Source organism: Mesoplodon densirostris, chromosome 6, assembly GCF_025265405.1.
Source record: "Mesoplodon densirostris isolate mMesDen1 chromosome 6, mMesDen1 primary haplotype, whole genome shotgun sequence".
Classification (NCBI taxonomy): Eukaryota; Metazoa; Chordata; class Mammalia; order Artiodactyla; family Ziphiidae; genus Mesoplodon; species Mesoplodon densirostris.
Window position 1 is genome coordinate 116,558,228 of NC_082666.1, and position 288,358 is coordinate 116,846,585.

Below are 288,358 nucleotides of genomic sequence, written 5' to 3' on the forward strand. Positions count from 1 at the left end.
GAATTCTACCTTGGGTGAGAGGACAGGTCTAAGACAGGCCCAGAAGAACAGGTACAATCCAGATAGAGGGAGGCAGACCAGGCCAGGAGATAGATAGCCAGCAGTTGTTATGCACCTACGGAATGCCAGGCACAGTACTGAATTTTGTATAAGGACGTTATTAAGTGGAGGCCGTTGGCAACCCCATTTCATTATCTTAGGTCACTTAGGTCACTTAAGGTCACTAAGGTCACTAAGGGTTATCTTAAGTCACTATCTTAGTAAATGACAGATTGAAGACTGGAACAAGGTCTGTCCTGCCCCATAGTCTGAGCACTGAGTGCTCCTATGGTCTGTCTCTCCACAGACCTATTTCTGGGTGCCTTGTGCAGGGGGAAGGCACTTCAGGGAGAGACGAGACCCCCGGTTGGAGGATGGGGACCAGAGCAGGCATGTGACAGAAGATGAATCTAGACGGAACTTCTCAGACAGGCTGTGGTGACTGAAAGGCTAAGGGAGGCAGGAGGGGCCATGTGCTGGGGCTCCTGGGTGTCCAGCTCAATGGTGTCCTCAGCCTGGGGAGAAATGAGAGGGGGTGGGGTCAAGGGGCACTATGGATGTCATCAGGCAAGCAGACAAAGGGCTCCAGCCCTGAACTCCATGGGCATGACCTCTGCAGGCTGGAAGGGAGGTCTACCGTGACAGCCAGATGGGGACTCGGGGGACTGAGCCCTTTATTTCACCTGCAGGTGCAGCTGACTCTGTGAGAATGGGGCCAGACCAGACAGCCATCGGTTTTTGACTGGGAACCAAGAAACTTGGGTCTACCTCCTACCAGGTGGGCACGTGGCCAAGCTTCTTCCCTCTGGCTCAGCAGCTCCACTGGGCCGCCATAAAAACAGCTGTCTGTGAGGCCTTCCCAAGGACCAGGCGCATCCCATCCCTCCTGTGTGCATTTCCTGGGATGCCAAAGCATATTACCACAAACTAGGTAACTATAAAAACAACAGAAATTTCTCTTCTTACAGTTCTGGAAGCCAGAAGTCTGAAATCAAGTGTCTCTCTGTCTATCTCTCAGCCCACTCTAAATTCAGAATGGTTTCATCTCGAGATTCTTAGCTAATCACATCTGCAAAGACCTTTTTCCAAATCAGGTCACTTTCTGAGATTCCAAATAGTTACAAATTTAGGGGACACTATCTAACCCACTACACCATCCTTTCAACAGTCCCATGAAGGAGGCCTCAGAATCCTACACTATGAATGAGGACATGGGCTCGGAAGGTGAAAAGACCTTCAGGGCAGAGCAGTGTCTCTAACTCCAGAACCCTAATACTCTCCCCTCCACTCCACAATGCCATCTATATAAGAGATCCGCACACGATGTCAGCTTGGGAGGCTGGGCCCTAAGGCGGATATGGTGGAGGTCAGGATAGGCTTGGAGTCAGAATATGGGGGACCAGGTTGTGCTGCCTTATTTTGGGGTAGCTACTTTCCCTCTCCGGGCCTGTTTGCCCCCCTCTAAAACTGGGCATTACAGAGAGAGGAAAGAACTATTTACAATTCAAATATCCAACAGTGGACTCATACCTGGAATATGTCAAAATACACAAAGAGCCCCTAAAGGAAAAGAAGACAACCCAACAGAAAAGTGAGAGGGGGGAAAAAATCTTGAATAGAAACTTTAGAGAAGATATCCAATGACAATAAGCATATGAAAGTATATTTAACTTGTCATCAGGGACTTGCAAACCACCATAAGCTATCAAAATGAGAAAAGATGGAAAGTGCTAAGTTTTGGCAAGGATATAAACTCTCACCCAGGACTTCCCTGGGGATCCAGTGGTAAAAAACCTGCCTTCCAATGCAGGGGACGTGGGTTCAATCCCTGGTTGAGGAGCTAAGATCCCAAATGCCGCGGGGCAACTAAGCCAGCATGCCGCAACTAATGAGCTCATGCACCTCAAGAGAACCCACATGCCACAACTACAGAGCCCATGCACTCCGGAGCGCCATGCACAACAGCTAGAGAGAGAAAACCCACACACGACCACTAGAGAGAAGCCTGAGAACCACAACTAGAGAGAAACCGAAGCAGACAGTGCACCATAACGAAAGATCCCACATGCCTCAGCAAAGATCCCTTGTGGTGCAACTAACTGCAGAGACAGGATAAAGAAAACAACATGTAAGACACACCACACATGTACCAAAATGTTCATTGCAGCTCTATTTACAATAGCCAGGACATGGAAGCAACCTAAGTGTCCATCAACAGATGAATGGATAAAGAAGATGTGGCACATATATACAATGGAATATTACTCAGCCATAAAAAGAAACAAAATTGAGTTATTTGTAGTGAGATGGATGGACCTAGAGTCTCTCATACAGAGTGAAGTAAGTCAGAGAAAGAAAAACAAATACTGTATGCTAACACATATATATGGAATCTAAGAAAAATAAAAAAAGGTCATGAAGAACCTAGGGGCAAGACTGGAATAAAGACACAGACCTACTAGAGCATGGACTTGAGGATATGGGGAGGGGGAAGGGTAAGTGAGAGAGTGGCATGGACATATACACACTACCAGAAGTAAAATAGATAGCTAGTGGGAAGCAGCCGCATAGCACAGGGAGATCAACTAGGTGGTTTGTGACCACCTAGAGGGGTGGGATAGGGAGGGTGGGAGGGAGGGAGACGCAAGAGGGGAGAGATATGGGGACATATGTATATGTATAACTGATTCACTTTGTTATAAAGCAGAAACTAAGACACCATTGTAAAGCAATTATACTCCAATAAAGATGTAAAAATAAATAAATAAATAAAGTGAGGAACCAAATGCATTAGGTTATAAAACATATTTTTATTAGATTCTTATATTTATTTCTGTTAGTAGTTTTAAATATAAGCCATTTATTGAAGTCTCATGATATTTCTAGCCATGACCATTTTCCAGGAAGTGTTTCTATAAAATACACGTGATTTTATTCTCATACTAAAAATGTGGATACTGAGGGCTTCCCTGGTGGTGCAGTGGTTAAGAATCCACTTGCCAATGCAGGGGACACGGGTTCGAGCCCTGATCTGGGAAGATCTCACATGCTGCAGAGCAGCTAAGCCTGCGAGCCATAAGTACTGAAGCCCGCACCTAGAGCCCGTGCTCTGCAACAAGAGAAGCCGCCGCAATGAGAAGCCTGTGCACCGCAAGAAAGAGTAGCTCCCGCTTGCCGCAGCTAGAGAAAGCCCATGATCCCAATGCAAACAAAAATAAAATAAATAAAAATAAATAAATTAAAAATAAATGTGGATACTGAGATTTAGAGAGCTCTGGTGAAGAGCAGAGCTCCAACGCCTTCCTTGTCTCCTGTCCTGAGGGGCTCTATACCATCTCCTTCCCTAGGTCCACAGAGCCTCAAGTCTACTGAAACTGATTTGGTCCTCTCTCCTCAATGTCAACCTGCCTGTTTTCCTTTCCTTTTTTTTTTTTTTTTTACAACTTTATTGGAGTATAATTGCTTCACAATGGTGTATTAGTTTCTGCTTTATAACAAAGTGAATCAGTTATACATCTACATCTGTTCCCATATCCCTTCCCTCTTGTGCCTCCCTCCCTCCCACCCTCCCTATCCCACCCCTCTAGGTGGTCACAAAGCACCGAGCTGATCTCTCTGTGCTATGCGGCTGCTTCCCACTAGCTATCTACCTTATGTTTGGTAGTGTATATATGCCTGTTTTCTTTATTTCTTCTTTGCTCTAATACACTATCCAGATCGTGGCTTGGAGGATTTGCAGGCAGGGTTATTTACCACACACTATTAGGAAACCCCTCCGCGTGTGTTCTTCGGTCTCTGGCCATGGCGTTGGCAGTAGTCAGGGCTCACTCTCACTTATCACTGAGCCTCTGAGTGGAGTCCTGGCGGCTGAGGCACTGTCACTCATGAGAGCACAGCCTTTCTCCTTCAATACTTTCATAATCTGAAAATTAAATGCACATCTTTCCCTGGTAGATTAGAAATAGAATTTTCTTCTCTACTGTTTGTTTGCAGGCTAGGTTTTAAAGCCTCAAGTCACTGTGTGAACTTTATCTTGTCTCTGCCAGCTGTCTGCATCAGCATCATGGGGTGACTTGGGTTGCCAGACCTTTCTCATGCTATCCACCCATCAGATGGCTTCAACCCAGGGTCCCAGGAGTGTGCTGGTTTCCTGAGGAATAAACTATCTTCCAATAGAACGCTTACTTCCAGCTACTCACTGGCACATACAGAGTCCTACAGAGTTTGTAAACCTAGCTTTTCTTCTTACTACTTGGAGATGAATCCTGTAATGCCCTCATTCTTCCAGAACGATAGTTCTCCACATGAGAATTAAACAATTGCTTCTTTAAGCCACATTGAGCCACGTCTGGCAGGAAATGTTGTATTGAAGATTGGAAGATCTAGCTGGTGGATGGATTTGACATCGCTGAGTCTTTTGTAATAGTCTCTGCTTCATTTTGCTGAGAAATGAAAGTTTGCATTAGGTGGTCTGGAGTTGTGAAACACAAATGTGGACCGATGGAAAAAACTCTCAAAGCTCTTTTTATTTTTCTTAAAGTGACAGTATTGCCTTTTGTTTAAATCAATTGAGTAGAATAATATTTATTACTTATTTAAAAGCCTACATATTTTCAGCTTTATAATATCAGGCATGCTTATGGAAAGAAGCCTTTCATCAGAGATGGGAAATAGTGAGTATTTAGAATGACAATTGTCATTTTAGCAGTTTAACTGGGACTTTTTGTTTGTTTGTTTGTTTTGGTTAAAGGGCCAGATAGTAAATATTTAGGCTCTGTGGGCCTGAAACTACTGAATGCTGCCACTGTAGAGTGAAAGCAACCTTGGACTGTACTTAATGAATGGGTGTGGCAGTGTTTCAATGAAACATTGTTTAGACAGGAACAAAGCAGATTTGGCCCTCATGCCAGTTTGTTGACCCTTACCCTAGAAAAAACTCTGAGTTTCACATTCTTTTTTTATATCCCCATTACCCTCCTTTTTAAAATCATCTGTCATCTGTACGGTGGTGCAGTGCAATGTTAAGTTGCCAGATTTGTATTTGTTGATTTTAAGTATGTCTCCCAAACTACATATTTATATGAAGTTCAAATTTATCTGGGCATGGTGTATTTTACCTGGCAACCCTATCCCAGTGAACTTTTCCCCACATATTCCACCTTAATTTGGAGCTTGATGTCCTTCCCTAGATCAAAATCTTCTTTGGAAAATGTCTGAAGTTCTTAAAGATCAGCTGAGGGGGAATTTAGGGCCACACTGCCTTTCCTACAATTGCCTTTGTTGCATGTTAGGAACAATAATGAAGGAAAAGGAACAAAGTTTTTGTCTCAGGCTAAATACAAACACATCTGTACTTGTGCAAGAGAGGTTTGGTGGAGCCATAATTTCCTTTCCATTCCCTGAACATCTGCCCTGGTCACAGGTTACCTATTTTTTCTAGGTAAGTGAATCCTGATGGAGTCAACATGGAGGACGATATTCAGAGAAGAGGGGTCATAAAGGGACACCTATAGATTGTTTTAAATTTTAATGTTTGGTGGCATTATGATATGATACAGAAGAGAACCTACCTAGTACAGAGTAAATGCTTCAGTGCATACATGTTCATTATCATCCCCTAGTCCTTTAACATCCCAATTATTTCAATTCATTCAATATAAAAAATTCAAAGAAAAATTCTGCCCATATACTCTGTACTTGCTTAATAAATAAGCATCATTAAAGTTAAAATTTAGAAGAACAAGACTATACAAGTCACAAGATCAAGGTATTATTTCAGTCATTCTAAATGATGTTAGTATTTGAGTTCAAATTACATTGCATGCTGGCTCTGAAAGGGGCAGAATTGTTTTCCAGAAAACATTGGCAAAGATCTGCTAGACTGTGAGAAGTTGCTTATCATGTACTCTGGGCTGTGAGAGAACACTGGGTCTTCTCCCATAAACACGGAGGGAAGGTGAACGGGCTCTGGGGACTTCTGACAGGGAAGATAATGAAAGGTGCCTTCATACCTCAGCTGTTCAGCACCATTAACTTTCCCTGTAATTGAAACACACAAAAGGGGGTGGTAAGTGAGAGGCATCCCTCTCGTCTATTACCTGGCAGGTACAATTACTTAAGCCTCCAAATAAAGGAGCGACTTTAGATTCCTTTTAGATCATTCTTTACAAAAAAATCAACCAAAGCTTTTTGTTTTTTAACTCTAATGTTATAATCATTTCTTTCTTTTGATTTGTACCTGTGGATTAAACCATACCCAGCTTAATAAGGTGGGCATTTGTTATTTAATTAATGTAACTAATAAAGTTCACCATGTAGAAAAGGTTACAACAAAAAAAAAGAGGTCTTAGGAGACCAATTTACAATTCAAAGTGGTTTTAGACTGACAGGCAAAAATAAGATTTCATTTTCCACATGGAAATGAAAAATACAAATGCAAAATTTTAATCTAATTCAAGCTGAGGAATAACATCATATTGTCATTACAATACAAGGAAAATGAACCTAATCCTGTAAATGTGTGTATGGACATGAAGGAAGCTAGTTATCATCCGTTATGTCAATGACATAACAATAGAGCAATGGAAATGTGTGTGTGTGTGTGTGTGTGTGTGTGTGTGTGTAGGGAGTTGTTATTAACACTTCTCTATGCGAATTATACATGTACATATAAGAATGTATTTCTGTGATAAGACAAGAACATTTGGAAAAGCATTTTAAAAAGTAGTTATCTTTGCAAAAGAAAGAAAGCAAGTCATCCAGCTCATGTCACATACTCACAGTATCATCCAGTGGCATTTATATCAAAACTTGCTATTATAAGTTGGATTCTATTTGCTTTTGAATCTACTTGAATTATGCAGCCATTATTTGAACTAAGTTACAAAACTGTTAAATGTTTCTATTATCTAAATCAAGATGAAACAGAAGGAAAGATATTTCAAAGTTTCTGATAAAACTTTAAGTGAAAATGGCGAGAAAGTGAAGCTGCCAGATGGCAAATATTTAATTTCTGCTCAATTTTCTTCCATCACAAATACCCTGTGCTAGGCAGAGACTGAGGTCTAAATGGTCCTCAGTCTTCACCCTCCTGGATTCACCCTCTTTGCCAGACAGCTTTTCAGCTCCTTTTACTGAAGAGGCAGAATCTGTTCTCCTGACCCTTGATCCCAAGTTAGGTTATGAGATTTACTTTGGTCAGTGGAATGCCAGCTGATGTGACACATGAAGATCAGAACAGACTTGTATTTTTCTGCTTCTTCTCTTAGTTCTGTGCCACCGCTGTGAGAGGTGCCTGGGTTTGTTTGTTGCGCAATGATACACAAGTCCAGTCATCTCAGATGGGGCCAGTCTCCATCAGCAGACAACAGTCTCCCCAAGGCAAGTGAGCAGGAGACCAGAACACCTGCTGAGCCAAGAGTGTGGTCTTGAGACCCCTGAGCTCAGTAAAGTGGTGTCTGCCACTGAGGTTTCTGGTTGATTCACAGCATTATTATGGCAGTAAATAACGGATATTGTGCTTATGTTTTTTAATTCCCATTTTTCAGCTACATTTCTATTTGGAAGAGTGTGGTAAAGTAGATGTCAATGGATTCAATGTTTTTCTAGAGTTTCTGTATTCCTTTTTAAAAACAGCTTTGAGATATAATTCACCTACTGTACAATTCACCTACTTAAAGTGTCCAATTCAATTTTTTTGTATATTCACAGAGTTGTGCATTCATCTCCACAATCTATTTTATCAATTTTATTGATAAAAAAAATTTGGAAATTTTATCAATTTCCAAAAAAAGAAATCTTTCTTTTTCTAGCCTACAAGTCTCCCATCTCCCACAGCCCCAAGCAAACACTCATCTATTTTCTGTCTCTATAGGTTTGTCCTTTTTGATATTTCATATCAATGGGCTCATATAATATATGGTTCCTTATGACTGATTAATTTCACTCAGAGTATTTTCAAGATTCCTCTACATTGGAGGACTTCATTCATCAGTACTTCAGCCTAAAAAAAATCACTGGAATTATGGAATAAACTTAATCCTTAAGGGTGTATATTTTTAATTACCCAGCACTATTAAAAGTTCTCAGTTTTGTTTTCAATTTAAAAAGACTTTTAATGATCATCATTAAAATGCTTATGGTTGAATTTAGATTCAATTCTTTGCAATAAAATCAAATTGGTTATAACACAATAAAGGCCGTATATGAGAAGCCCATAGCTGATGTCATACTCTGTGCTTTTCCTCTAAGATCAGGAATAAGAGAAAGATACCCACTCTCGCCACTTTTATTCAACATAGTATTAGAAGTCCTAGTCAGAGTAATTAGGCAAAAAAAAAAAAAAAAAAAAAGAAATCAGCAGCATCCAGCTGGAAAGGAAGAAGTAAAACTGTCAATATTTGCAGATGACATGATATTATATACAGAAAACTCTAAAGACTCCACCAAAAAAAAAACTGTTAGAACTAATAAACAACTTTAGTAATGTTGCAGAATACAAAGTCAATATACAAAAATTGGTTGCATTTCTATACGTTAGTAATAAAACAATACCACTTACAATTGCATCAAAAGAATAAAATACCTATGAATAAATTTAACCATGGAAGTGAAAGACCTGTACACTGAAAACTATAAGACACTGATGAAAGTAACTGAAGAAGACACAAATAAATGGAAAGATATTCTGTGGCTCATAGATTAGAAGAATTAATATTGTTAAACTGTCCATACTACCAGAAGCAATCTACAGATTCAATTCAATCCCTATCAAAATTCCAATGGCATTTTACACAGAAACAGAGCAAAAAAAAATCCTAAAATGTGTAAGGAACCACAAAAGACCCTGAATAACCAAAACAATCTTAAGAGAGAACAAAGCTGGAAGCATCATGCTTCGTGATTTTCAGTTATATTACAAAACTATGGTATGGTATTGGTATAAAAACAGGCACATTGATGAATGGAGCAGAATAGAGAGCTCAGAAAGAAACGCACACATACACAGTCACTTAATTTAACACAAAGGAACCAAGAATATACAATGGGGAAAGGAGAGTCTCTTCAACAAATGGTGTTGGCAAAACTGGACAGCCACACGCAAAAGAATAAAACTAGACTACTACCTTACACCATAAAAAATTAACACAAAATGGAATAAAGACTTGAACTTAAGACCTGAAATCATAAAACTCCTAGAAGAAAACATACACGGTAAGCTCCTGGACATTGGTCGTGGCCATGATTTTTTGGATATGACACCAAAAGCAAAGGCAATAAAAGTAAAAATAAACAAGTGAGACTCCATCAAACTAAAAAGCTTTTGTACAGTAAAGGAAACCATCAACAAAATGAAAAGGCAACCAATTGAATGGGAGAAATATTTGCAAATCATGTATCTGATAATGGGCTAATATCTAATATATGTAAAGATCTCGCACAACTCAATAGCAAACAAACAATCTAATTAAAAATGGGCAAAGGATCTGAATAGACATTTTTCCAAAGAACACATACAGTTGACCAACAGGTATAGGAAAAGATGCTCAACATTGCTAATCATCAGGGAAATGCAAATCGAAACCACAATGAGATATCACTTCACACATGTTTGCATGTTTATCATCAAAAGATAAGAAATAACAAGTGTTGGCAAGGATGTGGAGAGAAGGAGACACTTGTGCACTCTTGGTGGGAATGTAAATTGGTGCAGACCGTATGGAAAATAGCATGGAGTTTCCTCAAAAGATCAAAACTGGGACTACCATATGATTCAGCAATTTCACTTCTGTGTATTTATACAAAAAAAAATGAAAATGCTAACTCCAAAAGATATATGCACCCCCATGTTTATTACAGAATTATTTACAATAGTTAAGACATGCGAACAACTTTAGTGTTCATTGATGGGTGAATGGATAAAAAAATGTGATACACACACTGGAATACTATTGGGCCATTTTAAAAAAAGGAAATTTGCCATTTGGGACAACATGGAGGGACCTCGAGAGCATTACGCTAAGTGAAATAAGTTAGAGAAAGATAACCTATGATCTCACTTATATGAGTAATCTTAAAAAGAATAAAAAGGAGCTCATAAATACAGAGAACAGATAGTTGGTTGCCAGACTTGGGGGGTGGGGATGGGGGTGGGACGTAGGTGACATAAGTAAAAGGGGTTCAAAAGGCACAAATTTCCAGTTATAAAATAAGTAAGCCACAGGGATGTAACGTATAGCATGGTGAATATAGTTATTAATACTGTATTGCATATTTACAGGTTGCTGCAAGTAAATCTTAAAAGTTCTCATCACAAGAAAAAAGAAAAAAATCAGTGACTGTGTATGGTGATTGATGGTAACCAGACTTACTGTGATGTTCATTTTGCAATACACACAAATGTCAAATCATTGAATTGTACACCTGAAACTAATATAGTGTTCCATGTCAATTATACCTCAATAGAAAACTTCTTATGTCAAGATCAGATGTCGATTTTAATTTTAAATTAGAAAAGGACTTTTAAGGATACACTCAACTCCACCTCCCTCTTCCTACCCCAAAGAAGTAAAGAAAAATTGTTACCTTTTATGCCTTTCATAAAATTAGAAATTTTGTTTAAAGGGTATAACATATCTCAATTTAAAAAGTTAAAAAAAAAAGAATTTTTTTTCCTGGACACTCATGTAGTTAGTTGACTCTGTGAATTTATCCTTCTTTGTGATATGATAGAAGGAAGTTCTAGAATCTCCCTTTTCTCTATATATATGCACCTCAGCTGCTGCCATCAGTGGACATGTGTGCAAGATGATATTGGAGACTGTGGTGCTTGAATTGGGTGGAATGCTGGAGAGCTGACTCTGCACTTCATTTTAATGTTAAGGCTCTCTGATTCTACTTGTGCCAGAATGTCAGGAAAAATGTGTTGTTTATGTGCAATCCTGTGAAATGTTTATTAAGCACTTTTGGAAATACCATGCAGTATTACTTTTATACTTCAGGTTCTTAATTGTGGATTGTTCTATCTTAGATACCAGTGTTAGTCCCCCAAAGCCCTACTGGGTTGGAATGGGCTGAATTGGAAAGAAATATTATAAGCAGATAAGGTAGGGGGTCTATGGAGAAAGAAAACCAGGCATGGCTTTCTGGACATAACAGAACACCTATTAATTTGGTCCAAGCCATTTTGTGATCTAAGCCTGGCCAGAGTGCTTGCCCTTGAACAGGTCTCAGTAATTAAGGATCTTAAGGGAAAACAAGAATGCTGATTGTTATCAGGCAAGAGAAGTAGTAATAGTAATAATGTATCGGTTGTAAAGACTTCCAGTTCTGTTTCCATGGTAAAGATTAGCCTGAAGCACTCAACCACCAGATCAAATGGAACCTAAGGGATGACCTTTTCTGATCCTCCGGATTTCAATCAGCTAAAGCCTGGGCTCTGCCTACCTCCCAAGCCCTTTCATGAATATACATGTACCCTTAGCTTAAAACTTCCCCAGTTTTGCTGTTTGGGGAGACACTGCTTTGGGGAAGATCCCTGGTGTTCTACTTACTTGCTGCAAGTAACAAATCCTTCCTTCTCTCACTCTTTGTCTTGGTTGTGTCTTTTGGCTCGACACCCACCAAGAGGTGAACCTAGTTTTTCGGGTAAGAGGCTGACTATTCTCTAACTGAGCTTTAGGTAATTAGATGCATAATCCTTTGGTTGTTAAAACCAGGGCTTCCAAGGGCTAGTTATAGGGAACACAGCTCATCAGAGATAACCTGCCAAGACGCTGTGCAGTGTGTGTTTTATATCACACATGTGACATTTCTTCTCGCTGGAGTCTGTCTCTCCATAATTGTTCTTCAGGATTTGTTGCCTGGGGGCTTATGGGAAAAATGACTCCTAATAAAAATACTATTATATCTTATTCACAGTATTCTTTCAGAGGATTTAATGATAAATCTGTTCCCATTACAAGAGTAAAGTTAAATGTATTCCCAGATTTAGATAAAACATGCAGAAATAATTTACAGGGAGAAAACTGCTGAATAAAGAAGAAAAATGAATGGAGTCATGTTTTGATCTATAGAGAGCATTGAGAAAGGACTTCATTCGGGTGGGGTGAGTTGATCCTTCTTCTTCTCAGGGTGGGGAATCCTGAGTGCAGAGACTGCTCCCAGGTGAGCAGGAAAACAGAAGACTTTGGTCAGGAAATGCCAAGGGTGTAATTTCACTTAGAATATAATTTCCCTAGGCAGCCTGTCTGCACTTACACATATGAGGGTCCACACACTTCTGAACATCGGAAGTTGATTTCTTGTCTTTTATTTGTGACTTGTGCTGATTTCAAGTTCTCTTTTGTGCTTGGTGTGAACTCTGCAGACACATACATACATGCACGTGTGTGATTTGTGGGGTTTGAATCATCACTTATAGAAATGTGCAAGATTATATCTACACATTTTCTTCATCTTTCCTTTTTTTGATTTTTTAAAATTTAATTTAATTTTATATTGGAGTATAGCTGATTTACAATATTGTGTTAGTTTCAGTTGTACAGCAAAGTGACTCAGTTATACATATACATATATCCATTCTTTTACAGATTCTTTTCCCATATAGATTATGACAGAATGTCAGTAGGTCCTTGTTGATTATCTATTATCTTTCTTATATAAAAGAGCAAAGGGCTGTGGAAACAGGTCACAGAATGCAGCGGACTGCCCCTGCCCTGCAGGGATTTAGCTTGGAGGCCTTGGTGGTCCCGTTAGGCATCCTTTCTCCTCTGAGCCCGGAGCTCTAGCATCAGCCTACCTGATCCAGTGCCCTGTGGATGAGCATGGTGTTAAGTACTTGACATTCATTTTCTCCTGTAACCCTTGGATCAGTTCTCTGCTGGTAAGACTTCTATTATCTTATGAAACAGACAACGAAGCTGAGGATCACAGATGCTGAGCAGCTGCCAGGGGTCTCACGGGTGGGTACCAACTCCCAGGGCAGCTCTGGGGCTGGTACGTGGAATGCTCAGTAGTTTCCATCCCTTTGTGGAGGTTTCACACTTGTAATTTCATAATGGCTCTATGACTGGCTATCATCACCATTCTACAAACAAGAAAAGTGAAGCACAAAGCCACCAAGTCTCCAGCGAAAGAAGGCAGCTGGAAAGGGGTAAAACCAGGAGTCGCATCAGCTGTCTGCTAGCAAGTCCCTGCTTTGGGCCCTGCTTTGCATGGTTTCTTCAAGCCTCCTCACCTGGGGCTGCCCTTGTCTTGGAAGATCATGTAATAGCCCCAGTGCTGTCCAGTGGTCAATGCTGTGCACTGCACAAGGACATCTGCCTGCAAATCTCAGTTCCTTGTGTGCTGTTTCGTCTCTGACTTGTGAAAATCCATCCTGAATGTCTGCTCAAGTAATTTACCAGCATTGTCCTTTTTGGTTTTAATTGACATCAATTACTGAGGCACCTTCTAACCCATTTTAAATGGATTTCCTATGAACAACTGAATAGAGTTTTCACAGGTGACAACTTTTCTGTTTCAGAAATCTGAGGGCCGGTGAGAAGGGGTTTCAGAGCTCAGCTGACCTGGCTTCCAAGTCTGGCTTGCTTTGTGACACATCCATTCAACTCTCTGAGGTTAGTCTGTCTATCCATTAAATGGGCATAGTAACATTTACATCAAAGGAATGCTGTGACCATTTATTTAGTTTACACACACACAGACTGTCTGTTGTATAGACTTTAAAAAATATTAGACACTTAATGTAAATCATTAATTTATTTTTGCTTTAAAAATGAGAAATAAAATATTCAGGTTCTGGGACATGTATTAGGCACTGGGAAAATGTCTGACTAATAAATGAAGGTAACTCTACAGCTTGTGGCTTTTTTCAAGGTTCTAAATGCACCCTCTGAGCAAGCTTTGCTCAGTGTTTCCCAGGACTGCTGATTGATGGGGTGGGTGGGAAGAGTTCCTGATTCCCGGGGGCCCTGAGTAGGAGTGGAGAAAGCTGGAAAATTAGGATCAGAATCTACATATTTGGGTCAAATTCTACTGGTAAATTCTGTGGCCTTGCCAAGCTATTTACATTTTCGATTCCTGTTTTTGTTTTTTACCCAGGTTGCAGAATAGAAATAATAAAAACACCTTTTCTGCTTTGTTCTCAGGCATATAATGTCCTGCTCAAGGTTAAAGTTACTTTCATATTCTGATCACTTTGGATGGTGCAAGAATGCCTGGACCCTGTTCCTAAGTCTCAGCACATTTGTCATGAGTCTGGTCACAGTTTTAGGAGAGTATTGATCCTAGTGATGCCATGCTCATACCTCCTTCATTTACATCTGCTGGCAGCCTCTTTAGGAAGTAGAGGAGGCCACGTGACTTACCTCAAGGTCATGGATCTTGAAATCCTTCCTCCATGGGCCATGAGGCCTCTATCTGTATACTCTGAAACAATTTATCTATCTATTTATCTATCTATCTATCCATTTATCTATCTATCTATCCATTTATTTATTTATTGAAGATGCCTTTTATATTCCATCATTTTTCAATATGAACGTTTGGGTGATTGTATTAAAGAATTTGAATGGAAAGGACTACACATACAGTATACAGAAGTTGATTCAAAACTCTTCATTCTTCAATTAAATGTATTCAATTTACCTGCTTAACATAAGGTCACTTCCATGATGATATTTGGAGTAAGATTCCTTCTCCCAGGATGCCAGTGTTTAGTTTTATATATCTGCTGACCACAATTCTCAAATCTCCAAGTAGGAATATACATAATAAAATTCTGACATTATAGTAGAAGTCGGGTCGGTGTTTTAATTACTTATTTTTTAATTTTAATTTTTTCCAGCTTTATTGAGATGTATTTTGACACATAACACTGTATATATAACCGTATATATTTCGAAATGATTACCATAATAAGGTTCTTTAGATTTTTATTTTTAAATATGAATCATTAAATGAGTTGAGAAAACAAAAGCAGTCTTTTTTACAACAGTTCTCGTACATGTAAATATTTTCTTCAAACCGGATTAGTTACTTGTCCTAACTTCTTTTCAACCAAAAAAAATATACATTTTTCCTAGCATCAGTGTTAATGTTCCAGCATCGTCAGCGTGGTGAAGCTCGGTCTCAGACTGAAGTCCACTGAACCGCTCAGCTGTTCAGAGTGGGAAACCTGCAGGTGAAGGAGCTAGAACCGCGGATTCGGATTCGGAGCGAGCGCAGGTTGAAGACCTTCAACGACTTGACTCGCACTTCCTCCCGCCACCGCCAGGAGCGCCCGGGACGCGTGGAGCTCGCAGCGCGGCGGGAACGGGTTGGGGTGGGGGTGTGGCTGCAGGCTGGGGCTCCCGCCCCGCCGTCTGCGCGGGTTCGCCGAGCCGGGAGGAGGGAGCGCTGGCTACCCCGAGCGGGAGGAAGCTTGCAGACCCCGGCTCAGAGCAGCTGTCTGGACACCGTGGGTTTTGGGGTGGGGAGCCCCGGCGACTGTGAACATGGACCCCGCCACGGGAGCCTGTCTCAGGATGCTCTTTCTTTTGTCTGCCCAGCCCTGGAGTACATTAGCAGCAGGGAATACTTGTGAGTACAGCAAATCTTTTAAAACTTATACTGACAACCTAGAATTCGTGTTTTTTAAAAAAAATTTTTGTCGGTGTGCTGTTGTTTTGAATATTTATTGAGAAAGCTCAAGTTCTAGTAAAACCTAAAATTAGCATGAGAATATTGAGGCGGAGAGAGACCAGAGCGAGAATAGCAGGAGGTGAGGAGAGAAGAGCATGCCAATATGTCATTTATTTCTTTTTACTATGAATACATTTTGCAGGATTTATGTCAGAAAGGAAATCGCTGGCCGACCTGGCCGTGTCCTGCATTAGCGTAGATGTTTGCAGTTGGCGCCCTGCGGAATCGGGTACCAAGAACTCGGGCGCTGCATTGGCGGGCAGGCTCCGCAGCAGAGCCCAGGCGGCAAACCTGGATAGTCCCCAGAATTACGAGAAGGACAGACCCCTCAGAAGTAGAAGGCTTTTGCTTAAAGGAAAAACATAACCTGCCATTCAGGTTCATTTGCAAGTGCACATGCTTGTATATTGTGATGTGCTGTGTTTCTGATTTTGTTGGTTCAGTGAAGATGTATTAACCTCTCAGTTCTGGGCTGGCAATGTGAGTCTGATCTAAAGATGCTAGCCAGATTGATTCAGCGGACCTCAAGCCATTTTAATCTGGAAATCAGAAAAAGTTTTCGAAGTGTTATTCAGATTGAAATCTCCATCATAGGGCTTTTCTTTCCTTGAGGGATTTTAAGAAAGTCCCCTTAGTCCTACATCCACACCCCATCCCCCTCAAGAATTTTTTTAAAATCAGGTTGTAGGGAGTAAGGCAAGCTATTATGCATTTCAAGAAAGTGCTAGTAGGCATGTTAGAAACCGACCTTGCTGCTGGGTATCCAGTTTTATCTGGGGGTGGGGTGGGCTGGGGAACTCTGCCCTTACCAGGAAGTTTGTGCTAAAGTGAAAAGCATTTTGTACAAATAGTTACCCTTCCAGCATTCATCCATATATGCCCCGAGGCTGTGATAAGTTTGTGTTGTCATCATGTAGTATCAGCTCATTTAATGCCATGTTATATGAGTCACTCCTGAAAATGAGCCTTAGTCTCCTTTAAGAAAATACTGTCCCGTGTTTCAGACAGAATTTTAATTTAGCTTTGGGCACAATTTCCATGAATTAATTAAAATGGGGGCATTTACATGAAATCCTTAGGTCCTGCAGTAAAGCATTTATCACTTTGCTAAGAAATTAAAAATGACTAGTACTAAATGATTTGCTAGTATAAAAGAATTATAGAATAATTTAACATAGTACACTGAGGTGCAATTAAAAAGTCACCAGAGGTCATTCTTACTTAAAAGAAATATGGCTTCAAAAATCCTTCCCTTAGAAGAAGAGTGCTGTGCTGCCTTTCTTGTCTCCTTAGTTGTGATTACAGGATATTGCAAGATCAGTTATTTTGATATTTCTTTATTTTCTGTTTGTATTTTATTCCCTGAAATCCACAGAGATATCATGTTCTTCATACTGAGCATCTTTTTTAAGAGTCACATGCTCTGAGGTGCTCCGTGTCTGAATATCCAGGCAGATATCCTTTTATGAATTGGATATATCTCTAAGCTCAGTTCGTCTGGGTCTCCGGCTGACTCTTCAATTGTCAATGCTAGTTTTCACTTTTCAGCCTCTGTTTTATTTAGATGTGTTTAGTACTCTTACTAAAAGTTAAGTAAGTTAAAAGTACCTACGTAAATTTGCATGGCTAAGAACATTTTAGATACTATTGTTAGAGTCCTTGATCACCACAAAGATGGCTCTATTATAGTTGTTCAAGTGTCAAGTATATATTTAAATGTCTTTGCAAACTTAAAGATTCATAGAGGCTACACAAACTGTGTTTGATAATTGCTTGCTAATCTCATTTGACAGTATCCTTTGTAGCAGTAGAAGTAATGGTGAATGAATCTTATTATAGTCTAGATTAGCTAATTTGACCAATTGGGTTTTTCCTTAACTCTCGAATATTTGGGAGGTGTTTGTTTGTATGTGTAGATGTATATACAAGCAAGGTATTTCAAACCCATATTTGAAATTTGTTACTACATAAATCAAGGTGGAGGGTTCTTTTAGTCCTGTCCCATCATTTGAGAAATTCTAAAGAGGAGTTTGCCAGCAGGATGGGATTTAGGCTACCAACAAGAAATCACGAACATCAGCATTTGCTCAAGTGTTTTGATCGCTAACCTTTTACTCCTAAGAAGTGTTTTAAGAACTCAAGTAATCTTTTCAGACAAGACTTTAAAACTAACAAAAATGAAATATTCTTGAGCCCTGATAAAATAATGAGAACTGTATGTAAATTTTTAAAAAGTTAAAGATCTTCTCCCCAAGGGGATACAGTGACATTTTTCCTCTATTTACAACTGGTTCTCAGTAGTAAATTAGTCAGACGGGGGGTCAACCTGGGTGAGGTTCTGGCATAAGACATACTCTCATACAGAACTTGGTTGAAACATTTGACATCTCAGAAATTATCCATGTTTTGACATGAATCTTTATAATTAATGGGAAATTTTAAGTCCGGAGGAGTCTACACAGGGCGAGAGTAATGTTTCTAAATAGCCGAAAACATGGGCTTTTTTTTTTTTCTCTTATTCTCTGTCTTTTTGAAGATAAAACAAGTTGAATGGACAGCATCCTCTAAAATATGGCCTAGGACCTGATAGTTAAAAATTGTGCATCTCTACTTGGTCTGCCTTCTAGAACTCTTTGTATTTAGTCAAGATGAAAGTGTTATTCTAATGGGGTTATCCTCTTAAATGGAACACAGAGGAAAGTTAGAATATAGATTCCAAGTTATAGTGCTGTTTTCCAGAAGTTGTTGTGCAGACAGTGGTTGGTTTGCTCACTTCCTACCATGAGCCACAAGTGGAAGAGGGCAATAGCTCTCTGTTTTAGGATTATCCCTGTGAATCTACTATTTGTTTATGAACTTTCAGATCTTTTGGGGGGGGGAGGAAGAAGAGATATAATCTGAATAAGAAAATGTCAATATTTTGATTGCATATTTAGTGTTGTAAATCTGTCTCCTGGATCGCATGTCACTTTGAGGAGTAATGTTCACTCTTTCCCGATTAAGGAACAACACAATTGGAATTTACAGCTGGATTATTTTCCCCATGTAAGTAAAGTACAAGCTACAGCTAGTAGCTGCTGTCCTCCCTAACTCTACTTCCCAGTGAATAGAAAAAGGACTGAAGTCTCTGAAAAGGACTGAAGCCAGTGTTCGACATTTCAGCCGCTGTTGATGGTGATTATTTGATGTAAATGATGACATTTATAGATGCAGGGGTTCAATTTAGTGAGTGTTACACACTCATCCGCACCTTGTTAAATCTCAGTACTTGTAATTTTCTCTAGAAGTCTCCTTTTGTTTCCTTCCCCTGTCAAAAGTGCCCTTCTTGTTGTGAGAATAAAAGATGTATTTCTGGCCCACTACAGGTGGGGCACACAACTTGAATCACTGTTGTAGGAGTGGTAATCAGGATTTGTTTTTCTCCAACAATGTCTCTTCCCTGTTACGTCCTGCATATATATGAGAGGTCTCTGCCCTTGGTTGGGGGAGCAGATCAAGCCCATTTTGTTGGCCAACATGAGAGACCAACATGTGATCTTCATGTAATACCTAGTGCTTGATCTAGGCAAATATATTAGCACCTCAATTTGAAGATTTGTATCAGATTTGAATCCTTTCTTCACTGGAGTAATGGCTCCTTATGTGCTAAAGTGTTACTGTATCATCTTTAATGAAAGTTTATTAATATGATCCTCTAATAGATATTATCACACAATATTATTCTTTTAAAATAAAAATAACATACATAGTATAATAGTGAGACACTTGTTGTATAAATTATCCTAACCCAATAACATGATTAACCTTAAGAATTTGGTATAAAAATATCTGCATTGCAGAATGGAGGAACTGAACATAATGCTACAACTGCTAAGAAGTATAAAATCGTGAGAATTGATGTAGGTGAATGTCTAATAGTGTGTTTATCATATGTCTCTTCTCAAGGATATTGTTTGTCAGAACTCCTGTCATTTCAATGGGCAGAGATTCTTTGTAATTGTTTGCTAAGTGTCATCAACATATTATATTGCTATGTGAGCACAGTCAATCTCAAGTAATGCCACGTGTGCTAAGACAATACAGTCCATAAAGAAGTTTTCACCTTGAGTAATATGGACTAAAATCCTGCTACTGTTTTAATTGGTGCAGGCTTCTTTTTTCCTCAGTAGTGTGCCAGTGGTTTTCTAGAGTGAGTCGAATCCTCCAAGTTAATCAGGATTATCCCTGTGAATCTACTGTTTCTTTATGAATTTTCAGATCTTTGGGGAGGAAGAAGAGATATAATCTGAATAAGAAAATGTCAGTATTTTGGTTGATATTTAGATTGAATTATTTATGTCTGCCTATTTCTGAAAGGCATTAGACCATATGTAATATGTTCCTTGGTTTAGGGAGGGAGCCTATCAGAGGATGTGCCCCTGGAGCAGGTGAATGGGGAATCCATTCGTGATTCAGTGAAACATGTTGGGGAGAATGAGCATAGAATATAGAGAGAAGTATTTAGTAAGCACTGGAGCTTGGACTTTTTGGAAAGAGTCTTCAACAAACTGGTAAACGGACCGTGTTTTTTAAAAAATCATATTTGAATAAACTTCCCAGAAACACTGAGGTCAGAATATTTTTGAAAATTTAGGGAAAACAACAACACTTTTTTCTCCAAAAAACTTACAAAGTCCATGTGACTATCAACACAGAGTGACAGGCAAGGCTAGAGCTGTGAGGTTCCTGAAGCTTATGCAACTGGGGGAGACTCTTTAAGCAAACAAACAAACAAAATGACCCTAAAGACACATTATCAGTGACCCTCCCACGCCTGAAAGCCTGTTCTGGGGAGAAGACTGGAGCTCAAGAATGTCTGCTCCTTTCAGCTGATTTGGAAAAAAAAAAAAACCCAAATCATTCAAAAGTACTAAATAAAGGACACATTCACTAATGAAAATCTCAATTAACTGAGCAAATCTGAATTTGAATTTTTCCCTTTAAATCAAAATCAGAATTTGAATATACAAGTATACTTATAAAAGTATAAAAGAGTTCAAACAATTTGGAATGAATAGATCCAGGGTTTACCTGCAATTCTAATTCTAATCCTGAAAAACAAATATGAAATTAACCTCTGGATCTTCTCCCCACTTACTTTTCAGAGCCTTTAAAGGCTTGGCTTCAACATACAAAGTTCTTCAGAGCAACTTCCAAAGTGTTCCCACTCCTATCTGCCTACCTGGGGCCCGCTGCGGTGCTGATTGCTATAGGCTCTGTTGTATCGTATTGAATAACTTTTAAAAACTGAATTATTTATGTCTACCTATTTCTGAGAGGCAGTAAACCATATGTAATAACGTTCCTTCAAAATATCATACTTGTTTTTTCCAGTTTGAGTTCTATGGCATAAGGTTAAAATCTGTGTGCTAATTAAAGTTATACACAACTTGTAAATACTGTAAAAACTAACACAACATTGTAAATCAACTATACTCCAATGTAAAATAAAAAGTTAAAAAAGGAGAGGGTATGATAGAGTGACCTGTTGACATTATTGCAGGAACATTGTTTAATAGGCCCACATGATTGTTTAATTACCTAGAAGAATGCACCCATGTCTGATTTGGTCATTTACTATTTGATTGGAGTTTAGACACTGAAATTGATGATTTCTTTTTTTTTTTTCAGGGACATATGGTAACTACAAAGGACATTGATCAGTTTTTACGTAACCTAGAAATCTCATTCTAACGGTTCTTCCATAAATGCCTGTAAATTCCCAGTTTCTGAAAATGCTCTTTTACTGGATTAGTCATTAATGAGTTTATGATTCTTTGGCATGCATTTGTTCTATATTTGTATGTGTTGTGTTTTTAACTTTTTGAAAATAATGCTTTGACATAGAGATTGCACATGTCTGGTAGGTGTACACATAACCTTGTGTGATAATACATGTGCTTAGTTTGAGTGTTGCTTTACAATAAATTTTCTGGTTCATTAGAAGCTATACTTTTCAATAATAATATAGGGAGTCTGGCTAGCAATAAAAAATAAAAATATTCTCCTTAGTTTCCAGGTAGTGGGTATTTTCAATGTACTGATTTGAAATAGAATTGAAACATAAAGTACGTGAAATTTTGAGTAAAGTTAGAAACTATATAATTTTTATTTAAATATATGCCCATTTAATGGACCAGTTTTAAAAAAACACCTCCCTCCAAGGCTGTTAATCACAAATGAAAAAATGATATACTTTATCTAGGCTATGGCTTTTATTAAGTTTTTCCTTGGTAGTACATCAGGAAAAGATACTCATGAAGGATGTGCTGGTTATAGCTACTCATGGAGAGAAACTTAAAAATATTTGTTTTTTTAACTGGCAAATATGGTACTTTTGGATGTGTCATTTTAGGGATATGGTAAATGGTGTATCAGATATTTACATTTATGTGTTCCTAAGTTTTTTCAGCTGTGGTTCCATTTCTGGCCTTAGTGGCTGTCACCTGTGGAGAAGGAATTTTTATGCCACGTGTTCACTGGACCACTGTGGGAGGAAGGGGCTGGTGAACCTTGTTTGGAATCAGTGGCAGTTTCGATAACCTCAGAAGCCACTTAACGCTGTGGTGTAGACCTAGGGTCCCCACATGCTCATTTCAGTAGCATCTCATTACTTGGGGTGTTCAAGACCCAAAAGAGCTTTCTCTGGAGCTTAGGAGCAAGCAGTGACATTGCTGCTTGGATGAATGCAGGAGGAACCTGCTGCCTTGAGACATAAGACCAGGTGCCACCTGCAGTTCTCAAGGTTGTAATTAGTTTTTATTTTAACGTTTATAAATCCTCAGGCAACCAAAGAGCTTGATAAAGTTAAGCTAAATACACTCTTTCTCGGAGTGGTGAATTGGTGGGAGAAGTGGCAGAATGAACCCTGTGTGTGTATGTATGTTTGTGTGTCTTAAGGGAGGCTGGTTGGGTAGAGAGACCTGCTGAAGGAATTAAAAACCACTGTCAATAGTTGTAAGAGAGGCACAGATTGGATTAGGTGACAATCCAGTTATGTGGGATTGAGCTATTTCTTACTTGTTACCATGCAGAATGGATATTCTCCACTTTGGATTTCTGAGCAATCAGGAAATACAAAGACATCTGCCCTGATCCAGTTGAACCCCAGTTGAAGCTATTGCCTTCACGTGTCGGAGGTGTTTTGTGTTCTAGGATATTGGTATGCAGCCACCTTTAGAACCAGCAGCACTTAACCTGCCTCTGAGGCCTTCCCAGGTCCTGGTTCCTGTTAATATAGTTCTAAGGAATGGCTGGTAGGATTTTGATTTAAAGGTGAGTAGATATAATAAAGGGAATCTGATTAGCATTAGAAAATAATTCAGTAATTTGATTCAGGTCAAGGAAAGTAATTTTAATATAAACTATTATGGAAGAAAATATTTTAAGAACTGTTAACTATTTTAATGTCTCAGATTTGGCTGATGTAAGAAAAATAACATGTTTCTATAGACATCTGTTCAAATGTTTGGAGATTACCAAAATTAAGGATTTGTCATGTAGCTTTACGCTTGCTTTGTCTTTGATGATTAGAAACTTGAGAATAAGGACATTGCTATATACTAAAAGTATAATAATACAACATAAAAAGAAAAAAATAGCTGTGTAATGTCATCAAGCTGGCTATCTGCTGTGTGCCTGTGATTCTTAGGCTTCTCTGCAACGTTGTGTTAATTCATGGAAGTTTTCTTTTTTTAATTAATTAATTTATTTATTTATTTTTGGCTGTGTTGGGTCTTCATTGCGGCACTGAGGCTACGAGCTTCTTCTAGTTGCGGCCAGCGGGGGTTACTCTTTGTTGTGGTGGGCGGGCTTCTCATTGAGGTGCCTTCTCTTGTTTCGGAGCAGGGGCTCTAGGCGCAAGGGCTTCAGTAGTTGTGGTGCGTGGGCTTAGTTGCTCCGCGGCATGTGGGATCTTCCGGGACCAGGGATCGAACCCATGTCCCCTGCATTGGCAGGCGGACTCTTAACCACTACTCCACCAGGGAAGTCCCGATTCATGGAAGTTCTGATAAGAAAACCTGTGAGCCTTGACATTTCAGAGCACATCCTTTTCTGTGGTGTGAACCATGCCGTCATTGCGAGGAGTTAAAAAAACTGGGGGACTGAAAGAGGATATGTTGAATAGAGTTTAGTTAAGGTATGTATAAGAGGGTTTAAGGGAGCAAACGTCAAATTACTTTGTTTTCTTAAAGTGACAAGGAACATTTCTGAAAAATACTTTTTCTGGCATAGAACACAGTAGAATTGACAGATCTCAGAGTCAATTACCTATCAGAGGTAAGTCAAATGATCTATTTTGAGCTACGGTACAAGGTTAACAAACATAACATTGATTTCCAGATTATAAGAATAAATTTTGGATCATATTTATTTACTATTCTTTTGTCATGATGAACTACTGATTTATTTTAAGAAACCTGAAAACCTGATCTTTGGGAGATTTGCATCGCTATGGACTGATTTCACTTGTTCTTCTTCTAAGTGATAGGATTCATTTGTTGGAAGATAGGCTGCATGTTTGCCTAGGAAAAGTTCCTTTTCCTCATGAATATTGCTGCAAGGTGAAACAGTGGGAAGATACATCCTGCAGGCTATTGCGCATTTGAGCATGAAAAAGACATATGTTTTGTTTGTTTGTTTGTTTGTTTTTGTGGTACGCAGGCCTCTCACTGCTGTGGCCTCTCCCGTTGTGGAGCACAGGCTCCGGACGCTCAGGCTCAGCGGCCATGGCTCACAGGCCCAGCCGCCCCGTGGCATGTGGGATCCTCCCGGACCGGGGCATGAACCCGCGTCCCCTGCATCGGCAGGTGGACTCTCAACCACTGTGCCACCAGGGAAGCCCCATATGTTGTATCTTAATCATGATCCCAGTTCCCTAGGGATGAGACTGGGTTACCCACCCTCCCAAGGCCTCCCTCCCAACCCCCAGCATCAACATGCCCAGAGCCTCCATGAGCATCTTCCTCCATTTTCTTAGATGGAGGTGATGCCAAATGACTTCCTGGGATGACTTAACGTGGATTTGGACAGCCAAAGAGGTGTTCTTCCTCCTTCACTACTTCCTGTGGGATCCATCCCCCTGAGGTCTTCCACTGTTATTCCATTTCCCAGGTGTAAGAGGGACTGAAGTGGGAGGATGGCAGTGAGAATGAAAAAGTGACACTGCACACAAAGAACACTTTCAGGACTTAATGGATGTTTGATTATATGTGGAGTAATAAGAAACGGGAGTGTGAAAGACTGGGGTGTTGGCAAGTGACTTAAACAAAACTGGGAATTGTTGGTTCACATCATTTCATTTCAGGCAAGGTTAGATCCAGATGAGCCTGTGCCATTGGGAACAGCCTCTCTTCATCTTTCAGCTCTGTCTTCCCAGTGTCAGCTTGATGCCCAGGCAGGAATCTGCTTGGTAGCTCCATGTCCAAGGTCAACCTTCCTAGTCGCAGTGATAGAGAGAATGCTTTGCTCTATCTGGACTTTGGTCCTTATTACCCTGAAGCACTAAGCATGTATTTATTTGTTTACTCCCTCAACTCAAGCTCCAAGAAAGCAGAGACTTCCTCTTTCTTTTTTGTTGTTATTCCTACTTCCTAATCCCCAGAGCACAGGGATGGTCCTGGAAGACAGTGTGTTCTCAATACATATTTGTTGGATAAATAAAAAGGTGAATGATTCTCTTTCCCAAAACATCCAGCAAGATCCCCAGATCTGACTTTCACTGTTTTGTGTGTGTTGTGACTGCTCTTATCCAGCTACTGTGACAGGAAAGGGTGGCCCTCATGACCAGTGGTGGAGCCAGGAAGTGATTGCAACTTGATCCTTGACCAGGTGCTTTGACCGCATCACTTTGACAAGAAAGCAAAATGCACGATCCATTTAGGTAATTAGTTTAACATCTATTATGAAAAGCACTAGCTTTCTGTCTCTTATTGGCTTCATAGAACAGATGCTTGGTTACATGTCTCCCTCCTGAATCAGATTTTAAACTTCCTGAAAACAGAATCACTCTTCTTTGTTCCTACAGTGCTTTGCTGATGGTACTCAGTAAGTACCAAATAAATGGAGAAATTAATATATTTTAAATATGCTACCTTGAAAGTATATAGAATATCTGCGGAATCCCCCTGTGTATTTTATCATCATTTTTTAGGTGGCCTAATAAAAATGAATTTTTATGTGACTATCCCTGAGCTCTCTACTAGCCAAGTGATTTGTTCATGGAAGGATCCATTGGCTGATTTTGAGTGTTTTGTTTTCTTCCAGTAGGAAAATTCCTGACATAATTTCTGACCCAAGGCTTTGATAAAAAGCATGGTGCCTATTCTAAGAGGTGCTGGGAAGCCCTGAGGGAGAGCTTGAAAAGGTCAGGTGTCAGGGGAACTACCAAAGACCAACAAGCAGCAAAGAGGAGGCCTTCTGGCAGGTATTATTAGGCAAGATGACTGTATCTAGAGAGATCTTGATCAAGTCTGATCTCAGCAAGCCTCCATATTCAGGAGGAGCCTGAAACAGAGGTGCCTGGGAGCAGTGTGTAATTGGCATTCTCCACAAGCCTGGTTCATAGTGTCTACCTGATACTTGAAGCAGCATCTAATCCAGGTGGGAAAGGCTCACTGCACATCAGGGCAGAGGGCTTGCAGGTGCACAGGTGGCCATTGCACTTCAGTGTAGGTGTCCAGTTGTCTCCTTGACACCCATGAGGCTAAATTCATTTCGGTCACAGCTGCCTCTGGGAGTGAGAACCATAGACTCTGTGTCCAGTAAACTCAACATCAAGTGAAAGCTCCCATTGTGCTTGCAGACTTGACCCCCTGATCTAGGGTGAGGGATTTCTGAGTCTGTTTATGGCTGGCCATTATTGTCAACAAAACCTGTTATTATCTTTGAGAAGTTTTATGACTAGCTAGCTCAAGGCATGACACAATGCACATGCTATCACTTAAAGACTCTCTATTTTCAAACAAAGATTGTTTGTATTTTCAGAATTACATAGAAGGGCACAGTGGAGGTATATAAATGAAGATGAGTCCAGCAGCACTCTTTCAAACAGCATAAAACTATAAAATTCAACAAGATGTACTAACATAATGAGTCACACTTTCAGATAGGCAGTGGAGTGGAGTGGTTATGAAAGGAATGTTTGGATTAGGTTTCTGCTTCCACTGATTAATGCCAGCTGTGTGTCCCTGGGTAATTTGCTTATCCTTTCTGTGTCTCAGTTTCCTTGTCTCCAAAAATATAAGTAATAATTATAACCCATCTCATAGACATGTTATGAAAATTAAATTAATTAATATATATAAATAATGCCTGGAACATAGTAAGTCCTCAGTGAACTTTAGCCATTACTATTGCTCCTGTTAATCTCAAGTGTAAAAACAGAAATGTGACTTTGGTCCATGACTTTGGGTAGAATAATCAGATAAGCAATTTTAGGGAAAGGCATTTATACTGGGTAGTTCCATTATTCAAAGTATTATCACTAATGCTGTAAGATTAAGACAATATTACAAAAGAAGAATATTTAAAAATAAGTTTATGTCATAGAATTAGAAACTCTAACAGTACATTGATATGTTTCAGCTTTCTGTAATATTATATCTCTCTAAACAATAAAGCTTTTCAGATTAAGCTATTTGGATTAAATTGTCACTAGCAACTTTAACTTCTTTCAGTTTTATATATATATATATATATATATATATATATATATATATATTTAACATTTTTATTGGAGTATAATTGCTTTACAATGGTGTGTTAGTTTCTGCTTTATAACAAAGTGAATCAGTTATACATATACATATATTCCCATATCTCTTCCCTCTTGTGTCTCCCTCCCGCCCACCCTCCCTATCCCACCCCTCTAGGTGGTCACAAACCACCTAGCTGATCTCCCTGTGCTATGCGGCTGCTTCCCACTAGCTATCTATTTTATGTTTGGTAGTGTATATATGTCCATGCCTCTCTCGGACTTTGTCACAGCTTACCCTTCCCCCTCCCCATATCCTCAAGTCCATGCTCTAGTAGGTCTGTGTCTTTATTCCCGTCTTACCCCTAGGTACTTCATGACCTTCTTTTTTTTTTCTTAGATTCCATATATATGTGTTAGCATACGGTATTTGTTTTTTTCTTTCTGACTTACTTCACTCTGTATGACAGACTCTAGGTCCATCCACCTCACTACAAATAACTCAATCTCGTTTCTTTTTATGGCTGAGTAATATTCCCTTGTATATATGTGCCACATCTTCTTTATCCATTTATCTGCTGATGGACACTTAGGTTGCTTCCATGTCCTGGCTATTGTAAATAGAGCTGCAATGAACATTTTGGTACATGACTCTTTTTGAATTATGGTTTTCTCAGGGTATAGGCCCAGTACTGGGATTACTGGGTCGTATGGTAGTTCTATTTTTAGTTTTTTAAGGAACCTCCATACTGTTCTCCATAGTGGCTGTATCAATTTACATTCCCACCAGCAGTGCAAGAGTGTTCTCTTTTCTCCTCACCCTCTCCAGCATTTATTGTTTGTAGAGTTTTTGATGATGGCCATTCTGACCAGTGTGAGATAATATCTCATTGTAGTTTTGATTGGCATTTCTCTAATGATTAATGACGTTGAGCATTATTTCATGTGTTTGTTGGCAATCTGTATATCTTCTTTGGAGAAATGTCTATTTAGGTCTTCTGCCCATTTTTGGATTGGGTTGTTTGTTTTTTTATTATTGAGCTGCATGAGCTGCTTATAAATTTTGGAGATTAATCCTTTGTCAGTTGCTTCATTTGCAAATATTTTCTCCCATTCTGAGGGTTGTCTTTTGGACTTGTTTATGGTTTCCTTTGTTGTGCAAAAGCTTTGAAGTTTCATTAGGTCCCATTTGTTTATTTTTGGTTTTATTTCAATTTCTCTAGGAAGTGGATCAAAAAGGAGCTTGCTGTGATTTATGTCATAGAGTGTTCTGCCTATGGTTTCCTCTAAGAGTTTGATAGTGTCTGGCCTTACATTTAGGTCTTTAATCCATTTTGAGTTTATTTTTGTATATGGTGTTAAGGAGAGTTCTAATTTCATACTTTTACATGTACCTGTCCAGTTTTCCCAGCACCACTTATTGAAGAGGCTGTCTTTTCTCCACTGTATATTCTTGCCTCCTTTATCAAAGATAAGGTGACCATATGAAGGAAACAATAGCAAAGATCAATAAAACTAAAAGCTGGTTCTTTGAGAAGATAAACAAAATTGATAAACCATTAGCCAGACTTGTATCTTTCCATCTATTGTAACATCTTTAATTTCTTTCATCAGTCTTATAGTTTTCTGCATACAGGTCTTTTGTCTCCTTAGCTAGGTTTATTGCTAGGTATTTTATTCTTTTTTTTGCAATGGTAAATGAGAGTGTTTCCTTAATTTGTCCTTCAGATTTTTCATCTTAGTGTATAGGAATGCAAGAGATTTCTGTGCATTAATTTTGTATTGTGCTACTTTACCAAATTCATTGATTAGCTCTAGTAGTTTTCTGGTAGCATCTTTAGGATTCTCTATGTGTAGTATCATGTTACCTGCAAACAGTGACAGCTTTACTTATTCTTTTCTGATTTGGATTCGTTTTATTTCTTTTTCTTCTCTGATTGCTATGGCTATAACTTCCAAACCTATGTTGAATAATAGTGGTGAGAGTGGGCACCCTTGTCTTGTTCCTGATCTTAGAGGGAATAGTTTCAGTTTTTCATCATTGAGAAAGATGTTGGGTGTGGGTTTGTCATATATGGCCTTTATTATGTTGAGGTAGGTTCTCTCTATGCCTACTTTCTGGAGGGTTTTTTTCATAAATGGGTGTTAAATTTTGTTGAAAGCTTTGTCTGCATCTGTTGAGATGATCATATGGTTTATCCTTCAGTTTGTAAATATGGTGTAGCACATTGTTTGATTTGCGTATATTGAAGAATTCTTTCATTCCTGGGATAAACCCCACTTGGTCGTGATTTATTATCCTTTTAATGTGCTGTTGGATTCTGTTTGCTAGTATTTTGTTGAGGATTTTTGCATCTATGTTTATCAGTGATATTGGCCTGTAGTTTTCTTTCTTTGTGACATCTTTGGTTTTGGCATCAGGATGATGGTGGCCTCGTAGAATGAGTTTGGGAGTGTTCCTCCCTCTGCTGTATTTTGGAAGAGTTTGAGAAGGATAGGTGTTAGCTCTTCTCTAAATGTTTGATAGAATTCGCCTGTGATGCCATCTGGTCCTGGGCTTTTGTTTGTTGGAAGATTTTTAATCACAGTTTCAATTTCCATGCTTGTGTTTGTTTTGTTTATATTTTCTATTTCTTCCCGGTTCAGTCTTGGCAGGTTGTGCTTTTCTAAGAATTTGTCCATTTCTTCCAGGTTGTCCATTTTATTGGCATAGAGTTGCTTGTAGTAATCTCTCATGATCCTTTGTAGTTCTGCAGTGTCAGTTGTTACTTCTCCTTTTTCATTTCTAATTCTATTGATTTGAGTCTTCCCCCTCTTTTTCTTGTTGAGTCTGGCTAATGGTTTATCAATTTTGCTTATCTTCTCAAAGAACCAGCTTTTAGTTTTATTGATCTTTGCTATTGTTTCCTTCATTTCTTTTTCATTTATTTCTGATCTGATCTTTATGATTTCTTTCCTTCTGCTAACTTTGCGGTTCTTTTGTTCTTCTTTCTGTAATTGCTTTAGGTGTAAGGTTAGGTTTTTATTTAGATGTTTCTTGTTTCTTGAGGTAACATTGTATTGCTATAAACTTCCCTCTAGGACTGCTTTTGCTGTATTCCATAGGTTTTGGGTGATCCTGTTTTCATTGTCATTTGTTTCTAGGTATTTTTTGATTTCCTCTTTGGTTTCTTCAGTGATCTCTTGGTTATTAAGTAGTGTATTGTTTAGCCTCCATGTGTTTGTATTTTTTACAGATTTTTTCCTGTAATTAATATCTAATCTCATAGCGCTGTGGTCAAAAACGATGCTTGATATGATTTCAATTTTCTCTAAATTTACCAAGGCTTGATTTGTGACCCAAGATACAATTTATCCTGGAGAATGTTCCATGAGCACTTGAGAAGAAAGTGTATTGTGTTGTTTTTGGATGGAATGTCCTATAAATATCAATTAAGGCCATCTTGTTTAGTGTATCACTTAAAGCTTGTGTTTCCTTATTTATTTTCATTTTGGATGGTCTGTCCATTGGTGAAAGTGGGGTGTTAAAGTCCCCTACTATGATTGTGTTGATTTCCCCTTTTATGGCTGTTAGCATTTGCCTTATGTACTGAGGTGCTGCTATGTTGGGTGCATAAATATTTACAGTTTTTATACCTTCTTCTTGGATTGATCCCTTGATCATTATGTAGTGTCCTTCTTTGTCTCTTGTAATAGTCTTTGTTTTCAGGTCCAAATAGTTATTTTATCTTTATATATGTATCTAATGAGATACCTGAGACTGCACTGCTTTATTCAATAGTAATCTAATTTCTTATTTACTTGTTAAATATGTGTGTGCATGTGCACGCCATGCGCGCGCGCACACACACACACACACACACACTTCTTAAAACGATTAGGTGTTCTACTCTTGTAACGGCAGTGGCCTGTATTTTTTAATAAACATGAACAACTAAACATAATGATTGTGTTATGGAAACTGGGCAGAGACCCAAGTTTTCAGTGAACTGTTGCTATTAATAATTAAATAATTTTTTGGTAAACATTACATTAAACAGCAATGCTATATTATAATAGTGTACCTCAGTGGATTAAACCTCAAAATATTTACCAGGAATTAATTGTATTAAAACTTTAGGTATCATTTGAATCCAAATTCCAAAATATAAAATTTTCCTTTTTCCCCTATATATTTTGTGTATATTCTTGGAACTCTGCAAAGTAGTTACTGTCTTGTTTTTTTTCCCCTCTGGCAAAATGAGAAAAGCAGTGTTTTATGGAGGGATCATTAACATGTACTTGTGCTTTGAATGGATTGATTGTACTTGCTGCCTTTAGCTATGAACATCTTTTTGACAACTGTCCCCTGTTGAATCTCTTGGAGAAAAGAAGGAAGAGAGAAAAGGAGGAAGACAAGGAAGAAGGAGAGGGTGGGAGGAGGAGAGGTGGATGGACAAAAGGAAAGTATTTCCAAGTTGCAAGACAGCGTATGAATGGAGTTTTATCAGTAGTCAGACAAGCTTTTTGAAACTCCCAGTTGATTATTTAAAGCACCAAATACACATTTCTTTGCAATGATGTGTATTTTGTTTTCTCATTCTACTATAAAGCAATGAATCTTTAGCTTTGGATTATGTTAGTTATTTTATTTTAAATTTTTTCCAATGAAAATGCCCAAATTACCAAACATAGTGTAAAAAATTCTCGTGTAACTTAAATCTTGTCCTAAAATTTTAACAATTGTTATAGTATTTATGGATCAAATATTATAGTATAGGTGTTATTTTTTTGTTAAATTTTGTAAGTTTATAAAGTCACATGGACTTTTAGAAGAAGCACTCCTGTAAATATAAAGGAACACCTAACCCTTTCATGTTCACCACAGGTTTTTAAAAAATTTGTGCAGCAGTTTTTAACTCTTCTACAATCATATAATACAGAGAGAAATACATAATTTTGCCTCCAATATTCAGTGGAGAAAATTGAGAAACTGAAGGATAAAAAAATATCTCTGAAGTTTCAAAATAAATTATTAACTCAAAAAATATTTATTAGGTCCTTGCTCCATGAAGCAACTTATATAGCAGCAACATTTGTAGAAGGAAATTATGTGATTTTGGCAATTACAGTATTTTGGTAATTCATGTGAACAATGTATGAACAGAAAAATATAAAATTGCACACTTTTTTATTGAATAAATTTGACTTGTAACATTGCATATGTTTAAGGTATACAATATGTTACTTTGATACATTTATATATTGTTAATGTGATTGCTGAAGTAATATCACATTATATAATTATAATACACATGATCACGTTATATAATTATAGTACAGTATTACTGTCTATTTATTATACTGTTTGTTAGATCTTCATGGCTTATTTACCAATTCTTACAAGTTTGTACCCTGAAAGACCATCCCTCTTGTCCCTGTCCCCATCCCCTAGTAACCAGCATTTTATTCTGTTTTTCACAGGTTTAACTTTTAGATTTCACATGTAAGTGACATCATATAGTACTTGTCTTTCTCTATCTGACTTACTCTCTTAGCATAATGTTGTAGCAAATGGGAGGATCTCTTCCTTTCTCATGACTGAATAACATTCCACGGTGTATGTATACCACATATTTTTTTACCCATTCGTCCACTGATGGTCTTTTGGGTTGTTTCCATATTTTGGCTATTGTGAGTAATGCCGTGATAAACATGGGAGTGCATGTATCTTGTCAAAATCCTATTTTCATTTTCTTTGGATGTATACCCAGAAGTGAAATTCCTGGAGTATATGATAGATCTACTTTTAATTTTTTGAGGAACTTCTATCTTGCTTTCTATAGTTCTTAGACTAATTTACATTCCTACCAATAGTGTGTGAGGGTTCCTTTTTCACCACATCCTCACCAGCATCTGTTGGTCCTTGTCTTCTTGATGATAGCCATTCTAACAGGTGTGAGGTAATGTTTCACTGTGATTTTGATTTGCAGTCCCCTTATGATTAGTGATGTTGAGCATCTTTTCATGTGTCTCTTGGCCATTTTGATGTCCTTTTTGGAGAAATGACTATTTACTCCTTCTTCTCATCTTTTAACCAGATTGTTTGTTTTTTGTTATTGAGTTGACTGAGTTCCTTATATATTTTGGATATTAATCACTTATTCGATAAATGGTTTGCAAAAATTTTCTCCCATTCTGTAGGGTGTCTTTTCATTTTGTTAATTAATTTATTCTTTTGATGTGCAGAAGCTCTTGACTTTGATGTAGTCCCATGTTTTGATTATTTTCTTCTATTGTTTGTTATTTTGGCATCATGCCCACCAAATTATTGCCAAGACCAATATCAATAAACTTCTTCCCTAACATTGTCTTTTAGGATTTTGATGGCATCAGGTCTTATGTTTAAGTCTTTGACCCATTTTGAGTTAATTATTGTGAGTGGTGTGAGATAGGGATATACTTTCATTGTTCTGTATGTTTCTCCAATTTTTCCAGCACCATTTGTCGAAGAGGCTATTCTTTCTCCACCGGGTATTCTTGGCTTCCTTGTTGAATACTAGTTGACCATATATGCCAGGGTTTAATTCTGGGCTTTCTATTCTGTTCCGTTGGTCAATATGTCTTTTTTTCCCCCAAGTACAATACTGTTTTTCTACTATGGCTTTGTGGTATAACTTGAAATCCAGAATTGTGGTATCTCTGGCTTTGCTCTTTTCTCTCAAGATTGCTTTGGCTGTTTGAGATCTTTTGTGGTTCCACACACATTTTAGGATTGTTTCTTCTATTTCTGTGAAGAATGCCTTTGTTATTTTGGTGAGGACCATGTTCAATTTGTTGATGGCTTTAGAACTATTGATATTTTAACAATATTAACTCTTTGGATGCTTGAACATATGTTTGTGTCTTCAATTTCTTTGATTTTGTTTGTGTCTTTCCATTTGTTTGTGTCCTTGATTTCTTTCAGCAGTTTCGCAGTTGTAATTGTACAGATCTTTCACTTCCTTGGTTAAATTTATTCCTAAGTATTTTATTGTTTTTGATGCTATTGTGAAAGGGATGGTTTTCTTTATTTCTTTTTCAGGTGCTTTATCATTAGCGTAGAGGAATGAAATTGAGTTCTGCATATTGACTTTGTATCCTGCCAATTTACTGAAACTGTTGATTAATTTCAATAGTTTTTTGGCTGATTCTTTGGGATTTTCTATATGTTCAATCATATCATCAGCAAATAATGACAGTTTTACTTCTTCATTTCTGATTTGGATATATTTTATTTCTTTGTCTTGAATAATTGCTCTAGCTAGGACTTCCAGTACTATATTGAATAAGAGTAGTGAGACTGGGCATCCTTGCCTTGTTCCTGGTCTCAGAGGAAACACTTTCCATTTCTCTCCATCAGGTGTAACGTTACCCTTGTGTTTGTTATACATGGCCTTTATGTTGAAGTATGTTCCTTCTATACCCAGTCTGTTAAGGGTTTTTATTATGAAAGGATGTTGTTTTATGTCAAATGCTTTTTCTTTCTCTATTGAAAAGATCATGTAATTTTTATTTTATTGATGTGATGTGTTGGATTTATTGATTTGCATATGTTGACCCATCCTTTCATCCTAGGAATAAATTCCGCTTGGTCATCATATATAATTCTATTAATGTGTTCTTGAATTTGGTTTGCTAATATTTTGTTGAGAATTTTTGCACCTATGTTCATCAGGGATATTGGTCTATAGTTTTCTTTTCTTGTGGTATCCTTATCTGGCTTTGGTATCAAGGTAATGCTGGCCTCATAGAACAAGTTTGGAAGTGTTTTCTGCCCCTCAATATTTTGGAAGAGTTTGAGGAGGATTGGTATTACTTCTTTAAATGTTTGATAGAATTATCCAGGGGAGTTATCTGGTCCTGGAGTTTTCTGTGTTGGGAATTTTTAAATTACTGATACAGTGTCTTTACTCATTATTGGTCTGTTCCTACTTTCTATTTCTTCCTGATTCAGTCATGCTAGGTTGTGTGTTTCTAGAAATGTATCCATTTCTTTTAGGTTGTATAATCCATTGGCATATAATTGTTCATAGTAGTGTCGTATGATTCTAGGTATTTCTGTATTATCAGTTGTAATGTCTTCTCTTTTCATTTCTAATTTTATTTATTTGACTCTTCTTTTTTTTCCTTAGTCTAACTAAAGGTTTGTCAATGTTGTTTATCTTTTTGAAGAAACATTTTGTAGTTTCCTTGATCCTTTCTATTGTTTTTCTGGTTTCTATTTCATTTATTTGCATTCTGATACTTACTACTTCCTTAGTTCTGCTAACTTTGGGCTTCATTTTTCTTCTTTTTCTAGTTCCTTGAGGTATAGTTAGGTTGTTTACTTGAGATTTTTCTAACATCTTAATGTGTTTATTGCTATAAACTTTCCACTCAGATCTGCTTTTGCTGCATGCCATGATATTTGATACATTGTGTTTTCATTTTCATTTGTTTTGAGTTATTTTTTATTTCCTTTTTGATTTCTTCTTTGACACAATGGTTGTTTAGGCGTGTGTTTACTTTCCACATGTTTGTAGATCTCATCTCCCTCTTGTTGTGGACTTCTAGTTTCATACCAATTGTGGTCACAGAAGATAGCTGATATGATTTCAGTCTTCTTAAGTTTGCTAAGATTTGTTTTGTGACCTATCATATGATCCAGCCTGAATGTTCTATGTGCACTTGAGAAGAATGTGTGTTCTGCTACTGTTGGATGGAATATTCTATATGTGTCTATTAAATCTATTTGTTCTAAGGTGTGGTTCAAGTCCAATGTTTCTTTGTTGATTTTCTGTCAAGACAATCTATCCATTGCTGATAGTGGGGTATTGAAGTTCCTACAATTACTGCATTGTTGTCTATTAGTTCCTTAATATCTATTATTACATACTTATATATTTCAGTGATCAGGTTTTGGGAATGTACATATTTATTATTGTTATATCTTCTTGATGTAGTGACCCCTTTACTGACCTTCTTTGTCTCTTCTTACCTTTTTTGGCTTGAAGTGTGTTTTGTCTGTTACAAGGATGGCTATATCCACCTTCTTTTCATTTCTATTTGCTTGGAATATCATCTTCCATCCTTTCACTTTGAGCCTATGTGCCTTTAGAGCTGAAATGAGTCTTCTGTAGAGAGTATAGAGCTGGACCTTGTTTTTTCAGCCATCCACCCACTATGTGCCTTTTGATTGGTGAGTTCAATCTGTTTACATTTAGGGGTGATTATTGATATGTAAGAATTTACTAGTGCCATTTTATCTTTTGCCTTCTGCTTATTTTGTTTCTCTGTTGTTCCTTTTTTCTTCCCTTTCTGTCTGCCTTTATAAGTTGGTGGTTTTCCATGGTGATTTGCTCACTCTCCCCTTTTTTATGTTTATGTTTCTGCTCTAGATTTTTGCTTGTTGTTACCATGAAGTTCACATAAAACATCTTACAGGTAAAATAGCCCCTTTCCTGCTGATGCCAGTTTATCTTCATTCACCTGTAAAGGTTTCATCTGCTTACTTACTCTTCCCCTTTTATATTTTTAATGTTAGAAATAATCTCTATGCTGTGATTTCATTACCAAGTTGTAGTATCTATAGCCATTTTTTTTTTTATTGCGGTACGCGGGCCTCTCACTGTTGTGGCCTCTCCCGTTGCGGAGCACAGGCTCCGGACGCTCAGGCTCCGGACGCGCAGGCTCACGGGCCCAGCCGCTCGGCGGCATGTGGGATCTTCCCAGACCGGGGCATGAACCCGTGTCCCCTGCATCAGCAGGCGGACTCTCAACCACTGCGCCACCAGGGAAGCCCTCTAGAGCCATTTTTAACACTCTTTTCCTTTAACCATTATATTATAGTTAAGAATTTAATATACTGTTCTAAAAGAGATTTACAGTATTCTAATTATGAGTATTTATCATCTTAATCCGAGTTTTATGTACTTCTGTCTTTTTGTTTCAGCTTGAAGAGCTCCTTTCAACATTTCTCATAGGGCAGTCTAGTGGTGGTAAACTCCCTCAGCTTTAGTTTGTCTGGGAAAGGCTTTAATTCTCCTTTATATCTGAAGGATAACTGCCACATAGAGTATTCTTAGATGGAAATTTTTATCTTTCAATATTTTGAATATGTCATTCCACTATCTGTCTCTTGACCTGAAAAGTTTCTGCTGAAAAATCTACTGTAGCCTAATGGGGGTACCTTTGTAGGTTGCTGTCTTTTTTTTTTTTTCCCCCGGCTGCCTTTAAAATTGCTTCTTTATAATTGAATCTTGACAGCTTCATTAAAATGTGTTTTAGAGGTCTTTTTGTGATGAGATAACAAGATATTCTGTTAACTTCGTAGATCTGTATATTCATCGCATCCCCAGGTTTGGGAATTTCTCAGCTATTATTTCTTTAAATAAACTCTGTCTCCTTCCCACTCTCTTCTCCTTCTGGGATGCCCATTATTCTTACATTTACCTTTCCAATAGAATCAGATATTTCTCATAGGCTTCACTTTTTAAAAATCTTAGTTCTCTCTCTTCTTCCACCTGAATTATTTCTATATTTCTATCCTTGAGCTTGCTAATTCTCTCTTCTACCTGATCTGCTCTATTTCAAGTGCATTGTAATGCATTCTTTATCTCATTTATTGAGTTCTTCAGCTCCAGAAATCTGTCTGATTCTTTTTTAGAATTTTAATCTCTTTGGTAAAGTATTCCTTCTGCTTGTTATTTTCATTCCTAATATCATTGCATTGCCTTTATGAGTTTTCTATTGAATTTCTTCATAACAGCTATTTAAAACTCTTTATCAGTTAGATCACAATATTCCACACCTTTGGGTTTAGTTGCCGGAAAACTGTCTTTTTTTTTTTTTTTGCGATACTGTATTACCATGATTCCCTAAATAAAAAATGGAACACCATTTTTATTTAGGTAAGACTTTGTTTACTTTGATTCTAAGAATGCAACAGGTTGGTAGTTAGGAGCCTTCCTTTACAGAAGGTGGCACTATGGAACAAGTGTTTGGTTTCTCTTACCAACATTAACTAGCGGCTTCTAAAATTGGGAACCCACACAGTTAAAACAAAACAAAACAAAAACAACAACAACAAAACAACGCGTGGTGGCAGAATGTGGGCGCGGGGGGGAGGTGTGTGTACTTAGCACTTGGGGCTTTGTGGGTGTCCATGGTCTGGTAGAGGTAAACTCAAGTTGGGATGGGGGCGGAGTCCCAGGGGTCCTTGGGTGGTCGGTCGGTCCCCTTGCCTCCAGAGACAGACAGCAGGAGACATTTTACTTCAGTTCTCTTTGTCTGTCTACTTACCTTTCCTTTCCCCCTGCCCATTCACTGCAGTCTCTCCTCAGAGAGAGAAACTGGTCCCGCCAGCTGTAACACACGTGGCCGGGCAGACTTCCAGTCACTGCCTTCATCCTCCACCTCCTCTGCCAGAAAGGTTGTGCTGACTCGCTGCCAGAACAGCAGCCGCCTTCTATGCTGTCACAGCCTCCTGCCACCAGCTCTGCAGCCACTTCCCTCAATCTCTGCTACCTACTCCATGGTCCAATCCACCCACTTTGGATGCACAGGTGGATGGATCTCTTGGATGTTGGTGTATGCTGTGGATAGGTGCTTTTTTTTTTTTTCTGGTTATGGACGTCCTAATAGTTGTAAATCAAAGGAGAGAGAGAGAAAAAGGAACGATTCACCCTATCATGATACTGACATCACCCCAAAACTTCATATTTCATTGCTCTGTGACTATTTCAACAATTCGAGTAAGTTGTGTGGAATATTAGACTTTGCCCCGTAAATGGATATTTCAGATTTATATACAAGCAAGGAAATGTTCCAGTTAATGAGCTATGGATAGTGAAAATCTTTTTAAACTAAATATTTAAAGTAATATCAATACTAATATGAGTCAACAGCTGAGTTTCCCAAGTGCATCTTTCTGGGCACTAGCGTGATAGGGCCTCAGATATTTGAAAGTATGTCTTTTACACTGCCCAACTCTCCAATTCTGGTTTAATAACCACAGAGCATAATACAGATACCAGGGCTGCAATTTAGTGCACACTCCCGGTGGCCACGTTGAGGGTCTCTCCTGGCACAGTTGAGGTTTTCATCCACTGCAGAGATCTCTCAGCTCCTGTCCCGAGTGTTGTACATTTCCTTCTCTGAAGAACAGAATGTGTCTTCCTTAAGTACACAAATAAATCCTCTCACTAAATCAGAATTTCAGGGGCAGCGATGGGGAATTGCCCTTTGGGTATCAGTGTCTGAAAAACTGCTGTATCTATTTCTCCCCTGAATTGCATTGCACAAAATTATACAATCTTGATAAATCTAGAGATGTTACTTCTAACACAGACATGTTCTAATCTTTCCATTTGTGAATTATTTTTGAAAAATATCTGAGTGTGTTGGATTGCTGAATTTTACTGACATGCCCTGTTTAAGCAGGAATGCGAATGCCTTCTGAAATGACTACTTCACTGGCAGTCCCTTCCTATTAGTGAGAACCCCGCTTCTCTATCTATATTTTCCTGGGTCCCACTATCACATACCTACCCCACACCCAGCCTGGAAATTAAGACCGCATGAGTTTTCTGTTAGGATGAACTTGGTTCAATGTTTTAAGCTCAATATATCTCAGGGTTGAAATATAACTTAGATATGGAGATTTAAGAAAGTTGCTCTCGGACTTGTGATCAATTTAATTCAGCAAACATTTATCAAGTGCTTACCATGGGCCAGGCACTGTGATAGAAGCTGAAGAAATAAAGGTAAATAGTGGTTCTTAAAAAAAAAAAAAAAAAAACAGTGCTGTTCCTATATGAGAAGCAGTATGATTCATTAAACTGGCACAAGTTATAATTTTAGAACCACTCCCATCACTGGGAATCTGTTCCATTTGCTGAATATAATTTTCCAGCAGTCACGAGGGAATAATAATTGGGCTAATTAAAACTGACCTTTAAAACAGGTCTAAATCCTTGTCTGCTTAGCGTGCTAAAGCAGGACAATCCATGAAAAACTACAACCATTCTCCCTCCAGATATTTGATTCCTCTGAAGGCTGGTAGAGTCACACACCCTTGCACAATTTTAAAACCATGAAGGGATAGAACTAAGTTTTGTAAATGGGCTCCTGGATGTATAACTGGGGAAAAAAAAACCTGAAAGTTTCTCTTCTTTCTCAGTAAGTTATTTAAATCATAGCATTTATTTTTAAGTGAATATTCAGGGTAGTTGATAAAGAGAAAGCCCCCCTGCCCTTTTTTAAAAATAAACTTTATTTTTTGAGCAGTTTTAGGTTTATGTAAAATTGAGCAGAAAATACAGAGATTTCCCATATACCCCCTTCCCTCACACATGCTTAGCCTCCTCCATTACCAGCATCCTTCTCCAGAGTGGTGTTGATACTTTTTTAATTTTACAGTCGATGAACCTGCGCTGACACATGATAGTCACCCCAAGTCCATAGTTTATGGTTCACTCTTGGTGTCGTACATTCTGTGGGTTTGGACAAATGTATAATGACATGTATTATATTATTATATTATTATACCAAATAGTTTCACTGCTCTTAAAATCCCTTGTGTTCCTCTTATTCATTGCTCTCTCCCATCTAAACACTGGCAACCAGTGATCATTTTACTGGCTCCACACTTATGTTTTTCCTAGAGTATCATAGAGCTAGAATCATATGGTATGTAGCCTTTTAAGACTGGCTTCTTTCACTTAGTAATATGCATTTAAGTTTCTTCTGTGTCTTTTCATGGCTTGATGGATCATTTCTTTTTATTACTAATATTCCACTATATGGATGTACCACAGTTTGTTTATCCATTCCCTACTAAAGAATGTCTTGGTTGCTTCCAAGCACTAGAGTTTAATGACTAAAGCTGCTATAAACATTTTTGTGCATGTTTTTGTGTAGACATAAGTTTTCAATCCCTCTGGGTAAATACCAAGGAATAGATTTTGGGTTGCATTTAGGAATATGTTTAGTTGTGTAGGAACAGGCCAGTCTTCCAAAAAGGCTGCAACATTTTGCATTCCCACCAGCAATGAAAGTTCCTGTTGCTCTGCATCCTCGCCAGCACTTGGTGTCATTAGTCTTCCAGATTTTGACCATTTTCATAGGAGTGTAGTGGTATCTCATTGTTGTTTTAATGTGCATTTCTCTGAAGACATATGATGTGGAGCATCTTTTCATATGCTTCTTTCTCATAAGTGTATCTTCTTCGGTGAAGTGTCTGTTAAAGTCAGCTTTGGACCATTTTTTAATTGGAGTTGTTTGTTTTCTTATTGGTAAGTTTGAGTTCTTTGCATATTTTGGATAAAAGTCATTTGTTCGATGTGTATTTTACAAATATTTTTTCCCATCCTATGACTTGTGTTTTCATTCTCTTGACTGTCTTTTGCAGGGCAGAAATTTTTAATTTTAATAAAGTCCATCTTATCAGTTCTTTTCTTCATGGATCGTGGCTTTGTATCTACAAAGTCTTTGCAGAACACAAGTTCATCTAGATTTTCTCCTGTGTTATCTTCAAGGAGTTTTATAGTTTTGTGCTTTACAGTTAGATATGTGAACCATTTTGAATTAATTTTTGTGAAGGGTGAAAAGTCTGTGTCTAGATTCATGTTTTTGCTTATGGAAGTCCATTTGTTCCATTACCACTTATTGAAAAGACTATCTTTGCTCTATTGTATTGCCTTCGCTACTTTGTCAAAGGTCAATTGATTATATTGTGTAGGTCTACTTCAGGGCTCTCTGTTCTGTTTCACTGATCTATTTGTCAGTTCTTTTGCCAATACACTGTCTTAATTACTGTACCTTTATGGTAAGTCTTGAAATCAGGTAGTGTCATTCTTACCACTCTGTTCTTCTTCAATATTGTTTTGTTTATTCTGGGTCTTTTGCTTCACCACATAAACTTTAGAATCAGTTTGTTGATATCCACAAAATAACTTGCTTGAATTTTGATTGAGATTGCCTTGAATCTATAGATCAAATTGGGAAAAACTGAAATCTTGACAATATTGAGTATTGTCCATGAACACGGAGTATCTCTCCTTTTATTTAGTTCTTCCTCGATTAATTCCTCAGAGTTTTGTAGTTTTCCTCATATAGATCTCATGCATATTTTGTTAGATTTATACCTAAGTATTTTATATTTTTTAGGTGCTAATGTAAATAGCATAGTGTTTCAGAGTCCTAATTCCACTTGATCATTGCTGGTATATAGAAAAACAATTGACTTTTGTATTTTAACCTTGTATCCTGTGACCTTGCTATAACCACTTATTAGTTCCAGGAGTTTTTGCATAGATGATCTTGTCATCCATAACAAAGACATTTCTTTCCTAATCTGTATCCCTTCTATTTCTTTTTCTTGTCTAATTGCATTAACTAACACTTCTAGTAGGATGTGGAAAAGGAGTGGTGAGAGGGAAAATCTTTGCCTAGTCTTGATCTTAGTGGGGAAAGTTTCAAGTTTCTCACCATTAAGTGTGGTGTTAGCTGTAAGTTTTTGGTAGATATTCTTTATCAATTTGAGAAAGTTCAACTCTATTCCTAGTTTACCAAGAGTTTTTACCATGGATGGGTGTTGGATTTTGTCAGATGCTTTTCTTCATCTATTGATAGTACCATGTGATTTTTCTTTGTTAGCTTGTGGATGTGATGGATTACATAAACTGAATTTTGAATGTTGAACCAGCCCTGAATACCTGGGACAAATTCCACTTGTTTCAGCATGTAATTCTTCTTCTATTTTTTAAAAATCTATTTGTTAAAAGTTTTATTTTATTTTACTTTTTTTTTTTTTTGGCCACACCATGTGGCTTGTGGGATCTTAGTTCCCTCACCAGGGATTGAACCCGGGCCCCCTGCAGTGGAAGCATGGAGTCCTAACCACTGGACTGCCAAGGAATTCCCTGTAATTCTTATACATTGTTGGATTTGATTGCTAATATTTTGTTGAGGATTTTGCATCTGTGTTCATGAGAAATATTGGTCTGTAGGTTTCTTTTCTTGTAATATCTGTGATTGGTTTTGGTATTATGGTAATATTAGCCTCATAGAATAAGTTAAAAAGTATTCCTCTGCTTCTATCTTCTAAAAGGGATTATGGAGACATGGCATGATTTCTTCCTTAAATGTTTGGCAGAATTCACCAGGGAAGCCCTCTGGACTTTGTGCTTTCTGTTTTGGAAGGTTATTATTATATTATTAAAAGAATTATTTGAATTATTGTTTCAAATTTTTTAATAGGTATTTGTCTTTCTCTGTCTGACTTATTTCACTTAGTATGATAATCTCCAGGTCCATCCATGTTGCTGCAAATGGCATTATTTCATTCTTTTTAATGGCTGAGTAATATCCCATTGTATATATGTACCACATCTTCTTTACCCATTCATTTGTCCTCAACAAAATACTAGCGATCCAAATCCAGCAATACATTAAAAGGATCATACACTATGATCAAGTGGGATTTATCCTAGGGATGCAAGGGTTTTTCATTATCTGCAAATCAATGGCTGTGATACACCACATCAACAAGTTAAAGAATAAAAACCATACGATCATCTCAATAGATGCAGAAAAAGCTTTTGACAAAATTCAACACCTATTTATGATTAAAGACTCTCCAGAAAGGGGCACAGAGGGAACATATTTCAAAATAATATAGGCCATATACAACTAACCTACAGCTAACATCATACTCAACAGTGAAAATCTAAAAGCATGTCCTCTAAGATCAGGAGCAAGACAAGGATGTCCACTCTCACCACTTTTATTCAACATAGTTTTGGAAGTCCTAGCTATGGCAAACAAAGAAGAAAAAGAAAAGGAATCTAAATTGGAAAAGAAAGAAGTAAAACTGTCACTGTTTGCAGATGATATGATATTAGACATAGAAAATCCTAAAGATGCTACCAGAAAACTACTAGAGCTCATCAATGAATTCAGTAAAGTGGCATTTTCTTTGCTGAGGAACCTTTAGTCTAGTTTAGACCATAGTGCATATTGGAAAGATGCCATTTATATACAGTTGTGTATAAACTGGATTTGGAAGTTCTGAAGAAACTAAGAGCATGCATCACCAGTGAGCTGTAGTAATCCAAAGAGGTTTGTCTGGGACTGTTTTCTGTTTATGGAGGGGGTAGATTTAAGTAGTTTTAGGAGGAGGTCAAGGGTCTGGAAAACACTCAGATAGTGTCACGTAGAATGAGAGGATTAAGGCATCTATGTTTTCCCCAGCTATGGGAAGTTCCAAATTTCTAAGATTTTACCTGGAGAAAAAAAATATATATATAATTTTTAAAAACAGAAGCTGAAATATTGTTTAATAATTTCAGTATAAAGCTGTTCTGTTGGCAGGACAAACAATAGGCTATTGATTAAAATGATGTTACAATAGGTACAACTACTGAGACAATGTTTGATCATTTAATACATAAGAATTTATTATAGAAGCATGCACACAAGGATGTTCCGAGCACTCTGATCTGAATCATACATAAATCATGAACAATTATGGTGTGTTTGTATTTTCTATAAGACACATTACAATGGATCATCAGTTTCCCTTTAGAGTTCCTAAGCTTTTCTGAGCTTCTGAGTACATTTGAACTTTTGAAGGGATAAGTGCATTTCAAAACTGAGATTATTTCATAGAATAATTTCTTATTAATATGAGTGTTATTATGAAGAGAAATAAACTTGCTTTAGCCTATTTAACTGTAATATTATCTGTCTATTTTCATTTGTTAATTCTTATAAGGTTATTACTTGTACTCACCTCATTTTCCCCCTAAGTGGTAAATAGTTGTACTTTTCAGTTGTTTTGCCATCTCGTTTGTTAAAAACAATTATTTATGAATAATTGTTGTAGCTTTGAAGCATTTCAGAATTCATCTTTTTTTTTTGGATAGAAATAGTATCTATCAGACTTTTGATAAGAATAATATTCAGTGGAAATCAAATATTTTTTAATGATTCCAGAAAAAGAAAATTAAATTGTGTCTTAACAATTTTGGCTCCAGGAATCGTAGTATAAAATATAGACATTTCATAAATGCTGGAGAGGGTGTGGAAAAAAGGGAACACTCTTGCACTGCTGGTGGGAATGTGAATTGGTACAGCCGCTATGGAGAACGGCATGGAGGTTCCTTAAAAAACTACAAATAGAACTACCATATGACCCAGCAATCCCAATACTGGGCATATACCCTGAGAAAACCACAATTCAAAAAGAGACATGTACCAAAATGTTCATAGCAGCCCTATTTACAATAGCCCAGAGATGGAAACAACCTAAGTGTCCATCATCGGATGAATGGATAAAGAAGATGTGGCACATATATACAATGGAATATTACTCAGCCATAAAAAGAAATGAAATTGAGCTATTTGTAATGAGGTGGATAGACCTAGAGTCTGTCATACAGAGTGAAGTAAGTCAGAAAGAGAAAGACAAATACTGTATGCTAACACATATATATGGAATTTAAGAAAAAAAAAATGTCATGAAGAACATAGGGGTAAGACAGGAATAAAGACACAGACCTACTAGAGCATGGACTTGAGGATATGGGGAGGGGGAAGGGTAAGCTGTGACAAAGTGAAAGAGCGGCATGGACATGTATACACTACCAAACGTAAGGTAGATAGCTAGTGGGAAGCAGCCGCATAGCACAGGGAGATCAGCTCCGTGCTTTGTGACCGCCTGGAGGGGTGGGATAGGGAGGGTGGGAGGGAGACGCAAAAGGGAGGGGATATGGAAACATATGTATATGTATAACTGATTAAATTTGTTATAAAGCAAAAAATTTTTAAAAATAAAAAATAATAAAATGTAAAAAAATAAAAAATAAAAAAATAATAAAATAAAATATAGACATTTCAGATTGAAAACAATGGTTAAGGAGATTTTTGGGTGGCATCTGGGACTTCACCTTACTTGAATGTAATTTAGTTAAAAACACAGTGAATGTACAGAAAACACTGTCCAAACACAGAGCCGCTCTTTTCCAAGTACCTTATTGGACATGGTCACGTTTTTTGATCACATTCATTCACAAATTTGACTGGTGGAAGTGAGTTGGAACAACCAATTAGGGTTGTAAAGAAAATGATCACTTTTAAGATTATTTCTCAAAGGCAAAGATGACTTCATAAGAGCAAGTACATCTTACGCTTTTTTTTTTTTAAAGACTAAGATTCATATGCCTTCTTTTGAGGAAAGAATAAAAAATGAGAATATGGCTTGGAACGTTGAATGCTGCCTTCTATATCTCTCTATAGGGAAAACGTCCTTATAGAATATTTTGAAGAAGCTTATGTGATGACTTGTCTTACCATACTGAAAATAATAAAAGCAAACACTTTTAATCCTCATAGAAACCCTATGAGTTGTGTGATTCCCCTTTGTCCAGTTGTGTGATTCAGTTGTGTGACATCCTCATTGTACAGATGAGGTAACTGAGGCTTAGGGAGGGCCAGTGACTTCCCAAGAGTAGGCAGCTTGGTAAATGCCATGCCCACACCCTGTCTGGCTCCAGAATCTACACTTGGTCCTCACTGTTTCCAACCTAGAAAGGAGAGACCCCAATATGTTGAGATGAGAAAGATGTGAGCAGAGGGGACTGAGTGGGGGAGCGTCTGGGGAGACTCAGAAAGGAAGCCGTGCTGGGGGTGGTGGGGGAGGCTGGGAAAGGAGCAGCCTTCCCAAGCTAAACATTTGATGGAGATAATTTTCACTTACCCTCAACCAGCTCTGTGACTTTGAGCAGGTTAGTTAGATCCCTGGGACCCCTTTACCTAAAGGGGGAATGACACAGGCCTGGTCTGCTCAAAAGGCTGTCACCCCTGAGAAATTGTCACGTTAACATTCGAGTTAGCACAGCTGACTGTGGATTGTGGATGATCCCAATCTTCTGGAATTTTCTGAATGGCTAGTAATGCCCCAGTAATGTCTCAACAGCTTTGTACTTGCAGTGCACACACCACGGGTGCTTCTTTGCTCTTCCTTGGGCCACAGACCCTTCGGGCACTTTGCTGAAGCCTGACCCCTTCTCACAGCAATGCTTGTAAATGCATAAAATGTATACATAGGGTTAAAAGTAAATAGTTATATTGAAATGCTGATATCAATGTACTAGAAATTGTAACGTAATGTCTACTTAGTTATTAGCGCATTAAAAAACAAGATCTAGTGGTGACTTTAATAAATACTGTTATTTTGAAGTAAAGGGGGCCATAAACAATATTTCTAGATATCTGTGACAACGATTGCTATTAAAATATCTGTAACTTATGTTGGTAACAAATGCACGGGCACTGGTGAATATAGTCTGGTTTGTCTACATTTTTGTCTGAAGAATATGCTAAATTTTAGTTAGAGGTTAGTGAAAATAAAGACGTAATTTGTTCTATTAATCTCAACGGACCCCCTATATCGTATTTGTACCACATGTTAAGAACCCCTGAGCTCTGTGGTTCACTGCTTCAAGTTCTGTGAAAAACCCTCCTGAGCTTTGATTGAACTTCTAATGAATCTTTAGATCAAGCTAGGGAAAACCAGTACCTTAAAAGTAGTCTTCCTATTTGCAATCATTGTAGTCTGAATTTATGTAGTTTTTCTTTAATGTCTTTCAATACAATTTTTATAATAATCTCCATAAATGTCCTGCAAATTCTGTAAGATTCATTCTTAGATACTTTATATGTTTTGTTAGTATTTGCTATTCTATTTAATTTAATTTCTAACTATGGATAAGTTTAGAAATACTATCAGCTTTTGTATAATGAATTGTTAAGCTAGCCAGTGACTTTCAGAATTTCTACCTCCATAATCATGTCATCTGGAAACGATAACAGTTGCTTTATTTTTTCCAATTTTGTGCTTTTAATTTTCTCTTACGTACTGGTAGGACTTTCAGTGCAATGTTCAATAGAAACAGTGGTGCCTGTGAAAGTGTTCTTTCTGATTTTCAAGGAAATACTTTTAATATTTTCCCATTTAGGAGTGATGTGCTGGAACCAATTTTTAGCAGCTAGCAAGAGCCAATCATTAACTTTTCATGAATTTTGCATGAAAATACAATCATTATTAAAAATTAAATTATATAAATGTAATTAATTAAATCATATTAAAACAAAAGTAATACATTCTGAAATACATTCTGAAAACTCACCACTTCCTACTTTATTTTATGTCATCTTGCTGTTATCAGTGCTCTTGAGGTTATTTACATATCTTGTGTCTGCGTGGTGAAAATACTATATAATGATGTGATATGTGCATTCTTTTTCCAACTTCATGGTCAGTGACATCACGTTGATAGCTTTGAATTGGCCATGGTACTAGTATTTACACCATGGAAAGTGGCAAATGCTACCAATCAGGGTTTTTAATTTTCCTTAAGAGCCTGTTGTTAAACATTTACTAACACACCTCTGATCAAGACTGATGTTTGCCACAGGCTCTAGCATTTTCCTAGCCTGTTAACTAAAAAGAAAGGAAATTAAGGAAGAAAAGAAGGGAGGGTGGCAGGGAAATAGGAAGGAAAGGAAAGTAAAAGGGAAGGAAGAAGAGAGGAAGAGCAGACAGGAAAGCTTTAATCAGTGTATTAACCCGAACGTGGTGTTTCCCCCCAGATAGCTGTGATGCTCCTCTGGCGTCTGCCTTGCCCCGGGCTTCCTTCAGCAGCTCCTCAGAGCTGTCCAGCAGCCACGGCCCTGGCTTTGCAAGTCTTAATCGCAGAGACGGTGAGTCTGCAACTGTCTTCTTGTCAGTCTACCCTGATTCTTTCACAGACAGAATTATTTTCTTTAGTTCATAATCCTTCTTATAGCTCAAAAATTAATTATACTGAGTTTAATGAAATTGAAGAAAGCAGCAGGTTCATCATATCAGCTAGTATTCATCTGCTAGCTTTCTTCTTGCTTATCATCCATTTTTTGGTTTGTTTTGATATCTTCCTTCCCTATTGATTGCCAGAAAATGATCATCAATAAGATTTATGAGAAGGGAATTATTGGAGTCTAGATTATTTCCAGGGTTATCATCCCTTTTTAGTTTTAGGACCTGCAATAGAAGGGTGACCAGTCAAGTGCGCTGGTCATAATAACTAAAACAGCACATGAAGGAGCCAGTGCTGCAGCCACTGGGGAAAACTGAACAGGCCACTGCATGATGTTTGAGAGATGTGAAGCTGCCAAAGGATGTCATGGGAAAATGACTCCATCCCAGGACTTGGCCTGGGAGGACACCAGGTGAAGGCTGCTACTGAGAATAAAGATTCCCTTCCTATTAGTGGGAAGGGAGTTGATGACTTACTTTTTGGAAAGGTCCATTTCTGCTACTTGAATGTTGTCGAGTGAATTACCTCTTCTATTGCACAAATAATAATTCAGTGGATTAAATAAGTGAATACATACACTTCAAATTCAAATGCTTTGCTACTTTTTTTGGATTAACTTTTATTGGAGTATGGTTGCTTTACAGTGTTGTGTTAGCCTCCACTGCACAGCAAAATGAATCAGCCATACACATACAGATATCCCCTCCCTTTTGGACTTCCCTCCCACTTAGGTTACCACAGTGCATTAGGTAGAGTTCCCTGTGCTATACAGTATGTTCCCATCAGTTGTCTATTTTATACATAGTATCAATAATGTATATATGTCAATCCCAGTCCCCTACTTCCTCCCACCCTACCCCTTTCCCCCTTGGTATCCATACATTTGTTCTCTACGTCTGTGTCTCTATTTCTGCTTTTGTTTTGCCACTGTTTTAAGGGATGGATTTTTTAAATGAAAGATTAATTCAGAAAGTAAAAGTTAAAATTAACTGTGTCCCATGTAAATGCACTGCTGTAAATTCTGGAGATACTAGTAACGAATTGAGTGTTTTCCTCCCTTTCTCTGACATTTCTAAGATCAGAGTTTAAGTCTAGCTTGAACCTTACTGTGTCCTTAAGGATCAAATTTGGGAACCTAGTAAGTGATCAAATAGATTGGCAGGGAAGAGTAAGAACACAGGTGAAGAAATTCAATGAGCTCAGGATGGGAAGGCCTGTCCATTAATTGTCCACCTTCATGGTCTTTTCCCAGGAAAAAGCATGTTGTGGCCAGATATGTACTCTTCAAAGCATCATTCATAATCATTTTTAGCACCCCAGTAAAAATATATTCTCATTGAAACCAGATTTCAATGAGATCAGTTATCAGATTACCCATTTTCGGTGTGATGGTTATTCTAATATCAGCTTAACATCTAAACTTTCCAGTGGTTTCCCTAAAATTGTAAAAACTAAATAAGCCATATTTAGTTAGTTTAAAGAGGCCCAAGGGGCTTGTGTGTTGTGTTTCTAATTTGCATGTGTAGAGTATCTTTATGATTCAGGCCTCCAGTGCTATCAGTATGGTGGCACTGGGAAGTTTATAAACATTAGAAGGGAAAATCCTGAAGCTTAAGATGAACTTATTTCCATTATATTTAATTAAAAAAATAATAACTCAGAATATTATAAGCCATCCTTATAAAATGGTAAATACAAAGCTTATCTTTTATATTTAAACTACTCTCTTTGCAAATTTAAATTAATTATTTTAAGAGTGGCAGTCAACTAATGAGGTTTTATTTTTAATGGTTGTTGCTACTCTGATTGCATGTAGTGTACATTTCACTAAATATTCCTAGATATCACCACCTGATTTCAGACCCATTTCTAAAACATGCTTTAGACAGCACAATTTATCAATATTCCTTCTGAAGGATTATCTATATGTGTTTTCTGTTAAAAGCTAGCATCCCAGAGTCTTTATTGACACTTCCTTTGCCTTGGTAAATGCTGGAGAACATATTAGTTCACTTTAGTTTAGATTATTATGTAAAATGTGGATAGTATGAAATGTGGATGAATATAATGAGGGCGATGATTCTTCATATATAGTAGTTTTAGCTTTTTTGAATATTTTGTGTATGATCTAGTGGGGAAAATCATTTTAGACTCCCTGTTGTATGGTTAAAATTTCCTTGGTCTGTGTTGTGGTATTTGGAAGTTTTAAAGAAGGTGGTCTGTCTTACACCCCTAGTTTCTTATTTTTCCCATAAGTCATTGCGCTTCTAGAATGTTCATTAAGAATTAGAAATGTCTCAAATATCAGAGTGTCCACCAAGAACTTTATGCATAGCAGCTGATCAATTCATCTACCTGATACATAAAGGTAGTAAGAGAATAGTCTATACATAATTTTTGATTGTATATGTGTGCATGTATATAAATTTGACCCACTGTATAAACCCCCAAAGCCAAATAATTCCAACTTTAAGGCATTTTATGATTTTAAAGTACTTCACTGATTCAACACATAGCAAATGTTAATTAATTGACTAGAACTTATTGCACATTTCATGTTTTCTCTCTTACGTATTTTTTACTTACGCAATTTATTTATGTATTTATTTTGTTTTCTATTAATTTATGAAAAGTAGTAAAATATTTCTTAGAAAAGACTTTGCAATAAATAGAAGAAAGAAGTCTGTGAAGGATATTGAGAGGGATATGAGCAGAGAAGTTAGGAGAGATCCAGGTGTTTCTAGGGGCAGGTGGGCCAAAGCAGAGAGATGCAGACCAGGAGCTTTGAAAACCATAATTCCTGAGCATGTTACCACCTGTTTGCCAGTATTTTCTGTGAGCTCCCTAATGGAAGTGTTGGTTATTGTAGAGATAGTAATGGGCTAGTATCATCACTCAACATTGGACTAAGTGCTCCTGGGGTTTACTTTTGAAATCTCTAGTCTGGTTCCTCTAGCATTCCCATTTTGAAGTCTGGGATTGGGTTCCAGGTAATACATTTAACAAAGTATCCACTCTGAGGTCATACACCTTACCTTTTTATACAAAGAAACACAAATTGCTGGAAATGCCTGAATGTATAATTTTTCAGAACTGATGGATTTTTTTAAGGAGTAAAACACAGACACGTACATTTATTCATATACCTATGCAAGAAAATTGATGCCATTAGATAAAAATGTAAAGTTCTTGAAGCTTTACAGTCAAATTGGGTTTGACTATTCATATTAGCTGAATTTGTTTCCATCAATATTAAATTGATGTTTCCTAGAATTACAAGTGACCTAATATTTCTCATATAAAATCAAGATTGCTGAAATCTGTGTATTCTAAATAAGAACATGCTATAATATTGACTTCATTTTTTTCTTCTCAAAAATCTCCTAAAGAAACTTTATCCAGTTTATCCAAGTTTATTCAAAACAAAAGTTAAAAAACCAAAAGTAAAAAAACTACCTTAGAGTAAACCATGCTGGACTTTCATTCTAGGTCTTGCATGTGAAAATAGCCTTTTGATTTTACAATTATTGTTACTCTAGGTGACCCTTCATGAAACTGGCTTTAGCATTTCAGATGCTGCTTTCCAACTCTGGATAACATGTTCTCTTTAGCCACGTGACGTGTTCTCTTTAGTCACCTCAGGCATGGTGGTGAGATGCGTGGTCTGGCCAGAGCTGATTGAGATTGATTAGGAGGAAGTGTACACACATTTTGTTCTCCTTTTTTGTTCCCCCAAAGTGCTTGCATAAACAATCATCCCCAGAAAGAAGGACCACTCCATTCATGGCCCAGATTCTGAAAATCACTCCCTCTAATGCAGCAAGCCAGTCATCACTGACAGCGCAAATGAGACTGCTTTAAATTTAACTTGATCAAAAATGGCATTTCAGATTACTGTATTGTGTATTGCAGACAGAAAGTAGATGGAGACAAGCTGATCTGACTGGATGTTTTCTTTTCTCTTTGTAATTCTGCACCTTTCCCATACTGAGACATTGATCATATTTCCTCACAACAGACTTATGTGTTGGTGGAGCCAGGAAAGATTTTGTCTAATGCTCCCAATACAATTAAAGTTTGAGCATATTAGAAACAATTCTCAGCATTAAGATATTTATTTCTCACTTGAGGAAGTACATTTACTAGTACAAGTTAATACTCCAGGTTTTAGCAGGAAATAAATACACATGTTTAGATTAGGAGAAAATGCTTAGGCCTGGGTATCAGACACTAAATATTTTCTTATAACCTGGAACGTCTGATTGTTTGGACTCTGCAATATCCCAAATAAGCTATGATGTAAAATTCATTGTCTTTTACAAAGAAATGTTAGAAAATGGAAAGAGTGAATAATAATTTTAAATATCTAAACATATATCAACTCCTGATATAAATCAGAATATTATTGAATACATCAAAAATGTTTGATGCAAATCTTATAATAATAAACTTGTCCCTCGTATTTTTTCATAAAATCATAGTTCTCCAGTATTTCTATCTTTTATTCACAGGCTAGGTGCCTGGTAGAACTGGTCAGTATTCCCAAATACTAGTCTGAGCAATTCAGATTGCAATAAAAGGGCTTGCAAACCAGATTTTTATAAAGGCATATGAATGTACTGGGGAATTTTTGCCTCTGGATGTCAGATTTTTCATTCTGTTTATCTGTGCTTCCTAAAAGTTTTTAGACCTATTAGGGCCAAGACACATTCTTTTTCCGATTTTTCTTAACAAATGATCCTGCAGACGCAAATGTGGGTATTGAGTGCAGTGGACAGGCCAAATGTAATAGCATCCATGTAAAATACACCCATGTACTAAAGCACAGAGCACTGTCTTGGCAACCATGCAACTTTATTAAATCAAAGCATGATGGTAGCATCTGAGAGGAGAAGCCCCCAAATCCCAGGGTTCGTGCAGACCCTGCCGCACAGTTGTCACACAGAACTCATCTGCTCAGATTCTCCCATGGTCCTTTTCAAGGTCTGGAGTCTCCAGGTTACCTCCATAGAACCTAAGATGCTAGATGAGACAAACCAGAACAAACCAAACGTGTTTTTCAGCGTTGTCAACAGCCTTCAGGGAGGCAATGTTGTCATTTCTCTCTACCGAGTAGCCCAAATTATAGCACTACCCCCAGAATAAGGCAATCCTCAGTCTCTTTTGGATTCAGTAGACTCTTTTGAATGGGTGAGCATCTTCCAGGGATGCTCAGATTTCTTTGTTCCTGCTTCTTTCCAAGACAGTATTTGGGTTACAGAAGGGCTCATGCCCTCATGGAGCTGGATGGTGGGGCTTTTCATGTTGGGGCTCAGCTCCTTGCTATCTGCTGAAGGGAGTTTGTCTGCTTTTAACGCTGAGGGTTACTTGGCACCTGCTCCTGAAGCCTGCGGCGGATTTACCTCTTGGTAAGACCGTGTTCCCAGGGAACAGGTCATTGTCCCTTCCGGGATCTTTGCGATGTCACTTCTTGCCTCCCTGAAGCCTGCCCGTGAGTCTCATTTGGTTTCCAGCCTTGAGCAGCCTTGGTTACAGGTTTAATTTGCCTTTGCCAAGTTGACCTTCTGTTCAGATCCAGTCAGACTCTCATCTCACTTCTGTGCCCCCTTTTGATGGCCTGTGGGCAGTCTGGTTCACCATGCCAAGGGGAAAAAGATCGTCAAATGGTTTTGTCCTGGCAGTTTAGTCCAGAAGTAACATTATCACTTCCACTGAGAGCTTGTTGGCCAGAGCTGGTCACATAGCCCCACCCAACCACCAGGGGGCGTGGAAATCGCAATCCTCCAAGTGCCTGGAAGGTAGAAGAAGGGAAATAGCTGGCAACCATTAGTAATGACTACACAGCCCCCTACAAGGTGATCTCCCAGAATTCCAAATGGAAGCCAAGACAAAGCCTTTCCACAGCTTGCTTATTCCTCTCACTTTTCTGATCCCCCTGGGACTTCGCTCCTGAGCAAGGTGTCTGAATCACCCTCCCACCACCTTTTACCCTTCCTCCGTTTCCTCTCTTTCCCACGATCCTCTGGGTTCCCATCTCTTCTTCCTGCCAAAGAGGGAGACATCACACGTCCTGTTTCCTATTTTCTGAGTTGATCTTTGCCCTCCCTGGCTTCTCTAGGGCTTCATGGGATAATGATCACGGGCTAACATGATTTACCAGAGAGGAATGAAAAACACAACCGTTTATCCTTGCAAAATCATGTCTGTGTTTATAATCTGCACAGTTATCTCATGGTGGCCACAATTTTGCCATAGTATTTTTCCAAGCGTAAGTACTGCCTATGACGTACTTGGCAACTTCCCAAAAGATATGTGGAAGCCCTTCTAAGCACTATCCAAATTCAAAAATAGTGGTCTAGCAAATTCTACTCTGTTCTTTTCCAAAGTAATTTCACTTTTATATCATGTATAATATACAAAAATGTTCATGAAAGTTATTTATTTAACAGTATGTATCCTTGACATACACCATGATGTCTTTGTTTACTCCACTTTTTTTTTTTTTTTTTTTTTTCGGTATGCGGGCCTCTCACTGTTGTGGCCTCTCCCGTTGCGGAGCACAGGCTCCGGATGCGCAGGCCCAGCGGCCATGGCTCACGGGCCCAGCCGCTCCGCGGCATATGGGATCCTCCCAGACCGGGGCACAAACCCGTATCCCCTGCATCGGCAGGCGGACTCTCAACCACTGCGCCACCAGGGAGGCCCTGTTTACTCCACTTTTAATAAATGTTATTGGCATCCCTATGGATATATATTTTGTCCCATCACATACTGCTTTACTCATCCAATGCAACTGCATTACCTCTTGTAGGGATATTCCCTTTTTTTCTGTTTGGAGTCACTGATGAAAGACGTACCAAGTGAGGTGACCTTCAATCCTGCCAAAGGGATGATGTTCAATTAGCAACCTTTCATGAGGCATCCGGGATCACTAATGATACATGGATCCTATGTTAAATCAAAGCACACAGGAGTCTTGAACTTCTGGTTTAACGTGTGGCAAACAGACTGGTCCAGGAAGACCACAGCCAGTGACAAAGGCTAATGGAATATCTCCGTGGACCCTGTGGCCAGCTACTCCCACCTTTACTCTGAACATTAATGAGGATCTTCCGGACTAGGGGCTGCCGGAAGGTGGCATTTCAGGGGTTCCCTGTTCTCTCTGTCCTGTGATCCTTGCAGTATACTCTTCCCTTGTTGCTCTGTTTCCTCCAAGGAAATCCAGTGGAGCAGGCTTTTCTCTGACACAAAATAATGCCATACTTTGCTGGGGATGAATGCCTACCCCCCAAAAAATGCACCTTTGTCAGTAGTATTTACATTTTGTGATGCTTAGACCTCATCCTTTTTGCATTCTCATTTTACTACTCTATTTTGTATAGCAACTCATCTGTACATATCTCTTTTTATCCAAGGCTTTCACAGTGTGCTTACAAATTGTAATGAATTCAGCTACATAACATCTCTAAAAAAAATGGAAGTTTTACCATCAATGGACTTTTTTTCCAAAGGCTTCTCTGGCTAAGTGAGCAGTCAAGTATGGATAGATAATCTAGTACTCACGGTTTTATTTCTGAGCATCTCACCCTTGCATTTCCTGACATGATCCTACACTGAATTTAGTTAAAAAGAAAAAGGAGCCATTGTTTTAAGAAGAGTAACGGCGCGTCCCTGGGAAGTGGTGGGGGCCTTTGAGCAGAGTGCCTGGTCTCCTGCCCTTCTGGGCATCCTGGATTCCTCACTGTGCTCTACATATCAGAGGGAGATGCAGCTATTCTGAGTGGCCTCAAGGATGATCTGGAATCATATCTGTTCTGAATAACTCAGGGGGCCTCTGAAAGATGCACAATGATGCTTTTATAGAATTAGACCAGACCTCGGAGCTGCATCTCTCATAAACATGAAGATTTCATGGGAGATGCACAAATAAACTTGGTCATACATTTTATTCAGTCATGAATGAGGTATTTAGTACATGTTCGGATGATTTATAGGCTTGCTGGGCAATTCTTATTTTACTTCTAAGGTGAGAAATTAGCAAAATCATCTTATAGTCTTGTCAATACAGAACTTCAAACAAATAAGAACTGCAAAGCCTAAGATCAACTCAGATCCGAATGCCTCTCTACTGTGTGTTTCTTTAAAACTTGGTCAGAAGTGTCTATGAGAGAAGCAAAACAAAACACACAGTAGCAATGGATTTTTGTTTATTTTATGCAGAAAGAGCTGCAGCCATGAATGTTAAATGCCAAGGGCATTGACAGTTGTCCCTCGGGACACTGCACACAGAACTTAAAGGAGTCACATGTGAACAGTCACACTGTGCTTTTTTTCTTTAATATTACTGGCATTTGAATTTGAATCTACAAGTATACACTTATTTTTTATTTAATTTTTAATTGTCTGTTTACAAAACCATTATAAGGTATGTCTGCATTTAGTACAGGAATCTGTTTTACAATTAGGCAGCTGTGTGTAATTTTTTTTCATTATGGATGCAGTTTTTGGAAAACTACCTGTTCTCTCCTGCTCAGGCTGCTAGCAGACTGCAAGAAGCACAGCAGAAAGGGAATCAGAGGTTACCTAGACAGGTCCAGAGGGAGGATTTCTGCATTTTTTACATCCTGATAGCCAGAAATGGTATATGTAGATAGTTGGAATTGCTCCTTAAGAAATCAGAGCTGAAGCAAATGCTTAAATTTCCCTCAGCAATGTAGGCAGGGTTGTGACAAAAACATCAATATATAAATCCCAGAGATCTCTGAGTGGGATGGTCAGGGAGCATCCCCAGAGCCTGCCGCCCTATGGCCCCTTTTTCCTGGGAACATCGGTCACTCCTGCTTATCTCACCCTCTCCCCACTCACCCAGCCCTGCCTGGACTCTGGAATGAGTTTTCTGTGAATTAAGATGCATTTAAGTGAGGAAAGAAATACACAGAGCTTGATGAGCTCCCATTTGAGACAATGTAATGAAGATCTTGGAGGGAAACTTCCCTCGGTTACCATTTCAATTTAGCTATTTACTTGCTTGACATTTAGATGCCCTGGAGATAGGTGAGTCTGTTCACTTCAAATTATCCCACTTGACTTTGCTCCCTTAGGTATCTTTCTGCTCTGGACCTTGTTCCAACTTGAAGAAGGCATGAGCTATTCTCCTTTTCACCTCTGGGTAATTTCCCCCTCTGCACAAAGCTGACACTCATTATGACAGTGTATGCCCCGTGGCCACCAGGAGTAGGGGTCATTTTCATCTTGATCAGTGACCAGAATAATTAGGGCCCTAGCTGAGAGTTTCCTGTTCAGCCTTTCCTCTCCCCAGAGACACAAATCACTGCCTGTGTCTGAGCCAACCAAAGGTGGGGGAAACAATCACACAGGGATAACTAGAGACAGAAACCTTCCAATATATCTGCCAGTATATCAATATAAAAGACAGTCTGGCTATCGATAAGCAAACAATACTGAATAACTGACAAATCACAGGGATATGTTCTTAGAAGGGGTAGAGAATGAAAAGGGAGCTAAGCTTTAATAAAATACCCTCACCCGAACCTAAAATGATTGTTTTTTGCTTGTCTGCAAAGCAGAGATTGTAACACCTGTCCCACTTGCCTGGTGCATGGAGGAGTTGTGAAGTAGCACTTAGAGCATCTGGGAGGGTCCTGAACACATCACATGCTTGTGACAAGTTTTGGCTTTCCTCATTTTCTCTCCTTTATCTAGTATAAAGTGGCAGGTAACGGGCCATTCAGTAATGACAAGACTGCAATGCCCCACACTCTGGATGTCACCCCTCTTTCACCATGACTGTCTCCCGTCTTGTGATCGTGTATGGGAGAGAAAGTATTGTGCCAGATGCTCTAACACAGCTTCTTGAGTTCTCATTGCAGCCCTAAAGCATACCTATCACACTTTGCTGGGAGGGATGTTTTGTGTTCAGTGTCCTAAGCTGTGGAACCTTGTTCTGTGCAAGTCAGACCCTCTGGACATGTTTTCCTTTGTATAAGTTGTGACACTTTATTCAACTAAGGGGCTGAGGCAGGAGACAGGAGGGTGACAATGGAAAAAGACAGTCTGTGGTGTGGTCAGGGGAAGAGCTGGGTGGGAGGGCAAGTGCCCTTCTTGTGGGTTCAGCACTGTTGACTCCAAAACAATAATTGCAAATTCCTGGGCTCTGTTTTCAGGGGGTGCTCGTTCCCAGGGGGAATTTACTGAAGATTTGCAACATTTAATAACGCAGGCTGATCAGTTTCAGAACCGCTGCTCTGCGGCTGCCAGCTGGTGGGGTGGCTGTGCTCAAGCATACCCACTTTAATGTTGTTTCAGTGTATTTTGTTTTGTTTTCCATTACAGAACAGTGATCTCCCTTACCGCTCAGTAAAACTGTTCAGTGTTCCTTAACAGTCCTCAGGTTATATTTGTGCATTTCCCACTTTTTCCAGTCATTAGAAAAAAGGGCATCTACCCCAGTGGACTGCGTGCATGGGCGAATGCACAGTAACTCACATCATCACCCTACAGGGGTCTGGGGTGGCTGTGTTATCCAGCTGAAATGAATTCCTTTGCAGCACAGGGAATTCTGCAGTTTCATTACTTTATCAGAGTACCTACTTAATCAGATAGCTTAATTTGCATACCAGTAGCACCTTCTCACCACCGGTAAGGAATATGACATGTTCAAGGTTGATTACCTGCAGATGTTGAAGAGTGGTTGACAGAGATGTGGCTGCATCTGTGGGAGAGGCTGGTCCCAGGGCAACAGGCTGGAAGCATGCTGATGCTTTTTACTCTGTTGCATTTCTGTGCATGTGGTACCCGTGTTAATGATACTTCCTGCTTCAAGAGAGATTAAAGATGACAGAGAAAGATTGTGAAACGCAAAAAGAAAAAGTATCTTCAGTACATTCTTTACAACTTTGATACTAAGAATACAGGACATTTAGCAGTTTCTCAGAGATTTAAACGGATTCATATAAAACTTCAAATGTAGAACCTTTAAGTTAAAATGATCAGCTAAATGCCAACACCTAATTCCTGACTTCTTTGGGCAATTATTATAAAATTACAGGCAGTTTCAGAGTCATGTTCCTTGGGACTATTAGTTAACACTCAGCTAGAACCCAGAAGGACTTAGAATTCATCAAACATTAGATGGAACCTTTGCACAAATCAGTAGAAGTAGGCGGGAGGTGTTGGGTGGTGATCAACCTTGTTATTAAAGACAAAGAAAGACTGAAAATTGTCACAGGTTGGAAGACACTAAGGAGACAAGGTGACTAAATGTAATGTGGGATCCTGGAACAGAAAAAGGGAGTGATTGGAAAAACTGGAGACATCAAAATAAAGTTTGTCGTTTTGGGACCGTTGTACCAGCGTTAATAGCTTAGGTTTGATCAAAATACCATGGTGATGTCAGATATTAACATTAGGACACATTGAGTAAAAAGTAGACAGGAATTCCCTATCCCATCCTTGCAACTCGTTTGTAAATCTGAAATTATTTCAAAATAAAAAGTTTAAAAATGTATTACAGAACCACCAGAGTTGTAGCGTGTTTAAGATGTGGATCAAAGGAAAAGACATTGTGCTTGTGGTTGAGAGGCAATTTTGGAATTTTGGAATAAAGATGGCAGGAAATGAGGAAATCTTAGAAAGAATATGAGTGTTAAAGAATTTGTACGCTTTACATTTTGCTAAGGGTTATACATGTCGTGCAGTTAACAGAGGCCATAGTGAAGCAACACATGTGCCCACTTGCTAGTGTCACCTCCACACCCTGATGTAAGTGCTCCACCTCCATTTTCCTTTGAGCTGTCTTGGAACCATGTCACACACCACCTGACGTGTACTTGGTCGTGACAGCTTTTGTAAACAGGACATGGATGCTAATAAGAGCCCCTAATCAAAAGATAATAAATGTTGTCTAAAGTGTCAGACCTTATTATGACAGCCTCAAATTAGATGTCAGGACAATGGGGAATAATTTGTGTGTGTGTGTGTGTGTGTGTGGTACGCGGGCCTCTCACTGTTGTGGCCTCTCTCGCTGTGGAGCACAGGCTCCGGACGCGCAGGCTCAGCGGCCATGGCTCACGGGCCCAGCCGCTCCGCGGCATGTGGGATCTTCCCGGACCGGGGCACGAACCCGTATCCCCTGCATCGGCAGGCGGACTCTCAACCCCTGCGCCACCAGGGAAGCCTGGGGAATAATGTTTTTAAAGCTAGTATTTTGTGTTAGGGACTATTTACATGACACTGTGTTTTCTAGACACAGATAATTAGCAAAATATCAGTTCCAGAATGCATTTCAAACCTATTTCCCAATTTTTATATTGCATAATCATTTAGATTCAGAAAATTTAATATGACATCTACATCCAAATTCAAAACCCATGTTTCTGTTAAACTAGAAGAACAAAATATATCAATAATACATTCACAGGTATCCCTAATTCTTCGGTTTCTCACAGGCACTGGAGAAAACAAAGCACAGTAATTTCCACTCTGCAGCTATTGTCTTGAATACCTGAGAAACTCCTCCTCATTCACTTCCTCTGGGTTCTCTCACCCTCCTCGCTGCCTTTCTAGAACTCTCCCTCCCTGCACAGAAATCACTTTCACCTCCACCCCTCCCATATTACATTTCAAATTGTTCTGTGAAATGTCTGCTTCTCCTATGAGTCTGTAAGCACCTTGAGTGTAGGGCTATGCCATAGCCATCTTTGTTATCCCAACATTCAACATTATACTTCCTCATGCTGGGAATCCAGAATTAAGGTATTCTAGCTTTATTTTCCTTTATGTCCAACAAAGGGCAAGTCATGCATTGAAGCCAATAAAGACACTAGTTCCAAGCACTGATGTAATGGCATGGTGTTTAGTTGTCCACCTATTACATTAAGCAATTTCACTTAGCGGGACACCCCAATACCAGAGAGTCAGGGGTTATGAACTAAGAAACAAAAAACAATTAATATAGGCTTCATCCATTAACATTTAACCTGTGTTTTTATTTTGTGTTTGTGTGTGTGAGTGTGTTTGTATAATTATGAAGCATTATATAATGCAGAATTTGAAACTATGATTTTCATAAATCTTATTTATGATCCCATTCTTACAGGTTAATATAGATTTCAAAGATTTCTCTGTCTTTACCGGTTTTCTTATTTTTATTCCCACAAAAAGGAGCTGGTGGCTGGTCTCCCCTTGTGTCAAATAAATACCAGTGGCTGCAGATTGACCTTGGAGAAAGAATGGAGGTCACAGCTGTGGCCACCCAGGGAGGATACGGGAGCTCCGACTGGGTGACCAGCTACCTCCTCATGTTCAGCGATGGCGGAAGGAACTGGAAGCAATATCGACGAGAGGAGAGCATCTGGGTATGTGCTTTACTGAAAAGCAGTCTGTCGGAGTATGAATTATGCCAGTTACTGCATGTTGCTCCCCATCTGTCAGGTCAAGCATAGAAACAGAGCCTCCTAAGTTACCTGAAAATGTTTCCACTGAATGTAAGCCACATGTGACATTCCAGAATACACCGTCCATGGCTAATTTATGAAATAAGTAAAAGTAAAACAATTTTATAATGTAGCGAAATATTGAAAATGTCTTCCCATTATTCCTTTAAATGATGTGAAGTCTAAGGAATAAATAAGTCACGTACAACTGATTTTATTTTTGTTTTATAACAAACACAATAGTTTATATTGCCTCAGCCTTTTTTTTTTTTTTTTTTTTTTTTGTGGTACGCAGGCCTCTCACTGTTGTGGCCTCTCCCGTTGTGGAGCACAGGCTCCAGACGCGCAGGCTCAGCAGCCATGGCTCACGGGCCCAGCTGCTCCGTGGCATGTGGGATCTTCCCAGACCCGTGTCCCCTGCATCGGCAGGTGGACTCTCAACCACTGTGCCACCAGGGAAGCCCATGCCTCAGCACTTTTAAATAAAGCAAATTCATTTTCTCTATGCCCTCTGATAAAATGAAATTTCTGAAAGACCCTGAACATGTAAAAATAGATGTAATGGAGAGTCTCTCTGTGGAGTACTTGTATGAGGGATGTGTTGAGTTCCTGCTCCAACAGGAACTTGGACACCATGTGGCCCCTTGTAATTTATGGACAATAGATCCCTAGGATTCTTTGGAAGCATAACTATTTTACATCAGTGACATAGTTTCTACTTTTGATTACATATCCATGCTTCTTTGAGAAGAATTAAATTTTGTTTGCTTAACTTTTTGAATATTAAAATATATGTAATTTATTATATATTTAGCATTTCATATCTTTAAATCACAGTCTGCTCTGAATGAGAAGCTCTAAAAGTAGAGTGTTGTAAAGGTCTGCAGCAGGTTTGCAGTTGGCTGATGGGGTGTGGCCTGAAGAAGATTCATCAGGTGGAGAAGAAATAACTTTTTTCTTCTTATTAAAAATATAATTTAGATGGTTGCCAAGAGCCGGGGGAAGGGAGGAATGGACTGTAAGTGCTTTAATGGAGACAAAGTTTCAGTTTGAGAAGATGAAAAAGTTCTTGAGATGGAGGGTGGTGATGTTTGCACAACAATGTGAATGTCAATGTCCAGAACTGTACACTTAAAAGTGGCTAAAATGCTAAACTTTTTATGTATATCTTACCACAATAAAAAAATACACAGTGTATCTTCCATTTAATTTAGGCTAAGAAGTTGTATAACTTAAATAAATTTTTTTTTCTTAATTCAGGGTAAGAAGAAAATTGTCAGCTAAAAAGCCGTATGTCTTAGCACATAGCTTATCTATAAAACTAACAGGCAACAAAATGATACTATTCGTTGGGTAACAAACTGCCCTCATTTGAATTTCCTTAGAACTCTGTAACTTATTATAACGTAATAGATTGTGGTCTACTTAATTTCTTATCCCTGGAGCTTTTATTAGTCAGTCAATAAATGTTGATGCAAATTGAATCAAGAAAAACTAGTTAGTTGTCTAATACTAGATAAAAGAACAAAGTGGGAGGGGATATGGGAGTGTTTTTAGGGCTGGCTGACCTAAGGTTTCCAAACAAGTAATTGCCATGTGTATGATCAGAAGCAGATATTAATGTTTTGCTCCTTCTAAGAACACCAAGTCCAAAGCAGGGTTAAGGTCAATATTGCTTAAGTAACTTAAAGCTTAATGAAACATCTTCTTACATAGAGAACATTTGTTCAAAATTAAATATTATTTTTCAAAATTAGTTAACTAATAGTTAATGCCTACTTATTCTTCATTGTATTAATTAAGGTTCATATTTTTGCCCCGCTCCAATCCCATCTGATTGAGCAACTCTAAAAATTCTTGTTTTTAGTTAAGCAGGTTGGAGAGGAATCATATGTAAGCATCACCATCTGTTGATTTCTTTAAAGGTCAGGCACCCTTGGGGAAGTAGGGTCAAGAATATAGTGGCATTATTAATCCTAGATCATGCAGGGGAGGACAGAAATGGACCCCTCAATCCTATCCATCCTGTCACACGGTAAACATGTGTAAAGTGGCCTGCCTTACACTCCTGCTGAGCTTGCACCCCTCCCTGTGTCCCCAGCACTTCATGGTGTCTGGGGCCAAGCACATTGGTAAATGTTTGCTGAATTAAAGCGAATGAGTGGGGGCTTCCCTGGTGGCGCAGTGGTTGAGAGTCTGCCTGCCGATGTAGGGGACGCAGGTTCGTGCCCCGGTCTGGGAGGATCCCACATGCCGCGGAGCGGCTGGGCCCGTGAGCCATGGCCGCTGAGCCTGCGCATCCGGAGCCTGTGCTCCGCAACGGGAGAGGCCACAGCGGTGAGAGGCCCGCGTACAGCAAAAAAAAAAAAAAACGAATGAGTGGAATCTACGTTCTGGTAGGATGCCTTCCTTAGCTCCCTGCTCTGTGCTTCTCTGTAGCCCTTGGTCTCAGCTTAGGGATCCTTGAAGCTCCAGTGCAGGTGTTTGCTCCTCTCACATTTTGAGCTCCTTTAGGAAAAGGGCTCATCCTCACATCTTCCGTGTGCACCACCATGGGTTCAGTGAATTCATCTCCTAATCTGGGCCCGACTATACACACTGGCATTGATAGCAGTAAATCACACTAGTTGATGATTCTGACATTATACTCACGGTTTCTTTAAAAAGATTGGGCTGGTTTGGCTGCTTTCCAGACCTCTCACACGATGTCAGCTGCTCTTAAACATCAACTGTACACCTTACCAGAGGTTCTACTCCTTCTTCAGGCGGTTGTTTTAGATATGAATTGCTGGTGTTAACTTGAGAATGAATTTAAGATTTTAAAAAATTTCCTTGAGGTATTATACTCTTCATTAGTGAAAGTAATATGTTTATTCATGGTGCCATTTACTTAATTTCCTATCACTGCTTTAAAAAATTTTCATGGGGTCTCCCTGGTGGCACAGTGGTTGAGAGTCCGCCTGCCGATGCAGGGGACACGGGTTCGTGCCCCGGTCTGGGAAGATCCCACATGCCGCGGAGCGGCTGGGCCTGTGAGCCATGGCCGCTGAGCCTGCGCATCTGGAGTCTGTGCTCTGCAACGGGAGAGGCCACAACAGTGAGAGGCCCACATACCGCAAAAAAAAAAAAAAAAAAAAAAAAAAAAAAAAAAATTTCATGGATTTAGTGACCTAATACAAGACAGAGTTATTATGTCATAGTTCTGTAGGTCTAAAGTACAGTAGACCTGGCTGGGTTCTCTGCTTAGGGCATTTTTCCTGGAGGCTCTGGGGAAGACTTGTCCTTCAAGGTATCTGGAGATTCCCAGAACCTTCCCCAGGTTCCATGATTTGCTGGGAGGATTCACAGGACCAGTGTGTAGTCATACAGCTATGATTTAGCACAGTGAAAGGACACAGCGCAAAATGAGCAAAGGAAGAGGGTGCATGGGGTGAAGTCCATAGGAAATCAGACCCAAGTTTCTACAGTCCTCTCCCAGGGAAGTCATACGAGACTAGCATAATCCCCCAGCAGTGAGTTATAGCAACCCACATGGAATATTACCAACCAGGGGAGCTCATGTACTGGGGGCTGGTCATGTAGGCACCCTCTGCCTTGCATGTAACAAAATTCCAGACTTCCAGAAGGAACACAGGTATTTTATTTATTTATTTATTTTTGCGGTACGCGGTCCTCTCACTGTTGTGGCCTCTCCCGTGGCGGAGCACAGGCTCCGGACGCGCAGGCGCAAGCTCAGCGGCCATGGCTCACGGGCCCAGCTGCTCCGCGGCATGTGGGATCTTCCTGGACCGGGTCACAAACCCACATCCCCTGTATCATCAGGCAGACTCTCAACCACTGCGCCACCAGGGAAGCCCTACTGCGCCACCAGGGAAGCCGTCTTTTTTTTAAGAAAATCAATTTGGATAACTAACCTTCAGTAACTGGACCTGCAGTCCTCAAATCCTTTAGTCAAAGACTTTGTGGCCAGCCATGTCTCAATTTTATAATTTTGAGAATTTAGAGAGGTATACATTGCATTTCACATATTAATTAATATTCCATGGCAAACATGTGGCAAAACATATGGACAACTTGCCCAAAGTAGCATAAGTAAAGACCTTTTGTCTTATTATCATCTCATGTCCATTTTCAGTAAGGCGTTAGGATAGACCTTTTTCTCAGAGTTTTCGGAATTTGGAAAGAGTTAACGTGTATTAGTGGACAAAGTTAGCACAGACAGCAGATCGACCCAGAAGAACAAGAAAAGTCATTAAAAAAAATTACGACAGGGAGAATATCCACAAAACTTTTAAGGCCAGAGAAGGAGTGCTTGATTTGGACTTTCTTATAAAAGTAGGAGGCTTCCTGAGAAGAAAGCCAATACACAGTCTTCCTTGCTGGGGGTCAAGGTTACATCAGCGAGGCCACAAGCTGGGGACACTGCTGTGGGTGAGAGCTACACTAGTGATGGCGGGGCAGCAGCCTCTCAGCGGGGACACCTGTGATACACCAACTGCGAGCAGGTGCTCAGATACCCCTGCAACACGACTTCATGTGACTCTGGAAAACATCTTCAGATCCAATGAGAAATGTGTTTGCTAGGAAAGGATACCAAATGCAGAAAGGGGACACGGGTTCGTGCCCCAGTCTGGGAAGATCCCACATGCCGCGGAGCGGCTGGGCCCATGAGCCATGGCCACTGAGCCTGCGCGTCCGGAGCCTGTGCTCCGCAACGGGAGAGGCCACAACAGTGAGAGGCCCGCGTACCGCAAAAAAAAAAAAAGAAAAAAGAAATTCTGTTCTTCACTGGTGATATGTTCCACTTTAATATTTTTTCTTAATGAGTGACTGCTTCCATGGCTGAACTGGATTTCTATGTGAAAATAACCAAATAAATTAAACAAATACTCAGATCTCTGAAATACATTCCAAAAGGGTTTTATTTAAATGGAAATATAGGAATGTGTCTTACATGACAGAAAAGGCATCACCATCTCTCACCAAGGGATGCACTACATCTCAGGACATACAAACTCTTTTGATGTGCAGAGTAAATGTCCTCACTTGAAATGTAGTGGAAGAAGTATCACTGTTCGAACAAGTTTAGAAAGGGTGCATCTCCTATACGATGTGAACAATCATGGTTTATATCGGTCATTTAGTAAACCAGGTGGCTTGACCAAGCTTGATGCTAAACATCCATAGGACTTAGAAAATGAGTTTGCAACTTCAGCCCAACTAAATCAGAAAATAGCCAGAGTCTTAGGACACTGAGGGTCATAGAACAGCACTGAAGTGAGCAATGCAACAGATCAGTGATCACTGACAAAGTTCACTAATGTTTATTTTCTACTGTTTCCCTGAGAATATGTCAGCAAACACTTACATCAATCTACTGTGACTCTTAGATTCATTATAAGAATTTTGTGGGGCAGCGCTTGTGAACCAGGATTCTTACCTGCAAGCTAATGTGAGCTATGAGCTCCCTGGGGGCCTCTGGACCAGGCTGGGGAGAGGTGTGGGCTCCAACCACTGTCCTGCTCTGAGTCTGGGTCTGTGAGCCTCCCTGGTGGGCAGGAGAGGTCCGTGAGTGGGCAGTCTAGAGCGCTGGCAGTATTCTAGAGGGGTGTTGGGGCAGCTCCATCACTACCCTCCTGGGCACCTATTGTCTTCTTGGGACCCTATAGCAAGCCTTGTCCTTCCCAGACCACCTGCCTGCCCTGACTCTGTGTCTTCTCCCTCCCCATTCCAGTTGTTTGGGAACAATGGGCTGACTCTATGAGAGCCAGGCCAATACCCACCTCTCCTCTCGGGAGACCGTGGCTAATGGCATCCACTGCAATGGTGTCCTCTGTTGAGGCTCATCTGGCCCAGGGACCACTGGGTCCCTGTTGACCATGAGGACCTTTCCTCCTGCAATTCCTGGTTGATTTTTCTTCTGTTTTATCAATACTTTGTCTTCATTCTCATCTCCTTACTATTTCTCCCTCTTCTCCTCTATCCTTCTATTCTTTCCTTGTCTATTTTTTTCACCTATCATTAAATATTTTTCTCCTTATTTCTCTCTTCTCTCTCCATTTTCCCCTGTATCCCTCTTCTATCTGTATTGTTACAAATTCTAGAAAATCAGCTTGAATCAGTCTAGGTAATTTGGGAATCTGACCACACGGAGAAGGGAGGATTCAGCTGGGTCTCTGGCATGTGTGTAACTAAGAGGCAGCCATGCCCTGTGCCTTCTGTGGATTCGCTTCTAGCATTCATTTTCCTACATTGGTTCAAAAATCTGAGGACATGCTCGGACTTACTTGGCTCTGGCTGAGGGGAGTCTCAGATCTCACCATCTGTGAAGAGCTGATCTGATCAGGACGGCTCCCAGCCCACCCCACACTTAGCACCGAAGCCCCTGGATTGGTGGGTGGGGCCATGTAAAGACTTTATGTCCACCCTAATGGGGGCACTTAGAAGGGAGGGATGCTGGGAGGGCCATATTATCAAATTTCCTGTTCCTTGTCTCTCTCGCTCTCTCTTTCACTCTCTCTCCATGACCTTTTGCTTTCTTTTCTATTTCTCTGCTTTCCTCTTCTTATACACCTTATCTTTCTACTCCTCGTCTTCCCTTTTTCTCTGTGAATTAAAGGACCTAGATTGCCATGAGTCTTGCTACTCAACATGTAACCTACGGACCAGCAGCATCACCTGGGATCTTGATACAAATATGGAATCTCAGCCCCCACCCCAACCTATTGAATAGAATCTGCATTTTAACAAGATGAGCAGGTGATTCCAGTCCAAGCTAGACTGTGAGAAGCACTGACTGGGATGAACCAAGTCCCATCTTTGGCGGGAATTGTTTTGCCCCTTAACTATCCTCCAGCTGCCTGGATCAGAGGGGACTGTGCCCCCTGCTCAAGGATGCAGCTTATCCCACACACGTGTTAGCCTGAACAGGTGATGCTTTCTGTAACAGAACCTCAGGAACCTTGCTCCAGTGCCCTTTGACTGCAGGACACCCTCTTTCTCCCTGATAGTCACCAACCTAGGGGGGTGGAGCCCAGGTATTTTCTCATTGTTAACAGTGAATAACAATCAAGTGGTTAAAGTTAGTCCTATCTTTGAGAACTATAATATTTCCTGAATCTCTGTACTCTGCATTCTTTAGGAGTTTATTCTTCATATTAAAAACTCATCAGGGCCTCCCTGGTGGCGCAGTGGTTGAGAGTCCGCCTGCCGATGCAGGAGATACGGGTTCATGCCCCGGTCCGGGAGGATCCCATATGCCGCGGAGCGGCTGGGCCCGTGAGCCATGGCTGCTGAGCCTGCGCATCCGGAGCCTGTACTCTGCAACAGGAGAGGCCACAACAGTGAGAGGCCCGCATACCGCAAAAACCAAACAAACAAACAAAAAAAAAAACCCACAAAACTCATCAGAACTCTAATTCAGAAGTTATATCCTTTATGAATTTAAGATGGAAATTGTTATTCAAAATACATTGAATGAAACCTAGAATTTAAGTGGATTTTTCTTCCTATGCAGGCCCTTTGTGTGAAAAAGGCATTCTTCTAAGAAAGGACCGGCAAAATATATTTGAGAAAAATAAGAAAAGAAATTACTTGAAATAAACATAAGTTCTAGTATAATAATTCTATTTAATAGATTTCTTTCACCTTGAAAAAATAGGTAGCAGTATGTCCTTAAATGAATATAAGATAGACATAGCAAATCGTTTGAAACTTTGTTCTTCTTTAGATCATTTCCAACCTAGAACACCAAGTAGACTAATTAATGAGGCTAATTAATATTGTATTGAAAGTTTCACAACAATCTCACAGTGCTCTAAGAGAGCAACAAAGGTGACCCCAAATTTGCAGGGCAGAAAAAAGACAGGGAAATACTGGAAGCATGGGGGTTGGGATGGGGACCGTTTGTTATACCTGCACCACTTCATTTATTTAAGAGAAAGAGCTGATGCATATATGGAAAAATATTTACCTTGTTAAAATAAATCTAGATTATCAGTACATGTATATCTGTTTTGGGGGGATGTTTGAAATATTGCATAATCAAATTAATAAAGAATATTGGATTCAGGTTTAAAAGAATTATGTTTACTTGGTATAAATAGAAAGATCATATGACTGTGTAGTTTCAAAATAAAGAGGGCTAAGAACCGTGTCAAATCATAATAAGAAAAACTGGACTCAGAGATAAGGAGGGTTTGTATGTAAGGAAGCAGACACTCTGCTAAGTGTGACGCTCTCTTGGTATAAGGAGCGGAAATTCTCTTGACAGAGATTCCTGCTAATTCAGTCATTTAAATATAAGTTGGTTTATTTCAGGTCTAGGTTAATACATTTATTGCTAATGAGTTGATGACTCAACAGAACCAAGCCCCACATCAGGTAGGACATTGCAAAGAAGGGTCTGCAGAGTGTGCCTTGGCTGTCTGGGGCTTGTGCCAGCTCCAGGCTTGCCGATTTCAAGTTTGGCTCTGAGACTGGGTGGTTTTGGTCAGAGTAGGAGCAGCATTTCAATGATTCTGTATCGGTCTCTTCCATATACTTGGCCTTGTCAGGGACACGGCCCTCTCCTTCCTAACCATTCACCTCATTACGTCAGGCGCATTGATCCGGGCCCGAGGCAGTGACTTTGTACCATGGACAGTCTTGTTGATTGCACTTACCATTGTAGACCACAGTTGAATTTTCTGTACATGTCTACCCCTCCTGGGCTCTGAGAGCCATTAGGTCAGGGATTAATCTCCTCAGAGGGCCAGGCCTATTACAGATTCTCAATAAGGAGTTGTTAGATTGAGTTAAGGAAAAGTTGCTGTTCTCAAACAGACCTCAACCCAGGTGGTTAGTTAAGTTAAAACTTAGGGGCTTCCCTGGTAGCGCAGTGGTTGAGAATCCACCTGCCGATGCAGGGGACACAGGTTTGTGCCTCGGTCCGGGAGGATCCCACATGCCACAGAGCGGCTGGGCCCGTGAGCCATGGCCGCTGAGCCTGTGCGTCTGGAGCCTGTGCTCCGCAATGCGAGAGGCCACAACAGTGAGAGGCCTGTGTACCGCAAAAAAAGAAAAAAAAAAATTAGCCAACTGTGTGATGCTGCTTGTGTGATGGCAGGCTTTCGGTGCCAAGCCTAAGTGTAACAAGAGGCTTAACACTTTTCCCCACAAAGTTGTACAAGGAAGATGCCCTACTGAACCCGAGAGAGAGGTGGTTCCATTTGCCCTTCATTGCAGGTCTCAGTGACAATAGAGATAAAAGCTGGATTTGGTCTGTCGAAAACTCTCAGAGCAGCTGAAAAGGTTGAGGCAGAGAAGTGAATGAGACATCTGAGCTGCTACCACAAAGTAACGGATGGGTCCCTGGAAACCCAGGATCCAGTAACATCTGCCTCTTGCCAGGGCCAGCTGCATTCGGTGGGTGTGGAGCATCCTTCCTTCATTTGTCGATTACAGTCCTTCCCAACCTGAAAACCTTCACTCAGATCCCCTTTACTCTGTACTAAAATTGTGTAGACACTGCCTTCTTTTTCTACTCCTAGGATTTTTCATTTTTATTTCTCAAGTATTACGTTTCTTTTGCCATATTTATTCACCGCGTGCTTATTTCACCTCAATTCTGGCATCAGGGACTACAGCTGGTTTATCCCGATATCCTCTGTACCTACTTTATTGCTTTGCAAAAGTAACGATTTTGCTCATTTGAATTGCCACGTGTTATCAGGTTGGGAGGGAGGGATGTGGTGGTGAGTCGAATTTTAAATATGTAGCAGAATAAATAGCAACTCTTGAGACATCTTACAAATTACAGTTTTACTTTTCACAGAATGAAGTAGTTGCAGAAGTGGTGTTATTAGAGATATATGGAAATTAGGGTATATTTTATGAAAAAGGTAAATCTTAAACAGTAATATGAACAGAGTATGGCAGAGTTGTGGGGGAAATAGCTTTCTAAGTAGATTTTTTTTATTCATTTGGGAGATGGCAAAAATATTGTTTTTAATCAAGAAAAGTAAATGAAGGAAAAAGTGAATTTTTACAAAAAAAAAGGTGCTCCAGCAGCAGACGCATTGAAAGGAAGTGTTGCTGAGACAAGTTTTAGGAAGGTGGAAGGCAGGACAGCTCAGGGAGCATCTCACCAGGATTTCATGGAAATTCTTCCTCATGACTGCAGTTTTGGAAGCTTAGCTTCATAGGATGTTGTACTAATCGTGGGTCTCATAGGGAACGACAGGCAGAGTCTAAAAATTCTACAATTTTCCCACATAATGTAAATGTACAGAATGCACGGATATGGTATGTACTTCAGGCTATTCATGGGTGATTTCCTGGGTCTGTTGTTTTGACATAAAACACTCAAGTGGTTTGGTACCAAACTAATTGGGATCTTGAGAAAATGGCCCACAGCAGAGGTGGAGTGTTTAGAGCACTGCTGTGTTCACAGCCCTTGATAACTCCTATGGTTTCTGCACTCTGCAGTCCTATGCCACTTAACAGTTAGATCAATTTTCTGCCTTTGATGCAGACCACATTTTATAAATTTGTATAGACAAAAGCAATGATGAAACTTTAAAATTTTGCAAAAGAGGAAAACAGGCTTTGAGTACTTTTTTAATATTAATATCACAGTCTCAAAACTCTGAGATGTTGAGAATTTCTGATCAGCAAACCTCAAACTTTTTCAGAGTAGTTAAGATTAGGGCAGCAGTTGAGAAGCTGGATGCTGTTCAAGCATGTTTAAGGGTCTCAGACAGAGAGAAATATTGGTTTAGACCAGGGGCTAGCCAACTTTCTCTATAAAGGAACAGATAATAAATATTTTTGGTTTTGTAGGCCATGCAGTCTCTGTTGTGACTGCTCAACTCTGCTGTTGTGTGAAAGTAGCCAGAAGCAATATGTAAATGAATGAGTGTGGCAGTGTTCCAATAAAACTTTATTTAAAAAGCCACACAGCCAGCTGGTTCTGGGTTTAGGTTGCTTACCCCTGGTCTAGTCTACTTTGTATCAATTTAAGGTATGATGTATGGATCCAGTATGAAGAAATAAAAATTACAACATCAGTGTGACACAATGTAACCTCTCACACTTGAACTGCACAAAACCTTTGCTAATACTCTTGCTTAGGACAGTCCTTTTCAAATTGTGTCCTAGAAAAACTTTCTTTTCATTTTAAATGTATGCATGTAATTTGATGTCTTTCAGAATAAGATATAAATAGTACACAGCTGATCTATGATATTATTGCATAGCATTTAGCATAAAACTAAGGTTAAAAAGAGAATCAATTTAAAGAAAAATATTAAACCAATAAGAAGTGTTATACTGAGTACTTAGTGAGTGCCTGACACTGCTTCATGTGCTTTAACATATTTATTAAACACATCTTCACAACAACCCTCTTATGCCCAGTTTACAGAAAAGGACACTGAGGCATGAAAAGTTCAAGTTCACTATCCTCAAATCACAGAACTAGTTAGTGATGTAACAAGGATTTGAACCCTAGCTGTCTGGCTGCAGGGCCCACACTCAAACCACCTTACCACAGTACAGAGGATTCATGTTGGAGATGAATAAAGTGACGATAAAGGATGGGAATCCTCTTCCTTAGGGCATGGGAAGCAGGTACTCTCAGACAGCGCTGGTAGGAGCATAAAATGGCATTAGATGGGTGTATGCCCAAAGTATATACCCAAAGCGGGATCTTGAAGAGATGTTTGTACACCCATGTTTATCACAGCATTATGCACATCCTTGGAGGACAATTTCTATAAACTTAAGTGTTCAAAAGCACCCACTCTTTAGAGCACTGAAGATGACAGCACAAAAGGAGCAATGCTTTTAAGTCCTGTCAGTATATCATCTACACCAAGTAACAATTCCACTTCTAGGAGTTAGTCCCACAGGAACACTCAGAGGTGCACAGAAAGTGCCTGTGAGAAGACTAAGTGCATTGTTTACAGTCAAGATCCAGTTTTCTGTCAATAGGTGAACACAAATAAATTATGATACTCCATTTTATGGAATAATATAATATTATATGGAATTCATTCCTTTGAAAACAAGGAGGTTATTTAATTAATTGATTATTTATTTGAGGTAACATTGGTTTAAAACATTATTTAAGTTTCATGTGTACAAGATTATCAAATACATTTATTCATAATAAGAGATTTAAGAAACATTTTTTTTTTACAGCTAGGAAAAGAGATATATTTATTGTGCTTTCATTAGAAATTTCCAAGATGAACATATACATATATGTGCATGTAAATATAAGAGACTATTTCTGGAAGCATACAAGATAAATTATTAATAGCATTTCTCATTCTGGGTAAAGATATGCCATGAGTACGCGATGAATGGTATTTTTAAACGACATGCGTATATTGCTGTTCAATTCAATACCAGGCTTTGAAAGGATTAGAGGAAAAAAACAAAGGAAATACAAAATAGTTTTTTAATTGTGGTAAAAAAAATAACATTAAATTTACCATCCTTACCATTTTTAAGTGTACGGTTCAGTGTTGTTAAGTATATTCACATTGCTGTGGAATAGATCTCTAGATCTTTCTCATCTTGTAAAACACACTTAAACCCACTAAACACAAATTTCCCTCCCCATCCCCTCAGCCCTTGGCAACCATCTCTCTACTATCTGTTTCAATGATTTTGACTACCTTAGATACTTCATATTAGTGGAATCATACAGTATTTGTCCTTTTGTGATGGTTTATTTCAAGTAGCATAATGTCCTTGGGTATCCATATTATAGCACATGACAGAATTTCCTTCTTTTTAGGGCTGCATAATACTCTATTGTATGTATATACCAGATTTTGTTTATCAGTTGCTATGGTCTGAATGTTTGTATCCCACCAGAATTCATATGTTGAAATCCTAACCCCTTAAGGTGATAGAATTAGTAGGTAGGGGGTTTTGGGAAGTGACTAAGTCTTCCACTAAGAAAGGGCTTAGTGACTCATAAAGAGGCTCCAGAGAGATCCCTACCTGATTCCAACATGAGAGAATGCAACAAAAGTCTGAGACCCAGAAGAGGGCCCTCAGCCAAACTTACTGGCACCCTGATCTCAGACTGTCAGCCTCTAGAACTGTGAGCAATAAATTTCTATTGTTTATAAACCACCCAGTCTGTGATATTTTGTTATATCAACTTGAATGGACTAAGAGATCTATTCATCCATCTATGGACAATTGGGTTGTTTGTACCTGTTCGCTATTGTGAATAATGCTGTAATAAACATGGGTATACAAATATCCCTTCAAGATCCAGATTTCAGTTGTTTTGGACACATACCTGGAAGAGGAATTGCTGGAGCTTATGCTAATTCTATTTTTACTTTTTTTTGAGGAACCTTCATATTGTTTTTTATAGTGGCTGCACCAATTTGCATTTCCACAAGGGTTCCAATTTCTCTGCATCCTCCCCTAAAGAGTGTTTTTATTTGGTTCCCTTACCCACTGAAATACCCTCAAGATATGTGGGGAGATGCAATCCACATGGACCCTGAGTGCCTGTGTGCTGTTTCTGGATAGGCTAAGAGTGAAGGCTCTAGCTGCATTTTATCCAGGCCATTCTCAGGGTGTGCTAGAGAAACAGCAGTCCTGAGAGATGAGAGGCCAACCTCCCCCAGACAAGGAGCGGGTCTGCATCTTCTCATTATAAGAGCAGTGAATCCCCCAAGCGTGGTGGTTGATCCTCTAAAGCAGCCCACTGCCTGCAGCATCATCCATCCTGGACCTTTGCATTACCTGTAGCACATAGGGAGGTTCATGGGAAACTGAGGCAGTATTCACTAAGCCATGTCTCTGCCACATGAACAGCTTTCCAAAATGGTGCCATTTCCCACATGTCTTTCTGGATGACCAGGAACTATACAATGCTCAGTCTCTCTGTGCTGGTGTTTAGAATGCTTTCAGTTATCGTCTTTTCTCTTTCATGGTGCTTTTTTGCTGATCTTGTTTCCCAAATTATACACTCGACATAAATTATGTCAAACATAAGATCTGTGTACTAACTGTTAGAAGTCAAACCATTTATATGGCCTTTTTATTAAACATAAAAAAATATAAAAATATGCTCTTTACTTACTTGAGATTTTCAACTCAAACTGGGACTTAGACTTGAGTTTCCTTCATGTAAGTAGATTCTAAGTCATTTCCACGGTGAATATATTCCTAATACAGGCTTTTAGATGATATAGATAAGAATAAGTACTATTTCAACTTAAGGAAAACCTTTTTGGGTGACTTTCTTCTTTTTTAAAAATTAATTTTATTGAAACATAGTTGATTTACAATGTTGTGTTAATTTCTGCCATGCAGCAAAGTGATTCAGTTATGTATATATACACATTCTTTTTCATATTCTTTTCCATTATGTTTTATCACAGGATATTGAATATAGTTCCCTGTGCTATACAGTAGGACCTTGTTGTTTATCCATTCTATATATAACAGTTTACATCTGCTAATACCAAACTCCCAATCCATCTCTCCCCCACCCCTCCTCACTCTTGGCAACTGCAAGTCTGTTCTCTATGTCTGTGAGTCTGTTTCTGTTTCCTAGATAAATTCATTTGTGTTGTATTTTAGATTCCACATTTAAGTGATAGCATCTGATATTTCTGTTTCTCTATCTGACTTACTTCACTTAATATGATAATCTCTAGGTCCATCTGTGTTGCTGCAAATGGCATTATTTCATGCTTTTTTATGGCTGAGTAGTATTCCATTGCATATGTGTACCAAATCTTCTTTATTCATTCATCTGTCGATAGACATTTAGGTTGTTTCCATGTCTTGACTATGGTAAATAGTGCTGTCATGAACATTGGGGTGCATGTATCTTTTCTAATTATAGTTTTCTTTTGATATATGCCCAGGAGGGGGATTGCAGGATCATATGGCAACTCTATTTTTAGTTTTTTGAGGAACCTCCATACTGTTTTCCATAGTGGCTGCACCAGTTTACATTCCCACCCACAGTGTAGGAGGGCTCCCTTTTGTCTATACCCTCTCCAGAATTTGTTTTTTATAGACTTTTTAATGCTGGCCGTTCTGACTGGTGTGAGGTGGTACCTCATTGTTGTTTTGATTTGCATTTCTCTAATGATTAGCAATGCTGAACATCTTTTCATGTGCATGTTGGCCATTTGTTTTTCTTCTTTGGAGAAATATCTATTTAGGTTTTCTGCCCATTTTTCAATTGGGTTTTGTTGTTGTCATTGAGTTGTATGAGCTGTTTGTATATTTTGGAAATCAAGCCCTTGTTGGTTGCATCATTTGCAAATATTTTCTCCCGGTCCGTATGTTGTCTTTTCATTTTGTTTATAGTTTCCTTTACTGTACAAAAGCTTGTACGTTTGATTAGGTCCCATTTGTTTATTTTTGCTTTTATTTCTATTGCCTTGGGACACTGACCTAAGAAAACATTGGTACTATTTACGTCAGAGTATGTTTTGCCTATGTTCTCTTCTAAGAGTTTTATGGTGAGGTGACTTTCTTCTGGCATATAATAGGATAAGCTGTCTCTGAGATTATATTACAGAGGTTTGGATGCATGGACAGGAGTGCCTCTGTCTGCCATGCACCCTAAATACCTACAGGGTGAGCTCCAGACCTGAAGCACATGACTCATCTTCCAGTCATTTTCCCAATTACCCTGTGGTATGCTTGAAACCCTCTGCTTATTTTATTGGCATAATCCACCTTTCACTTTGTCCTTGAGGAGGGATCAGTTAAGAGATAAGGAGGAGCAGTTTTGAAGAAGAGTCAAAGGTCAGGGCATTTTTCTAGAAGGAGCTGTGAGTAAGAACGAAGAAGGGCAGGTGGTGGAAATACCAGAACTTAGCCTCACGCTACACCTATGACCAAGGGAGAGAAGTTCAAAATAAATAATGTTTGATGTGCATTAGACTAATGAAGTTTATTTGGATTTGAACTCCTTTTTTTTTAATTAGTCTCTGCTTTACAACAAAGTGAATCAGTCATACATATACATCTGTTCCCACATCCCCTCCCTCCTGCGTCTCCCTCCCTCCCACCCTCCCCATCCCACCCCTCCAGGCGGTCACAAAGCACCGAGCCGATCCCCTCGCGCCACGCCGTCACCCCCCACCATCCATCCACCCCACGCCCGGCAGTGTATACACGTCCATGCTTCTCCCCTGCCCCGTCACAGCCCACCCCCACCATATCCCCAAGCCCACCCCCAGTAGGTCTGTGTCTCTATTCCTGTTTTACCCCTAAGTTCTTCATAACATTTTTTTTCTTAAATTCCATATATATGTGTTAGCATGCTAGCATGTCTTCTCTTCTGTGTTGTTTAATGTTCTTAATCATTCAACCTGAATGGCTTATCTTCCTCTCAGAGCTTTGAACATTTTAATGATCCACTATCCTTCCTTTTTAGAAGAGAGAGAAGAGAAAAATTACTTGAGCAGTGGAAAGAGACCCCTGGGGAGCTCTTGTGTATGCTGCAGCAAACGCTTTATTAGCTAAAGTTCCCACTGATGGAAAATTCAGACATGGGAAAAGCTCCTACATATTGGAAGAAAATTTGAGAGTTACCAAAAAATATCGTCAGAATGGAATGCAAAATCAATGTGGCGACACTTTTTTCATCCATATATCCCCAAGTAATAATAAGTGAAATGGTCAGTGAATTATATCGCCAATAGGTTTTCTATCCTTAAGTTAAATAAATAATAAATACAGGAATCACTTATTAAAGGAACTGACTGTGATATCTAGGGTCTTTTGAAACCCTCCCCTGTCAAACAGTACAGGGCACCTTTAAACTGAAAAGAATTAAATCTATCCCTGTATTAGTTTCCTAGGGCTGCTGTAACAAAGTACTGGACAATGAGGGGCTTAAAACAGCAGAAATTTATTCTCTCATAATTCTGGAGGCTGGAAGTCCAAAATCAATGTCTTGGCAGGGCATGGGCAGGGCAAGGGTCTTGGGAGAATCTCTTCCAGGTGATTCTCTTAGTTCATGATGTTGTCAGTAATTCTTGGAGTTCTTTGGCTTGTAGTTCATCCTTCCAATCACTGCCTCCACCGTCATGGGGTGTTCTCCTCTGTGTCTTTATTTCATCTTCCCTCTGTGCATGTCTCTTCTCTTCTGGTAAAGACCCAGGTCATATTGGATTAGGGTCCACTGTCATGACCTCATCTTAACTTGGTGACTTCTGCAAAGACCAGATTTCCAAATAAGTTCACATTCACAGGTTCTGGAGTAAGAACTCCAATATATCTCACCGTGAACAGGACAGTGGCCTGGAAGGACAGAGGTGACTATAGTCAAACGATGTGTATCGTAAAGGAAAAGAGGCACTTTCTCATTTTGTTTGTTGTGCCCACTTTTTGTAAGGGAAGAAGAATATTAATCTGGAATTGACCAGAAATTGATAAGAAATGCTTCTGGATCCCATGGCAAATGGAATGTGAGAAAATGAGCAAACAGTACTCCTGAGGACTACAAGGAGTGGCATCTAGAAAGGGAGGCTGGAGTTTGTGTCAAGGTGAATGACCGTGGTTGGTATCCAACATTTACTGAGTGTTTATTGTGAGCCAGACATGGTTATAAGCATTTCAGGTGCATCATATCATTTAATCTTTCTCCATGAGTGTCTTCATTTTACAGACGAAGAAACTGAGGCTCAGAGTTACACAATGGTCAATTTCTGTGTTACTCTGGAATATTCTAACGTATGATTGAAGTAGCCCTTTATTTTCCTGTTTATTATTATTATTAATTACCTGCAGTGAGATAGATTCCCAGAGCACACAGAAGACAGAGAGGATGAGAGGGAGGAAGACTTTACAACGCAATCGTGTTCTTGGTGGGGCAGAGGCGAGTCTGGGTCCCCTTAGGGATGGGTTTAGGAGGTGAGGGTGCGCCCAAGGGCAGTGGTCAGAAAAGACCTGGAGAACTGCTGACCTCAGGATCCTGAATGGACATCCATGTGATGTGGTTTTGCTGTTGTCCCAGCCCAGGCTGTGGCTCTGTTCTTAGGGGTCTGCCATCTTTGCTCAAGGTTCCACATAGAAACAAAGATGCTGGATTGTTTGGTGCCTCTGTGAATTCTGTCTTCCTACTGGGAGTGAGATGTAGAATAGACACAGATGTTCCTTCGAGGTTTGGAAGCCAGCGATGAGGAGTTCAGTGTGGGACCAAACGCATTCCCTGCTTCATAAAGGGGTGTGGACTTGCTCAGCTCAGAACCTGGGGCGTCTTGGTTCAGGGAAATGAGAGACAGAGCAGTTCTAGGCCAGCCTTTGCTTGTCTGCACTCTTATCTGGACACAACCTCTCTGAGCATCCGTTTTTCCTGAGTCTCTGTCCTTTACTGGTCCTCTCCTCAGTCATAGGAAGCCCTCGAGATGCATCAAGATGTAGATTATTCCCTAAATCAATCTGAACCCAGTGCCTGGTCCTCAAGAACTACCTTAGGCCAAGAATCAACCAGGAAAGGAGAGGAAGGATGACAGGAGGATGCAGGGGAGAGGTGCCCAGGTTAGTGTCCTAGCTCGGCTGTCACCTGCAGAACAGAAGCAAGTGGCCTTGATTGTTCACACCTCACTTTACCTGCCTCCAGGTTGGAGCCTGAAGAGCTTGACTGGATTCAGTTCTTTCTATTAAAAAGTTGTTAGGTCATTTTCAAATTTCATTTTAATTTATTTTCTCACTTACACTTGGGTTTTGCTTTCTGCTTTTTTCTCCTGATTTTGGCTTTATTACTTTCAAGGAATACTTTTCTTTCAATCACCATTTTCTTCTTATTAATGCCAGTTTACGTTGTTTGCTAAGGGCTGTTTTTTTTTACCTTCACTCCTGTTTTGTCTATTTGACAGCCCCCTGAGATGATCTGTTTACTGCACTGTGTTCCCCAAGAAACAGTGGGGAGGCTGCCTGACAGACAGTCTCCTGGGAGACTTTCTGGTACCCATTTTCAGTGGGAAGCAGTTTCAGTCAGAACTGGCTCATCATAGCTGGGTAATATAAGCATCCAAATCACAGGGGGTGGGAGGATGTGGACTCTCCGCATTTATCTTGATTGAATCATGGGTGTGTAACTTTTCCTCGTTCAGCTCTTGATTTGTATTAATGATTCAGAGTTCATTACCTTAAGATAAAAAAGTGTGCCTGCTGGCAAGAGCTAGATAAGATTGTGGGCAATTTGAGACTCACACTGTGTGAAGTTGATGATGACTATATTCCCTGGTAAGAACTGAGAAATTCTGTCGTGTCCTGCCACTGGGTGACACCAAACAAGGTACCGTCGCAATGGGCTTTGTGTCACTGACATGAAATTGAGGATGGGCGTGGTGGCAGCCACCCAGAGCACCCAGGAAATCTGCAGCCGTGGCTGGGATGCGTAGAGTTTCCCATTACCACAGGGAGTTCATAGGCAAGAAACTTTCTGTTTCTCATTGTATCAGTCAGGGTCTCATTGCTAACATTCACCTAAATGAAAATGCACTTTTACTTTGTTTAAATTTTTATTGTGGTAAAATACACATAACATATACTTTATTCTTTTAAATATTTTAAGTGGCATTAAGTACATTCACATTGTTGCGTCACTATCACCCCACTGTTCATCTTCAGAATTTTTTTGAGAGGTAAAACAACTAATATTTATTGAATGTGTATATTTTTTATACAATTTTTAAAGGTTACACTCCATTTACAGTTATGACAAAATATTGGCTATATTCTTCGTGTCGTACAATACATCCTTGTAGCCTCTCTTACACCCAATAGCTTGTACCTCCCACTCCCCACCCTTTTTTGGCCCCCCTACCCACTGGTAACCACTAGTTTGTTCTCTGTATCTGTGAGTCTGCTTCTTTTTTGTTATATTCACTGGTTTGTTATAGGTTTTAGATTCCACGTGTAAGTAACATCATACGGTGTTTGTCTTTCTCTGTCTGACTTCTTTCATTCAGCACAATACCCTCCAAGTCCATCCATCAGAACTTCTTTCATCGTCCCAAACTGAAACTTGCTACCCTTTAAAAACTAACTCCCCATTTCCTTTCTTTCTCCAGGCGCTGGCAATCACCATTGTACTGGCTTTATAAATTTGAATAGATACCTCATAGAAGTGGAATCATATAATTTTTGTTCTTTTGTAACTAGCTTATTTCACTTAACGTAATGTTTTCAAGGGTCATCCATGTTGTGGCATATGTCAGAATTTCCTTCATTTTAAGGCTGAATAATATTCCACTGTATGTATATCCCAGATTTTTTTAATCCATTCATCTGTTGGTAGATATTTGGATTGTTTCCACCTTTTGGCTATGGTGGATAATGTTGTTGTGAACATGAGTGTACAGATATCTCCTTGAGACCCTTCTTTCAACTTTTTTGGATATATACCCAGAAGTGAAATTGCTGGCTCATATGGTAATTCTATTTTTAATTTTTTGAAGAACTGCCATAATGGTCTTGCAAGTGGCTGCACTGTTTTACATTCCTACCAGCAGTGCACGAAGTTTCCTATATATCCTTGCCGACACATCTTATTTTCCATTAAAAAAAATATATAGCCAACCTAAAGGGAGTGAAGTAGTATCTTACTCTGGTTTTGATTTGTATTTCCCTAAGAAACATCTTTTTCTGTGCTTATTGGGCATTTGTGTATCTTCTTTAGATAAATGTTTATTGAGTACTTTGTGCATTTTAAAATCAGATTGATTTTTTTGTTGTTGAGATGTACAAAGTTCTTTATATATTCTGGATATGAACCCCTTATCATATATATGATTTGCAAATATTTTCTGTTGTTCCATTGGTTGCCTTTTTCACTCTGTTGATAATGTTCTTTGATGTATCCAAGTTTTAAATTCTGTTGTTATGTTTTTGTTTGTTTGTTTGTTTTTGGGGTTTTTTTTTTTTTTTGCAGTACGTGGGTCTTTCACTGTTGTGGCCTCTCCCATTGCGGAGCACTGGCTCCAGACGCGCAGGCTCAGCGGCCATGGCTCATGGGCCCAGCGGCTCCGTGGCATGTGGGATCTTCCCGGACCAGGGCATGAACCCGTGTCCCCTGTATTGGCAGGCAGACTCTCAACCACTACGCCACCAGGGAAGCCCCATAGAAAGACACTTCTTAAGATTGAAAAGTCTTTGGGATTCACAGTAAATCAATATTTCAATGCCATGGTGACCCCTTAGACACTGTGGGAAAGACTAGAAGGGATATTTTGAAAGACACTGACCATTTCTAGGATATTTCAAATCGTACCTCATAGTTTGCCTAATGATTATAAATTTGATGCTGTTCATCATATAGTCCTTCTGTATAGTGCGGAGAGTGGGGGCTACTCTTCATTGTGGTGCGTGGGCTTCTCATTGCGGTGACTTCTTATGTTGCAGAGCTCGCGGGCTCTAGAGCACAGGCTCAGTAGTTGTGGTGCACAGGCTTAGTTGCTCTGTAGCACGTGGGATCTTCGCGGACCAGGGCTCAAACCCGTGTCCCCTACATTGGCAGGTGGACTCTTAACCACTGCACCACCAGGGAAGTCCCTATAGTTCGTCTTCTATAGACCTTTATTCATCTGCACTAGCCTGTAGTAGTCAGGTGTTAAGTTGAAAGCATTAATTCTGCTATCTTGCTTTTTTAACATTTTTGTGAATGAGATAAATCTTTGCTTTTATTTATTTGTAAAGAGTATATTATATTATATTACATTATATATTTGCATTTCTGAAGTTTTTATAGCTAAGACATGATAAAAACATGGGAAGAGGATCTGCTAAACTAAAATGGGGAATTTTCTTCTAAAACTTCAGTCTAATGTCTGTGAAATAATCCAGAAGAGAAGTAATAACAAGCAATTTTCTTTATAAACCAGGGAACATCAGTGAACTCTTCCTTGCATTTCAACCAGTCAGACTGATTGAATTCATATTTAGGTGAGAGTGATTATGCTGTCGAGACAGTTAAGTGAGGTGATCTAAGCCAAGTGCTTGGCTCAGGGTGTCATTTATGGGAAGCACTCCACAAACATACAACATCATTATCATTATTATTTCATGAATAATTTGATAATATATTTGCTCCTGTCTTGGATTCTTCTCTCTTGGATACTTTTGCTAGCACAAATTTTTTTTTTCAATTATTGTAAATTTCACTAAATTTTGGAAACGGATGATCTTTTGTTGCCTAATGGTAAAATACCACTGGATTCTGATTTGAAATGGTACATAGAAAAACTCCCTCTCTCGGGCTTCCCTGGTGGCGCAGTGGTTGAGAGTCCGCCTGCCGATGCAGGGGACACGGGTTCGTGCCCCGGTCCGGGAAGATCCCACATGCCATGGAGCGGCTGGGCCTGTGAGCCATGGCCGCTGAGCCTGCGCGTCCAGAGCCTGTGCTCCGCAACGGGAGAGGCCACAACAGTGAGAGGCCCGCGTACCACAAAACAAAAAACAAAACTTCTCTCTCATACAGTTAAGAAGTGATTAGTTAGCAGTGTGCAAAACATTCAGGAAGAAATAGTGCCTCCAGGAATCTCTATTTCAGAATTCCCCAGATAAGGGTAAACTCCCCACTCCCTCATATAAACCAACATGTTCATGTTATTGTAGCGTGGTTTGTCATCCGTTGGTTTGCAAGGAAACTAGGATGGTAGAAAGAAATATGCAGAAGGATGCCGTCCACCTTAAGTAGAACCTGTTTTTAACAGGTTTAACCCTGTAATACTAGCTCATTAAAAGCTCCCTTAGAAACCTCTGACATCCCCAGGGTCAAACGTGCATCATTCAGTGGCTGTTTCATTATTTCAGTCCAGTGGGTGTCATCCTAGGCACAAGCTCCACCATCACCTTTATTTTTGTTCTTCACTCTGCCCAGATCAGAAGCTGCAAGTTGTTAGGGAACCAGAAGTGCAGCCCCACTAGAAATGGGTAAAAAAAACCCAAAATATTTGTTTAGATGATATTATCTATCAGAGCTGGAGAGACATGAAGCCAATCATGAGAGAAGAGTCTTTGCTGTATTTTTTTTTTTTTTTTTTTTTTTTGCTGTACGCGGGCGTCTCACTGTTGTGGCCTCTCCCGTTGCGGAGCACAGGCTCCGGACGCACAGGCTCAGCGGCCATGGCTCACGGGCCCAGCCGCTCCGCGGCATGTGGGATCTTCCTGGACCGGGGCACGAACCCGTGTCCCCTGCATCGGCAGGCGGACTCTCAACCACTGCGCCACCAGGGAAGCCCTCTGCTGTATATTAATGCGAACTTCTCTGGAACAACATGCTCTCTTTAGCTTTTCCACATGTCTAATCACTAGGGGCTTGTCTAGCTACATGAAAAAACAAAAACAAAAACAAAAGCCCCACAACTGCCTAGAAGCTTATCAATATCAGAAAGGTACATCATTTTAAGTCCATTCAGTATAACACCATGCAGCTGTTAAAAAAGAATGAGCAACACTGAGATGTTCTGACATGGAAAGATCTATAGGACTTGAGTGGTTTAAACGGGAACAGGAGGTTGGAGAATAATTTGCAAAATATGATTCCATTTCTGTTAAAATGCATGAAGACAACTCATGAGTGTTTGCACAGATTAAAAATATGTATGACTATGATGGTAAAGGACTAGAAACACATCCACTGATGGTGACCCCTGGGAAGAGAGTGGGCACGTGGGTAAGAGATGATTTACATGTTTTACTCTGTACACTTAGTCTTGGAATATTTTCTAAGAATGCATTGACGTCTATAAAGTAAATAATAATAAGAGCAGGTACTTAGCACTTACTAGGTGCCTGACACTATTCCTCACAGCATGTTTCTGAAGTGAGTACTGTAATCATTTTACAGACGGAAAAACCGGGACACAAATGGGCTGAGAAAACTGTCCAAGACCCCCCATTTAGTGATTGACAGTGAGGTAAACAAATTTATTAAATAACATAAAGAGTGTTGGATCACATGTGCTCTAAGATTTCTCTTCTTTTTTTTAAACGTTTGTTGTTGTTGTTGTTGTATTTTATTTTTGGCTGCGTTGGGTCTTTGTTGCCGTGCACGGGCCTTCTTTAGTTGCACCCAGCGGGGACTACTCCTCGTTTCAGTGCATGGGCTTCTCATTGCAGTGGCTTCTCTTGTTGTGGAGCATGGGCTCTAGGCATGCGGGCTTCAGTAGTTGTGACACACAGGCTCAGTAGCTGTGGCCCGCGGGCTTAGTTGCTCTGTGGCATGTGGGATCTTCCCAGACCAGGGCTTGAACCCGTGTCCCCTGCCTTGACAGGTGGATTCTTAATCACTGCACCACCAGGGAAGCCCTCTAAGATCTCTTGAGTGATCATGTCTCAAAGGGCTAAGAGGCTGGGCTATGGATTCATATGTCCCTGGTAATAATCCAGCTCTGAAACTGGCTAGTTGTTCACCTGGGGCAGGTAACTGAGTCCTTCTGAGCCAGTTTCCTTATCTGTACAAGGTAGAGTAGGCACTGTCTCATGACATTACAAGCGAGGACATATAGGGAGGAATGCCTAGAGACCCAGTTGGAACCTCAGAGTTGGAAAGGAGATTATTTTAAGCTCAAAACATTTGGTAATCAACAGATGCAGAAAGAGCTTTCCTTATTTGACTAAAAGTAGACATTTCTGAGAAATGAGGCTTCTATGATTCCCTCTTCAAGATAGGTCTACTCCCAGGAGAGAAATCAAGAATAAACCTACCACAAATCCCCTCTCTGAGGAGATTCGTGTAGAAGAAGGAAAGACCCCTTGAACGTGCAGACACAAAATCATCACAAAATTACTTATCTTTCAGTTATTCTTCTGAAAACTCACTTGTCTTCCCTAAAGAAACCTTTTTGTTCTTTCCACAGAAGTCCTTTCTTCCACTTCCCTTTTCTCTGCTAAGTGAGATATATAAACCTCTGACTTTAAACATTTAGGGAGATAGTTACTTCTCTTGTTAGCTCCCATATATATGAATAAACTTCTTCTGTTAAACTGTCTTTTGTCATTTTAATTTGCAGGCCCCTAATTACTAAACCTAATAGGGCAGAAGAAAAGTCTGCTTCCTGACACTAGCAATTGGTTGGTGACTAATACCATCATTGTTTGTGACTCTGAAATCACAAGATCATAGATTAATCTGCAGATCTAACGAGTCCAACATGTACTCTGAGCTTAAAAATAAGAAAATAAGATCATCAAAGCATACTGAAGTATGGATATAAACATTTCAAAATGATAAAGATCTGGCTGTTCACATAGCATCGTATAGGTTTCTTCAATTCTGTCAAATTTTATGTAGGTGGAAATTTTACTACAGAAACAAACTCAAAGACTGAAATTACATAAATAGAATATAGTGTAGCAAAATATAGAGCTGAGCAAATGTGACATATAGTTAATGAGATGCATGCTTTTTATTATGTCACATTTTAAGTAAAAATGAATGGTCATCAGTTCACAATAGTGACTTCAGTTGATCCTGCTTCTAAATGGTTAAAGCAAAAATAAGCTCCTGATCTGCTCTTCAGAAGATTAACTATGGCCATGGTAGATCTTTTTCTCTTTCCCTTTTGGAAGAGAAAAGGGGAAGGTGTCTCCAGGTGACAGGGACTGGAGTCTTGTGGGCCCAGCACACTTCCCTGTTGGGAAGAGGAATGAGGAAGTATTTGCTTACGTTTCCCCCAGTGCCTGGAACCTAAGCTGCAGCTTCCCTAGAACATTGTTAATGATGATAAGGATCTCATGGCAGAGAGATGGTGGCTGCTGTGCCTAAACCAGGAACCTGATGCCTTCCCTGTCTTAGATTGTGGAGTTTCCTACCAGAAAATCTGAAAAGAAAGGGTTTATGGGAAGCAGTAAATGCAGAAGTAAAAGACAATTTTAATAAACCATAAAAATGGTTAAGTTGGTGCTGGGGGAAAGAGTGGCTTCTGTGTTCTTTAAGCTTTTCTGTACTATTTGAATTTTCTAGCCAAGTGTGCCCATGTCTATTATTTATTTTTTACGTCACCAGGGATTTTCTGACTAGTGAGTCCACAGACTACATTTTTTTTCATTGTTATTTTCTATCAAAACACAATGCAATACATACCATTTTTAAAAAGGAAACAAAGAAGAATTTCTAATCATGCATCAATAAAAAACAAAAGAGTACAAACATACGTATACATTTTAACATATTGAGCAGATCAATATGTTAAAATATATAAATGTTGGCATAGTGACCTGAAATAAATAGATTATTTAGTCATAGACCTTTTCATACGCATTCTATAGTAAGTCTTCCGAGAGATGAACTTTAATCTTACCATCCAGAACTTTGGAGTATCTGAGATTTTGCCCTATTTGCAACAAGTTAGCCTGCCGTTTTCATGGATGCAGGTAGAAGACAGAAGACTTATGGGTCAGAAACAAAGGACTCTATTACTTACTTGGTTACTCATAAACCACTGCAGGCAGCAGGGGCATCAGAATATTTGCCTTGGTTCTCCTTGACCCTGAGCCACACAGGGGCTGTGTGGTTAGGCCCAGATGGATGCCTGCACACACAGTGGGTTATAATACAAAAGTTCAGGGAATCAGAATCTTTTGGGAGGTAAGCATGCTTGCCCTTACCTCTGGAAGAAGACATTATCTTACAAGGCTGCTTTCTATATAAACATCCTTGGAAAGGTAGCTGAGAATAAAGGGCTGTCGGTGCTTCTGTTTGTAAGATGTGCAGAAATGTGAGAAACCCATGGAGAACTGTCTGACCTCTGCTCTGACTAACACACAGCCTTTTACTTTTCTTATGAAATGGCAATTATATGTTGCAAAGGACTTATTTCACATTTACTTAAACCTAGTTTTCAAATATATATTTTTTTGTCCTATTCTAACATTAACTTCTCTTGTGTAAGAGTTAATTTTGAAATTACAGTGTGAACCATATGACCCTAATCATTTTGGTTTAACAGTATTGCTAACTCAAATTTAAAATGCTGAGAAAAAAAGCATCTCTATTTTGTCACTAAAACTACCAAGACAGCTTTAAATACACAATTACTTTAAAAACAGCTGTTTGATCTTGACATATTTTTTTTAAAGAGCTTTTCGATGTGGACCATTTTTAAAGTCTTTATTGAACTTGTTACAATATTGCTTCTGTTTTATGTTTTGCTTTTCTGGCCCTGAGGCATGTGGGATCTTAGCTCCCTGACCAGGGATCGAACCTGCACCCTCTTCATTGGAAGGCAAAGTCTTAATCACTGGACCACCAGGGAAGTCCCGATCTTGACATATTTTTAAACATATTTGGCTAAATCCTGTTTAAGTTAACACTTCCTCTGAAATCAGAATTGTGACAAACACTGTAAGAGAGCTACTATTTTTTGCATAAATGAGAGAAAAATCTTGTGGTAGTGAGTATGTTTCCCTTATAAACACAGTGTAGGATAAATGTAAATATTCTGATTTGAGAAGAAAATTTTTAATGGAGGAATTTTTCATTCCACTGTTGAAGGATTTTCTACTTCTCCCTAATATTAAAATGGAGAGTTAGCTTCTTGAAAGAGGTTAAAAATCCATACGGAATGTCTCAGAAGGGTTAAGTTGTTCAGTGGCAAAATGGAATTTTTGTTCAAGATGTCTACCATTAGCGTGAAATTTATTTTCCAGTCTTATTGAGATGTAATTGACACATGACATTGTGTAAGTTTAAAGTGTACAGCATAGTGATCTGATATATGTATATATTGTGAAATGATTACCACAATAAGTTTAGTTAACAAGCATCACTTCACATTATTACACATTGTTTTTCTTGTGATGAGAAGTGTGAAGTTTGATGCTTACCTGGTTCTCTTCTTTTGGGCCTTGGCAAATCTAAGAATTAATCCTACCACACATAGCCTATACTAGTCTACCAAAATCTAACAGTTAGTAAAGACATTAACACATTTATTTATTTGTATGTTTTATTGAGCGCAAGATAATAATCTCATTCTCAGAAGCAGTGAAATCACCGAAAGAGCCAAATCTTGAGGTAGCCTCGTAGAGTTACCCTGTTACTAGATAAAGTAACAGGAATATATAAGTATGTTGTATATGTTGTATATGTTGTATATATAAGTATGTTGTGTCATGCGTCTTCCTGTGACCTGTGATTGTTACTTGAAAGTGTGGAAATGCAGAACAGATCTCCTGTTGGTATGAAAGGCCCATCTGTGACAGGTGGGAAGGAGGATGCTAGGTTAAGAGCTTGTTCTGTGCAAGTTCTCATGGAGGTGACTTGTGTCCTATAGGGAATGTCTCCAGGCTGCATTCCGCTCTGGGTTCTTTACCTCTGTCAGTTCTCCGTGATCACTCCTGTATTGGGGTCCCCCACGCCACTCCCAGGCTCCATGATTCACTGGAAAGACTCATAGGAATCAGCATAGGGTTATATTCACAGCTGTGATTTATTACAGCAGAAGGACACAAAGTATAGTCAACAAAGGAAAAGGCAAGTGGGCCAAAGTCTGGAGGAAACCAGAGGCAAGCTCCCTCGGGTCCTCTGCCAATGGAACCACACAGGACACGCTTAAGCCCTCCAGCCATGAGGACAACATGTGTGAAATGTTGCCAGCCAGGGAAGCTTAGCCTCAGCCTAGGAGTCCAGGCTTTGATGGGGGATGATCATGTAGGCACCCTCTCCCTGGCACACATCAAAATCCCAGATTCCAGAAGGAACGCAAGTGTTCAGCATCAACCACATTGTTTGCATAAACATCTTAGGCAGCAAGTGAGCCACTCTTATCAATTCTGGGAGTGGTGAAAGCCCTCCTCAAATCCAGGTTCCTAGACACCAGCAAGCCTTTCTCAGGATGGTGACTCAGGCCTGTGATGTAATCACTGTTATTTCTTTTGGTTCTGATTTCTTTTCTTCCTTTCCTTCAGTCTGTCTTACCTTGGAGCTTTCCTTCAATCTTATATTCTATTATTTTAATAAGATGATCTGGTTTAACACCCTTAGTTTCTTACCTGAAAATACCAGCATGGTCCTGTGCTAAGGTGGACAGAACAGACCAAGTCCTTCTGAAGCTTTGGAGGCTCTCTGCTCCTGAGGAGGGCATGACCAAGGCCCTTCATTCATTAACTAAGAAATGGTCATTCCCTTGTAAGGCGCTTAATCTGTCACATTTCAAAAATAAGTGATGCCACATTTCAAAAATAAGGACTCAGGGTAATTTCCCTGAGTCCTTAAGAGTGATGACTCAGAGGACACCTCTGAACTGGCCCTCTCTATAGGAAAAAACAAGGAGCTTGCACTCGAAAGAATGGAAAGGCCTAGAAATGACCAACTGGCCCTGAAAATTGAGTCAACTAACAAGTGTCTGTTAGGCACGGATGGTGTGGAATGTGGTTAAGGATGGTCTGAGTTAGCTAGGAGGCACCATCATGGTCCTTCTCAGCCACATACTCTTCTGGGAATTCAACTGGCAGACACAATTAAACTTGAAAAACTCCTGAATTTCAACAATGCCCCTGAGTGCCTTCTGCTTGCCAGAACTAGACTGGTCAGTGATGGTCTGAGGAGAAATTTAAACTACTTTGGAAATAAGGTACACTTAGAGAGCGGTAGCAAACATGGCACCCACCTAGCATACAAACCTTGTGAGACCCTGGGGGTCATGAGTATAATGGATTGTGGCTCTTTGGAGCCATAAGGGACTCACTGATCCAAGTCACTCAGCAAGACCAATTCAGAAGCTAAGAGTATTATTTTCCTCGGGCTGCAGTAACAAAATGCCACATTCAGATGGTTAAACAACAGAAATTTATTTTCTCACAGTTCTGGTGGCTAGAAGTCCCAGATCGAGGTGTTGGCAGGGTTGGTTTCTTCTGAGGCCTCTCTCCCTGGCTGACAAATGACTGTCTTCTTGCTGTGTCCTCACATGGTCTTTCCTCTGTGTGCACACTTCCCTGGTGCCTCTCTGTGTCCAGATTTCCTCTTCTAGTAAGGACACCAGTCAGATTGGATTAGGACCCACCTTCATGGCCTCCTTTTACCTTAATCACCTCTTTAAAGACCCTTTCTTCAAATACAGTCCCATTCTGAGGTACTGGGGGTTAGGGCTTCAACATAACAGTAGGTTAAAGGAATTCCCTACCATTTGAAGTAGTTTAATGTTGAACTAAACACATATTGGTATCACTTTAAGTCAATGGAACTTCTTAATGAGAAATCTTCCTAAATTTTGTACAAATCACCCAATGTGCATATTACTATTTTCAACATATACAGAAGGCCACTGGGTTAGTGCTATTCTCCCAGTATTCCTAAAACAGTCTAGACTCACAGTTAAATACTTTAATTCCTTTAATTTCATTAATTTATTTAATTCCTTGAAGCTGCTAATAGAATATGCCCACTACCCAACACTCATTTGAGACATTCCTTATAACACTAACCATACTTCATTTTCTTCTTTTGTGTTATCTTGAAGTTTAGAAGCCAATTCATTTGTCAGAACTAAATTTGTGCCATGTATCAAATAACATACTTTTATTTGCAGTGTTCTAGTATTGTTTTCAACAGCCATATGTTGATTTTGAGACAGGCTGGGACCTGGGACCCTTTGCTGGGACCTGGGGCCCTTTGCTGCAGTGCTGCAGTGCTTGCACTTCGACACACCTCTCCTCCAGCAACAAAATACAAAGAAACTGTATGGGACTAAAAATAACTACGTGCATGCCCAGTTGGGGCAAATTCTGGACAAAAGACCAAAAAACCCAACTGCCACTTTTGAAGAGCCCAGAGCAAAAACAGGGTACTGCATGTGTCCCCTGCACACAACACCACCTAAGGGGTGGGCAAACCACCTAAGCCACCCTTCTGGCCCGACCCCTGGACACACCCCTACCCTCACGCCATATAACAGGGGTCCCCAACCCCCAGGCCGCAACCTGTTAGGAATCAGGCTGCACAGCAGGAGGTGAGTGGCAGAGGAGCAAGTAAAGCTTCACCTGCCACCCCCCCATCACTCACATTACCGCCTGAAACATCCCCCCCCGCCACCCCCTGCTGGTCCATGGAAAAATGGTCTTCCATGAAACCGGTCCCTGGTGCCAAAAAGGTTTTGGACAAATAGAACTACCATATGACCCAGCAATGCCACTACTGGGCATATACCCTGAGAAAACCATAATTCAAAAAGAGTCATGTACCGAAATGTTCATTGCAGCTCTATTTACAATAGCCAGGACATGGAAGCAACCTAAGTGTCCATCAACAGATGAATGGATAAAGAAGATGTGGCACATATATACAATGGAATATTATTCAGCCATAAAAAGAAACGAAATTGAGCTATTTGTAATGAGGTGGATGGACCTAGAGTCTGTCATACAGAGTGAAGTAAGTCAAAAAGAGAAAAACAAATACTGTATGCTAACACATATATATGAAATCTAAGAAAAAAAAAAAGATCATGAAGTACCTAGGGGTAAGACGGGAATAAAGACACAGACCTACTGAGAATGGACTTGAGGATATGGGGAGGGGGAAGGGTAAGCTGTGACAAAGCGAGAGAGTGGCATGGACATGTATACAGTACCAAATGTAAAATAGCTAGCTAGTGGGAAGCAGCCGCATAGCACAGGGAGATCAGCTCAGTGCTTTGTGGCCGCCTGGAGGGGTGGGATAGGGAGAGTGTGAGGGAGGGAGATGCAAGAGGGAAGAGATATGGGAACATATGTATATGTATAACTGATTCACTTTGTTATAAAGCAGAAACTAGCACACCATTGTAAAGCAATTATACTCCAATAAAAAAAAAGAAACTAAAAAAAAAAAAAGGTTTGGGGACCACTGCCATATAAGGAACAAGCTCCGCCCCCCTTAGGGAGCAAGCAAGCAAAGGAACCTGTTATTTGTTCACGCTCCGCCCTGCTGCAGCAGGGGCCCCAATAAAGCCTTGCCTGAATTTCTTGCCTGACCTTTGATCAATTTTTATTGTTTAAGGTCGCCAAGAACCCTGGTCGGTAACAATTTCAAAATATGGTCTTGATGTCATTGGAAGTAATTTTTTGCTGACTTTTTCTCTGTTTTCAACATCTTTGCCAGCAAAAGATATGTTCCCAGATGTCTTCTAAAAAGTTTTCTTCCTGATCATTTAGAAAGATTGGGAAGGAAAGAGTATTGAGAAACTTGAGCTGTACTTTTGCTGCACAGGAAGGGTGAGCTGTCTTCCATCCTAGATTAATAATATTTCAAGCAGGAGGGGAAAAAAAAAAGTAAAAGCCTATAACTTTAGCAATGTGTTTGAAAAATACTTGATTTCAATAATATTTCTATAATGTTTACGTTGTAGCTGTCTGAACAATACAGATAACAAAGGCATGTCAATTAAAAGCAACATTTAGGACCCAGTTTCCCATATCTGCATTGGCCCTGGGTTTTGGATTATTTCAGGGCCAGGCTCTGTGAGTTCCTCTGTGGTGTAGTTGTGCTCAGCCATGGGGCAGGTGGGTTCCCTCTTGCTGTAGGAGAAGGTGGTGGGACACACGGAGATGGTTGTCTCTTTCTGCTTTTGACTCTCGTGACTTGCTTCCACCAAGAGGCCATAAACCAAAACTGGAAATACTGATTAAGTGCATACTTTTTCCAACACATTGACCACAACTTGAGATTTTCATGACAGAATATATTACATAAATGTCTGGAAAGCAAATATTTTAAGTGCACTTTAGGTAGATGTTTGCTTACTTTAATCAAGCAGAAGGAAAGATTATTCTTTTACCTTCTGGAACGTGTTGAGGTAAACATATCTACACAAGGGAAAACTTTAGAGTTCACCTGGTACAAAGCACCCACATCTGGATAAACTGAGGTTTTTAACGAGTCCAAGTTCATTCTGCTCACCGCACACCAGGCCAATAAATCAGAGATGAGATGACGTATTGAGGGAAGGAATACGACTGAGAAGATGTCACACTAAGGTCTCAAAATAACCATCTTACTGGGGTTTGGATGCCAGTTTCTTTTATAGCACAGAGAGGGGGAGGAGATGAGGAAGTAAAGTAAAAAGGCCATAAGTTTTGCATATATCCCCTGGAATGGCCAGCCTCGGGGAGGGGATCTGTTAATTTCTTCTTTCTTGCTAATTTCTTCTTTCTTGCAGCCATCCACAGGTGGACAGAGTCCAGATGTTTCCCTGAACAAAGGCACTTTGGTTTAACATTCAGGCAGAGGGGCAGGGCTCCCCGAGGCAGGCCATTATGTATAGACAGTGTCCTTTTAGTGAACAAAAGCAACTGGAAGCAAAGGTTAAAGTAAAAGGAACAGATTCAACATGTAGTCAGATTTGGTTCTTCCCTATAACAAGGTCTCAAAGAGTGAGTGACTCACTCCAGGTCACATATTTGGCATCACAAACCGTGTTACTGAATTTTTAGTTCACTCGATAAAACTAAAGTGAAAGGATACTTTCCTCAATTTTATTCATGTATAAATGTTGTAGTATTTTGCAGTTCAAGAAAATATTAAAAATAATTAACAAGACCATTTGCTGTAAAGCAATTTAGTACGACTTTTTCATTGTCTAATTATAGGGAGTAATTTTAGTATACTTTTTAATGGTCTGTGAACCTCTGGAAATAACAGGAATGGAGTATTATTATTTTTAACAATAATACTTATTACTGTTCCCACATTACTAATGAAGAAGCTGAGACTTGGGAAGATAAAATTTTTTTGTCTAAGATCTTCACGGTCCAGCAATTAAAAAGACCAGAATTAGAACTTGGGTATTTCTGTGTGCCCTTTTAATCCCAACAACATCCTACCCCTTACCTCAGAGGTGGTAAAATACTCTTAACAGTGTGCTTGAATTATGAATCCCTGATTTCCTAGTGACAGAGAGTAGAGACAATCTTCATTTATTTTTAATGCATTGAGACCTATTGCTTTAAGCAGTGCCTCTCACATTTTGAAGTAAAGAATTGATGTAAAAGTCTTTCTTAAGTCACAGATACTTCAAACTTAAACTGATAAATGCATTATAGGCATCTTGAAGGTCGTTCAATACAGCATCGTGATGACTCAACATTACACCAGAAACCATGGCCCTACATGAGCCTCATACCGATCCTTTCTCATGACTGTTTAGATGCCACTGATGTGATTGCTAAACCAGCTAAATGAGGACTTGGCAGCTTTTCAAAAGCATCATCAATTTCTAAATAAACTATTTTGGAAATACATTTATAGCATGTGAGTGGACCACAAGCCACAGTCTCTAGTCACTTTTGCAAGTAGCTAAAAAACATGCTTGTAGAAACTGAAAACTTTATCAAACAATGTTTGTTCTTAATAGTGGATAAAACGTTCAATTGTGATGTCCTTAAGCTATTGACTATTGAGTCTACATCAAACTAAAGTGTTTCTGGTGATCAATAGTGGGAAGAGACTTGTTGGTTTGTTTTTTTAATTCTGTAATAGCTAACAGAGGAATGCTATAAAGGAAATGGTTAGATTACAAGCCTATAAAATTCCTTACACTAACTCATCAAAATTCCAGGATAGAGAGTCCTGTTCCTACTTTACACATGAAAATGCTGACTTCCCCAGGGTCACAGAGGTAATAAGATGGAGAAGGATTTTGCGGACGCTGGTTGCCACAGGTTAACTCTGCATAGGACTGCCTAGTCCACTGTTGAGACTCTGAACCTAGAGTAGGGCTGCTGAGGAAGCACGGGTGGCTCTTCACTTCCATGGAGGACTTTTCTTCCTATTCCTATGAGCTTCATTTTTTCACTTGTTAGAACAAAGCAAGAATGGGCCTTTGTTCCCGACATTCTATGCTCAGCCTGTACATTTATGTCTGTTCTAGAAACACCAAAGCAAAATTATATAATCCAAATAATAGATTATGCCACATTTTTAAAAGATAAACATTAGCTTAGTAAAAAATATGAGATTATTTCAGTAATAAGCCCCAAATGTCTGAGTGGCATGCTAGTAGAGATCCCTTCTACTCCAAACTCATTTCATTTAGATTTCTGTATCTTTAAAGAAATGTATCATTTATTTATATTCAAAGGAACTATTGATAGTTCTATATAGGACAAAAATAATGTAATTTCTTGAAATTAGAATTAATTAATATAATCACATAGGTATACATATATGTATACATAGGTACATACATTTCAAATATTTGATTGTGTTTAAAATCACATATAATGAATGTTTTGTGTGCAGATCTCAGAAGTTGTAAAGAGTGTGTTCTTAATCTCCTCTATTCATATACTATTAACATCGATTATTCTCACCTGAAATATTTCTTGAAGCGTACTCTGTCTCAAAAAAAAAAAAGAGTATTCTGTCTTAAATTTCATTAAAACAAAAAGAGAAATTCCTTTTGCTGTAGGGCATTGTCATCACACCAAGCTGAAGTACAGTTTTCAGAGTTTGTATTCAATAAACAAAATACTTCAGAAAGAAGTAATAATATATAAGGAAAATAAAACAATTTAAGTAGCATTCCTAGGAAATAATTTCATTATGTAGTTTATGCTGAAGTTTACAAGTTTTGTCAGCTACTAAAATAAATATCAATTTTACGTCTTACCTTGAATTATAACCTTAGAATTGCAGCAAATGTAGGAGGCAATGTTCCTCTCCTGACTGTTTATCTGGATGTCTTGGACATTGAACCTGAGATTAAAGGTAAAGACGGGATGCAGAGTCTGAAAGATGAGCTCTGTCTACCAAATGCACCAGTAATAACCAAAACACCAGCCACAGCCACAATCACAGCATCCACCACTCCTGGAGCATTTACCTCCAGGTGGGCAGTGGGTGGGTTACATTTCAGACATTATATCACTTAATTAGTACTCAAATCTTTAAAGTAGGTTTTACCGAACTGGTTTTGTAGATGAGGGAACTGTGACTTGCAGCAGGTATTACCAGCTTAAGGCCACGCCCTAGGCAGCGGTGGAGCTGGGAAAATGCTGCTTATACCCACATCAGCCTGGGGTCCGGTGTAAAGACAGGGAGTGGACATTCTTGAGCTCTTCTTTGGAGCATAGAGGCAGTGAAAAGAGCTTACCTGATATTGGCACAACGATTGTTAACACTTGAAAGAAAAGATGATGTAGGTCAAAGATTTCACTTTCATTGAACAAGAGAAATGATAGAGTGCCTCCATGGTGGTGTTTCATTCATTAACCAAGAAGTTTGTTCTAACACGTGAAACAATGAAGCTCACAGGAACAGGAAGAAAAGTCCTCCATGGAAGCGAAGAGCCACCCGTGCTTCCTCAGCAGCCCTACTCTAGGTTCAGAGTCTCAACAGTGGACTAGGCAGTCCTATGCAGAGTTAACCTGTGGCAACCAGCGTCCGCAAAATCCTTCTCCATCTTGTTACCTCTGTGACCTTGGGGAAGTCAGCATTTTCATGTGTAAAGTAGGAACAGGGTTCTCTATCCTGGAATTTTTATGAGTTAGTGTAAGGAATTTTATAGGCTTATAATCTAACCATTTTCTTTATAATGTCTGGGACATGCAGTCTCATTACATTTGAGTTTTCTGTTTTTTTTAGTTCCAGCTATTTATACCAAGGAAATCAACCGGGTGGTTATGATTCACAAACTTGATTACTGGCTTTGTTTGGTCTGGTTGTTAAACCTGGCTCAGCATTTCACAAAGCTAAATAACTAGGCAAGCATCATTTTTGGTAGAACTAAAGAGTCTTGCTCCTGGGCTGTGTAATTATATCTGGCTGTTTGTATTAACTGCATGGCAGGTAGGTGGGTTTGTCCCTCTCGTGCAAGTGAGCATGAGAAAGCATCGACCTCTTTTGTTCCCTCATTTTATTACTATTAAATGGAGAACTATTATGTGAACACCTTTGACTTCTGGATAATAAAAATTTGTGAAATCGAAGAGTGCAGAACTTGAAGGTGACCCATCCCAAAATATACTACATTTTATGTTTTCACTGTGGGTTCCAAAAAATTGGTGAAATTTAGATAGTTTTTACATTTGACAGTAGATTTCAGAAGAGACCCATACCTGAGAGCCCTTACTCTGTTTTCAGAGCTTAAACTGGTCAGGTCTTAGATGGGGCAACATTTTCTGTTAAGATGCTAGATGTACAACAACATCATGCATTCTTTGTTTTCCCTTCTTGCTGATATTTACATTAAAAAGAACACCTTGGGGCTTCCCTGGTGGCTCAGTGGTTGAGAGTCCGCCTGCCGATGCAGGGGACATGGGTTCGTGCCCCGGTCCGGGAAGATTCCACATGCCACGGAGCAGCTGGGCCCGTGAGCCATGGCCACTGAGCCTGCGCATCCAGAGCCTGTGCTCTGCAACAGGAGAGGCCACAACAGTGAGAGGCCCGTGTACTGCAAAAAAAAAAAAGAAAAAAAAACACCATGAAAAAGAAGTCACACTCCTTATAACAAGTTCCTTTGCTCTCATGCTGACCCCTTCTAGCATGAAGCCAGATGACTGCGGCTAAGAAAGCACACCTCTGTCTTGTAGCAGGTGGCATTGATGTGTTTCTCCCAAGCACCCCCTAAATGCTGATGACTTGGGGCAGCCTGACAGCACACAATGAACACAGGGATTGAAATCTGAAGCCCCAGGATCTTGTCCTGGCCATGCTGGATAATAGCTGTCCTGCCTCCACAGAATCTTTTCATTTTCTCAGGCTTGAGTTTTGCATTTATAAGTTATGGGTTTTGAACTAGAACGCTGATCGGGTCCCCCCTCCAGCTCTCAAATTTTTGGATCTAGGATTCTTATCGCAAAACCTGCAGGTTACCATTGTGCTTGATTGTCCTGGATGTGAGGTTGTCTTGACCTTGTGAGTGTCTTGGACTGCTTGGAGGCTAGGAAATGATTTAGGGGATGAGTAACTTTCCAAAAGCAAGCCTTCAAAAGTAGCAGGTTTATAGCTGCTTTAATTTTGCCATTGAAACTTAAACTACCCTGCAAATAAGGAAAATTTAGATGATGGTCACTAAGCCAGGCATTGAAGAGAGGTTGTCACATCCCTCTTAAATGTTAGCAGAGTTTCTCAAAAGCAAGCATCCATTTGCATATTAACAAAATGAAGCATTGATCGCTCATTAGCATGTGCGGTGACAACAGGAAGACGATATTTTGCAGACACATTGACGCCTCTCTCCATTTTCTCCCAGGGTTTTCCAGGAAACACAAATGCAGACAGCGTGGTGCACTACAGACTCCAGCCTCCCTTCGAAGCCAGATTCCTGCGCTTCCTCCCCTTAACCTGGAATCCCAAGGGCAGGATTGGGATGAGGATTGAAGTGTATGGGTGTGCATACAGTAAGTGGTGTTTATTCCCTGATGGAAATCAATGACGGAGTGATGTGTTCTAAACACCAAATTGAAAACTGAACTTGACGTCTTCCACCTTTTAAATACCTGTGCATGTAGAACTGGGTTTAGGGAAAGTCTTGATAATATTATAGTTATTTTAAGGTTGAATTCAGAGGAGGACCTGAAATGAGCCTTAGAATCTTAGATTCGCAGAGCTTAGCAGAATATCTGTTTCATAGCAGGCAGTTCATAAAATGAACAAAGTTCAAAGCAAGAACAGTTACTTATTGTGATTGATGGTGCTGTCTTCTGACACTGGGATGATCCTCCTGTGGGAACACAGGTGAGTGCAGGTGTCGTCGTGTTCCCTGTTCACCATGATGACTCACTTTTCCCTCTACTTTACTTGCATCACTGTGGAACCTTCTGGGTTTTTTTTTGTTTTGTTTTGTTTTTTGCGGTACGTGGGCCTTTCACTGTTGTGGCCTCTCCCGTTGTGGAGCACAGGCTCCAGACACGCAGGCCCAGCGGCCATGGCTCACGGACCCAGCTGCTCCATGGCATGTGGGATCCCCCCGGACCGGGACACAAACCCGTGTCCCCTGCATCGGCAGGCGGACTCTCAACCACTGCTCCACCAGGGAAGTCCTGGAACCTTCTTTTGAACATCATTTATGTATTATGTCTTCCCTCTTTTCCCCACTGATGATAAAAGTAAAAAAGCTGGCAGCCAATGTGAGCATAAACATGAGCATAAAAGCATTCAGTGAAATATATAGGGGATCAACTCTACAGCTGCCATTTTGAAGGTCCAGAATATACTAGTATTTCTTAAATTAACACAAAATGAAAAAATTAATTTAAAAAACAATATTCTAGAAAACTGGATAATAACCCAAAGAATAAGTTGGATGGGAACATCTTGGGTTTTTGGTCACACCTCATTCTGTACCTCATCAGAGCATTAACTTTGCAGAAAAGTGTAACCATAAGATCTACCGTATACAGGATATTTAATGTGTCAGATCCTACCTCCTACAGACGTTTTCTCATTCATCTCCCACGCCAACCAAATGAATTCAGTATAGTAGTAATCTCACTGCTTCAGAGAAAGAAGAAACTGAACCTTGAAGAAATTAATAAGTTTGCTGGAGCTATTACATATTGAATCTAAGATTTAAAACTGTCTGTTTTCCTAATTTTGTTTTCATAACTACCATACTATTCAGACATTGATTTCTTTACTCCCTCACTTGTCATATATGAATTTATTTATTTGCAGAGAACTGTATTGGTTGTGGGGGACGCTTCTAAAATTATTCATTTCTTTGTCAGGATTTTATGAGAAGTCATAAAATTGTACAAAACAAATATAAAATGTTGTAACATGAACATGGGGCATGGGGAATAGAGTATTCAGTCAGTTGGGTGGGAAAAGGAACCTTTCCAGCAGTCGGTTTTCAAAGTAGAGGGCATGGGCAGTGAGACAGGAGGCAGGGATGGTGCTTGTAGGAAGAAACAGCATATATACATTGTGGGAGCAGGAATTTAGTGTTCTCATGGTTCAGGGATGGGGGTGGACCTGAGATGTTGAATAGCAATGGTATCCTTTCCACTTTGGTAACCCAACAGACAATGGGTGGTTCTGGAGGTGAGCCTCACCAAGCCACCCATCCCATATTCAAGGGTCACCTTCAGCCTCTGTTTCATACCCCTTCCTAATGACCTGTTCCACTTTGGCTCTGCTTCCTAACCCCACCTCTGTTCTCTAGTATTTATGAGTCCATGGAACATTTAGCATAGATGGTGGAATCTATTTTCCCTCTTTCCATTGATCATTAACTTTCATCCTTTTGTTTCTGGGATCTCACTGCTGCAATGGTTAGGACACCTGATATTTAGAGTTTCTCTTTGATCCTGTGAAATTAGCATCTCCTTCTCCCATTACTCTGGAAACAACTTGAGGTTTACTGAGTTCAAAGCAGAACACGCTCTTTGATGGGGATTTGCCGTTAGCTTGACGTTCTTCCTGAGGAGATATTACTCTAGTTTCTTGGGTTAGAGGTCAGTACCAGGAAGATCAAAGCTGCGTGTCTGGTCCCCTGAAGGGCCCGTTGGCTGTGCAGCTGTCATGGAACCTACGTGCATCCTAAATTCAGCAAACACGAGCTGTTGGGCATAAGGGACTCCTAGCATAAAGATGCAAACAGAAAATAATCACCACTATTTGTAAAACAACACAAAATACATTCCTCAATAGTAGTGGCTCTGTTTTGTCTTCATTCTTATTATTAATAATTATTCAAGTGTAGTACTTTGCATTTTTATTTTTGGCAGTAATTTAGTGTGATATGGCTTACAGCTCAAAGTGATAATTATTATCTTTTTTGATGTGTATTTCCACTGCTCTGTTGATAGTGAGAGAATGTCCAAAATGCTTATCTTGGCATTTAATGTCTCTTATATGCAACTTCTCTTTTCAGTTTCATCTGTTTACATTCCATTCACAATGATATTTACTATTCCTGTAAAAATTGCAGATTTTCATGGCTTCTTGGCTTGGCATATATATTTTCACTAACTGAAAAGCCCTTCCCCCATTTCTAGAGTAGAAATGGAGTGCATGGGGTCTTCTTAGAGTCCCTGCTGACCTGCATACCAAGGCTAGTGTCTGGCATGGGGTTCCTCACTTTCCCTCGCCCCACCCCTCTCTAGCAGTCCCCTCCATCCAATGTCCACATTCCTTATGTACTTTTTCTAGGCTTTGGGTTCCACTCTAAAAGGGTTTCTCTTTGAGTTTTCATCCACTTTCTTAAGTTTTTAACAACATTTACATACTGTCTGACCAATTCCAAGTTGACATCCTTGACGCAGGTATCTGAAGCCCCACACATCTGGATAATCATCCCCAGCTCCACCCTCATTTCTTTAACGAGGTTGTTAGTCATCTTTTGGGTCTCTTCTGTCCCTTCTTTTCTGCCATCTACTTTGTCTTCCCGTGTTCATGCTCTGTGTCATTCTCAAGTGTTCCTTGTCATATTGTGTTGTATTAGCCCCACTACTGTAATGTAATTTTATGTTTATCACTGTGTTTATTGTTTGAATAAGAGAGGGAAGGAAGGAAGACAGGAAAGGAGTAGGGAAGAAAGGAGAGAAAGAGTGCATAAATTATTAGAAACCTGGACTAGATAGGCACAGAATGGTAAGCCCCATGGGGGTCTACCAGTCATCCATGTGGCACTGTAGTCCTGTGTCAAATCAGGCATTGAAAATCAAATTGGTTAAGAGGGAATAGAAGAAGGGAATAGAACATATGATTGCCTGTTTTAAAATCTTGTGTTTATTTAAAAGAATACATAAATCACAGCAAGATCTTTTTTGACCCACATCCTAGAGTAATGAAAATAAAAACAAAAATAAGCAAATGGGGCCTAATTAAACTTAAAAGCTTTTGCACGGCAAATGAAACCATAAACAAGATGAAAAGACAACCCTCAGAATGGGAGAAATTATTTGCAAACGAAGTAACAGACAAAGGATTAATCTCCAAAATATACAAACAGCTCAGACAGCTCAATATCAAAAAAACAAACAACCTAATCCAAAAGTGGGTGGAAGAACTCAACATTTCTCCAAGGAAAACTTACAGATGGCCAAGAGGCACATGAAAAGATGCTCAACATCACTAATTATTAGAGAAATGCAAATCAAAACTACAATAAGGTATCACTTCACACTGGTCAGAATGGCCATCATCAAAAACTCTACAAACGAGAAATGCTGGAGAGGATGTGGAGAAAAGGGAACCCTCTTGCACTGCTGGTGGGAATGTAAATTGATACAGCCACTATGGAGAACAGTATGGAGGTTCCTTAAAAAGCTAGAAATAGAACTGCCATATGATCCAGCAATCCCACTACTGGGCATATACCCTGAGAAAACCATAATTCAAAAAGTCACATGTACCCCAGTGTTCATTGCAGCACTATTTACAATAGCCAGGACATGGAAACAACCTAAATGTCCACTGACAGATGAATGGATAAAGAAGATGTGGTACATATATACAATGGAATATTACTCAGTCATAAAAAGGAATGAAATGGGGTCATTTGTAGAGATGTGGATGGACCTAGAGTCTGTCATACAGAGTGAAGTAAGTAAGAAAGAGAAAAACAAATATCACATATTAACGCATATATGTGGAATCTAGAAAAGTGGTACAGATGAACCTGTTTGCAGAGCAAGAATAGACACACAGACGTAGAGAACAGACGTGTGGACACAGGGAGGGAAAGGGAGGGTGGGATGAACTGGGATATTAGGTTTGACATAAATACACTACCATGTGTAAAATAGATAGCTAGTGGAAGCCTGCTGTATAGCACAGGGAGCTCAGCTCAGTGCTCTGTGATGACCTAGATGGATGGGATGGGGGTGGGGAGGGAAGTCCAAGAGGGAGGGGATATATGTATACATATAGCTGATTCCCTTCATTTTACAGCAGAAAGTAACACAATTTTGTAAAGCAATTATACTCCAATAATAAAAAAAGAATACATAGACTGTTACAGTGAAAAAATGTAGGTTTTATATAACAACATCAATATGTGTCAAAATTTATAAACCTGTTGTTAACATTCTATAAAAATAATGTGTATTTTGAAATATTTAGGGAGAATATCAAGAGAAAAGTCTGCATATGGAACTTCCTTCTGTTCAGTACTGGTTCTGGTCTAAGTAGATTTCAGTTTAGAAAATGCATTAATAGGAACAGAAGAACATAGGATGAAAGGAGAAATAGTCACCATGACAAAGAAAAACTCTGGAAGTTAATAATGGTCTTTAGTCATACGAGAAAACGCTGATCTGTATCATCCATTCCAATTATGGCAACAGTAGAAAATACTCAAACTCAATTAGAAAAAGTGTCAGTTCAGTTCAATATGTGTTTACAGAACTTTTACCCCATTCAAGGCCCCCTGCTGAATACAATGAGTAAGGCACAATTTCTGTCCTCCAGGTGCTAGGGAGCCAGTGCAGGTGAGGGGAAATGTCTATATTTCGTCGACCAGCTAAACTTGGGCATAGGTTTCTCATTCTCAATTTATGTTCAAGTATAAATAGAAGATAGATTTTTATCTAAGGGTAAAAATGAGAAGTTTTGCTAAACTTTGATAATATAGCCTTATGGTTTTATCTGATATTAAGTAGAAAAATATTAAAGTTAAAATAATATTAACCCTAAAATTATATGAAACAGAACATCCTCTCATACTTTTGTATGTAATAGACATTTGTTTAGTGCTATTTTAATTTATTTAATTTCAATTAAAGTTATTACACAATTACTCACTGATTTATTTTTAATCACCTCCCAAATTATTGCATCTAAAGGAATACATCTAAGGCTTTTGCTGAAAGTAAATATTGAAAGACATACAAATACACATCTAATAAAGTGCAGCAGAACAAAGTGGGTTATAGTAACTAAATTAGTCTAAAGGAATAACTTCTAGGCATTTAAAATATTATAATTTGTTACCAGAATTTTAATCCTGAAATGACCTGTGATGTTTAAAAAACCTCAGAGTTGGACAATAGGACCAATTATTAAGAAAACAGAATCAACCTCTTATCAGGAACATTGTTCTTTCACAAGTACATAAAACTTAATGTGTTTCAAATTGCTTTCTTGACCTGATTCACCCCACCCCTTAACCTATTCTTCTTCTAGTTTTCCTTGTCTTGGCTAATGATTCCATCATTCACAGGAACTTACACTAGACACATGGGAATCACCTTTGACACATGTGTCCCTACACATCTAAAAAATATCAAATTCTGAATATGCTGTCTCCAAATTATACCCTAAGTCATTTCAAATCTCTCCAACTCAACTCACCCACATAATGCAACTCAAGACTTGCCAACAAACTCTTTTCTTTGCGTAAGTGGTTTACTTGGCTTGAAATGCTTCTTCCCAAGTTTTTCACCTCTCTGTCCACATCCTATCATTCAGGTCTCCACTTAAATATCTCTTCCTCAGAGATGTGTTCCCTGACTGCTGGTACAAATTTGGTTCCTCCAAATTCCTCTAAATTTGTTAAGTGTCTGGCTGGTCAGCCTGTCAGTGCTTTACCCCCAACAGCATTGAACTCTCAGGCTGGCTGCAATGTTGGCCTTCCCTTATTGCTTGTCACTGAGAGAGCTGTTGTTGACAGTGTCCCTTGTGAAGAAATTTTCCATGTGCTTGGCTCCACAGCCCTAGAAACATAGTAGAAGTTCAGTGCCGAGGGCCTGGGGGTGGAGCAGCCTCTAGCTGAAAGAACACAGATTCCCACTGTCCTTATCGAGGTTCAGTAGATTTTCTTGAATATATGCTTCTAGATCTGTTGTATGTCTGTGGCCAGTTTCCATTGTCCTTCAGTTGTTAGCCTTAACATTTTTTTTTCAAGTTTTATCATTGCTTTTGAGAGGTAGGATTTGCCAGGCTTCTCACTCAGCCATTTTAGAAGTCTCACCCTTTCAATTATTTTTAAAAGACATTTAGGGCTTCCCTGGTGACGCAGTGGTTGAGAGTCCGCCTGCTGATGCAGGGGACACAGGTTTGTGCCCCGGTCCGGGAAGATCCCACATGCCGCGGAGCAGCTGGGCCCATGAACCATGGCCGCTGAGCCTGTGCGTCTGGAGCCTGTGCTCTGCAACAGGAGAGGCCACAGCAGTGAGAGGCCTGCATACCACAAAAAAAAACCCACAAAAAAACCAAACAACATAAAAGACATTTAAAATCTACATGATAATTGCCTTGTAAATTTTGGTATTCTTCATTCCTTTGTATTAATCCATATTTCCATGTATCCTTTTCCTTCTGCCTCAAAGACTTCCTTTAACATTGCTTGTAGTGTGGATCTGCTGGTGAGAAATTCTTTCAAATTTTATATGTCTGAAAAAAGTTGTTATTTCACCTTCATTTTTGTAAATTATTTTCACTCAATATAGAATTCTAGGGTGACATTTTTTCATTTAGTACTTTCAAAATATTGCTCTGCTGTTTTTTCACTTGCTTTTCTTCTGGTGAGAAATTTACAGCCATCTGTGTCTATGTTTCTATGAGTGTGACATATCTGTTTTTCTCTAGCTGCTTTTAAGGTTTTGAGCAATTTGTTTCTGATGTTCTTTGGTTTTGTTTTATTCTGTTTCTTGTGTTTGGAGTTCATTAGGCTATTTGGATCGGTGGTTGTATAGTTTTCATCAGATTTGGAAAGTTTCAGTCGTTGTTTCTTCAAACATTTTTTCTAACCTCCCCTGTCTCTTCTTAAAGGACTCAATTACCACATATATGAGTTAAAGCACATATTAGGTTGCTTGATTTTGTTTTGTCACACACCTCACTGATGTTTTATTTATTTTCTTAAATTATTATTTTCCCCTTTTATTTCCTTGGAATATTTCTATTGCTGTCTTCAAGTTCACTGATTTCTTCTTCTGCAGTGTTTAACCTGCCAGTAATCCCAGTGTATTTTTTCATCTCAGACATTGGAGTTTTCAAATTTTAGTATCTTTTGTGTATCTATTTGACTTTTGATCATATGGATGGCTGTTATAATAACTACCTTATTGTCTTTCTTTGCTAATAATAATCTGTGTCAATTCTGTGTAAGTTTCAATTGATTTTTTTTCCTCAATATGAGTCATACTTTCCAACTTTTTTGTATGCCTGGAAATTTTTGATTAAATGCCAGACATTTTTATTTTTAGCTTATTGGATATTTTTGTATTCTTATATGCTTGAGCTTTGTTCAGGAAACATTGAATTGAAGGGGATTTGATCCTTTTAGGTCTTGCTTTTAAAATTTGTTCACTCACACCAGAGCAGTGTTTAGTCTAGGGCTCACTACGGAGGTAAGACCCTTCTGAGTACTCTAACTAAGGACAGTGAACGATGAGGTTTCCAGTCTGGATGATATGATGGGCACTATTCCCAACCCCATGTTCATGTTAGCACTATTTTCCAGTTAATCCTTTCAGATGTTTCTTTTCCCAGCATTGATGAGTTTCCTTACTTGCGTGCACTAATCAGTGCTTTGCTGAAAGCTCAAGAGGCGTGTGTTACAGATCACCAGTGTTCCCTCTGTTCATCTTTTTCCTCTCCAACCTCTGCCTATGGACTTCAGGTGCTTTGTTCTTACCAGGCTCTTGACTCTGTCTCCTCTACTCAGGGAATTTGCTGGGCTTTGCCCCAGTTTCTCCTTCCTGCTCTAATGCAGTGCCCCAAGGAGTTGTAGGGCTTATCTTGTGTGTCTCTCTTCTCTGCAACATCACTCTCCTTTATTGCTTGAAGTCAAATAACTTGAAAACTATTGTTTTATCTTATTTCCTTTTTTTTTTTTTTTTGGTTGCTTCAAGTGAGAGAGTAAATCTGGCCCCTGTTACTCCATCTTGGTTAGAAGCAGGAGTCATAAATGCAGTTTTAACTGTTGTTGCACCTCCTTTTCTTTGCCCACTGCTCTAACAATAATCATGTAGCTAATGCCCATTGTGGACTTGCCATGTTTCAGGCACTGTATAGATATTAAGTTGTTTAGTAATCATATTAGTGCTGTGTGGGAGAGACTTCTTTATCCTTTTACAGTTGAGGAAATTGAGGCACAGAGAGGTTAAGTAAGTTCTCCACTATAGAACCAGTATTCAAACCCTTATAGGACAATTCCACAGTCCTTTCTCTGAGCGACTACTCTGTGTTATGAAGGGCTGTTTGTGGGAACAGATCCAGAGGCTGTAAATATATCAGCACAAATTTAGTCTCACTACTGGTAAAATATATTTCCTTCCCTAACTGGCAGGTATATGTGGGGTTTACTTTAATAATATTGTTAGTGATGTGGTTATCAAAATATAGCCTCAGTTAATAAAACTAATGATTATAAATTAAAATCATGTAAAATTGGAAAAACACTTTCTACTTTCAACTAAGTATCACATTTCCTCCTACTCTTTTTTAGAATGTAGGTTCTGTACTCTTACAATAGGGGAAACTATCGCTTCCTATTTCAGTGCATAATAAGTGACTTCTGTGTCAAGTACCCCAATTATTTAAATAGTTGAATTACATACAAGAACATTTTTCATGAGGGTTTCTTATAAAAGTTAAGTATGATGCTAAGTGGTAGTTTAATGCATTATTTTGGTGGTTTCATTCAAATAAATATGATGGATTATTTGTATTAATTATGGACATATAAAATTTTATTTGTTCTTACAACAGTCCAATAGCAAAAATCTCATGCTAGTGGACCGATAGAAACAAGGTCACCTTAGCATTCATTACCAGTGACCTCTGAGACTTGAAAGTTGGCTTCTCTAGGTCACTACGTGGTCAATGATATGAGGGTCAAGGAAGCCTCTACTTAGTGGAGATTAAGCTCAAGGGGGGCCACCTGGGGCTCTCCCTCATCCACACTTGGAGAGTTCACTGCTGATGACCTACTGAGCAAAATACTCTCTATCCCAAAATATGAGTGTATTTTTTTAATTTATATTTTTTAATCTATTGCTTTTACAAATCATGTTTGAGAAAATAGTGCTAATTTTTTTAAATGTATTTACTGACTTGCCAATGTGTTTTCAAATATTCAGGTTACTTTATGAACATTTGTTAGTAAATGACATTTTATAAAATGGATTCTCTATGATGAGGCCTATAATTGACTTTCCAATCTAAACATTCCTGTTAGAAATCATCTTGTGATAATGCATATTCTTATTTATTTTGTGGGCTTAACTGGAGGGCTTCTTGATTAACAGTGTAGCCCATTTTTTGAAGCATTGTTCCTACTTTCCGATGACTATGTGTAAATTTTATGTGAAGGGTACTGTGTGATGATACGATACCTAGAATACCTTGATATTTTGCATTCTTTTCAAACATTTTCACTAGAGAAGAGCCTTTCTTTCTCCTACTTCCATCCTAGGCTGTAAGCTATTTCCTTGTCACTGTAGTTTCCTAGCAACCCACAATAAGACACTAGGATATCACAGGTGCAATATGTTTTTTCACGACAGTAGAAGTGAGAAAGTGAGGGAAGAACCATCGGCTCCAGGAAGGCTGGGCCGTGTCTGGCCATGTCTTATCCCAGCATCCAGCAGAGTTTGTGATACTTAGAAGGTGCTACATCAATATCAACTGAAAATAAAACTGTACTTGTGGAATGGATGGAAATTGGGTTGGGGTTGGGGGAGTGGGAGGATGGAAAGGAAATGGTCTTTTAATAACAAAACTATATTTTGCCAAAGCAAAATGCTTGCCAAGGTAGAATTTGAAGCTATGGAAGACTATCTATATAGAAACCAATCTTTAATATTATACAAAAAATATATAGCCAGGATCTGAAGTATTGACCTCTTCTTTACCTTATAAAATATATATTCAAGAATAGCCACAAAGTGTATTGAATTATGCAACACGAAGGTCAAAAAAAATAATGAAATTTGTGATTTCCTATATAAAATAGGGTTTTCAATTTTTCAGTCATAGAAAGATTGCAGAATGTCTGGTTGTGAGCTCATTCTTACTGCTTAACAACCAGAAACCAAGCACAGCAACCATCACTGGATGGTTCTGCAGATTGGGGGATGGCAAACTTCTTCTGTAAAGGACTGGCCAGCAAATATTTTAGGCTTTGCAGGGACATGTGCTCTCTGTCACCTACTCTTGGTTTTTAAGCTCATTTTTCAACAAATCTTTAAAAATTAGCTCATGGGACTGTACAATAACAGGCTGCAGAGAGATATGGGAAGCTTGACATTCCGGACTTCTAAAAGCAATTCCTGAATTTTATCTATCTCTATTAAACCTCTTGAATTGAGCTTAAGTTTATTATCATTTAAGATTTTAGTTAAAATCTCAGAACTGTTACAAAGTACATTATTTTTAAGTGGTTTTGCTTTACTCAGTTGGCTACCTCTCTATATTATAATTTAGTCACTTGAGGCTTAAAAAATCTGTCAAAATACATGTTGAATCTGCCTCATAAGATATAATTTGATGACTCACATGTGGTTAATTGTTCTAGGTACAAGTGTTAGTGATCACATTAGAAGGAAAGTCAAAACATTAGGACAAAAGAGTTTTTTTAAGGCCATTCTTTTGTGTTTCTATCACCTAATAAATTTTTCACTACTCCATTTTGCTTGAGGGGAATATTCCAGGAAATATAATTTAGGTGCTCTAGAGCAGTGGTTCTCAAAATATAGTCACAGACAGGCAGTATCAACATCACTAGGGGACTTGTTAGAAATGCAAATTCTCAGGTCCCACCCCAAACCTGGTTAGACAGAGACTCTGAGATGGTGCCCAGCAATCTGTGTTTAACAAACACTCCAGAAGATTCTGATCCCAAGAAGATCAATATTACTATTACAAAGCAAAACAGCAACAGGGAAGATGAGGACAAAAATTATTCGATCAAAATAACCCGGCAGGGCTTCCCTGGTGGTGCAGTGGTTGGGAGTCCGCCTGCCAATGCAGGGGACACGGGTTCGTGCCCCGGTCCGGGAAGATCCCACATGCCGCGGAGCAGCTGGGCCCGTGAGCCATGGCCGCTGAGCCTGCGCGTTCGGAGCCTGTGCTCCGCAGCGGGAGAGGCCACAACGGTGAGAGGCCCGCGTACAGCAAAAAAATAAAAAACATAAAATAAAACAAAAATAACCCGGCAAAATCATTTACGGAAAAAAAATTATTAGCTAACTGCAATAATAAGCCTTAGTTATTATCATTGCCTTTCAGTGACACATAAACTGTACTGCAAAAATGTGAAAGCATTTAAATTCTTTATTATCAAGTTTTCATTAGTTTGTCATCTAATACTCTAAGGGAAATCATTTGAATTTGACAGTTATGTTTTTATCAGGCATGTTTATTTAATTATGCAATGAAGAATAATTATTTGCTTACACAACTTATAGACAGAGTGCAGTGTTTATTTTACACTATGTATGTGAATCAAACTTCTGAATTTTCAAAAGGTAGCTGCATAAAATGGATGATTCTTCTAAGTTGTGAACATAAAGGGTTTTCTGGAAATATTTTAATCTCAATAAAATGCAGGTCCAAGTATACATTAGTCACAACTTTTTGTGAAATTAAATAAACAACATCCTATCATTGACTTGAAAGACGTCAGCTTCATATTTTATTGGCTTTCTCTTAGACCTTTATTTATGACACAAATGTATTATTAATTAAAGGACAATTATGTCTTTTCTTTTTACTTGTGAAATAGGAAAAATATGAGATTTTTCTGGGTAATAAAAATGACTTTGTGTGTATCTTGTTCTGTCTTCAGTTGGTTTCACTGTCTTTTTTATACTAATGATAAAATATAACTACTTAATATAAACTGAGTGCAAGTGACCTTGATAGTTGGAAAGATAGGACACTGCCATAAAGTCAAGAGAACATGGCAGCAGTGTAGCAATGGCCTGCTGCAGCAGAACAATTTTCATAGTATGCTTAAGGTACAACACAAAATAGGTGTGCCCTTTTGTGCTGTCACTGGGCCAAAATGTTGGGAGAAAAATACATCCTGTTAACTGAAGACATTTTAATATGAGTTTAAAGTAGTATTTAGTATGTCTGGTGTCTTTATGTGTGTCTTTATGGACAGACAAAAGTATATCAAAGTGACTGCTTATGTGGAAATTGTTAAAAGTCAAAGCTGCTTGTTCAGAAACAATTAAGCCATTTACATTGAGTGACACTGGTATTTTACCTCTTACCAGTGTGTGAGAACTATTATAACTTTTCAGAAAAACAGAAATGTTGAATGACTGTTAAACATGCAAGGAGACTTTATTCAAGGGAGATTGACTTCAGCTTTTTTCCTGATCTTTATTATTTACAGGATGAAAATAGGACAATAAAAGACAGGAGCAATTAGAATTATTCAATGAGAGTATTTCTAGATGATACATTTTGGGGACAATGTCAGAAAAGGTTAAGAGTGGAGTTTAGATATATCAACTACCAGTATCAAGAGAAACTTAGCAGTAGAGTTTTTTCCCCCTGCATTAAACAAACCAGAGGTATGCTATGTATGTGTATGTGTATGTTGACTTACACATTTCAATGCACTAATAAGAACATATTATACTTAGACCACTTTTTAATGTCTTCCACTGTAGGATCTGAGATGGTTCATTTTGATGGGAAAAGTTCCTTGCTGTACACATTTAATCAGAAATCCATGAATCCAACAAAAGAAGTTATTTCTTTGAAATTTAAAACCAGAGAGAACAATGGGATTCTACTCCACAGAGAAGGACCAAATGGTAAACATATCACCCTGGAGTTAGTTAAAGGAAAACTCATCTTATTCCTTAATTCAGGTAAAAAACTACAAGGTGGTGTTTTTAGAAATACTATTTGGACGAAAGTATCTTTTTATAATGAATTTTTTCACAGTTAAGTAGTTAATTTAAAACCAGAATACTTTTGGATGTGAGGGCGATCTGGCTGTGACATCTGTCACCCCATTGATCGCCAGGGTTGATTTGGCTGACCTGGCTGTCTAGGCAGGTGTCCCCTTCCTCCCTCACTGCTCCATGTACATCCCTCCCGAAGCTGCGGGCTTGGTCAAAGGGGATGACCTTCCCCGATAGAGAAGGACCATTCTTCAGTCAAGGCTATACAAGTAGCTGTGCTCCCCTGCTAGAACCTCCAAACAAGCTCTCAGGGTCCATTTGTAGGAGAACATAGGGTAGTCAAGCTTCCAAGACTCCAGACACATCCAAATAAGGCACTTCATGTGGCAGTCTGCTTTTCTTTAAATTAAAAAAAAAATCTTTTAAGAAAGAAAGCAGACCCTATAAATAATTACTCTGAAGACCAGAACTGTCCAGGCAAATGGAAACATGGTCACCTACAACTGAGCCATACTAAGAACAACATGTGTGTATCTTGAGTACGCCTTTACGCAAAAAGTTTTATAGCTTGATAATTGTATAAGATCAGTAGCAGATGCTCAATAAATAATCTGATAATATCATAAAGACAAGAGTGGCTTGTCGTAAATTTTTGAAGTAGTCTTATGAATGAGGTCCTAGGAAGAAAATATTTTCAAGAAAAATGAAAATTCAGTGCATAATAATAATAAAACAAGTAAGATAGAATATGTTACTCAAGATCAAAAGAAGATTGTATTTAGGACTAAGCTAAAAGCAGCTGACCAGTTCATGGGATAAAATGATGTCAGGAAAGTGTAACTGTTGTGAGAAGTGCTGAACTTCAAAATATTGTAGACATCTTGGTATTGAGCTGGATGGAGCAGTGCCTTTACCATTCCTCTCTTTTCAGGCGATGCTAACCTGCCCTCCCCTGATGTCCTCATGCTGGGCAGCCTGCTGGATGACCAGCATTGGCATTCGGTCCTCATTGAGCTCCTCGATACGGATGTCAACTTCACCGTGGACACGCACACTCATCATTTTCGGGCACAGGGAGAGTCCAGCTATGGGGATCTTGATTATAAGGTGGAAAATGACTTTTTAAGTATGACAGATTTTATCATTTAGATGCAAGGTAACCTTCTAGAGAAAATACTACTACATAGAGAAATTCCCTTTCCTAGTAATTCAGAATTCTGGTAAAATATTCCCTATGGGTGATAATTGCACAGTGGGAGATGTGTGCTTGAGCCACTGAGACATTTTATCCCTTACAGATGTTAGTCTTCACATGAGAGTAAATAGTCATTAAGTTTAGGAAATCGATACCTGAAGAGCTACCAATAAAACAAGGAACATTTTTAAATGCAATTGTTTGCACAGTTCTTCTGTATTCCATCTGGTGTTTGGCGGTGAATATTACCTTGGAGATTTCTATGTTTTAGGGCAATCCTAAACAGGAATAGCTACCTAGGTTAACTTGGAGAAGTAATCACCATATATTCCAACCTGATTTTTTAAGTAACAAGAAAGCCAAATGCTCACAACTCAGAAAGAATACTGTTTCTTGGGATTTTTAAAGGCCTAACAATATATGCAGCATGTTGCCTATGTGTGTCTAACCTACGCTGAAAAGCAGCATTTTTTCTGCCAGTTCTGCTCAGTGCATCTCTCAGCAAGCCGGATTTCAACATTCATTTGGTATGAGTGTCCTCAGCAGCAAAGACCAGCTGGAGATTCTGGTCTTGAATGATATTATCAATGACTTTATTATTCTAACCTATCAGAATCATGGCAAAGACCAGGATCCTACAGGCTGGTTTATAAAGTAGAATATCATCACAGTAGGCTGCATTGTCACACAAATCAAGATTTACCATGGACATAAAGATGCAGCATTCTTCATCAACAAAAATGACAGAGCCATATGAGCAGCAACTTGTAAGAAGTATATTTAACGTATTTATCTAAATGTACTAAATAAAACACTGGTAAATCTGCATATGAAGCTTCATTTGAAATTAACATGATAATGTAAAATAATGCCAAATAGATTTGAGACAATTGTCACTGTACCTGCTAATCATACATGTTTAGGCAGATACTCAGAAAATCATTAAACCATATTATTTATGTCATTTTTTTCTTTCTAAGATCAGCTTCGGAGGGATTCCTCGACATGGAAAATCAGTGGCGTTCCCGCATAAAAACTTTCACGGCTGCTTTGAAAATCTCTGTTATAATGGGGTGGATATCACTGATTTGTCCAAGAAACACAAACCACAGGTCCTCATCATGGTAAGAAAATCTATATGCAAGTTCAAGAGAAAAGGGAGCTGTAATTTTTTTGATTGATTCAGCTTTAAAATATACCTCTTCTGAAGGCAGGGAAGGTACAAATCATATGTACAGGTATCCTTGGGGGATTGGTTCCAGGACGCCCCCTATTGGAGCAATCCAAGAATGCTCAAGTCCCTTGTATAAGATAGCACAGCTTTTGCATATAACCCAGGCACATCCTCCCATATACTTTAAATTGACTCTAGATTACTTATAGTACCTAATACAATGTAAATGGCATATAAATAGTTGTAAATACAATGCAAATGATATGTGAATAGTTGCTGGTGCAGGGCAAACTCAAGTTTTGCCTTTTGGACCTTTCTGGAATATTTTTTCTAAATATTTTCCTGATTGGTTGAATGCGAGGATGCAGAACCTGGCATAAAGAGAGGCTACTGTACTTTTTCGTTCATGTTTGGTTTAATTTTTATATAGATGTGGAAACGGATGAATACTTTCACAAAGATGTTAAAGTACAATCATATAAAGCTTTTTAATGCAGTGTCTTTTTTTAATTAATTAATTTATGTATTTACTTTTGGCTGCATTGGGTTTTTGTTCCTACATGCAGACTTTCTCTAGTTGCCGAGAGCTGGGGCTACTCTTCGTTGCTGTGCATGGGCTTCTCATTGCAGTGGCTTCTCTTGTTGCAGAGCACGTGGGCTTCAGTAGTTGTGGCACGTGAGCTCAGTAGTCATGGCTTTCGGGCTCTAGAGTGCAGGCTCAGTAGTTGTGGCGCACGAGCTTAGTTGCTCCACGGCATGTGGGATCTTACCGGACCAGGGATCAAACCCATGTCCCCTGCATTGGCAAGTGGATTCTTAATCACTGCGCCACCAGGGAAGTCCATGTCTTTCTCTTTGATTGGTTTCCTCTTCCTTCTTTCTCCCTTCTTTCCACGTAGCTAGTCCCTCCATCAAGCTGAGATGTTACTAAGCTAGCATTTGTCCTTCCTTCTTTGGTCCATAATATTATACTGATCTATAAAGGAATCCTCTATAGATAGGTACACTCATACTCACATATGCTTTTATGAATTTATATGCCTCCACATTTGGCATTGTTTTAAAAAAGTCATTTTATATAAGCTTTTCTCCATTTTGATTTTCTAATTCAACTATACCTTGTAGGAGTTCTTTTCAGTTATCAGGAATAGTTCCACGTTAGAATTTCTACATCACTTTCCATTATGAAAGTGTACCATTATTTATTTAGTCATTTCCTACCCAAGGCATCTGCTTTATCTCTACTTTTTTACAACTATAAGCTCACAATTGCACATGTGTTTTCAGATACTGGGGGCTTTCATTTTGATGGGACAAAGTTCCAAAAGTAGAATTTCTTGGTTGAAAGTTCGAAACAGTTTTAAATTTTAATAAATGTTGTTGGATTGCCTTCCAAAAAGCTATAACATGACACTTCCCACCAGCAAAGTATGATAGAGCCCTTCCATTACATCTCAGACAGCCACATGTTCCACATCTGTTAGACTCTTGCCAGCTCAAGGAACGTGAACTAATATCTCATTGTTACTTCATGTTTATGTGACTACTGGTGAATTAAATAATCTTTTCACCTGTTTCTCGTCCATTTGGATTTGCTTTTCTGATCATTGTTCAGTCTTACTCTTTTCCCTATTTTTTATTTTATTTTTTTAACTTTTTGTTAATTTACAAGAGAGTTTTATATTTGATAGATAATCCTTTGTCATTCATAGTCCATATATTTTTTCAGATTTATCCATTTTATATTAAATATTATGTGATACATTAAGTATATAAATATTTTTATTGGTATGTGGTCAGTAGGTCTGTGTATTTCTTTATAGCTTTGGAATGTCTCTAAAATCCTATAACCTATACATGGTCTCATGGATTTTCTTGTAAGAATTTTTAATTGGTTTTATTTATCTATTTATTTTTAATTTTTTTTTTAATTTTTTTTTTTAACCCCACAGTTGTTTATTTATTTATTTTTGGCTGTGTTGGGTCTTTGTTTCTGTGCGAGGACTTTCTCTAGTTGTGGCAAGCGGGGGCCACTCTTCATCGCGGTGCGCGGGCCTCTCACTGTCGCGGCCTCTCTTGTTGTGGAGCACAGGCTCCAGACGCACAGGCTCAGTAGTTGTGACTCACGGGCCTAGTTGCTCCGTGGCATGTGGAATCTTCCCAGACCAGGGCTCGAACCCATGTCCCCTGCATTAGCAGGCAGATTCTCAACCACTGCGCCACCACGGAAGCCCCTATTTTTAATTTTTTAAAAAAATAAGTCTGATTGTCTGAAATGTATTCTTTATGTGATATATGATAAAGTTTAATTTTTATATGCTGTCTTATTGATATCCATTTGTTCCTACACTGTTTAGTAATTAACCCAAACTTTATCCCACGTAGTTGAATTTCATTACATACTAACTTTACATATATTCTCAGATCTTTTTGTGGGTCCCTTATGCTGTCCCACTGCTATGTCTCTTCCTATAGTAATAACACAGTGACTTGATTACAGTGACTTCATAGTATGCTTTGCTATCTGGTAAGTTAAGTGCTGCCTCACCGTTTTTCTTTGCATTGTATTTTTTGGAGAGAAAGGACAATGTTTGGGCATTTATTCTTCTATCTGAAATTTATGAAAATTTTTTTAATCCCAGGGAAAATTTTTGTAGAGAGCTTAGTTGGAGTTACATTAAGTCCTTCCCATCCAGACACTATAATTAAAAATAGTTTGTTCCTGGAGCAATAGAAGTATCCTAGGGATTAAAAGTGTCTTTAAAAACAGAATTATATAAAAAATAAAAACAACCTGCTAGGCAGGTCAGATCTTAGGCTGACTGATCGCCCTGGGTGACTTGGTTTGTGAGACCTTCGGAGACAAAACCAGCCTGCCTATGGCAGGACCAGCCTGGCCATAATATCCTTTTCTTCAGACGCACAAAAGCACGTCTCCTACCTAGAGTAAGGTGTATCTGTTACCTGAGTGACACACTTATAATCTCATTTACATAACCAAGGCAAGTACAAGAAAGTTTTTGGTGTAAGTTACGCTTGGTGCTAGCCTTCCCATTGGATAAAAACATCTAGCACCTCAAGGGAAGAAAACTGTCTCTTCTACTCTTGTATCCCACACCCAGCATTAGGCCTGGGAGAGATGTGGCTTGTGATTCCTTTGCAAATGCTGAGAAATGGAGAAGATGGACAATTTCTAAGAGACTCAGAAATAGGTTAGCCCAGCTGAACAGTGCTTAGAGGGACCTATAAGGTAAATTTGGATTTAAGTTTCATGGGGAAGCCTAATTTGTAAAGGCCTAGATTGCTGGATCATTGATAAGAAATTCTGTAAATTTTGGAAAATCTGTTGTCAGTGAAATGGAAACATCCGTCCTGTGCCTTCCTAAAGCCTCTTTCACTGTATTCACAGGGAAATGTGTCCTTCTCCTGCTCGCACCCGCAAACTGTCCCCATGACTTTTCTGAGCTCCAGGAGTTACTTGGCTTTGCCAGGCACCTCCGGAGAGGACAAAGTGTCTGCCATCTTCCAATTTCGAACGTGGAACAGAGCAGGGCTGTTGCTGACCAGTCAGTTTCAACACAGGTCAGGAGCTTTCATCCTTGTACTTAATGATGGAAAACTCAAGCTGAGTCTCTCCCAGCCTGGACATCCAGTAAGGGACATCACAGCAGGTAATAAACATCTTCTCTGAGATGATGTATAGGTATTTGCCATGACTGTACCTTCTTACATGTAAACCTAAGATTGGTGATCTCTAAAATAAATGAATGACTGAATCCATGAGATATTCATAATCCTACTAGATTCTTTTTTCCTTTGAAATAGGTAACTCCAGGCTGTTGGTGTGTCAGTCAATGTGACAGAAGTTTACCTACATCAAAGCATAATTATCAAAAAGTTTAAAAATAAATGATTATCAACTTATGGTTACCAAAGGGGGAGGAGAGGGAGGGATAAATTAGGAGTTTGGGATAAACAGATAAGCACTGCTATATATAAAATGGATAACCAACAAGGACCTACAATATAGCACAGGGAGCTATATTCAATATTTTGTAATAACCTGTAAGGGAAAAGAAACTGAAAATGAATATATGTATTTATATATGGCTGAATCACTTTACACCTGAAACTAACACAACATTGTAAATCAACTATACTTCAATAAAAAAATAAAATTTAAAAAAAGGAAAAAAATTATTTATGTTTGTGGTCAGTAACTAGAAGTAAACTTGAAACACTAGAAGACATTAGCCTAATCCCAAGTAGTCTTGAGAAAATAGATTTCTTTGAACTGCGTTTTAAACCTATATACACATTGATTTTCAAAATAATGTAAGTTATTTTTCCCTCTTACATCAGAGCCACTGCTTCCTTTGTACCTACTTGTTTTTGATAAGGCTTCTTCTAACTGGGTGAATGTTCTGTAGTTTTCTGAGAAGAACCTGTTTATTTCTAGACTCACTTCTAAGTCATGTTATTTTTGAACTTTGGGGACTGCTTTGCATTTAAAACTGATAAAATTTAAACCCAAGCAGGACCATGACATGTCATTCCCTGAATGTTGAATGTTGAATGTTGAATGTTGAAAGGAATATCTTGCCTGACCTATGGTAATCAGTTTTGGACTGAAAAGCTGGGAATGAAAATTAAATTTTCCCTTCTTTTTATAAATAAAAAAGATTTGATGGTCAGCATGCAAATGAACTGAGTTGATAGTGTCACTTCAGATTCAGTAAACTGCCTAAATCTTGGTTTGTGTAGATTTATAATTTACATGTAATAGGAGCTAAAAGAGATAGCTTTTTAGTGTTGTGTAACATGGGCACACACCACCCTTCCTCCCAACACACATATATGTTAGTTATTGAATTTTTTGTAAGCTGGCACTGACACATTACATAAATACTTTATTGCACCAATTTTTAAGGTTTTACAGTGTAATGTGCTATTTTTCAGAAGCAAACCAAAGAGAAATTTCTCATGATGCTTGCTTAAGTAGCACATAAAGAGGAATCTTTTATACATTTGAAATAGTTGAAAAATAAAACAGGCTGCAGTTTTTTTTCCACTTTAAATCTTGTATCAAGTACCCAACCCATGTATCAGATTGAAACTTAAATTTCATTAAATGACATTGAAAAGACATCTTTTAGTGTATTTCCAGGTTTTAGATAATTTTTCCCAATAGTTATCTCAAGATAGTTCTGAAGAGATTGAGAAATGTACCAGGAGTGGATAATCTGGTGCATGTGTGTTCATATGGCTGGGCCCAGGTGGGGAAGTGTCGTGGAAATAGAGAAAAAGTGGGAGCAACAGAGGAAGAGGGAGAAAATGAGTGTGCATGTTCACCGATGGAGCTCCCTTTATGTAAGAAAAGACACAATTCCACCCTTTGCCAAATTGTCTCTACTGCCGTGGTCATTATCTCCTATTATTAGAATAAATTACGTGGCTTAAGCAAGTGAGTGGGGTGTATGAGAGGACTCCCATCCCATGCATGTTTCTAAGTCGGCCTCTGCCCCTTTGATATGTAGCCCACTTCTTCTCCTGAAGCCTCAGTGTCCTCATCTTTAAAATGGCACTAATATGAGTTATGGTGAGAATCCAGGGATATAACATATATAAACCCTTAGCACAGCACTGTTTATTAAAAACTTCTGGTTATTAATATTTTAACACTAGTCCCACAACCATGGCATCCCCCCAGATTGAAGCCTTTCGAGGGGCTGGAGGAGTGTGATAGAATTAGCATCATCTTCATAGTAGCACAAATCAAACATACAAAATCTACTCTCTGGTCTCCATCCAACCTTTGACAATAGTGTTGCCTGGGAAACAGGCTGTCCTTTCATCAGAAGTGGGCCGAGTTGAAACCACACTAAAGAAAAACAAAGGAGGAGAATTATAATGGATAGATGGAGAAAATGAATATAAATGCCTGCATTTTATTTTTGAATTAGAATGACCACTTTTTCTAAGAACAGTCTTATATTATATAGGCAGATGGCATCTATTACAAATTCAAGGAGATATTCTGGGGGCTTTCTGCAAGTTCTCCCATGAAATAACTATATGCTAGATAGGTAGAGAGGGAGACAAAGGAGGGGCGAGAAGGTGAGAGAAGGGGAGAGAGGGAGAGAGAGGAAATAGTTCACAAAATCAAACTAAATACTGGGTTTTAATGACAGATTTTTTTTTTTTTGAGGTATGCGGCCCTCTCACTGTTGTGGCCCCTCCCGTTGCGGAGCACGGGCTCCGGATGCGCAGGCTCAGCGGCCATGGCTCACGGGCCCAGCCGCTCCGTGGCATGTGGGATCCTCCCGGACCGGGGCACGAACCCGTGTCCCCTGCATCGGCGGGCGGACTCTCAACCACTGCGCCACCAGAGAAGCCCTAATGACAGGTTTTAAGTGGACATAGTTATCATACTGACAGGTATACTATGTAACCTTTAAGAGAAACACCAAATGATAAGACTGGAAGGAACATTTAGAGATTTTTGTTGTTGTTGTTGTTCATTCTCTTTAGCTCTAGGATTACAGAACTTCTTTCAAAACTTTATTTCAATTTCATAATATATGTTTTAAGTGTCTAACCTAAATCCTCCATATTCTAGTTCTTGGCTTTTCTCATGATCTTTCATGAACCAGTGTTGAGTTTTTGAAAATGTTTCTGGCTTCACAAATATAAAACAAAAAGCAAGAGTCTAACATTTTTATTGTGTGTACATGTGCATGTGGTAGAAGTAACTAGTGACTTTAAAACTGTCCCCTCCCTGAAAGTGAGAAAGTGTTGGGAAGTATCATAACTAATGTTTCTGAGAGAAACAAAGTTATAGCTGTTTTCACAACAGGATCTTTGACCTTCTGGATCATGTTAGAAACATTTCCCATTCAGGTGGATCTTGAGTCCATGTCAAAGTCATTAATGAGAGATCAAGCAGGAAAAAAAAAAAGCTGGTTTGAAGAGCATTTGAGGGACGTGGATTCACATGGTCAATTGGGCTATACATACCAAAATATATTAAATTAGATAGGACTGGTTAACTTTCTCCCAGGAATACCACCATATTTGGTGGGGGTGGGGGCTAACATCTCCATTGGACTCTAACATAACTTCTAATTCCCACAGGTTGACTTCTAAACTTACAGAGCTGTAAACAGTCTGTACCTTTATCATTCATAAAATATATTAGTTAAATATATTGGGACATTCCCGAAGGTGCTCAGATTAGACATGCCAGCTGACTAGCATGCTCACACATGGCATCAAAAAATCAAGCAGTCATCCCACTGTTGTTTTTCAGTGAGTGAAAGTATTTCTTTATGACCCCCTTCCCTGTTGACCAACATAATTTCTAAAGATTCCAATTATTCCCCTCCCCCCTGCCCCCTTAATTGAAACATGCATCTCTTGGGACTGCTGTGGGAGTTGCAGTGACTTCCTGTGAAGGGAAGGAATCCCTTGCCCTTGGCCAAGTGACTCATTTTGGCCAATGGCACGTGAGCTGAGGGGGCCTGGGCCACATCTGTGTAGAAGCTGCCAACGCCATAGCAAGATTCTCCCAAGTGCCGTTTTCTCTAAGTCGTGAGACAGGGATGGGGGCTGTGCATTAGCCTTGGTCCTGCATGAATAAACGCCTGGAACACAGAGGTCAGAGACCCAGCTGGCCTAGGGCCAGAGCAAGACACAAACCTTAGTTGTTACTCATTGAAACTTGGTGGGTGGTTGTGTCCACAAAATAATCTAGTAGAAACGAACACAAATTGTCTGGGTGAGTGTACTGGGACACGTACTGCTTATTGATTTATCTACATGACACAGCATCGGTTTTTCATTCAATAGAAGATGCAGCAGGTAAGTCTGTAGGAGAGTCATGCACAGTTGGTAGCTGGTCAACAATTCAACTAATTGACCATTCTCAGCTCTACTACTTGAAGAAAATATAGATATTTCTTCTCACGGATTCAAGAGACAGTGCTGCTTTTAAAGGACTGATAATCTTTTTTTTTAATAATAATGTAATAATAACTTAATATACTGTATCAAATTTGGAAAAAGAATAGAAAATGTAAAAATGATATAAAGTGAAAAACACAATTCCCTCATCCAAAAACGAAGGTAGGGCTTCCCTGGTGGCGCAGTGGTTGAGAGTCCGCCTGCCAATGCAGGGGACACAGGTTTGTGCCCCGGTCCGGGAAGATCCCACATGCCGCGGAGCGGCTGGGCCCGTGAACCATGGCTGCTGAGCCTGTGCGTCCGGAGCCTGTGCTCCGCAACGGGAGAGGCCACAACAGTGGGAGGCCTGTGTACAGCAAAAAAAAAAAAAAAAAAAAAAAAAGAAGAAGAAGGTTAATATTTAAGAATATTTCTCGCCACTCTTTTCCATGTTTATATAATGCTTGAATATGTACCCACACACATACACACACATACTTTAATGTAATGTTTTATAACTTTATATTCTATGAATTTTCATGTTTTGTTAATACTTAAATTATTATTTTTAAAGACTGCCAGTATAGTTTTTTCTAAATAGTCTACCCAGATTATTATAGACAATGACAATAAACGAAAGTAAGAAAAAGTTTTTATTTTTATAACTTACATTTTTGGAAAATACCTGTACTTCTCGACATCTCAAACTAGATGGACTAGATGAGACTGAAATACGTCTGATGCCATGTAATTGGAAATATTTTATCATTTCATGATTGTTCAGGGTCATTCATGGAAATTTTATTCAATTAAGGCCCTAAGACTTGAAGAAACCAGTGCTGCACTTTCCAAGGCAGAATGTTTGGGCGATCCACTCTTGTTTCCTCTTTACCCCTTTCATTCTGATTTCTTTCTTTTCTTTTCTATTTGCACATTTCTGATAAACTGAGTGATGAGAAAGTGAAAAACACCCCTGGCAGTGTGCATCTAGGCTGTAATATTCCTAACTGAACATAATCATTTTTGTTATTACATAAATAAGTACCAGACAGGCCAGTCCATGACTGTGGTGGATAAGATGCAAGGACCCTCTGCAATTACAAAATTTATTCAACAAGCCCCTCTTCCTACTGACATGGGTAGCCCTTTCCTCTAAATTAGAGTGACCAGCATTCCACATCACCTAATTGCCTACTTAGACCCCCCTAACCAAGCCCACATCTACCCTACACCTCTCTCTGTCTCTCTGTGTCTTCCGTGGTGCCTTCTCCATTGCCCAGCCAGCTAAATGACCTGGGTGAGGTTCAGGTGAGTTCTTGGTGGTCTGTGGCAGGTGGTCCAAGGTAGGTATCATATTGTTTTCAAGTACTTGCTCTGTTTAGAGGCATCTGTAGGGTTGATAGGAATCTCTTTTAACCCATTTTGTTTACTTCCAGGTGCTGGATTGAATGATGGGCAGTGGCATTCTGTGTCCTTATCTGCAAAAGGGAATCACCTGAGTGTGATGGTGGATGGTGAGGCAGCCTCCATGGCTCATTCCCTGCATGGGCAGATTGACTCAGGCGACACCTATTATTTGGGGGGTAAGTGAAAGGAACTGAGCTACACTGGCCATCAAACCATCTTTGTCTTTCTAGCTCCTGCCTTCTAACCCATGTTGTTAAATGAAAATTATGACCAAAGAATGATTTTTTCTTTCACTTATAGTCATTGGGAATGCTGAGTGGGCAAAGATGATACATTATGGTCTAAAATGCAAGTCTACTAGTTGGCTTTGTTTAAAAGTGCCCATAGGGCTTCCCTGGTGGTGCAGTGGTTGAGAGTCCGCCTGCCGATGCAGGGGACATGGGTTCATGTCCTGGTCTGGGAAGATTCCACATGCCACGGAGTGGCTAGGCCCGTGAGTCATAGCTGCTGAACCTGCGCATCCGGAGCCTGTGCTCCGCAACGGGAGAGGCCACAACAGTGAGAGGCCCGCGTACCAGAAAAAAAAAAAAAAAAAGTGCACATAATAAGATTGGTTTTAAATTCGACACTTGTTTTCAACTATGGCTGCACATTGCAATCACCCAGAAAGCTTCAAAATTCTGATGCCTGGCTGCATCCCCAGAAATCCTGATTTAATTGGTCCCGAGACCTGGACAACAGGTTTCTTGATGCTCTCTGGGTGATTCTATGTGCAGACAATATTGCAGGTCATTGCTCTCTCTCTCACCCTTAATACCTTGCCATAGGGAATTTTCTTAATGCCAAGTGACCCTTGTAACCTTTCCTTCAGGTTTTATGTGCCAAGTTTATTGCTGCATGTGGGTGTTCTTCTTCTGTCTGTTGGCTTCTCTTCTGCCTGGAGCCTGGCTACTCAATGTGTGGTCCATGAACCAGCAGCATCAGCATTACCTGGAAGCCTCTTAGAAATGCAGATGCACTGTCTCTGACTTCCTGACCAGAATCTGCATTTCACCAAGATCCCCAGGTGGTTGCACTTTAAATTTAAGAAACATTCTATTCCCACTGCCTGTACAAAGGGCATCATTATATACAACAGAGGAAGAAATTAATTTAATGGCTATTAATATGTCACTCATTGCTTAGTGATGGATTTTACCAAGACAGCACCAGGCCATCTCCCCAGGACTGTAGTGTATGGGTGTTTGCTTGCTTAGTGGACTTTGACTGAGTCCATCCAGGAGCTTTTCCACCAGGGAGGGGGAGCTTCTGAAGGTAATAAATCTCCATCCCTGGGGCATTCAAGTGAAAAATCCTGAGCCACTGGAAGCTTAGAACTGTCACCTGTAAGATTTATTTTTCAATCTTGGCTTGAAGTCCTCTCTGACGTTATTGCTGTTTTGCACTTTATACTTGTTTTTTTTCTAAAATAGGTTTGGAATCATGGTGGAGATAGCTTGATAGCCCAAAAAGAAAGTATAAAATTCTCCCTTAAGAACTGACAGCAAGCACATCAACCATGAATCAGGTTGTTTAATCTTTCAAAGTCCCCTAAAGCAACCTTTACTGTGAAAGGTGGAATCGTGCCAGCAGCTTTAAAAGATCAGATTGCTTTCTTTCCTTGCTTGTTAAATGTGACGCATTTCTGACCCAGATACTCTTTTAAAACTTTACACTTCTGATGGATTTTATAGCTCTGGAGAGAAACAGATTCCTTCAAAACTAAATAAAGAATTTATCCAAGAGCTATAATTTAAAAGTTAAAAGATTTTGAAGCACTAAAAGATATAGAAAGAACAATCTGTGCTCTAGTGTTTAATGACACAAAATAAAATACCTTTAACATTTTGTATTAAAAAGTAAAAAAAAAAAGTACTTTTCGAATCATCTTTCATGTTGAACATTCTACATACTCAGAATGTGGAATGCACAGCTACATGAGAGTAGGTACGTTCCATAAATATTTACATAACTGATGTGACATGAGTCAGTCGTTACTATGGAATAGATCATATGCACACATTTTAAGAAGACTACTATTGTTTCCTAAAAGAATATATGTGGGTGCATCCCCTCATCTACAAAATTAACCACTACAACACATTTGAATCTCCCCTTGCTCCACCAGACTTTCATTCCCCTAGTTAAGTATTACCCTGCTTTTATTAAACCAATCTTTGTATTGCTTTTCTTTGTAATCTATCATGTATGTAGGTACCTTTAAACAATAAATTGTCTTGCCTTGCTTTTAACTTTATAAATAGGATAATCCTGCATTCATTCTTCTGTGACTTGCATTTTTTTTGTTCTACATTAGTTTTTGAGGTCCAGCCATGTAGATATGAATAGCTAATCAATTTTCATGGCTGTATGCTTTTTGCTGCATATTATACCATGTTTTACACATCTATTTCACCATTTTATGTTGATAGACATTTTGATTGTGCCCATTTTTTATTATAAAAATGCTATAAATATTGGTACAGCGGCTAAGAACCATCTTACCAATGATTTTTAAATTTTCCTTATGCACAAACTATCTGACTTTCTTCACAAGTACAGTCAATTTAGTGAAACAACAGTCAGTATCATGGTTTTAGTGGCATGCTCCAATGGTTAAGATGAATGAATGCTCAAGAACCCACAGTTGTCACATTGGTTGTGTACATAGACCCAGCCGTTGGCTCCACTAATATCTATGAAAGAACCCTAGAGCTCTAGAGGAAATGTGTTGAAAAATGTATAATGAGCCTTTCTTGTGTATTTTCATAAAATTGTGCTGATGTGCAGGCTGTCTTGTTAATATAGTTTACAAGAAGAAAGTGTCCCTAAGATGAGTGGAATTACAGTTTAAACATTCCATGAGACAGTATAATGACTTTTCTTCATTACAACTTTCCTATTTTTCTGATGTAATTCTGTGTTGGCACTGAGTGGCAAAAACAGAACTTGCAGTCACAGCACTTTCTTCCTAACCAATGTATAAATATAGAGTGACCTCTATATGCATGGCTATAAATATCCAGTTGATTCCTACAGAACAGTTTCAGCCACTGAGTCAAACGAACTTAGTCAACTGTACATTTTATATCGACACAGCAGCATCTTTTTTTCCTAGAGAAAGAATATATACTCTTTTAAAAATTCAAGTAATGCCTTTGCCAAACTAAAACAAACAAACAAAACCAAAACACACTAATTTACTAATGTTAAATAAAAAGGTGGATACTATTTTTACTCAAGGAAAACCAGGAGAGGGATGTCTAGGACCAACAGGCATGGAGTTCTGATTCTCAATAGATTTATTATATTCACAAGTTTTATGCACATGTAGAACCCTTGCTCAGGGCCCCTTTGTCTCCATAATTCATTGGACGTTCCAGCCCTGTTCTGGGTAAAGTAGGACAGGTCAGCTACAGCTTGAGTGGAAGCTCTACCCTGAAAACTCCAATGTCTGAGTAATTTATTCAATCCAAAAAGTAGCTTATGTCAGTATCTGTTTACTTATCTTTTTGATTAGTGTCTAACAGTACCAGAATATGTGTGATGTTGACATGGAAGTGAACTTCATCCAATCCATGCTTTCTAGCAATATTTGGACTAATAAAGCCAGTGTTCCTGGGTCAACTAGGTGAAAGCCAGTTAATGATATCTGATTTTTCACGGAAAACAATACCCGGTGTTCTGAAATACTCCTTGACCAGGTTTCCTTCCCATTACTGGTTTTCCTGATGGATATTCAACTGCAAGTTTCCAATTATCATTATATGATCAGTCAAATGTCGTTGCAATGCTGTAAAAGAAGACTAGTACGGCTTGCTATTAGTTAGGGTGACCGTATAATTTCAGGACACTTTAGCAAATAAAGGAGATGATCTCAGTGATTATTGCAGGACAGAAGCATAAACCAGGGCTCTGTGGCTACCTGGAAGTCTCTGTTTTGGCCTGTTAGTCTCAGAGCACAGCTTTCTTACCATGAGAAGGGTCATCTATATACTAATAACAGCATTTCTTAAACATCCCATGAGAGATCTGTGATCTAGATATCTCATTTTCCTTTTCTGCCTTTTCTTAGCCTGTGCTTTTTTTTTATAGTTTGTCTTTCAACAGCAGTTTCACTATAGTATACTGTACACAGATTTTTGGTGCCTGCTATTAAGAGTGGTGGAAAGTTAAGCTCTTAATAAATTCCCTTTTGTGGAATCTTTGTACTACTCAATAGCATACTTGAACTGCAGAGTCAGGGAATATTAAGCTATGTTCAAAATCCCCCGAGTGTCCTTCTGTGAAACATCAGCAGGCCAACAAGCCTATGACAAGTCTAATGAAGTCTCATCTGAGGACCCATTCTGGTGCAGTGACATAGTGACAATTTATCTGTCATCCTCAGAGGTACTTAAACTTCTGAGTCCCTCAGTCATGGTGGATATCTTTCATTAATTTACCAATAACTATTCAATGTCCATTTCACTCTCCATTCCAAATCAGGTCATTGATGAATGGCCCTCTGCCATTTTACAACCAGGGCTTCAGGGCAGCCATCTGTATGGACAAATGAGTGTCTCCTGCCCTGAGCTTCTCTTGGGCTGTGATACCCTACTTCCTGACCTTTATGTCATAACTGAGAATTGAGCACTAAGTGCTCAAACTTTCCTTCTTTAAAGTTTCGCTTTCAGAAAGCTTTCCTCGTGACAACTGGATATGGTTTTGTTTTCTCCTAACAGATATAGTTAGATACTACATTGTATTTTGGATGAGTCTGAGGCTGGTGATATGGAGAAAAGGAAGAAAACAGAAAAGGAATAACAGTGATTCCACAAAACTATATATTAACTTAATGTTTCCTATGTTTTATCCTAACATTCTTAGTGATTAAGTGCAGTAAGTAGAAGTCACCTATAAGATTTAAAGATATACCAAGTTTCTCCATTTCCACTAAGATCAGGAAAAAGACAAGGTTGCCCACTCTCACTACTATTATTCAACATAGTTTTGGAAGTTTTAGCCACAGCATTCAGAGGAGAAAAAGAAATAAAAGGAATCCAAATTGGAAAAGAAGAAATAAATCTGTCACAGTTTGCAGATGACATGATATTATACATAGAGAATCCTAAAGATGCTACCAGAAAACAACTAGAGCTAATCAATGAATGTGGTAAAATAGCAGGATACAAAATTAAGGTGCAGAAATCTCTTGCATTCCTACACACTAATGATGAAAAATCTGAAAGAGAAATTAAGGAAACACTCCCATTTACCATTGCAACAGAAAGAATAAAATACCTAGGAATAAACCTACCTAAGGAGGTGAAAGACCCGTATGAAGAAAACTATAAAACACTGGTGAAGGAAATTAAAGATGATACAAACAGATGGAGAGATATACCATGTTCTTGGATTGGAAGAATCAATATTGTGAAAATGACTATACTACCCAAAGCAATCCACAGATTCAGTACAATCCATATCAAACTACCAATGGATTTTTCACAGAACTAGAACAAAAAATTTCACAGTTTGTATGGAAACACAAAAGACCCCAAATAGCCTAAGCAATCTTGAGAAAGAAAAATGGAGCAGGAGGAATCAGGCTCCTTGACTTCAGACTATGCTTATACTACAAAGCTACAGTAATCAAGACAGTATGGTCTGACACAGAAACAGAAATATAGATCAGTGGAACAGGATAGAAAGCCCAGAGGTAAACCCATGCACATATGGTCACCTTATCTTTGATAAAGGAGGCAAGAATATACAATGAAGAAAAGACAACCCTTCAATAAGTGATGCTGGGAAAACTGGACAGCTACATGTAAAAGAATGAAATTAGAACACTCCCTAACACCATACACAAACATAAACTAAAAATGGATTAAAGACCTAAATGTAAGGCCAGACACTATCAAACTCTTAGAGGAAAACATAGGCAGAACACTCTATGACATAAATCACAACAAGATCTTTTTTGACCCACCTCCTAGAGAAATGGAAATAAAAACAAAAATAAACAAATGAGACCTAGTGAAACTTAAAAGCTTTTGTACAGCAAAGGAAAACATAAACAAGACGAAAAGACAACCCTCAGAATGGGAGAAAATATTTGCAAATGAAGCAACAAACAAAGGATTAATCTCCAAAATACATAAACAGCTCATGGAGCTCAATAGTAAGGAAACAAACAACCCAATCCAAAAATGGGTAGAAGACCTAAATTGACATTTCTCCAGAGAAGATATACAGATTGCCAACAAACACATGAAAGAATGCTCAACATCACTAATCATTAGAGAAATGCAAGTCAAAACTACAATGAAGTATCACCTCACACCAGTCAGAATGGCCATCATCAAAAAATCTACAAACAATAAATGCTGGAGAGGGTGTGGAGAAAAGGGAACCCTCTTGCACTGTTGGTGGAAATGTAAATTGATACAGCCACTATGGAGAACAGTATAGAGGTTCCTTAAAAAATTAAAAATAGAGCTACCATATGACCCAGCAATCCCACTAATGGACATATACCCTGAGAAAACCATAATTTAAAAAGAGTCATGTACCACAATGTTCATTGCAGCTCTGTTTACAATAGCCAGGACATGGAAGCAACCTAAGTGTCCACCAACAGATGAATGGATAAAGATGTGGCACATATATACAATGGAATATTACTCAGCCATTAAAAGAAACGAAATTGAGTTATTTGTAGTGAGGTGGATGGACCTAGAGTCTGTCATACAGAGTGAAGTAAGTCAGAAAGAGAAAAACAAATGCCATATGCTAACATATATTTATGGAATCTAAAAAAAAAAAAAAAAGGTTCTGATGAATCTAGGGGCTGGACCGGAATAAAGACACAGACATAGAGAATGGACTTGAGGACACAGGGAGGGGGAAGGGGAAGCTGGGACTATGTGAGAGAGTGGCGTGGACATATATACACTACCAAATGTAAAGTAGGTAGCTAGTGGGAAGCATCCACATAGCACAGGGAGATCAGCTAGGTGCTTTGTGTCCACCTAGAGGGGTGGGATAGGGAGGGTGGGAGGGAGACACAAGAGGGAAGAGATATGGGGATATATGTAAATGTATAGCTGATTCACTTTGTTATACAGCAGAAACTAACACACCATTGTAAAGCAATTATACTCCACAATTTTTGGGAATTAAAACAATGTTAAGTATTAAAAATGTTGTGCTCCTTTCATATTTGCACATGAAAATGAAGTACTCAGTTCAGTAAATGCTTTGACCTTTTGTCCTATGTAGGGCTGTTGGTTGTGTTCCCTAGGAAGCTGCCTCTGCATGGGAGATTTGCATGTGGGTGGTTGAGTGGGGGTAATTCTTGGGAACAACACCTGGAAGGTTGAAAGAGCAGCTGGGATGGGCAGAGAGACAAGTTGAACTGCAGTGCATTTGCAACAGAAGTCTCTGAATACCCCAAGGGGGAGTCTGAAGCAGGGATGCCCTTCAGGGAGGTCCCAGTTGAGAAAATGGGTCTCTGCCACTGCATTGCATCACTCCATTATATTCTTGGGCACTGTTGTCCCTGGGGAGGGACACAGCCTTATGAGAGTCAGCTCCCTTCAGCCTGGCAGATCCTGGGGAGAACCTCAGTCTTGAAAAGGGGGGAATAATGGAGTCTGGGCTCTGTACAGCAGATTTCCCTAAATTGTTGCCTTTTACAGAAACGTTTCACAGTGACAGCATCCTCTCACCCTAACTTTCTTTTTTTTTTTTCTTTATAAATTGTATTCTTTAATCCAAAAAGGAGAGGGAAATGGTGGTGGGGGCGTTCATTTAATTATTTAATTTTTTGAGGATCACCTAAGTCCCTCCACCACTTTTTATTATGAAAAGTTTCAAGCACACAGAAAAGTGGAAAGCAAAGTACAATGAACACCCATACGCATACCACTAAGGTTCAATAATTAACATTTTTCTATATTTGCATTTTCCCCTGAACCATTGAATATAAGCTACATACATCATGACACTACACTTCGAGATATTTCAACATACATCTCCTGAAATATGGATATTCTCCTACATAGTATCATTTTTGCTCTTAACAAACTTGACAGTAGTTTCCTAAAATAATCTAATACCAAATCTATAATCATCGCAATTGTCCCCAATATGTTTTTATGGTTGTTTTAAACATTTGAATCAAGATCTAATCAAGCTTCATGCAATGCAAACAGTTTTGTCTTTTTAGTTTATTTTAATCTAGAAAAGTCTCCCATTCCACCTCTTCCCTCTGATACTGACTTTGAAAAGCCTGAGCCAGGTGTGTTGTAAAGTGTCCCATATTATGCTCTTACCCTAACTTTCCCCTTCCTCTCCTACGTTGCCAATCTTGCCGTAGGCAAATTTAAGAACCTGTGATTCCTTTAGGGGACAACTAAGTGGAGGTTAGGAGGGCACTCAAAACCCTGCTGGCCCCCCATGTGGAGAAGGTGGTTCTGGACCCAATCTTGCTTTGATTTTGATTTCAAAGACATGTGCTTGCTCATAATCATTATAAGAGCATTGTCTCTTTGGAAACCTAGGAGGATAAAACAAAACCAGTCTATAAGAATTGTGGTTGGTGAGTTACAGCAAACCAATTAATGGCTGTAGCCGAACTTGTAAAATTTAACTCTTATTATTGAAATTAATCAAAACTCATTTCTTTTTTTTCATAGAATATTCTGTGTTGCTTATTTTTCTCCATTATTTGCAATGCCATATCATTATGAGATATTGTTAATTTGTCTATGTGTTAATGTTGAAAGATATTTGACTAAAGTGCCTAATTAAAAAAAGAAAAGTAAATATAAATTGCTATTAGATTTCTTAGACCAGTTATTATCAAAAGTGTTTTAAAATATGCCTATGCATGCACACACATACACATACAGAGTGGATATTTACGTTTTTAGACGAATGGAGGGTGTCCAGGTCAATTCTCAATTTAAAATTATTTTTCAAGCATTTTAAATTTAGCAAGTCCTATTATGCCTGTAACTTTTTTTCTGATTCTACTATCACATGCCCTTAGTTCATCTAGTTTAACATCACGCTAAAAGGAGTGATTTCTTGAGTATGCTTTCAAAAAAGAAATCAAACTGCTTAAATTAAATGTACAGTAATTCTATTTGTCAGATTTCACATCTTCCCTTCTTCTCATCTCTCCATAAGCCTGGCTTTAGTTATTATTTTTACACGTTACCAATACCAACAAATTTTGTTCTTGTCAGCTCTCTACCACCCTATCCATGGGTAATGTGACCTTCCCAAATGGTGTAGAAAGTCAAATCTTCAGGTGTCTGCAAACAGGGGGAGGTAGCAATTTTTGCATATGAGAAATACCATACAATATTTTTTCATAACTGTTTATTTTCTCCTGTGTGTGTCTCCATGTTCATTCAGGCTGTCCCGACAACAGCTCTGACCCTGGATGTGCAAGTCCCCTGGACGGATTTCAGGGCTGCCTGAGGCTCATCTCCATTGGTGACAAAGCGGTGGATCCCATCTCCATACAGCAGGGGGCGCTGGGGAGTTACCGTGACCTCCAGATAGACACCTGTGGCCTCACAGACAGGTAGGCAATCTCATGTCAGCATGCCTGTTTTCAACTTTTTGATAATAGATTAAAAACAAATGGACCACTGGAAAAGAGCATATTCTTGCCCCTTCTCCATTACTGATATACATTCCATAGGGAAAAATTATATTTACATTGAAAACAAAAATGACAAACTTTAAATAATTGCTTCTTTCCAATGATATTTTCTTAGAAGACACACTCTCATCAATTTTCCTTGTGTATGCCTCCAAGCTACTTAATTCACACAGAATACTATTGATGCTGTTATAATTATTGATTAGTATATACTTTAAAAAATTCAAACACTGCACAAAACAGATTAGAATATTCTAAAGAGATCATTGAGGACATGGAAATCAAAATTCTATGTGGTCAGCTGCATTCACCTTACACTCCCTATTCTACAGGAAAAATGAAAAGTAACTCTTCCTTTGAGAAAGGTTGAAGCTTTGGGGATTTCTAGTGATGTCAGAAACATAGTAAAGAATGGAGAGAATTCAGTTACCACATACTGAACATGGTACCACTTCACTGAAGAAGACAAGAAAGGCAAAGCTTTAAAACAATAGCATATTAAAATTGCTAAGCATTGCAACTTTACTGAAGTTATTTGTTAGTCATGTCTGACTTTTAAGTAATTTTGGCTAAAAGGGATGGCTTAACCATCACACATTCAAGTTTTTTTCTGTGACTGGTATGTCTGACTTCTCTGCAGTAAGAGTGCATTAAGTTCATGTTGAATAAATACACACACTCCAGACATCCTCACACATCCATACACAGGCACCTTTCCAAAGTTCACACTGCACAGAGTCCTTTGTGGAGTAAATCTAATCCAAATTTAACACTAATTGAAATTCCCTGTCATGTCCAATTAACTACAAGTTACAGTGCAATCTAGCAGTGTATGAGAAGATCATAAATTCCCAGTATGTAAAATATTGACTCACAAGAACTTGAGTTCTTTAGTGCAAATGTCCATGGCCATATGTTCACATTCTATTCATTTGTAGAGGAAATAAAATGATTTAAAGAATTTAGACAAAACTCTCAACCCTAATTTTCCGATTATAAAACATTTTTTTTTGGCATAGAAAGTGTAACATCATCTGCAAGTTATAATTGCAGCCAGCTCTGGCATCCTGAATTTTGGCATTGGGAGAGGGTTAGAGATGCTCTCTTGGAGGTAGAGTACATCCTCTCACCCATGGGAATGGCTTTTAGTGGGTCAGGAGGGTGGGAGGTCACAGTTCACTGCCAGTAGCCTGGTTGTTACTTCAGTCAGGAAGCTCACAGAAAGTTATTTTAGTGCTTGGACAATTCCATCACAGCACGTGTGTAATCACAATATTTATCTCACATAAAGGTTGCCCCTTTGTGCATAAAGGTCTTTATTTCAAAACTAAAACAAAAAACCAACGTGTCTGTGTGTGTGTGTGTGTATGTGTGTGTGTGTGTGACCAAAATAGAAAAATTTCCAATTCACATTTTAAAAGATTTTCAGATATCTCTACCAGTCTATGGAGACATCTGTGGTATTAAGTTATCTTCTATAAAACTGAGGCTCGGGCTTCCCTGGTGGCGCAGTGGTTGAGAGTCCACCTGCCGACACAGGGGACACAGGTTCGTGCCCCGGTCCGGGAAGATCCCACGTGCCGTGGAGCGGCTGGGCCCGTGAGCCATGGCCGCTGAGCCTGCACGTCCAGAGCCTGTGCTCCGCAACGGGAGAGACCACAACAGTGAGAGGCCTGCGTACGGCAAAAAAAAAAAAAAAAAAAAAAAAAAAAAAAAATTGAGGCTCATGGCAACTTTGTAAGTGGTTATAAAAATAGCTATTGGCATTTTGGATGGCCTATATAGTCACTACTTGTAATTTTTTATGGTTCAACATCTAAAGACATGTCCTTACTCTCCATTCTTCTTAATACTAAAAATATTCATTTTTTCTCAACCCTTTAGTCCATACCTACTAACTGCATGCCCAATGCACCATGAAATAGATTCACTTAAAAGTACCGCAAAGCAGACACTCACACCTGGGCTGTCTTTGTGCGCTGTGCACTGTACACAGCCATCCACCCAGCCCACCACTCTGCCTGCCCAGAGCAAGTCCTGATGTGCTCAAGTGAATCTGAGATTTATTATTAAAATGCAGCTAGCTTTATAACTTCTATCCATCGGGCACAGGAATTAATAATTCATGATACATAGCAGCATTCCTCACACTGCAAATGCTGAAAAGATGTTTGAAATCCTGGGGTACTTAGGAAACTTTCCTGAGCCATATAAGGACTTGTGCATGACGCTCTGTCTTCCTGTGGCTCAGATGACACTTTATAGGGAAAGCAGCGCAGTCCTTTGGGACAAGGCTGTGGGGAGGGGATAGCAGTGAGGAGGGATCGTGTCTTACACCCTTTGGGTTTTGGACATTAGGATTTCATGTCATGTAACTCAGGCTATATAGCTCTTTTCAGGTTCCTTTTAGGCTCAGGTGTTTGCTGTCTAGAGCATCCCCAGCCATGGAAGGTGCTGATGGGGTCACTTTTCTCACTTCCACTGCCTTTGGCCCGACATTAATCTTCTAGATGCTAAATGTGACATTGTGCATCATACATCTTGAGGTTCTTTTTAATAGAAAATAACACATTTAGAAGAAAATTAATTACCACAAACTTTAAGTTCTTATTTATGAAAAAAAAATCTTATCCCAAAACATTTCTAGGTAAACTATGATATTCTTTATCATAGAGCAGTCATTTTCACTGCGTTAAAAAGTATGGAATCTATTCTAGTATGATTTTAGAGAGTTCTAACGTGTCAAAAAGAAAGGCAAGAAGTTACTTTGTTCAAGTGAGGGGTAAAGGGGATGGGCCCTGCTTGGGTCAAGCCACCCTTTCAGTCCAATGGGATTCTTAGGTAACATGATCTGAAATACCACCACTCCTAATACTCTGTGACTTTCCTATAGACTGTCCTGTTCTTCGACCGTTATAGCAATTTGCTGACTCTCGAGGTATGGATGCCCCATCCTATGCATTCACCTGATAAACCTCCCCAGAAAGATAAATAAGTCAGGCACCATTTATTCCACATGTGAATCCCAACTGGCCCAAACTGATTTTGAAATTCACAATCTTAAGGTTGACAAACTGTTCTGAAATTTGTCAGAAATTAAAAATAAGCATATCCGGGAAAAATTTCAAAAAATCTATTATATATCATTTTATTTCTTTTTAAAGTAAAAGTGAGTTTGCCTATTTCCAGTTCTTACTGACAGTTGAAATTTTTCCATATTTTTCCAAAGAAAACCAAAATAGTTCTTTGGTTAGATCTACTGGAATTTCAGTGTCTGGGAGTGTAATTTGTGCAGTATTAGAGGAGAAAAAAATATCATAAAATAGCCAGATGCTCCCTTTCATCTTTTGTTTTTCCTACTTTCCTTTTAATGATGATTGTTTTACCTTTTCTTTATTTTTTTATTAGTTTCTGCTTTATAACAAAGTGAATCAGTTATACATATACATCTGTTCCCATATCCCTTCCTTCTTGCGTCTCCCTCCCTCCCACCCTCCCTATCCCACCCCTCTAGACAGTCACAAAGCACCGAGCTGATCTCCCTGTGCTATGCGGCTGCTTCCCACTATCTATCTACCTTATGTTTGGTAGTGTATATATGTTTTACCTTTTCTGATTTGCAGATAAGTGGATGTTAGGGAGCCGACTGGAATGAAACAGGGGTGTATGTTGTGCTCTGGGTATTTCTACATGTTCATACAGTCCTGTCTTCTAAGCAGAGATCCTATCATTGGTGTGAATCTCTCTTTTTCTTAATACACTTTGTGGTAGTTTGTTATGGCAGTAATAGAAAAATAATATAACATTTATATAAAATTATGTATAAATTTATAAATCTATACACACATATTTTATTTCTCTAAGGTGAGATTTTGAATACATTTTAGTTTTATATACTTGCCTGTATTAAGTCCCTCACAATGAACATTTTTAATTAATAGGCTTTATTTTTTAGAGCAGTTTTAGGTTTGCAGAAAGTATAGAGTTCCCCTTTATCTCCTCTCTTCCCAGTCTCCTCTCACACAGTTTCTGTATTATTAACATCTTGCATCAGTGTTGTACATTTATTAAAGTTGATGAACCGATATTGATACATTCTTATTAACCAAAGTCCATAGTTTACAAGTTCACTCTTTGTGTTAAACAGGTCTATGGGGTTTTACAAATGCATAATGTTATGTCTTCACCATTACAGTATCGTACAGAATAGTTTCTCAGCCCTAAAAATCTCCCATGCTTCACCTACTCAATCCCCCTCCCTTCCCCCAACCCCTGGCCTGGAAATCACTGATCTTTTTACTCTCTTCATAGTTTTGCCATTTCCAGGATGTCATGTAGTTGGAATCATGCTCTACGTAGCCTTTCACTTTGTAATATGCATTTAAGATTCTTCCATGTCCTTTGTGGCTGGACAGCTCATTTGTTTTTAGTGCTAAATAATATTCTGTACCACAAGTTCATCCATTCACCTACTGAAGGACATCTTGGTTACTTCCAGGTTTGGGCAATTAATAAAGCTGCTGTAAACATTTACGTACAGATTTTGGTGTGGAAGTAAGTTTTCAACTCATTGGAGTAAATACCAAGGAGTACAATTGCTGGATCATTTAGTAAGAAGATGTTTAGTTTTGTGAGATACTGCCAAACTGTCTTCCATTTTGCATTCCCACCAACAGTCAGTGAGAGTTCCTGTTGTTCCGCATCCCTGCCAGTATTTGGTGTTGTCAGTGTTTTGGATGTTTGCTATCCTAATAGGTCTGTAGTGTTATCGTATTGCTTTAATTTGCATTTCTCTACTGACCTGTGATGCTGGGAAGCTTTTTGTATTTTTATTTGCAATCTTTTTTTTTTTTTTTTTTTTTTTGCGGTACGCGGGCCTCTCTCACTGTTGTGGCCTTTCCCGTTGTGGAGCACAGGCTCCGGACGTGCAGCCTCAGTGGCCATGGCTCACGGGCCCAGCCGCTCCGTGGCATGTGGGATCTTCCCGGACCAGGGCACGAACCCGCGTCTCCTACATCGGCAGGCGGACTCTCAACCACTGCGCCACCAGGGAAGCCCTATTTGCAATCTTGATACCTTCTTTGGCCAGGTGTCTGTTCAGATCTTTTGCCCTGGGTTTTAATTGGTTATGTCCTTTTTGTTGAATTTAAGAGCTCTTCCTATATTTTAGATACGAATCCTTTGTTAGATATGTGTTTTGCAAAAGTTACCCATTAGTCTGTAGCTAATCTTTTCATTCTCTTAATGTCATTCATAGAAAAGAAGTTTTTAATTTTACTGAAGTCCAAATTATCATTTTTTTCTTTTGTGGACTGTATCTGAAAAGTCATTGCCAAACCAAGGTCACCTAGATCTTCTCCTATGTTATATTCTGAGAGTTTAACTGTTTTGCATTTTACATTTTAAAAGTCTAAGATCTAGTTTGAGTTCATTTTTGAGAAAGATGTAAAGTCTGTGTTTATATTATTATTTTTTGTGCATGTGGAGACCCAGTTGTTCCAGCAGTTATTTGTTGAAAAGACTGTCCTTTCTCCAGGGAGTTGCCTTTGCTTCTTTGTTAAAGATGAGTTGATTATTTTTGTGTGAGTCTATTTCTGGGCTTTCTAGTCTGTGCCATTAATCTATTTGTTCTTTTGCCAGTGCCACACTGTCTTGGTTTCTGTAGCTATGTAAGTCTTGAAGTTGAGTAGTGTTATTAGTCCTTTGACTTTTTTCTTCTTCAATATTTTGTTGGGTCTTTTGCCTTTCCATATAAACTTTAGGATCAGTTTGTTGATATCCACAAAATTACCTGCAGGGATTTTGACTGAGATTCCCTTGAATCTATAGATCAAATTGGGAATAACTGAAATCTTGCCAATTTTGAGTCTTACTATCCATGAACATGGAATATCTCCACTTATTTAGATTTTCTTTTTTATCCTTCATCAGAGTTTTGTAATTTTTCTCATATAGATCTTGTATATGTTTTGTTAGATTTATGTCTAAGTATTCTATTTTTTTGGATAATGCTAATGTAAGTGTTGTGTTTTTCATTTTTAATTTCAATTGTTCATTGTTCATTTATAAGAAAGAATCCTGCAGCTTTGCTATCATCACTTATTAGTTTCAGAAGTTTTTTGTTGATTATTTGAGATTTTCCACATAGACAGTCATGTCATCTGTGAACAAAGATGGTTTTATTTCTTCTTTCCCAATCTTTGTACCTTTTATTCCTTTTCTTGTCTTGTTGCATTAGCTAAGACTTCCAGTATGATGTTTGAATAAGAGTGGTGAGAGCAAATCTTTGCTTTGTTCCCATACTTAGAGGAAAGCATCTAGTTTCTCACCATTAAATATAATGTTGCTGTAGGGTTTTGGATATTTTGTTTGTTTGTTTGTTTAATCAAGTTGAGGAAGTTCCTCTCTATTACTAGTTTGCCAAGGTTTTTTGTTTGGTTGGTTTTATTTTTGTTTTATCATGAATCAGTGTTAGATTCTGTCAAATACTTCTTCTTCATCTATTTATGTGACCCAAGGGTTTTTCTTCTTTAGCCTGTTTATGTGATAGATTATATTAATTTTCAAATTATTTTTTTCAAATTTTGGAGCAGCCTTGCATACCTGGAATAAATTCCACTCAATTATGTTGTATATATTTTTTATACATTTTTGGATTCAATTTGCTATTATTTTGTTGAGAATAGCACTTATTTTTGATAATGAAAAAATTAAGTAACATTCTTGCAATTAAAAATTTTAATCTTATGAACAAACATTAAACTCTCACTTTCAATTTCAAAAAGTGAGATGTAACAATGTCCATGAGATGTAAGTGGTTATTTGGTTTACCTGAGTGATTTTGTGGTTTATTCAATTATGTGGGGGAAGAAATAACAATAAATCCCTCAGTCTTAAGTGATCTCTAAATCTAATTCCTAGAGGCATCATCAGTCTGATCTAAAGTAGAGGACATTCAGAACCCCTGGCACTGTGATGCTATATGGATAAAGAGTTTCTCCTTTTTCCTGACTTCCTTCCTTCTCTTTAAAATGTTTCCTTACGTACTAAGTCAACATGGTAACATATTACAATGTGGTATACATATATCAGTTAGCTTTGGCTGCACAATAAATTATCTTTAAAACTTAGTAGCTGAAAACAGGCGGAGATCACCTTCCTCCCCACAGATACACCAGAAATACAGCTACACGTGCAACAACTCCTACAGAACACCTACTGAACGCTGGCAGAAGACCCCAGACCTCCCAAAAGGCAAGAAACTCCCCACATACTCCCCACATACCTGGGCAGAGAGATTCCCGCACAGAGGAGCGGTGCCGAGCGGCACTCACCAGCCCGAGAGGCTTGTCTGCTCCCCCGCCAGGGCGGGCGGCTCTGGAGCTGAGGCTCGGGCTTCGGTCAGAGCGCAGGGAGAGGACTGGTACTGGCGGTGAGAACTCAGCCTGAAGGGGGCTAGTGTGCCACAGCTAGCCGGGAGGGAGTCCGGGAAAACTCTGGAGCTGCCGAAGAGGCAGGAGACTTTTTCTTCCCTCTTGGTTTCCTGCTGCGCGAGGAGAGGGGATTAAGAGCGCCGCGTAAAGGAGCTCCAGAGACGGGCGCGAGTCGCGGCTGAAAGCGCGGAGCCCAGAGACGGGCGTGGGACGCTGGGGCTGCTGCTGCTGCCGCCAAGAAGCCTGTGTGTGAGCGCAGGACACTGTCCACACTGCCCTTCCGGGAGCCTGAGCAGCCTGCCACTGCCGGGGTCCCGGGATCCAGGGGCGGCTTCCCTGGGGGAACGCACGGCGCGCCTCGGGCTGGTGAAACGTCACGCCGACCTCTGCCGCTGCAGGCTCGCCCCGCACTCCGTGCCCCTCCCTCCCGCCCGGCCTGAGTGAGCCAGAGTCCCCGAAGAGGCTGCTCCTTTAACCCTGTCCTGTCTGAGCGAAGAACAGACGCCCTCCGGCGACCTACACGCAGAGGCGGGGCCAAATCCAAAGCTGAGACCCAGGAGCTGTGAGAACAAAGAAGAGAAAGGGAAACCTCTCCCAGCAGCCTCAGAAGCAGCGGATTAAAGCTCCACAATCAACTTCATGTACCCTGCATCTGTGGAATACATGAATAGACAACAAATCATCCCAAATTGAGGAGCCAGGAGTCAGTGCTGTGCCTCTGAGGTGGGAGAGCCAACTTCAGGACACTGGTCCACAAGAGACCTCCCAGCTCCACATAATATCAAACAGCGAAAATCTTCCAGAGATCTCCATCTCAACACCAGCACCCAGCTTCACTCAACGACCAGCAAGCTACAGTGCTGGACACCCTATGCCAAACAACTAGCAAGACAGGAACACAACACCACCCATTAGCAGAGAGGCTGCCTCAAATCATAAAAAGTCCACAAACACCCCAAAACACACCACCAGACGTGGACCTGCCCACCAGAAAGACAAGATCCAGCCTCATCCACCAGAACACAGGCAGTAGTCCCCTCCACCAAGAAGCCTACACAACCCACTAAACCAACCTTAGCCACTGGGGACAGACACCAAAAACAACGGGAACTACGAACCTGCAGCCTGCAAAGAGGAGACCCCAAACACAGTAACATAAGCAAAATGAGAAGACAGAAAAACACACAGCAGGAGAAGGAGCAAGATAAAAACCCACCAGACCTAACAAATGAAGAGGTAATAGGCAGTCTATCTGAAAAAGAATTCAGAATAATGATGGTAAAGATGATCCAAAATCTTGGAAATAGAATAGACAAAATGCAAGAAACAGTAAACAAGGACCTAGAAGAACTAAAGACGAATCAAGCATCGATTAAAAACACAATAAATGAAATAAAAAATACTCTAGATGGGATCAATAGCAGAATAACTGAGGCAGAAGAACGGATAAGTGAGGTGGAAGATAAAATAGTGGAAATAACTGCTGTACAGCAAAATAAAGAAAAAAGAATGAAAAGAACAGAGGACAGTCTCAGAGACCTCTGGGACAACATTAAACGCACCAACATTCAAATTATAGGGGTTCCAGAAGAAGAAGAGAAAAAGAAAGGGACTGAGAAAATATTTGAAGAGATTATAGTTGAAAACTTCCCTAATATGGGAAAGGAAATAGTTAATCAAGTCGAGGAGGCACAGAGAGTCCCATACAGAATAAATCCAAGGAGAAATACACCAAGACACATATTAATCAAACTGTCAAAAATTAATCACAAAGAAATCATATTAAAAGCAGCAAGGCAAAAACAACAAATAACACACAAGGGAATCCCAATCAGGTTAACAGCTGATCTCTCAGCAGAAACTCTACAAGCCAGAAGGGAGTGGCAGGACATAATTAAAGTGATGAAGGAGAAAAACCTGCAACCCAGATTACTCTACCCAGCAAGGATCTCATTCAGATTTGATGGAGAAATTAAAACCTTTACAGACAAGCAAAAGCTGAGAGAGTTCAGCACCACCAAACCAGCTTTACAACAAATGCTAAAGGAACTTCTCTAGGCAAGAAACACAACAGAAGGAAAAGAACTACAATAACGAACCCAAAACAATTAAGAAAATGGGAATAGGAACATACATATCAATAATTACCTTAAATGTAAATGGACTAAATGCTCCCACCAAAAGACACAGACTGGCTGAATGGATACAAAAACAAGACCCATATATATGCTGTCTACAAGAGACCCACTTCAGACCTAGAGATACATACAGACTGAAAGTAAGGGGATGGAAAAAGATATTCCATGCAAATGGAAACCAAAAGAAAGCTGGAGTAGCAATTCTCATATCAGACAAAATAGACTTTAAAATAAAGACTACTAGAAGAGACAAAGAAGGACACTACATAATGATCAAGGGATCGATCCAAGAAGAAGATATAACAATTGTAAATATTTATGCACCAAACATAGGAGCACCTCAATACATAAGGGAAATATTAACAGCCATAAAAGGAGAAATCGACAGTAACACAATCATAGTAGGGGACTTTAACACCCCACTTTCACCAATGGACAGGTCATCCAAAATGAAAATAAATAAGGAAACACAAGCTTTAAATGATACATTAAACAAGATGGACTTAATTGATATTTATAGGACATTCCATCCAAAAACAACAGAATACACATTTTTCTCAAGTGCTCATGGAACATTCTCCAGGATAGATCATATCTTGGGTCACAAATCAAGCCTTGGTAAATTTAAGAAAATTGAAATTGTATCAAGTATCTTTTCTGACCACAATGCTATGAGACTAGATATCAATTACAGGAAAAGAGCTGTAAAACATACAAACACATGGAGGCTAAACAATACACTACTTAATAACGAAGTGATCACTGAAGAAATCAAAGAGGAAATTAAAAAATACCTAGAAACAAATGACAATGGAGACATGACGACCCAAAACCTATGGGATGCAGCAAAAGCAGTTGTAAGAGGGAAGTTTATGGCAATACAATCCCACCTTAAGAAACAGGAAATATCTCGAATAAACAACCTAACCTTGCACCTAAAGCAATTAGAGAAAGAAGAACAAAAACATCCCAAAGTTAGCAGAAGGAAAGAAATCATAAAAATCAGATCAGAAATAAATGAAAAAGAAATGAAAGAAACGATAGCAAAGATCAATAAAACTAAAAGCTGGTTCTTTGAGAAGATAAACAAAATTGATAAACCATTAGCCAGACTCATCAAGAAAAAAAGGGAGAAGACTCAAATCAATAGAATTAGAAATGAAAAAGGAGAAGTAACAACTGACACTGCAGAAATACAAAAGATCATGAGAGATTACTATAAGCAACTCTATGCCAATAAAATGGACAACCTGGAAGAAATGGACAAATTCTTAGAAATGCACAACCTGCCAAGACTGACTCAGGAAGAAATAGAAAATATGAATAGACCAATCACAAGCACTGAAATTGAAACTGTGATTAAAAATCTTCCAACAAACAAAAGCCCAGGACCAGATGGCTTCACAGGCGAATTCTATCAAGCATTTAGAGAAGAGCTAACACCTATCCTTCTCAAACTCTTCCAAAATATAGCAGAGGGAGGAACACTCCCAAACTCATTCTACGAGGCCACCATCACCTTGATACCAAAACCAGACAAGGATGTCACAAAGAAAGAAAACTACAGGCCAATATCACTGATGAACATAGATGCAAAAATCCTCAACAAAATACTAGCAAACAGAATCCAACAGCACATTAAAAGGATCATACACCATGATCAAGTGGGGTTTATTCCAGGAATGCAAGGATTCTTCAATATACGCAAATCAATCAATGTGATACACCATATTAACCAGTTGAAGGAGAAAAACCATATGATCATCTCAATAGATGCAGAGAAAGCTTTTGACAAAATTCAACACCCATTTATGATAAAAACCCTGCAGAAAGTAGGCATAGAGGGAACTTTCCTCAACATAATAAAGGCCATATATGACAAACCCACAGCCAGCATCGTCCTCAATGGTGAAAAACTGAAACCATTTCCACTAAGATCAGGAACAAGACAAGGTTGCCCACTCTCACCACTCTTATTCAACATAGTTTTGGAAGTTTTAGCCACAGCAATCAGAGAAGAAAAGGAAATAAAAGGAATCCAAATGGGAAAAGAAGAAGTAAAGCTGTCACTGTTTGCAGATGACATGATACTATACATAGAGAATCCTAAAGATGCTACCAGAAAACTACTAGAGCTAATCAATGAATTTGGTAAAGTTGCAGGATACAAAATTAATGCACAGAAATCTCTGGCATTCCTATATACTAATGATGAAAAATCTGAAAGTGAAATCAAGGAAACACTCCCATTTACCATTGCAACAAAAAGAATAAAATATCTAGGAATAAACCTACCTAAGGAGACAAAAGACCTGTATGCAGAAAATTATAAGACACTGATGAAAGAAATTAAAGATGATACAAATAGATGGAGAGATGTACCATGTTCTTGGATTGGAAGAATCAACATTGTGAAAATGACTCTACTACCCAAAGCAATCTACAGATTCAATGCAATACCTATCAAACTACCACTGGCATTTTTCACAGAACTAGAACAAAAAATTTCACAATTTGTATGGAAACGCAAAAGACCCCGAATAGCCAAAGCAATCTTGAGAACGAAAAATGGAGCTGGAGGAATCAGGCTCCCTGACTTCAGACTATACTACAAAGCTACAGTAATCAAGACAGTATGGTACTGGCACAAAAACAGAAAGATAGATCAATGGAACAGGATAGAAAGCCCAGAGATAAACCCACGGACATATGGTCACCTTATCTTTGATAAAGGAGGCAGGAATGTACAGTGGAGAAAGGACAGTCTCTTCAATAAGTGGTGCTGGGAAAACTGGACAGGGACATGTAAAAGTATGAGATTAGATCACTCCCTAACACCATACACAAAAATTAGCTCAAAATGGATTAAAGACCTAAATGTAAGGCCAGACACTATCAAACTCCTAGAGGAAAACATAGGCAGAACACTCTATGACATAAATCACAGCAAGATCCTTTTTGACCCACCTCCTAGAGAAATGGAAATAAAGACAAAAATAAACACATGGGACCTAATGAAAATTCAAAGCTTTTGCACAGCAAAGGAAACCATAAACAAGACCAAAAGACAACCCTCAGAATGGGAGAAAATATTTGCAAATGAAGCAACTGACAAAGGATTAATCTCCAAAATTTATAAGCAGCTCATGCAGCTCAATAGCAAAAAAACAAACAACCCAATCCAAAAATGGGCAGAAGACCTAAATAGACATTTCTCCACAGAAGATATACAGACAGCCAACAAACACATGAAAGGATGCTCAACATCTTTACTCATTAGAGAAATGCAAATCAAAACTACAATGAGATATCATCTCACACCAGTCAGAATGGCCATCATCAAAAAATCTAGAAACAATAAATGCTGGAGAGGGTGTGGAAAAAAGGGAACACTCTTGCACTGCTGGTGGGAATGTGAATTGGTACAGCCACTATGGAGAACGGTATGGAGGTTCCTTAAAAAACTACAAATAGAACTACCATATGACCCAGCAATCCCACTACTGGGCATATACCCTGAGAAAACCATAATTCAAAAAGAGACATGTACCAAAATGTTCATAGCAGCCCTATTTACAATAGCCCGGAGATGGAAACAACCTAAGTGTCCATCATCGGATGAATGGATAAAGAAGATGTGGCACATATATACAATGGAATATTACTCAGCCATAAAAAGAAATGAAATTGAGCTATTTGTAATGAGGTGGATGGACCTAGAGTCTGTCATACAGAGTGAAGTAAGTCAGAAAGAGAAAGACAAATACTGTATGCTGACACATATATATGGAATTTAAGAAAAAAATGTCATCAAGAACATAGGGGTAAGACAGGAATAAAGACACAGACCTACTAGAGCATGGACTTGAGGATATGGGGAGGGGGAAGGGTAAGCTGTGACAAAGTGAAAGAGCGGCATGGACATATATACACTACCAAATGTAAGGTAGATAGCTAGTGGGAAGCAGCCGCATAGCACAGGGAGATCAGCCCAGTTCTTTGTGACCGCCTGGAGGGGTGGGATAGGGAGGGTGGGAGGGAGACGCAAAAGGGAGGGGATATGGGAACATATGTATATGTATAACTGATTAAATTTGTAAAATAAAAAAATAATAAAAAATAAATAAAAATTAAAAAAAAATAAAATTAAAAAAAAAATAAAAAAAAAAAACTTAGTAGCTGAAAACAACAACAAATTTGTTTATCTCACAATTCTATATTTGCTGCTGGGCTCTCTCATGCATCTGGGGGATCAGCTGGCAGCTGGTTGACTTATAATCCCCTCATTCACTTGTCCTTTGGTTTGAACCTACAGGGGTGACTAGACAACCTTGAACAAGCCCAGGTTTCTTCATGTGGTTGTGCTTTCAGGGTTTAAAACTCAGCAAGAGAGCAAGCCCACTGCCCAAGCACTTTTCTAGCCTCTGCTGTATTAGTTTGCTAATGCCTCATTGATCCAAGCAGGTCATATGCCCAACCCAGATTCAAGGTGAAGTAAGCTATACTTTTTGATGGAAGTATCTATAGGTCACACTGCAAGGGCATGGAAGCAGGGATGGGAAATGTGCTGTCTATGGCCATTGCAAGCAATTTATATCCCTGTCATGTATGAAATTAATCTTGCCTTATTTGTGAAAAAGTAAACACAGTTTCTGATATAATGAGATGTGTAGAAAATTTGTCTGTCACAAATACATGACAGTTGGTAGCATCTAATGGATTTTTTAGTCTATGATTGATATTACATTTGGAAACCTTGATGACAGACCCAACAACTTTTGTTCATGTTGAAATTTTTCTGATAAAGTCACTGTTTTTATCTGTCTTTCATTACAACATATTAATATTAAGATACACATTTATCATGACCAGCTGTGGGAAATAGTGCTGTGTCTGTCTTCTTCTAGGTGTTTGCCCAGCTATTGTGAACATGGAGGTGAATGTTCCCAGTCCTGGGACACCTTCTTCTGCAACTGCGCACACACTGGTTACACTGGTGCAACCTGCCATTCCTGTAAGCCTCACACTTCATTCATTCTCCTTTCTGTTCTGATTTCCATGTAGTTCTATTTTTCTTTCCATTATTTTGTGTATATGTGTGTGTGTGCAACCATGTGCTAGAAAGCAACAACAAAAAATAATTATTTTAGACACTAATTTTTGTCTGGTTTATTTGTAATCAAATTTATTTCCTATTGATGATAAGGCAGCTAACAGAAATACATATATCATAGGATAGAAAAAAATAATAGGCAAAGGAAAATAAGTATAGGAAAATAAAATATAGTCAAAGTATAAATTAAATCTAGAACTCATGATATTATATCTTATTCTCTTCCTTGAGCAGAATCCAATTTTAGTTCTCAACTCCTGTCTGCCTAAGTAAAAAGCATGAGTTACTGGATTCTCAATATTTATAAAATTAAACAAGAAAAGTCTCAGAAGAAGTGCAGGATGGGAGCTAACACAGTAGGGCTTCTAGACATCAGTGACAAGCCAGACAAATGCTTAGGTCCGTTGCAATCTTGATGTTCTCTGATGATGATGGTGGTGGTGATGATGATGATGATGATGGAACTTACTGGAACTTGCCATGTACTTGCACGATTCTAGTTCTCTGCATGTTTCAACTCCTTTAATCCTCAAAACAACTCTAGGAGGTAAATGTATTTTTATCTACATTTTACACCTGAGGAACGAGAGAGGCTAGGTTGTTTACCCAGGGTCACACTCTCCATCTCCTCTTAGTGGTGTTTCTTCTGTCTAGAACACCAGTCTCTTTTCTGAAGAATTATTCTTTCAACTTTAAAGCTAACAAAACTTTATTGACCGCTAATCCATTAGCTTCTGACAGAGCCTCTGAAGTGCCCATGGTCTTCTAATTATTGGCTCTTGTATATGTTTTTCTTTTAGTTTTTCCCTATTTGTGTGTCACTGCTGATATTTCGGAATCCCTTCTCTGGTAGCACCCCTCTCTCTGGGCCTTTAGAGAGAGAGAGCATGAAATGAAAATTCACAGATCTCACCATGTACATTCCCTCCTACTGGGAGAATACATCGCACTTTTAAGAACTCTTCCCTGTGAATTATTTAATTTTATTTCCACATATGGGAGAAAAGCAGAGTTTGGACTGACATAAATTTGTCTTTATGGGAAGTGAATCCCAGTGAGGCAGGTGTCGGTGTTGAGATGAGAGCCCTGGGTCCTCAGCCCTGAAGGTTCCACAGAGGAACTCAAAGCATCTTGGAAGACAAAGGGAGGTGACTTATGCCCTAAACATCCCATAAGTTCAACCAGAGCAATTCCACCTGCAACTCTATTTACTGTACTAGTGCCAGGTGAGAATTTCCCAGGGTAAGTCTTCATTTGAAAAGAGCCGGACATCTGGGAAACTTGAGGCTAAGTGACTTGGCCAAGTCACAGTTAAGAATGGGGTGATCTCTTCCTTAGAGTGTCCTCCATCATACTTAGCAAGGTGTCTTATATGAAGCAGATATCTACTGAATATTAATGAGTAAGAAATATTGCTAAAATGCTATCAGTAACTGTGATCTAAACATCATTCTAAACAACTCTGATTTTAAAACTAACAGATATATATAGATATAGATATAGATATATATCTGTTATATATATGTAGGGTGTTTCATTTGTGCCCCATGATTGGGTCTAATAACTGAATTGACTTTATTGGGATCATCTAACTGGTAAGCTACATGAAGATGAGGTATTGCCAAATCAAAATAAATGATCACGAGACCATTATTTTGGGGTCTAAGTGCACGATTAATACACGTGTACATTTGTGTTTAAAGCAAGCTTTCTCCTAGTCATTCCGCCTCTACTCTTGTTTCCTAGGCAGTTCCAGCCCCAACCCAAACACAAACACTGCTATCAATTTTCGTGTATCCCTCTGGACACTTTTCTAGGTGGTCGTGAGCGTATGTATGTATTTATAGAAATGTAAACATGAGCAGCCAAAATGCACACATGGTGGAAAAGCAATCCATATTGTCTCTGTGTCCAACAGTGTAGATGGTAGTAGCCGTGCCATTGATTTGGGACAGTCTGGTACATTTGACACTTGGCCATGTTTAACAAAAGGATGTTTACCTTTGTAAAATCTCTGGACCAAAAGCATTCCCTTCATCTTCTTTTTCTTTGAGATGAGAGAAAAAGAACCCCTCGATCTCTCCCTGGGTTTCTGTTGATTATTTAAAATAGGCAAAGTTAGAAGTGTAGATAATCCAGTCATTGTAGCATGGCATAAAGCCATAGCCTACTCGGATCACTCCATTTTGTGGATCTTGCCTAACCACCCCCTGAGTCTGTCTGTGTGGATGCCAAATCTGATCGTTAGAGCTGGTTAAAGATCCAGTCCATCATCTGCCAGGATCAGTGCTGCACTTCTGTCCCAGCAGCCATTAGCGGCTTTTCAGGTTTTCAAAGGGTTTTTCCTGTCAAGGCAGCGAGTGATACACACTGGAGATGTTACTTGGTTGATCACTCATTTAAATGTCTTCTGGGGCCTCCCTGGTGGCGCAAGTGGTTGAGAGTCCGCCTGCCGATGCAGGGGATACGGGTTCGTGCCCCGGTCTGGGAGGATCCCATATGCCGCGGAGCGGCTGGGCCCGTGAGCCATGGCCGCTGAGCCTGCGCGTCCGGAGCCTGCGCGTCCGGAGCCTGTGCTCCGCAACGGGGGAGGCCACAACAGTGAGAGGCCCGCATACTGCAAAAAAAAAAAAAAAAAAAATGTCTTCTGAATATTAATTGAGTCCATCATCTGCAGATGCTCATCACTTGCCTTGTACACAGCGAAACATTTATTGTGCATGTAGAAAATTCAATTATGAATTAAGATAAATTGAAACTCTAAAGAGATATTTCATATATATTATACATATTTCTTTGAATTTCAATTTTCTTGAATTATCATTTGCAAAGCATTTAAGGATGTTTCTTTTTAAAGCAAACTTTAAAAACTGAGTGAAGAAGAGTTGCTGATTTGTGAAATTCATCTCATTGAAAAAAATGCATTTCACATGTAAATTGTTTTAAGTAATCAAAGAGTATAATTAGAGTCATTTATAAAATAACATGATTATTTAGATAAAAGCAGATGATTTAGGGAGATTAAGCCAATGCACTTCAGGTGCTTAGATATTATGAAACAAGAAAGAATTAGACAAGAGTAAATCCAGTTATCACAATTTTGAAAAGAATCCTGTGTTTCTAGAACATACAGGATTCAGATCCACATGTCCCACAGTGATGCCTCCTAAAATCTTTCACTCTGTGCTTCAGAACCTTCACTCTATCTGATTGAAACAGGGAAACACTCCTCTAAAGAAAATGTCCCTGAGAGCAATGCAAAAGGAGTGTCACTGGGGAAGGTATCACTTAATTCACAACATGGAGGAATCCATCCCACTGTAGCTCCTGTCTGAGACCCGTGTTCTTTGCAGCTCTCTACGAGCAGTCATGTGAAGCCCACCGGCACAGAGGAAACTCTTCAGGGCTCTACTATATCGACTCAGACGGAAGTGGCCCGCTGGGACCATCCCTTGTATATTGCAACATGACAGGTATGCTAATAAGCCTTTTTATGACAGTTAAACTCATGTAAATACTTGCTGTGCATGAAAAACCCAGATGGGGAAAGTAGAGTTTACCTAGTGGCAGCTTTTTGTAGATGTGCATTTTGATTGTAATTGTAATATGATTGCTCAGAAGTATTAAACATAATGTTCTAAAATAGTTAAGAGGTGGTAATTAAACGTTATGTTCTTTCTTTGTGCAAAATTAACAATAAATCTTTGCTTATTAATCTGAAACAAAAAAGGATAAACTTTATTTCTTAGTTCGTGTCAATAAATGCCAAAGACTTAAGAGAGTGTTCACTTTTCAAATTTATGAAAACATTCATTTGTATTCTTTTGAATCTGTAATCACGCGTTTATCTAGGAGATAATAAATGTTTCTAAAGTGTATATACTTCAAGTAATAATATTATTCTTGTGCAACTGTATAAATAATATTTTATTTTCCTTAGAAACCTAATTATATGTTAAAGGACTTGTTTACGACATATTGTTTATGATGCCTTTAATTCTTTGAAACTTTTTAATTTAACATTTCCGCCTACGGTATAAGACCACAAAGGACCAAAGCATCCACTTTAATGAATGACAACTACCCTGATGGAATTGATACAAATTCTTTATACCTCTTCTGTACCTGTATCTATGTGTGTCTGTACCCATAACTTTTCCTCCATGCTCGCATAACATTTTACCAATAAAAAGACGACAAACCTCCAAGAAAACTTTCTGTTACTCTAGCAGTGCAGACCTAACAGGTACTTCAACAACCACAGAATTTGACTCTGCAAATTCTGAGCTAATGATCAGAAAAAAAAATCAACTATAGATGGTTCTAAGGCAACTATAACTTAGTTATAATTTTGTTCTTCTGTTATTATGGCTACATGTCACCCTGACAGGGTTGCAATTCTCACAAGGGGGGAATTATTTATGGGTAAATTTATGATGATGCTTTGTGAGTAGCTTACAATCCTGGTGTGGTTTTTTACCTACTACCATTTCATACATGAAACAAAATCTGAGCATTTTGGCAGTGGTTAATCATATGATTAGATCTGAATTCAGTCAAATATATCTTCCAGCCCCAAAACTACCCCCAAAGTTGGTACAGAAAATGCAAGAACTTGCAGAGCATTGCACTGGGTGTGAGTATGGCTCTTTTGGGCTTTGGGGTAAACATTTTATCATAAATACTGAGCAAAATATTACAGTGTGATGACAGAGTTAAATACATTGGCTTACCTTGACTGAAAAATGTGTGATCAGTGAAATATGTGAGGAAACAGCAGCCCAGGGGATCATTCTAGATATACTGCACTCCAGTGGTTTATAACAGGCCTTCAAGTGCTTTCAATTCCTGCTTTGATTTTCTTTCATTACCATGGCTCAAGCAAATGCCAAGAACAAAGAAGGCTAAATAAAGTTGCTAGCACCCCAATAAAACATTTCCCTTTATCAATTAAGTTCTTAATTATCACAGAAGTCTAGGGCATGCTAAAGATTTTCATACATATTATCTTAGGTTAATTCTATGAGCAGAGTTCCATACACACTGAAAAATTCCAAGATTCTAGAAAGGTAGAAATAATCCCAACTGGTACATTCCAAAATGAGTGACGTTTCAACGACTGAAGCTATTTTGTTAATAGTTAACTATTGGCAGGCTGAGGTCAAGTTTATAAGGAAAGGTATTTGCTGCGAAGAGGAATAACCGAGAGCTGAGGGCCCGATCTTCTGCAGTTGATGGTTGTAATAAAAGAAAAGTATTTTAGTCATACTAGTAAACATGCGGTCTAGGCTTCCCCATGAAGCTTTAGTTGTGCATATTTATAAAGCCCCTTTGGAATGTGTAACTATCTCAGAGGTGTTTTGTTTTAATGCTAATTTGATACCATAGCTGATGTATTTTGATTCCCTGCAATTGCTGTTACCTTTTCGGAGTGAACCTTGGCCCCTACCACCAGAGAGAAGAGTAGTTATCATCAAAATGCAAAGAGACAGTAAAAACAGATGCCCAGCTTTTGATTTCCGGTAACTTAGAATAATACCTGATGATATACAAGCAGGTTTTTCTTACATTAGAGATGAGAAGGAACCTCTAAATAAGGGAGGGAAAAGGCGAAATCTACTGATTAACCCTCCTGGTCAGTTTGTACACACGATGGCCTTGAAAACTGTCTGCTGAGGATGTGAATCATTTGCTTCCCCGGGTGACCTGAAGAAACATCCAAGTAAAGGCACAAAACTGAAGAGTTGCAAAAAAGCTTCCGACAACACTGAACCCATGTGTACTCAGCGCCTGCCCTGAGCCAGGCACGGCTGTGGCCACATCAGGGAGTAAATCTGAACACCTCCCTCCCCTGGTGGGGGGTGCTTTCTGAGCCAGATCACTGACAGAAGCGAATCAAATACTTGGCATGTTGCAAGATAGCAGGTGTTGTGAAGAAGAACAAAGCGGGGAACAGGGTCACAGACTGTACAAGGATGGGTTACAGTTTTAAATAGAGGAATCAAGAAAGGACTCAGTTGGAAAGTGACATCTGTGCCAACCACATGAAAGAAGCATCCCTGGGCTTCCCTGGTGGCGCAGTGGTTGAGAGTCTGCCTGCCGATGCAGGGGATGCAGGTTCGTGCCCCGGTCCAGGAGGATCCCACATGCCGCAGAGCGGCTGGGCCTGTGAGCCATGGCCGCTGAGCCTGCTCATCTGGAGCCTGTGCTCCACAACGGGAGACGCCACAGCAGTGAGAGGCCTGTGTACCGCAAAAAAAAAAAAAAAAAAAAAAGAAGCATCCCTGAGAAAGCCTGAGGTGGAGCCTTCAAGGGGAGGGAGGAGAGAAGTGCCGAAGGCCTGCAGCCATGGGGAGCTGGCATGTTGGACAGACTCAGGTGGAAGGACGAGAAGGTGGCCTCTCCTCAAGTCACGTGGCTGGAAAGGGGCTGGTCCAGGATTCACACCATCTGTGCAGTTTGGGCCTTTAACCCTCCTGGGGCACCAAGAGGAAGCAAGACTAGTTAGGACGTTGCTCTAATAATCAAGCCAAGGTGGTGGTGGTGGGTAGCAGGCTGGGAGCAGAGGAGGAGGAGGAGAGAAATGTTGAGTTAGAACCGGTGGACTAACCAATGGAGAGAAAGAGAGGCATCAAGCAGGGCTCCTGTATTGGGATCCAAGCCCTGGAAAGAAGGTGCAGGTATTACTCACACAGACGGAGAGTTCTTGGGAAGGACCATGTTTGTAAGGGAAGACCAGGATTCCAGTTGTGAATATGTGAAGTTTGGGTTGCCTATTGGTAATTTAGTTAGATAGTGGAAATCTGTTGGTTATAAAACAAGTGTAATGTGTCTTCTTAAAGCCTACTGGGTGGTCATAACATCCTTGGTGATACAACCTTTTAAAAATATAATTTGGAGTGTGACTTTACAAATTAATTTAACCTGACCAGAGGGCTCCTGTTTGCTTTACTGTCACTAGTGGACACTATTCAGCAGGATGGAGCTTCTCCAGGTCCCTACGTGTTTGTTCCCCAAGGGGAAGCTCTGCTTTCCACAGCCAGATTCTTCAGGGCAGCATCCCAGGAGAGGCTGTATTATTACTAATCTTCTCTAGAGATGCTTATGTTCACATGGGTTTAGAAAGCACTGTCGTTTAGCTGAGGATCTTTGGTTTTAGCAGGCACAGGCTACTCTATCGTCCAAAAAATTAAAATGGAAAGGGAACAAAGGGCATCACAGAATGGAGAAATAAAACCAGTGCAGATGTAAAATTTTGGTGCCGCTACTCATTTCATGGTCCAAGCAATTATCCTGTTGTTCCTATTTATATAGGTTGCTGTGGGTGAGGTTTAATGATCCATCACTGAATCCCTGTGGCTCTGATGCATCCACATATGCAACAGGAATGGTTCACATGTATTAAGATAAAGTATGAGACATTCATTCTCTAAATTAAGTATCTTCTAAACTCTCTAACGTAATCTTGGAAAGTTTTAAGAGCTGTAAGGTGTGTATGTGTGTGTGTGTGTTTGTGTAGGGATTCATGAAAATTATTGCTAATAATTTAATAATTTATATTGATGTGTAAATGTCTATTATTAAAGCACACTTAATAACTGTATATCTTCATTACATTGCAAATGAACAAACATTACATAGAGATTACTGTATCACAATGCCTTTTGGGTAATTAAAGGCATTTAGAGAAGTTTATAGTTGCCTAGCTCTCATGTAAAACTCCTGAAATTAGTAGATTCTCGTTCTATGTGAAAACATCAATGTCGTAAGGGTTCCATAATTATGACTGAGATGGAACATCAAATGGATCATGAGACACACATACATACCCAAGATGGAGAGCAGGAGTTAACTACTTCAGTGAAGATTTCCAAATACTATTAAATACCAAGGATTTTTATTAAACTCAACACCGTAAGGAAAGCAATGTGCTGAAGACAGAGAAACACACAGGCCAGTCTGAAGACCAGTGACTACCTCCAGCAGCTACACAACAAAATATTTAATGAAAATGTTTTTAAATCCAGATTTTTCCCAGGGAAAATCCAAGGGATGAACCAAAGTTACAGCTAAATAGTCCTTACTGCCCAGGGGTCATATGAGGTGCCCCCTAACAAATCTGCTTATTGATAGAGGAAGATCTTAGGGTCCTGATTCTGTTCTTCTAACCTGGAAATATGTCCACTCTGAAAACTTTGCCTTCTCCATGATGCTGCGATGCCTGTGGACAATTAAACGCCCTCTAATTATTAAAAAACAAGTACTAACACTTGGAAAAAGATACAAAAAACAGAATTCTAAACCAATGGTTAAAATTATATCCTTGGAATAAAGACACAAATGTAGAGAGCATGGACTTGAGGACACAGGGAGGGGGAAGGGGAAGCTGGGATGAAGTGAGAAAGTGGCATGGACATATATACACTACCAAATGTATAGCTAGTGGGAAGCAGCTGCATAGCACAGGGAGATCAGCTCGGTGCTTTGTGACCACCAAGAGGGGTGGGATAGGGAGGGTGGGAGGGAGACGCAAGAGGGAAGAGATATGGGGATATATGTATACGTATAGCTGATTCACTTTGTTATACAGCAGAAACTAACACACAATTGTAAAGCAGTTATACTCCAATAAAAATGTTAAATAAATAAACAAACAAACTTGCCTAAAAATCAGATTTCAGAATGAAAAAAAATAAAATTATATCCTTGGTAATAGCCTTTAAAAATGTAGTACTAGGACACACTCTGCATGTATTTTTTAGTAACTTTAGTACAGAGACAACCAAAACAAGACAAAATAGTAAGCTAGTTTGAATGGACTGCTTGTGCAATTTGTTGACAGACCCATTCCCTTTCTAAACAGAAGAAACAAAACATAACTTCTTTGATGACAAGATGAGGAAGGCCAATGGCTCTACTTACTGAGAGAGATAGAACTGTTTGTGCCCACCCTAAACCCAGGGTAGTTTTTTGCTGTTTTCATAGTTGTGAGGTTCAGAAACTGCTTCTCAGACCTTGCATTGTGAGAATGATTGTCACAGAAAGAAGATAGGTTGCAGTCAGAGCAGTGATTCAACTTCCAGTGCATAAAAATCACCTGGAGGCTTGATGAACAAGCTGAGGACTGGGTCTGTGACATCCCTGCTCATTGCACCTTCAGATCTTGGTTTATTGCCTCAACAAGTTAATAATCCAGAACTTTTTACTCATTATTATTGCTGAGTCACTTGCCATTATGCAAACCAAGCAATTGTGTTTCTTTTCTTTTTTTTTATTGAGGCATAGTTGATTTACAATGTTGTGTTAGCTTCAGGTGTACAGCAAAGTGATTTAGTAATACATACATATATATTTATTTTTTCAGATTTTTTTCCCCTGATAGGTTATTACAAAATATTGAGTATAGTTCCCTGTGCTATATAGTAGGTCCTTGTTGGTTATCTATTTTATATATAGTAGAGCATAAATGTTGAATCTAAAAAAAATGATACAAATGAACTTATGTACAAAACAGAAATAGACCCACAGACATAGTAAACAAACTTATGGTTACCAAAGGGGAAGGGGGGGATAAATCAGGAGTTTGGGGTTAAAATATACACAATTGTGTTTCTTAAACATCCTTTTCCATGTGTCAAAAATTGTCAGGGGCTTCCCTGGTGGTGCAGTGGTTGAGAGTCCGCCTGCCGATGCAAGGGACACGGGTTCGTGCCCCGGTCCGGGAAGAGCCCACATGCCGCAGAGTGACTGGGCCCATGAGCCATGGCCACTGAGCCTGCGTGTCCGCAGCCTGTGCTCCACAACGGGAGAGGCCACAACAGTGAGAGGCCCGCGTACTGCAAAAAAAAAAAAAAGAAATTGTGTCAGGCCTCCAGCACTGTGGTTTAGCAAAGGGCAGTCAGCCCAACTGCTTTACACATAACTCATGTCATTTTTTTTAAAGCCCTCTATAGAATGGGTATTGATTCATACACCATGAACCTGCATCTCTTTTTTCCTGGCTTTTGCCTAGAAAGAACCCTTCCTGCCCCCACTGGGGGTACATTTTCTGGCTGGCCTCCTGCAGCTTGTAAAGGTAGTTCCTAAAACAGGCAGCCTAGTGTGGTTGGCAATGCAGAATTTCTAGAGCAGATCCTGTCACTGTGCCCAAAGGGGAAAAAGACAAATGCTTCCAGAAAGTTTATTTTCCTGCTTTTCTGTCAGCCACGCAGTCTGCCCTGGCCTTACGGGTGGACAAAGTGAATGGTCTTGATGAACAATAAACATATAGATGTTCAGAGAGCAGTTAGGCCAGCAGCATGCTTGGTTCATTGCCTTAGCATTCAAAGGTGGCTAGACAATAGCATTCAGTCTTTAGATGCTGCCTGGTCTACTTTCCTCATTTACCAAATATGGAATTGGAGGCTCAGAGGATTTTTTTGACTTTTCCAAGACCATAGATTGTAACCCATATCTCTTATTGTCCATGACCCTGTACTCTGTCCATATCTAATTTTATAACTGCATATATAATGTACTCTCTGAGGAAATTACTTTGCTCTTGTGCTGTGTGGTAGGCTGATAAACAAGGGAAAGCACTAATAATATCTCCCAGTAACTGAGCTCTGGGAGGTTTCAGGCACAGGGCCAAGCACACGTACATGTTGCCTCAAGACAATATATGTCGTGTTGAGTAAGTGTCAGTTCATGTTAAATAGCAGATGCCTACCCTTATGAATGAGCAGACACACAAAATTGTATTCAGTGTGACCTAGTAAGTGAAAATATCACCCTCTGAAATCCTAGGGAAGAAGGCTGTGAAGTAGCTGCATTCCCTTGAGGATATCCAGTTGTATCTTATAGCATTTTCTTGTGTTCAGAATACTAAAATAAATCATGAAAAGCCTCAAGGCCCCAGATCTGTGGCAGCCCTTTTGAGGGTCTTCATACAAATATTGATCAAGAGGGACCCACAGATGTGGGGCTGGGATGAGTGCCACCTCTGGGCCCTCCCAGGGCCTGGAGACTGTCTGCTTAGAGCTGTCATCTCTCCCCTTCCATAAAACACACACACCAGTCATCCTTGGCTTTGACAAACAGATGACATGGCAGGGCCCAGGGCCTGTGACATCTAGGGCAGGGCCAGGTGAGAGCTGACCGTTGTCTTCCTCAGGGCACCCACTGGGCATTCAGAGCAGTGCAGTTGGCCATTACCAGCACTATGGGCACATAAATGCCCAGGATCTAGTTCTGTTTTCTTCTGGAATTTTTTCATTGGAAATATAGTAGAGGGCTCAGATGGGTAAGGCACTCTGGGAAGGTTACAGACCTCAGCACTCTTTGAGAGCTTCACCTACTCAGAAAGCTCAGCGACTCACGCTGGGCTGCTTAGAACTGTGTGGCAAAGTTACATAGTTTTGTGAAGTTGGGCAAGTGAGTTTGTCTAGACTTCCATTTCTCTTATCTGGGTGGCCAGAGGGTTGGGCTGGATCAAAGGTTAGAACAGTGTTTCTCTCTGGATAGTAACACAGGGGGAGAAATTCTGAGAAGGCTGTTGTGGGTCTCTATTGTAGCATTCAGATGATTTTGTGGATCCAGGAATGGCTGCTAGTGTTTACATCAGTCGCTCCTTATTTATCATCCTGAGTGCATCTTCTTTTTTTTTTTTTTCGGTACGCGGGCCTCTTACTGTTGTGGCCTCTCCCATTGCGGAGCACAGGCTCCGGACGCGCAGGCTCAGCGGCCATGGCTCACGGGCCTAGCTGCTCCGCGGCATGTGGGATCTTCCCAGACCAGGGCACGAACCCATGTCCCCTGCATCGGCAGGCGGACTCTCAACCACTGCACCACCAGGGAAGCCCCTGAGTGCATCTTCTTGACCAGCTTTATCTGGAGATAGATGTGACAAGTTAAATCATTTGGCACATTGCCTTCCCAGGCTTCTCAGAATGTGTACCCTCTTCCCATCAGAAGAAACAGAGGCAGCTGGCTTCATTTCCAAAGAGGTGGTGTTTGGACACAAATTGGACTTCATTTCAGGCATCTATGGGAGAAGGGATTTTTGCCTTTACTTTCCTCGAGGTCAATGTCCAGATCATGAGCAATGGTCCCACAAAATATAAAGGCATCATATTTTTCATGAAGTCTTTTTTTCTCAGGGAGATTGAAATAAGCATAACAGATAGGCTTTCAATGTGTGTCTACCTGAATCTGTAGAATAAAGGTCTGCTTCTTTTTCCATCCAACCACTTGTTTTGCTATGAAAGACTCCTGGTATAGTTCAGAGGCCTATTATAAAGTATAGGAAGTGTCGTCAATTGCAAAGTGGATCTAAGTTGGCAAAACAAACAGAAGGAGGAGGATGTTGTATGAAATGGTAAGTCAATGTCATTATTTATATCCTGCTTACCAAATGAAACCAGCAAGTGAACTTGGCTGCAGGTTCATTTGTCCAAGCAAATGGTCAACCAGGTACCACCCATGGTCACCCTGCTCCTGTGCAGAGGAAAGGCTCCAGTGAGTTGGATGAACATGTTCTGATAGGGTCTAATTCAACAATAGTTCAAAATTCCTGTTTAAATTTGACCACTGTTAAAATTAATTACCTCAGGTCCAAAATTATGCTTCAGACTACCGTGAGTAACAGCTAAGTATTTTTCCATCATGCTGGTCACTTAAATTCCTTAGTCTGTCTCTTCGTGTTTGAAGGCTAAGATTATGTGTCATGTCAAAGGTTCCTTTCTACTCATAGTTTTGAAATAATATGTTGTGGAATATTAGGGAAACATAATGTGTCTTTGTTGGGGTCTTTTAAATCATATTTCTAGAAAGGGCAAGCATTTAAAGTATTTTTTCAGAGGACAGTTTTGAGCTTCTTTTCAACCTTTCCCTTCTCTCCACTTCAAAAGATTTCTATTATTACACTTTAACCATGCAAGACCATAAATTTTTCATACTGACCACTAGCCTGTATGAACTATTCAAGCACATTATTTTTCTTTGTGCCCTAAGCCATGAAAATAAATGACACAGTGGCATGGGAACTGATGAACTCCTAAGCCTAACACAATCTTCTGCATGGCTCCCTGTACCCTCATTTCATTTGATGGAAGAAACCCTGAGGGTGAATGGGAGTAGGTAATTACCAAAAATAATGCCAGATGCATTTAAGTAATTTTCCAGGAAAATGTTGAAATATAAAATGCCTAGTGAAAACATGATTAAGGGGGAAACACAATCTATGGATTTCAAGTTGCCATAGGAACACTCACAGCCCCCTTTAGTGAGCAGAGAGGCAGGTGATCCTTCAAGTCTTTTTTCCTAATTGTATATGAAACTGCATGAGTCATGCTGACTCACAGTTTGTTCCTGTTCTGGCTAGTTTTTGCATATTTTGTGATGTTCTTTTCCATAGGCTTTGAATCGGAGGTTTTTCCATGGCCCTTAGGGTTCTTTTCCCTGGATCTCTGGATGTATTTGATGTGTTAAGGGTTTGCAAACACCAGCATGGCTGTAGGTTTTTCCCAGACCCAAACTCTCAGGGCAGGAAAGGAGCAGGGGACCCCTCACTGAGTTCCATGCAGCATTGTTTTGATTTTTGAACCTTGCTCATGTATTAGCTATTAAAAAATAAACTCCGGGCTTCCCTGGTGGCGCAGTGGTTGACAGTCCGCCTGCCGATGCAGGGGACGGGGGTTCGTGCCCCGGTCCTGGAGGATCCCACATGCCACAGAACGGCTGGGCCCGTGAGCCATGGCCACTGAGCCTGTGCGTCCAGAGCCTGTGCTCCGCAACGGGAGAAGCCACAACAGTGAGAGGCCCGCATACCACACAAAAAAAATAAAAATAAAAAAACTCCACAAGACTGTTTCCTGCCCCTCTAATATGGCAAGTTTGTGTGGATACTTATCATTTTATCAAATACATATTACAGAAGAAGTTATATGACATGACATTATAAATATAGTTGAATTAAGGCAGCTTGAACTCAGCCTTTTAGCCACTGAGCCATGGGCCTTTTATACTGTGGGAGCTTCTATACATTCATGGTGGGAGGTTATTTTGGGGAAGATAAAAGAAGTCAAGGTGTTTTTCTTCTGTTATAAATATTGTGAAGTGTGCATTGTTTTTTAAATCTCTTTGAAAAATATAGGTAATCCATGTAACAGAAATACGCCAGAATTTTCCAGCAGACATTCATGTAGCAATGGTTACTGCTAGGAATTGTTATGTTAGATACCCCAAGGCACTGTGTTTTTTAGTGCTGGCCATTGAACGAGTTGCTGACACACTATTAGTCAATTTTTGTCAAAAATACTTATTTTCCATTATTTTGCATGATCAGAATAATGGTTTTGTGAGCTGCTTGTTCCTTAAATGTGTCTTTTACACATTTCTTCGATTATCAGAGGAAAAGATGCTCAGTGAGATGAGGAATATGCTTGTTAAAAACATAAGTATATACACGATAATCTTTAGCTTTCCTCTTATAGTAATGGAAAGAAAAAAATAAAAGCCAAAAAGTTCTGTTTATGACTTTGAGTATTATAATACAGAATTTAAAAAATTGACCCCCTGACAATGTTGACTATAGTAATGGTAATGCAAATTTCAATAAAGAGAATCGCTACTGTCAACATTTTAAGAATTCCACTTGCTGATTCTAATGTCAAAGAGATCTGATTGCTACAAAAATAAAAACTTTAATTCAGATAGAAGATGCTTCTGATTTCCATATTTATGTTTAATGATTCCATTCTCATCACAGTCTCCTTTCTCCCTCCCAACCCCTCTTCTGCCCACCAGACACTGCATGGACCTCAGTGCAGCACAATGGCTCCCACTTGCTTAGTGTCAAAAGCTCGAACGGAGAAAGCCCCCGCCCTGTGTTTTTCAAGTACACAGCCAGCATGGACCAGATCCAGGCCATAATTGACTATGTGGACCACTGCCAACAGAAGCTGACTTTCCACTGCAAGAAGTCAAGGCTTTCAAGTCCCCATGGTGAGTAATCAGAGTAATCAGACATTGTGGGCAGTAGCCCCCACAGATCACAATGGTCTGCCAGAGATCCATGAGAACCTGTGCCTATAGTGCCCGGATCACATCTGAAGTGACAGGGATACTCTTCTTCGGAGCAAAGACCAAGGTCTTTGCTCAAAGCCAGGAATGATCTGAAGTTTCTTCCTAGACTCAACTGGGCAACTGAGCAGTAAAAACCTCCTAAGGAGGCCCCTGGAATGCTCAGTGCTCATCTGCCATGATGGGCAGGGACCTCTTAATTCTGTTTTATCTTGGGAAGGATTGCTAACAACGACATGGCTTAGTTATCTGGAGGTGATTATTCCGTGAGATTCTTTTTCATAGACAATGCAATTAGTGTCTTGGCTAATTATTAATTAGGGAACAATGTTGGTATCACCGCCTCTTTCACACAACATAAGTGCTAATAGTTTATTTCTCATATCTTTTCTTCTTTTGAAAATTCTTTTTTTTTTTTTTTTTCCGGTACGTGGGCCTCTCACTGTTGTGGACTCTCCCGTTGCGGAGCACAGGCTCTGGACACACAGGCTCAGCGGCCATGGCTCATGGGCCCAGCCACTCCACGGCATGTGGGATCTTCCCGGACCAGGGCACGAACCCGTGTCCCCTGCATCGGCAGGCGGGCTCTCAACCACTGCGCCACCAGGGAAGCCCGAATATTCTTATTTTTAATTTTATATTTGCTTCCTTTGAAAAATCCCATTCTGTTGGAATGTGCAACCTCACTGCCTTCATGAACCTGCTTGGTTTTCTGGAGGCTGGCGTGCCCCTTCTCTGATTAGGCATCTGGGGAGTGGAATGAGCAGAGGGCAGTAGGCAGGTTCTCTGAGTTCAAGCTCTTAGGACTTAGACAAGCCCCTGTCACTCAGCAGCTATGGGACTCAGGAAACCATTTTATCTTTTTTGAGTCTTCAGAGCTAAGACACTAACCTTGCCAGAACTTAATTGCACCACATCTATAAATGGCACGAAGTAAAAGCTACTTATTTGCATCTCTCCAGTTTATTGAATTTATAGTTAGTGCTAGTGGGTTTAGTACTTACTGTTAGTTGATTGATGCCAGATAGATTACTGAGCTAAAATTGTATATTCCCAGAAGAATGAGAAAGCTGCCTCCAGGAGAGTAAATTATTGTTATGGGGCTTCCCTGGTGGTGCAGTGGTTGAGAGTCTGCCTGCCGATGCAGGGTACACGGGTTCGTGCCCCGGTCCAGGAAGATCCCACATGCCGTGGAGCGGCTGGGCCCGTGAGTCATGGCCGCTGAGCCTGCGCGTCTGGAGCCTGTGCTCCACAACGGAAGAGGCCACAACAGTAAGAGGCCCGTGTACCACAAAAAAAAAAAAAATTATTGTTATGGGTTGTCTAACCAGGGAAAACAAGGCAAAGATAGAGTAGTGTTGGAACCAACCACTAGTCATAAAACAAAACCACCTAGTGAGTCATGGAGCAAACTCATACAAAGTAGCAGATGGTCTATTCCAGAACCTGGACACGACCCAGATCAGCAAAGGATTCCCGCCTGGAGGGCCAGTGTCTGCCTATTGATTTGCATGTGGTTGCTCAATTGTTAGCCCTTCGATATATTAATAAATATATAAAACAGCAACAGCAGCAACAAAAACAAATATTTAAACAAGTGTTTAATTGGGGCTAGGGGGGAAAGATGGAAAGAGAAAAGACTTATAAACTTAATAAACACGTGCTAAAAAAACAAAATAAGGGACTTCATTAACCATACATGCTCAAGTTATTTGCATTTCTTTTATGCTGCTCCTGGAGGATTGTTAGTACAAACTTAATTTAAACAAATACACTACAGACCTATATATTTCCAGAAGTGTTTAATTAAGGTTGAGTTGAGGCAGGCAAATAGTGTAGCCCAATACACCTTAAAACTGTTGCACTAATTTGCTCTGTATTATCAATAGACACAAATGGGTGTGCAGAGCTTTGATGCCACTCTTGTGTGGAAGGAGTGAAAACAACAAAGCCTGGGTCTCTCATTAGAAGGTTGCAATGTGAAAACAGTACAAGGGGACTGCAATGTGGGGAACAAGTAGCTTAGGAATTTTTTAGGGTAGATTGGGGAATGTCAGTCAAAATTCAGTTTTCTCTCAAGAATTTTCCACTGTTCAAATTCTCAGAAGTTATCAGGAGACTGAGGTGGTGGTAATCTTGAGAGGAGATAGAGCAAGTCTGGGGCCTCAGTGCAGCAGCTCTTGTGTAGGTTTTGTTTTCCAAGAGGGCCAGGGAGGAGCAGAGGGCCTAGGATCTTGCTAGGGTTCTGAAACATTTTTCCTTCAGCATCTTTAAGGTCTCTGTGTTACATATAGTTTCAGGGGATATGATTACAGGTGGCTAAAGAGGAAGTTGGATGACAGTAAGTGTTGACTCTAGGAAACCATTTGGTTACCCTACTATGAATGCTTAAGGTCATTGAGGATTGTAGCTGTGGCTGGAGAGAAGGACAGTGAACTATGAGCTAAAATAATTGAGGAAGTAAAGCCATGTACCCTGGTCATTGATATCTCTCCTATTCCTTTTCATTTCGGTCTCTAATTCTTCTTCATATTATTCTTAATCATTTCTTATGCAAATTCTCTAAGTTACTCAAAGGAATCTTGAATGGAGCCAAATGCATTTTGTACCTTTAAAAACACTTAATGATTTTCACTTTAGAGAGAAAAATGTAAACACAGAGTAACACATTGGCATATAATGATTTCTTTGCTCTTCAAATCGATGAAAGAGGATGTTGAATAATTACATTTTTAAGATGGAATTTTGAAAAATATCTATTAAGTACCTATTAAATAATACACTAAAAAAGACCTTCCACCCCCTAAAGATGTTTTCAACACATTAAAAAAAAAAGATGGTTGATATTGATTTCTTGGCACACCTGTCACCCACTGGGCCTGCAGTGCATGGTAATGAATGCAGTCCATGTGTTTACCAGCTGAGAGGTTGTCAGCAGAAGCAGAAGTCTCATTGAACAGGGAGCCATAATGAGCAGTGGCTATTGTAAGTTAGGGAGAAAGTTATTTCAGATTCTTAGTGGGGGCCTGATGGGGACAATTTAAGAGTTTGAAAGAGCACATGAAAATGGACAGGCAGCTTTGCAAAGTTGATGTCACTTCCGTTTCCCCTCCTGCCCTGATTCTCTGTTTACTAGGGACTGTTTCCCCTCCCCCCTTCCGTGTGCACCATCTTTTCTGATCATCCTCCCCCCGGTGTACTGTAATCCCACACTGGGGCCTCAGCAGCATCTTTAGCGTAAATGAGCAGTCCTGCAGAGCTGAGGCAGCCTCTGGCCCTGTCACTTAATTATACATTGCACTGAGGAGGGGAATGTGCTGAAGAACTGAATGTAGTTGTCTCGGACTTGCTCAAGCCGAAGACACCTCAGGCATGAAGAAGGCTTATCAGTGCCATTTCTTTAGTTTCCAAATACAGAGCAACCCATTCAGTATAAGAAGAAGCACGTCTCCAGGAAACTTTTAGGACATGCTAGGAAGTACATGTCTTAAACACATGCCTGTGTTTTTAGCTAATAAATAAAGTGAAAGAAATCCATATTTCTCATAATAACATTAAATGTTTTAATGGCATTTTAGTATCTCAAACAGATTTTAGATTCAGTGTGTAAATTACTGTGGTTTTTATTTTGATGACAATTCTTTCTTGAATGTTATTTCCAAAGAAATTATGTAAGTGGAGTCCTCAAGAAAAGTTTGTAAATATCGTGCCTGAATGAGTTAGGGACTACATGCTCATTTTCTGATAAAAGAAAAAAATTTGGTGACAACGTAAGTTTTGACATTAAAATATATATTTTTAAACAGTTGGGAGTCCTCTTAAAAATGATCCTATTGCACAGTTAAAATATGCTCACTTCTAAAATAGTCTCTCTATGTTTTAAATAGAGGGAAGTAAAGGAACTATATTGGGGAGGCAGGTAGTGGGGGGCAAAGTAGGTGTCACCTTTCTCATACTTGTCTTTCAGATGGAACCCCAGTGAGCTGGTGGGTTGGAAGAACCAATGAAACACACACTTACTGGGGAGGTTCTCTGCCTGATGCTCAAAAATGTACTTGTGGATTAGAGGGGAACTGCATTGATTCTCAATATTACTGCAACTGTGATGCTGACCGGAATGAATGGTGATTTCCATATAATTTCCCTGTGCAAACTGTAATTTTTTTATTGCTTAAACGATGTACCTTAGGCAGACATTGGACACAATAGTATAATAAAGAGAAAAAATTAAAGTATTCCCTAGCAAGTTAAAAGTATAAGCTTTGATGTGTATGATATCATTAATCTGAAGCCTAAAATATTAGGTAGCTATTTTTGTTGACTTGTGAGTAACTAATCATGTCCATTTTATTTTTCTAGTAAGAGAAAATAGGAATTAATGTTTCCCATTCACTGGAAGTGAAATATCTGACTTCTTAAAGTTAAGTTAATCCAGTTAATAAGATGACCACCCCTTGGCTGACCCAGGGCTGTTTGCTGACCTTCCTAATTCCCAGTTTCATTTTCTTAAATGGCCACACAGGGGAAACCAGACAAGGCCTTGAGTCCATGAAAGGGGGTATACAGAATACAAAACTCTCCATGCAACTGGAGGTCTCAGAAGGCTGCAAACCCAAAGAAAAGGTAGACAAGGACAAATCATCCAGTAGGCACTCTGGGTAGAAAAAAATAGCTCCCTGAAAACTCCTGTCTACAGACTTGCCCTCACACAGATTTGGAGCCCAAATTTATATAACTTGGATGGTCCTCAAATTAAGTTAACATAGCCACAGGTTGGCAGCACCACTGGCTCATCATAGGATTACATGAGATTCTCACTGGAGGCCTGCTCTCCCCCTTCACACAGACCTCACAGGATTCCCACAGATAAAATGCCACCAAACATGAGCTCACAATCCAGGGTTATACAACACCAGAGGACAGATGTGGGAGGCAGAAGAAAACACAAAGCGTAGATGAGATGCCTAAAAGTCTCAGATCATGGATCTGAGAACATTCAAAACATAAGATAAAATAAATATGTGAGCTGCTTGAAAAATCAAAACTGGAATTGAAACATGAGAAAGTGATCAGATCCTATTAACAAAGATGATTGTGATTTGCAAAAGAATATTAGCCAATGATAATATTTACCCAATTTAAGATTTGTTGGATCAGATATTAGACACAAGTGATCAGAAAATTGGTGAAATGGAAAATATGTGTAAATAAATGACACAGAACAGAGAGAAGCAAAATGGGATCGAGAAAAGCAGTGACATGGAGGAGTCATGTGGAGAAGATTGAAAATGTGTCTGATTAAAGTTTCAGAAGAGAAGATTTGAGATAATTAAGAAGAGGAAATATTCAAATAGAAGGAAAATGTCCAGATTTGAGAAAACATTAGAATACCAAGCAGGATAAATAAAAGTAGATCCATATCTAGACACACCATGGTGAAATCAAAGGACACCAAAGAGAGTGTTAAAAGGAGCAGAGATGAAAGCAAGACTCTTAAAGGAAAGACAGCCAACCAGCAGACCCCCCCCTGAACAGCCCAGGACCCAGCCCACAGAGGGCAGGACACACCCCTCACAGGACGGAAGTGAAATAACTGTCAAACTCCCAGTGTTTACCCAGCTGATATTTTAAAAAGTGGAATAAAATTAAAATCCAGACAAACAGACACTGAAGAAATTTACCACTAGCAGACTCCACAAGAGGAATTTTTAAGAATGGTTTTCAGAATGAAAGAAAGTGATCTTATAAGGAAGGTCTCAGAGGCAGGAAGAAATATTGAGGAAAAAATAAACTGTAAACTCAGAGGTTAAAAACTAAAAGAAGAAAATACTAGACACTGATAACATGTAACTATATGTATGAATTTGAAACACAAGAAAGCAGTCAGATCCTATTAACAGAGATGATTGTGGTTTACAAAAGAACTAAAAGAATGTTTAGAAATAAAAATATTATTGAAATTTAAAACTTGTTTTGTAAATATTTTTTAGAATTAAATTGCTTAAAGTTTATGTCTTAAAATTTGTGTAACCTCTAAATAATAGAAACAAAGCATGTAATATTCAAATCAGTAGAGGGAAGAAAGAAAAAATGGGATTTTAAAAACTTAGTTAATACAAAAGAAGATAGAAAGTGAGACTTTAAAAAAAGAGAAAGCAACAAGTACAAGATAAAAACTGTGTGAGTAATCTTGCACAATAAATGTGACAAAAATAACCATTTAAATCCAGATGTCATATTGAATTAAAAACAAATATATCTTGTCTGTAAACCTAGGCATATTGAAAGCAAAATACCAAAAAAAAAAATAATTACCAGGCAAATATACGAAAAAGTTAGTAAATTTTTAAGGTTTAATGTGGACAAAGATCACTATTACTATACGATATTGCTTAATTTCACAATAAAAAAACAACAATGCTAATAAACTTGTATGTTTCTAATAAAAATGACTCAGAATGTATACAGAAAAATATTGACAAAACTGAAAGAAGAAATTTACAAATCAACCATGATAAGAAGAGATTTAAATGTATATCTGTTTGTAATTGGTAATCAAATGAACAAAAATTAGTAAGATAGAATATTTTCAAATGAAATTAACAACTTGATTTATTGGGAACATAAAATTGTAGAATACATAATTTTCTCAAGCACATGTAGTGCATTTTTGCAAACTGATTTTCTCAATATTCCATAAAGCAAAACTCAAAAAATTTTACAGTAGTTGTTATCCTATGGACAGTTTCTCTGATTACAATGCAATTAGGTGAGAAATGAATAATAGAAAGATAAAAAAATATACATGAGGCAATTCAAAACCACAATTGGAAAGACTGGAAACAAGGAAATAAAGATACATCACTCATAGAAAATATCGTTGTCAACAAAGAAAACCTAAGAGAATATACAGAAATATTATTGAAATTAATGAGAGTTTGGTAAGGCTACTTACTGAACCTTAGAATAACTGGATTCTTATCAAAAATGTGTTACTATAAGAAAATATAAAAACCACTAGCAAAAGGAACAAAAGGGTATAGTACCTTGGAATAAAGATAACAAAAATATGCAAGACTTTTATAAAAAAGACATCATAAAACTTTATTATGAAAATACAAGAAGACCTAAATAAATGGAGACATCACACCACTGCCATGAATAGGAAAACTAAGCATCTCTCCTCCAAATAATTTTCTTGATTCCATTTAATTCCAAACAAATGCTAAACATTTGTTTATTTTTGGGGGTAGTGACAAACTGGTTCTAAAATTTATTTGGAAAAGAATGGTACATGAATAGCTAAGATGATTCTGAAAATGGAAACAATGTGGGGAGACCAGCCCTACCAGACATGAATAAGGTTTATGATGCCACAGTAATTAATACAGTGTGAGTTTGCCGAAGGGATGAGCCAGTAGAACAGGTAACCCCAAAAAAGAGCCTGGGAGCTTTCAAAATATGTAATTCTGGGTGATGAAAATTATGTTGTCACCAGTCCCTCTTTCTCCCCAGCAATTATAAAACTTAAAGTTGACCCAGTATTTCTCCCCTGCAGCTTTCCCAACAACTCAAAGTAGTCAAAGCTCCATTATAGGGCTTCCCTGGTGGCGCAGTGGTTGAGAGTCCGCCTGCCGATGCAGGGGACACGGGTTCGTGCCCCGGTCCGGGAAGATCCCACATGCCGTGGAGCGGCTAGGCCCGTGAGCCATAGCTGCTGAGCCTGCGCGTCCAGAGCCTGTGCTCCACAACAGGAGAGACCACAACAGTGAGAGGCCCGCGTACCGCAAAAAAAAAAAAAAAGAAAGCTCCATTATACCTCAAAAAAGTCTACTGAAAAACAAAACAAAACAAAAAAACCCAGAAGAATTTCTAGAGCATTAGAAACTAAAACCAAAAAAAGGTGGATATGGAAGTTCTCTTACTGAATGTTGAAAACTGTTTGTGAGAAATTTTCATACCTAGATATTCATGCAATCTTTACAAACTTTGGAAAAAATTGAGAAGCAAGAAGAAAACAGATGTAACTAAAAATTAGGCAGCTTTGAATGAGTCTGGTGAACATGGCATATGATATCTGCATAAAGCATGGACAGTGGGAATGACCTAGTACTAATAAAGAATTTTTAAATAAGAAGAGTTTAAAATTTTCTCAGATTCAGGAAGGTACTTTGCAAACAACAAAAGGACAAAAAGACTTTATGATGCTATCTGCTTTAATGCACACTACATGCATTATGATTTTTTTAAAGTTTTTTTCAGGGCTGTGAATGTATTGTCAATGTTAAAAACAATTAAAATGTAGCTTTTTGCTATATAGAAAGTGTAGCTTTTAAAAGGTTCCTTAAAATTCAAAGATCCTCAATGAAGAACTTATGCACTTACATTTTTCCTCTAAGATGTTCTACCAGAATAGCAATCACGTGATTTAAAATACTTTTTGTAATGTTTACTGACATTTAATACCAGGAATTGATTTGGTGTGTTCTCCCTGTGTTTATAACAAAATAAATTTCCAGACTGACCCCTTCCCCCATAATCCAGTGGCACCTTCTAGCTTGTGAATACCGTTCCCAACAAAGTCAGGTGTTATGTGCTTGGGATGAAGCCTGTGTACTTCTAACAGTAGGAGTTGCAGGGGCTTCACCAGGTAAAGCCATGTTGTTTAATTCAGTCTGAGTTTTTGACGCAATCTGATTTTTAAAAATTGTTTCTTAAATTTTAGGGTTTTATTTCATATTTTTCATATCTTACCATATGCACTGCCCGTCACTTTGTTCAAAATTTTAAACAAAATAAAAATCTTAATAATTTTACATTTTCTAACTTAAAAGAATATTTCGATGCCTAGCAGAATTGGAATGATTAACTATTAAGTTAGGAAGATTTTTTTGCAGAAAAGCTGTCAGGTTGAACCGTGTGAAACAGGTGATTTTTTGACCTGCAAAAGTGGCAGTTTCAAATGTTTCAACTTGTGTATACAGGAGTGAGTGGTGGCTTTGTAATTACTTGGAATTAAAACTTACTAGGTTCTACACAGAACAATAAATTAGACAAACTAGTATTTGTTCATAAATCAGAAGTACGTATGTAATGGAAGTATACAGTGAAAAATATGAACAGCTTACAAGGTATAGAAAAACCGTCCTACTTTGTCCAGAGAGGACCGTGGTGGTACAACCAACTTACCAGCCAGGTCCTCTGGCTCCTGTTCCAGTCCTATTGTATTAAACCATAGATATTAATATGTCCCCAAATAGTCACTTAAATGATGATATTATTAGTATTGTTATTATTTATAACATCCACTGGGGGCATTGATGGTGGGTTTTATGTTCACATCCCCAACACACAGGGCCTGGCAAATAGAAGATGCATATTAAGTGTTTGTCGAATGAATGGATGGTGACAGTCTTTGGCAAAGCACTTTCCCATGCATTAGCCCATTTATTAATTGGAAGAATATATTGTATCATATCTTCATCATGGTTTTGAATCAGTATTTTGTTTTGATTTTTTTTTAATTTATGGCTTCCACAAATAAGGAAATGCCTCATAACCACAGTAGGAATTTCTGAAACTTTAGTAAAAAAAAAAATCCAAGTATTGAAAACCTAAGTCTTGTCAGTCAGGTGGTTTTGTTTTTTGTTTTTTGTCTTTTTTTTTTTTTAATGAAGGAAGATTGCTCTTGCTTCTGTAAATTCTGCATTGAAGTCTTACACAGTGGCTGAATTGGAAAGAGCAATGAGCTGCTAATTGCACTGAAATGTAATCTCATACCTGTATCCATGACCATAATTTTGGACCTGCCTGCTTTCTTCTCTATGGTCACATAGATGAACAAAGGTCTCTGGTCCACAGAAGACCTCATTCAACATATTAGTATGTTTGTAAGTGTTCAGATGAGATGTTTGATTTCCCTACTGTTATGTATTTACAAATTTAGCTTAATACCCCTTGAACTGCAATCAAAGACTATTACTCTTCTGTACATTTTTCAGAATAATGTTAAGGTGGTTGTATTTGTTTTCTAGGACCAGCAACACAGTAGTCCTTTCCCATAAGAAGCACTTGCCGGTCACTCAGGTTGTGATGAGAGACACAGGGCGACCACATTCTGAAGTGGCTTATACACTGGGGCCTCTGCTCTGCTCGGGGGACAGTAAGTAGGGGCAAGAGGAACTGTCTTCATCCCTGCTAATACCTGTCAATCTTTTAAGAGAAATCAAACTGCCTGGGTTCATTAAAAATACTGTCTATACTGATAATCTGTACTTCATTAGGAATGTATTCACTTTATAAAATAAGTGTATATTGTTAATGTAATTGAGAAAAAACATATTACCTCTGGATTATGTAGAGGTATCTTTTATATGACATGTACATGAGACTGTGCTGCCAAGATTCGTGGAATCATCTGAAATATCATATCACTTGTTCAGCAAATATCTAATATGTACCTACTAAGTATAAGGCACTTTGCTGAATGCTGAGATGCCTGAAATTGGTAAGATAAGGAGAAAATGAGAGGACAGAACCCATCAAGTGTATCAAGTCATGAATGCCTTCGGACAATTCTGAATTTTTACACAGGAAGCCTCGATGCTCCTAACTCCACTTACCCCTCCAACTGCATCTTGTGTATCCTTCATGCCCCGAAAATAACTGAAATAAAGTATATGAGTTCGGGTTTCCCTGGTGGCGCAGTGGTTGAGAGTCTGCCTGCCAATGCAGGGTACACGGGTTCGTGCCCCAGTCCGGGAGGATCCCACATGCCGCGGAGCAGCTGGGCCCGTGAGCCATGGCCGCTGAGCCTGCGCGTCCGGAGCCTGTGCTCCGCAACAGGAGAGGCCACAACAGTGAGAGGCCCACATAATGTAAAAAAACAAAAACAAAAACAAACAAACAAAATATGAGTTCTATCTTTAATTTTCATCCTTCTACTCTCTCTTGAATATCAGGCCTTCTCCTCCATCTCGTCCATTGCTCCACAGAAACTGCTTTTTCCAGGTCACCAGTGAGAACTCAACATTTCTAAATCCAATTCTTATTCCCTGATATCATCTGAGTTGACCTGTCAGCAACTTTGGATTCCTCCCATGATTCAAACTTCTTTAATTCACTTTCTTTCCATGGTGGCCAGCATACCACAAAATTTTCCTACCCTCCTCTCCCCAACCTTCCTTCACCTCGCCAGCGGGATAACGTTGGGGTTCCCCAGGGCTCTATCCTCCGCCCTGTCTCCTCTCTGCTCTCCACTGGTGATCTTCTCCCATCATCTCATGGCTTTAAATACGGCATGGGCATCAATGACCTCCATGTCTATACCTATACCCAGTCTTCCTGAACTCCCAACTCCTGCATCCAGCTGGCTATTCTGTACGTCTTCATTCCAGTTGGCATTTCAAACCCAACTTGTCAAAAAATGAGAAAAGAAAAAGAAAGCATTTCCACACCAACCTTCCTCAAATCAAAGGATAGCAACTCCATTCTTCCTGTTGCTTCTTAGACTGAAAACATTACAGTCATTCGTAACTTCTCTTTTCTATCATAACCCACATCTAATTCATCAGCAAATCTTATTGGCTGTAACTGCAAAAGTGGATCCAGAATTTATCTCCATTACCACCTGTACCTGGATTGTTGCTGTGGCCCCATAACTGGCCTACCTGCTACTGTCTCTGCCCACTTAGCTGATACTCCACACAAGAGCCAGAGGGAATAAAATCAGGTCACATCAGTCCTCTGCCCCAAACTCTCTACTGGCACTCATCTCAGAGGAGAGGCCAAAGTACAATGTGCACCAAGGCCACAGGAGCCATGTTGCCCTCTGAGCCAGGCAGTACCACAGTGGGGCCTGTGGAACCACAACCCTCCCTGGGGCCCCATAGGAGGTGTTGCCATGTGAGGGAACCCTGGCATTTCTGAACCTTGCTATTGGGAAAAAAAAGAGGGTCCTATTTCAGATAATAAAAATACTGAGATGCAGATAGTCAAAATGTAGAAAGCCTATGAACGTGCCTTGACTTGATGATAGTATAGTTAATTTTCTCACTCATAACATAAATATGCAAACCACAGTTCTCTTTCCAGATAAGGTGAAGCAAGTACAACCCACCCCATCTCTCACTGAACTCACCCATAAAACCTGGACAGAATGCATGAAGCAGTTATCTCAGGACCCTAGAAAGCAAATAGCAGCAGGGAAGAGAAAGCAAAATTCACCATTTATTTTTTCCTCCAGTATCTCTCAGCCGCTGGGTCCCAGATGGAGAGAGTCCCAGGAGAAGTCCTCTAGTCCTGGTTGGAGGAGGGGACAGGGAACTCCTAACTGTGAGAGAGCACAGTAGTCTCATTTCTCCCCTTCTCTCTGTTTTCTGTGGTTCCAGTTCCCAGGCAGCCCTTTGGCAACAGTGGTAGAAGCTGCCTCAGAAACACACAAGAGCCAGAACTCCGAGGAAAGGCATCTTCTGCTCTGGACAGGGGAGCCCTGACTCTACGACAGTGGCAGACTCATGTTACTTCTGTTTTCTTTCTCTGTTCACCTATCACTAGGCAATGGACATGTGTACAGGTGCAGGAGTGAATAGGAAAGCACAGTAAAGCAGGCTGAATAGAGCCCTAGTTTTCTGGTTGTATGATTGAAAAGGGAGCTGCAGGGAACTAGAAAGTATCTGGAAGAGCACAGAGAGGGGAAAGTTCAAGAGAGTGAGGCCACAAGTTGTCTATGAAGTCCTGGGTTCACCTCAGAGCTACACATGCCTGGATCTGCTCCTAATTATAGACCAAAGTTGAGAACTGAAGAGGCTACCATCCAGGACTCAGCCTGGCCACTGAGTGGTGCAAAAGCGAGGCAGAGCTGAATAGTACTGCAAAAGCTTTGAAAACGGGACTGCCATAGGAACCATGGACCACGCACGGAGGGCAGGTTGGAATGTGTGGCCAGATCCTAACCAGGACAGCTGCCTGCAAAATAAGAAAAAGATCAGCATGCACATTGAATTTAAGCAAAGTCCAGAGTTTGTTAACATAATATTTTAAAGATCTAGGAAATAGTCCAAAATTACTTGGCATACAAAGAACCAGAAAAATCCAAGTTTGCATAAGCAAAGGTAATCAGTAGATACCAATGACACAGAGGTTAGAATTATCTGATAAAGACACTAAAACAGCTATTACACAAAAACTCTAACAAGTAATAATAAATGCTTTTGAAACAAATAGAAAAAGAGAAAGTTTCAGCAAAGAAATAGGATATATACAGGAGAGCTAAATGGAAACTTTAGAAATAAGAAGTACAGTAATGGAAATGAAAGATGCACTGGATGGGTTAAATAGCAGATTTGAGATGAAACAGTCAATGACACTGAGGATAGATAAATAGAAAGTATCCAATCTGAACAAGAGAAAGAAAAAAGGTTGAAAAAAAAATGAACAGGGTCTCAAGGACCTGTGGGTTAATAATAAAAGATATAACATTCATGTAATTGAATTTCCAGAAGAAGAGAGGAAAGAGTGCTGGTGCTGAAAAAATATTTGAAAAAGTAATGGCTGAAAACTTTTTAAGTTTGGCAAAAGAGAGACTTGAGAAGTTGAATGAACCTGAAACAGTATAAACTCAAAGAAATTCACATCTAGACATATTATAAACAAACTGATGTGAAAACTAAAGACAATGAGAAATTTTTTGAAATCAACTAGAGAAAATAATGATGCATTGCCTATAGCGAAACACCAATTCAAATGACAGTAAGTTTCTCATCAGAAATATAGAGGTCAGAAGGAAGTGGCAAAACATTTCTCAAGTGCTGAAAGTAAAGAAGTGTCAGTCCAGAATTCTATGTTAAGCAAAAATATACTTCAGGAATGAAGGTAAAATTTTTTCAAATTTCAAATGAAAGAAAACTGAAAGCATTCATCACCTGAAGGCATCCTTTAAAAGAATTTCTAAAGGAAGTTTTTTAAGATAGAAAGGAAATGATATCAGAAGGAAATTTTGAACTTTGGGAATAAAAAAATCAACATTAGAAATAGTAAATACCTGGGTAAATTTAATAGATTATTCTCACGGCAATAATGTAAGAAAGAAAATAAGTGCATACAGGCTGGAAAGCAAGAAAGAAAACTCTATTCACACGTATATACATACGATTGCCTACATAGAAAATCTCAAGGAATGTACCCCCACCCCGGCAAAAACAAAAACACTACTAGGTCTTATAAGTGAGCTCAACAAGATCACAGGATACAAGGTCAACAGAAGACAAATCAGTCATATATTCTAGCAATGTATAAATGGAAACCAAAATTTACAAGACAAAGTCATTTTCAATAGCTCAAAAGAATATAATACTTAGGTATACATTTAACAAAAACATGTGTAAGATCTGTAACTCATCAAAAAGTGACTAAATACTGAAGAAAGGAATCAAAGAATCTAACTAAAGGGAGAGGTATACTGTGTTCATGGATTGGAAGACTCAATATAGGAAAGATGTCAGCTCTCCCCAAGTTGAAAACACACTTCACCAAAGAGGATATAAGAGTGGCAAATAAGCACATGAAAAGATGTTCAACATCATTACCTATTAGGGAAGGCAAATTAAAACCACAACGAGATACTACTACACACCAATTTGAATTGCTAAAATAAAAGAAATATATACTCACAATATCAAATGCTGGTGAAGATATGAAACAACTGTATCTCTTATACATTGTTAATGGGAATTAAAAATGGTACAGCCACTCTGGAAAACTGTTTGGCAGTAGCTTATAAAGTTAAACATATACTTACCATATGACCCAGGGATTATACCCCTGGGAATTTACCCTAGAAAAATGAAAACATATGTCCACACAAAAACCTTTACACAAATGTTTATAGCAGTTCTTTGTGTAATTGACCAAATCTGGAAAGAACCCTAGTGTTCTTGAATGTGGACAAATAAACTATGGCAGATCCATATGATGGAATATTACAGAGCAGTAGAAAGGAATAGATATTGACATGCAACAGCTCGAATGAATCTCAGAGGCTTTATGTGGAGTGAAAGAAGCTGATCTCAAAGGGTTGCATACTGCATGACTCTATTTATATGCTATTTGGAAAAGGCAAAACTATAGGGACAGAGACTAGTTCATGATTGCCAGGGCTTAAGGGTGGTTGGAGATTGTGACTATAAGGAAATAGCAAGAGGGAGGTTTTGGGGTGATGGAGCTGTCTTTTATTCTGATTTTAATGATGGCTATGCAAATCCACAAATGTATTAAAAGTTATGTAACTGTATGTCCCTAAAAAGTCAATTTTACTTGATGATAATTCAAAAAATAATATTGTTTTTAAAAAAACACGGGTCATTTCCAGAGTGGTTGTCCCTCCACTCAGGTGCAACCATGTCCAGGTTCTTAATCCTCAAAACTATTTGGACATTCATGTCATGGCTACATGTTCAGAAGAACCACAAAATGAAGGCTTTTAAAGATAAATAATGCAATGAATGGTAAAAATCCTAGAAATATAAAAAGTAATTGTTGTTTGTTTTGTTTCATTGTTATTTTCACTGTCTTTTTTTTTCTTCTTGTAAACAGATTCATTTTGGAATTCAGCTTCCTTCAATACTGAGACTTCATACCTTCATTTCCCTACGTTCCGAGGAGAGCTTAGCGCTGATGTGTCTTTCTTTTTTAAGACCACAGCTTTTTCGGGGGTGTTTGTAGAGAACCTGGGGATCACAGACTTCATCAGGCTAGAGCTGAGAGGTGAGTTGCCCACTCTGGGCAAAGCCATGGGGTCCTCAGTTATTAACAATCACCTCGTTGGTAACATAATTTCTGATGTATTGCCATGCTTCCTTTGTCAGTTGTATTTCTTGATTAAATGCTAAAATTCTATGATTTTAAATACTTTTAATAGAAAGTAAAACAGTGATTCACGAGACATACAACAGTCTATACAATTCCTTGTTGTCTTAATTCTATGTGCAATCAGGATATTAAACCAAACTGGTCAAATAACTGCTGACTAAATCACAAAATTATGTGATTTAATTGACTAGTCATATTGTTTATGTATGTAGGCAAAGCTTCATTTCTTACTATGTGAATTTCACATAGTGCTTTTAAAACTATATTAAGATTTAAACCACCTTTAAATAAACTCACTTATACCTATGAAGTCAGATAAAATGTTAGTTTTATTTCTATAAGTAATATCTCTTGCTTAGGGCTTAGCAAGATGAATAGTAAACTCTAAGAAGAAGTATGTTAAAGTCAGCTTTGCTTTTTGCTTTTGCTTTTGCTTTTTTTTTTTTACCAACTCACAGTGACGTTTGTCTGCATCCATATCATGGTCTTCGTTCATAAGGAGCATGTCATGGTGCTTTTTTCATGTTTACTCAAGACCAAATTTTCTCCCCTGTGAATGAACTTGACCAGCTTTCATATCTTTATTTCCAGCCCCTGCAGTAGTGACCTTTTCCTTTGATGTGGGGAATGGGCCTTGTGAGGTCACGGTGCAGTCCCCCACTCCCTTTAACGATGATAGATGGCACCATGTGAGGGCAGAACGGAACGTTAAAGAAGCATCCCTTCAAGTGGATCAGCTCCCTAGGGAGACCCAAACTGCCCCAGCTGATGGGCACGCCCGCTTGCAGCTCAACAGCCAGCTCTTCGTGGGTGAGTGCTGCTAGCGGCTTGTAACTGAGCTGTGCTGTGAGTGCAGAGGTGGACCGAGAGAAAATCACAGCTACAACAGTAGTGATAATAGCAATTGCCACAATGACTACTATTGGCCCTGGTGGGAGGCAGAGATATTGAATAAAAGACAGACCTACTTGAGAATGGACTTGAGGATATGGGGAGGGGGAAGGGTAAGCTGTGACAAAGCGAAAGAGAGGCATGGACATATATACACTACCAAATGTAGGGTAGACAGATAGTGGGAAGCAGCCGCAGAGCACAGGGAGATCAGCTCGGTGCTTTGTGACTGCCTGGAGGGGAGGGATGGGGAGGGTGGGAGGGAGGGAGATGCATGAGGGAGGGGATGTGGGAACAGATGTATATGTATGACTGATTCACTTTGTTATAAAGCAGAAACTAATAAAAAAAAATAGAAAAAAAAAAAAAGCCTCTGAACTGAGAAGGAACTTTGGGACTGAAAATCGAAGCAGGCAACTCCATAAAGTGCAATTATGATGTTTATTGTGGGTAACTTACATCCAGGGGACGATGAGCCAGAGACGTTCACAGCTGCACTTCGTGCCCTGGAAAAGCCTCCTGGGGGATTTAAAGGAGCCAAAACTAAAAATAGAATCTGACTACCACGTGAGAAGCACCCATGGTTAGGAATCAGGACTTTTTTCCTCCCCAAGGGGGTCTCATGACCACCTGCATCAGCAAAAGGCACTCTTCCAGTTTTCATATTAGATGAAGGCAAGGGTAAAGGTTGATAAGGAACTTATCTGGCTGGGATGCATTCCTTGTGAGTAAGCTAAAGCTCAGTCACCCAGAAAGAGGAGGGGGTGGGACTGCGGGCCTAAGATGGACCTGACAAAAGGGAGTCAGTGTGGTTCAGCCACACAGACACTATGTACCAAGAGCTCATTTAATATAAATATCTCTGCTATAGATTATTGTACCCAATTTGCAGATGAGATCATGGAGGCTCAGAGACATCAAGGGACTTAACCATAGAAACCCAGCTGGAAGGAAAATCCAAACTCGTGTTGGACTGATTCCCAAGCTTGCACTCAGTATCATAGACGATTTATGTTTGTTTCAATTACTTCTTATCCATACTATTTATAAAACAATTAGCATTTTTTATCCATTTCTCTCACTTCACTTCTCAGTTTAGTTAGAGAACCAGCCCCATAATTGGGACAAAATCCTCCAGAGTCCCCTCAGAAACAGGCATAGGAGCCCAGGTAGGCTGAGGCAGCCTCGTGTGGCTGGGCACAGCAGGACTTTCCCTAGCCCAGCACCTGGTTCCTCTCAGTCCTGCACCCACTCTGCTGCTCTCTTATTGCCAATGCCTTGTTTAGACCCAGAGCTGGCTCATCATTCTGATGTCCATTCTTTAAAGATTAAAGCTCTGGGTAGTGGGAGTCTTCCTTCTAACTTACCTGCTTATTCTTTATTATTGTTTGTTTTTCCCAAAGGGAGAAACAAGTTTTGCTTCATTACTTTTTAGATAACTCTATTCTAATTTGGAAACTAAGCAGATTAATGAAGTAGCTCTCACTTGGTCTTTTCTCACATATTTTAAAGTAAATAAGGACACAGTCCAATGAAAAATTGATATAAATCACAAATTAGCACATAGTCTGCTTTGCCAGGTGATACCTACTGCCGTGTCCAGGAACTAATGCTATTCAGTGAAGTTAAGTGTGTGTGTGTGTGTGTGTGTGTGTATACAGCCCATGGTACCATAAAACAGCTTCAAGCACAGTTAGTTCTTACTGAGTGGAGGCTTCATTCTAAATTATCAAACTGCAAATCAAATAATTCTATTTTCTGATTTATAATCCTGAGGATTAATTAGCGGAATTTCTAGGAACAAAGTTTGGATGGAAATCTACCTAGAACTAGTGTTTCCTCTATGGTAATGTTTCTAAAGCCTGAGGAGTTAGTTGAAAATTCAGATTTGGGGTAACTTCCCCAGGCCCACTGAATCAGAATCTTTTGGAATAAATCCAAAATCTGTTCTTAGCATACACTCCAAGTGACTCCTGTGCTCCCATATTTATTATGCTCACATGAGAAATGATAGAAATATAGGGGGATATATATTATTTGGTTAATGTTATACCACCTGACCTCAGAGCCGCCAGGATGGAGTATGAAAGGCCTGAGGTCCTACATTTTGGTTTTACCCCTTCTGCCTTCTTTTTCTTTGTTCTCGCCTCAGTTCCTTTTCACAGCTTTATTAGTGAGAGCTCTTCTAAGTAAGAATTAGTATTTTATATATGTGTAATACATATGCTATACAAATATATAAACAAATTTGTAATATATTATATTAAATACATACACAAATTTATATATTACAAATTTATAATATATATTACATCACAAAGATTTTCAACTATGTAACCTTTATTATGCATGTCGTTGTTTGTAAATTTGAACTTTACAAGGGATCAGTGGTGTTTATTTTGTTCTTTAAGAAAGGAACAATGTAAAAAAAGTCTTTCTAAATATAACTTGAAGAAGTATTTTTAGAACAAATATTTACCAAGTTCAACTTTAAAAATATTTTCATTAATGATTTATTCAGTGCCATTTGATGATTCTTAACTTTTGACCACAGCCTATGTTTTCAGAATTATATTTGTTCATAAAACCTTGGACAGATGAATTTTTGTCATATGGCCTCAGTTCAAAGTGGAGGTGAAATCCCAAAGAAGACACCCAGGAACGTGTTTGCATTTGCAGTGTTTCCCTTGTAGGTGGAACAGCAAGCAGACAGAGAGGCTTCCTGGGATGCATTCGATCTCTAAGGTTGAATGGGCTGGCCCTGGATCTGGAAGAAAGAGCCACAATGACGCCAGGAGTGGAGCCAGGGTGTCCAGGACACTGTAGCAGCTACGGACACCTGTGTCGCAACGGAGGGAGGTGTAGAGAAAAACACAGAGGGATCGAGTGTGACTGCACCTTCTCTGCGTATGATGGGCCATTCTGCGAGAATGGTGAGTGTGACCGAGGAGCAGCATACAGGGAAAGGATGGAACATTTGAACTCTGTGAAGACGTTTCTGGCATTTGACACTGTAAAGAAAAGATAAGGCAGTTCTCTGTAATTAGCTGAAATAGAATTGTTTCTGTCCCAAATGCCTCCATTTCACTTGGCAGGAGGCATGATTCTATTCTTTTGAAGGCCGTTGACTGCTTCTGTTAGATCTGATGTCATCCCCTCTGGATTTCTCAGAGGGTCATCAGTGCAACACTTTGAGGAGAGCAATAACCTTTTAACTGTATGTTTACACTGGACATTTAATTTTCTGTAAACCTAAGATGAAGCCTTTTGGAGGTAATAGTAAAATATTGTTACTCAGTTTTGGGTTACAGGAATATGGAAAGATTATCTTTTTATTTATACTTTATTGTTTTTCATCTTAAATTTTTACATTAAAAAACAGCAAAGCATACCATTATTATTTTCTCTTTTGAGATATTTAAGGATTAGAGATATTCTTTAAATATACAGAAATATTCATAAAACAAGACACGTGCACTTACATATTGCTAATATAACTAAAAATGCATGTCATTCCAGAAATTTCTGCCTATTTTGGAGCTGGCTCCTCAGTGATTTATGATTTTCAACATTACAATGACAGCTTCAGTAAGAACTCCAGCTCCTTTGTGGCTTTATTTCATGAGGATCTGACATTGACGGGAGAAATGGCCACACTGAGCTTCCGGACCACAGGGATGCCCAGCTTACTGCTCTATGTGAGCTCCTTCTATGAGGAATACCTTTCAGTTATCCTCGCCCCGAATGGTGAGTATCTTTACCATACGAACAAGAAGACTGACTTAGGAGAAATCAGGACCATAAGGAGGGGGCCCTTTCAGTGCTAAACTACAAACAAGAAAGCACAAGTGCATCCCTGTGACACCTGTGTTATTAGGGTTGGTTTGTTTTCATTATAACCCCAAATGTTTCTCGCTAGCGTTACCATTTCAGTGATTAAATTCAGATGGCTTTTGGGCTTCCCTGATGGCGCAGTGGTTGAGAGTCCGCCTGCCAATGCAGGGGACACGGGTTCGTGCCCCGGTCCAGGAAGATCCCACATGCCGCGGAGCGGCTGGGCCCGTGAACCATGGCCGCTGAGCCTGTGAGTCCGGAGCCTGTGCTCCGCAATGGGAGAGGCCACAACAGTGACAGGCCCGCGTACCGCAAAAAAAAAAAAAATTAAGATGGCTTTCTTCTATAAATGTCTGATCATTTCATGTATCTGATGTTTAACTGTCTTCTTGTTATTGGTAAGCAGTCTTTCCTTCTGCATGTGAATAAATTAGTGTCACAGTTCATTCTGAAAGAAGATATTTTATGCATGGAAAATATTTCCTCCTTCTTGGAAGGGAAGTAAAGAAGTGTATTAAACCATATAGAAAGCCAATTTCCATGAGCATCAGATAAATATGATTGTTCTTTACCCATCAGTGTTTGAGAAGTCAGTTATGCCCTATCTGCATACAAAGAAAAGTGGGAAGACAGTTACCTAACCCATGGTCACCAGTAAGAGAACAGAACCAAGACTTTCCAAGTCAGAGAGCAAGATCAAGCTTTAACCTTTTCTCATGGAGAATAAAGGGAGAAACTTAACTTCTGGAAAAGACTTCTATGATCACTGACTGATAAGATCTATTACAGGTGGTACCAGAGTTACCAGGTAGAGGGTGCATCTATGAAGGAGAGCAGTGTGTGGATTGAAAGATTTAGATATTGTAGCAAATCACTCACTTCTCTCTTTTTGCTGCTTCTTGATTATGGCACAAACCTTAGAAAACATTTCTGGTTGTGCAAAAAATATATATATATATATATATATATATATGTGAATGTCAGTGATAAATTAAAATGCATTAACATAAGTCACATTAAAAGAAGTTATGCTTATAGAAACTGAATGTTAATATAATATTGCTTGAGGTTTTACCATTTAATAATATGAATACCACATGAATAATTAACTTCAAGCCTAGCTTGGCATTTTCATATGCTTAACTTAGACTTTTTCCTCTGGTTAAGGAAAATGGAAGAACTTGGAAAAAGACCATTTAGTCTTCACTTTTAAGACTGTGTAATTGAATTCTGAATTTGGCCCCAGAACATCACATAAATGATTACTAGTCCAGGAAAGGTGACTATTGCGCACTCAAGTAAATGCTCCATAGATTCAAGTTATATTAATTTTTTTTAAATGTGCCTTAGAACCTGCACTGGCTGTTTTTATAAAATTCTATTTCAGTTAAAAATGTCATTTTTCTCTTCTTTAGGAAGTTTGCAAATCAGGTATAAGCTAAACAGACACCGAGAACCTGATGTTTTTAACTTTGGTTTTAAAAACCTGGCTGATGGACAGCTTCACCAGGTGAAGATTAACAGAGAAGCAGCAGTGGTCTTTGTCGAGGTAAGATTGTACATTCAACAACAGCAATGATAATCAAAATTGTGATGCTCAGAATGTATGACCTAAAGCAAAAATTTGATAATAAATCCTAGTAAAAGAAATGCATATCTGGCACTCTTCTTCCATAAGTCTTGCTAAGTCAATGTGTTTTGTTTTGTTTTGTTTAGCAATGTCTGTTTGTTTAGCAAGAGACTGTCAAAATTATTATTAATATTTGACCATTTAAAATACCAAGCTGTCCTCATTGGTTTTACTTTATTTGGTTGGGAAATATTGACTAGTTTATCATAGTGACTACTGGAGATATTTCAGTGGGAACCTATTCCCATTGGGTTACAAAAGAACAAATGCTCCAGAAATTTAAACACAAGGGAAAAAGCAAGATCTTGCTTAAAGTGGGAATACATTTTGAAAAACATTGGAGTCTTTAAGTCACACATTGTCACTGGGTTTTGAAGAATAATCTTTTATACTGAATCTGTATGAATAATACATTTTTCTGCTCATGTTACAAATTTCCTCTAAATAAGTAAAACCTTTGAGGTTCAAAGTAGCTCTTGCATTTCTTTGTGGATTGTACCAATTATAGATACTTAAATCATAAAGACAAATGTAGGGGAATGGGATGGACAATGAGGTGGAGTTGAACTTGAGGTGTTACAAGAATTGTTTATAATACACTTTTCTCCTTTAACCTTTGTGATAGCAGGAACATATGGCTTATTTTTTTTATCATTTTTCTTGGTCTTCCTTTGATTCCCATCCTCTTATCATCAAAATTGCTTGACATTTTGATGTCTATATCATGTGGAACATTTAATAGGTTAACCAGAATGCAAGGAGACAAGTCATCCTGTCTTCAGGGACAGAATTCAATGCTGTCAAATCCCTCACGTTGGGGACAATTTTAGGTAAGTGGAAGAAAGAGAGCCCCCTCCCCCCACCGCCCAGTGACTGGGATTGGAAGTGTTAGTTTGCAAACAGGGGAAGCATTCATCATGCTGAAAGAAGCTCCTTGATATATGCATGATTTCCCAGTGGGTGACCGTCAAGGTAGAAGCTTGTACTCTTGTCTGAGTGCGCATATAATCACAAGTAAGTGCTGCTTGCGAGTTGAACAAGGGCGTTCCTTGAAAAATGCCTCCACACTTACCCTCTCACTTGGCAATCAAGCATAATGAAACTTTGCATTTTTCTAACAATTCAGGAAAGACAAAATCAAAGCAGATATAAGTTCACAAATTCTGTAGTAATCAGGGGTCAAATGCAGAAATCATTTTAATGATAAATCTAGAGTTATGTTTAAGAAGGAAGAGAAAAGGTTGCTTATTTTCTCTTAGCAAACAAGCTTTGGGCTGTGGTCTGGGCCCTGCCTTGCCTGTGAGCTGAGGGGAAATGTGTTCATTGCTCCCAGGTACTCTTGGAAAATCACAGCCTAAATATCCTACAGACATCCTTTATGTCTGCCAGTTATTCTCCATAAAAATGCCCAAGTAAAAGCATACTTTACTATTTAGACATCAAACTCTTTTTTTTTTTTTTTTTTTTTTTTTTTTTTTTTGCGGTACGTGGGCCTCTCACTGTTGTGGCCTCTCCCATTGCGGAGCACAGGCTCCGGATGCGCAGGCTCAGTGGCCGTGGCTCACGGGCCTAGCCGCTCCGCGGCATGTGGGATCTTCCTGGACCGGGGCACGAACCCGTGTCCCCTGCATCGGCAGGTGGACTCTCAACCACTGCGCCACCAGGGAAGCCCAGACATCAAACTCTTGATGCTTTTTTTTTCCCCTTGTCACCAAGAATTACATTGAAATAAAAACAGATATAGAAAGTTATTTCTTTTATTTTTGATTATTATATAAACTGTATGTTTTATTGCTATTTAAATGATATCTAGGGGAAATCCTCTTGTGGCATGTTTATTATTCCTTTTCTGGTACTTGATACTCATATGGCTATGTTTCGTCCTAAATAATTGATGGAGGGCCTCCCTGGTGGCGCAAGTGGTTAAGAGTCCGCCTGCCGATGCAGGGGATACGGGTTCGTGCCCCGGTCTGGGAGGATCCCATATGCCGCGGAGCGGCTGGGCCCGTGAGCCATGGCCGCTGGGCCTGCGCATCCGGAGCCTGTGCTCCGCAACGGGAGAGGCCACAACAGTGAGAGGCCCACATACCGCAAAAAGAAAAAAAAAAAAAAAAAAAAAAATTGATGGAAACTTATTAGGTGTTCAGCCATTTATACATTGATTCTTTGGGTCATTTCTTCGACCCCACAGATATATATTACATCACCAACTTGAGAATGTTAGAAAAGGCACATAAATGGATGTTCAAAATATGTCGAGAATCATAGTCACTATTAAATCTATCACGTCTTTCAAACAGATGATAGGCAATGAAATGATGACTTCTTATTTTTCAGACAGAGGAAATGTTATGAATGCTAGTGCTCTCCAAGGGTGCTCTTGTAAATGGTAATAACAAAAGTGTAACATTTAGACGCTGCAACCTAACTGTTAAAACAGCCCAACTGGGGCTTCCCTGGTGGTACAGTGGTTGAGAGTCTGCCTGCCGATGCAGGGGACACGGGTTCGTGCCCCAGTCCAGGAGGATTCCACATGCCATGGAGCGGCTGGGCCCGTGAGCCATGGCCGCTGAGCCTGCGCGTCCGGAGCCTGTGCTCTGCAACGGGAGAGGCCACAAGAGGGAGAGGCCCACGTACCGCAAAAAAAAAAAAAAATCAGGTTGGACCCCTGCCTAACACCGTATTCCTTGGATTAGGCAACGGTTTTTTTAGAGAAGTTTTCTTAAAAGCCTTTGGGTTAGATCATGGATTCTCAAAAGCACAAGCAGCAAAGAAAAATAAATTGGATCTCATCAAAATTAAAAACTTTTGTAATTCAAAGGACACTCTCAAGAAAGTGAAAAGACAACCCACAAAAATGAGAAAAAAATATTTGCCAGTCCTGTATCTGATAAACAGAATACATAAAGAATTCTTATAACTAAACAGTAAAAAGACATAACCCAATTTAAAAATGGCCAAAGGATCTGACTAGACATTTCTTCAAAGAAGATATACAAATACGAACATGAAAAGATGTTCAAAATCATTTGTCACCAGGGAAATGCAAATCAAAACCACAAGATACCATTTCACAACCAATAGGATGGCTATGATCAAAAAGACAGACAGTAACAAGTGTCATAGAGGATATGGAGAAATTGGAACTCTTGTCCATTGCTGGTGAGAATGTAAAATTGTGCAGCTGCTGTGGAAAAACAGTTTGGCAGTTCCTTAAAACGTTAAACATAGTTACCAGGTGACCCAGAAATTCCACTCCTAGGTATATACCCAAGAGAATTGAAAATATATATCCATACACAAAAGGTGTACACAAATTTTCAGAGCAGTATTATTAATAATAACCAAAAATTGGGAACAACCCCAGTGTCTATCAACGAAGGACTAGATAAACAAAAGTGGTGTACAATGGAATATTAGCCATAAAAAGTAATGAAGTACTCATACATGGGACCACGTGGATGAACCTTGAAAACATTATGCTAAATGAAAGAAGATAAACACAAAAGACCACATAATGTATGATTTCTTTTATATGAAATGTCCAGAATAGGCAAATTCATAGAAACAGAAAATAGTTTAGGTTTTCCAGGGGCTGGGAGGGAGGTTAGAGTGGGAAGTGACCACTAATGTGTACAGGGTTTCTTTCGGGGTGATAGATCCTACAATTACATACTGGGAAAGGTTTTACAACTCTGTTAAAAAACCCCACTGAATTGTACACTTTAAAAGGGTGAATTTTATGGCATCTGAAATGAATCTCAAATATAAGGGAAAAAATCCATTAGAGATGTATTTCTTTTTCTAATGCCTTTTCTGCACATGTACCTGGGAGAGTTAGAACACTGAGTCATAATTGGACATTTATTCTCTAGTGTGAATGAGTTTATTCAAGAACAGGGTTTGATGGGAAATAGAGTGGGAGAACTGGAAAGGCCCAGGATTAAGGACCTCTGAGATGGAGTGAGGGCACATCAAGAGAAGGCCGGACAAGCCTAGTCACAATTTTAAAAAGAGCTGATGAGCTTAAAGCAGCAAACATGTAGATTCTGACATTATTTCCTTGTCATGTGAAAGGGTGGCAGAGACTATTGAAATGTCATTATAGGGAGAGTTGATATAATTTACTAGAGAATATTCCTCCAGGGCTTCCCTGGTGGCGCAGTGGTTGAGTCCGCCTGCCGATGCAGGGGACACGGGTTCGCGCCCCAGTCCGGGAAGATCCCACATGCCGAGGAGCGGCTGGGCCCGTGAGCCATGGCCGCTGAGCCTGCGTGTCCGGAGCCTGTGCTCCGCAACGGAAGAGGCCACAGCAGTGAGAGGCCCGTGTACTGCAAAAAAAAAAAAAAAAAGAATATTCTTCCAGTAAATACCTGCTAGGAGTGCTTGTTAAAGTGCTTAGGGTCCCAAATCACCCCTGATTTCTTCCCAGGTATTGGTTGCAAGTGCCAGGGATAGTTTGGTGGGGTGGGGTGGGGTGGGGTGCAGGGGATGGGGGAATCATTCACTTCTTTCTGACTCTGAAAATCAGGTCCCTCCAACCCTGAATTGTTGGAAAGACAAGACTGAAAAAGTCTGTCTAGCATGATTTTCTAATTATGTCATTTATTTAGCTAGCATAAAGGAAGATCACTCTGGTTTCATCAACTCCAAAATAAATAGCAGGTTGATATTTATATTCAGTCTAGCCAATTTCATTCACTAAAATGTTTTTAACATTCATCCATGTTGTTGCATGTAATAGTAGTTCACTTGCTCTCTTTGCTGGATAGTCTTTTATTGCATGAATATACCACAGTTTGTTTATTCTTATGTTGATGGGCAGCTGGATTGCTTCCAGTTTGGGACTGTTAATCTCCTGTATTAGCTTTATAGCTGTACCTCTTCGTATTTTTTTATCAGTTACTCTTAAGATTAATTATTCATCCTTGATTTATTATATACTACTTTGTACACTTCCCAAACTATGTAAAAACCTTATTTTTTTCCCATTTTACTTCCTCTTCCACCCCTTTTGCCATGGTTGTCATGTATTTTACTTTTACATATTATTTTTCCACAAGACATTATTATTGCTGTTGTTTTAAACAGTCGATATTCACTTCAGTTATCTACATATTTACCCTTTCTGATGCTCTTCATTGCTTCCTGCAATTCCGTGGACAATTCACTTTGTTTCCTGATTCTTGTTTGTGGATGAGAGCCTCAGGGAATCTTAGAAAGGCTCCCTTCGCTGTTCCACTGTTTACTGCCAGTGCCTTTCAGAAACACTGCTCATTGTGGGCAGCAGAAAGCTCTTCACACACATTTTAATTCTTTGTTCCTTCCTTTTCCTTGTGAACCTTTCGTTAACATGCTTGTTCCTCACAAAACCAGAAATCATCTCGTGTGTTGGGATGCATGGCCTTGGCAATATATTTTAAAGGCAACACTACCCAATACCTGAGACAGTTGAAAATGTTTGTGTCCTGAATTGTTGGAAATTTGATGGTGCTCTCAAGATTTCGTACCATAGACATTTGGGTTTTTTTTTTTTTTTTGCGGTACGCGGGCCTCTCACTGCTGTGCCTCCCCCGTTGCGGAGCACAGGCTCCGGACGCGCAGGCCCAGCGGCCATGGCTCACGGGCCCAGCCGCTCCGCGGCATGTGGGATCTTCCCAGACCGGGGCACGAACCCGTGTCCCCTGCATCGGCAGGCGGACTCTCAACCACTGCGCCACCAAGGAAGCCCCAAATGTGTTTTTATCCAAAGTGATTTAAGGGGTTCTACTCAAAATTGCAGTAAGAGTGAACTTCATCCTCAGCCCTTAGCTCCCTTTTTCCTAAACATGACTTTTCTTCACATCCACGCTCAAACCACTTTCCCTTCCTCTTCTTTCCTAGCATGAAACTGCACCTGATTTCCTCTTACTTTCTGTTGATGCCTGTGTTCTCAAGCTAGAGGTTTATCAGACATTTTCATCCTGATGTGTAAATTTCTAATAATGCACTAAGTATTCTCCTAAGGTTCCCCCACCTTTTTTTTCTCTTTACACTTTAAAGGGAAGAACATTTCTGAGCCAAAAGGAAGGAACTTAATGATGGAATTTCAGGAGTCAGCTAACAGGGAAGATAGACTTGCAGTCATTGTCTTTCTAAGCACAGTTCTATTGATTCGGATGCTGACTTTGTGTGGACCTGTTTCTGGGAATTGCAGCTTGGACCATACGACTTGCCTCTACTCCCAATTCAACTTGCTTGTGCCCCTGAACGTAGAAACTATAGGGCCAGCCCAGCAGGCAAGTGGAGGCAAGAAAGTGTGAATGAGGGAGCTGGGGTAGGAGTTTGCCCTCTGGACTGGAGGAGGAGTACATACCAGAGTCTTAGGGTGGTGTGTGAAGACCGTGGGTCCTGAGGAAAGTTTGCCTTGCAGAGAACTCAAGACTTCCAAAGGGAAGGTCAACATTGCTCCACATTACGGTCCCCATCCTCTCTGCTCCTCCTGGAGCTGAGAAAGGGATGGATTATCGGGCCACATCCTTCCTACCATGGTGAGGGTGAGGGTGAAAGACCTCTTCCTATGCTTTATAAGAAGTCAGATAGTCTGAATACAGGTCTGCTGCTGACTATAGGGCAGAGAAGCTGCACTGTCCACAGTGTCAGGACCTGTGTATCGTATAACATCCTTAACCATGGGGTCCCAATAAGCAGCCCCAATAAATAAATAAGTAAATAATGATGCCACCACTAAGGGAATCTAAAAGCAAGAGTAGGGGTAGAGAAAGAAGAAAAAACAACAAATAAAATTTCCTGCATCAAAATAGAGCTATTGGGGCTTCCCTGGTGGTGCAGTGGTTGAGAGTCCGCCTGCTGATGCAGGGGGCGCGGGTTCGTGTCCCGGTCCGCGAGGATCCCACATGCCGCAGAGTGGCTGGGCTCGTGAGCCATGGCCACTGAGCCTGCTTGTCTGGAGCCTGTGCTCCGCAACGGGAGAGGCCACAACAGTGAGAGGCCCGCGTACCAAAAAAAAAAAAAAAAAAAAAATAGAGCTATTGAAGAAGACAGAAAACAACTAGGATGAAACTTGGCACTCAAAGAGATTTTAATAAAGTCACACAGACAGACACAAGCACCAACTCTGGTAATTAAAATAAATATGATTTTTCAAAATTTCACTGGGTGATCTAAAGGAGAGAATCATTACTGGTTAACCTTAAATAGTGGCATGGAATATCATGTAGATGAAATGTCTCAAGCCACAGAGCAAAAAGATTAAGACGTAGAAATTAGGAGGGAAAAATAAAACAGATTTGGAAGTTAGATCTAGAAAACCTAATATGAATAAATAGAGATCCAGAAAGAGAATTAGAAGCAAAGACAATACTTACGTATTAAAAAAATTTCTCTGAGCTAAAGGGAAACCTGAGTTGCAGATTGAAAGGACTCACTGATTCTGATGGAAAAGACACGCATCTGGGGAAATTCTGGGAAAATCTGTGAATTACAAAACCATAGAGAAAAATCTTCCAAACTTTCTAGACAGAAGTTACTACAATGGAAAATAATATTGACATCAGCATCCAACTTCTCATTTGCAGCAATAGAATAAAAATGAGAGAATGATATACTTATACTGCTAAGAAGAATGGTTGCAACTCATCTAATATATAATTTATCTGACAAGGTTAAAAAAAGATATTTTGGATAACAAGGAAAGATTAAGATTAAATACTAATCAAGCTTCCCATCTTAAGAAAATACTAGAGAATTACTCCAATCAAAAAATGAATCAAAACCATGACCTCAGGATGGAAAATTGACAAGAAACTGTGAGCACCAAACCTTTCAATGTATATTTATACCCACATGTACATGCATAACATAGTTACAGCTACATGATTAATGATAGGCTATCCAGGTACATACAAATCCACCCATACACATTCACACTCACAAATCCATATATATGTATAAATATTAAGTACAGAGTCTTGAAATACAGGAAAATATAATGCAATATGATATGCTACTGATGTTTCTTTCCTTAGTAACAACGCTATCTAAAGACATGAAGTTAGGTTATCTTTAAAAAATAAATTCCACAAAATTGGCCTAATTCATTATGATAAATGTCTGCCTGAGATTCCTTCTGTTACCCTTGCCTAGTAGTGCTCAGGTCAGACTTTGACCAGGAACAGGAAAGCTAGTGTTTGTCCAACAGCTAAAACTTTTATTTTTACCTGTAATTTTTTTTTCCAGATGTTAGCCTTGCAAAAGTCCTGTGTTACTATTCCTGTGTCTCCCATTTTACTTCTTCTTGACATTCTCTCAAGTATACATAAGCAAGGGTGCCTTTAGGAAATAGATAATATCTGAATGCAAAATTTAAAAAGTAAAATCATCTTTAAACTACCCTTTTAGAAGCAGCCGCATAGCACAGGGAGATCAGCTCGGTTCTTTGTGACTGCCTGGAGGGGTGGGATAGGGAGGGTGGGAGGGAGACGCAAAAGGGAGGGGATATGGGAACATATGTATATGTATAACTGATTAAATTTGTAAAATAAAAAAAAATAAATATAAAAAAAAAAAAAAAAAAAAAAAAAACTACCCTTTTAATTGATAATCCTTTAGTTGGGTTGTGCCTAGCTCATTTTACTTCAGTGTACTTAAGGAGCTACCTGAAATTCCACATGCATAAAGATCTTTGATGTCTCATATAATCAACTTGGCCAAGGTAGCTATATGTGTCAGACAGATGTCTATTATGATTATAACAATGCAAATGCATGCCCCCAATTTTAGTTGTTTTTAGAGGTCTTTTCCATAGCAAACATTTACTTTTGCAACTTTAAAATCATGAACAGAATTTTGTAAGCCCAAGTAACTCCCAATACATTTGCTGAAATCTCAAAGTTAGGCCATTTTTCTTGAAGGTACGGCTCTTTTCCAAGCCAGAAGAAATAAGGATACAGAATATTTGGTTTTCAGGAATTATAGACTGAAACAGTGAGATGAAGTTTAATAGGAAAAATGGTGAGACCTGTAATAAGATTCAAGAAATCCACCCCATGAGTTTGTATGGGAGGCAACACTTGACCTCTCCTCTCTTAGGGTCTATGGCTGGACCTGAGAATTAAATTGACATAAGACAGATTAACAGGGGAAAAGCATACAGGTTTTTAAATGTACATGGGAGTCCCTACAGGAAAATGAAGACCCAAAAAGCAGATAGGCCCAAGTGTTTATATATGAGGTTGAACAGAGAGTGGTGATTGTGAAAAAGTAACTAAAATGTATGAGGAGATGAAAGGAAGATAGGGGTTCTTTTAACAAAGTTTGTATGTACAGATTCCTCTGGGCTGGTCTCCTCATCTCTGGTCATAACAATGTATTTCTCCTCCTGGTACAAAAAGGGCAGCTTTCCCATAAGAGTTTTATCTCCTGCTTTCAGGAACAGAAAGCGGATGTCAGTGTCCTTGTACCTGCTGTTTTTCAAGAAAATAATCCTTATGCCAAAATGGCATATTTGGAGGTGGCATATTCTGCTATCCTTCAAATAGAAGCTTCAGGGTATGTTGTTTGACTTTAGCGACAATGAGGATGTGTTTAGTTACCGTGACATTCAGTAAAACTCAGTGGCATAAGATGGCAGCCAACTATGGACGTACATTTTTAGCTGGAGCCAATGTGAGTAATCTTGTATCACAAGGTCGGTCCTCTGAATTTCTCAGGTCACACCTTGGGAGTGACACATTTTTAAAAATTTCAGTACCCAAACTGTCCACAGAAGGGTGGTAATGGGACTAAATTTATTCTTTGATTATAAAATGTATATTGCATGCATCCTATGTAACAGACATTAAGCTAAGTGCAGGGGGAAGCAAGAATAAAACACACTGCCCACCAAGGGCTCTCCACATGTTGCATGAGAGAGGGATGATCCAAGGAGAGTGACCTGTAACTGATGCACCAGGCAAGGCTAGCTGGAAGTGTGGTTACACACCCCTGGCTTCAGAGTTCAAATGCCACTATTCAAAAGTCTATACATCGCTTAGCACAATGCCCAGCCTATGGGAATCATTTGGTAAATTCTTGGTAGCTGTTTATGACTGACTGCTTGAAAAAGAAGAGGCAACGAGCCTTTCTACACAGGGTGAAGTGAGAGGGAGTTTGACAGCAGATGCCCGAGTTGCCTCATACTGATGTGGTTTCCTCTGTGGGGGACGTGGACGCTTCCCAGACTGACACATTTAAACTTGAAGTCTACAGCTAAGGGCCTTTGGTCAGATTTCGTGCCCACTGAGCAAGCGCACTGCGGAATGTAATCAAAACTGAAATGAACGAATTGATGTTCTCTCCTGTGTCCGTCGCTGCTCTTCTTCGGTCTTAATAACCAACTTCTGTCAGTTGGGGATGAGGGCGGGGATCAGGAGGGGGTTGATGGGGGCAAAAGCCTTGATTTATGGACCCGGGACAGAGACCACCTTTGTGAAGAGGGGGAAAGGAAGTGTGGTATGGAGTTCCCAGGGCAGCACTTGCAGTTACGGAGACGCCCTCTCTGTGGGGCTCAGAACAGTCAGCCAGACTAAAGTGTTAATTGTGAGGGAACTGCAGAAGGGATTCCCAGAACGCTGCTGTCCCCCAACCCAGGAGACCTAGATTACTGGCCACAAATGCTGTTAAAAAATATTTTGAAAAATGCATTGGCGGAGGATTTCATTCGTCAGTGCCCCGTGACTGCATCCAAAGAAGCTCCACTTGACTCACACGGGGAGTGAGCACCCGCAGGGCATCAACCCAGGCGGCAGGTATCGACTCTGGCTCTTTCCTAAAAACGAAGGGCTCGGAGGGGAGTTCAGTTCATCACTGCTGCGCAGGCGCAGGCTATTCCTGCGTCCCCGCCGGTCGCTCCTGAGCCCTAACGGTGTATCCCACTTCTTTGCCCGCAGGGCCTCCCGACGCGGACCGCGACACGCTGCGGGCTGGCGCGCGCGGCTTCACCGGCTGCCTCTCGGCGGTGCGCTTCGGTCCCGCCGCCCCGCTGAAGGCGGCGCTGCGCCCGGGAGGGCCCGCCCGGGTCACTGTCCGCGGACATGTGGCCGCCGCGTCCCGCTGCGCGGAGCGGGCGGGGCCCGGAGCTCCAGCGCGGGAGGCGACCCGACCGCTCGCAGGCGGCGCAGGTGCGTGGCCCTCTGCCCGCGGTCACTCTGCGCCCGCGGTCTTCCACCCAGTCTTCATCCCAGAGGTTTCCCAAAGTCCTCTTTTCGTACACCTTCCCATTCCCTGGTCCTTCCATTCTCGGTTCTTCGTTTCAAGTTCATTTCTGTCACTGCGTTGTCTGCTCTTCTTTCAAATGTTGTGGGTTTCTCAAAAGTTCTCCCTTCCACTCTCCTCTGTCATTCTTTTTCTACTGTAGGTCGTTCTGGATCAACAGATGAGGGAGAGCCCTTAGTAAATGCGAACAGAAGTGACTCCGCGGTCATCGGAGGTAACGAGGCCGCGAATGACCTCGTCCTTGGCGTTGTTGTCGCTGTTAGCAAAGTCCAAAAACTATCCGTGAGAATCCGTGCTGACTGTGAGGTCAACGGCAGTGGCAGGCCACATACAGTTGCTCATGTTCTTGACGTGATTGTACCGAATTCAGCTCCTTTGGAGATACTTAGGAGAAGGAATCGATGGCTCCACTGAAACACTTTTTAAAGGATGGTTGCCAAACTACAGAATCATAAGAGGATTTTCATTTGAATATAGCCATTAGTATCTCTCAGGATATATACATATTTAAGATGCATTTACTTTTACTTCTTTGATTTAAAATAGCCATGGACCTCTCAGTCCCTTAGCCCAAAACATTTAAAAATAAGATTAGGGCTTCCCTGGTGGCGCAGTGGTTGAGAGTCCGCCTGCCGATGCAGGGGATACGGGTTCGTGCCCCGATCCGGGAAGATCCCACATGCCGCGGAGAGGCTGGGCTCGTGAGCCATGGCCACTGAGCCTGCGCGTCCGGAGCCTGTGCTCCGCAACGGGAGAGGCCACAACAGTGAGAGGCCCGCATACCGCAAAAAAAAAAAAAAAAAAAAAAAAATTAAAAATAAGATTAAAAATAAAACATATACTGGGAGAAGCACCTAAACTATGCAAATTGTCATTTTCCTGAACATAAAGATATAAAACTGTGTCTGGCATCAAGCTTATCTTAGGATGGAGAGATAGATAGATAGATTAGATAGATAGATAGATTAGATAGATAGATATAGATAGAGATATCCATCAACTAAATCCATTCATCTATATGTATATATATATTTTTTTTTCAAGAAGTAAAAGTAATCGCATCTTAAATATCGTCTAATATATCCTTTGAAGCAAAATTTATCCAGGTCTGACTTAAAAAATTAATATTCAATTCTCCCTCCTTATCATTCAAAGAATGTTTTAATTTGTTTAATTAGATTATTGGAATGTGAGTAATTTGCAAACTCTGCTTGGTGAGTAGAAGTAAACTGCTCTCTATTCCTTGCTACCTCAAAGCGAGGTAATTACTGCTAGAGCTGGGTGATAGGACTGGGGGTCCACTGTTCAGGCCAGATCAGATTGGATCTGTTCATTTCGTCTGTATCCATTCAGACACCAGTTTTCTCCAGACAACTAGGAAAGTATTCAGACATTTTAAAGTGCTGACCATATCTATGTAAGAATTTTAACATTTCCATTTCTGTCTCAACTACTTTTATTTTTGTAATGAGTGAGGAATATGACCTCCATTTTATAACTCCAAGAACAAATAAAAACCATAACTGTTATTTAGAGTGCATATCTAAAAGGAATAACTTTTGTGTTAAAATTTAAATTAAACCTTAATCCTAAATCATTCTAATTTATTTTTAATGAGAAGACTTCGCTCTAATGCCAAAGCTAAGTGAAAATAAATCAACTTAAATGTGATTAACATTTACAAAGTAGGGATCCAAGTTCAAAATTTCACAAATTATCATAGTTTGTTCCCTTGTACTAGCAAGACCAGAGATAATAGTCAAATTGATGATAGAACAAAGATGTGGTCCTTAGCGTTTTATTGCCCTTGCTGAATATCATTCCCCTGAGAAATCCTACTTGGTTCCTGATACGTGGGATGGAGAATGAGAGCACAGAATGTCTTAGGGACAGAATGGCTCAGTTTACCAGGCCCTACAATTCACTTGAACCTGCGTTCCACCTGTGTGGTGGCCGGTTGCTGGGTGGTTTGTCAGTCACTGAGTATATAGACTTCCAGTGTATTGTTCCAAAAAGAATTATCAGACTTTTTTCTAATTGATCACAGACTGCACCCACGTGTAAAATATTTGATCTGTTTAAAGGATTATCCCAATAGTTGGATTTCTCCATGTTCTGCATTTTGCATCATTATTTTCTCCTCTTGTAAACAAAGGGAGTGTTATAGGAAAGGAGAATCAACCTAAACAATATTCAAACTGGGTAAGCCAGAGATCACAGAGGGTTTCTTGCCAAGGGATCCATATTGTAGATGGGCAGGTGGATGCATAGAGAAGGAGACAGATGTGTAGATAGACAGAGACACAGGCAGACATGAGCATTTGTCAAAAACACCCTTACACTGGAGTTGCTGATAGGAAGGTTATGGAAGGCATCAGATGCATTACTCAAATTATCTCAATCTCTTCAGTTAGGGGTAGAGATGGAAGTTTTCCTAGAATCCCACTAAACCTCATGAAACAAAAACAAGCTAGAGTTAGATGTGATCAATCACATACAGAAAACCCTGGATGTATAGGTGGGTCGGTGTAATGGTGAGAGTTATCATATAATCAAGTGGCTTGATCAACGTTATTGAGAGTTACTGGTCCCTGACACTAAAATTGGATATGATATAGCTCTTAAAGCAAGGTCCTATAGCTAAACATAAAAATAACTAAAGTAACTGTGTTGTTTGTTCCCAAGTGAGATGCAAAATATATTGAAAGTAATGAATATTCTACTTATGAATACTTAAGAATATTCACAAAATAATAAATATGCTACCTCCTCTCAGGTAAGAAGGGATCTGGGTTCCTGATAGCATGTGCCCAGGAATCTCTGTGACCAGTTATACCCAACCAAGCTTTGAGTTTGTTGGGCTCCATTACACGTGCTTATGTCTGTCCCAGAGTATAATGAAGAACCCTCATTTTGCAATACAAATTTTGATTTATACAACTAAGCAGTAACATATGTTTGCTTACATTTGTTAAATGGAGATATTAATGCCTGTGTCAATCATCTTAAAACTATATTCACTAGTGAATGCTTCTTTTTATCTATTTGTTTCAGAATGGATTCCTTCTTCACTAATGTGATATAGCTTGAGTAAACATTCGTATGGCTTAGCTTGACAGTCTCAACCCTGGTGGTGCATTAAAGTAATCTGAGGAGCTTTTAAAATAATGCTGATACCTAGGCCTCCCACCAAAAGATTCTGAGTTATTGTCTGCTATGCAGCCAAGGTTGAGAACCGCTGGCAAACCTAATGTCTTCAATACATTTCCAACAAGAGAAATGTTTTCCTTTTACTTTCCAAATAACTGAATGTTATTAATATGTCTACAATTTTTTTATAAAATGGTATATTAGTTATCTGTTGCTGCATGACAGATTACCACCTATTTAGCAACTTAACACAATCCACATGTATTATCCTTCAGTTTCTGTGAGTCAGGAGTTTGGGCATATCTCAGCTAGGTCCTCTGCTTAGGGTCTCACAATGCTGAAATCAAGGTGCCTCATCTGGGGTCTTGGGCTGGGGTTTCATCTAAAGGTTCCACTGGGGAAGGAGCTACTTCCTCAGTTGCATGGTTGTTGGCTACATTCAGTGTCTCGCAGAGGTAAGACTGAGAGCTTCTGAATTTTTGCTGGCTCCTGAACAGAGTCTTTCCTTAGCACTTGGAAGCCATCTGCAGTTCCTTGTCATGTGAGGTTTCCCAGCCTGGCTTTTGCCACCTCATAGCCAGCAGGAAGAAAGAGACTCTAGCAAGACAGATGCTACAAGCTTATATAATATAATCATGTAATCATTTACAAATAATCAGGTACAGCCCATCACCTTTGTCATATTGTTTCGGTTAGAAGCAGGTCATGGGGGATCACACAAGGGTGTGGACCCCCCAGAGGCAGCAATCACTTAAGACTCTGTTGGTCTCATAGAGATAGATGGGATACACACCACATTACTGTAGTTCAACTGTAGATCAGCATTTAAAATTTAATTGAATTTTCATTAAAATACACATAAGCATTTAATCACTCTGTGGTGGGGCTACACACTCTATACTTTTAAAATAATAAAAACCTGCTTGCTCAATTAGCGTGAAGTGTAGGCATAACCTAAGAGACCTCATTGTGTTTCTGCATTTTAGTGTGAAAGCATTCACTGAAATCCAATCATGATATGTTTTTAGGAAATTAAGGCATAAAACCTCTGTGTCTAAAGTTTGCATGGACTTAGAAGTACACTTAATGTTATAATACCACTTGGTTTCAAATTTTCTGATGATAAATGATGCTAGGGTAGCTTCTAGTTAGGCCGACATTTACAGTTTATAATTTGACTTTGTGTTTTCCTTTCTCTCAAGGTGTGATAGCAGTTGTGATATTTATCTTGCTCTGCATCACTGCCATTGCTGTACGCATTTATCAACAGAGATGGCTATATGAAAAAAATGAGTCGAATATTCCAAAAACTGGAGACAATGCTGAGACTGCTCTGAAAAATGAACTCAACATGCAAAGTACATTCAGTGAAAGCCAAAAAGAGTATTTCTTCTGATCAGCAGTGGTCATTTACTTATTACTATGATGATGTGACCGTCTTGCTAAGCCAGAGGCTCACAGTGGATGAAGCGCCCGCTCTTGGCCTCCTGGGACAGACAGTGAGTGTGCAGCGCCATCATCTTGCTCACGCATGGTCCCTGGAGGCTCTGCTCAGTGCTACTTCTTGATCTACTTATGTAACAGTGACTTAGGTGTACTCATTCATTACTGTTTGGCAGTTTCTGACTGTTCTGACTTGATCTCTAAAATTGAAATGTATTTTGCATAATTACTTTGGGTTTTAAGTAAGAATAAGAATTTGAGCTGTGACCCTACTCTTAAAAATTCAACATGGAAGTTTATGAAAGTCAAAGTTGGACTCTAATGTTCTGTGTTACATGGAAACCTATGTTATGCTTCCTTTATCAATCACCTGCTGACATTTATAAACTGGGAAGTGCTTCTCGGATGGCCTTCAGCTGCATTCCCATATTCCTATGAACCAGAGCCCAGTGGCCAAAAATGCATTAGAAACCTGAAAAACATTTTTTGGGCTGATTGTTTTTACTATGTGTCTCTTTTAAATTAGTTTTGATACATTTTAGTGATGAAATGAGTGTTGAATGTCAGCTATGAAGTTCTGCTAGTAAGTTCACATACAGAACAGAGAATTCATAGGTAGAAAAATGTGTAAAGGATTTCAATCTGTGATAATTTGCTTATCTTTCTTTGTAATTTGTCATTATACTCTTTATAAATTGTAATAACGATCACCTAATGAGCTCACAAAAAATGTATATTTTCTAACTAAACTTGTGCCCATATATAAACTCCATGTTTAACATTGGAAACGTATCCTCCATCCACATCTGAATGAAATATAATCCTAGATTTATTTCCTTTATATATGAGGTGATTAAGTCACTTCACTTTTCTTTGTAGTCCTGTGATTTTTTTTTCTGAAGGTTATGTCATCAACCCTTTGATTTCCTGTGACTGTCTGGCCATTTATTAGGGAAGAAGTCACATTTGAACCAAATATCTTCATTTTCCTTTCTAAATTTTGAGCTGATCTAGGCAAAATATTCCCTGAGTTATCCTCTCACCTTATTACTACTTGGAATATCAGCGGAAGGATGCTTATGTTAAGGGAAGATACAGGTTATATGATTTGAACTAAATTTGTCATTCCAGTCAAGATTCTAGGATCTTGAGATACGTTTCCAATAGAGCACCCAAAATCAACTAGTTCATTTTAAGTAGGGTATATTCGAATACTAGGAGAGCAAAAAATTCATATTAACTCTGGGGATTGATCCAATAACTACTTTTGTGGCAGTGGTCATTAGATAATTGCATGGAGTCACCATTTGTGCTGAAAAGCCAGTTATATTAAAAATGCACTGCCTTCTCTCTATCCCACCTGCCATGTGCCTGCCAGGTACTTACTTTGACCACAATAAGACTCTCTGGATTTATATGCATTTTGCCTTGCTATTACATTTGAGTGTACACCTACTTTTCTGTGTTCTTTTTAAAGAATGGGAAAAGAGATCCTTTATATTGTCTTTTCTCAAAAAAAATTTTCTTATGGTTTTGTATTAATTTTCTACACAGTGTAACAAACTACCACAAATTTACTGACTTAACACCACACACATTGATTATCTCACAGTTTCTGTGGGTCAGGATCTGGGTATGCGTTCACTGAGACTTCTGCAAGGCTGCAATCAAGTGTCTGCCAGGGCTGTGTTTTCACTTGGAAACTCAGCTAAGGAGGGATTTGCCCCCTTGCTCCCATGATTACTGATAGCATTCCATTCCTTACTGCTGGAGGACTGATGGAAGCGTGCTTCTTTAAAGCTAGCAAAGGAGAGAGGGACTCTAGAGCAAGTCTGCTAGCAAGAGGGAGTCTTGTGTAATGTAATGTGATCATGGGAATGACATCACATACCATGTGCCATATTCTGTTGGTTAAAAGCAAGTCACAGGTCTCACCCATACTCAAGGGGAGGGATTATATAAGGACCTGAACCAGCAGGCTGAGATCATGGGGACCCCTTTAAAGTCCATCTACCATAATATTGTATCTATATTCAGGTTTCTTTAAATAAACGATGAAAAAAGTTTAGGATGTCACTATAGCAATATGTAAAGGACCTACCTTGGTAAATGAAAAACAACATATATGTAGTTTTTTTCCCAAAGGAATGTGCAGTTTGGAGAAGGATTCAACACAAAAATTATAGGCTCCATTAAATGCATAGCTGAGTGTAAACATCATTAAATCACTGCAACTTTAACAAGTGATCACCTTATGTTCCAAAAGAATGCATCACTTTGGTGCCTGAAATTTTACAGATTTATAGATAGTGAAATCCACTGCACCATGCTCTCTTTTCTAAAGGGAAAACTTTAAAATATTTTTACCAAACTTCAGTGATGCATCATCCACTTTCCCTGACTGATTTGTAAATTTTTCCTGCTTATTCATAAAATAATATTTTTGAATTAAATTAGGAAAATATTTTAAGAAAAATTGAATGAAATTTGAATTATGAAATCATATTGTTTCTCCCTTAAAATATTAAAAAATGTGCAAATGTATACATTCTGTAGTGGTGTGTATATTAATTTACTGTATATATAGGGAATGCTGTGATCTGTTAATATTATTTATGGTGGTATTTAAATTATCATACGAAAAGTGAAACACAAAGTAATGAATATTTACCGACTACTACTACAAGTTAAAGTACCTATCAATATAGATATTTAAACTTTGCCAGAGAACAATAATTTAACAATCACTAAGTTATTTGTTGAATGTTTACTAATACTCATAACTAGTTAAACATGATTTTCCCCAGACAGTTGGGTTTCTAGAGCACTAATTATATATACAGATTCCAGTTGCAAATAGCATCCTTCTATGAAATAAAAGTTCAAACATAATAATTCCTCAAGTTTTATTTTCAAATAAAAAAAGGAAAATAGCGTATAATTAACACTCATTATTGGGACTAGAATTTAGGAATTTCTGTTTACTACCTTATGAAGTGAACCCTTCCCTCCACTACCTCCCCAGTATTATTTAGTAATGTAGAAAAACATATTGGGGAATTTATATTCTGTTTGTCTAAATAAACACTACTTCGGGAATTTTTTTCAATTTCTTTCATGTAGAACATTTGATAGATAATAGCTTTCAATGGATTTTTAAAAATAAAATATGATGCTCATGGTCCTTGCCTCAAAGGAAGACAAATATGATTGAAGCACTTTCCATCTAGTATTAATTAAGTCTGACTGTGCAGCTGGATTATCAAGCCATTCTTTAAACAAAGGAGATGAAATGGACATATGTTAAATAAAAGCATGTTTACTGAGTTACTTAATCGACTGTTTTGCAATCCATGTACAAAAATGTTTGAGTCCCTCCCTCCGTACCTTCAATAGATCCCGGCTGTCTCTTTCCCTTTTTAAGTGTGTCTTATGGTGAGTGGCAACATGGAAGAAAGAAGGAAAAAGAAAGTGATGGACATAAAATGGTCTTCACACAAAGTGGTGGGGGAAATGGATCTGGTGTTTATGTATACCCACAGCCTCACAGGTGCCCATGGGCACATTTATACGTTGGCGGATATTAATAGATTTTGTGCACATTGAAAATAACTTCCTACTTCAGCTGAATAAAAATATTTTTAATGATAGACCTATGGACTACCTAAACCTACATATGACTATTATCACTTTTCGAAAGGATGAAAGTATTCATAAACAATGGTTTAGCAAATTTAAGTTCAGAAAAAAAATTAAAATTTTATCAAAAACAAAAAACAATTCATCTTCGCAGAAGCATAGAGATTGTCTATTGGCAGGAGCCTTAAATAGCCTGCCATCCAATCCTTTCCTCTCCCTTCACAGGCCTTCTAAGCAAGTCTAAGTTGCTTCGTCCAGGGTAAAAACCATTTATTAGTAGTTAAGTTTGGGTCCCTGAGCCTCGTTTTGCTGTACAAGTTCTCACAGGTGCAGCTCCTGCTAGTTCCTGCTGAAAGTTTCATCAGAACATCAGCCACTCATATGTGCTGTAAGTTTAGTACAATATGGGTGGTGTTTTAGGAAGATAGGTGTGTTGGCCTAAGATGTGTGACTGAATTTATCCATACATAGATCACATTGCTGGGAAAATAAGCTGCTACTTCCTATGAAACCTCTGTTTCAGAATTACTAGTAATGCAGTACATTTGCCATCCTTTGATTATGACTGAAAAATGACGTATATTCACTTTACTGTATTTTTTTTTTTTTTTTTTTTTTTTTTTTTGCAGTACGCAGGCCTCTCACTGTTGTGGTCTCTCCCGTTGCGGAGCACAGGCTCCGGACGTGCAGGCTCAGCAGCCATGGCTCACGGGCCCAGCCGCTCCGTGGCACGTGGGATCTTCCCGGACCGGGGCACGAACCCGTGTCCCCTGCATCGGCAGGCAGATTCTCAACCACTGCGCCACCAGTGAAGCCCTACTGTATTATTGTTTGTGTTAAAAGTGTTACCAGATGCAAGTTTGTGTGCCCGATGCACAGTGAGGCCAAACAAACTGAAGTTTTTGAGTAGATAACTGTTTACTGCAGGGTCATGCAAGGAGATGGGTGGCTGGTGCCCAAAAACCCACAACTCCCTGAAGGGTTTCAGCAAAGCATTTTTAAAGTCAAGGTGAGGGAGGGGCGTGGTTAGTTGTTGCCAACTTCTTGGTGCTGGAATCCTTTGTTCCTGCTGCTGTCCATGTGGGTCAGGTCATGATGTTCCTATAAACAGCTAACAAGACAAATGTTATCCTCTCTTCTGCAACTTTTTATCTCTATATAAAAGGAGAAGTGTTATACTTTTAAAGGTCAAAGCCTTGAGAATACAGACTATTCTGTATATTTCAGGCTATAGGCAACATTCTTTTACAAAATGTGCAGAGCCAACGTGACCAAGCACAGGCAACAGAGCACATAGGTTAAAATAAAAGGAACATATAATATGGAGTCCGACTTGTTCTTCTCTATTACAAAAGGATGAGATGCTGGATTCAGAGTTTATCACTGACTTTCAAATGCGCTCAGGTCTAAACTTGCCCTTTAGATTTGAAAAATGAAATTTTATAAACTACCTAACATTTAAGAAATTTCTTAACATAGAACATCTATAACTGAATGTAAAACTTCGCATAACTAATCTTTGACTTTAATTCTTAAAAGCAACCAATGAGATAAAATGTTTATAATTATCCCCTCTTTACAGATCAGACACCTGCAGCCCAAGAGCTTTCATTGCTTAGATGAGTGTCACACAGATAATTAATTCCAGATAGACACAGTGGAATGCAGGTCCTGACACTTCTAACAGTTGACTTGCTCCCATTTTCTGCAGCAAGTAAATATAAACCGTGGCTAGATTTACCTTTTGTTTCAATCTTTGAAGATATGATTTATATGTTTAAAAATATGAAATTCAAACTGTTCTGCCTAGGAACACACTCACACTGACACACACACACACACACACACACACATGCATGCAAGACTTTCTACCTACCGGTGCCAAATTTATTCTTTGAATGTTTCCTAGAATGTTTAATGTGTATAGAGAAGTACCCATGTTTTCTTTACTGCTCAAAATTTTAAGCACATATGAATCAATCAAATAGAATTTTTCTGAACATTTTATATACTTCCACAATATACAAATTAGCTTATAAATATTAGCTTTATAAATAAAATTACTTTAAAAAATTAGCTTTATAAATAAAATCAGGCTGACTAAAACCATCATCAAATTACCTTAAACATTTTATTACTTAGAATGTTTAATATGTCAGTTTCTCCTAAATTTTTAAATTAACTTTAAAATCAGAAAAAAGAACACTCATTATGAATGTGATTACAAAAATTTTTGTAACACTTATGCGCAACCTATTACAAAGCCATTGACAATGTGGTTTATATTCATTTGTGTTGTTTTCAATGTTTCTACTTTGCTGAGGTTATAGCAATACTTATGCTCATACCTTCTAGGGGATTTAACAATTTGCTTCACCTAGAAAAAAACTATATCTCTCAGACCAGCCAGGGTTCAAGGTTTCAGCTGCCAGCCAAGGATTCTTGGCCAGGACATGTACTGGCTGTATCTTCCAGTGTCTTATGAATAGACTGTGAATTCATTATTTTGCCATGCTGGTTGACCTGATAGCTATTTGGTTATTTTATGTGATTTTCAGGACCTCTGTTTAAGAATCCACCAGTTCAGGGGACATGGCTTCAATCCCTGGTCCGGGAAGATCCCACATGCCATGGAGCCACTAAGTCTATGTGGCACAACTACCGAGACTGCACTTTAGAGCCCACGAGCCACAACAACTGAGCCCGCATGCCACAGCTACTAAAGCCCGCGCACCTAGAGCCCATGCTCTGCAACAAAGGGAAGGCACCACAATGAGAAGCCCATGCACTGCAACGAAGAGTAGCCCCTGCTCACGAAACTAGAGAAAGTCCACACACAGCAATGAAGACCCAAGGCAGCCAAAAATTAATTAATTAATTAATTTTTAAAAATACACATTCATTAAAAAGAAGAAAGAAAGAAACTAGTTAATTGCAATTTTATCTCCATGCTGGAAACATTTGGGCCATTATACCTATGAGCATAGAGAAGTAATAGAAGTAATACAATGGACTATTACTCAGCCATAAAAAGGAACAAAATTGGGTCATTTGTAGAGACGTGGATGGTCCTAGAGTCTGTCATGCAGAGTGAAGTAAGTCAGAAAGAGAAAAATAAATATATATTAATGCATGTATGTGGAATCTAGAAAAATGGTACAGACGAACCTATTTGCAGGACAGGAATAAAGACACAGATGTAGGGAATGAACCTGTGGACATGGTGAGGGGGGTGGGATGAATTGGGAGATTGGGATTGGTATATGTGCGCTGCCATGTATAAAACAGATAGCTAGTGGGAACCTGCTGTATAGAACAGGGAGCTCAGCTCAGTGCTCTGTGGTGACCTAGATGGATGAGATAGGGGGGAGGGTGGGAGGGAGGTCCAAGAGGGAGGGGATATATGTATACATACAGCTGATTCACTTCATTGTACAACAGAAACTAACACAACATTGTAACGCTGACTCTACCCCAATTAAAAAAAAAAGAGAGTGATGTGGTCCTCCATATCAGGAGAAACTCACAGTTACAGGAACAAGGACACCTGAGGGCCAGGCCCTGATTGCCCCCCACATTTGGGGCCTGCACACCAGGATCAGATTTTTAAGCTGCATGATTACTAAAGTACCCACCTTTCTCTTGTATGCAAATGCAGGCATTCAACCTAGAGTTCTATACTCAGAAGATTTTGAAAAAGGAGGGCAAAGTCAAGATATTTTGGATAAACAAAAAATGAGCAAGTCTGCCCCGTTAAGAGCCTCATTAATGAAATTTTAATTAATTGTGCTGCTCAGTAGAAATTTCTATGAGTGTAGAAAAGTAGTTACCAGCCACACTGAGCATGTGAAATATGGCTACTCTTGTAAGCAGCTCTTCACAGGAAACCACCCTCAGCAGGAAGCCCTTTCTTTGCCACTTTAGCAAAGCTATATTGTAACTAACTTTTAACCAGTCACCCCCATGCTCTACTTTTCTCCCGCAGGAACACTCCTTTCAAATCTTTTAATCACACAATACCTTGCCTATCTTGTTGGTTCTTTCTGTAGATCAAAAGAAGTAGGAATGAAGAATAAGTAATTAACAGATGACCACATCTCTTCCCTAGCTTCCTCTTCAGTAATCTCAGGAACAAACTGTGTGACCAAACTGTGTGAACAAGATAACACCTAGAGGAAGATCACAAGAAGTCCACGAGCCTGCATGCAGTGGGGGATGGCGAGGGCTCTGACCCTCTATCTCAGTAATTAACTGAGATTACTTTACTTCTCTCCTTTAAAACTTTCATGAGCAGACTCTTCGGAGGTGGTTTTTTGGAGAGAGAGCCCACCATCTCCCCGGATTGCCGGCATTCTGATTAAAGACAACTTTCCTTTCTACCAACGTTCATGTGTTTTTGTAAGCAGCGAGCAGCAGGACCCAATTCATTCGATAACACTCTGACTTAGGAACTAAATTTTAATTTTGTTTAATGTTAATTACTTTAAATTTAACTAACCACATGCGGCTAATGGTTACCATACTGGATGTCACCAAAAGATGTAAAACAAGCACAAAGAAAGCATTCCTAGGAACTGTAAGGTCTGAGATGAAAGAAGGAATGAGGTGCACAGAGTTAAATATGTGAATAAATCAGAATAAGAACTGAATATACAAAATAATAATAATAATAATGTTCTTGTAGAACGTTTAAAAAGAATGAATACGTCAATAAGATGGTGAATCTATTAATATTCAGATAAACTTAATACTAATAACATGGTAATTACATACCGTTCAACTTAATTTGTTCTAGGTTCTTACATTGTTAGGGAAGAGGGTAAGGGCATGGTTAAAAAAGAGAGACTCTGGGCTTCCCTGGTGGTGCAGTGGTTGAGAGTCCACCTGCCGATGCAGGGGACACGGGTTCATGCCCCGGTCCGGGAAGATCCCACATGCCACGGAGCGGCTGGACCCGTGAGCCATGGCCGCTGAGCCTGTGCGTCCGGAGCCTGTGCTCCACCAACGGGGAGAGGCCACAGCAGTGAGAGGCCCGTGTACTGCAAAAAAAAAAAAAAAAAGAGAGAGAGAGGCTCTGCTTTACAAGACCAGTAAAGAGCCAAGGGAGCATGGCTGGGAGAAAATTATCTTAGTATTCTGGATTGAGCCCTTTGTATTTAGGGGCAGACAGCTGGCCATTGGCAGCCCCAACTATCCAGCAACCCTTTTTTAAAGGGATTAAAGGGTTCAGGGATCAGAGTCACATGAGGCATTTATATAAAAGCTATCCTTTGTATCTGATTCTTCCTTCCCACCTGAGCAGTGGGGTGTTACAGAGTGTTTGGAGCTGTGTGGTCCTCTCCTCTTAGATAAAGTGTCCCAGGCAGGAAGAGGATCCTAGACATCAGCAGTCAAAAATCTTTTCACAAAAAGTCCAAGTCCTGGTGGACTCAAGTTTGTCACTTATTCAAGGAACAATTCCTCCAATGTAACACAAAATATTTCAGGATAAAAAAGCACATTTGTGATAGCAAAGCCAGACAAAGATAATATAAAAGACAGGTTTAGAGGATGGCTTGTTGAAGGCTGTACCCAAGGAAAGAATGTTGAATCTTGTCAGTGCTTTTTCTGTAACAACTGAGATGATCATGTGGTTTTTGTCCTTCATTCTGATAATGTGGTATATTATACTGATTGATTTTCATATGTTGAATCATCCTCGTATTCCAGGGATAAACCTTCCTTGGTCAAGGTGTATATCCTTTGAACATATGGTTGAATTCAGGTTTCTAGTATTCTGTTGAGGGTTTTTGCATCAAAATTCATCAGGGCTATTGGTCTGTAATGTTCTTTTCTTGTAGTTTCTTTATCTGGCTTTGGTATCATGGTAATACTGGCCTCATGGATTGAGCTTGGAAGTGTTCCCTCCTGTTCAATTTTTTTGAAAGAGTTCCAAGAGGATTAGTGGTAATTCTTCTTTAATTGTTTGGGAATTCTCCAGTGAAGCCATCTGGTCCTTAGCTTTTCTTTGTTAATAGGTCTTTGAATACTGATTTAATCTCCTTACTAGTTATTGATCTGTGTAGAATTTCTAGTTCTTCATGATTCAGTCTTGATAAATTGTGAGTTTCTAGGAATTTTTCCATTTCTTCTTGGTTATCCAATTTGTTAGCATACAACTTTTCATAGTATTCTCTTACATTTCTTTTTATTTCTGTGGCATTTGTTGTAATGTTCCCTTTTTCATTTCTGATTGTATTTATTTGAGTCTTCTCTATTTTTTTCTTACATAATGTAGCTAAAAACTTGTTGATCTTTTCGGGCTTCCCTGGTGGCACAGTGGTTGAGAGTCCGCCTGCTGATGCAGGGCACATGGGTTCGTGCCCCGGTCCGGGAAGATCCCACGTGCTGCGGAGCGGCTAGGCCTGTGAGCCATGGCCACTGAGCCTGTGCGTCCAGAGTCTGTGCTTCGCAACGGGAGAGGCCGCAACAGTGAGAGGCCTGCATACCACAAAAAACAAACAAAAAAAAACTTGTTGACCTTTTCCAAAACTCAGTATCATTGAAAATTTTTTTCATGTGTTACAACATGGATGAATCTTGAAGACATTATGCTAAGTGATATAAACCAATCACAAAAAGATGACTGCTGTATGCTTCTGTGTATATGAAGTGTCAAAATTATGTAAATTCATAGAAATAGAAATTATAATGGTGATCACCATGGGCTGGGGAAAGGGGGAAATAGGGAGTTTTTTGATGGGTATAGAGTTTCAGTTTTATAAGATATAAAAGTTCTGGAGATCCGTTTCACAGCAAGGTGAGTATACTTAATACTACTCAATCTGAATGCTACACTTAAAAATGGTTATGATAGGAAATTTTTTTTTTTTTTTTTTTTTTGTGGTACGCGGGCCTCTCACTGTTGTGGCCTCTCCCGTTGAGCAGCACAGGCTCCGGATGCACAGGCTCAGCGGCCATGGCTCACGGGCCCAGCCGCTCCACGGCATGTGGGATCCTCCCGGACCGGGGCACGAACCCGTGTCCCCTGCATCGGCAGGCGGACTCTCAACCGCTGCACCACCAGGGAAGCCCCTATGATAGGAAATTTTATGCTGTGCTTTCTTTTACGACAATTAAAACACACACAGCCCAATGAACGCCTACTCCCTCTAGCCAAAGGACACAGGAAGGTCAGCCTCCAAGACAGAAAACTTTTAGACAAGAACTGCTGTACTCCAGACAACACCACAGAAAAATCTGTAGTCCCATCCTCAAACATGCTACCAAATATCACATGGGGACCCTAGACTTCTACCCTCACAAAGCTATAAGGAATTACCCCAGTCCATGCTCCCCACCAGTGTAGTGTCAGAGACAGTTCGTTAAGCAGTCCCGACATTCATCCCCACCTGTTGGTATCATGGAAAGCACATGGGAGGCTGGATTTTCACCCCTACCCAGTAGTAGTATGGTGCCCCCACAGGGGTGATGGCAAAAGAGGTCTGGTGGATAGTCAGGACTTTTCCTACCTGCCTGTGGAAACAAGACCACTCCCCGCTCCCAGCAGTGCTGTTGGAGGCCATAGAGAGAGAAGTCACAAGATACTTCTACCTGTCCCAGCCAGGGAGGTATCGTAGAGACCCTAGTGTGGAGTCAAAACCCCACCCCTGCCTAGGAATAAAAAGAATCCCTCATGGGAGATCACAGGAGGCTGAGTGGAAGCACTTCTACTCTACCTGCCAGAACTAAGCTGGTATTCCCCACTTCCTCTGCATGACCGGTGTGAAAATAAGCTAGCTAAAATAGGAGGTTTAAAGAAGATGCACATTCTCATTATATTTATGAGGTATTATATTTATACCCCAAATATTCAGTTTCAGTAGAAAAGCATCCATCATATCAAGAATGAAGGAAGATCCCAAACAGAATGAGAAAAAACAATCAATAGAGCCCAAGACCAAGGTGGCAGACATGTTAGAATTATCTGACAAAGACATTAAGTCAGCTATCATAAAAAAGCTTCAATAAGCAATTACGAGCAAATAAATTTGACTACTCTATGTAGAAGTGTAAATCTTTTTGAGGTTATTCTACTTGGAATTTGTTAAGCTTCTTGGATGTGTAGATTTTGATTGTTTTAATAAAATTTGATGAGTTTTTAGCCAATATTTCTTCAATAAATTTTTTTCTGTACCTTTTTCTTTCTTTTCTCTTGCTGGAATTCTTATTATGCATATGTTGGTATACTTAACAGTATCCCACATCTCTCTGAGGCTCTGTTTATTTTTATTCATTTTTTCTTCTTTCAGCTCCTTAGATTGGATAATCTCACTTAACTTATCTTCAAATTTAATTATTCTTTCTTCTTCCAGTTCAAATCCATTATTAAATTTTTCTAGTGAGTTTTTAATTGTAGTGAGAACTTCTATTAGCTCTTATTTATAATTTCTAGGTCCTTATTGATTTCTCAATTTGGTGAAACACTATTATCATACTTTACTTCAATTCTTTAGAGATGGTTTGCTTGGTTTACATTCTTTGCATGTATTTACAATAGCTGATTGAACATTTTTGTCTACTAATTCCAACAGCTAGGTCATATCAGGAGATTTTCTGTGGTTGATTGTTTTCCAGTTTCTTTGCATGTCTCATAATCTTTTGTTGAAAACTGAACCTTACAGATACTATATTGTAACACGTCTGGTATCAAATTCTTTACTCTTCCCTGAATTTCTTACTATTGCAAGGTTTCTGTTGTTATTGTTGTTGTTTCTTTCACTGATGCTTATTTATCTAGGTACTTTTCTGGACTAATTATAGAGATTCTATATTCCCTGGAGTGTGTGGCCACTGAGTTCTCTTCTCACTTTTTTTTAACTTTTTGTTTTTATTTTTAGGCCAATATTCCTAGGGGCCACTGCTGGTTAGTATAATTTATTGGTCAGCCAAAGATCTACAAGATTTCCTCAAACTCCTCATTTGTATGTCTTCCACTATTTGACAAGGGAATCTATGTCAGAAGGCTTGCCTTCAAACTTCAAGCAGTTTATAAGGCAGCCTTAGCTTTCACTTCCTGCTTGTGCAGGGCCTCAAGCTTGAGTGACTGGTTTCTTCTCCTTTCCCAGGTCTTTATTGGGCATGCACAAATTATTGTACCTGTACCCAGCTTTTTAGATACTCAGGAATATATGAAGATTTTAATAGTTCTTTTGGTTATCTTCTTTTCCAGAAATTCCTTTTAAAATGCCAGCTAAGCTCTTGTTTGCCTCAACTGAAATAATAGACTTAAACAGCTGCAATGTCCCCAAAAGATTGTTATGGTTTCAGAAATACACTGGGGATAGGGCATATCCTTCCTTGCTTCTCTCTCCCTTTTGATCTGAGCTCTGAGTTTAATCAAATAGTCACAAAAGCCTGGAGCTAGAGATTGTCCATAAAGCTGGACATTTCGAGAGAATTTTGACTATGCCATTGGGGATGTTTTAAATGAAGCTCCAAAATAGGTCAATCCTCTCCATTGGTTGTGAGACTGTCAATGACTCTCATGCCACAGAGCTGGGAGTCGGTTGGGGGGAGGATGGGAATTCAAACACTCCAAATACCATTATCATACCAAGGTTTAGTAGTTTCTTCTGGACAGGTGGTTTTCAGTTTGTTCTGTGGTTTGGGTAATTTTCAGAGCTCAAAAATAGTTAAATTTAAATGTCTCACTGGCATTTTGTTGTTTTTTCATGGGAGAGCAGTTTGCCAAAGTGCTCACTCTGCCATTTAGGAAACATGCATTCCAGTGTGTTTTGTGGTTGGACTAGGTCAGTGGTCCTCCTGCAGTGTTCCCACAAGCTGCTCTGGTTCTCCTGGTTTTTGACAGTCTGTGATCATGACAAAAGTGCTCTGCTACTAACATTGAAAAAAAATGATATTTTCCTAATTCATAAGAAAAATACATTTTCTCTGTTAGGTTTAATTTTGTTATACTTTTGGCATTTAACATCACCTGTTATTTAATATCAGCAGACATCTGATCTAGCACAAGTTATATATTAGAGTTACTCCTGGTTTATCAACGATGCATGTACTCTTCAAGAATATTTTTAGAGGTGGGTGAGCAAGGCCTGCAATACAACTCATTATTTTATACCCTCGAGCGTATATCTTAATAATTTGTATTTAGTGGATGTTCAATTCGTAGAGAACTAAACTATACATAGAAACAGAAAGAGGCAATTATAATTCATTGTAGGAAGTAGAATGAATCAACACTTTCTGGCTGAGAGGAGTATGCAGACAAAATACAGTGAGGCATAGCTTGAATTCAAGGCATCACAGGAAGTATGGTTTTAAAAAATAATAATTGTGTGCATTCATAAACATATTAGTCCAAGTCATTGACTGTAAAGATTCCAGGAAGTTGGAAGATTCCAAGGGTGTCCAATGTGGGGATTCCAGAGCATGATTTGGAGGAATCCTTTTGCTCACCAAGCTACTGAGAACCCACGTGACAATAATGTCACTACAGAGACATGGAAACCACTAGAAATGATGGCAAGTGTAGCACAGCGTTATGGACAGAAATGCGGGAAGAGAACCAGAAAGCAGACCAAGAAGCCTGAGAACCTCCAATGATTATTTCCATCTTTGTTCAGCCACTTTTTCAAAAGCGCTGGCATTTTTTCTTACGGCCATCTGTTCTGCAAAGATTCTTCAGAATCTTTTTTTTTTTTTTTTTTAATGTTGGGGGTAGGAGTTTATTAATTAATTTATTTATTTTTGCTGTGTGGGGTCTTCATTTCTGTGCGAGGGCTTTCTCTAGTTGTGGCAAGGGTGGGGGCCACTCTTCATCACGGTGCGCGGGCCTCTCACTATCGCGGCCGCTCGTTGCAGAGCACAGGCTCCAGACGCGCAGGCTCAGTAGTTGTGGCTCACGGGCCCAGTTGCTCCGCGGCATGTGGGATCTTCCCAGACCAGGGCTCGAACCCGTGTCCCCTGCATTGGCAGGCAGATTCTCAACCACTGCGCCACCAGGGAAGCCCTCTTCAGAATCTTTATGCCGTGTCCCCTGCATTGGCAGGCAGATTCTCAACCACTGCGCCACCAGGGAAGCCCTCTTCAGAATCTTTATGCTGCTGATGATTTTGTAAGTTCGTGCCCCCGTGAAAGAGAGAAAGAGCTCCCCCTTCTGGAGCTGAGGTTTATCTGCATCTTTTCTGATAGACAATAGGTTGTCCAAGCCAGAGAAGGAGAGGCAGAGCAGGGCAGGGGCTTGGTAATGCAAAGCTGACCATCCACAGTATAAAAATATCTCCTGCTCTTTGTTTTCCAAATGGTGACAATTCATTCTTTCTTTCTCATAAACAGGTGCAAGCTGCTTTGTTTCCCTTCCCTCCAACTCAGCGTCTCACAAGGACTGGTAGGGAATTTACATTTTAAATTTGGTCTTTAAAATGTGGTTCATAAGAACCATTTTCTCTTGCAAACTGAATTGTGTCCATGTGGCTGTGACCCTGAATGGTCACAAAGGAAAGGAATGGTCACTTTACATTTCTAGACCTCAATGTTATTATTGACTTGGGCTTATTTACATAATGAGGTTAAAATCATTTAAACATAGGTTTTGTGTGATCAATTTCCTGGTCGTAAAGCACTGCTTATTTAGAATAAAATTTTTCTGTTGGAAGGCTTTCTGATACTTTCCTAGTCATCCGTCGAACAGATAATTTTATTTTCTTCTAAAAAAACTGTAGGTATCCAGATAAGGGCATGCTCTCGTGCATCTCCTCTACTTCTTGGTTTTAACATATGCAGAATGATTAGCAACTCAGTACTGAAGACACTAAGTAAAGCACAATTTTAACACTAGTGCCCCCCCTTCACCTCCAGAACATATGTGTTATTCTGATTTTTTTTTAAATCCTATGTCTTCTGAACATATGACCTAGACATCTGTGATAAAACCCTGGGGAATGAAAGAACTCATTGTGAGGCCATCATGTGGTCTGCATGCATGTGAATATTTCATAATCATCATCTGCATTTTATAGCTGTGCTATGCATACGTACTGGTACATTGCTGCTAACACTCTCTGCACACTGAAGTCCAGTCTGTAGTTTTCTTTACTTACCATGAGGATGTTATGCTGGGAGAAACTGCATGGTGCCTTCCTTCGAGAGATTGATTTCTAAAGGAATTAGAATTTCCTTCCATAACAGTGATGAGAACTATAAGCAGAAGCGCTTCTGCTGTGCCCTCTGGAATTGTTCAAACATCTGTCATCTGAAGGGACCCCAGGAGCTTCTCACAGATTTTGGAGGGTCTCTGTGGAAGACTTCATACCCTGCAGGCAACAGCCTGTCATCTTTAAAGCCTGGCGGGAAGGCAGACAAGACCCACTCAATATCACACCTGTTCACTGCTACACTGGCCACCTGCTGATACCTCAGCCAAGGGATACAGGAGGAGAGGCAGTACAGAGGACAGCGGATTCCACGTGGCATCCTAATTAGGTTCACTCATGAGCATTTCTGAGATGTGGGCTGTGTAGGGAAAGTGTGTGCCTCGGTGGAAAAGTGTGCATTGTCTGCATAGGACAGCTTTCTGGGTAATCTGATGCTGCCTGTATAGGAGCTATTGTACAACCCTGCAAGTTGTAGGTAACTGTCACCAATGCAGAATAATTCTTGCCTATAGACATGCAAATGAAATGTCTGGAGGGACAGCCCTCTTATGAAAAAACTGTTTGGCCTCCACGTGTGCATTCTGCTTGGTTCTTTCATTTAATTAATAAGTTAAACAAAATCTTTTATTAAAAATATTTTCATTGGATTATAATTGCTTTACAATGTTGTGTTAGTTTCTGCTGTATAACAAAGTGAATCAACTATACATATACACATATCCCCATATCCCCTCCCTCTTGAGCCTCCCTCCCACCCTTCCTATCCCATCCCTCTAGGTCATCACAAAGCACCGAGCTGATCTCCCTGTGCTATATAGCAGCTTCCCACTAGCCATCCATTTTACATTTGGTAGTGTATAGTAGTGTATGTCCATGCCACTCTCTCACTTCGTCCCAGCTTCCCCTTCCCCTGCTGTGTCATCAAGTCCATTCTCTATATCTGCATCTTTATTCCTGCCCTGCCACTAGGTTCATCAGTACCGTTCTTTTAGATTCCATATATGTACGTTAGCATATGGTATTTAAACAAAATCTTTAATGAATGTTTTTTTATATGTTTATGAGAGTCATGATTTTCTCCTTTCTGGCAATTATCTTTAATAACTGCCAGGAGTGATGTCACCAAGATGGAGATATAGGTTGTTCCTGACTTCACTCCCCCTTGCAAGAAGAGCAACTAACAACTATTCATAAACAAGATAGAACTGAGAGAATCCCAGAACATGGGAATGAGGCTGAAGCACCCCCTGTACCACAGAGACCAAGACTGACTGTGTTAGAAAGTTAAGATGAACACTGACTGCATTGCCCCTCTCACAGGACAGGGCAGTATCACACAGAGAGGTCTACCCTGAGCCTATTGTTCCTCTAGTGGGAAAAGAGTCCACGGGGGTCAACCAGCACACCCAGCATTGTGGGTTGCTTTGTGGGAGTCCCTACTGTGGTCTCACCCCCATGGGGATTGTAGGGGATTTGCAGAGCTCAACCACTGGGAATCTGACTATGATCAGAGAAAGGGGGTAGGGGCTTACAACAACCAGCACATGGATCTTGGCAGACTGAGTCCATACCTGCAGTGCCTAAGTAATAACCCCAACAAGTGGCTTTGCTAATCTGCAGAACCAACTTGGTGGCAGACTCTGACCAGAGAACTCATTGGGGTGCAGAACTGCCTGCTTCAGGTCCTCAAAGGAAGAATTTTGCCAGCCCTGGAGACTGGTTTGCCCATAACCCCCCATCCACTAGGGAGAGTGTCTCCTGGCCCCATCTGGCCAGAGGGCTGGTGAAAGCCTCTGGAAGCTGTGTAACCAGCAATGCAAAAACCAAGAAGTGGGTAGGCAGTGTTGATCAATCCCAGAATAAAGCCAGTACTAGGCCTGGAGGGTTCCGTGGCTATAACCAGAAGGGAGATTAATTCATAGTCAAGGCTGAGGGTAGCTCTTGGCTCCCCAAAATGGGAGAGGCCTGGAGTGGCCTTTCTCCATCCTGCCCAGGGAAGGAAACTGAGATACAGCCTCACTTGCTGTGGAGAATGTCTCCTGGACCCATCTGATCAGAAGGGCAGGCGAGAACACTTGAAACCTGTGTAAGCCAGCAACACTCAAACCCAGAGACATGCAGGCAGAGCTGATAATGGGCAGACCAAAGCCCATGGCCCTGTTCCATCAAGGAACTTGGGGCATGGATTGGCTTGAGGTAAGACAACAAAAAGCTTTACCAGCTTTAGAGCTGCTTCTCCCACTGATTTTGCTTATTAGGGTTAATCCTTTTTTTCTGATGAGTCTGGCTAAAGGTTTATCAATTTTGTTTATCTTTTCAGATCTCAGTTGTACTATCTTCTATTTTTTTTAGTCTATTATGCTCTGATATTTATTATTTCTTTCCTTCTACTAATTTGGGGTTTTGTTTCTTCCCTTTCTAGTTCCTTCATGAGTAAGGTTAGGCTGTTTATTTGAGATTTTTCTCATTTCCTGAGGTGGGCTGGTATCACTATAAACTTTCTTCTCACAACTCCTTTTGCTGTGTCCCATAGGTTTTGGATTGTCCTGTCTTTGTTTTCATCTTTCTCCAGGTATTTGTTGCTTTTTTCTTTTATTTCTTCGGTGACCCAGTGGTTGTTTAGCAGCATATTGTTTAGCCTCCACGTGTTTGTGTGTTTTTTAAGTTTTTTTTCCTCATAATTGATTTCTAGACTCATAGCATTGTGACCCGAAAACATGTTTGATATGATTTCAGTCTTCTTAAATTTACTGAGACTTCTTTTGTGACCTACCATGTGACCTATCCTGGAGAATGTTCCATGTGTACTTGAAAAGAATGTGTATATTCTGCTGCTTTCCTATGGAAGTTCTACTTCTGTCTATTAAGTCCAATTGGTCTAATGCATCATTTGAGGCCAATGCTTCCTTACTGATTTTCTGTCTGGCCAATCTATCCATTGATGTAAGTGGAGTGTTAAAGTCCTTATTATTATTGTGTTACTGTCAGTTTCTACCTTTTTGTATGTTATTTATTTGCTTTATGTATTTATGTGCTCTTACGTTGGGTGTATATATTTTTTCAATTGCTGTATCTTCTTGGATTGATCTTTTTACCTTTATATAATGTCCTTCTTTGTGTCTTGTTACAATCTTTATTTTAAAGTCTATTTTGTCTGATATAAGTATTGCTACCCTGACTTTCTTTTTCTTTTTCTGTAGAATACCCTTTTCCATCCTTTCACTTTCAGTCTGTGTGTGTGTCTTTAGGGCTGAATTTAGTCTCTTGTAGGCAGCATATATATGGGTCTTGTTTTTGTAGCCATTCAGCCACAATGTCTTTTGACTGGAGCATGTAGTCTATTTACATTTAAAGTAATTATTGATAGGTATGTACTTACTGTCATTTTAATAACTATTTTGGGATTGTTTTGTAGTCTTTTTTGTCTTTTTCTTCTTCTTTTGCTCTCCTCCTTTGTGATTTGATGACTATCCTTAGTATTATGTTTGATTCCTTTCTCATTTTTGTGTATGTATCTATTATAGATTTTTAGTGTGTCATTACCATAAGGTTTATATATAGCAATCTACATATGTACACATGTGATTATTTTAATCTACTGATCTCTTAAGTTGGAATTCATTTTTTTTTTATTTTACAAATTTAATCAGTTATACATATACATATGTTCCCATATCCCCTCCCTTTTGCATCTCCCTCCCACCCTCCCTATCCCACCCCTCCAGGCGGTCACAAAGAACCGAGCTGATCTCCCTGTGCTATGCGGCTGCTTCCCACTAGCTCTCTACCTTACATTTGGTAGTGTATATATGTCCATGCCGCTCTTTCACTTTGTCACAGCTTACCCTTCCCCCTCCCCATATCCTCAAGTCCATGCTCTAGTAGGTCTGTGTCTTTATTCCTGTCTTACCCCTATGTTCTTGATGACATTTTTTTCTTAAATTCCATATATATGTGTCAGCATACAGTATTTGTCTTTCTCTTTCTGACTTACTTCACTCTGTATGACAGACTCTAGGTCCATCCACCTCATTACAAATAGCTCAATTTCATTTCTTTTTATGGCTGAGTAATATTCCATTGTATATATGTGCCACATCTTCTTTATCCATTCATCCGATGATGGACACTTAGGTTGTTTCCATCTCCGGGCTATTGTAAATAGGGCTGCTATGAACATTTTGGTACATGTCTCTTTTTGAATTATGGTTTTCTCAGGGTATATGCCCAGTATTGGGATTGCTGGGTCATATGGTAGTTCTATTTGTAGTTTTTTAAGGAACCTCCATACTGTTCTCCATAGTGGCTGTACCAATTCACATTCCCACCAGCAGTGCAAGAGTGTTCCCTTTTTTCCACACCCTCTCCAGCATTTATTGTTTCTAGATTTTTTGATGATGGCCATTCTGACTGGTGTGAGATGATATCTCATTGTAGTTTTGATTTGCATTTCTCTAATGAGTAAAGATGTTGAGCATCCTTTCATGTGTTTGTTGGCTGTCTGTATATCTTCTGTGGAGAAATGTCTATTTAGGTCTTCTGCCCATTTTTGGATTGGGTTGTTTGTTTTTTTGCTATTGAGCTGCATGAGCTGCTTATAAATTTTGGAGATTAATCCTTTGTCAGTTGCTTCATTTGCAAATATTTTCTCCCATTCTGAGGGTTGTCTTTTGGTCTTGTTTATGGTTTCCTTTGCTGTGCAAAAGCTTTGAAGTTTCATTAGGTCCCATGTGTTTATTTTTGTCTTTATTTCCATTTCTCTAGGAGGTGGGTCAAAAAGGATCTTGCTGTGATTTATGTCATAGAGTGTTCTGCCTATGTTTTCCTCTAGGAGTTTGATAGTGTCTGGCCTTACATTTAGGTCTTTAATCCATTTTGAGCTAATTTTTGTGTATGGTGTTAGGGAGTGATCTAATCTCATACTTTTACATGTCCCTGTCCAGTTTTCCCAGCACCACTTATTGAAGAGACTGTCCTTTCTCCACTGTACATTCCTGCCTCCTTTATCAAAGATAAGGTGACCATATGTCCGTGGGTTTATCTCTGGGCTTTCTATCCTGTTCCATTGATCTATCTTTCTGTTTTTGTGCCAGTACCATACTTGATTACTGTAGCTTTGTAGTATAGTCTGAAGTCAGGGAGCCTGATTCCTCCAGCTCCATTTTTCGTTCTCAAGATTGCTTTGGCTATTCGGGGTCTTTTGTGTTTCCATACAAATTGTGAAATTTTTTGTTCTAGTTCTGTGAAAAATGCCATTGGTAGTTTGATAGGGATTGCATTGAATCTGTAGATTGCTTTGGGTAGTAGAGTCATTTTCACAATGTTGATTCTTCCAATCCAAGAACATGGTACATCTCTCCATCTATTTGTATCATCTTTAATTTCTTTCATCAGTGTCTTATAATTTTCTGCATACAGGTCTTTTGTCTCCTTAGGTAGGTTTATTCCTAGATATTTTATTCTTTTTGTTGCAATGGTAAATGGGAGTGTTTCCTTGATTTCACGTTCAGATTTTTCATCATTAGTATATAGGAATGCAAGAGATTTCTGTGCATTAATTTTGTATCCTGCAACTTTACCAAATTCATTGATTAGCTCTAGTAGTTTTCTGGTAGCATCTTTAGGATTCTCTATGTATAGTATCATGTCATCTGCAAACAGTGACAGCTTTACTTCTTCTTTTCCCATTTGGATTCCTTTTATTTCCTTTTCTTCTCTGATTGCTGTGGCTAAAACTTCCAAAACTATGTTGAATAAGAGTGGTGAGAGTGGGCAACCTTGTCTTGTTCCTGATCTTAGTGGAAATGGTTTCAGTTTTTCACCATTGAGGACGATGCTGGCTGTGGGTTTGTCATATATGGCCTTTATTATGTTGAGGAAAGTTCCCTCTATGCCTACTTTCTGCAGGGTTTTTATCATAAATGGGTGTTGAATTTTGTCAAAAGCTTTCTCTGCATCTATTGAGATGATCATATGGTTTTTCTCCTTCAACTGGTTAATATGGTGTATCACATTGATTGATTTGCGTATATTGAAGAATCCTTGCATTCCTGGAATAAACCCCACTTGATCATGGTGTATGATCCTTTTAATGTGCTGTTGGATTCTGTTTGCTAGTATTTTGTTGAGGATTTTTGCATCTATGTTCATCAGTGATATTGGCCTGTAGTTTTCTTTCTTTGTGACATCCTTGTCTGGTTTTGGTATCAAGGTGATGGTGGCCTCGTAGAATGAGTTTGGGAGTGTTCCTCCCTCTGCTATATTTTGGAAGAGTTTGAGAAGGATAGGTGTTAGCTCTTCTCTAAATGCTTGATAGAATTCGCCTGTGAAGCCATCTGGTCCTGGGCTTTTGTTTGTTGGAAGATTTTTAATCACAGTTTCAATTTCAGTGCTTGTGATTGGTCTATTCATATTTTCTATTTCTTCCTGAGTCAGTCTTGGCAGGCTGTGCATTTCTAAGAATTTGTCCATTTCTTCCAGGTTGTCCATTTTATTGGCATAGAATTGCTTGTAGTAATCTCTCATGATCTTTTGTATTTCTGCAGTGTCAGTTGTTACTTCTCCTTTTTCATTTCTAATTCTATTGATTTGAGTCTTCTCCCTTTTTTTCTTGATGAGTCTGGCTAATGGTTTATCAATTTTGTTTATCTTCTCAAAGAACCAGCTTTTAGTTTTATTGATCTTTGCTATCGTTTCCTTCATTTCTTTTTCATTTATTTCTGATCTGATCTTTATGATTTCTTTCCTTCTGCTAACTTTGGGATGTTTTTGTTCTTCTTTCTCTAATTGCTTTAGGTGCAAGGTTAGGTTGTTTATTCGAGATATTTCCTGTTTCTTAAGGTGTGATTGTATTGCCATAAACTTCCCTCTTACAACTGCTTTTGCTGCATCCCATAGGTTTTGGGTCGTCGTGTCTCCATTGTCATTTGTTTCTAGGTATTTTTTAATTTCCTCTTTGATTTCTTCAGTGATCACTTCGTTATTAAGTAGTGTATTGTTTAGCCTCCATGTGTTTGTATGTTTTACAGCTTTTTTCCTGTAATTGATATCTAGTCTCATAGCATTGTGGTCGGAAAAGATACTTGATACAATTTCAATTTTCTTAAATTTACCAAGGCTTGATTTGTGACCCAAGATATGATCTATCCTGGAGAATGTTCCATGAGCACTTGAGAAAAATGTGTATTCTGTTGTTTTTGGATGGAATGTCCTATAAATATCAATTAAGTCCATCTTGTTTAATGTATCATTTAAAGCTTGTGTTTCCTTATTTATTTTCATTTTGGATGACCTGTCCACTGGTGAAAGTGGGGTGTTAAAGTCCCCTACTATGATTGTGTTACTGTCGATTTCTCCTTTTATGGCTGTTAATATTTCCCTTATGTATTGAGGTGCTCCTATGTTTGGTGCATAAATATTTACAATTGTTATATCTTCTTCTTGGATCGATCCCTTGATCATTATGTAGTGTCCTTCTTTGTCTCTTCTAGTAGTCTTTATTTTAAAGTCTATTTTGTCTGATATGAGAATTGCTACTCCAGCTTTCTTTTGGTTTCCATTTGCATGGAATATCTTTTTCCATCCCCTTACTTTCAGTCTGTATGTATCTCTAGGTCTGAAGTGGGTCTCTTGTAGACAGCATATATATGGGTCTTGTTTTTGTATCCATTCAGCCAGTCTGTGTCTTTTGGTGGGAGCATTTAGTCCATTTACATTTAAGGTAATTATTGATATGTATGTTCCTATTCCCATTTTCTTAATTGTTTTGGGTTCGTTATTGTAGTTCTTTTCCTTCTGTTGTGTTTCTTGCCTAGAGAAGTTCCTTTAGCATTTGTTGTAAAGCTGGTTTGGTGGTGCTGAACTCTCTCAGCTTTTGCTTGTCTGTAAACGTTTTAATTTCTCCATCAAATCTGAATGAGATCCTTGCTGGGTAGAGTAACCTTGGTTGCAGGTTTTTCTCCTTCATCACTTTAAGTATGTCCTGCCACTCCCTTCTGGCTTGTAGAGTTTCTGCTGAGAGATCAGCTGTTATCCTGATGGGGATTCCCTTGTGTGTTATTTGTTGTTTTTGCCTTGCTGCTTTTAATATGATTTCTTTGTGTTTAATTTTTGATAGTTTGATTAATATGTGTCTTGGTGTATTTCTCCTTGGAGTTATTCTGTATGGGACTCTCTGTGCCTCATCGACTTGATTAACTATTTCCTTTCCCATATTAGGGAAGTTTTCAACTATAATCTCTTCAAATATTTTCTCAGTCCCTTTCTTTTTCTCTTCTTCTTCTGGAACCCCTATAATTCGAATGTTGGTGCGTTTAATGTTGTCCCAGAGGTCTCTGAGACTGTCCTCTGTTCTTTTCATTCTTTTTTCTTTATTTTGCTGTGCAGCAGTTCTTTCCACTATTTTATCTTCCACCTCACTTATCCGTTCTTCTGCCTCAGTTATTCTGCTATTGATCCCATCTAGAGTATTTTTTATTTCATTTATTGTGTTTTTAATCGATGCTTGATTCATCTTTAGTTCTTCTAGGTCCTTGTTAACTGTTTCTTGCATTTTGTCTATTCTATTTCCAAGATTTTGGATCATCTTTACCATCATTATTCTGAATTCTTTTTCAGATAGACTGCCTATTACCTCTTCATTTGTTAGGTCTGGTGGGTTTTTATCTTGCTCCTTCTCCTGCTGTGTGTTTTTCTGTCTTCTCATTTTGCTTATGTTACTGTGTTTGGGGTCTCCTCTTTGCAGGCTGCAGGTTCGTAGTTCCCGTTGTTTTTGGTGTCTGTCCCCAGTGGCTAAGGTTGGTTTAGTGGGTTGTGTAGGCTTCTTGGTGGAGGGGACTACTGCCTGTGTTCTGGTGGATGAGGCTGGATCTTGTCTTTCTGGTGGGCAGGTCCACGTCTGGTGGTGTGTTTTGGGGTGTTTGCGGACTTTTTATGATTTGAGGCAGCCTCTCTGCTAATGGGTGGCGTTGTGTTCCTGTCTTGCTAGTTGTTTGGCATAGGGTGTCCAGCACTGTAGCTTGCTGGTCGTTGAGTGAAGCTGGGTGCTGGTGTTGAGATGGAGATCTCTGGAAGATTTTCGCCGTTTGATATTATGTGGAGCTGGGAGGTCTCTTGTGGACCAGTGTCCTGAAGTTCGCTCTCCCACCTCAGAGGCACAGCACTGACTCCTGGCTCCTCAATTTGGGATGATTTGTTGTCTATTCATGTATTCCACAGATGCAGGGTACATGAAGTTGATTGTGGAGCTTTAATCCGCTGCTTCTGAGGCTGCTGGGAGAGGTTTCCCTTTCTCTTCTTTGTTCTCACAACTCCTGGGTCTCAGCTTTGGATTTGGCCCCGCCTCTGCGTGTAGGTCGCCGGAGGGCGTCTGTTCTTCGCTCAGACAGGACAGGGTTAAAGGAGCAGCCTCTTCGGGGACTCTGGCTCACTCAGGCCGGGCGGGAGGGAGGGGCACGGAGTGCGGGGCGTGCCTTTTGGGAGGTCTGGGGTCTTCTGCCAGCGTTCAGTAGTTGTTCTGTAGGAGTTGTTGCACGTGTAGCTGTATTTCTGGTGTATCTGTGGGGAGGAAGGTGATCTCCGCGTCTTACTCTTCCGCCATCTTACCCGGAAGTCCTGGAATTCATTTTAACAGCCCTGCATTTTTACTACCCCTCCCTCCCAACATTTAATGTATTTGACATCATATTTTACATCTTTTCTTTTCTTTTTTTTTTTTTTTTTTTTTGTGGTACGCAGGCTTCTCACTGTTGTGGCCTCTCCCGTTGCGGAGCACAGGCTCCGGACGCACAGGCTTAGCAGCCATGGCCCACGGGTCCAGCCACTCCACGGCACGTGGGATCCTCCTGGACCGGGGCACGAACCCGCATCCCCTGCATCGGCAGGTGGACTCGCAACCACTGCGCCACCAGGGAAGCCCATATTTTACATCTTTTTGTGTTGTGCATCCCTGAAATATTTATTGTGAATATCGATGATTTTACTTCTTTTGTCTCTTTAGCTTTATCAGTGGTGGCTAATCTACTACCTTTACTGTATAATTGCCTTTATCATTTAGATTTTTCCTTTGTAACTTTCATATTTCTAGTTGTGGCCTTTTCTTTTCCATTTAGAGAAGTCCCTTTAACACTTCTTGTAAACCTGGTTTCACAGTCCTTTTTAGTTTTTGCTTACTGGTAAAACTCTTGATCTCTCCCTCAAATCTGAATGATAGCCTTGCCAGATAGAGTATTCTTAGCTGTAGGTTTTTTCCTTTCATCACTTTAAATATATTGTGCGGTTCCCTTCTGGCCTGCAGAGTTTTTGCTAAAAAGTCAGCTGATAGTCTTATGGGAGTTCCCTTGTATGTAGCTAGTTGCTTTTCCTATATTGCTTTTTTTTTAATTTTTAAAATATTTTTATTGAAGTATAGTTGATTTACAATGTTGTGTTCCATGACTGCTTTTCATAGTCTCTCTTTGTCTTTACTTTTTGCCATTTTAATTAAAATGTGCCTTGGTGTGGTCCTCTTTAGGTTGATCATGTTTCAGATTCTCTGTGCTTACTGGACCCGGATGTTGGTTTCGTTAGTGATGTTTTCAGCTAACGTATCTTCAAACATACTCTCTACGCTTTCTCTCTCTTTTCTCCTTCTCGGACCCCTTTAATGTGACTATTAGTATATTCAGTGTTGCCTCAGAGTTCTCTTAGCCTGTCATAATGTTTTTAAAAATTCTTTGTCTGTTCAGCTTGAGTGCTTACCCATTTCATTGTAGTTTCTTCTTTATATCATTTCTTTCTGCTAGTCTTCAGGTTGTTCTCATGGATAGTGTCTCTGTAAATAGTTGTAATTTTGATGTGTCTGTGGGAGGAGATAAGCTCACAGTCTTCCTACTATGTCATTTTGGCCTTTCCTCTCATTCTGTAATATCTTCTTTGATGCAATAAATAAAATACATTTTTCATTGTTGATATACTCATTCTCTATGTAGATATAATAAAATTTAAAGTATGTCTTTATTAGTCTGTCTTCAAAATTTGGGGGGATTTATTAATTAATAAGCAGATTATTTATAGTTTCTATTTAGTGCTATTCTCTACTTACAGGACACTATAAAATTGGCATCATTTGGGTCAGGGAAAGCAGTATCTAAACAATAAACTCAGATTTAGAAGTAAAGATAACATATACATTTCTAAACAGCATAACTGCCCTGGTTAGCTATTGGACTAGGTCATGAGTTATGGAATGCATTTAGTTGGTTGTGTTAATTACAGTTTGGCTTACTTTACTTTTTAGTGAATGATTTGTAGTCCAACATCTTAAATACTTTCTCTACTCCTGGAATATGAGTTGCAAAGGACTGTCATTTCTAATTAAGCTCTCAAATATTAGCAATTCTTATAAATTATTTATAGTATGCCTGTTGGATGCAATCTGGATTGATGAGATTTTAGGAAAAATCTTGAAACACTTGAATTATATTATTACCAGTCATCTGAAATCTGGGTTAGGCCAACAGAGATGCTAAACTCTAAGTGATAATACTCACATCATCTGGATTCAGCAAGTCCAGAATAACTTGCTCACCAGATTCTGGTTTTCATATTAGAGTCTTGCTGCTCCTTCTAAGTTTTCTTTGCTGAGTCCCCTTCGTGTAACTGTTGAGTGCCAGAGGCCCTCAGTGCCACTTGTGAACCTTCTCATGTAGCTATACTCTCTCTGTGGGTAATTCCACTGCCTCTCAATAAATTCAGTTTGAACTTCTCCAGACAAGTGTGTTCATTTGTATGTCAAAAAGATAAATTAAAATATAAAATCATCCAAATGGAACTCTTGGCTTCCTCTTTCCCCGTCCTGACTTCCTCAATATTTTCTACACCAGTCAACACCACTGCTATCTACTGAGTTCCTCCAGTCCAAGACTCACATCATTCTTCTTTGGCCTCAAGTGTCTGGCTCACTGTTGCTTTGTGGTCCTAGAATGTGCATGGCACTTAAGAGATGCTCACCCCTCTGTCACTGAAGCATTCAATGGGACATATTCCCTGAAAAGGCAGGAGAGATGAGGGTCCTGCCCTCCAAGGTGGGACATGTTAGGACTGTCCTTTGATCTGAGATGAAATGTTTCTTTTTATAAAAGTTGGAAAAAGGGAAAGGAAGGTAAGGGCACACATAGATGTGTTATTGTGCTACTGAAAATATACCAAAGTCTTTTCTCAGTGAAGTGTGAACCAAGGACAGCTCATGTAGGTAAAAGTGACTTTAGGTTGGGATAGTTGAAAAAATTAGACAATATATCAAAGTGTATTCTGTATTAATAGGAGATAGAGCTTACTAGAGCAATGTAGTAGGACTGCTGGGCACTTCTGAGTGCTCATTTAAGATGGTTGTGAATTAATTACAGTGATGTCACTCAGCTTTTCTAATTTTATCCAGTAAAATTCAGCTACTTGGAGCTGGCATGAGATAGTTGGCTAAGTTCATTTTGATAGGAACTTGCAGAGTGAGTTTGAAGGAAGAATGAGGGGTGAAGAGCAAGCCTGCCCTTTGCTGATTTTACTGTTAACCATTCAGTCTTATTGTAATTGAGTGGAAGTCTATATTTTCAATAATGTAAAATCATACCTCTGCAGAGTGCTGGGTCTTCCATAAATGCTATTATAGACTATAATATATAGATCATAGAATATTCAATAATAATTGATAAGGGATCATATCAGGGTTCCTGCTGATCATTAGGACCTTAGCAGTGAACCCTATTAACCTGGCTTTTACTTGGCTAAGTGCTTTCGTTTCTGCTTTTGAATAGTTATTAAAGTAAGAGAATATGGCATATTAAGGTGTACTAATCAACTTTGCTGTCACAATAAACCACTCACAAACCTCAGGGCTTACAACAATAAACGTTTATTTCTTGCTATCTCTTTGGCAGTGGCTGTGGGTCTGCTCTTCACATGTGTTTTTCCTCTGACTCACTCATTCTCCTGCCTCCAGGTCCCACTGGTACTCAAAACCACCAGCCATGGCATGGGAAGAATTCAAAGTGACCCAGCTTATTGCCTGTTCACCTGTGCATAGACTCAGAAGACCTTCTTGTTTGCCCACACATGGAACAGGAGGTAGATCTAGATCAGCCCTTCCCCATTCACACAACAACTCTTGCCCTATGCAGTGGTAAGGGAGGGGAATTTGAGATACTGCATAAGAATCCTGGAACTGTGCTAAGTCAACATTCACTGTGGCAGTGCCACATCCAATGGATGTTTCTTTGACTTTACGTGGTGTTTCTGCTGCACTTAATAATGTCAATTTCATCCTTCTCAAACTTTTCATTTCATGACATCATTTTCTTTGACAGCACTCTCTCCAGATTTCCTCTCTTTTCTGGTCTCCCTTTTTCAGGACCCCTACAGCCTTCTTTCTCCCCTGTTTTCTATCTTCAGCCTTCACAGATACTTTGAGTCACCAGATTTATAGCTGAACTTTCAATCACGATTTCTTTGCTGATAACAATAAAATTATCTATCTATCTATCTATGTATCTCTCCAGATCTCATTCCTAAACTCCAAAGCCACATCCATTATTCGTTTATTGAAGCAGTAACCAATAGGAACTGTAGTGAGCACTGGGGATAGAGCTAGGAACAAAACAAAACCTCTCACCTTATGAGGCTTATATTACAGTAAGGGGAATAATATAAATTTAAATAAACAAATGTATAACATGTCAGATAGCTATAGATGCTTTGAGGAAAAATTAAGCAGGATAAAGTAAGGGCTGGACAGACTGTCCTGGGATGTGAACTGAGGTTTGTTGTTCAATTTGGGGTGGTCAGCAGAGATCTGATCCCTGTAGAGCATCATATGATGGTAAGGAACACCTTAAGAATTAGCTTTGATCTTACCTTTGTTAGGCAGTTCAGAATCCCAGATCCTAAGTATGGAAATTTTATGACAGTGAGGTGAATAAAATCACAAAAAGGCAACAATTCATTCTGTGATTCAGCAGGCATAGTACAAGTGATTAGACCTTTGTTTCAATATTAAGATACTTAGGGAATCATCATTTTATCATGTAATAATAAATGCATTAGTCTAGCATTGATACATACACCAAAGTTGAATAAACATAAAAATATAGATATTATTTAATGCTATGTAGAGTAAAAACATCATAATTATTTAATAAATAAATTATAAACATTACCCAGCTAGTCCCAATGGCATGACTTTCTCATAATGCAGATAAACAATATTTTTTATTTCAAACTAAGCTCCTGTATTAGTCAGGTGGGCAACAGGAAACAGATGACACACACCAGGGAAGATTCTTCAAGGAGTGTTTACTTACAAAGAATCTAATTACAAAGTGTGGACAGGCTTCAGGGAAGCCACAGAAGACAGTACAGGGACCCAAGGCTGGAAGCAGTAAAGCTGCCACGACCCCTAGTCAGAAGGCACATGGGGAGAGATTATCAGAATCTGGAAAGAGGAAGAGTGCATAGAACAGGCGACCTGAGAACAACAGTGACCTTCTATCTTGGGACACAGCCTGAGACAACCACACAGAGAGAGAACTAGGAAAATGACACCTAGACCTCTCTCCTCCTCTCTTTATTCTCCTGACTGAGCTCCCCACTGGGCAGAGGGCACAAAAACTCATTGCTGTCATCCACACTGGTTATTCTCAAGCAGAGGGCAAGGTGCAAAAAAGTAAAGAAGGGACCTATAAGTCCAAGAGCCTCCAGGATGAATCAATGAGACGGAACTGCATAAAAGGTGTGGGCTTACTTTTTAATATCTAGGCTTTGGAAATTGTAAACTTGGAAATTTATGTTTAGAAAAATACTAGTTGGTATCTTTAAACATAAGTTTATCTCTTTAAAATCCAAGTAAAATTTAACTTATGGCAAATTCAAAAACTCTGGGCCCATCACTGAATAATCTGGTGGAAAATGTTAGAATGAACACCTATGTATGTCTTCTCATTCTGCCATGAACATATTGCTGTGAAAGTGTATTCAAAGAGAAGTTTACCTTTTATAGTGGTGATCGTGTAATTGGGGCTCAGCAGTTGAGTTTCTGCAGCATAAAGAGCAACATGGTGATGGATGTGACCTAGTGGGATATATCCACCCAGAATTTGCAGGATGGCTGTAGTGGATCAGTGAGTCATTCAGGAAGTTCTTAGAATTCAGCATAAAATTCATTGCAACTTTTATCATGCTGGTCAAGGGTTTCTTGGAAATACATTGATGAAGACAGTGGAATAGTGAAGGCACATTAATGTAGACAGTAAGATGGGCTGGGTAAATAGTCTTGGTTTTCAGGTGTAGTATTTCCAAAGAGTTGGTACCTCAGTTAGAGAAGTTAAGGCAAGCCTTATTATTGCTATGTCCAGCCTCTATCAACAGGGTTTCCAGGAAGACTTATAACTTGGAGAAAGGATTCTTGGGAAAAATTCTCCCTTTGGCACAGCAAAGGAAATCTGTGCCACCCCACTTATAATTACTCAGTGACAACTCTCGTGGGGGACTTGGGGACCATGTCTCCCCATTATCTGCATCAGCCCTCTTCTGCATATCAATCTTGTGATGTGCTGGGCAAATGTAATTTCAATTCTTCTCTTCTCAATTCGATTTCTAATCCTTGATTAAAAATAAACAGGGCTTCCCTGGTGGTGCAGTGATTAAGAATCCGCCTGCCAATGCAGGGAACATAGGTTGGAGCCCTGGCCTTGGAAGATCCCACATGCCACAGAGCAACAAAGCCCATGTGCCACAACTACTGAGCCTGTGCTCTAAAGCCTGAGAGCCGCAACTACTGAAGACTGTGCACCTAGAGCCTGTACTCGGCAACAAGAGAAGTCACCGCAATGAGAAGCCCGCACACCACAACGAAGAGTAGCCCCCACTTACCTCAACTTGAGAGAACCTGCATGCAGCAATGAAGACCCAACACAGCCAATATTAAATAAATAAAATAAATAAATTTATAAAAAGGAAAAACAGTGCAACAAAATATTTTTTAAATAAATAAATAAATAAATAAATAAATAATTGTACAACCAGAGATTACTAGATGCAGAAAAGATGAAAGAGAAATACAAAGGTAGGGAAAATAAAAAACTAATTCCCTAAGGAAAGATCAATAATTCAGGAAACAGAAAGAATTGTGTTATTAAAAATTCGAATTAGTATTTTCAAAGTGATTCAAAGATATATTGCATATATAAAATACTTTCCCAAACAAGATATTAAGAAAATGAAAATAGAGATTAAAATTGCACTTGGAAAATATTTTTAAACGTGAATTTACTAGTAGAGCTGGAGGATAAATTTGAGTCAATTGCCCAGGTTCTCTCACTGTCAACAAAGACAATAAAAGGCCGAATCTGGAAAATTTGATATCGATTTAAGAGGTACCAACTAAGGAGTGATACTCACCATCCAGCTCAACAAGGATTGAGTCATTACTGCAGTCACGGACCTTCAACACACCCTAAAAGAAGTTCAGGGTGAAGATCAGGAATGAGGCACACTGTTCTGGGAAAACTGGCAGAACAGGTCTTCAGATAGTTAGATATTTTCAGGAGAAAATTTTATGAACCCAATTTCTTGCACCTTCCCATACTTAAGAAAACTCTAAAATCATTAACTAAGATACCTGTGCCTTGTGACTAGCAGCATCCTTCTACAGACATGTGTGCTTGATCACACATACCCCTTCTCAAAAATCACATGTATGCTGATTTCTCCCTCTACCTCCTTGGAGCAGGTCCTCAGAGCTATATGAGAGGCTGTCCCCCAGGCTGTAGTCTTCAATAAGTTCCCACATAAAACTGAAACTCACAGCTCTCATATTGTGTGTTTTTGTTTCAGTCAACAGAGGTGACAGTGTTGAACCTATCTAAGACTGGTACTCTAGATACAAGTTATAGTTGAGGAATTCACTCTCTTTTTTGCATACTGAGACATGACTAACTACAATAACACCCTACCCTTCCCTATCTCCTCTCAGAAGAATGAATGAAAAAATTCCCACATCTTATTGTTGTGGTTTTGAAATCTCAACATCCTCATAAAATTTCAAAACAACAAAGATACGTGAAGATTAGATGGACCTTCCCTGGAAAAAGCATCTTTACAAATTAAGTGGATGATATAAAATAAAAAATGGGATTGAGAGGCAGAATAATTTTGATGATGTGTTGAAGTCATAGTAATCTTTGTCAAAAAGAGGAAAAAATAATAATTAGAAACTCTAGAGAAAAAAAATCTGAAAAAGAAAATAGTGGTGCAAATGTGATGCAAGTTAAAATGAATTTTGAGTGTAATTTTGAGTAAGTAGTAGAAAATGAGAAAATCTAATTTACCTTGATGCTAGAACCATTTTTCTCTGAGTAGCCAGGAATCATGACCTTAGATTAACATAGGAGTATTTGATGAGGCTCTATAGCAGAGAATGTTTACATGCAGTTGTAATACTAATAACTTGGTTTGGATCAGAAAAAAATAATTACCCTATGCTTATATAATAAAATAGATTTTAAAGACTTTGACTAAGTAAAGTCTAAGATATAGCTGAAAGAAGTTGAAATGTGTGGGAGGGGAGAGGAGGAAGGGATTATAAGGGCACTTGTGTTCTTTCTCATCTCACCTTCTGGGATTTCAGAGGTCTAGAGATGAGAAAAACAGATATGTTTATTACTTAAAGTTATAAAAATAAACAGTATAAATGTGTAATAAGGAATATGACTTTTCTCAAAGAGAGGTATGGCCTTTATTCCCAACTAACTTCTATTCTAATAATTCACTGAGTGATGGGAGCATTTTTGTTATTCATGGTGGCCTCCTGGAGCTACACTTGATGGTTTTTGCTAACAATGTGATTTAGGGTGGGTCCCTTGGGCCCTGTGATAAAGCATGACCTCCAGGGAGGGGAAAGGGGGTGAAGATTTAGTTCAACAAGATGGGCAATGAATAAATCAATTATGCCTACGTAATGAAGCCTCAATAGAAACTCTGGACTCAAAGATTGGGAGAACTTCCCTGGTTGGCAATAGTCTGTGTGTATTGTCACCATTGTGGCTGGGAGGGAGTGTTGTTATCCATGACTTCATGGGAGTTATGGAGTCATGACATTCTGGAAAGCTCTGCATTTGGACACCTCAGATTGCTACCCTATGCATAGCTCTTCCCTTGGCTGATTTTAATTTGTATTTTTTGCTACAATTAAAACTTTATTCTTAAATATAGAGCTTTTCTAAGTCCTGTGAATCATGCTAGTGAGTTATCAAACTGGAAGGTGATCATGGGGACCCCCAAATTTGTAACAAGCTGGTCTGAAGTTGAAACTGAGCAGGTAGAGAATAGCAATTTCAGGCTTAGCAAAAGATCCTAGAGCACCAGCCTCTTAACTCACCACCAGCCAATCAGAAGAAATTCACACACACCTTGCAGTTCTCACCCCAAATTTCACCTATAAAAACTTCTCCCTGAAAACCATTGAGGAGTTTAGTGTTTTTGAGCATGAGCCACCTGTTCTCCTTGTTTGGTCCTGCAATAAACTTTCTCTGCTCCAAACTCTGGCATTTCCATTTGTTTGGCCTCACTGTGCATCAGGCACATGAACATGCACTTGGTAACAAAGTGAGGGTGGTCCTGGGCTTGCTCTGAAGTGAGGGTGTCTAAAGTCTTGGATATGTTAGGGGAACCACTGACCAAAACTGCCCACCCTGGCCGGGCAAGATAGTAACCACTTGCATGAGCTATCTTACAATAGGAGGTCCTGGTAAGGAATGTGGAACTAACAAGCTACCACCAGCCAGAAGAATTCGTGAAAGGTCAAAAGGAGAGCAGAGACTCTAGTCCATATGTCCTACCAACCTGCCAGAATCCTCCTCACTGGAATCCATCTTGGCTGAGCGATGCATGCACCACCAGGAAAGAACCTGAATCAGAATTGGCCAGGGACAACCCAGAATCTAACCTTATTACCATAAAATCCGAGACTGCAAGCCATGTGGCAGAAAATTCTCCTGGGTTCCCTTACCCTGCTGCTCTCCACCCAGGCACCCCTTTCCAATAAAGTCTCTTGCTTTGTCAGCATGTGTGTCTCCTCAGACAATTCTTTTTCAATTGTTAGACAAGTCCACTCTTGGGCCCTGGAAGGGTAACAGACAGACTTGGCAGACGGGAAGATTGTGCCCTTACCCTTGAGTTTGGCTAACTTTGAGTAATAACTAAAGAGAAAATAAGTCTCAAATTTTAGGAGAGAAGTTTCAAAATTATCTAAAGAAAAAAAAATTAAGAAATAGTAAAAGAACCAAGTTATTTTAATCTGCATTTGTAATCACTAGAAGACCTAAGCTATATATGTTATAAAATGGGTTTAAAGACAATTTTCAAAACAAGGTGAAAAGGTAAAATCATATATGTAGTGAAGATGTAACATAAATATGTATTAAATATTTTATTTAACTTAGTATTTATGAGTAAAGTAGGTAAATGTTACAACTGGTTCAAAGGAGAATCCCAAAATAGACATATTCATACATCAGGAATATTGAAATAAATTTTTTACTGGAGGCAAAATTGGCTTTTTCCACTTTAGGGAAGAAAAATAATTTTCCCGCTACCCTTCTAGGTTCTTAACTAAACTCCCCACTGACAAAAAAAAAAAGACAGATTAACAGGAGAAAAACAAACAGAAGTTTAATGACATGTATACCTCCTCTATACCTCCTTTCATACTCAGAAAAGCAGTAAGTCCCCCAAATGGCCCAAGTTACCTCCTAAAATACCATCTTCAGCTAAAGAAAAAAGAAAGAAAAACGTTGGAGTTGGGGGGAGGCCAGTTATGGGAGGTTATCAGGCAAGACACAGTATATGAGGGCATGGTTGTTATGCAGATTTAAGTCCTAGCCTTCTCCACTGATAAGAGTTTCTCAATATTTAGTTATGCTCCTCTTCCCTTACAAGTGGAGATTTCCCTTGTAAATGTAAATGCCTCTTACCAAAGGATAACTTTTACCAGTTTTCAGAGCTTTTCCGGTGTCTGCAGTGAAAAAAAACCAAACAAACATCAGCTGAAGATAAACCTTATGCCAAAGAGGCATGTTTTGGGTGGTATATTTTGTTCCCCTTCACCACAGCGTGTCAGTCAATTGAATGTCCACCTTAAAAAGTTTATTTGCATGTCTATAGATGAAAATTATTTAACATTGCTATTAAAAACTTTCCCAAATATTAAATAGTTGAGAGGCTATAAAAGGATCAGAGCAAGCACAGAATTAGTCACATAACCTGGAAGAATGTGCTCTAAACCACACCTAATTTTCCAATGAAGCACAAATTTTTACCATAATGGGTACATCTGGCTGGAAGAACTGAGAGTAGAAATTTATGAGCTTGGGGAATTTCTCTTCATTATAAGCATAGCAGTTCTAATTTTTTTTTTTTTTACATGTCATTGTGAAAAAATTTCGTGTGAAAAGCCCAATTCCAAAAATATGAAATAAAGGAAACCTTATCTCAGACTTTGCAACTAAGAAGTTTAGTGCAGAAACAGGTAAACTTAATTTCTACAAGCTCCCTAGACTGTATTTTTCATTACTATTCCTTGAGCAATTATGGATAGAGGTAAAACCCTAAGCAAAACAAGGTACTTAAAAATCTCTCTTTCTTGTATGTCATTGCTTCATGGGCATGTGTCTTTATCATAAGAAATGTGTTTGTGAGCTTTACCTATGTAATTAAACAACCCAGTTGATGCAAAGAAAAAAATCAAAACTCTCCCAAAGCAGTGACAACCTTGCAGCTGAGCTCTGAAATTGTCATTATAAACAGTGAAGGAGCAATAAAAAGAGTGGCTAGAAAAATTACAAGTTAGGAATTGGGATTTACAGGAGCTTAATTTAATTTCCCATTGCCTTTTTCTATTCTAATATTCCTCTTCAGACCACAGGAGAATATTCTGTATTTGAGATAACACAAGGACAGTTTTGAATGTTGCCTGGCAAGACATTTTGTAAAGTATAATGAGCAGTCTAGGTTCCAAAAAAATAAAAATGAAAAATAAAAAGAGCTCTGGGACTTTAACTCTAAATATAGCATTGGAAATGGAGTCCAGTGAGCTCAACAAATTGTTTAATGCCATCTGCTCATGGTATGGCTGCTCCTCTTGTCCCCTAAGAGATTTTTTCAAGCAGGATCCTGGATTGCTGCTCAGTGTTCTGTTAAAAACACAACAGACTCAAAATGGAGTTGTTTGTGCTAAGCCCCATCTCACCAAACAAAGACTTAATTACAGTTTCAACTCTCCCAGAAATGGAATCTTAAACCAGTCAGTCAGGAACTGCTGAGTCAGCAGTTAGTAGGGGTAATCTGCCTGATAACCCTCTGCTATCCCCTTACACCTTACTATAGCAAATCTGATTTTTTTTTTTTTTGCCTATTATAACTTCCTTGTTTCCACTTCCTTCTGTCTAGAAAAGTCTTTCATTTTGTACAGCTCCTAGGAGCTCCTTTCTATCTGCTAGACTGGATACTGCTGGATTCAAATTGATTTTTGCTGAAATAAAGTCTTAAAATTTTTAATATGCCTCAGTTGAGTTAAACTAAGTTTAAGGGCTTCCCTGGTGGCGCAGTGGTTGAGAGTCCGCCTGCCGATGCAGGGGACATGGGTTCGTGCTCCGGTCCGGGAAGATCCCGCATGCCGCGGAGCGGCTGGGCCCGTGAGCCATGGCCGCTGAGCCTGCGCATCCGGAGCCTGTGCTCCACAACGGGAGAGGCCACAACAGTGAGAGGCCCATGTACCGCAAAAAAACAAAAACAAAAAAACAACAAAAAAACTAAGTTTAACTCAAGTGAAAATTTAACAGTTCCTAACACTGAAGCTGTCGGCTGTGAGGGACATGCTACGGTTTTACAACTCACCTTTGCCATCAACAGATTCAGAGACAGAGTCACCTGGAGCCTAAGGAAGCTTAAGCTTGAGGCTCCCAAGTGTGCCAGCCTGTTCCAAGGCCTGTATACAAATCTCTATTGCCTGCTTCACAGAGAACCCCAAATGGCTTTATAAAACCTGGACCTGCTACATCCATAGTCCAACTAGCAAAAGTCACAGTCACATTAATTGCCCCCTCCTATCCATTCTGATACTGAGCAGGACCCTGTAGGGCTCCTGGGCACAAAAGCCTTTCTATGTCCCCCATTTCTTGATTACAGGAAATAGGCTTCATTCAGCCTCCATGACCTTCCCTGAGTTCCAAGGAGCAGATTCAAACAATTACTAGCTAGGGAAGGGAGGGGATGCGGAGACCAGGGAGGAACAGTCAAGAGAAACAATAGTGCAGCCTCAGGGCAGGGTCCTGGTTCCCCCTAGGGATATACATAACAATATCTTTGGGCTGTTTTGCAGATACTGAAACCGATACCAAGTGGGAGAAATTAACAGTTTGCTGCCCACAAGCATGTAGACCACAGATGGGTTGGAGCCAGAAGGTTGATGATGCTGACTCCCATTTACCTCACCACCAACCAGTCAGAAGAATGTCCACAAGCTGATCACGCCCTCCTTGAGCCATTACTATAAAACTCCTCAGTACCCCCTGCAGGTTGGGACATGCAGTTTTGAGGGCAGTAACCTGCTGCGGTCCCCTTTGCCTGACAAAGCAATAAAGCTATTCTTTTTTACTTTACCCAAAACTCTGTCCTTGAGAATTAATTCAGTGTTGGGATACAGAGGCTGGATTTGACTTCAAATCCATCCCCAGAACAAATGTTTTACTTCTCTACTTCCTTCTTTCTTTTACCTGCTTTACCTCAGTTAGGTAAAACAGGCCAATGGCAATTGTTTCTTTACTCTTAGGAATCAAAAGACTTAAGAATGCAAAGTTCTGGATTCTTAGTCATGTGTGTATTCAATCACTCAGCAAAATTTATTTATCACTGCCTTGGCATGTGCTGAGCATTAATGCCAAGGTAAATTAGACATGTCCCCAGGCGGCAAAGGATCAAGCCATCTGGTAAAGAGAAACAGACATACAAACAGGTCCTAAACTCCTCTAAGATTCATCATCCCAATGAGAACAACTATTTATTCAGTGCTTGCTAGAGCAAGGAGGTCAGCCACCAACACTTGTGTTTGGCAGAGACTCACAGACAGAAGAATGGAGACTCCTGAGAGTGGGAAAAATAAAAACTTCCAGGTAAAATGTCGTAAAAAGTTAATAAACAGAAACCTCAATTAAAATAGAGTTGGAGACCAGAAAGGGGAGCTCTCACACCCTACAAGGATAGCAGAGCCCAAGAGGAAGAAGAAATACTTCCTCTTTTTGCCCTGCAAGAACTCAGCCAATGAGAGACTGTCATAACTCAGCCAATGAAAAGCAACCGTACTTTCAACTTTCAATTCCTCCAATGCACTCTGTTTACAATGTTTACTCTGGCCCTCCCAACTTCCTTGTCCCCTCTATAAAAGAGTTCTCCTCTTCATTTTTGCTGGGAGACTTTCACATGGCTTGCCATGGTTACTAATCCTAAATTGCAATTCTTTGTTGATCCCGAGTAAACCTAATTTTTTCTGGAAAAATAACTGGACAACTATCTATAGGTCAACATTTTCGTGGCCCATACAGGAATCCAGAGAAGACCCCAAACGCTCCAAGGCTGGTGAGCAAACAGGTGCAGTACCCACATTGAGCCTTTTATTGCTCACTGCTTTTCTTGCCAACCCTGGGGTTTGAAGGTAAATCTTCCTCCCGGATCCAAGCTCTGGCCCTCGTTGCATCTTGAAGCTTTTCAGGTTTTATTCAGGATGTATTTTAAGGCTTTTTCCTCTCTGGTTAAGGCCTTGTTCTATATGTGAGTACTCATTTGGCACTTTGACCTGATTTTGAAATCAGATTGTTCCAATTGGACGTTGCTAGCCTTTGGCACATTCCTTTTGGAACAGGGGCTGTTCCTCTGGGAGCTGGCTTGTCTTCAACTCATTCCTTTGGGAACAGGGGCTATTTCATTGAACTGTGCCCTTTCAGCCTTAGGCCAAATTCCCTTTGGAATAGGGGCTGTTTTATTAGAACTGTGCTGAGCAGTTTCAGCCTGGCTCTTCTGGGATCAGACTGTTCCCTAAAAAATGACTGGTTTTAGGCCTAAAGTCTATTTGGCCTATTTGAGATGTTTAGGCTATTTAAAAATTATTCTCTTACTGGAGAGAAAGACCTCTGAGAAGTTGGATTCTAGTCATATAACTATTTTGAGGGCGCCCGCCCCCCTTCAGGGACCATGACCAGTTTTTGTGTTTGAAAACCATTGTCCTTCTTCATGTTCCTTTCTTACTAAATGGATTGACCTGACCAAAGGCAATTTAGAATATCAATGGCCATTATGAGGATCGTTTGAAATCCCTAAACTTACTTTAAAAAAATAAGTAAATTGAATAACCATAGCTCTCAAATTTCCAAAACTGAATGGAATGCCCATTCCAATGCCTTCAGAAAAGGTTTCCAAATGTTATTGAGCCTAAAATTGCCTCTCTACAAAATAAGATTTTAAGATTAACTGAGGCAAACAAACAATGAAGGAAAGATAAAATGGCTTCTGAGGTGTCATGCTCCCCGTCCTTGGTTTCTTTGTCTCAGGCTCACCTCCAGCACCATCTTCCTCCTTTCCTTCTATGCTGCCACGTCATCTAGACACTCAGTTTGCTCATACTAATTCCTTTATCAAACTTCCCTTTTTCTCTGAAACTCTCCCCACTCTCTTTTCCTCTGAACTTATCAGAACCTCTCCCTTTTTTTTTTTTTTTTTTTTTTTTTTTTTTTGCGATACGCGGGCCTCTCACTGTTGTGGCCTCTCCCGTTGCAGAGCACAGGCTCCGGACGTGCAGGCTCAGCGGCCATGGCTCACGGGCCCAGCCGCTCCGCGGCACGTGGGATCTTCCCAGACCGGGGCACGAACCCGTGTCCCCTGCATCAGCAGGCGGACTCTCAACCACTGTGCCACCAGGGAAGCCCGAACCTCTCCCTTTAACATGAAGCCTTCTGAGGACCCAGAGGCTAAACCCTTCATTTCTTATATTTCCTGGAGTAAAGCTGAACTGTGAGCCATAGTCAAAGATTTTCCGAAAGCAACCGAAGATCCTCACAGACTTGCTGAGGAATTTAATATAGTCATTCACACTTATTAACCTGGTTTCTCTGACTTATATCAGCTGGTTCATATGCTTGTCAGTGAAGTCAGGCCCAGCATTCAGTGAAACTGATCACTGGGAAAATTCTGAAAGGTCTCTAGAATTATTTACAATTGGGAGACCAGCCTGGTTACAAGATCAGGCTTGGGCAGTGCCAGGCAATTTCATCAGGAAATTCCCAGCGTTTTTCCAAAGCCTGATAACTAGAACAAAATTCAGGCTCACACCCAAAAATCTCATGAACCCGTTCATGACCATTATAATTGACTTCAAGTTGTTTTTAAAGAAAATTCTGGTCTTCCTTCAGACGTTGATTCCAGCCAGGTAGCTTTTAACTCTATGTTTACTAATGGGCTGAACTTGGACCTCCCCCCTTCTAGTAAAAAGGACCATGATGGAATGGGAAACCATATCCACTCAAGATTTAGTTAATCTGGCAAATCAGTTCTCACAGTCTAGATGAGTCACCTAAAAACAAACAAACAACAACAACAAAAACACTGCTAAGATTCTTTTTTTTTTTTAGATGTTGGGGGTAGGAGTTTAGTAATTTATTTATTTTTGGCTGTGTTAGGTCTTGGTTTCTGCGTGAGGGCTTTCTCTACTAGCGGCAAGCGGGGGCCAGTCTTCATCGCGTTGTGCAGGCCTCTCACTGCCGTGGCCTCTCTTGTTGCGGAGCACAGGCTCTAGATGCGCAGGCTCAGTAGTTGTGGCTCACAGGCCTAGTTGGTCTGCGGCATATGGGATCCTCCCAGACCAGGGCTCAAACCCGTGTCCCCTGCATTGGCAGGCAGATTCTCAACCATTGAGCCACCAGGGAAGCCCTGCTAAGATTCTTAATCTTCAATTCTAGCAAATGAAGGCTCCTAAGCAAACCAAAACCCTCCCAGTTTCTGTTATTGCTGCAAAGGATATTGGTAAAGAGATTGTCACAAATTTAAGTGCTTTATGTGCCTCCGGCCCTCTAACGAGCCTTTCCAGTGTACTCCCAATTCTCAACGGAGGGGCGCCAAGGAACTATAGAGTCTCTTCCAATCCTTCCTCTTAATCAGTTTGGAGAAATGTTTCTCCAGATTCGGATGAATCTCTTCCAGTTCTAACTGACATTGGAGCCACAGTCTTGGCGCTCAACCCCACTACTATAAAACAGCCCATGACTCAGAGTACTAAAACAGTTCAAATGGTGGGGATCTCTAATGAACCTCAAGAGGTTCCTGTCTCTGAACCTTTTGTTTAGGCCCTTTGAGAGATACGTACCCTTTTCTCCTTTGTTCCTCTGCCCGTACTTATTTATTAGGCCGACACTTCTTAGGGAAGTATCATGCCAAAATTTCTTTCTCCCAAAGGGGGTAAGTAATTCTAGAAATTGATAGTCGTCATCTAAGTAACCAACCAGGTGACTTAACCCTTTGACATCTTTTATTTTTTCTGTCTCTGATGGTACTAGAGCTGATTCTGGAAACACTGATCATTTGTCCCTATTGAATCAGCTACCATTTTCCTTAGAACGAAAATCTCCAACTGAGGTTGGCAAAATCCACAGTGCACCTCCCATCCAAATTTAAATAGACCCCTCAAAAATTTCTTCCTAGAGTTAATCAATACCCTGTAAGTAAAGAAGTCCTTCAAGGAAGAAAGCTAATAATAGAAAATTACAAGGCTTAAGGTCTCATTTTACTTTGTACTAGTCCCTGTGACACTCCCATTTTACTGGTGAGAAAACCTAAGTGCCAAGGGTAGAGGTTTGTCCAGGACCTCTGAACAATAAACAACATTGTTGTCCCATGACACCCTACTACTCCTGACTTTCATATGCTACTAACATCTATTCCCACTTGGAAGCCAGTTCTTTATTGTAACTGATTTAGGCATTTTATTCTTTAGTATTCCAGTTGATGAAGCTAGCCAATACCTTTCTGCCTTCACTCGGGAAGAAAAACAATTTACCTGGACATTAATGCCTCAGTGTTTTACTGAGAGTCCTTATTTCTCACAAGTCCTGAAGGCTGATCTGGATGACACAAAGTTCCCTAGAGACTCCACTTTGTTGCAACATAGGATGATCTGCTTCTTTGCTCTCCTTCTCAAGTCTCTTCACAGGAAGACACTATCCACTTGCTAAAAATGTTTAGCCTTAAAGGGACATAAGGTCATCAAGGAAAAATTACAGTTTGCTCAAATCCAGTTTTGATATTTAGGGCATCTGATATCAGAACAAGGGCTACACCTAGATCCAGATAGGCTTCACTGTGTCCTAAGTTTCCTAAAACCCAAACATGCGGTTTTCTGAGGCTAGGTGATGATTGCTGAAATTGGATTCCAAATTCTCTCTTATGGCCAAATCTCTGTATATTTTACTAAAGAATAACAACCCTGGCCCAATTTTATCTGGAAAAATCAGATGACATTGACTTTAAGGCCTCAAAGGAGAGTTTGATGAACCCATGTGCCCTTGGGCATTGCAATGGTCACATTTCCTTTTCCTTTGTGTGTATGAAAAAGAAGGAAATGTCCTTGGGATGCTCACCCAAAAACATGGGGACCACCATCAACCCCTAGGATATTATAGCCAACAACTGGACTTGTACATGGGGATACCCCTTGCCTTAGAATCATTACTGTCACTGCCCTTTCGGTCAAGGCCACTGAGAAAATCATTGTGGGATCCCTTTCAACCATGTTTGTACCTCAGGCAGAAGCCTTCCTGAATTCTTATCACACTCAACATTTCTCAGTCAGGTACTTCACCTCCTATGAATTCCTTTTGTTAACTGTTCCTCATTAACTCTTTTATGTTGTGATAACCATAACACTACTAATATTCTCCCCTCCCTCTTGCACCACTGCATAATCCTGATGGATCACCACCTGACTCATCATGATCTGCAGGAAATTCTTTTCAGTAATGCTGACGTCTCATAGTTCACTGGTGGTTCTTATTTAACATGTGACAATGGCAAATGAGCTGGGTATGCTACTGCAACTTCTTTTAAGGTTGTTGAGGCAGCATATTTACCTACTACTCCTTCAGTCCAACAGGCTGAATTACACACTTCTACGGGCCTGCACTTTAGCCAAGGGCAAAACTGCCAATATTTACACTGATAGTTCAGTGTATATGCTTTTGCAATAGCTCATGATTTTGGAATGCTGTGGAAGCAACATGGCTTCCTTATTTACATAGGAAATTAAATTGAAAACGGCCCTTATGTTCAGGAATTATTGGATGTAATATTTTTACCTGCCATTTTAGCTACTATGAAGATTCTGGAGCATTCTAAACTTGGCTCTCTGGAAGCTAAGGAAAATCACCTTGCTGACATTTCTGCAAGGATTTCTGCCCTGAAGGGAACTGACAGCAGTCAAAGCTCTGTCATGGTCCAAAGGGATATTTCCCCAAATGATAACTTAAAAAAACTGGCTATTGGGCTTCCCTGGTGGCGCAGTGGTTGAGAGTCCGCCTGCCGATGCAGGGGACACGGGTTCATGCCCCAGTCCGGGAAGATCCCACATGCCATGGAGCAGCTGGGCCCGTGAGCCATGGCCGCTGAGCCTGCGCATCTGGAGCCTGTGCTCCGTAACAGGAGAGGCCACAGCAGTGAGAGGCCTGCATACCACAAAAAAAAACCCCAAACAACCATGCTTTGGTAGAACAATCTTTTCACAGTGTGCTTTCGGAAGATGAAGTGCTTAAGCATCATACCTTGTACCTGGTCCGTTGAAAAAGAGACCTCCAGAAGAACTCTCTTCAACCTCTTGCTGGAAAGGCCCCTTTCAGGTACTGCTAACCAACCCTTTTGCTGCCAAACTCCAGGGAACAGACTCTTTGATTCACATGACACAACTAAAGAAAGCACCGATCTCTGACTGTACATCACCTGGTGATCTGAAAGTAAAGATTTCTCAGAATTGAAGCAGATGCCATCTGATGTGACAGATTTCCCAAGATATCCAGACCAGGTCTATTGGAAGTTAGTCTGCCAAACCATTGATGATGACATGAAGCTTTAGATGATCTCCAATGTCTATGATCTTGATAACAAATGGACTTTAGAAAATAAGTACCTGAGAGTTTTTTCTTCTACTCCTCTTTGTTACTCTAATGTAACCCCAATATATTTCCAACCTGTGTACTTTCCCTCCAGTGTGGGATGCTACACAGAGGAAAGTTCTTTTGTGGCACTGATGGACAAAAAGCTGCTGAAATCAGAAAACCTGTGGCAACTGCCAATCTGTCCTCTGTATCTGTGAGCTCTTTCTCTCTCTCTCTCTCTTTTTTTTTTTTTAGATTCCAAATATAAGTGAGAGCATACAGTATTTGACTTTTTCTTACTTCACTTAGCATAATGCAGACTTACTTCACTTAGCATAATGCATTCAAGGTCTATTCATGCTGTCACACATAGCAAGATTTCATTCTTTTTTATGGCTGAATAATGTTCCATTTAATAGATTTATAAGATATTTCCTTTGTCCATTCATCCATTGATGAACACTTAGGTTACTTCCATATCTTGGCTATTGTGAATAAAACTGCAATTAACACAGGGGTGCCAATATCTTTTTGAGTTAGTGTTTTCAATTTTTTTCTTTTTGAACAAGTACCCAGAAGTAGAATTGCTAGATCAAATGGTAGTTCTATTTTTAATCTTTGAGAAACCTCCAAACTATTTTCCATAGTTGCTGGTACCTATTGACATTCCCACCAACAGTGCACAAGGGTTCTCTTTTCTCCACATCCTCACCAATACTTATTATCTCGTCTTTTTGATAACAGTCATTCTAACAGGTGTGAGGTTACATCTCACTGTGGTTTTGATTTGCATTTCCCTGATGACCCATGATGTTGAGCTCTTTTCATGTACCCATTGACCATTTATATGTCTCCTTTCGAAATTTTTTTTTTTTTTTTTTTTTTTTTTTTGCGGTATGCGGGCCTCTCACTGTTGTGGCCTCTCCCTTCGCGGAGCACAGGCTCTGGACGCGCAGGCTCAGCGGCCATGGCTCACGGGCCCAGCCGCTCCGCGGCATGCGGGATCTTCCCGAACCGGGGCACAAACTCGTGTCCCCTGCAACAGCAGGCAGACTCTCAACCACTGCACCACCAGGGAAGCCCTGGAAAATTTTCTATTCAGGTCATCTGCCCATTTTTTAATAAGACTGTTTGAGAATTTTTGCTATTGAGCCGTATGAGTGAGTGTGCATTTCTTTAAAAGGAATTTATATTTGAATTTCTGACAGGGCTGTTTAAAAGACACATTTATTTGAGTGATATTTTTCTTAGGAATTGAATCACCTCTTTAAGCAGCCAAACAATGTAATTTGTGTACACTAACATGATGATTAATAGTTACAAGAGCAAGGTGTCAGGAAAATTGTAAATGGCTTTGAATTGGCTGCCCTGACGGCACCTCCATTGGAGTTTCTGCCTTCCTTCATTCTTTTGAGCTACTATGCATTCTGTGGGTTGTAGATAACTTATAGCAATGCAAATGATTCTGGTTCATAGACACACAAATGAATTGTCCAGTGGAAATGCAACTGATTTTCCTCAGCCAGTTTTACATCTATTAAGCAAATTCCTTTTAGCATTCTTAATATTCTTTATATTGTCTGCTCTTTGGATTCTTTTTCAAATTGCTTATTACATCTTGCTGGCTCCCTTATTAATTAATGAGCTAAATAAAATCTCTACCACGTGTTCACTTTGTATTCCCATGAGAAAAATAATTTTACCTTTTTAAAAAAATAATCCTGTAACTAAGGGAATTTCATAAATGTGGAGATAAAGTACTTCTTTTTAGATGGAATTACTTTCTAAGTTGGTGCATTCTCTTGATATAAACCCTGGTTGTGAGTCTTGACAGTTACAGGTAAATGAAAATGGCTGTATTCATCAATCAATGAGTAAAAATATACTTGTGAAGAACCCGACAGACGTGTTTAAGTGTTTCAGACAAGAAGATAAGGAGCATTCCTTTCACATCAATGCAGCATATGTGGTGTATAAATATTGAAATGGCCAAGAGAAAATCTACACACAGATGCCTTTTGAGATCTGAATAGCATTATACACTTTCTGTTTGTAGCACAGTTGTTTCATCTAAAGAAATTCCAATTAAACTTCAGTATATGCTTTAAGCTTTTAATATATTTTTTTAGAAATTCAAGGCAAGGAAAACAAATTTTGTTCTTTTATTAGTGCCACCCATATACCTAGATGAATTTTTATTTTCAATTCAAATGGCTTGTTTTAAGCAGACGTTAAGTGAGTGTGACTATACATTGCTTTATGCAGCTAGTATAAATATTGATGCAAATTCTAAATTATGGAATAATGAGGAAGATGACAGTTTTAGATTTTTGACCAGAAACTTATTAGTAACCATTTCTATGGATGATGTAAAAGTAAATATTCCTGGGGTTAAGATATTTTTCTATGTAAACTATTTCATGCTGCGTAACAAGTCTGATAATTTGTATTTGTTAAAAATAACATGGCAATTATAGAACGTGAACATACATAAGAATAAACTTCAAACAAACCTAACTCAGTGTAAGTTAAAGTGAATATATTTAGGAATTCAGATTTAAGTAGGACGTGGTTGGTTATACCCTTGAACAAAGAAGAATAGGTGGTGCAAAAAAGTAGTGAAGAGTTACTATTGGTTGATTTGACAAGGGACAGATATACACAGAATCAGTCTTGTCACCATGTATTACTGATCACTTTCATTACTGTCATATCAACCATACTTTACAAGCATGGAACCAATTTGTAGTGAAAATGATAATGTTGATGTACAATTATATTTTTCAATGAAGCATCGATCTTAGGTTGAACCACAAATTGCTTAACAATTGCGTGATAATGTGCACATTTCCTCAAAGAGCTGACATGTTGATAGTTGTAGGAAAGTGCAGCATGGGAGTACATGATATCTACTTAATTATTTTTGTATGTTTTTATATGTTTTTTCAAAACATCTTCACAGTTTAATTATATTACCATAAAGATAAATAACACTTCTTGAAAACTTTCTTTTCAAATTCCAGGAAGCATCCTGGCAAAGTAAACAAACAAAAAAGAAAATATCAAGGTCAATAATTTTTAAAAAGTGCTTCTGCTTTTTTATGACTACCTGTGGGATAGAAAAGACTTATTTACTTCCAGCTCAGCAGATAATATGAATGGAAACCATTTAATATAATTAAATCATCTCAAATTGATTTAAATGTTCATAGCCTGGACTTAGAAGGAAACAGGGCTATTATAAAGTTTAACAATGATCTTCCATGGAAAACAGTAATTCAGGCTCTACTTTAAGAATCTTTTCTCATGTTTAGAAGAATATGTGGCATCTTAGTGGCATCAGAAAGGTATACAGATGAGCTTGTGTAGTGGGGTCATTAAAAGAACTCATATTGCTTTATTTGTCTAATATTGATTTGTCATCTTAGCCTCCATGCATTAGGTAAGCAGAAAACCCAAAGTTAGTAACCTTGGACAGTCCAATCAAAATTAGTAACTAAATGGCCAATCCAATCCATCTCTGGTCTGCTCTGATTACAAAGTGCTCTAGGCAGTGAGGTAATATTCAGACTCAAGGCAGTTTCCCTTCCCCCCACACTCATGTGTGTATTTAAAGCAGGAATATGAATTTTCCATATGTTACTGGGGTTGTGGACATGAGGAAGGGCCTCTAGTGTCACTATGTCCTGGGATGTCCCCTGGGACATATCCTAGTCACTGGGTGCCCTGGTAGCTTCCAGCATCCAGGGCTTCACCATATTTTGTTGCTTGTTCTTGGGTTTGCGAATATGTCTGGATGGTGCCAACTATAGTTCCCTACTGACTTAGCTTGCCTTTCCCTCTTGCTGAGTTCAGACCACTGAGACTTTGCCATTTTCCCATCTGGCCAACTGTCCCCAGTTTCTGCTCTGGGGTTATCTCTCCCTGCCATAGCAGGTCCTGCAGAAGCAGGTCTCACATGCTCATACCTGGGCTAAAAGACAAAGCCAGTCCATTGAATGTTCAATCTGTTGAATGACTCATTTGCAGAATGTGTTTCTTTTCACTCATTTTCATATTTTCTTCATATGAACATGTTAAAGAATGTCTAATTTATTTGCACCAGCTCGCTGTGGTTGTAGCTGGAAGCTAAAAACGAGAGAGGCAAGCTGATGGGACATAAGAAAAGTCTGTCCATATGAATGTGCTGGTGAAATAGATCATTTCTTCTTAATAGAGTTTTCCTATGAATATATTCTTCTCACTGCTGAATGTTTATTATAAGTCTATTCACAAATAATGTATACACTAGGAATATATTCTTAAAGAACATATTCTTTTACATATATGTATATGTATCCTTGAGTAGGTTCTTCAACAGAAAGAATATTATATGAATGCATTCTGATGAATAAGAATATATTAATAAAAAGGTAGTCTTAACCTTTCATCTTACTCAGTAATCTTATGCATATATTTCTGTTCTCTAGCTCTCTTTCTATTCCAAAGTCTCCAGAATCAGGATCAAGGAGGCAGTGACAAATCAAGTGTTCTGTAAAATGCTGTTAGGAAGGAAAAATGAAAACTGGCTAACTAAAACTAAAGTGAAAAGAACTTAGTGAAGTTGGGACAGTGCTCATTTGATGAAGGGCCTATAAGACTCTATTGCTGAGCTGAGCTTCCTGTTGCCTGGGAAGGAGGAACCAGGGAGTTCTCTCTGGACTCGTCCTCTGCGTTCCATAGAGTAAGAGCTGGATGTTTCCCAGTGTTTCTCTTCTCTTTCTCTTGTCACATTCTTGATGTTCTTCCCATCCCAAGAAAACAGAGACTCTAGACCTATTTGGGTGAAATTCACACACTCATACAGTGAAAAGATGATAATTGTTAAAAATTGGCATCACAAACCTTGGTTTCTAAACTTGCAAATCTAGGAATGTTCAACTCTATCACCTACAAAAATTGGAAAGTTTTATGTATCTGGTGAGCCTTGACTTGAATATTTTCAAAGATATCATTTTTTTGATATGCATACTTACTATAACTTTCTCTCGAGATGTAAACATTATGTTATCCATTTTCATCTATTTGAATTTCCTCCTATTCATAATGTAGACATTTTAGTCACTCCTATGACATGTTAATATGTGTCACCAACAGAAACCCCTTTTGAACTACTCAAACAATTACGTCCTGAAGTGACCAAGACAATGCATCATATAAAATTTAAACTATAACAAAAAGAATATGTGCTTTGAATGTTCATTCAAATGTTTCTGATCTTGAAGGAAAACCATTGGGTTTAAGCCCAGGAAACATAAGTTCAGGCAGAGGAGGATATCAGGACTGCAAGGAAGGATCATTCCAGAAAGTGACCAAGAGAAAAGATAAAGCAGAAATATCAAGGAGAGAAAAATGTGCTTCTTTGAGGAAGGATCCTGTGGGTGGTATGGAGGGCACTCCTCACCAGGCACACTGGTTTATTGGTCAGGACATTTATTTTTTTCATTATACCCAGAATTTATTAATTTTCACAGTTGAATGTGAATGGAACTAAAGAGAGCAGGGTGGCGACCATAATACCAATTTCATAATTTACATCAAAAAAGCGAACCATTGGATAGACAGTGTATTAATATTCTCTTATCAGTATTTTCTCTCCGTGTAGGCAGTGGTACCCAAAGTCACATTATCATCATGAAAACCTTGGAGAGGGGAGCAAGGAGAGGTGGTGGGGTGATTGCAGAGGCAGATGCCATCAAGCAATGTTAGTTGATGTATACAAAGGCTTAAGCCACTAGGTCACTTGGAACAGACAGGGCAAGGTTAGATTAAAAGTGTGAAAGTATGCCTGTCCTGGAGAGATGGTGTCTGACCTAGATGATCACGATCTTTATCATGCAAGAGGTACACTTTCCTGGGATCTCTGTTCCTTAACATGATTGTACACTGGAGGCACCAAGACTAAAGTGTCAGACCAGATGTACATTTTGAGCTAAACCAAAATAAGTCCAGCACCAGTACATGGACATCAGGACACACTTTTTAGTTTCAACTGACACGTCCATGGGATCAAAAATGATTGAATCTGCAGGAAAAGCTTAGCATCACCTTTATTTATCTTTAAATGAGGTGTGTATTAAATATTTACCAGATATCAGACTTGAATATCATGTCAATAAGAAACATGGTAGAAGACAAGACCAGAGAGTGACTCACAAGTTATATCAAGCGGACCTTGAAGTTCAAGGTAGGTGGTATGGATTTTATCAAAACTAATACTGTTAGCAATTGAAGAGTTTTCAGCAGGGAAGTAAAACATGTTCATTTTTAGTAAAGTAAAGCAATAATAATAGGATTAAATTTCCATATGTGCAAAATTAACTCTTTAGAAAATAATTTTTTTCATTATTTTTTGGCTGTACTGTACAGCTTGTACGATTTTAGTTCCCTGACCAGGGATTGAACCCAGGCCCTTGGCAGTGAGAGCATGGAGTCTTAAACACTGGACCACCAGGGAATTCCCTAGAAAAAATTTTAAAAGAAAATATTTTAGAGAGAAACAATGTTACTAGTTGGTAGAAGCTTTCAATAGATTTCAATCTCAAGCCGTGTACAAATATAAATTTTAAATTAATTACAACCTTTAATGTAAACATAAAACTGAACAAAAAATAAAGAAAAATGTGGTAAAATAACTTTGTGATATTGTGTGGGGAAAGATTCACTAATCAAGACCCCAAAGCACAAACCAGAATTAAAAATATAATTAGATTTGACTATATTAGAACTGTAGCTCCTATTTAGTGAAAGGCATGATAAAATCAAAGGTGTCAGGTCGAGAGGACTTGCTCAATAACTAAAACTAGTAAGTGGTTAATACAAAGAATTCCTACAAATCAGCCAGAAAATCCAATAGAAAAATTAGGAAAATATACAAATAGGCATATTATAGACAGGGACACTCAAGAGAAAAATAGGCATATAAAAATGATCTAACTTACAAATAATTATCCCCATCCTAATGGAGATAAAAGTGTAATGTCAAATCATGTTAAATATCAGTAAGAATGTGGGGCAATAGGCACAGTCACACATGACTAGTGAAATTGCTAACTGGTCCAGCCTCCCTGGACAGGAAGTTGTTACACCTGGTGAGGATATATGAGTATTTATTAACCCCACTACCCCAAAATCTCACAACTAAGCATAGAGGTGAAGCTGTTATGGCCAAGGGCCCACAGAAGACCTGGCAAAGTTTTCAGCACACTATTTTCTTTTGTAGGGAAGACTTGGGCCAACTTAGGATTTTTCAATAGTAGAATAAATAAGTAAAATAGGGTCTATAGAGAATAAAGAAGAAATGATAATAGCTAGTAAGTACACAGTGCTTAATATATACTGGGCACTGTTCTAATACATGTATTTATAATATGTATATTATTAGTATATATGTGTGTATCTTCACATATATAATATTATAATACTTATATGTATTATGAGATATATAATACATTCGTATATGTATTAACTCATTAAAAACAATATATTACAAATCTTCCCATATAGGGAAAGACACAAGAGGTACAGAGAAGTTAAGTGAATAGTCACAGCCATTGAACTGGCCAGAAAGGAAGCCCAGGTGGGCACCACGCACTCTGGCTTGGCACCAATGAGCACCACTGAAGGAATAACCAAGAGTACGAAATAAGATGCGAATTAATCCAAAAACACAACCGAAACATATTTTTAAATGAGGTTTATGTATAGCACAGTGTTTTTCCAAAAACATGCACAAACAATATATTCTTCAAAAGTAAATTCACATCTAAATAAGCACAAGAGTAGGGATGGGTTAGGAGAAAGAAAATGCTTTGGTAAGGTGGCACAGAAGCACCTGTTGGCCCCTGACCAGTACAGAAGCTCAGATGGTTGGTTCCCAGGCCCAAGGGAGATTGCCTCCTCTACCAGAAAGGTCAACAATGTCATGACCTGAGCAGTTGATGGCATTGGTTGCAAGGGGACGCTGGCTTCCTGGAGGCTGGGTCATGGCGAGCCTGGAGAAAGGCGATGCTGTGGTCCATGACTGCCTGCATCACTGGAGAAAATGCTTGTGGACTAGGACTGGGGCCACCTCCACACCCACTGGACCTCTGGACTGTGGGGTCCAGGGAGGGTCCAGGGAGTATCCAGGGATATGGAGGACACCAGTCCCTGCTGCATTCCCTTTAAGTGGGGGGGGGGGAACCACTGGCTGAGGAAAAGGGGAATTAGGTCACCTGAAAGAAGACAAAACTATAGCAACACACCAGTAAGAAAACTTGGAGGGTGAGTGTAAGCTTCTTCCATCTGTGAGTCATGGTAATTAGAGGCTTTGCTGTGAACAGCTTCTCAGGGACACCAGAGATGACCCCCTTGCCCCTTTTGCATTGCCTTGTGTTGGTCATTCTATTGGTAGGAGAATGACAAAGGCCAACAGGATGTTGACCGTGGTTCAAGGTGGCATTGGCCCAGGGATTTTCCTTTTGTACCTCCAAAGGAGATGACTATGTATATCCAAAGGGAATCTCTATGTGTCCATCATCTATGTATCTATCTATCTATCATCTATCTACCTATCTAACATCATTCTCTCTCTCCTTCTCTTTCTCTGTTATCTGTCTAATAGAAACTGCAGACATGTCAATGATTCCATATTAAGAAACTTCATGAGGATCACAGGAAAAAAAAGAACATTTCTTTATTCCTTGGTGTTCCTTCCTAATCTCTCAAAATCCAAATAATCAAAAACCCAAACTCTAAATATATTTCTATCAACCCCTTGATATAAATATAAGGCATATAATGAAATTTACATGTCTTTTGTCACCCTGCCCTTCAAGTTTCCATGTGTTTCTGAAGACAGTTGTACCATTTAAAAATATATCAGCATTTAAATTTGCACAAAACGTTCTACTTTCTTTCCTGCCTAGGACTCTATCTCATTCACATTGACAAAAGAAATATGCTGGGGAAGATGACTGCTTACTAATGTTTAGGATTTATTTTTGTACTAATGTTTTAGGTATGTTTCTCACTCTCTAATGATAGCTCCATGAGAATTAATACCTAATTAATTTTTTTTAGTGAATAAGCAAAAATAAAGAACTGTTTTGGATAAAAGCATTTTTTCTATTGGGCTCTGGGTTGACTTATTCTGAAGATAAAATCATAACTCATAAGCAATTATTTCTAATCTAGGTTATATATTTTAATTAAAAGAATAATTTGGGGCCTCCCTGGTGGCGCAAGTGGTTGAGAGTCCGCCTGCCGATGCAGGGGATACGGGTTCGTGCCCCGGTCTGGGAGGATCCCATATGCCGCGGAGCGGCTGGGCCCGTGAGCCATGGCCGCTGAGCCTGCGCGTCCGGAGCCTGTGCTCCGCAACGGGGGAGGCCACAACAGTGAGAGGCCCGCATACCACAAAAAAAAAAAAAAAAAAAAAAAAAAAAGAATAATTTGATATATTGGAAAATTAGTTCAAGAAGAATGAAAATATGGAAAATTCAGAAACACCAAATGCCAACTTACCAAGGCATATTGCCTTGAATTTATATTCCTGTACCTGGAGACAGTTGTGGAATAGAGTCAATTCTCTGTGTCAACGCTTATAATACATTTAATGTTAGGATCTGATATTAAATTTAAGCCCTCATTTTCTTTTTATTCAAGAGTTGTTTAAGGAAAGAACCTGGGCTTTCATACTGGATAAATAGGCTACTATGGTGCTCAATTTTAGATAAACATCTTTAGTGTCCTATAACACACATTTTTGTATCAAGTTTTTCAGTTTTGTGAAGAACAAGTAATCTTAGCCAGCCATTACCATCCTGTGCTTGGTGTCCCCTGAAGGCATGCTCTGATTTTCTAGCTTGGCACTGATGTCTAAAGGAATTGCATTAACATGGACCAGGCTTGTTGCCTAGAGAAAAGGATTTAGATGTGCTGTGAAAAAATGGACTTTGCGTGATGAATTTTCTGGTTTGATAAGCAAAGCGGTATGAATATATCACTCTAATATAAAACTTAGTGATTTGAAATAAGGCAAACATATCACTTAATTTACCAGTGTAATGATAGCCAGAGATCTCTTAGGCTGTCTTCATTTCTTTTCATTCTTTTTTCTTTATTCTGTTCTGCAGCACTGAATTTCACCATTCTGTCTTCCAGGTCACTTATCTGTTCTTCTGCCTCATTTATTCTGCTATTGATTCCTTCTAGTGTAGTTTTCATTTCAATTATTGTGTTGTTCATCTGTTTGTTTGTTCTTTAATTCTTCTAGGTCTTTGTTAAATATTTCTTGCATCTTCTCGATCTTTGCCTCCATTCTTTATCCAAGGTCCTGGATCATCTTCACTATCATTATTCTGAATTCTTTTTCTGGAAGGTTGCCTATCTCCACTTCATTTAGCTGATTTTCTGGGGTTTTATCTTGTTCCTTCATCTGGTACATAGCCCTCTGCCTTTTCATCTTGTCTCCCTTTCTGTGAATGTGGTTTTTGTTCCACAGGCTGCAGGATTATACTTCTTCTTGCTTCTGCTCTCTGCCCTCTCTCTGTGTCTGATTTGTCTTTGGTTACGTTTATCTTAGTTTAGTTTTTACTGCTTCTTATCATTGGTGGATTTGTTTATTGGTTTGGGTGTTCTCTTCCTCTTTTCTTTTTTCTCTTTTTGTGAGTGTTTGTGTGTATGTTTTTTTGTGTGATTTTGTCTGCTTAGTTTTGCTTTTACCATTTGTTTTGGGGTTCCATCTGTTCTTTTTTTTTTTTTTTACTTCCTTTTCTTCTGAGCTGTGCAGCGGCCAGGGTCTAGGTGCGGCTGGGTGTTGGGCCTGAACCTTCAAGGTGGGAGAGCTGTGTTCAGGACATTGGACCATCAGAGACCTCCCAGCCCCACATAATATTAATCAGCAAGAGTTTTCCCAGAGATCTCTCTCTCAACACTAAAACCCAGCTCCATCCAATGGCCCGAAAGTTCCAGTCCTGGATGCCCCATGCCAAACAACTAGCCAGAGAGGAACACAACCTCACCCATTAGCAGAGAGGCTGCCTAAATCATACTAAGTTCACAGAGAGCCCAAAACACATCACTGGACACAGCCCTACCAACCAGAAGGACAAGATCCAGCTCCACTCAATGGAACACAGGACCAGTTCCCCACCAGAAAGCCTACACAAGCCACTGAAACAACCTCACCCACTGGGGACAGACACCCAAACAACAATAACTATGAACCTGCAGCCTGAGAAAAGGAGATCACAAACACAGTAAGTTCAACAAAATGAGAAGACAGATAAATATGCAGCAGATGAAGGAGCAAGATAAAAACCCACCAGACCAAACAAAGGAAGATGAAATAGGCAGACTACCTGAAAAAGAATTCAGAGTAATGATAGTTAAGATGATCCAAAAATCTCGGAAAGAGAATGGAGAAAATAAAAGAAATGTTTAACAAGAACCTAGAAGAACTAAAGAGCAAACAAACAATGATTAACAACACAATAGATGAAATTAAAAATACTCTAGAAGGAATCAAAAGCAGAATAACTGAGGCAGAAAAAGGGATAAGTGACCTGGAAGATAGAATAGTGGAAATAACTGCCAGGGAGCTGAATAAAGAAAAAGGAATGAAAAGAATGGAGGACGGTCTCAGAGACTTCTGGAACAACATTAAATGAACCAACAATTGAATTATACTGGTCCCAGAAGAAGAAGAGAAAAAGAAAGGGTCTGAGAAAATATTTGAAGACATTATAGTCAAAAACTTCCCTAACATGGGAAAGGAACTAGTCAAATCCAAGAAGCTCCGAGAGTCCCATACAAGATAAATCCAAGGAGAAACATGCCAAGACACAGATTAATCAAACTATCAAAAATTAAATACAAAGAAAAATTATTACAAGAATCAAGGGAAAAGCAACAAACAACATACAAGGGAATTCCCATAAGGTTAACAGCTGATATTTCAGCAGAAACTCTGCAAGCCAGAAGGGAGTGGCAGGACATACTTAAAGTGATGAAAAGGAAAAACCTACAACCAAGATTACTCTACCTAGCAAGGATCTCATTCAGATTCAACAGAGAAATTAAAAGCTTTACAGACAAGAAAAAGTTAAGAGAATGCAGCAACACCAAACCAGCTTAACAACAAATGCTAAAGGCATTTCTCTAGGTGGGAAACACAAGAGAAGGAAAAGACCTATAAAAGCAAACCCAGAACAATTAAGAAAATGGTAACAGGAATGTACATATCAATAATTACCCTAAATGTAAATGGATTAAATGCTCCAACCAAAAGACACAGACTGGCTGAACTGATTTAAAAACAAGACCCATATATATGCTGTCTACAAGAGACCCACTTCAGACCTAGGGACACATACAGACTGAAAGTGAGGGGATGGACATAGGTATTCCATGCAAATGGAAATCAAAAGAAAGCTGGAGTAGCAATACTCATATCACATAAAATAGACTGTAAAATTAAGACTATTACAAGAGACCAATAAGGACACTACATAATGACAAGGGATCAATCCAAGAAGAAAATATAACAATTGTAAATATTTAAGCACCCAACATAGGAGTACCTCAATACATAAGGCCAATACTAATAGCCATTAAAGTAGTCAACAGTAACAAAATAATTGTATGGGACTTTAACACCCCACTTTCACCAAAGGACAGATGACCCAAAATGGAAATAAATAAGGAAACACAAGCTTTAAATGACAAATTAGTCCAGATGGACTTTATCAATATTTATATGACATTCCATCCAAAAACAACAGAATACACTTTCTTCTCAAGTGCTCATGGAACATCTTCCAGAATACATCATATCTTGGGTCACAAATCAACCCTTGGTAAATTTAAGAAAATTGAGATAGTATCAAGTATCTTCTCTGACAATAACAATATGAGACCAGATATCAATTACAGGAAAAAAACTGTAAAATAGTCTCCTATTGTTTAGGAGCCTAAACAATATGCTACTAAATAACCAAAGATCACTGAAGAAATCAAAAAGAAATAAAAAAATACCTAGAAACAAATGATAATGTAAACACAATGATCCAAAACCTATGGGATGCAGCAAAAGCAGTTCTAGAACGAAGTTTATAGCAATAAAATTCTTCCTCAAGAAAGAAGAAAAATCTCAAATAGACAACCTAACTTTACATCTAAAGCAATTAGAGAAAGAAGAACGACAAAACAAAACAAAACAAAAAACACCCAAAGTTAGCAGAAGGAAAGAAAGCATAAAGATCAGATCAGAAATAAATGAAAAAGAAATGAAGGACAGAATAGCAAAGATCAGTGAAAATAAAAGCTGGTTCTATGAGCAGATAAACAAAATTGATAAACCATTAGCCAGAGTCATCAAGAAAAAAAGGGAGAAGACTCAAATCAATAGTATTAGATGGACCTAATTAAGTGGATGGGCCTAGAGTCTGTCATACAGAGTGAAGTAAGTCAGAAAGAGAAAGACAAATACTGTATGCTGACACATATATATGGAATTTAAGAAAAAAAAATGTCATGAAGAACATAGGGGTAAGACAGGAATAAAGACACAGATCTACTAGAGAATGGACTTGAGAATATGGGGAGGGGGAAGGGTAAACTGTGACAAAGCGAAAGAGTGGCATGGACATATATACACTACCAAACGTAAGGTAGATAGCTAGTGAGAAGCAGCCGCATAGCACAGGGAGACCAGCTCGGTGCTTTGTGACCGCCTGGAGGGGTGGGATAGGGAGGGCGGGAGGGAGACGAAAAAGGGAGGGGATATGGGAACATATGTATATGTATAACTGATTAAATTTGTTAAATAAAAAAATAGTATTAGAAATGAAAAGAGAGAAGTAACAACTGACATGGCAGAAATACAAAGGATCATGAGAGATTACTACAAGCAGCTATATGCCAATAAAGTGGACAATCTGGAAGAAATGGACAAGTTCTTAGAAAGGTATAACCTTCCAAGACCGAACCAGGAAGAAATAGAAAATATGAACATACTAATTACAAGCACTGAAATTGAGACTGTGATTAAAAATTTTCCAACAAACAAAAGACCAGAACTAGATGGCTTCACAGGCAAATTCTATTACACATTTAGAGTAGAGCTAACATTTATCCTTCTCAAACTCTTCCAAAATATAGCAGAGGGAGGAACACTCCCAACCTCATTCCATGAGGCCACCATCACCCTGATACCAAAACCAGACAAAGATGTCACCAAAAAGGAAAACTACAGGCCAATATCACTGGTGAACACAGATGCAAAAATCCCCAACTAAATACTAATAAATAGAATCCAACAGCACATTAAAAGGATCATATACCACCATCAAGTGGGGTTTATCCCAGGAATGAAAGGATTCTTCAATATATGCAAATCAATCAATGTGATACACCATATTAACAAACTGAAGGATAAAAACCATATGATAATCTCAATTGATGCAGAAAAACTTTCGACAGAATTCAACACCCATTTATGGTAAAAACTCTCCAGAAGTTGGCATAGAGGGAACCTACATCAACATAATAACGGCCATATATGACAAACCCACAGCCAACATTGCTCTCAGTCATGAAAAACCCAAACCATTTCCTCTAAGATCAGGAAGAAGACAAGGTTGCCCACTCTCACCAATATTATTCAACATAGTTTTGGAAGTTTTAGTCACAGCAATCAGAGAAGAAAAAGAATAAAAGGAATCCAGATCAGAAAGAAGAAGTAAACTGTCACTATTTGCATATGACATGATACTATACATAGAGAATCCTAAAGATGTTACCAGAAAACTACTAGAGCTAATCAATAAATTTGGTAAAGTAGCAAGATACAAAATTAATGCACAGGAATCTCTTGCATTCCTATACACTAATGATGAAAAATCTGAAAGAGAAATTAAGGAAACACTCCCATTTGCCATTGCAACAAAAAGAATGAAATACCTAGGAATAAACCTACCTAAGGAGACAAAAGACCTGTATGCAGAAAACTATAAGACACTGATGAAAGAAATTAAAGATGATACAAATAGATGGAGAAATATACCATGTTCTTGGATTGGAAGAATCAACATTGTGAAAATGACTCTACTACCCAAAGCAATCTACAGATTCAATGCAATCCTTATCAAACTACCAATGGCATTTTTCACAGAACTAGAGCAAAAAGTTTTACAATTTGCATGGAAGCACAAAAGACCCCGAATAGCCAAAGCAATCTTGAGAAAGAAAAACTGTTCTGAAAGAATCAGACTCCCTGACTTCAGACTATTCTAGAAAGCTACAGTAATCAAGACAGTATGGTACTGGCACAAAAACAGAAATACAGATCAATGGAACAGGATAGAAAGCGCAGAGATCAACCCATGCACATATGGTCAACTTTACTTTGACAAAAGAGGCAAGAATATACAAAGCCTCTTCAATAAGTGGTGCTGGGAAAAATGGACAGCTACATGTAAAAGAATGAAATTAGAACACTCTCTAACACCATATACAAAAATGAACTCAAAATGGATTAAAGTCCTAAATGTAAGGCCAGACACTGTAAAACTTTTAGAGAAAAACATAGGCAGAACACTCTATGACATAAATCACAGTAAGATCCTTTTTGAGCCACCTCTCAGAGAAATGGAAATAAAAACAAAAATAAACAAATGGGACCTAATGAAACTTAAAAACTTTTGTACAACAAAGGAAACCATAAACAAGATGAAGAGACAACCCTCAGAATGGGAGAAAATATTTGCAAATGAAGCAACTGACAAAGGATTAATCTCCAAAATAAATAAGCAGCTCATGCAGCTCAATATCAAAATAACAAACAACCCAATCCAAAAATGGGCAGAAGACCTAAACAGACATTTCTCCAAAGAATATGTACAGATTGCCAACAAACACATGAAAGGATGCTCAAGATCACTAATCATTAGATAAATGCAAATCAAAACTACAGTAAGGTATCACCTCACTCCGGTCAGAATGGCCATCATCAAAAAATCTAGAAACAATAAATGCTGGAGAGGGTGTGGAGAAATGGGTACCCTCTTGTACTTTTCGTGGGAATGTGAATTGATATAGCCACTATGGAGAACAGTATGGAGATTCCTTAAAAATCTAAAAGTAGAACTACCATTTGACCCAGGAATCCCACTAGTGGACATATACCCTGAGAAAAACCATAATTCAAAAAGAGTCATGAACCACAATGTTCATTGCAGCAGTATTTACAATAGCCAGGACACTGAAGCATCCTAGGTGTCCATCAACAGATAAATGGATAAAGAAGCTGTGGCTCATATATACAATGGAATATTACTCAGCCATAAAAAGAAATGAAATTGAGTTATTTGTAGTGAGGTGGATGGACCTAGAGTCTGTCACAGAGTGAAGTAAGTGAGAAAGAGAAAAATGAATACCGTATGCTAATACACACACACACACACACACACACACACACATATATATATATATATATATATATATAGAGAGAGAGAGAGAGAGAGAGAGAATCTAATAAAAACAAAAAAATGGTTCTGATGAACCTAGGAGCAGGACAGGAATAAAGATGCAGATGTAGAGAATCGACTTGAGGACACAGTGTGGGGGGAATCGTAAGCTGAGACGGTGTGAGAGAGTAGCACTGAAATGTATACACTACCAAATGTAAAAGAAAAAAATAGATAGCTAGTGGGAAGCAGCTGCATAGCACAGGGAGATGAGCTCACTGCTTTGTGACCACCTAGAGGGGTGGGATAGGGAGGGTGAGAGGGAGGCACCAGAGAGAGGGGATATGGGGATATATGTACACATATAGCTGATTCACTTTGTTATACGGCGGAAACTAACACAATATTGTAAAGTAATTATACTCCAATAAAGATGTTAAAAAAAATCATGCAGATTCCACAGAAGGAAAACTCTGTGGGCACATGCAAGTTTGTCATCTCTTACAGAATAGGCTCACCCCTTCCTGTTAGATGACAGATGGAAGCAGACACTGTATCAGCAGTGCCCCTTTGAAGCTGGGCTGCAATTTGGGCAAGAAATCTCCTCTGACCACTTCAAGATTGCTCTCCCACCCCTTCCTTGATTGAGGCCCTGGGGGTAAGGCTCAAGTCACAGCCTGTGGTGCTCCCTGAGTCTCTGGCTGGACCTGAGCCCCAGCCTTATCTCATTAATGTGGCTGGACTGCCAAAAGCTTCCCCAAAGGCCTTTGCTTGGGTTTTAGCTCCTGTCCATACAGCTTCTAATTGAACTTTGTCTTGGATTTCCCTAGATGATTTATTAGTCAAACATGTACTAAGTTCAGCCACTTTGGGGCCTTTTTTCATATTATTTATAAGCCCTTGGTTTACTCTAATTTTCTAAAACTTACATGAAAAGTTTGTCCATGTCTTGTCACCTCTGCATAGAGTTGTCATTCTACTTGAATCATGCACGAGATCTGTCTAATAACCATCTGGCTATTTACTGTCAGCACTCATCCCTCAGCATCTGTTAAGTAGGAGATTCACTTGTACACATGTCATTCCAAAGCTCACTATCCTAAGGGAAGAGGCATTAGGAACGGGAGGTGTTTGGTTAAGTTGATGAAAGATGGACCCCATTACGCTGCCGTCTGTGTCCCAGGGCTTGTTGCAATTCTTCTGTGCTCATCTGTTGATTTAGACATGAATATTGTTTGACAACTGCCTAGTGTCAGGAATAAATCACTGGCTCATTTGTTACCTAAATGTCGTTGATTCAACCATGGAAACATATTTGTACACCTCTCATGTGTTTGAAAAGTGACCATTTTAACTGAACATCTGCTTGGAAAATATTGGACAACATAGAATCAATGGCTATTAAAATAACTCTTGTAGTGATAGCTTTAATAAACTTTCTCACTGAAACCACTTTGATGACTTATTCCCCATACTTGACCTTAGAGCCCTGCAGGTACACAGATGAGATGTGAGCTGCCAAAGTACACAGTAGCGGTCAACAGTAATCCAGGTTATCACGGGCACCTCTTTTCAAGCCATGTGATTACCTAAATTTTTGCAGCTGAGATCATACTGTTAGAAATGACTCACTGAACAGCTGTCACTTCACTTCTGAAAGAGCAGTTTCCAATAAAGGAATATTTAAAAGCTCATCTGTGACAAGAGAAAAACTAGATAGAATATATTAAACTTTGATAGAGACCCAGATAACACCAATGTAGTTTTGCATTGTTCAAATTCCTTAAGCACCACTTAAAGTATCAAAGAATCATCTGCTAAATTAACCCAACACTTAGGTGCATATCTTGGTGGTTATCAGTTTCTTATCTGCTAGTATAGAAATTTAGGTAAATTGTCACATTCAGTGCTTAATGTGAATCATTAAGTCTCTTCTCAGTCACTTCTTAGATCTCATGTTCATTTATTGTGTTTCACCCACTGCTACCTTTCCAGAATAAACTGTAGTTACTTTATCTCTAATCCTACTAACTGGATTCCTCATATCAATTGAACTCTCTTTTATTTTCTTCAAACTGAAGCCAGAGTTCTCTTTTCATAACACAAATCTAATAATTGTATCTGCCTCTTATGTATGCATGCCCATGTGTGCACACACACATTATTAAATCTCATTATTGTTTCTCATTGATCTCGGGATAAGCACCAACATCTTCCCACAGTCTCTAAGGCCCTGGATGACCAGGACCATACCTGGATCTCCAACCTCATCCGGTGCTTTCCCTCCATCCTTCCCTCCCACAGCCACACAGCCTTTTCCCCAAATGTTCATGCCTTCTTCACCATGAAGCTTTGTGGATGGTGTTTCTCCTGAAGACTCTATCAATCCCACAGTTAATGCTCACTCCTCCTGACCATCTCAAGCATCATTTCCTTTGGTGTCACTTTGGCAGCACATATACTAAAATTGGAACCATATAGAGAAAATTAACATGGCCCCTGGACAAGGATAACATGCAATTCCGTGAAGCATTCTATATTTTTCTCACAGACTTAGAGACGAATTTATGGTTACCAGGGGGGAAGGGTGAGAGGGAGGGATAGATTGGGAGTTTAGGATTGACATGTACACACTGCTATGTTTAAAACAGATAAACAACAAGGACCTACTGTATAGCACAGGGAACTAGGCTCAATACTCTGTAATAACCTAAATTATTTTCTCATAATAATTTGAAAAAGAATAGATACATGTATATGTATAACTGAATAATTTGAGGAATAATAGAAAATAATTTGAAAAAGAGAAAAATAATTTGAAAAAGAATAGAAAATCATTTGAAAAAGGATAGATACATGTATATGTATAACTGAATCACTTTGCTGTACACCTGAAACTAACACAACATTGTTAATAAATGATACTCCAATATAAAATAAAAATTTAAAAAGTATCACTTTTTTGGGAAGCCCTTCCTGCTTCTACTGTCTAGATTTGAGTTCCTCTGTAAAATCTCAGAGAACTGAACGTCTTTCCTTCAGACCATTTACTTTAGAATAAAATAGCTTGTTTATTATTGTGTTTAGTTAATTATATCTTCTTCACTACACTTTGTCTTCACTAGAAAATAGGCTGATGTGTTTTCCTTCTCTGTAAGGTTTTCCATTTTTATTACAGGGACACTAATAGAGTGGGTGCTCAAAATATATTTTGAATGAATGAATAAATGTGTCTTAATATAATGATGTGTCTTAATATAATGTTATATATTGTTATTAAAATATTACCTTTTTAATAACTTTCATATTTAGTATGAATCTAGAATTATACATTCAGTCTAACTGATAGTTTTATTTATTTAATTTTGAGCAAATGTATGCACTTTATTTTTATTTATTTATTTTTAAACATCTTTATTGGAGTATAATTGCTTTACAATGGTGTGTTAGTTTCTGCTTTATAACAAAGTGAATCAGCTATACGTATACATATATCCCCATATCTATATCTCCTCCCTCTTGTGTCTCCCTCCCACCCTCCCTATCTCACCCCTCTAGGTGGTCACAAAGCACCGAGCTGATCTCCCTGTGCTATGCGGCTGCTTCCCACTAGCTATCTATTTTACATTTGGTAGTGTATATATGTCCATGCCACTCTCTCACTTTGTCCCAGCTTACCCGTCCAACCCCCCGTGTCTCAAGTCGATTCTCTACATCTGCGTCTTTATTCCTATCCTGCCCCTAGGTTCTTCACAACCATTTATTTTTTTTAGATTCCATATATATGTGTTAGCATACAGTATTTGGTTTTCTTTCTGACTTACTTCACTCTGTATGACAGACTCTAGGTCCATCCACCTCACTACAAATAACTCAATTTCATTTCTTTATATGGCTGAGAAATATTCCATTGTATATATGTGCCACATCTTCTTATCCATTCATCTGTCGATGGACACTTTTAGGTTGCTTCCATGTCATGGCTATTGTAAACAGAGTTGCAATGAACATTGTGGAACATGACTCTTTTTGAATTATGGTTTTCTCAGGGTATATGTCCAGTAGAGGGATTGCTGGGTCGTATGGTAGTTCTACTTTTAGTTTTTTAAGGAACCTCCATACTGATCTCCATAGTGGCTGTATCAGTTTACATTCCCACCAACAGTGTAAGAGGGTTCCTTGTCTCCACACCCTCTCCAGCACTTACTGTTTGTAGATTTTTTGATGATGGTCAGTGTGATTGGTGTGAGGTGATACCTCATTGTAGCTTTCATTTGCATTTCTCTAATGATTAGTGATGCTGAGCAACGTTTCATGTGTTTGTTGGCAATCTGTATATCTTCTTTGGAGAAATGTCTATTTAGGTCTTCTGCCCATTTTTGGGTTGGGTTGTTTGGTTTTTTTCATATTGAGCTGCCTGTAAATTTTGGAGACTAATCCTTTGTCAGTTGCTTCATTTGCAAATATTGTCTCTCATTCTGAGGGTTGTCTTTTCGTTTTGTTTGTGGTTTCCTTTTCTGTGCAAAAGCTTTTAAGTTTCATTAGGTCCCATTTGTTTATTTTTGGTTTTTTTTCCATTCCTCTAGGAGGTGGGTCAAAAAGTTTCTTGCTGTGATTTATGTCATAGAGTGTTCTGCCTATGTTTTCCTCTAAGAGTTTTATAGTGTCTGGCCTTACATTTAGGTCTTTAATCCATTTTGAGTTTATTTTTGTGTATGATATTAGGAAGTGTTCTAATTTCATTCTTTTCCATGTAGCTGTCCAGTTTTCCCAGCACCACTTATTGAAGAGGCTGTCTTTTCTCCATTGTATATTCTTTCCTCCTTTATCAAAAATACTAACTGATAGTTTTAAACATGTAAAAACTCAGGGGATATTTTTCCTGTGAATGCTACTTGAGGAGACTCTTGGAGAATAGATTTCTTCTAATCAAGACTTGCCAGCAAAATAAGGCAGAAAGATTGGCAATGAACTTTGTATATATTAATTTTGAGACTAAAACAGATGTGGCAACTGGAGCCTGGACATAATAAAAATGTTTTATGTCCTGACAACGTAGGATTGATATATATAATGAAAAGTCAAGGGGAGAGGTGAAAGAATGTGGAAGGAAGAACAGATTAATTGATTGCCTCTTCTGAACAAGATGAACTGGGTAAGGGCAGAGGCATGTAGTAATTACAAAGTTAATTGATAGATTATAAATATTTTTGAATCAGGAAAATGAAATAAAATAATTCCCTTCTCTTCACTATTCTCTACTTCTGGAACCTCACTAACTTTTATTTGATCTATCTCAATTGGGATTTTTAATCTCTCTTAACTTCTCTTTCATATACTTTTCTATTTCATAATATTATGGTGTCATGTTCAGAGGATAGTTCTTATTCTAGCCCAAATAAATACAATTTCATTTCAGAATAAATTATAACATTATAAATTATATTATAAATTGCTACTTCTACTAATCTTCTGTTCACCTCATATTTTTAGGTTTATCTTTTTTAATGTAATTTGCACTTCCAAGATGTCCAATTGATTATTTTCATATTTTTTAGCCCTGTATTAATATAATAGCATAATTATTTCCTTATTTACCTATTAATTGTGTTTGTATGGTTATTGGAATTAAGGAAGGAAATTGGTTTCATTTATGAGTTAATATATATGGATCATGGATATAAAGTAATCTATGAAATGAAGAAACAGGAATTCTCAGCCAGAAAGGCCATGAGATCTTAGCTCATCTGGGAAATTTCACAACTTTTGAGGAATTCCACAGGACGTGGAGTTGAGTATTTCATTAGATTTTATCGAACTCTCAAGAGAAAAGAGGAGGCCCAAACTAACAGTGGCATTGTATACAATTTCCTTATTATTCCAGTTTTTGCTTTTCATGTGGACAGGTAGTAACCATGGAGAACCAAATATATATTAAAAATTCACAAAAATGCCAGCCTTGTAGGAAAAATAGCTTATGCTAGGCCTAAAAATAAAAGCCATTCTATTGATTTTGAACAACCTAAGAGCTACATGTAAGCTCTTCTTGCTCAAACTTGAGGCTCATGAGGTCTGCAAGTGAGGGACATGTATATCATCCACAATAATCTGATTTCTTGTCAGACAGTTGAAGACTCTGCCTTGCCAAGCTGCTGTGCATTTAATAGAAGAAGGCTTAAAATTCACACAAGTGAGCTTTAATTCCACATCTCCTGCAAGATATACCTCTCAGATTCCAAATATGATAGTGTCTGAGCACATGACTTGGTGTCAGAAACTGCCAAGCCTATCTTGAATTCAGTAATAAACCTTTCTAAGCCAACCAGCATGTCAGTCTTTTGGCAGATATTATAATTTTTATCAATGTTGAGAAATGCGTTCCCTGAGGGTCCATTGTCAATGACACATATGGAAAAGATTAAAGCAGTCATCCCCTCCCCCACTGAAGAATAATGCCCAGGCAGATGCAGTCCCACACAGACCAGTGAAGTGAGAGCTCTGACAAGATATTATATTTATTGTGAATAAGTGTTTTATTTTTTCAAATGAAACAAAGACATTAATTCTTCTAGAATTGTCCTTGAAAAATAATTTTTAATGGATAAATTTCCAGGTTTATCTGTTGAATTTCTTCATTACCCATTTAAGAAATAATGATATTGTCCATTAAGTTTCCGTTGACTTGTGGAAAGTGGAAAGGAGGAAACTTAAGCTCATTTGCTCATGTTTTAGGTTTCAGTTTGGTTGAGTGCAGATATTTACTGAAAAAAAAATCTAGAGATAAGTGACTCATGTTATTATATTTCTATTTTGAGCCTGTGTGACAGGAAAGCTAAAAAGTGAAAGCCATGTATTTTGTGAACCAGTAATGAACAATCAGAATTTGAAATTAAAAACACAATACATTTATATTAGAACCTCAAAATTGAAATGCTTAGATATGAATCTAAAAAAATATGTATACAAGATCTGTACTGGGGAAGCTTTAAAGCACTGATGAATGAAAACAAATGACTAAGTAAATGGAGAGATATTCCACGCATAGGAAAACTCAATATTGTCAAGATACCAGATCTTCCAAGATTGATCTATGCATACAACACAATTCTAGTCAAAATTACAGCAAGTTGTTTTGTATGCATTGATGTACAGAATCTAAAGTTTATTTGGAGACCCAGAATAGCTAATACAATACTGAAGGAGGAGAACAGAGTAGGAGAGCTGACAATTCCAGATTTAAGGACTTACTATAAAGCTACAGAAATGAAGACAGTGTGATATTGATTTAAACAAAAAAAGATAGGTTGATCAATCAATTGATGAAACAGAATAGAGACCCCAAGATAGATCCACATAAATATAGTCAACTATGTCAATGTAGGTTCATAGGTTGTAGCAAATGTACCACTTAGGGGTAGGCTGTTGATAGTGGGGAAGGCTGTGCATTTGTGAGGATGAGGGTATATAGGAATTCTCTGTACTTTCTGCTCAATTTTCTGCGACCTAAAACTGCTCTAAAAATAGCCTATTTTCAAAAAATGTATACATTTTAATTTCATTTAATAAGAATGATCACAAAAGAAAACATTAGAAATAGTAATCAATGAACTATAACAATATATTACAATTAAGGTGGTTTAAAGCTATGCAACAAAAATGACAGAATTACAATCATGAATATTTATTTTTAAAATAAAATTATTAGATAAACAAGAAACATTAGGTGGTGCTTTAATAGAAAAATTCATTGAAAAAATAAGGTATTAAGGTAAATGGTTGTGACTCACTTTACCTGTTGGGTTTTCTCTACCCTCAGATATGTCCTTCCACAACCCTGACTTACATATAATCCACACGTGGAGGGCAGTTGTCCATGGTTCAGCCTCCAGCACAATAATTTGCATCTGTGAAATTGGTAGCCTGTAGACTCTAACTCTGGAGAAATCACAGGAATTGGTTTCATGGATTTAAGAGAACCTAAAATGGTTTTTCTAATGTATAACCTGAACATGCAAGTATTAATTGGCAAGAATAAAAATTGCCTGGGACACATGAAAAGATGCTCAACATCACTAATTATTAGAGGAATGCAAATCAAAACTTCAATGAGGTACCCCCTCACACCAGTCAGAATGGTCATCTTTAAAAAGTCTACAAACAGCAAATGCTGGAGAGGGTGTAGAGAAAAGGGAACCCTCCTACCATGTTGGTGGGAATGTAAACTGGTGCAGCCACTATGGAAAAGAGTATGGAGCTTCCTCAGAAAACTAAAAATAGAGTTGTCATATGATCTTGCAATCTCACTCCTGGGTATGTATCCAGGCAAAACTGTAGTTTGAAAAGATACATGCACCTCGATGTTCACTGCAGCACTGTTTACAATAGCCAAGACATGGAAGCAACCTAAATGTCCATCGACTTTTGGATGGATGGATAAAGAAGATGTGGTACATATATACAGTGGAATACTACTCATCTATAAAAAAGAATGAAATAACGCTATTTGCATATATGCGGATGGACCTAGAGATTATCATACTAAGTGAAGTAAGTCAGAACGAGAAAGACAAATACCATATGATATCAGCTATATGTGGAATCTAAAATATGACACAAATGAATTTATCTATGAAACAGAAACAGATTCACAGACATAAAGAACAGACTGGTGGCTGCCAAGGGGGAGAGGTGGTGGGGGAGAGATAGATTGGGAGTTTGGGATTGGCAGATGAAAACTATTATATAGAGAATGGTTAAACAACAAGGTCTTACTGTATAGCACAGGGAAGTATATTCAATATCCTGTGATAAACCATAATGGAAAAGAATATGAAAAAGAATGTGTGTGTGTATATCTATATCTATGTATAACTGAATCACTTTGTTGTACAGTAGAAATTAACACATTGTAAATCAATTATACTTCAGTAAATTTAAAAAAAGAATACAGATGCACACATTTGGAGAGAGTTCCAAGCTAGAGATGTAGTTAAGGGAGTCAACATCAGTTCAATAGGTGAAGTCCAAGGGCAAATTAGGTTTCTCAGGAATAACCATGCAATGAGAAGAGGACCAAGATCCAAATCCCTGAATTAAGGTGTATCCACTTAAAGACAGACCATGAAGGAGAAAAAAGGAGGGCAAGCAGAAAAATAGAGTAAATCAGAAAGAAAAAGGGAAAAGAAACTGATGGAAATGTTTTAAGTCACAATTCTGCAGAAAAAGCAATATTAGGACTAAAGTAAGCCAGATGGCTGTGGATTATGAGGATAAAAATTAGATCGGAAAGGAGTGAAGAGTAAGTGAAAGGAAAGTAAGTGGGGACTAGTAGAGACCATTCTTTCATGGAGCAGAGGAGAGATATTTGTAAGAAAATATGGCCAAAAGAGTATTTGTTTATTTTCAGAAGAGTGATAATTAAATAAGTTTAAAATCTCATGGTGAAGAGCTGGTAGAAAGGGAAAAGTTAAAGGTTCCAAAGCAAAGTGGGCTAATTCAAAGGAGATAAGAATAGACAGATCTGATTTTTCTGAAGGAATGCCTGAACTGTATTGGAAGGAAAGGCAATCAAGAATGTCTGGGCTGCAGACACATTTTAGGGGCACGATGTATCTCAATCTGAAGGCAATTGTCTCTCAGGACTCCGCAAAATTGAATATGCCTTTGTAGAATATCCCCTTGTGGAATATGCTTTCCCACCTTACATCAACCCCAACAAATTTCAATTCCAAGATTCAAAACAATGAGGAATCAGTCCAGAGCTCTGGCAGATGTCTCCTTAATGCAAAGAGAGCAAATTCTACAATGTGGACAATTTCTGAAAACAAACAGCAGTCAGTCTTTATTACTTGGATAAACATTTGCAAGCAAATCTTTTCAACTAGGTCAATAATGTTACCAAGTGGGCTAATGTGGTATTTTGAGATAGGTCTATTATTTATCTGATTTTTTTTTTTTTGGTCTCACAAATGTATTTGCTTACGAATGAGCATTTGTTTCTTAAAGCATTTCTCTGCTCCTGTTGCAGTGCAGTTTCCATTGAAAAACACAATATGCTGTACAAACAGCATAATTAGCCTCCCAGTGAAAGAATGAACCTACAAATGGACATGGACAGACCATATATGACAATAGAACTCTACCTGTAACTTCTCCAACAATCAGCCAAGAGAAGTCAGAACTTGGTCAATGAATGCCAACTTCTTTATTTTGTGCTCCTGTTTCCAATTCAAGAGCAATCAAAGAAAGCCAAAAATGGTCTCCAAACCAATAGCATAAGATGCTCCATTTCTGGTTTGCCCACCTTTAGCTTCCCCAAGCCAACAGCTTCTACACTTAGCATCCCTGAAGCCTTTCCTTTATTTTCACTTATAAAACTTTCCCACTTCCCTCTGTGCCTTCGAATCTTTGCTAAACACAAATGATAGTGGCTTATCCCTATAAATAGCTTCTGGGTTTTTTTCTAACTTGAGTGGTCTTTGTTTATTTTCACAGCAGTAACCAACTGTAAAAGTGTTGCCACCCCAAGAGTTGGGAGATGAAGGCCAGTGATGGTAGCTCAGAGGTTCAAACTAAAACATAACCGCGCTGCTTCATTAGAAGAGAAAATGTCACCATTGTTCCATTAGGTCACATTTTGCATCTTTAAATTTGCAAAGGGATTGCCAGAAAATTGCTTGCATTTCTCAAAACTGCTTTACATGGTAACAAACTAGCACTGCCTACATTAAAGTATTTCAAATTCCGACTTAGTGGAATTTATTCAATGTCATATAATATGTAAATAGTATGTTAGTTAAAACTTCCTGTTTTATAATGTAAAGTGTCTAGGGCAATGTTTCTCAAAATTTGAATGTGCCTATGAATCACCAGGGGATCTTGTTAGATGCAAATTCAAATGAGCTCCTGAGGTATTGCAGAGCTTTGAGTAGCAAGGATCTAGGGTGTTACGGTTGCTCGTACAGATATCTGCTTTCAAATAGAAAGTGAATAGATAAGAATGAAAAAATACTAATTAGCACATTTAATTCAATAAATACCCTCACCTGAAACCCAAGAAGAAAATGAGTCCATTCAACATTGTGATGAATTTGCAAAACTGTAAACTTTGAGAAGACAGTCCCCACAAGCCTGCCTTCACTTTAACACCAGACACAAGTTCAGAGCGGAGAGGTAGAGGAAGAAAAGGGCAATACCTAGGGGACTGAAAGCAGAACTGCAGGTCCTAGAAGTGGAGTTTCATACTCCATCCCAGGGAACACTTGGGGGAGCTGACAAGATCTATGAGGCGAATAGCCAGAATTTAGGAGAAACTTTATCAAAGATTCCTCATCCACTCTTGTGTTTCACTTATCTCCTTCTGTATAACAAACCACCCAACACCTAATGGCTTTAAACAACAAGATTTATTCAGCAACAGATGACTAAAACAAGGGAGAGTATCTTCTGGTATGGCTTACTGGGGGCCATTAGAATAATTTACCCCATTTTGGAAAGAAAGCTCATGGAGTTTGAGGGAACATGCAAGATCTGGACACGGAAGTATCAGCTCTCTGTGGGGACAAGATGTACAGAAGATCACATGGCATTCTTTTCCTGGTACCACATGAGCTTCCTGGATTCTCATGCTGCCCTGGAGAAAAGAGCCCCCACCTACCCACTCAGCCACTACAAACCATAATGTGCAGTAGAAATTAACACATTGTAAATCAATTATACTTCAGTAAAAGGAAAGAGGAAGAAGAAGGAGGGGAGTGGGGGAGGATAGGAGAAGGAGGAGAAAGGCTAAGACTGAATTTTTTGACAGACTGTTATGACAGTAGTAGTGTAGCACAATGATGTGACAGCTGTTGCTGAGATTTTAGATTACCCTGGAATGAGCCAAATAGGATTTCCCAACACTTGGCTTTGATTTCATATGTGTAGGAGTATCATTTGCTCTTCTCAGTCATTTTAGTAATATTGTAGTACTGCAACTTTCTTAAATTACTTCAGGAAAAGCATAGGACAACCACCACCACAATGTGATAGGGGGTGTGGTGGGGGCTAAAGTCTAATGCCTTTCCTGTTCTATGTTAAATCCTTGACCTGCCTTTGCTCATTTAATTCTCTCAGCATTCTGTACAGAATCCTATATTATCTTTGTTCTTTTTTTTTTTTTCTTTACTTTTTTTTTTTTTAATTTTATTTTACAAATTAAATCAGTTATACATATACATATGTTCCCATATCCCCTCCCTTTTGCGTCTCCCTCCCACCCTCCCTATCCCACCCCTCCAGGCGGTCACAAAGAACCGAGCTGGTCTCCCTGTGCTATGCGGCTGCTTCCCAATAGCTATCTACCTTACGTTTGGTAGTGTATATATGTCCATGCCGCTCTTTCACTTTGTCACAGCTTACCCTTCCCCCTCCCCATATCCTCAAGTCCATGCTCTAGTAGGTCTGTGTCTTTATTCCTGTCTTACCCCTATGTTCTTGATGACATTTTTTTTCTTAAATTCCATATATATGTGTCAGCATACAGTATTTGTCTTTCTCTTTCTGACTTACTTCACTCTGTATGACAGACTCTAGGTCCATCCACCTCATTACAAATAGCTCAATTTCATTTCTTTTTATGGCTGAGTAATATTCCATTGTATATATGTGCCACATCTTCTTTATCCACTCATCTGTTGATGGACACTTAGGTTGCTTCCATGTCCTGGCTATTGTAAATAGAGCTGCAATGAACATTTTGGTACATGACTCTTTTTGAATTATGGTTTTCTCAGGGTATATGCCCAGTAGTGGGATTGCTGGGTCATATGGTAGTTCTATTTGTAGTTTTTTAAGGAACCTCCATACCGTTCTCCATAGTGGCTGTACCAATTCACATTCCCACCAGCAGTGCAAGAGTGTTCCCTTTTTTCCACACCCTCTCCAGCATTTATTGTTTCTAGATTTTTTGATGATGGCCATTCTGACTGGTGTGAGATGATATCTCATTGTAGTTTTGATTTGCATTTCTCTAATGAGTAAAGATATTGAGCATCCTTTCATGTGTTTGTTGGCAGTCTGTATATCTTCTGTGGAGAAATGTCTATTTAGGTCTTCTGCCCATTTTTGGATTGGGTTGTTTGTTGTTTTGCTATTGAGCTGCATGAGCTGCTTATAAATTTTGGAGATTAATCCTTTGTCAGTTGCTTCATTTGCAAATATTTTCTCCCATTCTGAGGGTTGTCTTTTCGTCTTGTTTATGGTTTCCTTTGCTGTGCAAAAGCTTTGAAGTTTCATTAGGTCCCATGTGTTTATTTTTGTCTTTATTTCCATTTCTCTAGGAGGTGGGTCAAAAAGGATCTTGCTGTGATTTATGTCATAGAGTGTTCTGCCTATGTTTTCCTCTAGGAGTTTGATAGTGTCTGGCCTTACATTTAGGTCTTTAATCCATTTTGAGCTAATTTTTGTGTATGGTGTTAGGGAGTGATCTAATCTCATACTTTTACATGTCCCTGTCCAGTTTTCCCAGCACCACTTATTGAAGAGACTGTCCTTTCTCCACTGTACATTCCTGCCTCCTTTATCAAAGATAAGGTGACCATATGTCCGTGGGTTTATCTCTGGGCTTTCTATCCTGTTCCATTGATCTATCTTTCTGTTTTTGTGCCAGTACCATACTGTCTTGATTACTGTAGCTTTGTAGTATAGTCTGAAGTCAGGGAGCCTGATTCCTCCAGCTCCATTTTTCGTTCTCAAGATTGCTTTGGCTATTCGGGGTCTTTTGTGTTTCCATACAAATTGTGAAATTTTTTGTTCTAGTTCTGTGAAAAATGCCATTGGTAGTTTGATAGGTATTGCATTGAATCTGTAGATTGCTTTGGGTAGTAGAGTCATTTTCACAATGTTGATTCTTCCAATCCAAGAACATGGTACATCTCTCCATCTATTTGTATCATCTTTAATTTCTTTCATCAGTGTCTTATAATTTTCTGCATACAGGTCTTTTGTCTCCTTAGGTAGGTTTATTCCTAGATATTTTATTCTTTTTGTTGCAATGGTAAATGGGAGTGTTTCCTTGATTTCACTTTCAGATTTTTCATCATTAGTATATAGGAATGCCAGAGATTTCTGTGCATTAATTTTGTATCCTGCAACTTTACCAAATTCATTGGTTAGCTCTAGTAGTTTTCTGGTAGCATCTTTAGGATTCTCTATGTATAGTATCATGTCATCTGCAAACAGTGACAGCTTTACTTCTTCTTTTCCCATTTGGATTCCTTTTATTTCCTTTTCTTCTCTGATTGCTGTGGCTAAAACTTCCAAAACTACGTTGAATAAGAGTGGTGAGAGTGGGCAACCTTGTCTTGTTCCTGATCTTAGTGGAAATGGTTTCAGTTTTTCACCATTGAGAATGATGCTGGCTGTGGGTTTGTCATATATGGCCTTTATTATGTTGAGGAAAGTTCCCTCTATGCCTACTTTCTGCAGGGTTTTTATCATAAATGGGTGTTGAATTTTGTCAAAAGCTTTCTCTGCATCTATTGAGATGATCATATGGTTTTTCTCCTTCAGTTTGTTAATATGGTGCATCACGTTGATTGATTTGCATATATTGAAGAATCCTTGCATTCCTGGAATAAACCCCACTTGATCATGGTGTATGATCCTTTTAATGTGCTGTTGGATTCTGTTTGCTAGTATTTTGTTGAGGATTTTTGCATCTATGTTCATCAGTGATATTGGCCTGTAGTTTTCTTTCTTTGTGACATCCTTGTCTGGTTTTGGTATCAAGGTGATGGTGACCTCGTAGAATGAGTTTGGGAGTGTTCCTCCCTCTGCTATATTTTGGAAGAGTTTGAGAAGGATAGGTGTTAGCTCTTCTCTAAATGCTTGATAGAATTCACCTGTGAAGCCATCTGGTCCTGGGCTTTTGTTTGTTGGAAGATTTTTAATCACAGTTTCAATTTCAGTGCTTGTGATTGGTCTGTTCATATTTTCTATTTCTTCCTGATTCAGTCTTGGCAGGTTGTGCATTTCTAAGAATTTGTCCATTTCTTCCAGGTTGTCCATTTTATTGGCATAGAGTTGCTTATAGTAATCTCTCATGATCTTTTGTATTTCTGCAGTGTCAGTTGTTACTTCTCCTTTTTCATTTCTAATTCTATTGATTTGAGTCTTCTCCCTTTTTTTCTTGATGAGTCTGGCTAATGGTTTATCAATTTTGTTTATCTTCTCAAAGAACCAGCTTTTAGTTTTATTGATCTTTGCTATCATTTCCTTCATTTCTTTTTCATTTATTTCTGATCTGATTTTTATGATTTCTTTCCTTCTGCTAACTTTGGGATGTTTTTGTTCTTCTTTCTCTAATTGCTTTAGGTGCAAGGTTAGGTTGTTTATTCGAGATATTTCCTGTTTCTTAAGGTGGGATTGTATTGCCATAAACTTCCCTCTTAGAACTGCTTTTGCTGCATCCCATAGGTTTTGGGTCGTCGTGTCTCCATTGTCATTTGTTTCTAGGTATTTTTTAATTTCCTCTTTGATTTCTTCAGTGATCACTTCGTTATTAAGTAGTGTATTGTTTAGCCTCCATGTGTTTGTATGTTTTACAGCTCTTTTCCTGTAATTGATATCTAGTCTCATAGCATTGTGGTCGGAAAAGATACTTGATACAATTTCAATTTTCTTAAATTTACCAAGGCTTGATTTGTGACCCAAGATATGATCTATCCTGGAGAATGTTCCATGAGCACTTGAGAAAAATGTGTATTCTGATGTTTTTGGATGGAATGTCCTATAAATATCAATTAAGTCCATCTTGTTTAATGTATCATTTAAAGCTTGTGTTTCCTTATTTATTTTCATTTTGGATGACCTGTCCATTGGTGAAAGTGGGGTGTTAAAGTCCCCTACTATGATTGTGTTACTGTCGATTTCTCCTTTTATGGCTGTTAATATTTCCCTTATGTATTGAGGTGCTCCTATGTTTGGTGCATAAATATTTACAATTGTTATATCTTCTTCTTGGATTGATCCCTTGATCATTATGTAGTGTCCTTCTTTGTCTCTTCTAGTAGTCTTTATTTTAAAGTCTATTTTGTCTGATATGAGAATTGCTACTCCAGCTTTCTTTTGGTTTCCATTTGCATGGAATATCTTTTTCCATCCCCTTACTTTCAGTCTGTATGTGTCTCTAGGTCTGAAGTGGGTCTCTTGTAGACAGCATATATATGGGTCTTGTTTTTGTATCCATTCAGCCAGTCTGTGTCTTTTGGTGGGAGCATTTAGTCCATTTACATTTAAGGTAATTATTGATATGTATGTTCCTATTCCCATTTTCTTAATTGTTTTGGGTTCGTTATTGTAGTTCTTTTCCTTCTGTTGTGTTTCTTGCCTAGAGAAGTTCCTTTAGCATTTGTTGTAAAGCTGGTTTGGTGGTGCTGAACTCTCTCAGCTTTTGCTTGTCTGTAAACGTTTTAATTTCTCCATCAAATCTGAATGAGATCCTTGCTGGGTAGAGTAATCTTGGTTGCAGGTTTTTCTCCTTCATCACTTTAATTATGTCCTGCCACTCCCTTCTGGCTTGTAGAGTTTCTGCTGAGAGATCAGCTGTTATCCTGATGGGGATTCCCTTGTGTGTTATTTGTTGTTTTTGCCTTGCTGCTTTTAATATGATTTCTTTGTGTTTAATTTTTGACAGTTTGATTAATATGTGTCGGCGTATTCCTCCTTGGATTTATTCTGTATGGGACTCTCTGTGCCTCCTGGACTTGATTAACTATTTCCTTTCCCATATTAGGGAAGTTTTCAACTATAATCTCTTCAAATATTTTCTCAGTCCCTTTCTTTTTCTCTTCTTCTTCTGGAACCCCTATAATTTATCTTTGTTCTTATAAAGATGAAAACCAAAGCTTAAAGGGGATTCTCATGGACATTCTCAGAGTCCATTCTCATGACCACTATATTTCATGGCTACATAAGTGAATTACAGCAGCACTTTGTCATCACAATAATTTCACTTAGAGAAGATTTAATGTGCCAATCACAAATCTTACTAGAAGATGAAATCTTGCTCAGAGTAAAAACTCTATATAGAAAATTATTTTTAGTATTATACATATGTCACATATTTCCCACTTGGGACATTTCCCAGTCCTGGTTTACTAATTAAACAATTAAATCATGGACTTCACCCTTCCACAAACTAATAGATTTGAGGGGGGTTGCTTTTGTTGCTGTTTTTGATTTTGTTTTTATTGTCACTATTGTACCACATTGTGGTAATCTGGAAATTCAAGTGCTTGGTGTTAAAAATCATTTTGGGTATAATTATCATCTAACAGATGTTTTAATCTATAAAACATCTATATGATTTCTACATATTTGCTTCATTATTGGCTGTCCTGTAGCTAAACATAAAAATATAAGCCATCAAATTCAAGATTCACCTGTAGTATCTATAAATTTGGGTGAACTTTTCTTTTTGGGGAATCTCAAATATCCCGAGGGTCCTGACCTGTCAAGAGGGGATCTTCCTTACTCACTTGTAAGCTGGACCCTGTAAGTCAAGTACCAAGCCAGCTTTCCCAAGAGATCTTTGAAATCATTGGTTCCATAAGGTCAACTTTAGTTCCTTAAAAGTTGCTAGTCATACCTGATTAAGCAAGCATTATTCTCAAATATGACATTCTGGGCAAGGTCTTGATTGCATAATCAATTTTTCCAATTATATCCTGCTAAAAAGGAGGACAACTTCTTACTAAACTTATGCAAATCATTTTACTGCCATGCAAAGTAAGAAGTTTGAATAAAAGTTTCTGAATTGTGGGGTGTCCATGTTTTGGGGAAAGAGTCAGTAAGAATAATATTACATCATTTAAAATGTTTCATTGCAGTTTACAGAAGCAGATTCTACTAAATCGTTATGAATTGTTATGAATCTGTAGATGACAGAGACTTAAAATGACTGTGATTAATTTATTACCAGTAATTTTCAAATGTGAGGGTTCTGATAAGAGTTCATAACAAGAATAATCAACTGACAAGGAAATTTGGCTTTTTCTGGGACATACAAAACATAATATAGTCAGAAAGAAAAGTTTTAGACCAAATGTCTATAAGTACACTAATTAAGCATATTTTCAAAAAAGGTATAGAATGATACATCTCATATATAAAAATGAATGAACATAATTTTTGTAAGGGAAAAATCTTGACAAGTAAATAATCGTGAGATATAATATACATACTACACCACAAATAAACCAAGAATATCAAATAAAGAGATGCAGTAAATTTGGAGTAGGTCCCAGACATCTGTATATTTACAAAATTCCATAGGTAAATCTGATGAACATACCCATCTGAGAACCACTGGCCTAGAACATGCTAGATTCAAAATGAAAAAGCAAGGTGTGGTCAAGTAAGCGTTTTATATAATAATTTAAATTATGACTAATAATACTACACTGCCATTACCTAATATAAGGCAAAGCACCACCAGGACTCCAAAAATACAGGAAAACTCAGCATAACTGTTTCATACTATTTTAGTGTTTCTCCTAATGTTAAAACATATGGAAAGTGAGGGCACTGTCAAACTTTTGGGGACATCTCATGAAGCATGTACTTTCTAAAATGGTTATGTTAAAGGACATTTGACTTAAATTTAACTTAGACGTGACTGAGCATTTCTACTGATTTGACAAATCTTCCCACAAAGCTCATCAATACTAATATGTCATAAAAAAAACCCAAAAAACTAGGGACTTCCCTGATGGTCCAGTGGTTAAGACTCTGAGCTTCCACTGCAGGGAACATGGGTTTGATACCTAGTCAGGGAACTAAGATCCTGCATGCCATGTGGCATGGCCAACAAAACAAAAACCAATTACTTTTAGCACTCCTCTCTTTATAAGGTGAAAGAACAAATCTTTGTAAATTATCAGGTATTTTCTGGAGAATCTCTGAGTTTTAGGTGCAAAAGATATCCTGAAAATTTTCATTTGTTTTTATTATATTTAGGATCTGATTTTATGAAAGTGAAAGTTAAAAAAAAGATGTTGTCAAAGGTAATTTGGAAACTTAATCAGGATCATGGGTGCCTGAGGGGGGGAAAAACTGGTTACATATTTAATCAAAGTAACAATAAATATCTATAAATAAACACAGAAGGTAATATGATTGTAAAAAAATCCTCTTAGCTCTTTCATAGATGAGGAACCTTTGTTTTCTTAAATAATGAAAGGAATAATAATGACAATATAAAGCAGAAAAAATTATTTTGGTATATCACAGAATGTTTGCTCTCTAGGGAGCTTATACAGAAAAGTAAAATAATCCTTTGTAGTAGGTGGAATTCTAAAGATGTTCCCACAAGGTTCCTGTCCCCAGTGAGTCAATCAAACACCAATCTAAGTACTGTTATAAAGAGACTTTTCAGATGTAATTAAGGCTACTAATCAGCTGATTTTAAAATAGGAGACTTTCCTGGGTTATCTAGGTAACCTCAATGTAGTCCCACTGGCCCTTAAAAGCAGAGGAGGAAAGAAGAGAAGGCTTTAGAGATGAGGTAAAAGTGGAGGTCAGAGAGAATAAAAAATGGAAGACTTGATCGGCCATTGCTGGCTTTGAAGCTAGATGAGGGGTTCATGAGTTAAAGGATGTAGGTGGCATCTAGGAACAGAGAAAAACCTCTACTGACTTCCAGGAAGGAAACATAACTCAGTTCTACAACTGTGAGGAACTGATTTTAGCCAACAACCCATCAATAATAAACCTAAAAGCTGATTCTTTCCCAGGCTCTCTAGAACGGAATGCAAGCCCTGCCAACATTTGATTTTGGCCTGTAAGCATCTAAGCCAACAACTGTATAAGCCATGCTGTACCTGGACTTCTGATTTACAGAACTGTGAGATAATAAATGGCTGTTTATTACTTTAAGCCCCCAAGTTTGTGGTAATTTGCTATGGCTGCAGTAGAAAACTAGTGCACCATTCATATTGTAGGCAAGGCAATAAACATTAAACCGGGGAAAAAAGTCTATCATAATTCACAAACTTTGCTAAGATGTTAACACTTTTCATGGTTATTCAAACTAAATAAGTAAAGGCAAATAAATTCACTTTCTAAGTTTTGTCTTTCATTATGTTCTTTCTGTTCCAAAAATAACTGATACTTTATGTCTGATATCAGGAGTCCTGTGAGGTCAGAATTAATTTTATGGTAATGCCAAGATATTATTAACATAAAATATGTTCATTGTTGCTATTTTTAAATGAGTCAATAAATAAAATTTTATAATTTCTCAATTTCAGTTCCGAACCACTTATGTTAACTATCAATTTTAACCAAAGTAACTAATTTCTATTTTACAGAAGAAATTGGAGAGTAGAAAATTGTGAACTTTGCATCATATACCAGCATTTTAACAGAATTTCAGGACTTTTTCAGTATTCATAACAACTGTGTAAAACCTCAGATACCCCTTTTACAATTTCTCAAAGTGGCAAAAATGAATACATTTGTTAACATGTCTCAAAGATATAGCTTCTCTGTGGCATATAAATTAAAAAGCAGAAGTGTGTGAACCTAAAATTATGTTAAATAGTCAAACTACTTAGAAATGACCTAAATAGCCAATGATTACTTGTTAAATATCACAATTTAATATCAGTACAAGTTATTGATAAGTTACTCAAAGATATTAAAAATTACATTCAAGCCTTGTAGTAGGATTTAGCTATCATATCAAACATCCATATGAAGAAGGGAGGAAAAGAAGGCTGCTGCCCATGGGTAAGAGAGAGACCTTGGAAGTGACTTCTTCAGCTTCCATCAAGTTTTCAGATTCTGGTGCCCTGGTCAACATCTCAACTGCAACCTCATGAGAGACCCTGAGGTAGAACCACCTGGAGAAGCCACTCCCAGATTCTTAGCCCTCAGAAACTATGTGAACCATTATATATTTGTTGTTTTAAGCTTCTGTGTATGTTTGGGGGCAATTTATTTTGCAGCAATAGCTAATTAATATGCACATGGGTGACAAGAAGCATCGTGATTGTTGAATGGTCTCAATAATACACAATTCATGATGATGCTCAGCTTGGCCAGTGAATCTTTTGTCCTTTTTAATATTTTAATTTCTTGACAGCATTCAAAATCTATATTTTCATCCTTTTTTTCTTTATCCATACAATCTTTAAGAATCATCAATGCAAGTGCTGTTGCACTAAAAATCATTTAAAACAATTTTCATGGCGTAATTCCTTCCTGAAGAGACAGTGTTTTTTTATGGACAGTAGAAAAATGTGATTTCCATTCAGTGAACACATCACTGAAATGTGCTCCTATCTTGTGATCTGACAAAATAGTTTATCTTTTTTATGGACCAAACCTACTACCTATAAAGAAAATCCATGCAGGCATTTGTCATTTCTAAATGCTTCAACAAGGAAAACAAATAAAAATAAAAATCTCCCCTTTTTTGTTTATTTTTAAAGAGATTTTGTTTGTAGCAACTTTTTACAGTGTAAAAAAAATGTGAAAATGAAGATTTAAAAATGAACAAATAATCCCATAATCCTGGCACACTGCACAAGACACAAAGTGAAGATGATGCATACTGCAATAACCTACTTATTTCCTTATGTTGTTTACACCTTAAGTAATAATTTATTTTTGAAAAGTATTAATTAAAAATGAGAATCCACACATGTTGGGTCCCAGCAGAATCATAGAATTTAAAAAAAATTTTTGCCTTAATATTTGGGGAGGCCCTGATTGTGAAATAAAACCCTAGTTATTTGTTTTTAGTTTAATTTTGGCAGTTTTACAACCAAATAAACAAGTGGCCTCTCCTTAATCCTCTATCACTGTTTTTAAGATAAATGCTGTCATCCACAATCACACTGCAAATTTCACTGGTAAAAATAACATTCCTTTATTCAAGCTGGCATTACGTATGAATAGAATACTCGAGTTCTAAGACTTTTCAGTCACATGTATGGAAATATTTTATCATTTTTTTTTGTTATAGAAACAAGTTGTATCAGGGTTTAATAGAAAGAGCTCTATATTAAACCTAAAAAAACCAAAAACACTCAATCTGAATGAACAAAAATTATGGAACAACTTCAGTCTTATTTTTCTGTCACTTATTAAATTTATCACCTTAAGTAAGAACAATTTCTCGGTAAATTACTTTCTTTAAAAATTCACCTCCTTAATCGGTCCATCCATTTACTTTTCCTAATGTCCACCTCATCCAAGCTTCCTTTTCGGCTAGCTTTCTCTCCCTTAAATTCCTCTCAGGATACAGTTAAGCCCTTGAAGCCAAATAAGGGGTGGTGGAGAATTTTTCCAAAGAGTTTCTCATATTAAAGGACAAGATTTAGGAACTGCTAATAATAAATTAAGGCAGCACTCTAGGGTCAGCCAGTGCTATTGGAGCAGCATATTCAAATACTTTTCATCCTTTAGAAACCCAGTTGGAACTCCAACACTGATTTCTTATTTAATTTATTTCTCAGCTTCCAAGGCTGAACAGGACCAGTTCCCTCTCTTGGTGCTGTTCTTGGTCCCTCAGTGAGACCTCACAAACTGACCAAGTCAAAGAAGATCAGCCTGTGATGGATGGGGATACAATTTATTTTTTTTTTGCCTTTTTGAGCATTTAAAAGAGGATTTCCCTTTAAGCACCTTCAGCTTTTTGGTAGGAAGAGATGACATCTTACAGGACCAGCATTCTCCTGGTAGAGAACCAAGCAGGTTAAGAAGAATAATCATACTCATTTGTTCAAGACATGCAGGCAGAATTAACACATTCTGTAAATCAAAGATTTGAGACATTATAAAAACTATATTTTATTTGGCAACCTTGATTCTCTTTTCTGAGATCTTGTTGAGAGTCTGGATATAACAAACACCCATGCACCACCTGCTAGGTTCTAATTTCTGACTCTTTTGCTATCTGCAATACACACATCTTATTTTACAAATGCTTCTAGACAATTTGTTGATCTTTTTAATTTGAAAAATAAAACCTAAACCCAACTTTCAGCCTTCTCTATCAATAATAAGAAAAGAGAATTAAAAATATACTTTTCAATTGAGCTATAAGTGGATTCTTTAGTACCTAACAATTTACTCCTTTATTT

The 288,358-nt window shown here is 39.0% G+C and overlaps 1 protein-coding gene and 1 non-coding gene across 6 annotated transcripts; both read left to right on the forward strand.

The window, feature by feature from the left end:
* Window positions 1-49,110: 49,110 nt before the first annotated feature.
* LOC132492080 (contactin-associated protein-like 3) lies at window positions 49,111-203,688 on the forward strand. 5 transcript variants are annotated; one of them, XM_060101288.1, is made up of 23 exons: window positions 49,111-49,222; window positions 62,500-62,693; window positions 100,937-101,084; window positions 114,264-114,467; window positions 115,435-115,610; window positions 116,679-116,822; window positions 120,282-120,543; window positions 126,250-126,396; window positions 135,671-135,842; window positions 150,402-150,508; window positions 153,961-154,080; window positions 165,392-165,589; window positions 169,635-169,791; window positions 175,702-175,829; window positions 181,259-181,429; window positions 182,126-182,344; window positions 185,119-185,358; window positions 185,945-186,172; window positions 187,675-187,808; window positions 188,632-188,719; window positions 198,818-199,048; window positions 199,285-199,356; window positions 203,495-203,688. In XM_060101288.1, the coding sequence occupies exons 2-23, from the start codon at window positions 62,568-62,570 to the stop codon at window positions 203,686-203,688; spliced, it is 3,666 nt and encodes a 1,221-aa protein (XP_059957271.1). In that variant the 5' UTR covers window positions 49,111-49,222; window positions 62,500-62,567. The 5 variants fall into 5 exon arrangements, with proteins under 5 accessions (XP_059957271.1, XP_059957272.1, XP_059957276.1 ...); XM_060101289.1 differs by having other exon boundaries at window positions 198,818-199,039; XM_060101290.1 differs by having other exon boundaries at window positions 49,123-49,222; window positions 62,503-62,693; window positions 198,818-199,039.
* Window positions 203,689-267,664: 63,976 nt separating this feature from the next.
* Window positions 267,665-267,770, forward strand: LOC132492869 (U6 spliceosomal RNA). Its single transcript, XR_009532921.1, has one exon. It is a non-coding gene; the product is annotated as a U6 spliceosomal RNA (small nuclear RNA).
* The last annotated feature ends 20,588 nt before the right edge of the window (window positions 267,771-288,358 follow it).

What these genes read in the sequence shown, in the direction of transcription:
- LOC132492080 (XM_060101288.1), top strand. Translation starts at nt 62,568, where the DNA reads ATGGAGGTCACAGCTGTGGCCACCCAGGGAGGATACGGGAGCTCCGAC. An exon ending in TGGTGCAACCTGCCATTCCT is followed by an intron (nt 150,509 to 153,960) that starts GTAAGCCTCACA and finishes TGTTCTTTGCAG; the next exon opens with CTCTCTACGAGCAGTCATGT. An exon ending in TGACTCCGCGGTCATCGGAG is followed by an intron (nt 199,357 to 203,494) that starts GTAACGAGGCCG and finishes CTTTCTCTCAAG; the next exon opens with GTGTGATAGCAGTTGTGATA.